The 288358-nt window shown below is 37.0% G+C and overlaps 1 long non-coding RNA gene across 1 annotated transcript; it reads left to right on the top strand.

Moving 5' to 3' along the window:
- Positions 1-62991: 62991 nt before the first annotated feature.
- On the top strand, positions 62992-66039 carry LOC124162558. Its single transcript, XR_006865614.1, has 2 exons — positions 62992-63812; positions 65086-66039. It is a non-coding gene; the product is annotated as an uncharacterized LOC124162558 (long non-coding RNA).
- The last annotated feature ends 222319 nt before the right edge of the window (positions 66040-288358 follow it).

A 288358-nucleotide genomic window follows, 5' to 3' on the forward strand; every position in this document is an offset into this window, starting at 1 on the left:
TATAATTTGTGATGCAGCATTTCAGTGAATAGCGCCGCTGTACCTCCATTACTATTCAGAAAACTTCGAGCTAATTTTTCATATTTAAACATGGAATATTAATGGAACCACTCTGAAGGGACTAGAACTTAAGAAGACACTTCTCCACCGGTCATTTTTGTAATGCATTATTATATTCTAACGTCAAAAATTACTAGAATGCTCTAACTGGATACATAGATAAGACCAAATTCAACATTATAGTGATTCTTTAATTCGAATAGTTAGCATAAATATTTTCTCAAATTATTTTTTAAAAATTTGATGCACGGTAAAAAGTTTAAAAGGACCTACTCTATAGGCTATGAATATTTTAGAGCTATAGCAAGCAAGCAAAGGTTAAAACAAGAAACCATCTTACTTTGAGACTGTGTAACCAGCCGCTACCACATTCATGGAATGCAATGGTTTTTAGGCGTACTTAATGTAACTTCTTCATAACTATCAGGAAAGAGTAAAACTTTACTAGTCCCACAATGATGTATTTACTTGCAACCGATTATAAAACAGCCAGTACCCGATTCACTCTATCAAAACCGGTCGAAAGTAAATAAAAAAATGTGGAAATGGCAAAGTTTTATTCTTTCCTGATATACATTTACTATGATTGAGGGGGTAAGATGCCAACAGGTACAGGTGATTTTATTAATAAACAGCGTTAGGAACACTGCTTGGGTAAATAAAACAAAAGTGAACAACTGGGCCAGTGGTGTCATGGTGCCGGAACACCGTCCCGGCATTCGTTAACAAAAGATATATATCAAATAGCTCTTTTATCAAATTAATGGTCTCAAAATTTCTAATTTATACTTTCGTAACCAAAGCAAAAAAATTGGTCTTAAAATGTAAATAATTATTTGTGACAGTAAAAAATTTGGAATTTATGTGTATTCAATATCAATATTTATTTTTCTCAGTTACCATGTGCATTATTGTTTGTTGATTTGAAAAATATAAGTTTCAGTTTTGTGAATCTTTCTACAAACAATACATGTGCTTTTAGGGTTCAAGTTAATAATTGATATCCATTCTTGAAAAACCAACCCGGGACAAAAAAAAACCCCAGTGTAATATTTCACTTCTAAATAAAGTTAAGGAAAGTGCGCTCCGGCACTGCTAATTTTTCCAGGACGTCACAGAACTAGATTTTTAGTAGCACATTCGATTTTACGCTCAGTGTAAGCACAGAATAAAAAATTACTCATATCCCTCTACCACCAAGTTTTTGTATATTTATTTCATCAATTTTTGTATCTAACTATGTTTAGATAGAAAATCACTGGTACTTCTTGGGTACTCAACCCCCCAAATACATTTTTCAGAAATTAGGAATGTCACCAGGAAGTGGAACATGTTTGGTCAATGTTTCTTGTCGCAGATATTGACCGCATCACATTGGCTTATGGGAAAAACCCTGGCTCGGGATAGGTGAGGAGCAGAAGTGGTTGGGTGCCGAGTTAAAGGGAGCAGACAGCTGGAATAAAAGGGGGAGTGGTTGGAAGGCGTGAAGGAGGAGGAGGAAGAGTGGAAGGTGGGTTCGTAGCTAGGGGAGTGTGATGAATTACAACCGGGGGATAAAAATGCCTCGAAATGAACGTAATATGTCAGGTGAGGACAGGAACACGGAGGGGTGTGAGGAGACTGAGGAGGAAGAAGAGGAGGAAAGTGAGGGTGAGAAGTGGGAGTTGAGGGAAGTAATTACACGGGAAAATGAGCGGAGGCGTAGGGCAGTGGGTGTTCGGCGGGAATGAAAAGAGATGAGGAAAGGATGAGTTTGTGGAGGGAAGGAGGAGAAAGCGAGGCAGGAGATGATGAGGATAAAAAGAAGAAGAAGGAAGGAAAAAGTGAAAAACGACACGCACAAAAAGGGAACAGAAAGCGTCCTTTTTTTTCGGGGTCAGGGCCGTCGCTGCAAATTTTACAGCGAAGTGTACTGAGGGCAAAGGTACTTTGCACTCAATTAAACTCAAAATAGTTACAGAGCAAAAAAATTGAGATCTCTACTGCTCTCCTGCTTCCACAGCCTACGTAAACACATATGGCCCTTTATATGTACACTTTATCGTTGAGAGTGTTGGTCCTAACGTAATCGCGGTACCGACGCGACGTTACAATGGTGATATTTTCACCTCGGGAGCCCAAATGTGAGATGGTTTACAGCTCGTTGTTTCGAGTTTCGTATGGCTTATGAAGCGTGTGAGGATATTGGCTCTGAACAAGCCCCAAATAATTCCTCACGAAAATATTTTGGCCTCTCAAACATTACGACCAATATTTTGCCATATTGATTGTCTATCTAAATTATCATTATTTCCGCTGCAATGGGGAAGATAGGAACAGCAGCAATGAAGAGTCAAACAGCTGAGGCTTTCAAACTCTAAATGAAAACAAAAATAATTTTTAAAGTACTGTGTTAAGTGGCAAATTTTTAACTTTTATAATTCGATGCTCTTTAATCGGAAGTTTTCTCTCGGTCCCTAACATTTTATATAGAAATAATACAAAAAAGTTGTGATTAAATCGAAATTTGTGTTGGACGATTCGAAGGTTTTACACATAATAATATAAAAAGTCCAATCAGGAATTTTCGAGTAATAGCGTTCGTTAGCACGTTGAAACTTGTAACGTAACATTTTATTAAATTACGTTCGCCAATGTTTTTATGATTCTTTCACGGATCATGCAGGTAACAATAAATGTGGTTTAGGTGCATAGAAATATAAGTTACTTTATGTTCGGCAAATACCATAATTTTTGTGTCATATCTATATATCATAAAGTCCCCTAACGACCACTCATTCATTCATTCACTCACTCATACAAATGTTTGGGGTGAACGAGACGAGATACGACAAAAAGTCTTAGGAAGACCCCCTTGAAAATTGTCTGAAGCCCCAGGAAAAATTATGAAAACTATAAATTTCCAATTATTTATCTGTCTATTCATATAAAATTGAGTATGGGGATTAGTTCAAAAAATGGCCACGAAATTCCAATGGCGGCGCGGCAGTCATACAAACGAACAATCATAGCAACATATTTGTTTATGCAAACAAGAGGAGCTACATTGGGAAAGAAGATAAAGGAATTAAAAAGAAAAAAACTGATAAATATAAGGAAGGAAATTAAGAAAGTAATATTTGAAGTGTCTATTTCTTTGCGTCTTCTTCCCGCAAGAACAAACATCTGTTTAAATCAAAGCGCATTCAAATCAAAGCGCATTCAAATCAAAAGCGGAGGAGTATAAGGTAGGAAATTAGTTCTTGTTTTTGTATATTACATCGAAAGTGTGGTGGTTATTATTTTCAAAGTTAACAAGTGCACTAAATGCCAATTTAGAAATATGATTCGTGCTGTTGACTATAGTTCGTATCTTTTTGGCGATACACGATTGTAGTAGAAAGACTTTTAAACAAGTCTTGCATAATATAGGTAGGTAAAAATGATTTTATTTTTTCATTTTTTGTGATGGTGATAACTTTTTATTTTTGTTTACGTTCTTTTTTCCGTTAATGTCCTTTTTAATGCACAATGTTATCCGTGAGCTGCAGGAGTGAATAGGCAATGAATAATACAATATGGAAGATAAGTGCAAATAAAGGTATTTCTTATTCAATTATTTGTCTTGCGAAAATCACGTTTCCTTGAGTGACTAAGTTATTCAACTGTGAAAATTATCGAAATCTTGACATTCACAATGTCTTGTACACCAATGGCTGTGATCCGTTACTCACCAGATTTATTGCGCATTGCGTTGGATATTAAAGCTGAGATATTTGTGTATCTCGATTCATTAAGACTTTAAATAGAGGTATTTCTGAAGTGAAATCATTCGCGATCACGATAAATAATATTTGAATAAATTCGTCATACTAGCCCCAATTCATACTAAGGCGCATTTGTTCTAGATATTGATATTCAGTCCCCACGTAATTCGCTTACGAAGGTGAACAGCTGTTACATCTTATTCGTATATCAAGAATTTGGTTGAGTTTTGTGGAAAATAATTAATAAACGTGTTTTTCATTGTAATACGTAAAGTCGTTATGTCATGATATTACGTATGCATTGGGTGTTACAGTGGAACGTGGTCTCAACGTTTTTTGTATTTGAATTGAATAAGTTAGAGAAACTCGTAGAAATTTATTTTACTTTTTTAGCCCCTCAGAAAAACGTTTCTCTTTATGAATATTTACATTCATATTGTAGCCTACGTACCATGCGCACGTTTTACGTGAGAGTGGAAATATTGCTTATACCTAAGCTAGCCAGCTTAAAAGTAAACGATCCTTAAGTAACAAGTAGCAAACAAAAAGTTTAAGACCTCCCACAGTGAGCATAATAGGCCGAAGGCCTTTTTCGGGGGGGCCTAGGGGGGGCAGAGCCCCCCCAGCGAGCAAAGCGAGTTTACACATGAAGTTGAGTGTATATTGTTTAATAATGCTCCAATAAAGGTAAGGTTTAAATTGAAATTTGAGGCATCATAACCAATCTCTAATCCGAATTTTTGTACTAGTCTCTTGAGGTTCGAATGAATTAAGGTCCACTGTACCAAGAATTTTATTAATATATTTTGATAATTAGTCTACTGTGCGTTATTTCGAGCAAACTGTGGTTAAATACTAATAAAAATAATACTCAAACACTTATGCGACCCCTGAAGAAAATAGGTAAACGAGCCCTAGTACTACGTAATGTGAGTCTGTGAAATGGAAAAATGAGGGAGGTTTAGGAGAGATTCGTAGGGGGGAAAGGAAAAAATCTACATCTACATAATATCCCGCAAGCCGCCTCAAAATGCATGTGGCATGTGGCATGGGGTGTTAGGACTCCAGCTGCTTACACACAAAGAGAAAATGCTAAGTAATGACGCCTAGCACATACTTTAGTCATTTATCGTGCCAGGGAAATAGAAATTCCCATATCTACCCTTTCGGCAAAATATCACTCTTAATTTGTCGTTGCTGTCGGACCTGAAATTTTAGTAGGATTCTAATGTGATGTTTTCAGTGTCCCTATGAAAGATATTCATTCTCTATTTCTCAGGGAATTTAAGCCTAGCGCGCAGCCTCCGAGTCTCTAGTGGCTCCCAGTATAATTAATTTTATAAGTGTATAAGACTTTCTGTACGCCCCCAGCGTTTTATGACGGATCGCGCAGCCTTCCTTTGTAATATATTAAGTTCACGGATTAAATCTTTCTGCACCGGGTCCCATATGCTCGTAGCATATTCAAGGTGTGGCCGGACGAGTACGACATAGCTCCTCTCTTTTACACAGAAGCGATGAAGTCGACGTATGGAGGGGGAATGGTCTGCCGTGAGATAAGAACTGCGGTCGCTCGCAGGGCATTAGGGGAAACGAAAGGGGTGGGGGTGGGTCGGAGGGGAGGGTAACGGGAAAGGTTAGGGTGCATGGCGGGGGGTGCTACGCTTCGCTGCAGTGATCCTTATTGGGAGAGGTTATGGTCGAGGGAAGTGGTATCTTTCCCTAAAACGGGTCTAACTCCACGGAATGGATTCTGGAACAATGGATTCTGTGATAAGAATATCAAAGAAGCAAACATTCGATTTGCAGTACGGCCATAGTGATGGAACAACCGATTTAGATTAAAATTGAAACTCGAGTTTTGATAGTCAAAGATCGGGGATTTCAAGATTGAGCCATGATCTTTGAGTGTCGTTCTATACTCCATTTTTAAACTTCGATGTTGGTAATTTAATTTGATCTCAGCAGTGTTTCTACCGGGTAATGATGACAGCATCCGTTCCGAGTAAAGTACTTTTATCTAAGGCCGGAAAAATTGGAAAGACACGCCCTTAATTATCAAGAAAGCATGTGAATCGGTTGACCTTTCTTAAAAATATTAGGGGAGCCTAATGGTTCCAAGCGGTCCCAAGTGATCCCAAAAAAGTGCGTGTATTTGCAAGCTTTAAACTACTAATGAATATGTATTCTGAATACATTATTTACCAATCAAATATGCATTTTTAGCGTTTTTCCAATGAAAAATAATTACGTATCTGTACGAACTGTTTGTTTACAAAAAAGAACGGTCGACTTTTTCTATTAATCGCTCTTTTGGTTCAAATTTTGATTTTTGTTGAATGGACAACCTTTTCGTATCGATTAAAAATCAAAAGATTATCGGATGAGAAATCGCATATGCAGTGATCCAACCTGAAGGGTAAATTTAATGGGTAAGGATAGGGATCATCGAAGACTCTGCTGCAATGTTGTGACTTTAACATACGCAAGGGAGGAGAGAAAAATCTTTCCCTTTTGTAACCTCACATTGCGTGATTTTTTCCTGAGTGTCCTGAGGTAAGTAAACATAAATATATATTTTATATGAAATACAAAAAAAATTAAGCGGTTTTAAAAATTATCTTAGTGCTTAAAAGCTTTGCCGACAGAAAGATTTCTCCGCTAATTTTATTCCAACGTGGAAGAATCCAATACGCTAAAAGGAAAGAAAGGTAGACGACAACCGAATTAACTTCTGTAGGTAAACGAAAGAGTGATTTTTTGCAGAAAATGCAAAGGGTAAGAAACGGAATGAATTTGGTACGAAAAATTTGGTGTCTTTCGTGGAAAATGGAGATCAATAAAAGCTAACGTATATATCTAAAAAGGGAAGAAATGGGATTCAGGATATAAATGCTTGTGTGGATAAAAAGAGTTTACGCGAACGAGATAGGTCGAGAAGCTGGACAGAGATTCTTGGAATAACAACAAAGGAAGTGAGACAGGAGGAGGATAAAGTTCAATAATACTTTCCCGGAACCTGAAATTCTTAAATAATGAGCATTTCCCGAAAATCTTCCTTTTGCCTTTCTCCAAAAAAACGTCTTTGAATTTAATTTCGGGAGTTTAATAACAGATTTGTGGAGGTCGATGAAAAACTGAGACTTCTATCAAAAAAAGTGTGTTTTGTGTAGTTTTATATATTTTTTGGATTAATCATTTTATCATGAACTCAATGTGTGTGTACAAATTAATTAACTTGCGCATTTTCTAATAATTCTGGGATGCTTGAGGTCAGATTCCAAAGTAGACAATAATATGTCTCGAGGTTTTCCCGAAACGAAGACATCTCATTGTTTTTAATTCATATTTTGAAACGTGATAAATGGATGGAAAAATATAGGACTCTAATTCATCAAATAATAATCATTATTATTTCTGCGTAATATGTTTTAGATATTAAGCAAAATTATATTTATTACACTTTAAAATATTTTAGCTCCAATGAACGAACGTTATCATTCCACAGTCTTTATTATGAATGTATGTCGATGGTAATTTTTGAACCATTTTTGAAAAGTATTCCTGCTAACTAAATAAAGTTACTCAAACAAAAAGCTGTATACATACCTTTTGGGTTTCGGGGAAAGGTATTTGATTAAGTTACCTTTCTCCGAGATTCTCATCTAGATACATTTAAGATTGTAGGTGATTCTAGGAAAATTGAAATGGCGGTCGGAGAGAAAAATGTGTGGAGCTCGAATAGTGATGGGAACTTGAAAAATAATAAAAGAACTTAAAAGTAGTTTTAAAAACTAAAGATGATTAAATAGCTGATGAAATATACATATTTTTATTTTCAGCGTAAAGAGTATTCATGAAACCATACTTACTGGCTGGACAATGACGGACAATTTGTTGGTTTACGACGGAGATAACCACTTCCCATCCCAAAGTACCCAAAAAAATGTTTGGTTAATTTTACTGCTAATTAAATATTTTTAAAAAATATTTTCAAATTGCTTCTCACGTATTCGATTATATTTAGCCCAATATTTTTTTCAGATTCATTGAACAAAAAAATTTCCGAATCATAAAAAATTAAGTAACGTAAGGTGTAAATGGATATAAATTCGACTTTCGCTTCAGGAATGGTGTTGAGCCATAAGTTTCCGTCCGCTACATCTAATAAAAATAATTTTGTAACTAAAACATATCTACTCAGGAAATTAATGTATACAAAGAGAGTACAGCATATTAAAGTTGACGTAATCGATAGAGCCAAATATGTTACGCTTTCGATATTGTTCAGGTTGCGGAAAGATTCTTTGAACTCGGACGGCAATGATGAGGTACCTGAGAGCCACTGACTTCTGACAATTACTGCTCAGTAAACTCTTGTTTTATAAAGAGGAAAATACTTCTCTTTATTGTGGAGTGTACTTTCTACCATAAAAGCATATTAAGGTAGGATTAATCGATGGATGCAAATGTTATGGGTTCAATATGGTGCAGGCTGAGAAAAAAATCAAGGATATATTTTTAACTCATATCAAACGTGCAGCTGACAATGAGTCATGCAAATTACCGTTCAGTCAAATATTGATTTATGAAGAGGATAACAGAAGTAGATGTTCTGAAGAGTACTTTCTACGTGAATACCATATTCCGGTTGAAGTAATCGATGGAGCCATATATGTTATTGTTGAGGCTGAGAAAATAACATTATATTGTTCATATTGTTCAGGCCGAGTAAAAAATCAAGATATACTTAAAAAGTCATACCTAATCTCATGGGAAATAAAGAGGTAAGTACCTTAGAGTTCACCGAAGTGAATTCTTTGGAGTATGTTCATACGCACACTTAATTTGCTAACCGAACCGAGCGAATATCTAGCTAAATATTTGTTATAAAAAATCACGGTTTTTTTTACCAGTTTTAGTGTTTTTTCTCTCTCTCAATCGACTGCGAGGTGAAATAATATAACTTTTTAATAAAGATGGAAGCGGGAGAGAAAAAAGAAAATGTTTTTTGGAAGCCGTCACATTGCTCAGCCCTCGGCATTAATACGTGTTTACAAAAAGGCCACACAGGTTGCACGTGACAGGCCAATCGAAGTCGAAGTGCCTGACAAGGCACACTTTGTGAAAAGAGACTTGCTTAAAAAAGGTCTGACCCGAATTCGAAAGGCCAACGCTTTGTTCGTATTTTTCTATGGAATAACCGGTTTTGGATTTGGGATTACTTGAAGCTGACATCAGAAGCACATAATGAGGCTGGAAAATGAGAGGCAATTAGTTGGTTTGCAATGAACATGATAAATTCCCATTCCTTAGTAAAAATTATCTAAAGGTAACTTTTAAAAGTCAAATAAATATCGAGAAAAATGTTTCAAAAGTTTTTTTTCATATATTCAATTATTTTGAGTGCAATAACTTTTCTAGATTTGTCGAACAATAAAAATCCGATTATGAAATAAATTTAAAAAAGACTAGTTAATTGATACAAATTCCATTTCCGCATCAGGAAGTAGCTTGGTCATATATTAGCTAGCTCCAATTGGTTTTTTTAAGTTGTAAATTTAGCTATCGAGCATACATTAGGCTCGTAGAGATGTACCGCTCTGCTCAATTTCCATCATTCCATACTTAAATTTCATCCATAAACACCGCTCATAACCAAACCGTAGTCTTTTAGATGTCCTGCTCATCTGCTGTAATCATATTAAGCATATTCAGTGTACAAAAGTATGTATTTCTATTCAGTATTGAATATTTGAAAGATGATTGGAAACATTGCTATGTCTCTACACTTCAATTTTACTGTGCTGTAAAACAATGGATTTTGTGATTCAATGGCACCCAAAACAAGTGTGAAATCGTTCGAGTCACTTTAAAATTAAGAAATAAGTATGTTGTTTAATGCCATTTATACCCAACAAAACATTCAGATAAAATCAGAAGCTACTATATTTTAAGGAAGACTTAGCAAAAAAAAAGAAGATGAAAATAAAATAATTTAACAATTATAAATATTAAAATACCTATGCAATTTTTACTCTACAAACAAATGTGATTGTGCCAGCAGCTATTGAATATGAAAGAATTTCCAAAACATACGAAAAACCACCAAAAATTACCAAAAGAAAATGAGCAAAATATCTTAATGCAACTGCTTTATCGCTGACTTTTAGGAAGAACTTATCGGAAAACAGTAGAAAATAAACGATGAAAATATGTCTGGGTTGAATCCTGGCGGCACGAATTTTGCAAAAGAAAATCCTCAAAACGTCCTCTAAATGTGTTGTCACCGACCGCGCTATTAAATTGATTTACAGAAGTCGCCACTCACGTCGCTGACAGACAAATTGACCCGAATTTCACGGAAAAAAGAAGGTATAATTAAGGATGTTATCTGAAACTTGTTATATTCCTGATGATGTAAACTATCAAATTCATAACTTATCGATGCTACTCCTCGCAATTACAAACATTATACTGCAAAGTATAAAAAGAAGGATTGCAGTGCACTCATCACCCTGCCGCGGACATTTTTGAAAACTCATTAAAATGCCCCCGATGTGTCATCAGGAATCTGACTTCTATGGGATGGAATTGGGCCTCCTCCAAATAGTTCTCTTGATGACGAAGAGGGCTTTCGATTAGAGTAGGCACGATTTTCGGAGCTCCACAGGCGTTATTTTCACTGCACTCGGAGAAAAAGAAACATTGGGGAGGGAGATGCCAGCGACGCCTTCTCGGGGGACAACAGATGCACAAAGGGGGTGGCAGCCATCCAACTGGCTCGCTCCTGGAATTCTCACCGTCAAGGTCGCGAAGAAGAAGATCTCTCGAGCACGCGACCGAGTTCCTCTCCGGAAGGAGACGAGTGCATTAGCGAAGGAGGAAACTCTATTAGAAAACCCTAGGGGTTTGATTTCAGGATAATGTCTTGGAGTACAACCAATTTTGTACAGAAAAATGTTCTAAGGGCCGCGCAGATGGAAGGGTATAAGATGACTTGTTTTCATTCACCTTCGCTCACAACCGCTTAGCCAGTGTTACCACTCAATAGGTCATTTTACAAGGGGCACGTTATTGACGTGTTCCTTGTTTTAAAAGAAGGGACAAAGGTTTTTTTAATTAGAGTAGATTATTGAGAAAACAGTAATCATTTAGAATATATTTTATTTTATCTATTTTTCGGAATAGGGTTCTTCGCAAACGAAGATTATTCGTTTTCCATTAATGGTGTAAGATTGTATTACAAACCACTCATATATGAATCGCTCACCGCCGAGAGGAATCAAGTCCAAGTTGGACGACTTTTCTTTAAGTAATCACTAGGTGTAAGACCAAATGTTTCCTTCTAAAAGGAAACGTATCATGCTACCACCGACTATATGTTTCCATAACATGTTATCTTTTAGTAGGAAACGTTGTGTCTTGCACCTACCAACAACTCAAAGAAGGAAAAAGAAAAATCGTCCAACTTGTACATGATGCTTTTCTGCAGTTAGCGCTTCATATAGAAGCCCTGGGAACCACCCAAGCAATCTAGATTACGAAGCTAAGCTAACAAACTCTCCTTTGAAGATAGACGAAGCATTCCCTTAAGCTCGTTTTATACGGGGCAGGCAATTACGCAGGTTAGACCTGCATTTATTTCTCATTATGGCGTGAAATTGCGGAAATGCATGAAAGAAAGAAAAACAGTGGCTGTTTTTCCATCTTACGTCCATGCTTTCTCGCATTCTAGAAATATACCGTTTTACACGACGCAATATTGGCTGCGCCTTGTACACATCGTCAAATTGTGCAATTACGTGCCCCATGTAAAACGGCCTTATCAGTCGGACATATTCACAATCCCTTTTATTTTCAATCAAATGCTACGCAATGACATAAGCAATAATAGGAAGAGTTAACGGGTTTCCTGACGGGTCAAAGAGTTGATTTCTTCCTACGTATCGTGGGATTAGTCTGCCATTGTCATTAGTATGAAAAGATAATTGTTTTCCTACTCATATAAAACTTGGAGCTCCGTAAGGAAAAAAAACTTTGAAATACAGACGTATTTAAAATTCTCCTTTCTATATAATCACCATCAAAATTTTAGGCAGAAATAAACCCTTGGAGCTGGTGGGAGACTCAAAATGTTTAGCACCCAATTTTGCATCCAACGCAATAATGAATTAAATATGAAAATGATGACCTGTCAGTAAGAATTAATTTTTGGTCACCACTTGACCAAGCACATTTATAAAAGGTAAATCGTATGATAAATGGCTGGTTTTAATTCCGTGCAATGTACGAATATCCATGCAATATTCTATATAAACTAAAGTTTCTTCTCCTGACCTTCCTTATTATAACAACAATGTAATGTTTATGCTCTTGGAGTATAGGTCATGGTAAATAAAACTCACATTTGGCCAACGTTTCGGAGATTTATTCTCCTTCCTCAGGGCTCTTAATTATAATGAATGTTTACAAAGAAAATAAAGAAAATAAATTAATTAAAATTGTATTCAAATTTTTGTAACCACTTAATTAATTTATTTTCTTTATTTTCTTTGTAAACATTCATTATAATTAAGGGCCCTGAGGAAGGAGAATAAATCTCCGAAACGTTGGCCAAACGTGAGTTTTATTTATCATGAGCTATACTCAGAGAGCATAAACATTACATTATATAAACCAAAACATTCTTGCATGAATACCAGTGTTTGTGAAGTGCTGAGAAATAGCTGAAGTAACTTTTTACCTCGGGCATGTAACCGAGTGTATGATGAAATATCTACAAAAAAAATCTAAAACACTCGTAAGTTGCACCCAGAAAGAATTTTTTTTTAGCTTGGAGAAAGGTGACGAAGATTGTAATTTTTTGTGGTGCCCCGGCCAACCAACCATTCACTCGTTATCTCATATGTGCCATGTATTTCGGTAATGGTCATCTGTACCATTTGGAAATGTTATTGTGCCATTTTGACTAGAGTGAATTTATGCCACAACTGTAACATATGTTGACCCTAGAGTCCGAAGGGCTAGGTTCTTGAAATAAATAAAATTCAATTCTGTGTACTCTAAATGTTCATGAATTGAAGCCTTTAATAGAAAATCGGACTAAGTTAAAAATCATAAGGTTCTTTATTTACCACTCGGGTGACCCATCACACCATCTAATAGTGCCCAAAAATGCAACAAATATGATGATGAAAATTTTACTCCAACAAAAAATGAACTATGAAATCTGGCATGCAAAAATAACATTCAATGTTAAAGGTAAATATTGCATTCTTATTATTTAGATCGTGATGCTCTGATTAAATAATTGCGAAATTGCGCGGATCGAAGTTTTCATGGTTAATAGAAGAGAAACTAGTCGGCGTAAACTGTGTCTCAAGTTATACTTCACTTCCTACAGCTACTAAGGGAATGCTCAAGCATTGTGCTCCATGGGGTTGACAGCTTTGAGTACTTCTGTTTTCATATGAAAGGAGTGAGTCACAGCGTAGCTTGCGCAACACAGTAAGGCCTTACTCTCCAGTGAACGAAGGAATAGTGATTGAGCAGAGCTTCCGCTTGATTTCACGCTCAAAGTAAGTTATCTACACCATATAGAAATCTAAGACAGTAATAGTAATAATTAAATGTGTTGAAGTTTTAATTAATTCACTGATTAATTCTATTGAAATGCTTTAACAGCATGATTTTTGAAATCATGTTATATTGCTAAAAAATTAAAAAAGCGTGAAAAATGTAGGTTTATTTTCAAAATGAAGCTACCAAATTGAAAAATCTTGAGCAAGCAATTCAGGGTGGAGTTTTACAAATGTTATTTTTTTCTAAGGGAAGGGGTCCAAATTAGCAAAAATGTGATTATATAGTAATACTTGAATGTTCCCTAAGGTTAACACTAATATTTGAGACAAAAGTCATTGTAAGTTTATTTCAAAATTTTCCCTTCCACAAGCATACCTTTAAATGTTTTGAAATATAATGTACGTTATTAATTGATCGATTTTATTTCAAGGGAAAAATACCCCTTTTAGAAATGTTGCATGATTTAAAAAAATCAGAAAAATATATCTACTATGTGAAAACAAAATTCAGCATTAAAATTTGTTGTTCAGGTTAGAAGATACATTGTGATCCTTTTTCATGTTGATGCTTCTTAATGTAGGATTTTTCGCGATGCAATCTCTTTTCACCTGCGTAAAAATTGATAGAATTTAAGTGCTGCACTGTAAGAGTAGGTATATCCATCATTAATTCAAGTTGTACTTGGCATATGTGTGCTGTAATGCAAAATGTCCAAATATAATATAAAAATAACGCAGAAAACTGGGATTCACAACGTGGTATAAATAAACATTAAACAGTCTGAATAATATGAACCTATCATTCGAGAAATTAACCACCTATTAACCAGCGGCGTACCTTCACAAGTTTGAAAATTCCCCAGAGGAAAAATTATTTGCCTCGACCGGCGTTCAAACTCGGACCTCCAGAATCCTGCCTTTCGTTAAAGTGTTAAAGTACCACTTTAAGCTAAGGTATATTCTCCCTCTGCGGACATGCAGATATTTGTCAAAATACGGGGTTATTTCAAATAATGAACCGATTTTCAAAAATTATTTATTAAGAAATTAATTTTTATTAAATGAAATCGATATCACTTATTATAAAAAAATATTTATCTCTTTGGCATTCATTTAATTGGTGTAAATTTTGGATTTGAAATTGAATAAATACGAAATTTTGAAAATGGATCCATCATTTAGAACAACCCTGTATTATGTAGCTGGTTTTGCTCTCGACCTTGGCGCCAGGTATGACTGCACTATGGATGTACACACGAACTCGACAGCAACGGGAGGCAGGAGAAAGACACTCAGATATTCATCACAACACAGGATTATTCTAAATGATGTACCAATTTTCAAAAATGATTTTTTACAAATTTATCACTATTATTATTTTTATTATTGCACAACAAACATTGATATAATCGTTCATGCCTTCATGTATTTATTAATTGTAACCATTACTTATAGCCCAGATGAAGAAATAAGAAAATAACGAAACTTAAGCAAAGGTTTTTAAATTTCTTTTTCCTGACATTACTCCAATGCTGAATTAATTACTATGTAAATTGAAGTCAACAAATCGATTTAACTATAATTAAATTGATATCACGTATTATGAAATAACTTTGGATAAACAATGGTATAAAAGTTGTTCATTTTATAATTGTACTTGAATGAATAAAAAGTTTTCGAAATTGGTCCATCGTTTAGCATATCCCTGTATTGTGATAAATATCTGCATGACCTTTTCCTTCCTCTGACTCGAGACACGCCCCGCTATCACTTTGTGTCTTCATTCAGAATGTAGTCATGCCTGGCGCCACGGTCTTTGTCTTTCAATAAACTCCACATATTACAGGGTTATTCTAAATGATGAATTTTTCAAATGTTCGTATTTTTGTTCAAGTAAAAATCCAAAATTTACAAGATTTACACCAATGAAAAGAGGACGCTTCAAAGTTTTTTTTTCATAACGTTTGGTTTCAGTTTAATTTAAGAAATTTAATAACTCTAAAAAAATTACTTTTTGAAAATGGTTCCATCATTTGGAATAATCCTTATTCGGTATCGTCTGTTACCGTGTATTTTAATTTTCATGATACCGTCTCGACCGTGACGCCAGGTACGACTGCGTTTATACACACAAACTGGACACTGGGTGTGTCCGGAATGCTCGGAGAGGCAGAAAAACCGAACGGCCGACGTCCGTCATTGAAACAGAGAGAAGAATAAATAGAGGAGCGGGTATGTGCGGTGGGAATTTTGGACGTTCGCGGGAATATCCAGTGGTATCGAAGGAAAGATGGATTGAGCAGGAGATGAGACGGAAGACGGAGGAGGGAAGGGGTGGGGAGGGAGAGGGGATGCAATAAAACCCAAAGCCAAAGAGGCGGAGGAGTATTTGACGGGAAAACAGGGTAGTGGTAGTGGTGGTGTTATATAGTATGGGGAGTTGAGGCCGCGAGGGAGAGAGGGTGGGGGTATGGGATTTTGGTATGGGAAAGGAGTGGGGGGCGATCCCCACGGTCGCTGTACGTGAGAAAACAATCGATGTTTGTTGCCATGGAAACGGATGTGGGGATGCCCGAACGGTTAGGGGGTGGGGGTGGTGCGGGAGTGGAGTGAGGCGGTGGAGTAGGGGGAATAAAGAGGGGTGGGAGGGTATGAGACGAATGAGTTTGAGAAGATGGGACGATATAAAGACAAACGACTGTGTCCAGACGAAATTGAGACCCTTTAGGAGGCTCTCCATTCCCGAAACCTGATTGCCCCCACACGAGTATTTTAAGGAGGTCCTATCGCAAAAAGAAAGCCTTCTTTTATTTTATTAATACTTATGAATGCTTATGAGATAGCGAATCTTTTTGCGATAAATGTCCTAACTTCGTGAAACTAGGGTGCAGGTTCTTCCGTCGCGTGCCAACCACTCTACTGAGAAATAATTATGAATTAGTAAACCTCATGACGGTATTATATTTAAATAAAAAATTTGTATTAAATGATACATAGAAATTTTTGCTTTCAGTTTCATTAAGTTAAAAAATGTGGGTGGAACGGGTGAAAACTATTATTTTTATATATTAGATAAATTTTCTCAGTCGGAAGTTATTATTGCACCGACAGATCTATATGACATATATGATATTCTTAACTGTAAACATTCGATTTAGTATGGTATTTGGAGGCAGTGACCGACATATGAGGTCATTTGCGCCGTGAGGGAAGGGTAGGCAAGAGAGGGTAGAGAGAAACCCGACCTAGGCATTAGCTTACTCTTAAAGAAAGGCGCCGAGGGGACCACGGCTTAACGTCCCACCCGACGCGTCGGTTGGAGTGTTACGCTTGAAATGACCTCTACACAACAATCAATTAGGGATCGGGCAGTCTCTTAAAATTCTCTGCAACCGCCGGAATTCAAACCCGAGCCCATGGGATGGGAAGACAAAGCACTAGGCACTACAGAAACCCGATCCTGTAAACATTTGGGTAGATTGGTAAAGTCAATGTGCTAGATTTCCGATCATGTATGGCATAAAATTGATTATAGTCTCTCCTAGGTTCATTCGACACCTGACACCATGCACCTAGGCTATTATTATTCCTCCCCTTTCATAGGAAATAACGTGATTACTAAGAGATCACTGTATCAATGTTTAATCTTGCATGTTATGTTGTATTCAAAATAAAACTTCAAGCTGTAAATTGAAATAATTACGTAGCATATAAATCTGTACTCACATGATAACTTTATCATCCTCTTAGCATACAAATAATTTTTATTTACCTGGAGTAAATTTCGTAATGTAAGATTACTTTCCTTGGAAACAATAGTGTCAAAATATGAGGGCCGTCAAACAGAGTGGTCTCTACCCTCACCATTAATTTTAATAAAACATAATACATAAGGATTGAAATAATCGAGAAAACTCGTTGAATAACGTCGTGGTGATTGGCCTACCGTGGCTTGACTCTTAGCCAGGAAAAAGAGAGGTATAAACTGTGGTACCAGGGACTCAAGCTGAAATTCAATGGTCAATAAAATTTTAGCTGAAAGCTCAATAAACATTACGAAGGAAATATCATTTTTTAATTGAGAGACTATAAAATATGTTGGGTAGAGGAACTACAAGTAGGTAAACGAAAAGAAAGGAAGGATATGAGAAAGAGACACTTGATGATTGGATAGAGGGAGTCAAACAGTCTTCACATTGATTTGGAAAGACAATGTTGGGAATTTGCTTTTCCAGATTTGCGGTAGGTCGTGATGGAAGCTGGGGAAACCACCTGTATTTTGCACCACGTGCCTATGACGTCTACCAGCTGAAAGATGTCCGTTAGTTGAATTAACAATTTTTCTCGAAAAAAGCGCATTCCAATAAACAAAAGGGTAGTTACGTGACAGATTACGTGACCTTAAGATCACAAATGTGGTGTATTTCAAGCGTATTAATAGTTTACTAGAATTGCTATTTATTCAATATCCGACTTACTATAGTGCCCATATTAGATCTTAGATTTCACTGGCGTATCAAGTGCGGGAAGTATTCTCAGGTAAGGTACTATTCTCGGGTTTGCAACCGAGTAATTGGCTCTGTGTCTTGCAAGACTATTATGCGGTGGAAAACCCAAAAATAATACCCACTATGCATTTGGTAGGTTGTTTGGAAGAATAGCATAAGTTACCACGGAAAGATTATCTTCCCCATTCCGCCAATCGGTCGTATTTTCAACATAAGAAAACGCGAACGCTTCCGTCCAATTTTCATGAATTGGCGACGTCAATAAGTTTAGGCTCATTCATAAAAAACTGTTCTAGTGGTCTGCTCATCAAAAGAAAGAATCGCTTACATCAGTGTTAACAATAGCGGACCAAATTAGGTCGATGATCAAAGCTTAGAAGTTGCTGAGACCAGCTAGTATTGAGTTGTTGGCGTCGTAACCTTATCCGCGAAAGGCAGTCAATTTTTCGCCGCGAATAGCTCGAGAAATAGGTGATAGCTCGTAAATCGTTAAAATACAAGTCAACTTATTACTTCAACTTTATCGCAATATATAATAAAAAATAATAGGCAAAGAATCCCATAAAATGGGTACCAAAAAGACTTCGATATAGAAATAACTTCTACTCGCAAAAATGAAAACGTCAATGATTGGCAAGCAGGTGAAATTATTAATAAGTATAACATGAGATCATCTCATATGAACCCTTGAAATGTTTTGGGCAGCATAACTATAAATTAAAGTTCGTAAAGAGAGTAATGCAATGTAAATTCTGAGTGAGGAGCGGCGATGTTAAGTATCTGTTATTCAATTAAATGTAACAAAATGTTTCCCAATTTCCCACTGAGTTTTTATAGGGAAAATGAGATCGTCAATGGATAAATTCGGTCTAAGCTGGCATGTCAATTTCGGTTTCATCACCCAACACCTCTGAAACAAATTTACAATTTTGATGACACCAGAAAAGGTGAAAACAAAAAGTGGGTTAAAAAATTGTAGATGATTATAATTTCTGTTCTTTGGCAACATCTAATGCGATATCAATGTTTCAAATACTTTCGGTTAATAATATGCAGATTGCTCAATTTCCAATCGGCAATGTCATGCTGTGTGGTATTTTTATTTGACTCACGAAAAGCTCAGGGGAAAATTCAAATAATGGTTCTCTCAGAATTGTCCTGTTTCCCTCAAATAGAAATTATTGGATGTCACTTAATCAGTCAACTAAGAATATAATGAAAATTGTAACTAAATTTTATTTTTCCACCCATTTGTATTTATTACGATTTCTATTCTTCTACATTTCTTTAAGTCGCTTTCCTTGAACGTAGGTTAGATACAATGGTACAAGAAAAATAGTAAATAATTTACCGGCTTGATATTGCAATAACGCAACAAAAACTTCAAAGTGTTACCTTTATCAAGGCTACGTAAAAATGCTTTTGAAAAGGTGTCATTCGCAGAATGTACCTCGAGGAAACGCAAAATGGAGCTTATATTTCAAAGAAGTGAAATAGTCTACTTTTACGACTAAAATGGCTTCCATCGTAGAGGAAATTAAATGTTACCCAGCGAAAAGTTTGCCCTCCTTTCGAAAAAGACTTTTGCGTCGAAAACTTTTGCAGACAGACGTATTTAGGTCATCATAATGATGACAACAAACCCATATAAACGTGATATTTAATTACATTGAAGGATTAGGCACGCGAATCAAATTCAGTGTTTAGAGAGTTCAAAGAACATGAGTTATAAACTACAAATGTAGTTTACGACCTGCATTTGAATGAGTACAGTTTATAACCTCTTTTCTGCTCCCTATGACATGGATTATCAGAGAACACTTGATCGTACAAAACGATCTTATTTAGCTGTATACATATCCTTGGAGTAGAAAATCTTTATCAAGCAAAGCAAATGGGTTCACAGAAATGATTTCGCTGTTGTTTAAATTCAAATGGCTTTTATTCTACAACTGGATAATGTTAGCAAAATGCATTCGACATATTTCGTTTATGTAAGGTATAGACGAGCTACGTACCTACATCCACGTATATAATGCCCGCGAGTCACCTCTAGGGTGTTGGGCAGGAGGTGATCAGTCACCAACATGCAGCATGCACATGCACACAAAACGGTCATAAATATTAAGTATAATAAGAAAAAATAAGTTCACATTAATGAAAAAGCAAATATTGCCAATTCTTGATGATTCCTTCAGAAATTTTATCTAAAATTAGACCAAGAGAAAAAATAAAAAAAAGTAAGCAATCAGTCGACCTAGCGAGTGTCACCATTAAATCTATTATATATATTTTAAATCTTTCTGTTTTGCAGTTATATTCCTTCATTCTCTACTCATGATCACGTCTATCATAGTGTGACGGTAAACGAAGAATACGTATCGCGAAATAGACATGAAACATTTTTTTCACTGTTTACTCGATATTGTTGATTTTTCCATTAATTTATTCGGAAGGGGTACATCCCCAGAGAATTTAATAAATTTGCATAATTTTATTTCATTAAATTTTGAAATTGTGCCATAAATTATTGAATGGCTCACATAAATTGAATATACGATTTAGCTGGCGTATGCATATAAGCAGGCATGGATTACGAAAAGAGCGTTCAAGCTAAATGAAACTGACGTAAACAAAAAGATCATTGGATCAACATGTGTCTCTCCTCTGAGAAAACAATGAAAGCGCAACAACGGAATTTTGATGCTTCAAGTTCAGAGTTGTTTACGTAACCGACAGAGAAAGCTTGTTTTTAAAGGCGTTGTTATCTTTCACATCATCCGTCAAAAATTTGTTCTACGTCAATCCAATGTTTTCTTTAGGGTGAAAACATAACAAATTTGAGACAATAGCAATTCCCACGGCTTGAGGGATGTTTTTAGATAATCCGTCACTGCCACCAATGACCGGTTCAAAGTAACATTTATTTTTAGAGCAAAAAGCTTACGACATGGGTCAAGTGATCTGACCCATAATTTATAACACGGGCCTCCAAACTTTTCAATGTAAGGGCCACATTATATGTTTCCCATATTTGCGCGGCCGAAGGAAACAAAAATAATAATAAATCAGCACCAGTAATTGAATTTCCTCAAATCTTAAAATATAGATATGGAAAATTTAAAACATATCTTGTTAGAAAAAAAAGAAAGTTAAATAGATTCCTGTCTTTAGTTTTATGCTACCAAATTATTATGATATAATTATAATAATACTTTCGTTTTGACTTCAAAATTTCATTAAAATCACGTCCTGAATTTGATGATCCAATATTCCACTGCAAATGGATGATTATATAATAAAAAAATATCCTCCACACTGAAAATCACAGTGAAAACAGCTTTTCTATAACCTGCGTATTATTCGTAAAATTCCACTTTGAAAATTGTATTGTAATCTTGCTCTCCAAACGACCCATCGCCATGTTTGCTGAGCGTGGCGTCAGAGTCCAGTAAACAATACATTTACGTGGTGCTAGTAGACTATTTGTCCCAGTTTTAGAAAAACCTACGTATCTCTTAGTACCTTTTTCTCAGTACAATTTATTCTCCAAGCTCTAGACTACTAGCAAACGAGGTATATGATTTAATTTATGTTACATTTCAATTTTGAGAAATACCCCATTGTAAAAATACTCAACGCCGAGGAATCTTCAATGCCGGAGAAGAAATAGACGACCATGAATTAATTTACCTTCAGAATTTTCCCATAATGCGAAGTTGGAGCCAGCCATTGCGCAATACGTACGCCGTAAAATCTTTAAAACTATTCACAACTGTTTTTCACACACCCTACAGGTTATGATTGGTATCGTCGTAGCTGATTGTTATCGTTGTTGCTGTTTGTTATTGCTATGGAGCGAATATGCTCCCATTCTAACGCCAAAGGGCGTTCTTGCAGTGCGAAAGAATTTAGTAATTTTCGCGAACTTTGAAGTTCTGTAGCAACAAGAATATTGAGAATTATGAAGTAATATTATGCATACGTTAATAACTTTAACTTCATTATCTGTAAGTGTAAAAAATTACTATTTTAATTTCATGAGAGCACCCCATTGTAAAAATTGCAAGTGTACACACAAGGATTTGTTTGGCTAGCTGGATGAAATTATATGTCGGGCCGGATGTGGCCGGCGGGCCATAGTTTGGAGACGCCTGACTCAAATCAATTCAAAAGGCAACACAATAAATATCATTTATACAAGAATTAAATTTAAGCCTTTATTACACAAATACAATTACTGATGATATTACAACATGGAAAAGATGACGAGGCATCAAATATTAGAGAAAGTTAGGCATTTTATATCAAAATGATTGAAAAGTCGAATGAAAGAGTTCTAATCGCTATAATATCTCATCACAATGACGATGTTGAAATAACAAAAATTTTCAAAAACAAATCATTTCACATAAAATAATAACACACTATAGGGTAATGATGAAAAACGTGAGTCGGATTTATTCGGTTCATGAAAACATGCTGAAAGGTCGAAACTTAGATTTTAAATTAATCCTGGACCATGTTCCCATTACATTAATATTTGTTTTCAAATTATTCCTTCAGAAAAGATTAAAAATTAGATTTTTATATGACAGGCATCATAATGCATGAAAAGGTATTAGATGCGAGGAAGTGGCGGTGGTAGCGAAATTTCTAAGTATATAGACTTGCAGTACTGTCATACTATGAGCAAAAATATTATGCACCATGGCATTCTCTGAAATGCATCTAATACGCTTGCGGGACAGAATTATGAAGACTTTTCTTTTCTGCGGAAAATATTTGGACAGTTGCCACGTTTGAGTAAGCGATACAGTGAAAAATGCCTTATATGTTACAGCTTTAAATAACAATAAATTATTAATAACGGTAATTTCAATCCGGATATAATATAACTCACTCACTCGATGAAGTAGGTATTTGGGTTAAAGAATATGGAGATAAAATCAGAAAAATATCGTAATATTCAATTCACAGCATGAAAATAAATGAAAAATTTGCTTAATTGACATTTATTTTCGCAATCCTCCGATATCATGACAAACGATATAAAATACCTATTAATAAGTTATTTTCAGCCCATAAGCATCACTTCATGAGTTCTGATCCCCTCATAATCACATAATTGACTTCTGGAATAAATTATCTTCCCTGCCTGTTTAATAATCTCTCATTAATTATTTTTTATTTGCCACGGTAGAGTCAAAATATTTTTCAATTTCAGTCCAAAAATTCTTCGGAAGAGGTTAGAGAAGAATAAGGTGATATGGGTAGTTAAAATACAAATAAAATCAGACTAATTTGAGGGGAAATGAGACAGAAAATTATTTTCCGGCCAGTTTTAAGTAACTGAAAGTCAAAATGAATCTTGACGGTAGCCACAGGCAATATTTTCTCCTTTAAATTTTAGGGAGCACTCTTAAAGGGAATAGAGTAATAATAGCTCACAAAATAAATCAAGGAAGATAAAGGTATGAAACCATGGAAAATCGTGTGTAGTTATACCCTTGCTTTGAATTAAGTTTAATTGTGCATGTATATCTGTTTTAAAGCTCAAGCTGTTTTCATTTATCTAGAAATCAAGTAGAAACATTTATCCGGAAATCAAATAGAAACAGTTTACTTGAAATAGGTACTTAGCAATGGCGTCATGGCAAAATTAAAAGTACCGGAATGTCCTTTCCGTAACTTGTTGTTTGATGTGAAATACTACTCTGTCAGTTTTTTTTATTACAAATTATTATTTAAATTTTAGTACAAATTTTTTTGTCTTGGTAACGGATAGATATTAGAAAATTTGAGGCAAAAAATTGATAAGAGTGTATATTTGACTATCTATTGACTATGGTTAACTAGCAATAAGTGTAGGAACGGCGTTCCGGCACCACGACACCACTGGTACTTTGGTATTAAATAACACTTACTAATGAAAGTTCTAGGGTTATGAGAAGGTAGGTCGTAAAAAATTAATATTTTTGATTACAAGACCCCATAAAGGTAACGGATGATGGAACATTTAAGTTTATTTCCAGCCGAAAAAAAATCGAGATATTTGATGTGAGAAGCATTCCTAACAGCTTTTAAAAAACCTAATTATCTCATCACTCCTAAAGTACCATGCTTATCATGAAATTAAAGGGAAAAAACGAGAATCTCTTGTCGTGGCTCAAAGAAATAATGAGTTCTTCGTGCGTACATAATTAAGCCACAGTTTATCATAGGTTCCATGAGCTTTTCCAAATTTTGGTGAAAGTTACGTCATGCTGATCAGGTATTAATTTTTTTATTTAGAAACATATTTTTCACAAAAAAAACAAGTTAGAAAAAATGACCATAACCTGAAAAAATAATAAGTATTGGTTGTTGGATGGGTAGGTATACTGGCAATGAAAGGGAGATAAATATTGCTGCATTCTTAAAAAGTGGATATGAAGAGGTAGAGCTCTAAAGCATGGTTGTTGATTAATGCATGACATTAGCGTCTAGATTGACGAGTTACAAATACGTGCTGGGAACCTCTTCCACATAATGTGTATGTCTTTGCGAAAGTGGGAGAAAAAAGTCAATCATGAGAGAAAACGTTAAGGCCTCAATGAAAGGAAGGATAAAGGCTTGTAATTGCTTAAGATCTTAAACATTGAAAATCAGGTGGTCTAATTTTGTTATAACATAAGCAAGAGATAGAAAATGCTTCATTATGCTAGCCATTACCTAAAATACTGCATAAACGGCTGCCTTTGAACCTCCACAATGTTAATCGACACAGGCGGATTTAGGGGTTAAAAAAACAGACGATTAAAAATAAAAATGATTTTTTAATACGGTTATCATTACGTTCGTTTTATTTTGTATTTTCCGGAGCCTTAATCATTTAATTTCATATAAGTAACGTTCATATTAAAAAAAGAATATATTGTTAAGTAGTAACTGTTGTATGTTGCTTTTAATCTCAACCACGTCGCACTTGAGGGTGTTTTAGTGAGGTGTCTGAAGGCTTTTACTGGGACTTCAATCCGCGCGCCCTCTATCAGTTGCTCAGAATCCTTTGGAAACATTTAACGTCTACTTGCCTGTCTGTGATAACTGATGTACCATAAAACCGGGTGGAAAATAAGCACTATAAGAAGGCCGTTTGCGTTTCAGGCCCTTGTGCCTACCCCCAAAAAAAATTCTGGATTCGGCCTTGTTCATGGGTATGGATTCTAAAGTGTAAGTCTAAGAAATGGAGCGAAACACAATGATATGAAACATTACACAATAGTTTTCATGAGTGTTACTTCATCGCAAAACTGGTTTCAACGCATGATTCCGTCATATTCTCATTGCGTTAGTACTACTAACTGTACTGCCGCTGGACGATAGCAGTTTAGTACCATTTCTGACTATGTGTATTTTCCAACACAAAAATGTGTGATGAATGCTGAAAATTTAAATTGAAAGCAAGAAACACTCAATCACCTTTGAATTATCTCCCATGGCTATCTTTGAATCTACTGCATATATTTTATAAAGCAATAAAAATAAAACTAGTGGTTGAAAACCTTATTTGTGTCGAGGAAGCATCTAACTACCTGTGAATAATTTATCATGATTATTCTGCTGAATTTCGCTTGACTGGGCTCTCATTCGAAGAAAGGCAAGGCATTCGGACGCAAAATCCTCTCGATGCTCTGATTATACATTCATCCTCGTCCTATCTAACCCTTTCCCCGTCTACGGTGAGACGGCCAAATGACGATAGCCGCCCACCAAAAGGGGTCCCTCCGGACTTAATAGGCCGTTCCCCTTGTAAGACCCTAGCATGGGATACACCCAAGAACTTCGCAGGCCTCCCCATCGAAGGTAAGGAGAAATCCTACTCTGACGAAGGAAGGCGAGGCGACGGTGGATCACTCATGGCCTCAAGGCCTTTAACAACCTTATATTTCGCTTATGGGAGTTGGGAAAAGGGCGATGCTCGGGGTATTGAATTAGAATTAGATCCAATTCACATTTACAACTTGAAAATTTACATTTACGTAAATTGGATGGGGAAACGTAAAAGATTTAGGAAAAAACAATAGGAAAGTAACAGGAGACCATTTTTAACAAATCTAAAAGATAAAATTTTGAAAGAAGTTTTCCGCATTCGTGTATCAAAATTTTGCCTTTTTATACCTACATGCATATGCTTTCCAAAGTTAATAATAGCATATCTTTTGCTCATTGCTGCGTATTTAAATACTCCTCAGCGCTAAAAAAACGGTTCCTCTGATAAACACAGAAAATATTTACTACTTATAACTAATGCCAAAAGAGGCATAATATTGGCATGTGTGTTAGCGTGTATAATTCGGCCTGTTGCACAATAACTAGCTAATAAAGACACTGAAACCGAGTGGTCCATGAGGAAATGCATGGAATGGTAGGAGAGACGATGAGTCTTATGAAAACGTTAAGAAGGTGGATCAAATAAAGATGTCATACATTAACTCATGATGGCCTGTCAAAGACAATCTTGGAGGAATGACAGGAGAAGACAGAGGAGACATTGATTACAATGTGTGCGGAACGAACAAAGAAAACTGGGACAGAGAAGTAATAATTAGGCCCAGTTCCTTTCCCTAAACCACGTCGCACTTGAGGGTGTTTTAGTGAGGTGTCTGAAGGCTTTTCTCGACTTAAATCTGCGCGCCCTCTATCAGTTTCTTAGAATTCTATGGAAAAATTTAACGTCTACTTGCCTGCCTGTGATAACTGATTTATCATAAAACCGGGTGGAAAATTAGCATCGTTATTATTACATTTCCAATAACCATTGATTTATTTATTCCCGCACCACCGAAAACAACTCCATTGGCCTACTAATTAGTTTTTTAACTAAAAAAATCAAACGTACGCGGACATCCATGCCCTGAATAGGAAAAACATACCCAGGTGGGACTCGAATCCGCGATCTTTTGTGTGGCAGGCAATTTAATTACTTATATCATTGGATGCTCTAGCATTTCTGTTAAGAAACGGTTTATGGGATGTACTGAATTATGCTTGATTAATTAAAATCAAAAATGAAATAAGCATCGGGTAAAACGGCCTCAAGTCCTGTGAACTGTATGGTAGCGGTGAGGAATGAGTTCAATGAGCGGCTTCCGAGGGTGACCCCAGCTCCAGTGTGGGTGGATGGTCCTGGGTGGTGGGTGGGTCACTCACATTGGGGATGTGAGAAAGAGGGAGAAATGCGAGAGGGCGCCGCTGCTGTCCATCCCTCATGAATAATTCCGCGGGGCTGGACGTTTCGAATGCCTCCGTTACCCCCAACCCCACTACCTCCACACCGAAAGCACCCGTAGGCGTAAAGGCCCACCCGACCCAACACGCTGATTGCGACGCTAAGCGATATATTCCCACTACGTGTCTCCAGAAATCTACCTGAAATATGCCTCGCATAATGTTATCACCAATGTGTCCTAAAATAACGAATTTGTGCGACAGAATATCTCACTCACTCAAATTTATTTAACTCGATTATCCGTATTAATGAATGTACTGCGAGACCGGTTTTATGTAAAACACGGTTAATTGAGGTTATAATGAACGTAGCCAGAACATGGGCATTGCACTCCGTAATGTGAAAACAGTACATACGCGTTTTATTTATATAAATTCGACTTGTTCCGAGTTTCATCATAGTTGCCCTCAGGTTTTCATTCAATATTTTTTGCACAGAGAGGAGAAAAGAATCCGGATTACTCGTAAGCCGGATAATTGGCTGCCTGATAATCGAGATTTCATTGATTTTAACTTTCAACGCTGAATTACCTTGTCATCCAGTTAGTTATTTCATGAATACCTGAAATATGTCTCTCACACCGTTCTCATCTATGTGTCCTAAAAAAAAAACGAGTTTACGAAAGAGAACATGTGACTAAAATTCATTTAACTCTCGATTATCCGTGCTAATGAATTTTCGGCAGGACCAGAATCATAAAAAACACGTAAACAAGAATATAATTATATGGCCGGATCGTGGACATTTTGCTCTAAAGAAAATCCGATTCATAAGTTTCCATTCGTATATGTTTTTATATAAAGTAATTAACGTAGGTAACTTGCAGATACTGGGGACTGCGGTTACTAAAATCTTACGTCGTTTCACACATGGAGTAGGAGAAATTGTTTCCCAAGTTGACCTTGAGGCCGTAGAGCTCGCATTTTTATCTATACTTTGCCATACTTTTCCATGTAAATGTTCATTTAAAAATGAGTCAACATGTTTCACGTATGTCCTGATGATTCTTCGGTGCAGTGACACATGTTGACTCATTTTTAATTACATATTTATGTGGTAAAGTACAAAGTATCTTTACTTCATATCTTAACAGCATATAGGTCACGTTTTTACAATTTCAATAGTTATCATTATGCTTCATGAATCGCTTCACTAATGAAGTAATCGAATATTCACCTATATGCTTATGCAAAAGCGCACTTATTCGACGTCAATATGTGTAATAGATCTCTCGCTTAGCATCGAATTCTGTATGGTGGACTCAGGGGGGATAGGATGGAAAGAAAATTGAGTGAGGGCTGCAGAGGAAGGACCAAGCGTAGAAAGCAGAGACGTCTGCGGACCAGCCTCCAGACCGAGAGGGATGAGAAACCTGGATTGACCGACACACGGAAAAGACAGAGGTGGTGGTAGTGGCGGGGGTGAAGCGGGAAAGGTAGAGCTTTCCTCCCACCTCCGTATCACAACCCTTTTGCCCACAGACAGTAGGAAGGGACGAAGCATTGAGAAGTGGCATCGAAGAGAGAAGGGTGGTGAATTCCTTTTGGTCATTTGTGTGATGAAGAGGTAATGGAATTATACTGGCCATCCATATTTATGGTGTACCCATCCTGCTTCTCATCCCTTGAGGAAGGCTTATATGATAAAGGTAAGGTTGAGGTGGAGTGTTTTACGTGAAGAATGAACGAGTTAGGCAGTTATTTCCAAATTATTCTGAATAAATACCCTTGAAAACAAAAATAAATGTTATTAAAAGTATGAATATACTTTAATCAGGCAGCGTGATTTAAACGAATGTAGGTGAGGAGAGGCAGCTTTTAGATGAGATACAGAAGAGACGAGAAGAAGGTATGGATGGAGCGAGCACATAGCGGGGAAGTGGATGTTGAAAACAGTGTTAGAGGATAGAATGTTATGTAAGTAAGGGAGAGGATGGAAAACAATAGTAATTTTAGATAAAATGAAAGGGATTAGGCCTTATTGTGAATTGAAGAGGGAAGTGGTTGATGGGGAGGGATCATCCCAGTATTCTTCTCAAGTACTTAATGGAAACCTACCTTAATCGGTAGAATGATTTAATAATAATATCTTCTTTTAGACTCGTTCATCAAGTTAGGTAAATGAAGAGGCCTGTGAGATTGTACTCACCGATTTAAAAGTTAATAAAAAGATTTGTTGCCAAGTTACTTCATGTTCATGGCCTTCGTATAACACACAACTAAATAGAGAGTCTAATTTCGTCAAAGATGCATGAATCGCTCTGCTCAATTTGTTGAAAACATTTTTGAACCATATTACCACACCCTGTTTTCTTTCCTGTTTCCTAATTCCTAATCATCGTGACTTCTCCATCAACTTCCTCTCTCAAATCTTAAATGCTTGGAACTTGTCGTTCACGGGACATGTCCAAGTATTTGCTCTTCATAATTCGACGATTTCAATAATAAGTGTTAAATCTCTGCTTGGAGAAATTATGATTTTACCGAAGTTCATTTGTCTTTCACTGTCTAACTTTTTCAATTTCTTATCGTATTATACCTGCAACAACTTTCTTTTTTTAACCAACCAGGTATGGCAACCCCTATACAAGTAATTGTATTTTCTAGGGTAACCTTTCATATTTACAGTTTTGATTTATTTACAATGTATATATTTATATTTTCAGCTAAATAAAACTTATCACTTAATATTGAAACAAGTGAGACTCAATGATGACCTCATGTTTCAATAATTAGGCGGCCACCTAGTGTGCTTTTGTTTCTATTCTGAGGTTGATATGGAGTTTTATGCATAAAAAATGAACGAGATAGTTAATTATTTTCAAATTAATTTAAATATATATGCTCTAAAAAACAAAAAAGTTGAGCAAATTAATGAAATTAGTCTTGAAGCAAGTGAGATCCAATAATTCCTAACTGAGAACTAATAATTTATTCTGCAACCATCGTGTGCGCAATTGATACTGTTGATAATGAGTATATCTATGGCTACTTTCTAGCAACTTGAATCTCAAAAATAGCAACTTCTAAGAAGAGCAAAAAAAGGATTAATTTTTTTACTTTTTTAATGATATTAAAATCCAGAAGTTCATAAAACTGAAAAAGAAGCATTCATTTGCAAACAAAGAGTTGTTTTTTGCTTGTATTTTATTTTTTTAATGTTGTTACACTTTGTTTAAGGTACCTGTCTCAAACCGGCCGAATTTGTGATCCGTGTTGTTAGAACTTAGGCATCGATATGTCTAATTAGAACCTGGTCTGTTTCGAAACATTAGAATTATAACAGCTTAGTACGAAAAATGAAGCGATCCCTGGGTGCAGTGGATTGGAATACAAGGGAGAAGAGAGACATTTGGAGAGGTAAACGGAAGAGGAAGGGTTGTCGGGACACTTTGCAAAGGGACTTGGGAGTGGGTGAGACACGGGATGGAGAGAGAGGTGTATTTGAGCACTTATCGACCGAATACCGCCGAGGTCAACGATCGAATCGCAGGGGAGACGTCAACTTCGCACATCGCTCCCGCCCGTGATGAATTCAGGCAGACGGACCGGCCGCCTTTAAAAAGCTACATTGCGCCGGTGAACCTCGTCTGTTATACTTCTCTGCCACGCCCCCCGCTAACATTCTTTCAATTCCTACTTAATATTTTCATATTAATACCCACTACAGCCCCGTTACATCTATACGGACAAATGTTAAAATTTAATTAACATATTTTCTGGTATATTTACCAAATATATAACAGATGAAGAGGAGGTTATTGCACTTGGCGCTATAGAACGGCTACCCAACACCTTTTAATAACATTGTGCGAACGTAAAAACCAGAATAATAAATAGATACGATCATTAATGCTCAAATGAGGGATAAAATAACACAATCAACGCACTGTGATACATAATGATGATGATGATGATGTTTTCCATTCTTCTTCTGAATGCTCACTGAGGTACGCTGTCGCACATAAAATAATCGTATTTATTGTTCCAATTATTATTACTACCATGCACTTCCTTAGCTGGTTAAAACCAGCTGGAAATATTCACCTACCCAATAAGTTAATTATCATTAGGCTTAGATGCAACGGAAGAGAATTCACCCTATCTTACAATGTGCGATTTTGCCCAGCCCAGGAATCTTCTCACTATCTGGCAAGTCTGTAGTAAAATAGCTTTTTGCAGGTTAATCAGGTGTGTTTGAATTCCCAGGTCTTCAACTCCCTTTTTGAATCGTTTTGATGACTCCCTCCGCAGAGATTATTTGTGGGTGAATTATTATTATCGCAATTATTTCATTTTAGGTTTGTGGTGTTCACTTATCTTTTCCAGTACAAGAGGCAGCATTTGGAAAATTCAGCAACCAGCGTAACTGGTAATTTTCCCAAAATGCCATGCCGTATAATCATACTTATTTTTACAATTATTATTATTAGTTTAAAAACGGCACCAGCTGACAAGCCTTAATGGCGTAGCAGGACCAAACCATCATGATCCATTTATTAATATTGCTATGTATATATACGACTTCGTATAAATTGTTGTTCTTCTTGTATTTCTTTTGTTGATATTAAAAAGTCTTATCAACATAATTTTAAAAAATATATTACATTTGTATGTAATCAAATTTCACATTACTTTGCTCTTTTTGTAAAAACTAACATTATATTGTTATTTGTGCAATGAAAAAAATACACAATTACTAATAATGAAAACAAAAAATATTATTATTATCAATACCCCAGTTATTTTTATTTTTGGTATGAGGTATTCACTAATCTTTTCCTGTACAAGAGTCAGCACTTAGAAAATTCAAGCTGGTCATCATCTCAACTCATCATTGATCTCAACTGATCATTTTCAGAAAATGCTATTTCTTGATAAGCAGCTCACGAAATATCAGGATTTAATTTAATTCCAATGAATAAAAATTGGTAAACGACACCGTTTGGCAGTGGGTGATGTGTGAGTATTAGTACATACTTGTACTTCTTTACTAAAAGAAGCCATAAACCTCATGCACTTATTATACATCCACCATATTTTGATCCTATGTTTTTACCAAGTACTCAAACACGCATTGAGCAACCTTTGAAAATACTATGTCACCGCCGGCAGTGGAAACGTGGTCCCATTAGGTGAGAAGCTAACACAATAGCCACCAAACTAATCCGATCCTACCCATCACTTGACGACTTTAGAAAGTAAAATTTATATCTACCTCCAAATAAGTTGAAGTCTCATCTGGATATCAGCCCTTATTATTAATTTCATCAATCGGTAATCCTTTCGATTGATTCGCGTCGTGACGTTTCGATGAAATACATATTCAGCGTTCTCAGAGCTGATGATCTTGCTGTGACATGAGGATATTGTTGTGACATGATGATCAACGATCCCTGAGGACGATGAAAACGTATTTTATCGGAACGTCGCCAGAGATGGAGTGCCTAACCCGGTGTGATGGCCGAAAGACATTGACAGCCATTGGCAAAATGTTGGTTAATAGAGGGTAGCAGAATTGAAGTATTGTATTTAAAGTCTCAGTACTTCGTAGAAACACCAAAAATCCTCTAATTGTTTAGATAAAAAATGAAATAGTTTGAAGTTTGCTCTTAAATCTGTAAAGGATTATGGGTAGTTTGAAAGGGAAATAAAATAAATGAAAATAATTCATAAACGATCGCAGGCTTTCCGCGTGAATTACATCACTAATGAAGATGGACGACTCGGTCATAGAAATGTCGGCGGTGATGGAAAACCTGACCCAGTGGGAATCCCGAATAACTTTTCACGATGCAATTCATAACCCTCAATTCATTTTTTATGCCATCAACCCATCTATATATGCTTTCTAAGAATTAATGCTGAAAATAGAATAGAATTAAGATAAAAATTATTTAGGGATAGATTCAATACAAGGACAGTGCATGCATACCATACGCGTATAACAATGTTGAGAATAGCAACATCAGCACCACTCATGTCATATTTTCGGCCACTAATTATTCCGAGGTGACTACATAAATGAAAGGCCTGTGAATGCCAGTCCAGGACGTAATTTAATTTTTATCGGATACAAGCATTGCAGTAACGCTCGTCAAGGTCAACATGAAAGCACGATCACCATCATCTTAAGTAATATCCTGCTCTTGAAATCAATTACGCCCTGTTTACTGGCAAATTTTCCTCCGAGGATTGGTAGTGATCTGCTTTCCACACTTACATACCATATTTAAAAGGTTAATTATGTTGTGGCTTGATATATCGTCGTCCATTTTTATCTAAAAATCTATAGATGCCCAAAAACGTAGCAAGATATTGGATAAATGTGTTATTTACTTAATGAATAACGCTCCAACTATCGACTACACAAAAACTTTTCAATTTGTTGATTTAGAAACAGCTTCCCCATAATATACACGCAAATGGGACATAAAAGGAAGTCAACGGTTATATTCTAAAACAAATTCTCTTGAAATTTATAATTAATTGGTATGTAATTTTTAAGTTATGTACTTTTATTTTACGTCTTCGTATAACCTTTATATTTTCAATACATTGTTTCTAAACAGCTTCCCTGTAAACTACACGCAAAAAGGCATTTGAGGTAGTTTACGGTTATCAGTGGCGTAATTATGAGGAAGATGAGGGGATAGATGCCCCCCTATAGCCTCGGAGAAATAATTAAATTATTGTCTAGTTTTGGCGTATAATAACTAAATATGTTTAAAGTTAAATTTTAAGTGCCAAAAGATGTAAAATATATTTCCAGGCATGTCATTTTTCAAAACTTTTCCCGCAACCCCCATTGCTTGCCATGGCCATTGGCGATCAATGGAGAAGGATACGTACATATCCTACTCCATTGATGTGTACGCATTCAGAAATACCCCTACCCCCATTTCCATGACGACTTACACTCGTGCAAAAAAACCTGGGGTATCTCTCCCCTTCCAACGCACGCTACAAGAAACTACAATCCACTCAAATCTTTGATCAGCTGATGTTGTAAATTACAGAAAGATCGCCCATGAAATAAGCCTTGAGATAAATCAATGAGCGCTCACGTAAGTTTTCTGTTTTCAATCTTTCAAATAGGTTTTAGATCCTCAAGTAGGCCTCCAAATGTGTTGTCAATAACTGCGCATTTAAATGGGTTTACAAAAGTCGCCACTCGCGTCGTTGACGGACAAAGTGATCCGAGTTTCACGGGGAAATAAGGTATTGGTATACTTTTTAAATACAATGATGTGATCTATCAAATGCGTAAAATATCAATGCAATTTCTTGCTATTACAAATATTGTACTGAAAAATATTGGAAAAAAATGGATCGCATTGCACTCATCACCGCGCCGCGGACATTTTTGAAAACCTATTAAAATGCGACCGAAATGACAACAGAAATCAGCCTTCTATGGGATGGAATTGGGGCTACTCTATGCATACTCAACCTTTACGGATACCAACTGGTGTACCGAAATGCGAATATTTTAAGGAAGAAGTATTTCCCGCCTTGAACGAAACTTCTGGATCGCATCTGCCGTATAACATGCCCTGCTCTTGAAATCAAGTAAAACCCTGTTTACATGATTTATTTACTCAGAGCATTAATCGTGATCTCGTAGTCCAATTTAAAGTTCTATTGTTCACACCTTTTCGAGCAAAGATGAGTGAATGCAAAACTGAATACATAATATCGCGAAGTCTCTGCGTTAGGGAGTGTATAATATACGTTCAAAGCTTCACACAAAAGTCACTTCTTCTCGAGCATACCTCCTTTAAGAGCCAGGAGCGCAGACTTCGCCCAGGGGATTGTCACGCGTACCGGAGCACATCCCTGGAGGACGCCGGCAATACTGAAATCTTTTTACCTATCCTCTCCACCACGTCCCTCCTTTTATTTTAATTTTGGAGAGCATCGTTCGGGCGAAAACATCGTTCCGTTTAATGCACCTGATACACCTCCGCACACCCACATGATCACACAAGAAAAAGGATCCTCCAAAAAGTCTTACTTTCAATGCTTTCACGAAGAGAGGGGGGAAAAACGACGAAGGGTATGACGCATTATTATTTTTTCTCTCTTACATTTTCGTTCAACTCCCTCCGTCGCCGCATCGTCGCAAGGAGATGCAAAAGGGGTTGGGGAATGAGAAAAGCACTGCGAAGGTGGGTTCGTCGCTTCGGGAGAAGAAGGTTTTTCTCTCTTCCTTGCAGTCTCTCTCTCGCGTTTTATTCTCGGTGCATACGTTCGAAGCTTCGTTCCCGTTTCTCCCTTCGCGCATCAGCGCATCCCTCATGGGTGTGTGCCTCCTTTCCTTCCCATTCAACCTCGTTTCCTTTGGTCTTCCTTCCCCCCCTACATCCTCAGCTCTTCCCTCCGATAAAAGTCAGTGTCGGTGGGTCACAGTTAGAAGGCCCTGCAAAACGGCCTGCGTGCTCTGACGCAATCGGTCGACTGCTGGTTCCAAGTTTCCATTATGCCTTTCTATTTCACGTTTTACGTGAATTAGACAAGGGGACTTCATAGAGGAGGCCCAATTCTATTCCATTACAGGCTGATTTTTTCAACGGTGTTTGGCGAGATGTTGTGGAACATATTACAATGATAATTGAAAATTGAAAACTTTTTGTGTGTCCTATTTTTTTAAATTGGACATACACAAAGTTTTTAATTTTCAATTGTCAAGGCTGATTTCTGTAGTCACAATATTTTTTAAAATCAAGTACAGAAAATATCTGTTGCCAATTCGGTTGCATTTTAATCAGGTTTCAAATTTGACCGCAGAGCGGTGATGAGTTCAGACTAGTCAATATTTTGATACAAATCGCAGGTATTTCATCCCGGGAAATAATTACTCATAATCTCAAAAATAGCTACGAAGTATCAAAATGTCGCACAAAATGAAACGACGGGCTCATACAGCATCATATCAAACTACGCGAGACTCCCGTGGCTAGGGTGTCGGCTTCCCATCCCGTGGGCTCGGGTTCAAATCCCGATGGTAACAGTGAATTTTCAGAGGCTGTCCGATCCTTGCTCTAACGTTATCTGGGGAATATTTCAAGCGCAGCATTCCGTTCGTCAGATAGGACGTTAAGCCTTGGTTAACACCACCCTTCCTTCCATACCAGGGACGGATTAAGAATTTTTTTCCAGATGGGGGACCCAAGGGTCAGACAGGTCTTCTCATATTTGAAGCTAAAAACAAAATACAACAAGTACTGTTGAAAATATTCATTATTTTGGTACGATATCAATTAATATTAAATTAAATAATTGAGGCCTAGTAATAAACAAAATAAAACGAACCTAATGATAACCGTGTTATAAATCTTGTCTATGTTTTGCGTCTGGAGGGTGGGGGCACGTGCTCTCGTGCCCCCAGGGCCTCACTCCCCTAATGCACCTATGTTCCATACCCTTCCATCATGGCAAAAATTACCTCAGCTGTCGGTCGCCTCCCCCTCATACCATTGTAAGGACCACTCTCTCTAGTCCAAAAGCCATAGTGTGAAGAAACAAGTGCTCCGTCCACCAGAACGAAAACCCAATCCTTAAATTAGGTCCTAAATTCGGGGGAGAGAGAGTATGAGGGGAAAAGTGATGGAAGGATTGGGAGAGATTAAATTTTCACCACCGCGAAGAGAGGTTAAAAAAAGAGCTGAAAAAATAAAACGGGGCAAAATTCTTCCCCTTAACGCTCCAAAAAAAATCCACCTCCGCAAAAGCCTCAGAGAGGAACCGCAGCGATTTTTGACGTCCTAACACGTCCTTCTGTCCGACGGTCGCGTCTCCCTACCACCCCTTCATGGTCATGGGTGCCCCTCATTCGTATTATTTTTTTCTCTCTCTCTCCGGTTTTCGCGGGATCACCAACCCCCTGTGACCCTTTCTCTCCCTCACCCACACATATGAACTCTTCTCACTCTCGAGTCCCGTTCCGTCCTAACCAACCCGCCAACGACGGACGCCGGCAAAAGGGAGAATGAGGCTAAGGATGGAAAGGGGTGTCCTCAAGGGTGGAGGAACGTGACTAAAGTGGAAGAAGGGAGAGATAAATAATAATAATAATGAAAATAATAACAATAAAAAGTTAAAGAGAGAAAAAGTTGAGGGGAGGAAGCTGAGGAAGTAGGAAAACAAATAAAATAAGGGATGAAAGGACGCAGGGTAGGGAAAGCAGAGTGCGGGGGTGTGGATGAGAGAAAAAGGGTAGGAAAAGATCAGAGGGATTTATTATTTTTTTTCAAATATTTTTTTCTGAGCCTCCCGAATGAAGACGCAGCGAAGGGGGAGAGAAGGTAGCAGCGTGCGTTGCAAGGGGAGAGAAACCCCGGGGGTTTTTTGCACGAGTGTAAGTCGTCATGGAAATGGGGGTAGGGGTGTTTCTGAATGCGTGCACATCAATGAAGGAGCATCCTGTAAGTCATTTCATCGCTGCAAGCAACGCACTTACTAAAATTTCCGAGGATTTCTTTAAAATGTAACCGTTAACTTCCTTTTATGCTCCTTTTGCGTGCACCTTACGGGGAAGTTGCTCAAAAACAGTACGTTGGAAAAGATAACGTTATACTAACACGTGTGAAATAAAATAAAAGTACAATTAAATTACAAATTTAAAATTACATACCAATGACATAAATTTTGAGAGCTTTCTTTGCTGTACCATTTTGCGTGTACTTTACGGGTTAGCTATTCAAAATCAATACATTGAAAAAGGAAGGGCTTTGTAGTGACATATAGATTAAAATATTATAATAATTAAAATATTATATCTATGTAGTCCCAAGTAATAGAAATTACCAGTTCTGATAATTTTCTTGAGATAATTAGGAATGCCTTTTGACTTAAAATGCCTGAAGGGTAAAGCGCTGTGCGTAAACGATGTTACTCTCTCTAATGACAATATATAACTTAATAATTGCCAATTAAATGGATAATTATTATAATATTGCAGAGTGTTGCCCTTTTCCGGGTGTAAATATGTACCATAAGTAAGCCGTTGAGAATTTGAGATTATAATTTTGGCGTTCAAGATGCGGTTATGGAGGAGAATATAGGGGAAAAAGGAAAGTGGATTGAAGAATGGCTGAAAAATGAGTGACTGGCACATAGAAAACAGTGTTCGTGGAAAGTATAAATAGTTATAGGCCTACTATCTAATCAGAAATTGTTTGCAGTTAACTTTGTATGCAGAAACATACATAACGAAAAGGCAGGTTGGAATATTAATTGCATATATATTATTTTTCTTGATTCAGGATAAGACTTAAATCGACTCGAATCAAAATTGTTACTTCTTTAAATACAATATAAATAGCCTCAATTAGAGTTGTTCCGGAAAAGTCACGGTTTTTCAGTGTTCGAGCAAAGCTCCAACTTTGGTAGTGTGAGGCTGAAGAATTAAATTCACTTTGAGAGTAAAAAACAGCGAGGGTGATCATAGAATTTGTTTTCCATGTTGACCCAACCAGAAAAATCTTTGTAATAATCTCCTATTTTCTCTTGTTGATTTAAAGTGAATTACAGATTCCTCAAAGTCAAAGAACCATCCCATTCAAGTAACGCGCTAAACATAAACCTACCGTAAAAGGTACAAGAAATAGAAGTTACCGTGAAACCTCTGTTTAATGACACCTATGACAAGGATTGTATTCAATTCCCTGGCTAAAAGACATACATATGTGTAAGGATAGAATCTCTAGAATACGTATTTTCCCACCATCGTCATGTGTCTTCTCACCCATCTCTCAAAAATTGTGAGATTTAAATAAAATAAAAGGATTTAAATCAGCTGGCTTTAATTACTATACTCTATAATACTTATGGGTTATTTTTAAGCGTAAAAATGAGGACTTATTTCGGTCACCTATGAGTTACGGACACCTTTCAATTACGGTCACATTTTATAGGACCGTTAATGCCCGTGTGTGAGAGGTTTCACTTTATTCCATTATATTTTTAAACAAAAAGAAAACGAAACGCTAAATCTAATTTAAATTATTTATTTTTCATAAAAAATAATTCAATTAAATTTCGTAAAAATCGTCAAAGATATGATGAATGTTGGGGGGAGAAGTTTCCAAATCCTGCCCTATATCTGTACCTGCTCCTCAGCGACTAAATCCCCGTCCACCATGTGCAGCCATGTCCTCTTTCTCATTTGATCCCCTACTCCCCCTCGGGAGTGGTGCGGGCAGATTGGGGAAAAAGAGTGAAAGACCCTCTCCACTCGACATATCATCTTAAGCCCCACCCGCTTCGGCCCTTAACGTATCTCCTTCCCCTCTTTCTCTACCACACCCCTCTCATCCAACCAACTCCTTACCTACCCCTTTCCATTACTTTTCCCACCTCTTTCCAGAGAAAATTTCTATCGGTAACCACGTCCTACCTCTGGAAATTCAATATTTGCAGAATCTTTGGAGAACTATTGACTACACGTATTTGTGCAAGCGTTAATGAACTTGATGATGATATAATATGTTTGAATGTATTATACTGTATAAATTAAGCTAATAAATATAATATAATATAATATAATATAATATAATATAATATAATATAATATAATATAATATAATATAATATAATATAATATAATATAATATAATATAATATAATATAATATAATATAATATAATATAATATAATATAATATAATATGAGTTACTATTATACACAAGATACTTTAATGCAACCGCCCGCAAAGGCAATCCGAAATAATTCGATCTCCTCCCATTCCATCATCAAATATCCTATTAACCCTATCGCACCTATCCACATAATGAAATCCCCGTAAACTTCCGATACTTCCTTAGCATTGCGAGATCGAAGACAACGCTTCGTTGCACCGCAATGCTGCACTCGACGTATCCCCCAGCTCACCCGAGTACAGGAGGGAGGAAGGGAAGTGGAGGGGTAGGTACTCCATCCGCTTCCCTCCCCTACAATCTTCCCCCTCTTCGCGAGGCATCATCCTTGTGACGCTGCAGCAACATCAAAGAAAGTGAAAGGGTTGTAGGCAGCGGATAAGAGAGATAGGAAAAAAAAGTGTATGTGTGTCGAGTTGGAAGGGGAGTGGAAACCATAGGGGGTTAAAGTCACGGCGAAGGGATGGTTTCGTTCGGGAAGAGAGAAACCACGTTCATCGCAACCAAAGGAAGTTATGCAGAGACAACTTGAATCACATCGGACACAGGATTTGAAACATTTCTTTCGCAAAAATTTTAATAGTCCTCTCAGTCACTCATCACGTGTTGTTGCTCACTCAGTAATTGTTAATATCCTCCATTGTTTTTCCACATTACGATTACATTTTTGTTAATAATGATATTCCAGATGTATCCGATTAAAAATTCTGCGCTTTCTAAATTATGTAGTAACATTTGCGGTCAACCTACCAAGAGATCATCATACCTTCTTAGGTTGACCACATTCATCGCCTTACCTCAATGACATCCGATGTCTTTTCACTAAAAATGGCGGAAATATTTTCAAGCTGAATTTTTTAAGTCACTTAAAGCAAAGGTACATAGTTTTGTGATTACTACCTCATTATAACTCATTGATGATATGAACTAATATGTATATTTCTTCTATTTCTTTGACTGTTTTGATCTTGCCTTTAAGTAAATTCAACCTGTTTCGTGAACTTTTTCTTCATTGGTTCATTTCTTTGTGATTTATCGTTAGATAATTAGGTAGCTTATGTGCTGTACTCTAATGTGTAGCTATATATTGAAAATAAATATAATTTTTTGGAATATCGTGTACAAAATGTTTCTCTTTTTGTTATATTTATATAATGGATACCTTTTGTATTATTGTCTTGTTTCGTTGGCTTATCGCTCACAATCAGTAAAATTTGATGACTCTATTTTTTTACTGTGTATTGTTTTTGTTCTTAGAGGACAAAGCAAACTAAAGCATTAAATATCTTTCTAAATTTAATTAAACCCGAAGGTTGATATAAGTAGGTTTGGGTATATCTCACCCCAGATCTTTGGCTAATATTTATCCCTGGACCCCTCACAAGTAGAGGATTTATGCTGATTATGTCAAAAGGCTTTTTCTGGGGTTTGAACCGATATAAATCGATCAATATCCAAGCTATATCCACTAGTGCAGGTTTCGGCAACCTTATGAGACGGAAGAGGCTTAAGATATGCAACCAAATGCGCGGCTACATTATGACAGTTCTTTAATTTGAGTACCGTTAATGTATTTAATATAGGGACGCTTTGTCCTCTCTCCAACTTACATTCATGGTTTTTATTCAGTTTGAATTATTTCTTTGAGTCTTGATATGAAATTATTTAATTTGTAGTTGAGCAGTAAAAGTAAAATCTTTTGCTTTTACTATAGGCTGTTTGAATTTGCAGAACAAAGAGAGCAAAATTCATGGAAAAAGGGGAAATTTAGCATGTAGAAATGAGTGAGGCCATCGTAGATGAATGAATTAATCCTTGATAAATAAAGGTACTCGCGGGAAGGAAAAAAACAGCGGGAATTTATTAATGATTGATTATGAGACGACGAATATTACGCTTATGCTGCAAAGTCGCTAAGCACATAGATTTTTACAAAATTCCATCGCTCCGTGTTCACCCGCTGCATGGCTGAGAATCAAATTAATGACAATCGGTACACGTGGCATTAATTCACTCTGAAATTCGATAGAATTGTGACTACGTCTTATGCTTTTTATTTCTTAGGGTCAAAATTCGTACTCCATTCTTTCCTATGCCGTGACTCACTGACTAAAGCAAGATTGTTCGATACGCTCCCTTTTATAATGCATTGCAGTGAACGGCTCTCAAAGATCCTTCAAACAAGCTTAAAGGAAAGAAATGAAACGAACAAAAGTTTCCCAATACTGAATACCTTGCACAACTGTCAAATATGGCTTCCTCAGATGAATTTTATATTGATGTTTTAGCTCACAAAAATTGATGGAGATGTGAGTGTTAAGTGATGGTAGTTTGATTAAAAAATAAGCACTTACTTTAGTTGATTGTACCTAGGTATTCATCGGTGCAAGAACTGCTGAAGAAATCACTCAATAGCTAAGTAATCGATGTAAAAAACATGTTTCATGACAAAAACTATCAAGGATGCTATCAGGGTGATCTTTTTTCAGAAGGACTCGCTCATTCATCTAGATGTATTATGTGATAAATGAGGAAATGCCGAAGAAAAGAGGTAAATTAATATCCTCTCCTTATTAAAAAAACATTTTGCTGACTTCGGTGGTGGCGGGGCAACGCCCCAGCCTCCTACACATGAGGTTACAAGCTCGAGTCCCGCCTGGGTAGATGGCCCCTATCCATTTCATGGATTTGTTTGATTTATATGTTTTTCCTGGCCTAAATGAGGCCCCCCTCTTCCTCTGGACCATGGCTTTGTTTTACAGAAGTTATTAATAAGGCATTAAAAAATATAGGTATTAGTTTAATATGAATAAGTTGATAAATATACATTTTGAAATATGATTTTATACTTTCTCGGCGAATAATGTGGGTAAACTTTTCTCGGGATTCCCACCGGATTAATGTTTTTATAACGGCCAACGTTTCAAATACCGTCTCGGCGCTCATCATCAGGGATCGCCTCACGAAGGAAGCTATAGAAATTAAGCTGGAGAAAAATAACTTTAACAAAGACTCTGGGTATTCCATCAGTAACACTTGGAAACCCGTTTTGCGGATTATTCTAAAAGTGAGGGAAAATTCGCGAATGCAAAAAACAAAAACTAACGCCACCTACAGTCACAGAGATAGCCAATCTTGATGCAGTTGACCAAATTTTTTCGAAATTACAGTTAAAGAACTTCATTCATATAAAAAGGCCACATAAGGTAATTAGACTGTTTAATATAGGTGCGATAAAAGAATTTGCATCGTATTTTATTTTATAATTATTTTTTAAAATATATATTTTTATTTAACTAAGTTTATTACAACAATGAGACTTAGCAACCAAACATTAAATAAATAAATATTCAGCCCTGATGATGGGTGCCGAGACGGTACTTGAAACGTTGGCCGTTATAAAAACATTAACCCGGTGGGAATCTCGAGAAAAGTTTACCCACAATATACATCTTTATGTACTTAGGCCACGTTTTGATGTTGTGGCCAGATGTAGGTAGTATCATCCTCGTCCTTGACCAGCCGCGTCTCTGGTTATTCGGCAGAGCGTTAAATGAGTGGGAAAAGGTACCTAGAAATGATCCCGCCATCCGCAAGGACATATGAATTGGGAGCAGTTCGATGATGATGTTCGTGTAGGTGAGATTGTTAAGTTATGAACCCCGATATATAAGGCCAATGGTGCTGTTTTCGGTGGTACAGGAATAAATAAATACGTACGCTGCATTTGTAATTGCTTTTATAATCATGCTCCTTGAAAAGAGGATATTTTCGTGGCAGCAAGCAAGAGTCGCGCAGCGGGGGGTGGTTTTGGCTACCTCCTGCGACTCGGGAGAGCAAAGGACGTAAGGGGGATAGGAGGCAACGCAGAAGCTGCACTAGAGGGGGGGAGCGCAGTTCATTTTTTATTTCGCTCCACCTTTTATTTTTTTCCGCCTTTATTTCCACGCTGAGACCATTTTTTCTCCCCTCACTCTTGAGAAGGGAAAGAGTTGAAGGGAGCGATTCGTTTCTGGAAGAGTGAAGGGCGAAATAGTAAGCATTTGTGTACATTAAGGTATGACTAAGGTTTTTTTTCCCTTTTTTCTTTCCTTCATTATTTTTTTTCTTACCTCACCACCCTTGTCTTTTCTTCTCTCTCTTCCTGCCCCTCCCACGATATAGACCCTTTTCCCCTCCCCTGCTCTACCTTTTAGGAGATCGAGCTCACTGTAAAGAGACAATAGATGAAACGCCTATGATTAGAGTCGCAGTAGAAGAGCAGAAAAATTTTAAGCCACATTCTCCGCGTGGAAAAGAATGACGGACGAGTGAGCGAGCGATGTTGGTGGTTTGCTTGTTCCTCTTTGAAGGAGTTCTCGTTCAAGGAGAGGAGGTAGAAGACCTCCAGGGGGATAAGGTGGTTGACATTTTTTCCCCTCCGCAAAGGCGCGACATCAAACCGATGGGAGACTTTTTACTCCGCTTTTAATCATCAAGATTTCTTTTAATATTTCTTGCAAAATTTCCAGAGTATTGGTGCTTTTTTGACTAAACAAACCGAGCACTCTTTTTAAACGTTTAGGCACAAAAAGATTCTGAACTGGAAATAATTTTACAGCAGATATGACTATCATCACAGTTCATTCGTACTAATTGCCATCATGTAACAATTTGACGCTAAAATTTCCTCCCTTCTTCCCTCCCTTCGTTTTTTTGTTATTGGTCTGAGTGAAGGTCTGTCATTAGTAATTAGGTCTTAATGTTCGACGAGCTCATTGTCAATTGTATTCACAGCTTTGAATTCAGATCTTCCATTCGTATTTAACGCACTGATAATGATGATGAAAAAACTACGCATTGAAATGACAACTCTCAGCGGTTATATGTCATAAAAAAATCAAACGTTCAGGGGGATTAAATCCGATAAAAACGGTCTCATTTCATTATTATTAGTTTATAGAAAAGGTAACTAGAATGAAAAACAACGGATCTCGCCATTTTGCTTTAAGTTTAATGCTATCTAAAAATAACTAAGCCTACCTAGATAAAGGAATTTAATGCAAATGTTAATGATTTACTAGATGAGTCAAACGTAGATACATGGGCGTAATTGGTTGCATGACAGCAGATAAAAAGTTATCAGTAAGCAAACGTGCTGAGTTAGAGTTCAAATAAAAAATATTCTGGTAATTTAAACCAACACGCAACTTTTCAGAGTAGATTCAGTAAAAATATAAAACTCTATGATTGCCTTCTAATGAATATCGTGCAATGTCCTAGTCTCTGACGTTTTTTAAAACAAATTATACATTACATTACCGATAAAACTTGAAATACATAATGTATTACAAATAACTCCAATACGCATAAGTTTACGATTTTAAACGGATTATTACGATGTACATGCCGTAAAACGGAGAGGAAAATAAATAATTGATAATAAGAAAAGGTATTTGATTCTTCGGCAGCAATGTTTATTGCAGAGATATCTGAAACTGACTTAAATATAATAGGGGAGATTCAAATTTTCCATCGACAAAACGAGTGTATTATTCGCAGTTCTGAGTAAGATAAGTTCTACGTAGTCAAGTCTACAATTACAAGTAATATTTTATTAATTATGCATTCGCAATTATAGCAAAGCACACAGTAACTGCGACACTGAATAATTCTAGCAGAAAAAAAATAATTCGAAAATTAGCTGATTCCATGGTTAGTTGAGGTGGACTTTGAAGTGAAATCACTTACTTAGTATCCATGAATCTTGTTTTTAAAACGACATTCTTTGAGATACGAGAATTGGAAGTCCATTATGGCAAGCCGTCAGGCGTAAAATGCCACTTGCATCGAAACAATATTTATTTTAAAAGGAAAATAAATAAAAGATTTTAAAAGTGTCCCGCAAACTTGGACAGTTAATTTAATGCTCCAGATTCAAACTATTCATTGGAAAAACGAAGAATATTTTGTAGAGTTCCGATTCAAATAGATTACACTGAGGCAAAACTGCAGTTAGAAGCTAAATGTTATAAATTTTACAAGAAAAATTGTAACGAGGAATATATGTTATATCAGTAACTGCAAATCGACAAGGTTAAGACACTGAGTAATTTTAGAAAAAAAAATTCGAAAAATCAGCTATAAACTGTGAAGTGAAACCCATCACTTGGTATCTAGGAAGCATGTTTTAAAAACGACATTCTTTCAGCTACGCGCTCTAGGAAACGAGAAATGGGAGTCCATTCTAGCAAGCCGTCAGACGTAAAATGCCACTTGCATGGAAACAATATTTTTTTTAGAAGGAAAAAAATAAAGATTTTAAAAGAACGCGCAAAACTTGGACAGGTAGTTACTGAATCCAGATGTTGTCGTCCGCAAACTGCCACGGACATCCCAGGCGGGTCGTCGACCTAACATCACGCCTTGTGAGGTAATTTCAATTATACAGAGGGTTGCCCATCACTCCGTCGAATTTATTCAACCTCTCCGGCCGCCCGCGTTACATATCCGGCCTCGCCTTCCTCCTCCCCATTATCAGGCGAGATAAAATCTCTCAAAAGAGGTAGCGACAGGGAAATTCCGTTCAATACCACCAGCATTTTGTGGCGCTCGCGAAGTTTGATGGAATTAGGTTTGCTATGCCGGGAGTTCCATTATAGCGGAGGAATTTTGCGAGTAGCATTCTATGATGCAAATTTGAAACGCGTTGCCCTCGGCAAAGGCGAGTGAAAATTGAAATGGTACTAAGTGAAATAAATTAATGTGAGGAGAATGGAATGGCATGAATTTAATTTCTTCCGCTTTAATAACTTGTGTATTTCCTTTATTTTCATGCATCACAAAATATTAATGTCTTCATTATCTTTCGTTTTTACCGGATAAAGATATAGTTTCACTCGCTTATTCCGGATAAAGATATACCGGGTAAGGATATATTTTCATTCGAATCCAGATATTTTTCATATCAATTAATGTCTTTTCTATTTTAAGAAGTTTTAAAATCAATATATCTGAAAAGAGTTATATTGTTGGAGCAAAAAGACAGATATCCAAAGTGACGGTAGAGAAGTCACGGATAACTTTGCGGAATGACAGACGTTGCAAAGAGAAGTTCCGATCAAGATTATGTAAGTTACATTCAGCCACCATTATCATTTACGTCACGTTCAAGAATAGAGAGTACGTAAGATACCTTCAAACCGTTTACCAAAAGCAGGAAGTCACAAGCTTGTCAATTTAGTCATTAGCATCTTGGGTGTTCTTTTCCATGCGAAAGTAAATACTTTTCTATTTTAATGACTCAATCCCTTCCCTTGGGCTGAAACCATGCTGCGTTGGAAAGGCTTACGCGTTCTTACGAACCCTATTACTGCACTGACAGAATTAAATCTCAATTACACGCGATAGGGCCACCCATGCCAGAGAGGTCGAATGGTAGTCCTCTTGATATTGTGATGTAAAAAAAATAGTGTTGGTATGGATGGGGAAACCTTACCAACTATCTCTTCCCTGGAAAATTGGTATACGATCAAATGAAAGCTTCTTTAGTACTTGATCGAAACTTACTTTAATCAGTAGAATACTCAATGACAATAATTATGCTTCAGTCTACTGTTTGATACACAGAAAACGCTCGAATGAAATTTTAAATTCTATAAAGATAATTTTATGTAATTATTAATTAAAATTATTAGAAATAATGCTAAGAATTAAAAAAAATTAATAAACACCATATTGGAATTTATAGTTCTAAATGGAATTCTAAATTTCATTCGAGTGTTTATTAATTTTTAAAATTATTCTAGAATAGAATTAAATTCACAAACGAGAGACTACGTTTGCTTCATAAGTTCAGTTCGTTTAAATTGAGTTAACACCGCTAAATTCTTCTTCCGTTTACTTCTGCTATCTTTACATCTGTTTCCAAAGGTATCATAAACCCCTTACATACCATTTCTGGATACTTTCCTAAAATCATGGGAATGATATGACGAGAAATAGGGTCGATCGATGAGATATTTGGTCGCTCGCGGGCGCTTATTGAGCGGCTGGCGGCAAAGGTCGAAATCCTCCGTAGTCTGAGTCATCATGGTGGGAGTCTCCGGGATAATTATCCCGTCGCGTTTTTAAAGCACCACGCAAAGCGCTGAGTTAAGGTTGAATGCGAGCACATTATCCGGGAGATGGGAACATTATATGAGGCATGGAGACTAAAAGCGTTAAGCTCATGAACGGTAAAGCATGAACTTCAGCATTTGTACGTTCCTATTTGACTGCCGTCTCTCTCTTTGTGGTAAATTAAAGACGCAAACACCAAGCGATAAATATTACGTAATTGGTCTCAAAATTCAGCCGAGCAAGGCCGATCTTATTTGGAGCGAAATAACCATGCAGGCATTTATGTGAATGATTAGCTTTCGCACGTATCCCAGAGGATGTTCCTGTCGTGAATTGAAGTAGTGATCGATCATGCTCGCTACTCTTCTAGTGCACATAAAATTTAGTGCGAGAATTTCACAGGGGAAAATAATATGCCTATATAGGGACTTGAATCCAGATCTCCCAAACTCGTTTTTACTTTTCCTCAAGGAAAATTTCTCACTCAATGTGCTGTCAAGGGTGACTTCAGAATTACATAACTGGCCATTCCATGGTTAAATTAAAATTAATATAATAAAATACACACTTATTAACCATCCCCAATAATTTATTCACTCTTTTCACAGTGGTTACTCATATAACATATAAAACCTGCAATTTTAAAAAATTGAGGAAATAAATACAAACAAAAACGCAAGTCGTAACAACAACTTATCCCCATTAATTAACCGACGTAGAGCAGAGGAAAACCGGAATATTAAAAGAGCGGGTCCAAAAATGTCCTTTTATTATCCGCTTCTACTCACGCTATCATGCAAGAATACAACCTAATCCCACATCATGAGCTTTAGTCAGTAACTATTCAGTATTCACGTGAAAATAGTGGCGAAGATAGGGTTGTTATTAGAATTAAAACACCCCATGGCTTTGCAATAGAGTTCATCCTTAATTATGGCTTGACAGTGGAAAATATCCATGTTTTCACAAAAAATATCGTAGTCGGATGTAGATTCTTAGACTGTTGACGTAACATACACACAATTTTTTTATAAACAAGTTTTTATTGGAGTGGTAATGTTTTGAAGGAAAAGCTAAATCGAGCACCTTCTTACTCAGAAATATGCAATTACCATGCCCATAATGAAATAAGTGTCGCTGCACAAACCTTTATTGCTTCCACCTTCACACATATGAGGAAGAGCTGATGCTCTCTGCTCCGGGTGATGAGAGGCATAATAGTTGTCGCCAAGTCACGATATCTTCACAGTTTTCGGTATCATGTAATTGGCCGATTCTACTGAAATAAAGACTAATGCCTCCGACTGCTTATGGAATGAGTAAACTCGCTTATATCGCAGCTAACCGCTATGTGAAGCGAGCGACCCAGCATCCGCAACCCGTTTGATACAATCAGAGGCTTTTAGATCAGCTACGAAGTTTTATCTACTTCACCAGGTAGAAGAGGAATAAGTAAAAATTCCAAAACCCAACAGCTGGATTATACTTCTCCAATGACACACTATTTGGGACAACAGCTTCCACAAAAGTATTTGGAATAAGCATAAGAGTTGCAAGAGTATGATTTAGAGATTTCAGCTGAAAATAAATATTGCTTCTATTAGATTGGCGAATGAATTTATCCGTTGAGTTATGGCCATGCGCGGTAGTTGAGTGAATTTCTTCCCAAAACACAAATCAATATATCAAGAAACTTCATTCATCTTACGGAAGCAAAGTTGTATCTGGAAGGGTGTCGGTTTGATGTATATCTTATTCGTAGTCACGCCCAAAAGGTTTCAGACGAATTATACATCAAAAGACTTTACGTATGGCACTTTCCAGCAGTGATGGCCCCAAAAGAAAGTGAATAGTTGCTCGAGAGTAGTGATCAGATTCTGAAAAATCAGAGATTAACTCAAAACGAACATAACTTTGATTAAATTTCCACGGTCACATAAAATAAATTGAGAGTATTTCTTAAAACGTTGCCGATATACAAATTTTATAAGTTATTTCGAAGAAAATATTAAAGCACAGATAAATCAAACTAGGAGTAAAAAATTTCACTAAAAATCGATTTTTGCACAACCATATGGAATAATACCCGTAAGTCATACAGATAAAGCTGACCTCAATTTATTTGCATTCCATACGGAAATGAACTTATTCAGAAAGTCGTTAATAATTCACAATACCATGTTAAAACGCTTCTGAATGTTCGCCAAGCTTACATAGATTATGAAGAGATATTATAAAATTATACCTGGCTTTATTTATAGGCATTAAATTATTCTTGATGCATGAATTAATTCAAAATTTCAAATCAGAAAACAACGAGACCTTAAAACACTGCAAGAATTGAATACACGAAGTACCTGCTGGGTAATTCAAAGACCTTGGATAATATTTATAACTTCCGCTGCATGTACCTGCATAGAGTAAACGGAAGACCTGCTATAAGAACACGAGTTTTGAATTTTTAAGTGGATGGAACGGTGACCTTGCAAATGTGGTGCACATAAATAATTTCTCTTCAGCCTCCCTTTTTTATACATAATTCCATATTACTGAAAACGTATTGAGTGGTACACAATCGTCTTTATCTTGAAGTCATCATTTAAATAAAATAAAAATCGGAAAAATTAAAGCATACATTTTCTATAATATGTATACATTTCCTATCCACGGAGAAAGAGAATTGTTTGGAAATAGTTTTTCATGGGGCCTAACTAGATTTTACTGTCAAGCACGTAGGAAATTAAACATTCTTGCGTGAAGAATTGCCTTATTCGGAGCAAGATTTTCATAAGAAAACTCATAAATAGTAGACTAATATATGACTTGAAACACAGGCAAACACAATGTGATTCAATTTTTATTATAATCATTACATGAATTATTATTATCAATATTTATATAATGCGTATAAATATACGTTGGCAGACATTTTTTATGGGTAGCCTTTCAATCCCAAATACATAACAGAAATTTGAGGAGTTACTATCAACTTAGAACGTTCGCGACTTCATCAGACTGTTATTTATGTAAGTACCTACTTCTTTCGTTCAACCTAAGGCGGAAGATGAGTAATGCTGACTAGCACCCACGGTATTTGAATGGGAAAAGAAAAAGAATTTAAGGCCGTTAGAACGAAAGGGATTTCATATTTATTCACCAATAGCTCTAAAAGAAATCGCATATGCTGTGGACCAAAAGGAATCGAGCTTAACAGATTAGCCTCCACGCTTTCCAGCTGAATTTATGCAATTACTTTGGTATGCTTCAACTGCATATCCTGGGACTTTGAATTTGAATTTCAAATATTGTGAAATTAAACTAAAATAGAAAACTCTAAACTCTAATGGACAGTGCTTTGCACTTCTATTTCAAAATAAGCAAAGCTCGATGCATTAAAAAAAAATTCATGTATCAATGCATAACTTACAAATATTTTCCGTTTATATTTTTTTCCATCGCATAATAAATATGTTTATGAAATGAAAACAATACTCAAAATTCGTTTTTGAAACTCATATATATTTAGCGTAATTCACTAAAATTAATGTTCAATTCTAAAATGTTAGAGCTCAGATTATGCACACATAAAATTGGAAAATAGAGTCCAAAAGAAGAAAAATATATTTGGTATTATGAGCAATTCCAAAACATTTGACTTTCGAGTAATGAAGTGGTACGGACACCAATAATCATCTCTTTCTTAGAATCCATACCCACGTAATTCACAAGCAACTCAAATTACACAAACTTTAACACTTTATAGCACTAAAAAAAATTGAAAAAGGTGAGATTGCAAGGAAATCGTCAAGTCTAACGTATCGCGTCATAGAAAATTCTAAGCCCCCTCACCACAAAATCCCTACTGAATATGGACCGGGGACTTGAGCACTCATTGGCACATACACGGAAGCCAAGGGAGAGAGAGACACACAGGGAACATTCGGTCGTTTCATCTTGGTACGTCACGGTTAGAGGGGCAAGGGATTGAGTAGATGAGAGAGGGTCGGGAGTGGGGAGGATGAGGAGGCAGTGTTCACGTCCATTCATAATTCAGCGACGGCTTCACGATGCTTTTGGTGAATAATTCACCGGGTCGCATGCCCGGCTCAGCAGTGAATAGGCCGAAAACGGGGAAATGACGGAGGGACCGGGGCATTAAGACAACTGGGAACAGGGAAGTGTGTTCAGTGACGCGGAGTTGGCCAGCAGTATGGGCGGGAAGCAGGAATGAAGAAGGTGTGGATCATTTGTTGAGGAGGAAGATAAATGAAATGAAATCAATTGATTTCGGTGTTGCTTGGCGAAACGATGTACAGCAGGCACCCGATTATCCGGCTGCGGTATGTCCGTGTTGCGCATTATCCGTGCATAATTTTCACTCTCGCTCAATATTTTCCGCGATCTCTATAAAAAATAAAATCAAACGCAAAATCACCGGAATTACTTTTTTTTGTTAGGATACACCGGGATAGGATACCTAGGATATTTCCATTAGACTTCATGTTTTTAAAACGGAGGCATTTACGCACTACCTGCATTCACGGGTGCTCCGCGGTTCTGTTTTCAGGCCTCGCAGTGCGCGATCGCGCTCCGTGATCACGGATACATGTCCCGCAGCAGCTGCAACCCAGGCAACTTGTGCAAGATACGTCTACGTGGCGTGGTGCCTGAAAGTGTTGTGAGGTGGTGAGTGAGAAATGGTTTGAGGCATTCTTGCAAACCTTGATGATGCAGCCGCGTATGCGTGGTTTTTGAAACCAGTTCATATATGGAAACGTAATAATACAAGTAAAACCTTGTTATCGCCGCTGAAAAGATCACGGACTGGCGAAGAAAGCTCTCAATCATTTCGGGAAGCACTATTAAATAGCAGATTAACTGTGTAAATAATATATAATTGTTTTTTCCGTAAATTATGAACATTACAAGACATTAAAGTGAAATTTTGGATTATACGTGTTTTCCGGTTTTTCGTGCCGTCTCTTCCCATCATTAGCCCGGATAATCGGGAGTGTGCTGTAATATTAACCGTTGAGCAGGCGCGCATGATATTTTTACACGACCAGGCGCATGGCGTACTTTGTCCACAATATATGCAATTATATGATAACATTCGATTTTTGTTAACATTTATCTTTATTTGTGGAATTAGTTCAAGCTTATACATTTATAGGCGATAAAAATATGAAGGTACTCAGGTGGTACACGCCCGGTCGCGTGGCGTAATTATACACCAGGGGGGTAGGGTTCCTCTAGCCTATCTAAAATTAAATAGGCTACATTACTTGGTAGCTACAATACTTCGAGCTTTGAAAGTTCACACTATGGGCAGTCAAATTACATTGTAAGAATACACGAGGTCATTCTAGACCAGAATGTACGAAAAATATATAATATATATCGAAATCCTTTGTTTTAGAAGATTAGCGTACTTTATATGCCAGCACGCCCGCTCGAGGGTTAAAAGTAGACACAGAAACCATCTCGAGACTGAATGGCGATGTATGTTGTAACTGTGTGACTTGAAACATAATCACAGATACCCTATCATTAGTGCATCTGTGATCGGTGGCGGATACAAAGAGGGTATCCAATTTACACTAGATAAATGGTTATTTTGTTCGGAACCCCACATTTGCTGGGAATATACCCCCCAGAACCCCCACCTTGTCCCTATCCTGGATCCGCCACTGTCTGTGAATATAGATCATGTTAGGAAAAGTAGTGTATCCGTGACGATGAAGGGATAAATTCTTTGTCGAATAGTACTTTTCTGTATCTATGACACATAATCACAGATACACTAATATTGTATCTTCCACAAGCTTTTTAAGAGCATGACCCAGGTTTCGACTCTGTACACTTTCAATTCTAAAAGGTACTGCCTTTGATAATGATATATATGATTTTAATTTAAAACGTAGTACCTGGATTTGACCATGGTTAGACTTTTAAAAATTTGTGGAACATACAACATTACTGCATTTGTGACTTTTCTTCATAGATTAAGAAAAATTACTATTCGACGATTTATTCTTGTTGATTAAAGAACAGTTACAATAAAATTTTCGTCATCTCCAAGAGAAACAAAACGAAGAGCTATAGCAACTAGTCAAGAAGATGAATATTCAGTGTACCGTGCATTGCTGTATTCAGGGTTAGATTTGGTGGGGGGGTCAAAGGGCTCATGACCCCCACAATTTTTTTATCAAAACATCTTAATTTTTATTAGTTTAATAGTTTTTGTATCCTTTTAAATAGGCGTTTACCTATATGCAAATGCAAGTCCCGAACTAAGAGAAGTGTGAGTTGTATTTATTGTAGAGCGTAGTACTCCTTACTGTAAAAACGCCCATCTCTCCCAGGGGGAATTTCATACTCCCCTGACCCAGATCTTAATCAAAATTTGATGCTGAATTCGCCCCATGTATTTTCTATGAATAAATGTATCTGTTAGAAAAAGAGTGTTACTGTCATAAAAATGTATTTTTCTCTTGTTCTAACCATATAAATTACTTATTAATTTATTTTGCTCAAAAAAAAAACAATCCCATACATGAAGCCGAATAAAAATTATGTGAAGTACCTAAAACTCATTCTTAATTCCCGGAGGTATCTTTTCAGAGAAAAAACAGCTATGTATCCTTTATTAGCCACTAGATAATAATCATTTTTAGACGAAACCTGATGAATAACGAGAGAATCGTCCATAAAAAAGTTTAATTTTATCATGTGAACTTAAATCTGTCTTCTTGTGGCATATTCTATTTTTTGTGTAGTAAATAGAGTGAGTATGTATAGTTGGTAGAGTATTCATAAATCGGGTGCAACAAGGATCTGGATGTGCTATGAATATTAGGATATTGACAGTTTAGGAGAATTATACTATTGTGTAAGAAATTTACCTTCTGAAATAAAAACAGTACTGCATTAACTCATCTATCAATATCTTAGTAACTCTTAGTCTTGCCCTGGATGGGTTAAAGCCTGTCATAAATCGCGATGATGATTGCCAAAGGCAATCGAAAAATCATTTCTGTGTGTAATTTTCCTAATAAATTTAGTTGGCATTTAGATTTCCTGTCTTCGAGGAATAGCCTGCGTAGAAAATATGACAATCAAACGAAATAGTACAATATAGAAATATACCTAATGTTAGTAAAGATGTGTACTAAATAGGTGGAAAAAACTTAAGGATTTGATTGGCAAGTGTTCAGTCTTCATAAAAAGCATTTTGATAATTTCCTAATTAATATGCAATCAAAGGAAGAAGTCACTACATCATTGCAAAGTTATCATTGTTTCGATTTGTGTTCGATTTAATAATAACTTCGTGCGCATTTTTAATGATATAGGGTACATAACAGGTACTTAGCATCTCTAAGTACTCTTCCCATTGGGCATGCACCTTGCCTACATTACTAGCAAACCTTTCTAAGACGATTGAATTCCGCATGTTTGCTCCAGTGGGTGATTTCTAACTCTCTGGTGCCTGTGGTTTGATTTCGGTCATCGCGAGGCTGTTGCCCTCCGGTGCTCCACGGTTTCCCCACCTTCGGCGTGATGGAAGGCATTATTGCTCGCGGCCCAATGCGCCCTCTAAACTCAACAGAGGCTACAATGGCTGCAGTGGGATTCGTCTCTCGACAGGCCGCGCCACATAGACCTATCACGTTTCCGACCGCCAGGTGCGTACCTTCCGGTTATGTCCCCCGAGGTGTTAACTCACAAAACTGCCGGCATAAACCTCCACCCTCCCCTCCACATGGCATAATTCTTACTTAAGCTTTACCGAGCTGGACTTTGGAGATTCGTCCCCCGATGCATTCGACTTGAAAGAGCTCCCCCAGCTCTGTTGACGGAAACTGTGCGAACCTCTGATTGCCGTGAATGTGACGTACCTACCTACCGCCCGAGTTGTTTGCCAAAGCACGGTCCGGAATTATAATTAATGGGAACTTCGCGGGCGAACAGTATGGCCTCGGTGTTTTCACTCCCACCCAACGTGACCTGTTAGCCATGGGTGTGCAGTGAGCAATCGAATATTTATCGCGCAGTAATATGCCAGTCCAACGCATGCGACCGAAATGCTCTAATTTATTCATGAACGGGATCAGGAGGCGTATATGCGAAATTATGACAGGAGGACGATAAACACGTGACATAGGCTCGAGCGAGTTTTTATTTGTAAAATAGATCCGCGTTCTAATGTTTATTGCATGAATTCTTAATGGGATTATGTCCTATTTAGCTAATTCCCTGACTCATAATGTAAGAATTAATATTTAAGGGATAATTCACTGAGAAGCATAATTTGATGAAAAAAACATGAGCATATGCAATTAAATTGTACATTTCGTAAAGTCGGGCTCTTTTTATTTCAGACGCCACTGTTGAGGTCAAACAAATGTTATCCGCATTCTGATAGATTCTATCATGTTCGCATAAATTTCTGTCTAAATTTCTCTCTTATAAATTTATTATTAAGATAATGTTTAATTAAGATCCCATTTCTGCCAAAAGTCCAACACAGTTACACAGGGGCGCAGCTGTGAATTAAGGCTAGGGGGGGTTTTATGTGCAACTAATACTATGGGGTAGGGTGGTGCGAAAAAACTGAAGTTACAAATTTCGTGTCGTAATAGCGCGGAAAAGTTGCGATACGTTAGTACAAGAAAAACAAAAAAAGAATTATTAAAATCGGACGTCATCTTCCGATCCCGCAAAGCACCTGAAAAAATGACAAAAATGAAAGAAATTGTTTTTTTTCGTTGTAAAAAAATGAAATAAAATTAATATCTTTTAACGCAACAGCAAAAAATGGTAACAAATAGCATAGATTATTATTAATATATGCATATTTATGGTTTTAAACTGTTATTACCGATCACACCAGATCATTAAAAATTAAAAATTTTGCAATTTTGCCGGTTTTTCAGAGTTTTGTAATAATTACTTGAGGATAATTTTTGCGAAGTTTTATATAGTCCTTTAGATCAAAATGACAATAACACTGGCCACTAGAATTGAAAGGCAAAATTGCACCTTAAAAAGGCAGCATGTTAACCCTATTGAAACCGAAAGTGAAGATGTTGAGGTTTTAAATGACGCAACGCAAAGTTCAACAATCAAGGAGAAATTTGTTGACCAGGAAGATCACATGCCTAGTACACCCAAAAAAATATAAATCACCATGGCAAATTAGGGTAAATTTATAAACTACAGCTTTTCATTGTGATCAATACGGGGTATCTCACCGTGCAGCTGCTGCTATAGCATCAAGTGTATTTGTAGACAATGGTGTTATAACTGAAGAATATACTTCTAAGTTCATTGACTGATGTAGAATTAGAAGGGAAAAGAGAAATATTATTAGCGATATACAGCAAATCCATCTTGATCTAGGTGAGCTACACGGGCTATACTTTGACGGAAGGATATACAATACCATAGTAATAGAAATGATTGAATTGAAAGAGTACTGCCGGACAGTTAAAGCGGATCACCAGTCTCTAATAAAAGAACCGGATTTTGTGTATTTGAGTCATGTTTCTCCAAGCTCCGGGTCTGCTAAAGATATAGTGGTCTCCATATTATCTTATCTCTCTGATCAAGGAGTATCATTAGAGTACTTAGGGTTAGTTTGCTGTGATGGCACGAACATCAACATTAGATGGAAAGGTGCACTATTAGAAAGCTCGTAGGAAACATTGGACCTTCGCTGCAGTGGGCAGTTGGTTTACTTCATTTCATTGAATTACTTTTGTTATATTTTTCAGTATTTAGATGGTGAAACAAGTGGCCAAAAATCATTTAGTGGGCCAATTGGACTAATCTGAATGGTAATGGAAAGCTTCCAATTCTGCATTTCCAAGCAATTCAATGTGAAATTCTACAAGTTGATAGATACATTTTGAGCAAGGACAAAAGATACCTTATTGACATTAAACTAGCAATCACAAGTGCTGAATTTCCAAATGACTTACCAAACCATGATCCTGGACCAATTTTACATGCTCGATGACTCGTGTGGACAGAGCGATGGAAACCTCTCGATACATACCTGAATATTAAAAGAAAGTAGTTTTCCCTGTTATTGAATGGAACTCTAAATTTGACCACGCAGAGAACGTATTGATGGCGATGGTTTTTGATTACAGAAGGCACATTAGAGAGCTAGGGCTAAAAAGAGTATTTAAGGCCAGACAGACTTAACTAAAAGCAAACCTATCGTAAACTTCATTACTCCTGCCATGAACTTCGAAATAAATGACTGTATAGAATTGATTGCCTGGAATAGGTGCTTTCCATTCATTGACACAAGTCGACTTGGGTCGCGGTTTTCGTGTTCCATTCTGTGTGTGTCGCTGACTGTTGTGACACAAGTCAACAAACGGTAACGCACAGGAATAGGAGAGTTTTAAACAGTTTCCGTGAGTCGACACAAGTCGACTCGTGAGTCACATGAATGGAAAGCACCCAATGTAGTCAAACAATCTACTCCACTTCTTCTTATGAGAATAATTGCTAATGAAGAAATAGCTTCCTTCATTGAATCTGGTGATAAACAAGATTGGGATATTGTAACTTCCTACATCACAGGCAAGCAATGGAGCCGTGTGTGAAATTGGTAACAGAGGCATCCCTTAAGCTTTGTGGCTATGGATCCAGAGATGGATTTATTAGGGCTATATTCAAATCAAGGTCCATTATGCCCGACTTCACCACAAAATCGCAGTACAAAGTAGTTTTCACAAGCTAAAATTTAAAAGAAGGACAAAAAAGTTTAATATTATAAATAGCAGTAACCCTCATTAGTTGGATGGATGGAGGGTGTGGGTAGAACTCAAAGTGCAGCCACCTCTCCGCGGTGAGTTCTGGATTGTTTAAATATAATTAAATCATATATAAACAAAGGAAGAGCTGCATAATCAAACATGTATTTTAGCCTAAAATATTACCTTAAGTAATTATTACACAACTCTGAAAAACCGGCAAAATTGCAAAATTTATACATTTTTAATGATCTGGTGCGATCGGTAATAACAGTTTAAAAGCATAAATATGCATATATTAATAATAACCTATGCTATTTGTAACCATTTTTTGATGTGACGTTAAAAGATATTAATTTTATTTCATTTTTTTACAACGAAAAATAAAACAATTTTTTTCATTTTCGCCATTTTTTCAGGTGCTTTGCGGGATCGGAAGATGACGTCCGATTTTAATAATTCTTTTTTTGTTTTTCTTGTACTAACGTATCGCAACTTTTCCGCGCTATTACGACACGGAATTTGTAACTTGAGTTTTTTCGCACCAGCCTACTATGGGGGCTGGAGGTATTGAATACCCGCCAAGAAAGCGGGAGGTGCGGGGGCCCTTGCCAGAAAAATGTTTAAGATAAATGATTTAAAATGTTAAACGGCCTTCTGAGGTGTATTTTATTAATTCTTACACTAAATTATAAGTAATATTAATCCAATTAAGTATAATACATTGAACTTAAAAAAATTTCTGAACTCTGGGGGCCCCCTAAACCCACCCTCGCTGCGCCGCTGCAGTAACATATACTCTAGGCAAATATCTCCTCTTTCCCGAAGTACCCTCAAAGTAGTGGGTTAAAACTTAAAATACTCGTTTATAGCATATTAATAAGAGCATATGCATCAATCGACATGAGTTGCCATTCGAGGAACGTCGCATTACTTCTTCTCCTTCAATAATGATTACAATTTTTTATGGATATTTAATAAATTAGTGTATTTGCAAAAGATTTACAATATTCAACTCTGATTTAAAAACTCACTTTTGATGGGGAGGATGAGCTACATGTCAAGGTTATCAGAAATAGTTGCAGAACACACTGCGACTGCACCTTTCTTCTTCTTAAAGGAAGGAATAAATATGCACAAATTACATATAACTAAACTACAAACACGGGGGCATAAATATTTTACGTTAGGAGGAGGTTACCCAAATAATCTTCTTTATTGTGTGATGAACAATATTTAATGGTAAATTTACAATAAGCGTTCAATGAAGCAGGCCACCACTGGCTGGTTTCATAAGCGAAATATCACAACCGTTGAGGCAAGCTACATATACACTACCATCAAATCCACAAGTTTTGGTTTTAAAATCGTCAACTACTAGATTAGTATTTTTCTGCTCCGAACTTGCAGGAAATTTTGGACGCTCGGCTCATACCTGTATATGATGCGAACTAATTACAGTTCCATTCGGATTAAGCCGTTCTCCCTCTCTGGCGCGTTGTAATTGTTATCGATAATTACATCCCAGTGCTTGTTCCAATTACAAGTAGCTCACAGGCCTCCATTAAAAAAAAGCAAATAACATTCCGCTGATTGATTTCTTCTTTACTTGGTGTTTCTTCGATAAAATCCTACGTAGGGTTTCTTTTTCTTAACATTTCCTCTGAGCAAGATTTTTATGCGTGGAAAATTTTGTGCATACTTTCTCAGGCTTTATTTTCTTTTCTTTCTGTGCGTTGACGGCTTCATAATTATATTTCGTCCATCTCTTATGCACACGATTGTTTATATTCATTAGATTCCGCCCTTGTTAGTATTTTCCTTATCACAACTGCATATGAATGCCTAATTTTTCTTACTTTCCTATGCTAGACTTATAAATGCCGTATCTGCTGAGAGAATATTTTCTGCTGATAAAAATATTTTTATTGTAAACTTCCTTCACCCTAGTCTCAAATCCGATCCTACCATGTTAGAGAAAATTTTCGAAGTCCATTTTCGCAACTCATACATGAGAAATCATCTTCCTCTGTTATAATATTTACTACACACTATAATGAGTGCTTTCTGGTACTTTGGTCAAAACACCTAGGATAAATGCTTGAAAAAGAAGTTGCTATGTAGGTAACATCAACTTCTGTCATCGCTGACTGCATTCTTCCTTGCAGCTGTTAAATTTGTTACTTGGAACCCAGCGGAGAGAGAAGATTCCTTGGAAACCGGAGCCCAATATGAAGCGATTTTAAGAAGCGAAGATTAAGTATTATTGTTCTTAGATTAGATTCTTACTTACTGCTTTTTCCTGACTCAACCGAATAAGTATAGAAATTTAAATACTACGCTGAAAGTAATATGGAAGGCGGAGAAAAAATCAACACCTGTTTAATATTTAGGATTAGGCGGTCATTATCACACTGGCCATTCTGAAACCATTCCCCACACTGGAAAAAACTATTGGGCTAATATTGAGTCTCACATAACGACTGAGAATGGAAAGAAAAACACTTTGGACTTGCGAGCCTTCCTCAACGTTCCCAAACTTCTGTATTAAAAATAGCAGACTTGACTCAACCTTATGTACGTCGGAGGTTGGGAGCCGGGCTGTCTGGGGTCGCCTCTGGGGTAGTCTGGGGTGTTCTATTCTACACCCACTCGCTTTCTGTATAATTCCCACATTCAACAGATTACCACACTTCCGGCTTCGAATCGGCCTCAAGCAAACTACAGGGTGATTCAAAAAGAATTTGGAAGCAGGGGGGTTGTGTTTGAATCGCTCGTAATTATTCCGAGCACGTAACCAAGGAGTCACGTGGTACAATTACGAGCGATTCGGAATTTTGGTGTGTTTGAATCACTCGTAAAAATTTCACTCGTAAAAACCCTTCGTAATTATCTCACTCGGTAGCTATCGGTCGGGATGATTACGAAGGATTGACTACGATGGATACCAAGTAAACAACATGGCGGATTTCATGATGTTAATGTACGCGCATGAGAATTTTGGCGACGAGGATTTAACTGCGGAGAGAACACAGCGTAATTTCAGGAGAAGAGGAGACGCCTTTGAACTGAGTGAGAAGGAATTTAGAAACCTTTTTCGCCTCAATGAACGCTGAACCCAAAATCTGATTGACGCCATACATCTCCGAACCTTCACGGACATCAGCTGTAAGTAATGTAAACAAAGTAAGTACACAAGTTTCATGCATGAATATATATTTTTTTATTCATAGAAATTTTACAGCGATTTATGGTGGTGATCCAACGTTAAATAAGATGTGAAACGCGAATAAGCCTAACTTTATTACCGCTGTTCTAACTTGCAATATGTTAATAAATTCAGAACATTATTCTGCTAAGTTGGAGTGCGAAAGTTTAATAAATCATTAAAAAAGATCATGTTTCATGTAAAGAAAGGTAATGAGGAACTCCGGAAAGCGATGTGCTGGCATATTAACATTAATTTTAAATTGGTGTATTTGAATTTCCCCCAAAACAAATACTGCCGTACGCAAAGCGCGTACAATATAAATACGTTCACTTGTTGTTTTCTCAACATTTCTGCAGGGAGTGATATGTGGTGGAGAGCCGACTTCTGGTTGTTGATAAGCAAATTGTGCCTTGCCGGAATGATTATTTACTCAGACTCGATAAGTGCAATTGAATTGTTTTACCGTTCATCCTAAATAATTCGTTTAAAAGTGTTTTAACAGTGCTAATGTCCTTCCGTTACCGTATTTCGCTATTTTAGGATAAGTTTATTTATTGTTCTTCAAGTTTGGCTTTGATCTTTCGTATTAGAACGGTAGTTTTGCGAAAAATATCCTCGGTCATTAGTTTATGTAGACTAGACAGTTTAGTTCATTACTATAGTTTTATTGCACAAACACATGTTACTAATTCCGAGTATTGGTATCTTGTATTTAATTGTGTAACATGGGCCTCATTACATATTAGCTTATCTCTAACTTAAAATAGCCGAGTAGATAACCATGAAAATACATTAAGGTTGTTTCTCACTCGCGCATGTAACCGTGTGTGTCGACAAATGTTCAACTTTGCCTCAAGATAAACACTCATTTCATTACAGGTATTGGCTACTCTTACCGTCAATGCTGTGGGACAATAAGTGTCATACATAGCTTATGATGCATATATGAACATGGAGAGAAGCTTTTTGTGCCGGAGTGTGGAAGAGGTGACAAAAAATATAAATGATTATCTATTTAACGATGGGTGACCGTGGACCATAGGCCAAATTCAATATCATAGCGCTGGCGTAGGTATATACTAACTTGGTTTAAAAATTAATGAACATCCGTGAATAGTGAACGCAGTAGACTGAATGCTATATTTCTTAGGCAAGTATGTATGCGTCATGTATTAAGTGGTTGGTTTTTACTGGTTATATGTGATGTATGTATTCCCTATGAAAATCAAAGTAATAGATGGAACTCACATTGCCATGGTGGCATCTCCAAAAAAATCATGTAGTGCTAAAGGAAAGGGATTATTTAAATTATAACATATATCATTTGATTAATATGCAAGTGGTGAGTTCATGTGATTTAATCATATTTTATTTTGAAGCAACTAGGGTCAATTACTTTTTAGAAATTTACATTGTAACCCATTACCTGCTGAATGATATTTTAAGTGTCAATGAGTAGCCTAATGAGCTTCTTACATTGACTTACCTAACTGGTTTTCCGAAATAGAATATAATTTTTATATATCCATGATTATACAAATTAAAACCATGCATATCTGCTATGTTCTATAGCAATATATCCCCAAAGCAATAGATCCTCAAATAGCTATGAATAGCCTTAGGAGGCATGTTAGAATAAGATTATTTTGACTCATCTTACCTTGCTTTGATTTTAATGGTTTCTGTTCAATTTTTTAATCTGAAGGTTTTGATATTTTGCTTTTCTGTTACTGTTGTATTTTTAATTTTTTAAGATTGACTCAACCAGATTCTCCCAGGTTCAAATTTGGGTGAGGCTTCTGGACAACCCCTACTAAATCATAACATTTAAAATACTAATCCAAAGGATGCTGTTCAGTGGTTGTTTGGTTGACGAATTATTTCAATGGAAATACTCTGGTGTGCATTTTTCTCAGAATACCAATCTTTGTATAAATAATAATTCTTAGATCTACTAGGAAGTCTACCATCTGTAAAGACCTGGTTACATGATACATTAACATGCACAAGTTAATGCTTAAATGATTGAATGCGTGAATGAACATGAAAATGCACTGTATAACCACCAGACTTGTGTGAACGCAGGAACAGAAAATAGAACCTGTTCTAATGTGGTTCATGCATTTGTACATGTTCTGTTCCACCAAAATCGTTCATGATTTCACTCATTAACTATGTGTTTATGTACCGTGTAACCAGGCCTTCAGATTGCAGGATAAACTGATTGACTCCTTGGTGACTTTTTATCACGACAAGCTTGGTATGTACCTTGTTTCACTGAACCCATCTTCCAAAATCTAAAACTAATCCAAACAGTTAAATCAATTTTTAGGGTTCTCCAACAAACATTGGTTTTCAATACCAACAGGGGCGCCGACTTATAAAAAGTATTGGGGGGGGGGCCATATCGGAGGTCTTTCCCCGGGAAGAGGTTAAATTCAAAGTGTGTCGCAGCACCGAAAAGCTATCATGATTCACACCACCTGATTCAGTTAACCTGCTTAACCTTATAATTATTTGTTTTAACACATTGTTGAATTTATTTTAAAAGGTAACTATCGTCAAACATGGGAAAAAAAATTACCAATATATTTTTGTGATTTCACAAAGCATAATATAACTTAATTATTTTCTTGAATTATTGAGGGGGCTCCGCCCCCCCAAAAGAATCTTTGAGGGGGCTTGGGCCCCCTCAGGCCCCATGGAGTCGGCGCCACTGAATACCAACAGTTTTGATGTCCAAGCCAATTTTTCTCTTCAAATGTGCTGAAACATTTTTTTTTTTGCCCTCTTCATACTGAGCCTCCCAAGGCACACCCACTGTACAATAAGCAGGAGTCTGAATGACAGTCTTTCATGTGTGGTCTAGGTTTATTTACTATAGTTAATAGTAGTGGGTGTAACTCGGTGGAAATGCTTTATCATAGGAGATGAATGAATAAAAACTATTAATTCCATATGGTGATTTATTGTGTCTGACCATGGTTTCGTTACAGTGTAACATGTTCAAGGTGAGACCTTTATAATGGTTAGCTGTAATGAGACCATGGTAGACAAAATTAATCACCATGTGGTAAAAGCAATGTTTTTACTCCTTCAACTGCTACTTTTTCTTACTTTTCCTCAGCTTATACCATTTCTGCTTCATTTTCTATTTGGTTTCCCTACTTAGGTGTAGGTATGTCCACAATGGTATGCAGCGGAGATTACTTTCTGCCAATGGGAATGGAATTACTCATAAATTTGATGATTGCTTGCATTATTTGTCTTTTATGAAAGTGATTAATGAGGATCATAGGTTTTCCATCCATAATGGTTGTTAATACTCAATATTCAATAATAAATCCATTATGGCATACAACATTTTATGTTTCTATGATATGCTGTACTTTCTCAACTTTACATTAATGTGATCCATGAATGTGATGTATACCAACTCCTTAAAAAACGTTATTTCTATTGCAGTGCATCAATGATACTGTGTGTTGTACTTTTCTTTGAAAATAAAGACAATTCAATGCCAAGATGCATGTTACTGATACTATTTTTTATATAACCTTGACCTTGTATAAGATAAATTTAAATGTTCACCTATAATAGTGACAAAGCTAATGGATTAGAATAGCATTAATTTTATAACAGCGTCCTTTAGAAACCAAGATGAGTCGTAGATTGAACCAATAGGATTAAGCAAGAGGCTATAGAATTTTTTTTAATAGGAGAGTACATTTTTTGTAACAATTATATTGTGTTTCTTCCCCTATTTAATTACAAGAAATTAGAATTGGGCATGAAATATATATGAATTGCTTTGAGGATATTCTTGCAGGTCTTATTGGATACTGAATCCCCTATGTAGATCAAATTCTATTTATCTCTTTCACATCTTAAACCTCCCTCCATTCCTATTCATCTTCTAATTTTCTTTTCATTACTGGAATTTATTTCATCTTGAACTTTGAAAAAATGGGCATTTCTCTCATTGCTCCTATCTTCCAGCATTAATTTTTGTGCTAGGCATAATTAAAGTTGATTAAAATGCGCAGGGGATAGAAACATGTATGAGTGTTAGGTTATGGAAAGTGGATTCAGCACATAAGTAGTAGGTAATACTTATGGTACAGAATAACTCAATGAAAAACAATAGGCTGGAAAGTTCACACAAACACTAAATTAGAGCTCAGAGCTAATTTCAGGCTAAAATCCCAAGAGGAAATGGCTACACAAGTTGGGCCATTTTACTGCACATACTATGTAGTCGCACATACAGGCTGTATAAGCTTTTCCTCATGGGATATTATGCAAGACTTGCTTTAGAGTCGTCCGCCTCGTCTTGAGAATTGAAACAATGGTGCTTGGTGTGGTAGTTTGATTTGAGGAGGAAGTGAGTGATCTTGAGTGGGGATTAGTAATTGAGAGGGTCTGAATAATTATGGAAAGTGGATTAGAAGTGGAAATAAGTGTTGAAACACTCTTAGTAGATGTGGAAGGAGATTTTGAGGTTGATGGGGTCGGGTCAAAGGAAGAAAGATCACTTGAGTCCACAGATTCACTATTTTTTCTTTATCTACCTGGCTATCTGATGAATTCTGTTGCTGAAATAACCAATGATTCTATTTTGTGACATACTCAACTTAGCTACACTTGGGGTCTGCTACGCTAATGTTAGTATTACCTCAATATCGAAAATGATTAGTATTTCCTGCAAGTCTTCATGCCCGTGTGTCGCATTCTTCCCTATCAGTGCTATCATACGTTTTTTAATATGATTAAGCTCACTAAATTTAAGGGCTCCACTCCCAGTGTGGGTGCCCTCACGATTGTAACACGCTACTTTAGCGGCAGATTTCAAATCTTGCCAACGCTGAGGGAAAATTTATTAATCACAACAAATGTTATGAGAATCTTAAATGGCAATTTATGGAAACATAGTTTCTCAGCAACATATACGATGCTACGTATTTTTTTATTATTGAGTAAGTATTTATTTTTACGCTTCATTTAACCTATTCACTCTGTAAAAAATAATTACTATATAAGAAAACGATCATTTACCGAAAAATATGGATCTGATATGGAAGAATAAGAGGCTAATGTAACGTAAATATAAATAACTAATACGCTTAATGGTTCATTAATAATGAATTAATCATTAATGTCGCAATACGTTTCATTTTATATAGTGTACCTTCAGAATGAATTGCCGAAGCATATATTTCTGCTCAGCGATAACTTCATATTTACGCCTTTGTTTACTTTAATTTACACCGCGCTACTGACGAATTCGTAAACAAATGAAGGAAATTACAACGTTGCCACAACCACCACTCGTGATCCATCTCATTACGAAGGCTCCAATACGACTTCGAGACGAAAAGTTTCAAACACACCAATTACCCTTCGTGTTGGTGAGCACTCGTAATGGACCGCTCGTGATGGTGAGTGAGTGGAATTATTACGAGCGATTCAAACACAACCCCCCAGGTTGGGTTTGTTCGCTGGTTCCTGCACTGATTTCTCATTGTTGCCGATGCCTTCAGTACTGATGGTTCTACCTGGACGGTTGGTACTTGTCGGGTGTTGGTTATGGATGACTGCTCTGAGGGTCTGCCCTTTCTTCCTACTAGTTCCTGTTAGTTGTGATATTCTTTTTGAATCACCCTGTACATTACATTTCCATAGGCAGAAAAGCGCTTGCAAAGAAACAACCTATGAGTGAACGCTCAGCTGCATAAAAGATAAAACATACAGTTCCCGGCATAATTTGTTGGATATGTTTTATTTTATTTTTTATTTTATTCTCAAACCACCGGATACAGCTCTTATTGGCCATTTTACACCGGGGTGTTCAATAAATGTAACAAGTAAACGTAGACAAACGACTAGGCCCTGGACCGGGGAAACCTACCCAGGCGGACTCGAACCCGTGACCTCTTGTTTGGCAGGCGAGAACGTTACCCCGCCGCCACCGAGGCCGGCGACGGCGGTTTGACGATTCTAGTGATTACAAAGATTAATAACTAGGTTTAAAAGAAAAAAACATAGAAACTCAAAAAAAGGAAACGCCTGAGAAAATATTTGCAAGTTTTCCTTTTTGTATACATATATGTATATACACACGTTTGGAATTGAATCACATGAGTTATCATTAAACATAAATAAAACTTATGATTGCCCTATGGTGACCACACAAAAACATTTAGCTGCATGGAAAAAATTAACAAAAAATAAAAATACGTAGCTTACATTATTTAGCTTGTTGTAATTCTATATTGGCTGCGTCCTCCGTAATCGCCATCTTTTAAATTATTGTCAATTTTTTCTATACAGCTAAATTTTAATAAATATCTATAAATATAACGAAGTGTAACTATAAAGGTTGCCTTCATTATAATTATCAATGTTTTGAGGAGATCACGTCGATATGTTCCTCTTCATCCTCCATAATCATCAAGGTAATTAAGCCAATATCGATAAAGTTATTGATTATTTTCACAGTTAGTCGTGGATCATAATCTAAAAAGCTAAAACCTAATGATCATCACTAAAATCCGTTTGAATTCTCATTACAATGCACTATTAAAATCACAAATAATTATTGTGCATCTAGTTTTGATTGTGTGGGCTAATGATACTGGCATGCAGAGAGTGCTTTGTGCGGTTTGCTTGAAAATACTGAAAAACAGGATAAATTTTGCTGTAGGTACTCCTCCTTCTTCACTTAAAAGGATTTCTTACTTGCATATAATGCAATACTTGCAAACGATTTGACTTAATGAGCTCAAACGAGGATATTTGGTTGGATTCATTCAATGAAAGAAAGAACGCACTGATTTTGCAGACGCCGCTGAAAGAAGAAAAAATATTAAGTCATTTAAAATTCGAATTAATCTCAGTTTCAGCTCTTTTCAATGAGGGGATCATGAAAAGAAAGGAGAAAAAAAATTCCATAGAAGGAAACCATGCATTCGATATCGAGGAATTATGCACATGGGGTAGAAAATTACATGATCTCTTTCTTCCTCTGAAAAAAAAACGATGTGAGTTGATTTAATAATAAGCTCTCAGTGTTTCCGGTAAAAAATAAGTCAACTACACCGATGTTCAGAGCAAAATCCCGGTGCATATGTGGGGGTTTCGGCATTGCAATATTCGAAATGCCGTTTTATTTATTTTGTTACCCATACTTGAAAGTCTTATAAGCCGAGCGCACGCTTGGCTGTGGACTAAAAAAAATAAATTATTCAGAGGGTCGGCACGAGAAGAATGAGAGATATTGGAGGAGCAGAAATAAGTGTAAGGGCTCTAGTATGGAGAATGGTACGGGGCCAAGCAGTTTCGGGCAAGGGGAAAGACTCAGGGAGGTAGTGGGTAGATATAGGAAGGATCATGAAGGAGAAGTAAGAGTGAAAAAGGGAGGAGATTGAAGGGAAATAAGAGAGATGCAACTCAAACTGCGACTCTACTGCGTCGCGTCGGCTGTATAGGGATTGAGAGGGCCCTAAAAATAAGAAAATACTTCGTTTTTTTTTCGAAAGCTTTTCAAATATTCCGCTCGAGTCGTTGGCTGTCACAGGGCCCACTTCAACGAAAAATTTAAGATTAAAAAAAAATAATAAAATTGACGATGCAACCACACGCATGCACGTGGTGCACAGACGTGAGCTCAAACGTGCTCGCTGCACCGAGAGAAATTACTGGAATGATTCTTTTCCTCTCTTCTCCGTACCCGTCAAACCCTTCCTTTCGATCAATGTCGGCGTAACGTAATCTATCCATTGAAAGTGCGTGCTTGAGAGTTCATGAGGAATACTCGGGGGCGCCTTATAAAAATATTGGGGGGGATAGAGATAGGGTTCATACCGGGGGCCTTGCCCAGGGATATTTTCTAAATTTTAGAGGATAGATAGTGAAAATTAAAGTTTTTTAAAAGCATTTTGGAAGAATCATACGATCAACATCAGAACCCCGAAAACTCGACTTTCGATAATTTGACACTCCGGGAAACTCGGCAAGCCTGACACATTTTTTTGGCTTTAAAAAAGAAACAAAACATAAACAAGCACGGTATTTTCGTAGAAACCTAATGTAATTTACTGTAAAAATAACAATGCTTATAGATTACTACAGAGTAGTGAATTTGTAGCTCTGAAAAGACTGAAATTACATTTAAATAAATCCTAAATTGTCATCAAAAGAATAAAGTGCTAGATTCAAATTATTAAATTTTCTTTAATTTTTGGGGGGTTCGGGTCTCCTGAATTCGTCTCTAAAGAATTTTTGAATGTTGATACATCCATGCCCCTGATATTCATGCTTCCTGCCGTCCCTCTTCTATAGAATGCCTTCTTGTCCTCATCCTATATTTTTCCAGCACCATACTCCGCGAAGTCATACAGCGAAGGGGTCAACAGTTCAGATTGATTCGAAAGGCAGGCATATGTACGGGATTCGGATTTTAATGGATTGGTTGGACAGCGCGACCAAGGGAGTGAGGTGGATTGGCAGTGGAAGGGGCAGTTGAGGCGAAAGATGTCAGCTGTGGTGAGAGGCGAGGGAACGATATTTGCAGAATAGCTTCAACATGTTGAAGGGGAAAATGGAGGTAAGGGCTGGGCAAAATACAGGCCGAGGAGTATATGAAACACAAAATATCACTCCAAATGTATTTGAAATATAAAATACCGCTCGAAATTTGTTTTCAATGCAAAATACAAAATACCTTTAACTTGGTTATTTTGCTAGCATTTAAAAAAGCAAACTACAAAAGAGTATTTTAAACACCTTATAAATATAAAATAAATTTGTATGGAAAGAAAGAGATCTAATAAATATAACCTACCGTGGTACGTTATGATAGTTATAGTTGCAAACAAGAAGAAAATGATTATAATAAAATCGGAGCAATTTCTGAAGCATAATGTTACAAACAAAAGTGTTATCAGAGCTACTTAAAAAGTATTTTTAAAATATTATTTTTAATTTTAGATTGGGGAAATTCCAAAAATCTGTTTGCGAAATACGAGATACAAGATACATTCATATCGTGTATCTGAAATACCAAATACTAAATGCAAAAAAAATCTAATACGTATTTTAAATACTGCCGAACCCTGGGTATTTCCATACAATTGGACGAAACATGAGTCGAGATAAACGGGCTGCCGTGTCTCTACAGTCGAAAATTAACCTAAGCATTATCCATTTACCGCCCACCCGAGCCAAGTGGCTACATCCTACCTTTCTGAGCATACCAGGCTCTTGAAGAAAACCCGCTCTCCTTTTTTCCGACAAAATATTAAAAATACATGGTTTAAGCTTGCAATATCTTGATACACTGATTAGTTTATTTTTGAAGCTAGTCGAATGTTTTCTGACGGAAAGAGACAGGTGCGAAACGATAATTCAATATGGGCGCATAGCGTCTCTAAATTAGATGCAAGTATCATAAGAGTAAGCAGGAAATGATATTTTATAGATTATTTTAAATTTCCTTCATTAAAAAACATGCTTGCTCCGAGTATTTATCCTTTCTATAAAGATTACTCATAGAAATTTAACATTTGATTCTGACCTTGGTACCACCCTTTAGCTATATGGCTACTGCTCGTTCTGAAGAAACAAACTGAAAAAGAAGCTGATATATCACCAAAATATTTCATTGGATTATAAAAGACGACTATAGGAGCTATATACTACATACATACACGTACCTAAATATTTTCTTAATCACAAGGAGATTTTTTTTGACGGAAATGGGTCAATACCCATGTCAAAATTTCGTATTTACCTTAGTCTGACCAAATGATTAACATATTGCCCGTAATTGCCTATAAAAGTCTAAGCGTAAGCCAGCAATGCCCCTATTATCTCCAGATTAATAATGATAATGGACTGCAGATTTAAATATAATGAAATATCTGGGATTTTTTCAATGACTATGATATGCTAATTAATAAAATTCATATTCATCGTAAAAACGTGCTGATGAATGCGAAAAAATGTACGGAAACTTGGGGTAAAAATTCCATTTGATTCTTAGAGACCTGCACTCCCAGACACCAACCAACGTTAAAAATTGAGGTGTAGAAAAAGAAAAAATAACTCAATTTACCTGAATATCGTATTGCCTGCGTGAACATTGTTACTGCTATGACTTCATTACATTTTTAAACATATATGGTCGTCATTTCTAAATAATGCGACTGGCTCAAAGATGCAATACAAATTCCTCAAAAGTTTTAGGAATAAAAGGGAAATTTTATTTTTAAAGATTATTCAAACATGGCAGAAAGTTTCCACCTGGTAATTGGCTCAATGTCTCCCGTCGTTCCGAAGAACAACTTGTTCTTCATCTTCAGGTTGAGATTCTGAGATTCAGAAGATCCACTAAGGATGGAGAGCAAGTCTTTCTTCGAAACGTCGAAAGACATGGAGCCAAATACCCGGTAGAACTTGAGATTTCTTTCTACACTTGATAGGCAGGGAAAATATTAGATCTTACATCATTCAAACATTTATTTTCTTCGTAATAAAAGAGCTTAGTTTGGTAATTTAAGGGAGGAAATATTTTCGCTGGAGCATAATAGCTTCATCAAAGACAATTACCGGATGGATGGTATAATGTTGTTCCGAGAACACTGCGGCGCATAACATGATAGCCAAATGTGATTCCGATGTCGAGTTCCACTCCTTCTTGGCTCCATTAAGCTCTGCTGCCTCTCTCTGTTAAACTTACACGAACACAGTTTGCCAACCGGATAAGCCTGGCAGAGCATGAAAATCCAAGGTCGCCTTCAGCCCCAGTTTCCGCTTAGGGAATTTCCTAAACGCAGGTGATGTTGCCTCCCAGAAAACCAGGTACGAATTATTTCTTTTGTCTGTCATCACCACCAAGTTCCTCAATGAACTTGCATCCAGTTCTATGATGGGAAGAGCATTAATTCCTGTGGTAATTCACTACAGGTGATTATTTGATTGCTGTGATATTTTACTTCCCTCAGGGAATGCGGGTCTAAGTAGGTCTGCGGACTAGTTATAACATTATCTTTGGGCAATTGAGAGCTCAATTGCGTACTAAATAAGTTGAAAAATAAGAGAGCTATGAAACTTCTATTGATAAATTTAATATCTTTTAATATTAAGGGAGATAACAATAAGTAAAACAACATCGTAGGTACACGAAAGCGATTCTGCATGCATGGATTTAGAAAAGTTAATTTACAAAGAACATACAAATGACTTTTGGCCCTTCAAGGTCCAAGGGACATATATGTCCCAAATTGTTGAAATTATCTCAAAATTAAATGAGAAGGTGTGTGATTGTAAGAGTCTTTTGCAGAATAGGCCATTGGCTTCTAGTTTTAAATTCTTTCTGTGATATACTTCAGATGTTGTGGTTTCCATATTGTGAAAAACTTTCACTTGAAATGCTGTTTACAGAGTGGAAATTTGATAGTTTATAATAAATAAATGAGAAGGTCAATTATAACAAGACTTTTGGTTTATCCATTATATGTACATATCCTATGGAGTTTCCGTATTTGTGCTTAAATGTTGACAAAATTAGTGTTTTTATGTCATGGGACACATATCGATGGCTGAGTTCTAACAACACGTATCTCAAAAATAGCAACTTTCATATTCAACTTTAAAAAACAATCAATTTCTTTTACTTGTACACTGAAATTAAAAACCAAAAGTTCATAAAACTGAAAAAGAATCATTCATTTGAAAACAAAGAGTTGGTTTTTGCTTTTATTTTATTTTTTTAATGTTATTAATCTTAGTTTAAGATAACTATCTCAAACCGGCCGAATTTGAGATACGTGTTGTCAGAGATTAGCCATCGATATGTCCCTGTGAACCGTAAGGAAGCGAGAATTGTTATTATTTCACGTTCAACACTGTATCTCAGAAACTATTAAGGCCGTTTTACAAGGTACACGGAATTGCGCAATCTCACGTACGTGCGAAGGCGCAATCAAAATTGCGTCGTGTAAAGCGGTGAATTGCTAGAGCACATGCGAGAATGCGTGGTTGCGAGACGGCAAAATAGCCCCTGTTCTAATTTCGTGCATGCATTTCGTGCAATTCCACGCCATTTTAGAAATGAATGCAGCTCTAACCTGCGCAATTCCGTACCCCGTGTAAAATGGCCTTTAGAAACATCGCTTTCACTAAAATTGTTTTGGAATCTGCGCGTTAATACTAGCCTAAAAACGTATTTTGTTATGCAATTTAATGGCTGCAATCCTTATGGACCTTAAAGGGTTTTAAGAATCCATCATTCTGAATTTTGATTTTTCAAGTGGAATTCACCGAAAATCAAAAGGGTTACCAGTTAACAAAACCAGATAAACGGAGTTTTGACTCATTAGGCAAGAAATAAATCTACATTTTCTCGAGTAAACGGCAGGTATACTTAAATACTGGTTTCACAATAATCTTTTTACACTGCCACGCACAGAAATGTAAATATCAAAGAGAGGTATTATTATTCCACTGACCACTGTCATAATTCGCAATAAAATTCAACTCGTACATATTTATTTGTATTAAATATGTAATTGGAACAGTCAACGATGTATTGCATTCAGTAATTAAATTTAAATGCCGGTCTCAGACTTATGATAGTAATTAAATATTGTTAAATAATAATGGCATGTAAAGTTGCGGAAGGGTCTTGAAAACCTAATACATCGACGGAATGCTCAGAATAAAAGAAGCAGATTTTTTAAAAATGTAATAAATAGTTGAAACAAAGTGCAACCTTCATCTTGTCATATCTCTGTAAAAAAGGGATTCCTTTATTCATTCCCTTTCCGATATTCTCTTCTTACAGAAGGAATTATTAAAAACGCCACATTCTTATCAAAATCAAAAATTTTATTAAAAATACCATATCTTATATCCTCCTCTGTTTAAATGATAATTAGAAATACACTCTATACTCAAAATCACTATATTCAATCTGGCTTTTTACATTTTATCTTAAATTTAAATAACTAAGAAAAACACACTTTTGCTGCTGCGATGCCACATATTATATGTAATCATATTATTATAATTAGAATTTTCATTTTTGATTAGGATAATGAAATTAAGCATCGGAGTTTTCATGCGTAAAACGTATGAAACATCAATATATGCGCTTACTTTTTGGTTGCAGGAGCAAGGTACTTTTGAACAAATTTACTGTCACAGAGTGAGCATCGAAAAAAATAGACTACACATGCATATTTATTTTTGTATACCGCGTACGGCAACGTAGATCTTAACGTAACTTAGATCAACGTAAGCCTTAAATATTTGGCCTCCGAAACCTTTACACTTGGATAATATACAAATACAAGTCCTTTGATTAAGGATACGGATGCATCATCCATATTTCGACGTGGAAATTTAGATATCTTACACGCTTAAAGCTTCCGATCTTAATTACGTGTAACACTCATGCAGGTAATCTAATTACGAAAAGGAAATAAGAGATAGGTAAGTAACGAGCTATGCCCAAAAAAAGGAGATAAAAGAACAAATGGAAGCCTGGAGAAACGTAATCGTGATGAAGCGTGCCAAAGCGAGTTGTCAACAGGAAAAAAATAATGCAAGCGGGAAATATATGCACAGTGTGCTTGCACGAGGTACCGCGCGTCATTTAGGTTACGTTGGGAACGAGTAAACAAAATGTCGCGCCTTCGGAGCAAAAAACTAAAAGACATGTAGCAGTGTAGGTAGAGTCAGTGCATTGCCTTCCAGCTGGGAGTTTAAATTATACGGGGCGGAAAGGCCAAACTAAATTAAATGATACGAAATGAGGTACGAAATAAGCTTTTTGGGGAGCTTAGCCTGATGAATTGGAAAAGAAAATACTGAAGCAGGATTCAGATTTTACATTTATTTACCGTGACAGACGCATTGTTTAAAATAAACCTATTCTACAAGGACGGCTATTCGGGCGTATTTTTTATTTTATTTGTACAATGTAAATCTCATTCCAAACTTAGATGTGCTTCAATCAACGCTAGAATTATAACTGTCAACACGATTTGAAGCCAAAGTTGAACACATAATCTTATTACCTAATACAACGCACTTAAAAAGATATGAGAATAATATCAGCTTGTTTTTAACGGTTAAGCATTTTGCATTATTATTTTAGATTCGCATTTTCAGAAATTTCTGGAAAAAATGAGATATTCAAGCTGTCAACTAATTGATTTAAAATGCACCATCACCTTACTATGAAAAATCCCGCACTTCCGGTAAGAAAGGTAAATTTATCTTCCTCTGATTGGTAACCATTACTGGCTCTTATTTTTGTTCTGATTTTCTGGACGAAGCTCAGAAGATTCAAATTTAGTGCAACACTTGCACTAACTCTGAATTTACTTGCTTGTCATTCCAATCCCTGTAAATATTACTATGTGCGACCTTTAATCCTTAATTAAGATTTTATCTTTCTCTAGGTGATTCTACACAAAAGTTGAATTGCATAGGGGAGGATAGGCGCCAACTCGTGCTATGTAACGGGTGAATATATATTATGGCGTCCTTACCTAACTTCGTTATTATGTAGTTAATATTTCTAACTTCTTTATTTTATAGTGAATCGATTTTATAATTTCATCTATTGTAGGTTTTCAATTGTTGTATTTACGAAATTCATTGGCATTTACGACAATACCGTGGGCGTCGCTGTCGGGTTTGTATCTCAAATTTATTTTTTGGTGTTTTTTGATTTGGATTTCCGGAATTTGAACCCGTGATCCTCCGGTGAGCATTCTAACGCCCTATCTACTGGACTACCGCACATCTCTGAATCAGGTACAACGGTACATAGAAGTATATTATCATTGAACGGGGGAGAGAAGCATTATATCTTCATCAACACTTTGCATGATGGGCGTAATATTATGCCATGTGAAATCCTTAATATTACGCCATCTGTTTTTGAAAATCGTAGTTTGACATTTTTTTAACATAGTCGAAATCCCCTGAATAAACAAATGAAAAATTCTAAATTCAATCTTTAATATGATATCGAAAAACCTATTCGTCGCATCAAAGGTTGGTTGTTAAGAAATAACAAAAGTATTGAAAATATTCAACACTGGGGTACATATCTACGGAGCTAAGGTCAGCACGGTAAGTGTTAATTAAGTCTCGTAGGGGCGTTAGACGATACCATTCGCAGTGAAAAAAGTTACTTTTAGCAAATTGCATAATGCATCTTGTCACTCAACAAGCCTTGACTTTTTGAAAGGGAATTTTGAAGTAGGAATTGTCAATTTGAAAAGTGTTCTTGCTTTTGAAGTCTCAGAGTTTTCGCCTTTGACCGGGACATGTCCTACCAAACTCTCGGAACACGAAGAGGCAGTTGACGCTGCGTTGAACTCGCTTCTACGGGAACCCGAGCCTCTTAATCACGGCTCCACGCTGTCATACTCCTAGCGATGAGCCGAACTCCGGATTTCGCGAGCAATTTTCGTCCTCGCTTGCAGCAGCGCCAGATATGCTCAATTATTCAGGCGGTTCATTGACTGAGAGGAATCGGGAAGTGACACGGTAGCTTAAGATGCTTCCAGGACCACTAGAAGTGGAATTCTCGCAAATCTGCGCTCTGAGCGTGGTCAAAGAACTTCAGGATGTCTATTTCACGGATTAGGGAACTTGGGAGAGACGGAAGCGAACGATTCTCGCTCCTTACGCCTCTTCCTCGACGGATTTACGTGGACACCATTCATCATCATACTTACAATTAGTTTCATTTCGTAGACTTATTTAACGATATTTTTCCAAGATAAATAAAACAAAGCACTGTATGCAACAAGTGATTTAGTGCACAATCATTCGCATCCGGGTTCGAATCCCGATTAAGCCAAATATTTCTTCATTGTGAACTTCATCCTTGTAGTATACAAATAAAAACTGATATTAATTCATAAATGGACTACAATCACGGGAAATTTTATGATAATGGTGATGATGTGGCCCAGTGAAAACTAAATCGTGATTGAATAATACCATCAAGAAAAATTATAAAGCATGTACTGTAACTAGATCAACTTGATCAACTGGATTTCAACTATTTTAGGCACCAAGGAAACCTCCCTTCGTATTCCTGAAAAGAAGCTCGATTTTATAATACTAAAGTTATATTTTTGAATAAATAAGCATGTAATTGAAGATAAATATTTGGATTTCAACTATTTTAGGCACCAAGGAAACCTCCCTTCCTATTCCTGAGAAGAAGCTCGAATTTATAATACTAAAGTTATATGTTTGAATAAATAAGCATGTAATTGAAGATAAATATTTGGATTTCAACTATTTAGGTACATATTGAATAAAATGTAGTTTCAAATGTCCACAATCATCTAATGCTTACCTTGACAAGTCTTGTACCAGATGATGGCTCTGTGAGACCAAAGGCGTCGTCCGCATTAAATAATTGCGGAAAAGTGCAACAACCTTAAATTTCAACACATCGAACGTCCACTACATCACGCCTGAATCGGTTGAACTTATTTAGATACATTTTATTTTGCTATAAGCTGTTAACATGAGTAGCAATTTATAGTTTCAGGCGTAAATATTTTTTTTTCTTAATTGAATGAGTGAGAGGCCAAGTTGTAAAAGTGATTTCTTTTTTTCTATGCTGAGTCAGGTACAGAAATTAGGTATAGAAAAAAAATCAATTAGACATTTGGCAGTGCATTTGAATTTACACTCGATTTCAGCAAAGAACATATAATCACTCGTATCTTTGGCAACCAAGTTTTGTTGTATTTCTTCCAACAATTAACTTTACCGAACTCTGTTGAAAAAAAATTTACTTGTACCCCTTGACTTCTCATCTCTTAAATTTATTTTGTCCCATTAGCTGATTAATCTTCGTTTAAGGCTCTCCAGATAAGTGATTTTTTTCGTAAACTTGTGTCAAAAATACAAGCATCATCAATGAAAACTAAGGCCATCTTGGTCTGAGGTTAAAAAATCCGACAAGGGAACATAACGGTGATTCATGCTAGCTGTACCGCAAAATTTGTTATGCCATAGATTCCACGACAAAGATGAAGAAAACTAACTAAGTGTGTTTTTACTAAGTGTATTATGTAAGTATTAGCTTCTCAAGATTACAGACGTACGATAAGATCACTTCACACTTGCCACAAGTATGTCTTCATCTCAGAAGTAATTGTGATTTCACGCTCGCTACAGCATCACATTTATTATGCTACATTGGTGTCATGAAAAAGATGTAGCATCTGAGTTTATACTATTGAGATTATATAAGTATTAGCTACTAAACATTACAAATGTACGGTAAGAATATTTTTTACTTGCCACAACTTTTTTTTCATCTCGGAAGTCTTGGTTCAAAGGAGCTACTTGAAATTATCCTACCGGACGAAGCTTGAACCGACCCGACAAGAAAATTGCCTTTGCGGTCATGAAAGTCTTGAGTCGAAGTTAACCTCGTTGGCACGGAGAAGTAAGCCCTTGTATTCCATTCAACATTCGAATGGGATTCGTGATCCAAACACCGTGGGTGTAGAGAATTACGTCTCTGCCATTTAAACATAGGTAACGGCGAAGGAAAGAAGGAGAGAATGCAAAGGGCATCGTAAAGTCTTCCCTGTGATGCTCTCCACGAGCAAAACATATAAACGAGGCTTTTTTTTAAGCACAGTAAAAAAAACCTTTAAACATTAAAAAATAAATAAAACCACACTTTACACTTCTTTTCCAACACAAACATTTAGGTACTTATCATATCGAACAACAAGATTTTGCGTACCGTCGTCATAGAAAATTCCTGAGTTGGCAGCCACTATTAACCTGTCGTTTTTACGCTTCCATCCGGTTGAACTACAGCATTTTCTGGTAATACCATAAAATAGTTCAGCGCAAGTTCTCGACAGTAAGGTCACGAAAAGAAGAGCTGGCGGAAATGTAAATATTGACAATTGTAAAAAAAATGTGCCGAGCACTCTGGTTGTAAAAATTTCGGATACAACAATTAAAAAAAACTGAGGCGGGAGAGATGTAGTGGAATTCCTGTATTAATGAGAAAGAGAGGCGATAATTTTCCCAATAATTTATTTAATGATATAAGAATATATTTAACAATATATAAGAAGAAATATATAAATGCACTTAATAGTCTACCGTCAGGTCATTCTCAAGTAGATATAAGGTGCAATTGAAAACGGCTATGACAATCGATTACATTGTACTTGAGTATGATCTGACGATCGAAGTTCGTCGTACATTATCAAATGAATTAATGGGAAAATTACCATCTCTTTTTTCATTGAAGCATCAATGCATAATGCACGAAGTTTATACAGATTGAGAAACTCAAAGGCGTATACATTTTGTGCACATCCTACGCGACTGTCTCAAGGAAAAGTGCACGTAATACCCATATACGAACCTCACACTAATTTTTCCCTGCCACTCCCGTTCTGTGGCGCTAATGACCTCGATGTTGGTAAACTCTCAGCAGCTACACTAAACCCGGACTGATATACATTATATAATACGAACGGTATACCAAGGGTCGTTCCATGTAACTTATGCCATGATACTAGTGGGATGAAGTGCAGTAAAGTCTTGAGGAGAAGTAAAACTCGTAGGCACGGCGCAGTAAGCCCTTGTACTCTTCTCCGTGATGGTGTCCCTATGGTAGTCTAGTTTTGTGTCCCGAATGACAGAACGCAACACAGATTCATCTTATGATCGTAGACCGACCATCAGCCCTACTTCTCCTAAGAATAAAGCTATTTGCTGATCTAAAAAAAATAAAATTTTTTTATATCAAGGCAACCTGAATGCGCGAAGATGCAACTCATTAGGATATTAACTTTCAAATGGAATGAAAAAAATTTCAATATTGATAAAAATATATTCTGGTGAAGAAATATCTAAGGTTTTCCCGGCGTATGATGACATTGAAGCTGTTTCGGATTTCCCACCGGGTGAGGTTCTCCATCTCTGCCGACGTTTCGATGGCGTGCCGTACATTGTCATAAAGCTCTGATGACGATGGACGACACGGCCATGGAAACGTCTGCAGAGATGGAGAACCTCACCCGGCGGGAAACCCGAAACAACTTCAACAGTATATTCTAGTGAGTCATTATAATTGTTAATTCAATATGCTGGCTTGAATGGGAAGAAAGAGGAAAAAGAAAAAAAATGAATGAAAGAGAAGTAGCTCAGATTGTGTGGCATCGTTAAGTCGATCCAAGGAGGAGAAATCCTCAGCGAAAGCTATCGTAAAGCTGTCCAGCTGAAGGGGGTGTAGTGTACTGACAAAGTGGGGGCAGAGGCAGTAGGCGCGTTCGTGCGTTCTCATCGGGGATTTAACCGCGAGGTCACGGAGCGGGAGAGAGGGGAAGGGGGGAGAGGGAGGGGAGTGACTCCCTTCCCCTCCCAGGAGGAATGTCACCGGCCGCCTCCGAAGAATGACTCACTGTGCCTCGCCGCCGCCTTCTTTAACTCCCGACACTTATTCCAATCCACAATACCTCGCGCTCAGACGTGGCGAAAGCGAGTTAAAACGATCCGCGCAGGCGAAGAAGAGAATTTCCAAGGAGACTGCATGAAGGAGGCGAAATGTGCAGGGTGGAGAAAAATGTTTCATGGAATTTTAACTCAGGATAGTTAATGCCAGTAGGAACCAACATTACTGATGTTGTTTAGATAAAAATCGCACCATTTTTAAACTGCAGTAAAGGTAGGTTTTCATGGACGATTTTCCGGTGAAGAGTTGCGAAAAACGGATCTTCACCCATTCAGAAGCCTGAGTTCGTGCTAGAGGCATCGTCTGAAGTTGAAATCTTCTCAACTTTCGACGCCTTAGGTTTTTGAAATTCTCAGGTTGTATAGTTTGCTCAACTGGTGTAGTCTGTGTACTGCCATCAGTAGTTTGTCCTCTTTATCTTGTATTATAATCCGATCGACAGCAAATAGCATTGTATTTAAGTATTTAGATGGTCCCAATTCTATGCCTGATGATACATTATTCTTCTTCCGAACGTCATCAATTTATAGATTAAACAAGGTTGGGAATAGGCAGCAACCGTGTCTAACTCCTTGGTTAATGAAAATTTCTTGAGTGATCTGTTTCCTGGCGTCAATTACAATGAGGAACTTGCATGGGTCGCAGATTGCTCTAAAAACTATTTGAAATAAGTCAAATGGATACATTAGCTCGCAAAAATACCTTCAGTTTCTCCATTCAACATCAAAAGAAATAAAAAAATTGCATTTAAAATCGAGAAAAATTTCTCTGAGCCGACCACTGCGCGAAGACACCCGAGCGTTGCCGAGGCCTGGCGTGACGTCATAGGTGCCTAAACAACCGCAGGGAGTTGGGAAATACGCTGAGCGCATGGTGTAAAATTTGTTTTGAGGGATTATTTAGCCGCTCATCGTCACTTTATTTTGTTCTGTTGTTCTTGGGCAAGTTTTCATATTGCTATTGTGCCTAAAATATTACTTGGGATATTAATAATGCGGCATCGGGATGATGAAGTACAAGCGTTTCACTTCGTATGTTTTAGTTATCAGAAAAATGGATGATAACGTTGCCACTCGTTCGAAGAGTACACCTGAAATTCATCTACATCTACATAATACCCCGCAAGCCGCCTAAAAGGCGTGTGGCATGGGGTGTTAGAACACCAGACTTTTTTTAGGACACCAAAAATTGATGCCACGACCCTCATGGAATTTGTTAAGACAAATTATTGCTATACGTCGGCGGCAAATCGAGATGTAAAAGAAACTTGTAATACTGGAGGATAGCGATCGTAAGCTGTGCTGTTGACATTAGAGTAAGCTGTGCTGTTGAATTTGGCAACGCCGGATTAGCGGAGAAGGTAGTCCTATCCGTCCTACGGTACGAATTCACAGCAAAACAGTCTGCACACAATCCACATGTGAGATCGCGAATCGGTTCCGCTGCCAACACACACACAAGCTACAACCTATTTCAATAATATAGGTAAATCCACAAACAATATACTAGCATATACCATAAAAATATAGTGGGAAATAGGCAAATACTCTTATCAAAAACTGGAAGTCACTGTCACATTCTTATATTCTTCACGTACAACTTACAATAACAGAACTCGTTATGATGAAAACAACTATTTATTCACTGATTTAAAGCCTTAAATTGGCCCACACAAGTGACACAGGTGACTTTTCTCACTACTATTCGTTGAAATAATGGAATAACAAACTTCACACACAGTTTTTATTTCAATAGCGTGATCGTGAAATGTCATATCTACGGTGAACAACGGAGATTAGCACGCCACTGACAATTTTTACACTACTGTTAGACATTTATCGATAGCGTAATAGCACTTTTTACAATTCAATCACGATGGAACACTGATAACTCTTGGCCGATATTTTTCAACCTTGTCAAACTTTGTGCATTACAACCACTGGCACTGTGATTATTAGCAGTAGCTTAACGGGTGACGTCACGTTGAAAATAACACTATTTTGGCACAAAAATGTTCCTAGATGTCTCCAATCAGCGAGCAAAAGTTGCATTGACTGGAATTCACCCCATAATACAAGCACAGACAGTCCTAAACGACGAATTCCCCGGTACCTACGAATAAACGGATGAAGTTATTGTATATAAAAGCTAAGCGGACATTAGTAAACATCAAAATCGTTCTAATTGCATACTTAAATGAATGATATGCCGTCGATAACATAAACTTACAATTAACGTATCCCCCTTCCAATGGCCGTGGCTCAGACTCCTACAACGATGTTATTTAGGTATTATAAAATTTTTGGTTTAACTGCTCCAGTTTTATATTTTATGCCCGTACTCAGATATTAATATTATAAATAATGCAAAATATGAGGGCTTCCAAGCCTCTATCGTCGGATATTTATCTCTTCATATAAAATAATCAACACGTCTAACAAACGAAGCTCTCACAACTGCTGGCAACTATTACAAACAACCTCAACAATAGCTTCGCGTGATGTTTAGGCACCTTTGACGTCATCGAGGCTTCGTCGGCAGTGGCTTGGGGGGTGAGGGTGTTTTTCCCGCGCTTTAAAATTCGTAATGTATATCATTGAATATCTCGCGAAGGAAAACTCAGATATACATGCGGTTTTCTTTGTCGTGTTCAGAAAATAATTTTCTGTCCGCCTGTGAAATAAAAAAAATTCATGCAAGTTCCCCATTCTGGTGTCTCTGTGTAGACTCTGGGAAGCTTTAATCAGATGTTTAGGAAACCCACTTTCCTTCATAATTGATCATAAAATTTCTTTATCAACACGATCGAATGCCTTTTCAAAACCTACGAATGCAAGATGCGTTTCTAGATTAGCCCTCTTCGTTTTTGAATGATTAAGTAGTTTTAAAGTAAAAATATCGTCCATGCAAGATCTTCCCTCCCTAAAGCCAGCTTGCTCTTCTAATAAAATGGTATCAGAGATAGCTTGTAGGCCAGTATTGATTATTCTACTGTATATTTTATATGCAGTACTTAGCAAACTAATACCTCTGAAATTCTCTGAGTTATTTCTCTTTCCCTTTTTAAACAATGAAACAACCTTAGTCACATTCCAATCTTTTCTTTGGGATTTCAAGTTTTGTCCAACACATGTTGTATAGATGCAGGATCCTTCTTTGTAGGGATGTACTTCCATATTTTATTAGCTCTGATTCAATTCCATCTATGCCTGCAGCTTTCCTATTTTTCGTCTTATTCAGAGCATATTCGAGTTCTTTCAAGTCAATAGGGTCTACTCCTATTGACTCCTAATGAATTCATTACATCCGAAATAAGGGAATAATACGTACGCAATTTTAGACTACACATACCAAAACAGAAATCTCAAATGTAAAGCCTGGAGGGAAATAAAAGTATATGTTGCAATGGAACAGACGGAGACCTATAATTTCTGATGATTCCCAAAGGCTATGAATGTTGAAGCTTAAGTTGTAATATCATTGTGTTTTGCAACGAAAGGTGTGCCGGCCAGATGGATGTCTCTACTTGTCAAATATCACACTCTGTACCTACTGCAAATCGACGCGTAGTTGAGTGTAATGGGCTCCCAGAGAAAATGGAAAAATATTACTTACTTGGGTTGGATGATCCACAAAAGATAATTACAACACCGCTATTGTGAAAGTATTCACGGCCGTTACGTTTTATTTGTTTTATTGTAGTTTCTCTGCTGCAGATAGATATTGGGAGCGTCCTACGCGTAGGTTCGAAAACGCATAGGTTCGCTTTCATAAGCTCAGTTCACGCGAAGAATGACGAGTCTCGTAGCGTGCGCACCAGACGCATTCATGAAAACGTACCATAACTTAGAGCTCTGATTTGCCGCGAGTTTGCCCTTTTGCTTGATGCCTTGGATACATCGCGATCTCCTGCAGGCAAAGCAGATGATCCTCAGGTCGGTCTCTAAATGTGTCAACCACCGCGCATTTAAATGTGTTTGCTAAAGCCGCCACTCGCGTCGCTGACGGACAAAGTGATCCGAGTTTCACAGGGAAATAAGGTATTTAGGGGTTTTAACCGAAATTTACATACAAGATGATGTGATCTATAAATGTCATAACTTTTATATGCTATTTCTCGCAATTGAAAGTAATATACCGCAAAATATTGGAAAAAAGTGGATCAAATTGCACTCATCACCGCGCCGCGGACATTTGCGGTAACCGATTAAATTGCGACCGGAGTGACAGCAGAAATCAGTCTTCTACGAGACGGATTTGGGCAATGCAGTCCCCTAGGCTTTGCGTGCGTAGATAGCGGTGCATCCAAGGCAACAAAGCAAACCCGCGGCCAATCAGAGTATTTAGATCAACGTTTATGTATCTTAAAAATGGTTAGTTTTCGTCATAAACATCATAGGTAATTTCAGTTCCAGCTGGCACCAACTATCCAGGGGTAAAAATTCGTGGCAGCATTTTTTACCATTCAATATATAAGGTTGATTTATACTGTCATTAAACGCGCTTTTTTTATCGGTTTTCAAAAACATCCGCAACACAGCGATGGATATATAGCAACCACTTATTCATCTACATCTACGTATAACCCCAGAAGATGCCTTAATAGGTTTTTCGCAGGGGGTGTTAGGGCGCCCGCCGTTTACGCATAAAAAGGAAATGTTCTAACGAAATGACGCCTAGCATATTCTTCTTCCTAGTCCTTTATCGTGTATGGAAAAAAAGAATTCCCATATCTATCCGTTCGGCAAAATATCTTAATTTATCTTTTCAGTCGGACATAGAAATGTAGCGGGGTTCTAATATGATGGTCTCCGTGTCGCTCTTTGATGATGTTTATTCTCAATTGCTCGAGCTATCTAAAACTAGCAAGCAGCCTCCGAGTCTCTTGCGGGTCCCAGCCTATAATTCGTTCAGCACAGTGAAACGCTTCTGGTACAGGTGCACCCGGAATTGTGAATAATTTTGAACTGAACTATTTGGGCTCGGAAGGATTACGACCGAATAGGTATGAATTCAATGTTTTATATATTTCCTGGATTTCCTGGATATAAACAGTTACTTATACCACTTATAAGTAACTGTTTATATCCATGAAATAATGGAATACCACATAGTTAACCAAGAGTTAGTGAATTTTATTTTATTTTTTTTAAATTTTTTTAAAATATATATTAGCGGAAATAAATGCTAGTTGACAGCCCTATTAATCGGTTATCGTATTCTATGGTGTGTAAAATTTCAATCCTACCGCATGAATGGCGGTAACATAAACATGGATTGCAATGGGTAAAGTTCCCCTGCATCGAAGATTGAACCGCGGAACTTAGGATTTCCGAACAGCTGCATTGGCCTCAATTGCTTTAGGAAATCAGGAACCTAGATAACACGGTGGTCTGGGTAGAGACCCAGAAAGTTGAAGGTCCAAAGTTTGATTCCTAATCCTGGGGAATCTTTTTATTCTTCTTTGGTGACAATCCTAATATTGGCCTGCATTAGTCTTCCATCCCATCTGATCATGAGCTAACCCTTCCAGTAATAGTATTACTGTGTAAAAATAAATTTTTATAAAAACCAATGTTCTTCTCGCGATCATTTTTCGATAAAGTTTTATGTAAACGAATTGGTTGTTATGATTTTATGCAATTCTTCTTCCTTTTTATGATCGCAACGCTACCGTAGGATTTTGGTGGCCGTATTTTAACTTATCTCCATTTTTAATTTTTAATTCTGAATAAAAATCGAGATGCAATTTCAATAATAATTAACCTTCAGATTGCCAAAGAGCGCCATTGCGCTCCTCCTGCAATGTCATTCTTAGATGCTGATAGTTCACTGATCATTCAATACTCAATATTCATTTTATTTAGACATTAACTATTTTCTTTAAATTATAAAAAAATAAGTCATATTACCAAAAATTCGACAAATGATATATTAAAAAGTTGAAAGCACATATAATAAAGATTTCCTAAAATGTTTTAATAATGCCTTAAGTTGTTTGTTGAGACCTGTTTTTTCGTAACCAACAGCAAAATTAGGAAAAATGCCTCGGACCTTTTGGCATAGTGCCTAGAAAACCGGTTGGTACTCAAAGGATTAAGTATTAGAATAATGGATTGTCATCTGGGTCTAAGATATCGCGAAAATTTCAGCTTTATATTTAATCGAAAAGTGGGATAAAATTGAGTTGCAACATTTGGCCAGGACAAGAAGGCAAACAACAAAGAGAGTTTATAAAAACGTCATAAAATAAGAACATCAGTCAGATTCAGTTAATCATGCACGAGTGAATGATCAAAATTTCCTCCTAATTTTGCGACGCATTTTTTAAATTCGGCTTTTTTGATTTTCGTTTTTCTATAAATAATTTTACATCGTCCAATGCAAGATTTTCTTTATTTTTTTCTGGCAAACAACGGTGATGCACAATAAAAAACGACTCAAAAACTACATCGCAAATGTTTACAAGTTTACAAAAACGTAAAAAAAAGATTTTATCACCGTGAAATTTGCATCGCTAGCGCTACAAGTGGCAATTGTTTCAGACTCAATTGAATTCGAGGTGGGTGACAGCACATAAAGTGGCCGATTGGAGTCCGCTATTGTAATATTCGTGGTTACTTCACTGATTTAGTTCCATGGACTCTGGATGGATAAAGAACACACATCCCTCCCTTTGGAATAGCTGTATTTTGGTGACGTGTTTCTCCTTTAAAGTTTGCGCAATTATCTTGAAATTTTCAAGTTTCACGGCGGACTATTGGCAAAATAGGCATATTTCTAAAAATAATTGCACCGGAAAATGCCAATGAAAAATTGTCTGATTTCAGGAATTTAATTGGTATTCCCAAAATCTAAGATTATTAAAAAAAAAACAAATGAAATTTAAAAAAAATAATGAGTTATTTTATCGCAAGTTATTGAAAATAATAGGTGATATAGAAGGTTGCAATAAGCCAAAGCTCCATTTCACATAATGCCTGGCTACGTAAAGTACATATAAAAGATAAATGCCTGAATTCAGAATAAGCTACCGAAAGTATGTCAACGGGAACCTTAACTTCCCTCTTTGCAATATCTCTATTCCCAAACGTGTACAAAAATCAGCCGATTTTATGAGGACGACTATGACGGACGCTAAAATTGCGTTGCTTCATGGTAACTAGTGTCTGTCTTTTTTGAATAATTGCGTGGTGCAGATGTTATCCACACGGCGGAATATGGAGTGCATCTGGAACATAAAAATGATGCTTGAGTGTAGATGATTTTAAACTGGCTCACGATTCAAGAATCTAAAAATGCATAAAGATATCGCATTAATTCATCCATGATAATTGTTAAGCACCATTTACAAGCACCATCATTTCTTCATCTCAACTAGGATTTGAACGACAACCGTATCAAATTTTGGTTACTATTATCAGGAAGTTTAAAATGTAGAGAGGGCAACCTTTCAAATATCAGAGCAATATAGTTGGAGAGTAAAGAGGTCAATAAATTTTATCTGTATTTGCTTTATTGTTCTTTTCCCCTCCATTAAAATTTGAAGTAATTGAATGGGAAAAAATGGCGCACAATAATATGCAGCCACTCATGCTGCACCCTTGAGACTCGATCGAAGGAACATGGCTGCCACCTACATCTTGCTCTGCCCGAAATTTCAGCCACCATGGATTGCGAGATGACATGAGAAGACGTTGACTTTGATGATGCAGTAATACTTTTCCTAACCTCAAGCCATTGAGAGCGGATTTCTACGGAGGCAATTAAAATCCAATTGCAGAAGTGGCATTTCAACCAAATGTAATATGATTGGTTCATTGAAGGTTACTTCACGGTTGTTTCTGCAACCCTTCCCACATACCGGATGAAACTCTCTATTTTTATATTGCAGAGTTGCATTTCAAATGGATCCATAGGTATTTTCATTAATATTATGCCACTATTCTTCAAGTCTGATCTTACCTCAGGTGAAACACCCATTTTATTGATGAATTTCTTCTTCTAGTTCGACTATTTAACTTGTAAAAGTAGTCGAATATGAAAGAGACCACGCAAATATTTCACATGCAGTCATTTGTTCCTCTTATCAGAAATCTGTATTCATTGATTTACTGGACAATATATTCGGAAGCTTTTGCATTTGTTGCCAAAATATTATATAATTATGCAACAAATACCGACCCGGCTTTCGGCAACGCATTCACATTTTCTATGAATAATTTTTATCTTCATATATGCTGACAGCTCTTCCCGAAGTACGGTGGGTATTTATTTCATTGATATGGATCATTACAAGTGGTTGATTAAACATTAATTTCATAACCTTAAAAACGATCAGCTGGAAAATATTATTTAAGTCCTTATTGTGTGCGTTTCTTCAAAAAGTTATGCCAGCAATATCTGGTCTAGGACTTTCCCTAACAGGTATGTCTCCTATCTCATACATTATTGTGGAAGGACCTGAATCAGGAAAACAAGTAGTTGCGATAAAAAATATATGAAGTAAAATTCTTTTCCGAGAAGTCATCCTATTTCTCTCGGATATCTATCTCGGCCCTGTTTACGTGTTTCCCCTGGAACACGGGGAAAACCACTGATATCGCCCAAATTCGTGAGAAAGGCGAACGACAGACTTGGGCCATATATTTCCTCCGCAATGACGTATCTTCGCTGCGCGTGATATGCATTTATCTGAATAAATTTCTCCCCAATCTTTTGCGAACATAAAAATCTTCCTTGAAAAAAGTCCCCCTTACCGTTCTGCACGTCAGACTGCTTCCCTAGGGTCTCACATCACTGTCCCCTAGACGTAGGGTAAACATCTTACGTGAAGCGTGCACGGGAGATGAAATGAGAAAAGCTGCGGAGGAGAATGACTATCCGTGGGGGATATTTCTATTTCTGAAACCCTTCTTTTCAAAACTTCCTCCGGTCTAGGGGGAAAAAACAATGATAAACCAAGGTAGCGGTCGCCATGCATGAGGCGAGTAATATAGTGGGAAAGAGCACTATGGGGGATTGGGTTGGTGAGATGGTCATTGTCTTAAAAAGGGCTCAGGTTCAAAACCCGACCTAGGAGTGGATTTATCAGAGGAATCATGAACACTGTTGTGGCGATTTGTAGGGCTTCTTCAATGCACTGCGTTCCTCACAAGGGGCGCTTAAGTGTAGTAGGTGCCTTTCAGTATGATTTGGGTTACTATTTGACGAGCCTAATTTTATGGTGGAGTTATCCTAACCCTAAGACACGAAAAGAATTTTTTGCCATCTCTCATGCGCTTAATTTTTTCAATTCAGTTAAATTTGAAAAGCAAATTCAAATTACTTGGGCAAGTTTGATGGAGATAAACAAATAAATAATTTGAAAATGTGACTGTAACCTCCTAAATAATGACGCTATGACGCTGAAACATGAGGAACTAAATACTCACTCCTTTCAATAAGACATCATAAGGAAACCTATACCTATATATACTGGATATATGCTAAACCGAACAGGTTTTATTCGAGCATTCGCTTATTCCGAACAGCTCCGAGGTGAAAAGCTTTCAAAGAAAATTAAAATTTTATTATTTACAGTACAGTTATATTCTTTAATCTTTAGGCATTAATTAATCTTAAAACAACACAATAATTCATTTGTGTGCAAATTTAAAACATAGCATACAAAATAAACTATAAACTACGTAAAAAGATCATTACTGTATTTAAGTAAATTCCAGTAATGGTAAGTGACCACTGCCGAAAGTTTCAGGAGTGCCTTTGAATCGGCGTCGAAGAAGGGGTACGTCAAGTACAGTCTTGTCAAGTTACGTGGTCCTACGCAGTGGCGGATCCAGTATAGGAACAAAGGGGAGGGGGGCTACAGACCCCTTAGGCTCCCCCCATAGATCCACCACTGGTCCTACGCACAACGTACCCTCGTTATTCATTCTTCCCATTCACACCTTCTTTTACAATTATTTCGGCAATTTTGGGTATTCAAATTCATACGTATTTGGGTATTCCAATTCGGCAGTTATCTAATTCGATGCAGAAGAATATTGGAATGCTTGCATTCAATGATATTTTAGAACTTAGTATCTTTGTTTGCGTATTCAAATTTCACTATTAGAATTTGTTTCTGCTAAAGATGAATGCAATAGACTCATTCATTATAGCTTTCTATGTAACTCGGCTACATTTTGTGAAGTCTTTTTTTTTAACCTTTCTTCCTATTGAGCATAATTATTTGGAAATGTATTTCTTGGATACGAAAAGTGATATTTTAAAAAATATTTCAAAATGATTCGATTCGCTTTGAAGACTTTACAAGATAAAGTTCGTTCCGAAATGCAAAACCTATAGTGTGACACATGCTTTACTTCTCATCAAAATGACTGGCCAGCCAATCAGAAAAATTGCGCGGTCCTCGAGGACGTATCGGTGTCACTTGTTCACACGATAGTGCAGGCGTATCCGATGGCCAATTTGTGAGGTGGACAGGGCCACTACGTTGGAAGAGAGGCCGAATGTTGGGTAATAAAAGGGAAAATAGGGCGAAACCTCCATTCCACTTCCCATCACTAGTCCACCTACCTCCGCCACCGCCGCCCCAACTAATCCCGATAGAGGACTGGGAAACATCTCAACTTTCCGTGTGTGAAGGCAGTATCTCAGAAACAGTCCACCCTTCTCCCCCTGTTGGTGACGCCCGCCCAAGACTTCACCCCAGCCCTGCTGCGATCCATTTTCTCCCCGCTTTCAAGAAATTATTTATCTAAATGGCTGACTCAGCACACTAGAATCAGGTAAGTCGATGCATCCATTTGGCGTAACAAGTAGCAGGATTTACAATTCGTTTAGGTTACGTTGTTTAATACAGAAAGCATAGATAAGGATATCACAGGTGTACTAAATAGTTGAGTACACCACTGTTTATAGTTCTTACTGACAGTTCTGCACTGAGATTATTGATGATTAGAACTTTATAAATAAAGCATAGCACTACGAAAAACATAGATAATACGTTTAGCTTAAGTTTTTTAATACGGAAAGAATTTATTAAAATTTTATTCCGATTAAGGTAGGTTTCTGTGGAGTTCTTAAGAAATATTCTGGGAGACTACCATTTCTTCACGTACTTCTCTCTTCAATTCAATATAAGGTCTACTCCCTTTCATTTTATGTAAAAAATCTTACTCTCTTCCTCCCTCTCCCTCGTTTACCCAAAATTCTACCTAAGATAAGAAAATCACAGGCGCACTATATAGTTATGTACAGCATTGTTTGTAGTACTGAAACTTGGTACTTATCTCCTAAATATGCGGCACTGAGCGCGGTAGTACTGACACCCAGGGAAAAACCAAGTCTTCTAAATTGATCGAGTAAAGTTTGACAAAAATGAGGTTAATACGAATGCTAATAACAGTGGTAACAAATAAATATCTCATTAATGACCATGATTATCGCTGCCTTTAAGATTTTTCCATCTTTGGAAATTTCCTAAGGTAAGTTCGATATCATCGCAGCTCTATTTCCGAAGTCGGCCGATAGGTGGTATCTCTTTTGCCTAAATTATCAAATAATGCCAGAGTAGTTAGCGCGGACACAAAAAAACAATATTTTCCCCTATTAATAATGTTTTCACAGTGAAACAAAGATTCAGGAACCAAATGAAGGACTGCAAATGCTATCCCACATCAAATGATATCGACAGTGACCTTAACTTAGCGATGATGCCACTTAAAATAAAAAAAATGAAGAAAGCCGTGAAAAACATTAGGCGTGTTGAACAATTGAAGGAGGTTCAGTATCAAGTGGCTTTTAAAGAATCTGTAGAAAAGAGAATAGAGGAGAATACGACCACTAGTGGAGGAGAGTTGGAAAACCATTAGTAGTGGGATGCAGGCAGAAAGTGTGGAATTTCTTGGTAAAAGAAAATTCCTTATGAAAAAAAACATGGATAACGCAGGAAGCATTCATAAGGCGAAAACACAAGGCTGCAAAAGAGAAGGAGGAGCAGAATTTACAAGAGAAAAAGGAACGAGATATGACGCAAAGCTAGGAAGGCTAGGGAGGCGAGGATGAAAAATATTTGTGAACATGTACAAAACTATCCTGTAAAAGTAGAGGCTTCTTATAGGATAGTGAGGAAATAATTTAAGGAAAGGGGCGTAAGATGTAATACTCTTAGGGACGAAAATGGGGAAATAATGATTGAAAACGAAGACAAAGGGAAGAGATGAAAGGAATGTCGGGAAGATTTGTACAAAGGATGCAGCCTAAGAACGAATGCTATCGAAAACGAGAGGGAAGTGGATGAAAATTTTATGGGAGCTCCAATTCTAAGATTTGAGGATGGTGTAAGATACCTTCGGATAAATTAGGCTTCTGGTATTGATGATATTTCCGCATAGCTACTTAAAAATGCAGGAGAAAATATGTTGAAAAAGCTGTAAAAATGATGAGTGAAATCTATTCGACAGGTAAGATACCAAAGGACTTCGAGAAGAACATTACAATCCCAATCCCTTGGAATCCTATATGAAATTGGAGATCATTACAATAACAGAAGAATCATCCATTTATTCAAAAACCAAGTAGCGGGAAAAATCAGGGCCCATCTGTGAACAAGCAAGAATTAGGAAACGAGTGAGACAAGGCTGTGCAATGTCACCCCTAATTTTCAACTTTTACATTGAGAAAGCAAGTAATAAAATCAAAGAAATGGCTTCGGAAGTGAATATCCATGGAGAAAAAATTAGCATGTTAAGATATGCCGATGACATAGCCGTCACAGCGGAAACAGAGAAGTATTTGAAAAATATTCTGGTTAATATGGGTAGAATAATGGGTAAATATCAGCTGAAAAAGAAAACCAAGGTATTAGTGCGTAGAAATAGAGAATAAGTCAAGACTAACATTAAAATAGGGAAGCAAAAAACTGGTTGAGGTGGATGAATTCTATTATTTGGGAAACAGAATAACAGGCGACGGGAGGAGCAAGAAAGAAATTATTAGCAGAATAGCCCAATTGAATAGAGCATTCCACCAAAATAAAGACCGGCTTAAGGCGGGAAACTTAAACATGGAAGTAAGGTAACAATTTATAAGAACCTACATTTGGAGTATGTTCCTGTATAGAAGTATGTGGAAATAGGCATGAGCAATGACAGCGGTAGAGAAAATAAGGATAGAGGCCTCCGAAATGTGGTGCTACAGAAGAACGATGAGGATTAAATGGATCGACCGAACACATCGTTGAGGGACAAGTGGATGGCATGAACGGAAAAGGAAGACCTCGAACAAAATTTATGGAACAGGTTAAGAAGGATGTGAAAGAGAAGAAATACGTAGGTTTGAAAAGATTTGCTGATAGGATAAATGAGTGGAGAGCTGCGTAAAACCAATCTCATAAAATCCCAAAGAGTCTCATATTAAGATCTCTAAAAAAAAATTACGCAAGACTTATTAAAAAAAAAAGTATAACACGAGTTTTCGGGCACGCCTCTCATTCCTGTATCCTTTCATCTACTTGCTTATGCAGTCTCCATGATCACAATTTACATCGTACCCCACGCTGGGAAATTTTCTTGATCAGGGAAGCAACGAGTTATAGCATATATATTGATTCGTCATTAAAACGTTAGGGATAAATTTCACGCTTTTCTCAAACTTTTAATTGGTCCACTGTGGAGATATTACGTACTTTATGAGGTGGATAACTTTAGTTTCCCTGGAGTAGTGTACTCAAGGGAAATTATCATAACCGAAAATCAACACTGATGATTGAATCAACACTGAGGGCTATGGCTCGTGACTTATTCCACTAAGAGATCCACATCTATTGATAACCAAATAAAGTTATAAATTTGTATGATTTCTTATTTTCTAGGAGTATCGCCTCTTGAAATCACCCCACGGTAATACTTACAATTTTATACCATTGATGTCCCCAAAATTAGAAAACTTTTTAATATCAAGTAAAAATATTTCCATGCATCTTTCAAGCTTCAAGTAGGACGTACGTAAATGTTTACATTATATATTACTATTTTAGACGCGTAGTATATTTATTGATGTTTAAAATGACATAAAAATAATGCGGTTATGATAAGAAAATATTCACAGCTCATTAATGTCAAGTTCCGACGCTCAATGAGAAGAAATCAAAGAAATCAAACTAGAAAAAAAATCTCCTTTCGAAAACATGAATTGAAGTCTATGGCTTTGATAAAGGCTCTAAAAATTATGCAAAATTATCTCAATATTTGTGTAAAATGATTGATATGTCCCGTAAATTTTCACACCTTGTGGTAAAACATTTCGCATATTGAATTTTAATGAGGTAAAGAGCATCAGGGAAATTCACTATCTAGAAGGAAAATAAGGCGAAAACTGCATGGTAATCGCCGCATGGGCCCCATAAACTACGATGACGAGCGATTCGATTAGGAGATATTTTTTTCTCCGTTCGTGAATCCATTCATCTACTGCAAAGCTTGTGGAGTCAAACTGAGGTCTGAGGGGTCGATATATTGACGGCTGGATGAAAAAAATGAAATAGAGGTCGCGCTTTCAATTGACGGACATCGAGTCGTGTCGGCGCTGCCAATTCTGCGTGACAGGTGACGTTCAGATGATATCGCAATCGATTAAGCGACTCAAGTTCAAGTTCCCAGCACGCAAAATATTTTATTACGAAACCTGCGTTGATATGTTTCTGGGATGCAATATTTTATTTACAATTTTCAATGGAATCAGACATTTTCTGCATTTCATAGTTATTATATTTGTTAAAATAAACCATTTAGCGACAATATTAATTACTTATTTTTAAATATTGATTTGTATTGATAACATTGATTTATTTGAATATTAATTCCATTTTAACTCATTCTGTTATTTTCATTTAAGCAATAAGTTGATAATCCATCTATTCACGGTAATGGAACTAAAATATTAAATGTAATGGCTGGTATATCTATGCCCAAGTTATGTCGAAAGAGTTAAGTTAAGCAAAAAAATAGAAACGAAATTTTTTTAATAATTGCATTTGATATAAATATCCACGTAACCACTCAAAAAGTAGAGGAGATTTATGCATAAAAAATTTCAAAGCTACCTTTAACATTTTAAATAATGACTACGACTATGACTTTAGGGCATGACGCTGAAACATGAGGTACTTCTAAAACGTATTGCATGAATATGCAAACTTTATTTTATTACAAAGTATCGGAATCGCTTTATTATCTTAATTAATCTAATGCAGAGTATTAAAACGGTATGTATCAATTAAAAAGGCCACAAATATCGAGCCAAATTGCATAGAAGATTTTATAAACCTTAGACACGAAAAGATTTTCACCCTCTCTGACTCACTTATTTATTCAACTCACTCAAATTTGACATGCAAATTCATGCTACTACGGAAAGTATAGTTGAGAAAAGTAGATAATTCAATCATGAGCTGCTGAAAGTAGTCTTTTAAATAATAAAGCCATGACAAAGAAACGTGATGTATATTCAAAAAAGTGGTGCAATTTTATCCTAGCTTAAATTAACTGAAAATGTATCAAATTATGCAAAACAAATTATAATAATGGTATTAAATAAAATTCATCATACAAATAAATGTAAAATGGTATGATTATTTTTAAAAAGGCCACAACAGCGAGAATTGCCATGTGGTAGATTTGCTCCATCCCTTTTGCACAAATACGATTACGGAATGGAATAGACTCCCTGCAGAACTGTTTAAGCCCTACCCTAACAACGTAAGGATTTTCAAGAAGAGGTGTAGAGGATTAATATTGGAAATAATATCACTGAATTTTAAATATTCACTTTCTAGTTTCATTTTGGTAATGTATTTCTCATTTGCAATATTTTTGTTTTTCTTTTTACTTTGTATAAACTGTTACCACCTGGCAAATAGCCAACTTGTAACTTGTACAATATAATAATAAAAATAAAAAGTTCACCCCTTCTAACTTACATAATATTTCATTCCGAAATTGGAGATTTTTGAAACCACAACGATGCAAACATAAATAAAATAATCCATGTAACGCTGAGGGAACAACTCGTTGCACTTCCGGAATCCAAACGGACCATCCGCTTCTAGTCTCTATCCATGACGAAGAAACTCACACTGCCACGTACAGGGAGACAAACACACACTCGATAGCGGCGCCGAACGAACGAGCAGAAGGGAGAAAAAGAAAAAAAATAGAAACGAGACGAAATAAATAAAGCAACAAAACTTCCAATGTGTGTATCACGAAACTGGGGCACACCGATCCACGGTTGGAGAAGGGGGATCCTCCATTTCCTGTTGTTCTTTCTCGGGTCTTCTTTTATTTATGCGACAAAAAAATATTCCCTTCCCTCCTCTCCCTCTCTACTTCTACAGATTCTCATACAAGGAAAGAAAATCCCACAATTGTGCCAAATGAATCAGTCTTAATGCGCTTTCATTGGTGGCGAAAAAAACTGTTATTGGTGGGACAAAAACCTGTCTATGACCACACATTAAATACGTTGGCTTTTTTTTTGCAACCCGGAAGGATTTTCGATGAGAATCTACGAGAACCCCGTGGAATTTTGCCGGAGAAAAAAATATTAACACACTACTCTCCGAGCCCAGAATTAGCATTTATATTAAGGCTCATATTGATGCGAAAACCCCGCAAGCAAAATAGTCGGTGGGGCAGAGTAATTTTCCTGAATTCGCGTTTTCAATATTACTCTTCAGGATAAAATTGCTTCAACAATTACTATAACCTTCGAGATTTTATTTCGTCGCCAGAGCTGTATTAAAACAGAAGATGACAAATAATGATGCCGATACCTTTTAATCAAGAAACATATTTCAGTAATATAAAGGTCAATTTTAAGGCACATAGAAATATCTATGCTCTCGTTCAAATGCTAAATGGAGACAAAAATACTGGGATTGAATTTTAATTCATGCATTGGTTAAGATTTGTTAGACAATCAATGTGAAGAGAAGGAACCAAAACGAGGAAACATTCCAAACAAGGAAGGATTGAAGGAAGCTACTCTAAATTACGTTCTAAATTAGCATTTTCTTCGTTGTATTTACATTAGATACTAGAGTATAATACCTTTCAATCATTCAATTGCTGGGTTAAACGAAAATCTACCAATGTAACCATGACTAATACTGACAAATTAATAAAATTCTTGACTCAAGTCGAATACGTTCCCAAGTTTACAGAAATCGTGAATAAAGCTGAAGAGATATATGGCGGATTTAAAATGCCGTGTCGACCCCTTTGATTGAATAGAAGACCGATATTTTCCCTACAACGAATCGATGAAGTTTTGCTTGTTTCAGATCCATGAAAGTAGCAATTATGGTGAATGAATGAAAATTGGGAAATGAACAAAGCAATTGGAGAAATCTTCACGGGTTTTCCACCAGGTGAGTTCCCCGACCTGAGTAGGCCAACGTTTCGGTATCTACTTCCGCATCTTGCCCTGAGGACGATGGCGGGGGTAGCTATCAAAATGTCGGCTTACTAGAAACTCACCTGGTGGAAAAAGCCTGGAAGATTTCACCAGTAGCCGGGAAAGAACAAAATTATAAAAATAAAGGCGTTGCGTACGCCAAAGTGACAAGGATATTTGCTATACCGAACTGCTGATACAAATAGCACAAGGTGTATGTTTTTTTTCATAACAAATTGCCATTACTACTCACCAAAAGGGCTCTGATAAATGGTAACGGTACAAATGAGGAAAGCCAAAGTGAATAATCATTTAGTAAAGTGCACAAACAGCTAGAAAATGAGTAATGGATCTTCAGGGTCGGAGGAGCAATTCGCCTAAATTGCTGGTGCAGAGAAGTTTATTCCCAATCAATATTTCACAATTTTATTTCCGGCTCGATTCAATAAGCATTGAAATTGGTCGGAAAGTACACGAGGCCATGCGCCGATTCGAACCGCGCGCCACATGTGTAGCTCCCGTTCCGTGGGTCGTAAAAATCGCCGAGTTAGAATTGGCCGGAAAAAACTTCCTCCGGCGAACGTGCTGGTTTGTGTGCTTCCTCCTACGATCTGAAGGTTGAATATAGTGCCATGGCGTCACATTGCAGGACATATAGTGGCTTGGACTGTAAGCTAACAAGAGAGATGCATATGTTTCTGCTGATTCGAGGGGATTAAAAAGTAAAGTTTACACTGTCCACTTGATCCAGTAAATGAACAGGCTATCTTAAATTTGGCATTTTTGTTTCAATAAATGATTCTTCCCCTTTCGTTCATGGTGATCAAATATCCAATTTTGATATACGTTCTTCGAGAAAAATTGTTTTCTAAAAAGTAGTTCAATTCCAAATACGAATAAAATTTTATAATTTCTATATGTTCATATGAATTACAGAGCGATTTTTGGGGACACATTAAAAACTTAACTCAATGAGACCTCGATTGAAGAAATATATTGGCTTAGGATGGGGTACAAAGATGTATAGACAACGAAAAACTATTGCTAGCTACGCTATTGCTAACTCATCCGTTGATAACAGTAAAATGTAAGTAGTTATAATTAGTTTTGGATGTTAAAAGTGCTTCTTAGTTAACCAAACTATATGAAAATCAATTGATAAGTAACTGATCAAGTAATCACAGCTACTGAAATGCTAATGTTTTTGGGCCCAAGTGACTTTTAAATTAGCCATGAATGAGGATATAAAGTAAAAAAAACCCACAATGAGGCAATGGTAGCCAAAGATCACCAAAGCACGCTAAAATCCACCCCTTTTTCTCCACGTGCGAAAAAATTTCCCAAAATTTCCAAGCTTACCTTTTTCAAAATTACGTGTGCATACAGAAAAAGAAATTCATGTTTGTATTAAAGTGAACGAAATGATATTCATGTGTTTACTCGAGTTTTGTTTGCAATAATGAGCATTTAATGAAGAATGATAACAAAAGGAAAATCCAACTTATTACAATTCAAATTCAACATTAAAAATTACCAGTAATGTAAATCACAATATTCTTATCACAGTGTCAAAAGTGATAAAAAGTCTAAAAAATAGCATTATTTTACAAATTCTGTTCGTCAAAGAAAAATAACATACAGATGCATATACAAACGTAGAATTCGTTAACGTCTCTGACGTAAAGGTATCCTAGACCATTAAAATCAATTTAGTCTGGAAAATCATTTCCAATTATGATATCACATATGGCTAATCATTCCTAATTATGAACTCATATCGCGAAAGCTTCATCTCATATCCATGGAGGAAATATATATATTCCCGCCTTTCAGACACATATGATTCAATGCGTACTCGTGTAATTATTTAAACAACAGATGTATGCATTGCGGATGACAACGATTTTATTTCATCTCATGCAATAATTTCCCTACGAATATTACTAAAGAAGATCCTGAAGTCGGCCTTTAAATGTGTTGTTAACCACCACGCATTGAAATGGGTTTACAAAAATTGCCAGTCGCGTCGCTGACGGAAAAATTGATCCGAATTTTACGGGGAAATAAGGTATAATTAGGGGTCCATCGAAATTTACATCTTGATGACATTACTTATGAAATTCATAACACGTCAATGCTGTTCCTCGCATTCACAATCACAGCTTATACTGCAAAATATTGGAAAAAAGTGAATTGCAGTTCACCCATCACGGCGCCGCGGAAATTATTGAAAGCTGATTAAACAGAAGTCCACCTTCTGTGGGATGCATTTGGGCCCCTAAATACAATCTCTAGCATTTCCCATTCACGATCATACATTTACAAGAACATGCAAGCACCCAATATTCGTCTCTCATCCTCGGAAAGGAATTTCTTCCCGCGTCTTAAAGCTTAATTTCTTCAAAGCCCCCGGGAGCAAGATAAAACGAGGTGAAATAGATGTAAATTTAAGGTTTTAAACTTAATAAAAATGTATTCCATTCTATAATGTAGTGTACGACGGAATTATGGCAGATAAGCTTAAATACTTATGTCCGGGTACTCCATTCACAATGAGTTTTAAAATTTACCATGAATAATATTATAAATAAAAACCTACAATCAGACAATGAGAACTTGAGACCACACAAATTCAGTATTTAGAAACACTCAATAAAGCAATTGCTCTCATGCAACCATAATTTTTTGTGAATTTCCAATACTCACTTACCAAGGGAAGAATCATAAAAAATGTTAAAATTTGCCCCTATTTACAATAAAGAACATTTTATCGCATTTTCAAGCTTACTTTTTTGAAATTCTTTTGAATCTGGCACGAACCAGATCCTGCCCGCGTCCTTGTATGAGTGTTCTTCGCTTATTTCTACGGTTTTATTCTTAAGGTTTTCAGACGTAAAGATTATATTGTGAAAATTCCCACAGAAAGGCGACTGTCCTTAAATTCGTTGAATTTGCTTTTAATTTGTAAAGAAATCTCTTTCAAATTCAAAACCTTTTTTATTGACGGAAAGTCAGAGCTGGAAAAGCCTGGTTACTCGATACATACTCATGCGCGATTCCATTTATGATTAAATGAACGCCAAAAATGCACCGTATAAACACAAAAAATGTTCGATAGTATGAGCAGAAAATAGAATTTGTTCTAATTAGGCTCATGTATTTGTAATTGCTCTTTTCAGGTCCGCTAACATCGTTAAAGTATTTAAAACTTAACTCGTTCGGATTAATGTTTTATGTAACCAGGCCTCGCTAAATGTTTGATTTCATGTTATCATTTAGATGACGTTCGTTCGGTAACAATCAACATAATACGAAAAAGGTTGAAGAATTGTCTAAAATTCACGGAGGAGCACATCTCTTTGGAATACACGAAGAGAATATAGAGCTGTTCCTAATTGTGCTCATACATTCGCACATGTTCCGTTCAGGTTCACCAAATTCATTAATGCATTCAAAAATTAAGTATTGCATTTTTATGTTTCATGCAACCAGGCCTCAATAAATTGCTTTATTTCATGTTAAAATTTCGAATTTAAGTGACGCTAGTTTGATAAAAATCAATACAATACAAAAGAAGTTAAACGATTGTATCCAATTCACGTAGGAGCACATATCATCGCATTTCCAAGCTAATTTTATTTTCGAAAATTTCCTAAGATATATATTTTTTATAGGTTTGGTGTTTCATTTAACCAGGCCTCAATTAAATCTTTGATTTCATGTCCAAATTTTCTCGGTAGGTGAATTTTACACACAAAAATCAACACTAATACACAAAACGTTGAAACATTGTCTCAAATTCACGGTGGTGAACATCTCATCGCATTTCCAAGCCATTATTATTTCCGAAAATTCCCAGAGCCTCACACGATACAGTGCTCGTTTCACGCCCTCGAATGTTCTCTTATGAGAGGCTGCGTGGGTGGAGGAAATGTGTGGGAAGAAGACCTGGATCCCGAAAAGAGAGATAGATAGAGAGGTACACAGAGTCAGGGAGTATTTTCCGGCACTCGTAGCTTCGCCCCCCCCCCCCACAACAGAGGGCTGCCGGAGCTCGGCACCGTTTCGTGACACGCTAACAAGTTTTACTTTATGAGCCCGCGGCTATGTGGGTCAATGTCGCGGTGGGTAATGTGAAGGAATAGAAGGAGTTGCAGAGGAGGGAAGTGTCATTCGGCAGCGCACGCCTTTTTATGACGGCCCTCGTGAGTAATTCACGTGTCTCCGAGCCGAAGGAGGACCACGGCGGGAGAAATGGTGAGGTCACGAAAAATAAATAAAGTCCTCTCCGCACACCCCGGCTGATATGCCCAACCTTGCATTCGAAATAAAAGCAAGGGGTGCATTGTGTAACAATGGGAACAATTCGTTATATCTCGATTTCCTGCTCGTATGATAACATTTTCGTGGGTAGGGCTGGAGAGGAAAGATGTTGAGTGATTACCAGAGTGAGATAACCCGGGAGAAAGAACAATGGTTTCATTTCATGGCTTTACTGACTCGTTTTCGTAAAATGCAAATGATCATTTATTGGAATGAATACTGAATGATGGTGTAAATCAAGGGTCTTCAACTCGCGGTCCACGGACCTCATGCGGCACGCCGGCTACTTTATTTCTGCCCCTAGAGGCTAAAGAAAAATTGTACAAATTAACATCTGGAAAATTCCGCGGGTTGCAGCTTAAAAAAATAAAACCAAATATCGACATGCTCGTAAAAAGTAAACAATGTCAAATATAGAATTTATTGATTGAACTTTTTAACCAGTAAACGTTATTGCACTTTGGAATTAATTTTTAAAAATTTTATTGATTTGTTGGTAAAGAGACGTGAAGAATTATCACCTCTCGGACGATGTGAAATCGATTTCTGGCCATTGTATTAAAAAGGGTTGAAGACTTCAGTTGTAATTGGTATAACGTGAACCGAGCGTAGATGTTTGAATGTTTCTGTGGAAAATGTTGCTAACTCCAATAGAAACATGCATTTTCCTTGCTTCCTCCCTTACTAACCTCCTCCACCTCTTTCTCCTGTTTTTTCCTGCCATCATCTTCTCCTATTTTACTCTCCTCTCTATTTCGTTCACTTTCTTCTTCAGGTTTTCCCATCTCATACCCCACCCCTCTCCCCTTACTTCCCGCACTCCAGTTAAATTTGTACAAGGTGAAGGCACTACACACCATTTGTGCCTTGAATATGATGTAGTAACATTGTAACGAAGGTCGGAATAAATTTTATAATCGTGGAAAATAGCTTATTTCTTAATATCTGTTGCTTACTGAAAAATATTTATTTAATTAGAAACGTGAATAAGACCGATATTCCAGTACCAGATAAATGATATTGCTCATCTGTGCCGTTTAATTCTAATGAATAACTTTTCAAAAAATACACGGGGAAAGTGATAACCGAAGAGGAATTTTATTCAACATATGTCTGTTTTTGCATTTAATTAGCACACATTTGGGCGTGAAATAATTTTTCACCATGTGTAGATTTTTATTTCAAGGAAAAAAATCATTCTTGACGAAATGTCACATGAGTTATATTGAAAAGAAATAAGCAGAAGTTTGATTAATCTCAAGAATGGCTACATTTGCCATTAGATTCCGCTTTCTTTCAGATTTTAGCAAAGCAACCCTGCGATTGCACATGAAACTAAATAAAATGTGCGTAGTGGAAAAATTAAAATTCAGTCGTTACTCTGCGTGTAGGTGTCTCACGATAACAAGGTTCACCAGCCATACTTACAGCCTCTCAATATTGGAGGTAACGATGCTGATTTTTGTCTTTCGCTGAGAGATAATGGCTGTGGTAATATCATCGGGTAAACCTGTTTCCAGGGAACGGTTATGGTGCGTTGACGATTTAAATAGTTTCTCATGACTGCATTTACGGTTTGAAAAATAGCATCTACTGTTAAGCAAATACTAAAGAAAGCATAAACATTGGGTACAAAAAATATGAACATGCTGTTTTAGGTCTTCAGTTGAGGAAATCTACGTTTAAAATGATTCTAATCCGAATATTAGACACGGAGATTGCATCTGTCAACTAGAAACCATGAGCTAAACTTTAAAAATTCTCCCAAACGGATTTGTTACAAAAATCCACGCATAGATTATGCAAAACCTATGTCTACCAAATCCAACTTCAAAGTAGTTGGGAAATTATCACATTTTTTGATTGCAAATACTTTTTACTTTTCTTGAAACATGTAAATTTATCAAGGGCTTATTTTTATGATCACATTAGACGCTGTGAACAAGTACTACTTTCCAAGTGGACAAAATATTTTTCTTTTTTTCTTTAGTACGTACCATTTTAGCGAAATAATATATTTCACAGGGCTAAAAGAGTCGGTGTCAAAGTGATTTTACCACAGACCCAGTGCCAATGTTGCCGCATGAGTGAGTTAAAAAAAATAGCCGACGCAGGAGGCAATCATCGTCCCCTAAGCTTTGTGTGAAAGGGATCGGAAAAGGAAGAAAAATCGTGAGGCACAACAGAGAGATCAAAATACAAAATTCACAAATTATAATTTGAACGGATTTCGTTCACATTGCTAAAAGATTGACTTTACCATGTGACTGCCTAATACGTTAACGTAGACAGCTCATTAAACTAAGATCTTTAATTTACTATCGTATTCATGTAGTAGCTGGAAACTGAAGAAATGTATAACGTCGTGCTTCCTTTCGATAAAAGACCAAATGCTATGTATATGGTTAGCATGATGAAGATAAATTATTATAAAAGAAGAACTTGAAATTAATTAACCGAGTACATTTGAATAATTTTGATAATTATAATAAATTTACTATCCTAAAGTAATAAATATTCTGTAGAACATACGAAGTTTACATTTACACAATTTGACCCCGTAATATGACAACATAGTATAATTGAAATTATTAAATGACTTATGCAATAATTAACAACAGAAAAGTACAGTAAAAAACCAAAATCACAAAAATGAAATAGTCGACAGAACTGTCGATTCAGAATTATCTTAAGGATATGTGAAGTAGATTTTTCGTTATTTCTATTTCTAGGTCTACGGCTACGAAACTCGAACCTTGGACGCGGTGGAAGGTCTCCATATTAACAATAGCAGACACTTTGTTACTTCCACAATATACAAAATTTGTGGAAGTAACATGACCTCTGTTATTGATAATAGCTTTTTAGTATTTAACGGTACTTTCCTGTTTGCTTCCATGGTAAATTACTTTTATAAACAATCAATCCTCACTTTGCTGGGACATTTAGGCCATTAAAGGAACACCGCGGCATACGAGAATGCATATTTTGAAATGCACACAGATGCTGACCAAATCCTGACTTGAAGATTAGTACTCGGAGCGCTGCTAACGTCACCTCCACTGCCCGCGGGAGTTAAAAGTCGTTTACGACACGAAAAGTAATTCGCATGCGGCACCGACAAAGGAAATTAAGCACGAGCTGGACGCGGACCGTCGATGTTCCCTGCCCCTCCTACGTCCTCTGTATTCACACGCACACACGCTCGTATCTCTCTCTTTTTTTCTGATTTATTCCACCAGTCAGGGACCGCGGAGAGTAGTGGACTTGACCGCTTTTGACCAAAATGAAAAACGAAATGCGATTTTCCGATCCGCCAACCGGGTTGCGCCGGCGCGCAGCAGAGCAGTCCCACGTCCGGACTTAATCCCCAAATTAAGTGGATTGGCGCGGGCACAGACGGGAGTGTGATGGGCGGGGGGTGCCAAGGTAGTTGGAGAGGGGGTTGATTTGAAGGGGGTACGCAAGGGAGATAAGGGAAGCATACACCTGGCCCCTGGTTGTTTGAAGTCCAATTTTATGAAAGGCTTTTCCGGAGTGGAGGCTTTTCCACCGTGTCCACCGAAATCGCTTTATTCCATCTGTTTATTCCCTCCCTTCTTAGCGGGGGAATGTGGTGGGGTGGATACGAAGTCCTCCGCTTCGTGAAGTTGCGAGCTATTTTCATGACTTAGTTTTTCGAGTTTGGACGCATTTAAAGACGTACAATCCCTCCCCATCCCTCGCAGAACTTGGGAATTTTGTTAAATAATCGTTATTTTGCGATTGAATGGAATAATTACTAACTGAAATGCACTATTTAACATGAAATCAAGTTTTTAAATAAAAAGAATTTCGGAGGGTATTCATAGAAGATTTTTTTAGGTCACAGTGGATTTTGAATTATTTTCTCAATGATCTTCACTTATCATATCGGATTACTGCAATTTAATGAAATAGCCATTGCCTATCTTTGAGGGACTTTAGGACAGAAATGGAACATAATTTATGAGTGACGAAACGTTTCGACAAATTTATTTGCCCAGATTTGCAGGGCTATTCAATCATTTTTATTTTTCAATTATATAATTACTGTGACATTTGTTTGCGGAACCAACCAAAATAATCTTGCACATTAACTACATACGGAAAAAACATAATTATTTACTTAGTTCTTTGATAAAAATATTATGAGTGTTATTGGATCGAATGTTTTTTTAATGGTGTATATAATCATCTCTTAATATGTAATACACAGTTGAATATCAGAACTTTATGAGGTACTAACTTGAATCAATGTTTGAACATCATACTCATCATTCGTATAACACTCTCTTATACTCAATTTGGAAAGTAACTAAATAACTTGAGAATGAAATGAAATGTACTAATAATGAATGAATATACACACATTTAAATATATTCTAAAAATTGAGGATCAAAAAGGAGGATTCTGATATAACTTCCAATAGTTTTCGTCATACCACATTTCACAATGAGTACCAAAATATATATTCTGATAGGCATTTCAATTCTGTTAAGTACATAACTGTCAGATTTGGCGAGCAGAAAAAATTCCATGGAAGATTCTATAAGTTACGGCAAAAGAAAAACAAATGACTAAAAACAAATTAATATATTCCGTAGAATAACAGCTATCCTTCAATTCACACACTTCTATCGCTTTGCGACTACTTCTTATAGGTATTACCTGTCCAAGCATAATTTTATAAAGAAAAAAACACATAAAATTATATACAATAACGATTTAATAGCAATTTTTTCAATAGATTATTCCACAGAAAACAATTTATACATCATATTATTCAAGTTAAGGATCCTAGTTGAGTCTTACATTGCGGTATTGCGCGACTGACATAATTTGAGACCAGGACGAATGCGAACTGCGATACTACTAACTTGCAAATATTTCAAATCTCTTTTTTGATTTTTCTGGTTTAACAGACGCAAAGAAAGGCACCTAGAAATCATGTTTCACGAGTTATAAAAACGTCTGGGTCTCAGTCTGGTGTTATTAACTTTCCGTTGAAAGGAAAGGGAGAAAGGCTCTTCGTTCAAGGACAACCTAATTATTTCAAGGACCTTTCCTTTTGGTCTTTCGTAGCAGTCCTTCTGAGAGTCATGCCTCCTATGTCTTTTAGGCCATTGAAGCAATGGTATGAGAGCAATAGCGGCAGAAAATGCTCAAGACTTTATGATAGACGAAAGTGATGTTTTTGTGAACCGTAAAAGTCTCACGAGTGGTTGAATGTTTACCCTTAAAATATCTCCTTCAAGTAGGGACTTCCAGAAATATTCACGCTCTATTGCAAGGAAAATATTTGAATGAAAGTAGTACTATAAACAACATGATTGTTATATCTCTCCTTCACTCGAACACTTTGCAACTCGTTAAACTCAAAGCACAAAATAATAATTCGTCGTTGATAGGCGGAAATTTTCATAGCTTGAACTACATTTGCATGAAGCGTAGGCATTTAAATAATCATTCTTATAATACCTTCATTTGAATAAAAATTCACATTTCTTGTATAAATGTCTGCTCATATACTCAGCTGCAGGATCAGGGAAATTTTTTCAAGTTCTAAGTCTTCTCAAATTCGTATAAAAAACCAGAATGTTAGGAATTCTGAGACGCCAATTAGGGACCAGATAACTATGCATGAACGCCTATTGTTTATGCTTGTTATTCTCACTCTGGCTAATTAGTATTTCATATTAATAATGATTTCATGTTATTTGTGTAAAGACAGCCTTCTTCATTATTATGATATAGCATATTCTACTTGACACCGTCTCTGATGTCAATAACAAACATCTCGGGGAAATTAACTGAGCATAAACGTCACCACCATTATCGATTAAATGCATTTGCAGTTATAGCGGACAGAACTCAAAGGCTAGACTTTGATAATTTATGCTACTATTTATCGTTAAAATTCATACATTTAAGGATAAGTTCACATTAAAGCAAGCACACTAATGACATCTCATATTTACATTCCCCAAAATTAGACTTTATCTCTCATTGCTTCAAAATACGGCTTATTTCTCTTCTCTTGATCGGTAAGCCTTATGCACGTCAATCTTACAATCTTGCTCTCTCTGAAACTTTTCCTTTTATACAAATTTTACCATTGACTACACCCAAAGAGTACAAACTATTCTTCCAAATCCTTTTCTTCACTCAATACATCCTCTCCACACCTATAATGCATCATTAGTTCATCATTTCTATTAGTCAACTTTTCTATTGTTCTACACAGCTTCAACCCAAGAATTTTGAGCCAATTCTTATCATGCCCTAAAATTGTCCATGTTTTCACCCCATGCACTGCTTTCCTCGGCCAACTCAAGACTTGCCTCTAAGAACATTTACCTCCTAAACTCTTGTATATTGACAATTAACTCCTTTATAAAGTATAGAAATGTCATATTAAACCAACGAAGTCTTGCAAAACACTTTAAAACGAGAAACATAAACACGAGGCGAAAAAACATTAATAAAGAATAATATAACACTCAGTCACGCATTGGATTTGTATTTATATATCCCAATTCTCGGCTTTGCTGCTGTCTGCTGGATGTTTCTAAAATTTTTAATCGCTGTCAAATAAATAAATTAAATCATCTATACATAATACTCCGCAAGCCACCTAAAAGGCGTGTTGCAGGAGGTGTTAGGACACCAGACGTTTACACATAAAAAGAAAATGCGAAATTACGATTAGCGTTTATTATGGCACAGTCACAATAAAAGGAGTCGGCGGGAAGGAATATGACAGGGTTGAGGGCAATTTTGGGAGTTTCATGTTTGAGATTTAGCTTGGGTTCAAAGTCCGAGAATTTTCTAAGCATTTCGTTGTATCTATGAAAAGCTTTAATTCAGAATTATCTGCCTTCCGATGCGAGATTACCCCTCATTGGCTCAATCCCTAAATAAAAGTATGATCCCCTCAAAAATATTTTGAGAGCTAGTTACTAGCATTGGCTTTTAAGAAAAAAAAGAACCATTCCCCTCGGAACACCAATGATATTCTGCAGACGGCTGTGAAACTCTCCCTGTTTAATATCTCCTTGAAATTGGCTCGTAAATTGGCACCGAGGCAAAGATGCGGTCACTGGATACTCGTGAAAGAGTGAGTGACACCGCGGAGATGAATCCAAGCTCCGCAGAAGCCACAAGCAAGCTCACTGACCGCACACAACCTCGGAAGATGAGAGCGCGTTCTGCAGCTGTGGCGCTCGAGTAGGAGTGGAAAAGGGGAAGTAAAATAGCATCTCTGCATGCCTCCCAACCTTATGAAGAGTACACACTCGTCTTATTCCAATAGTATGAGAGATCGTGGATTGAAGAATGGAATACGGAGCGAGAGGCAAGTTGGAGAATAGGTTTCACGGATGAATAACTATTACATAAACCAATTCTTTTTTAAACAAAGCTACTTGGGTTGCAATGAATAATCATTACCGTCATCTAAGATAAATTATTGTACATTTTAATTAATAGAAAATAATTGAGGACGTGAGAAGCCAAGGGGTACAAGTGAGTTTTTTTCTAAACTGACAATGAGTTAAGGGGCGTCCATTAATTACGTGATGTGAATTTGGTGAATTTCGGACCCCCACTTTCCCCTTCGTAAGATATCATGAGATTTTACTTGACCCCCTACCCCCTCCATCTAATCTCATGTGAGATTATTCTAAATAGCTAATTTCAGTGTAAATAGGTTAACCTATGGTTCATCGCGTTGGATTTTTTTGCGAAGACAATTTTTTAAATTGTTTCTATTTAATACTGGTTAAGACTAGTATTCAAGATCACTAAGATCGTAGTCTGCAATCACATTTACCCTACTTCTTGCGGAAAAATTACATGAAACTTGCCAGGACCTCCCTCTCCCCCACGCGAGAATATTTATAGGTGAGAACCGTCTTGACGTACTCCATCCCTGAACGCAAAACTTAATTAATAGATGTCCCCTTGGGTACAGAAATTTATTAAATTAATATACAAAAACGTCGTGGTCAAGGGATACGAGTGAGTCTCTGTTCTCTGCTGATATCGTGTGGAAAATCAAATGCACTGCTAAATATCTAGTTGATCTCGTTTGTTTTCCTTGCCTTGCTTTATTAACTTAATTAACTCGGAAGTTCGGAAGTTAAGTTCGGAAAAAAATCAATTTTGCTACTTGGCTTCTCATTCCATCAATTGATAATCGTAGAAATAGATAATGATTTACGCGTGATGATGGTGATTATTCATTGATATCCGGGTCACTTCATTTGAAAAGATAGGTATCAGTAGTAGCTTTCCATTCAAGAAACATTGAAATGGAACACCACGCCGTTAAGAATGAGTTCGTGAATTTTGGAAGTTCGTGAATATATCTCGAAATGGTGATTCGGATTCTCTTGTTTGATTTTGGAAATGGAAGCTACGTTTCTAAATCATAGAGATATCTAGGATATCGATGGTGCTTATATTAGCGACATAGGCTTTGACTGATGTAGGGCAGTCGATAAAATCACCAACACCAGCCCACTAAATATCGTCAGCATTTCCCTGGAAATTGAAAACCATTTGACCGCCGAAAATCAATTTACTATCAATTATTATGTGATCGATCACCGATTCAATATCGGAAAACGAACGGTGAACTAAAATGCATTACACGACAGGAATAAATAATCCGTCGAAAGCTGGTTGTCCATCTATCACCATAATTAAGTTGTCTATCACTGTGAAAATACATATTTACAATGATTACACAGATATTTATGCACACGACCGATACCACAGAAGAGTCCAAGTCATTTAAATAATTAAAACGATTCCCTTGAACTTTTAAAAGTGCGTGAATATTTTTAAAGTACATATTTTCTTTGTGACCGTGAAATTTCACATAGTTTGTCACAGCCCAAAAATATTGAAATCCAAAGGTTTTCTTCGCCTGATATCGAGAGAGAATATAAAATCATCAATAACCAAAGCATTGAATTAAGGAAACAATTCATCAGATGCTACACATGGAGCATGTTTCTCTATGGAACCGAGGCTTGGATGCTGACAGCAGCAGAGAAGTAAAGAGTGGAAGCATTCGAAATGTGGTGCTACCGAAGAATAATGGAGATACGAGGGCATTTCAATAAGTAATGTAACACATTTTTTTCTGAAACGGTTTTTTTTTATTCAGAATTCGAATAAACCAAGTTATTCCCCTATATTTTAGCTAGACTTCACTATTTTTCAACGTAATCTCTATTCCATCCTAGGGCTTGATGCAACCTTGAAGGAATGACCTGCATGCTTGCTCGGTACTATTCCACTGGTCGATGTCGGAGCCAACGTCGTTTTGCTTCAATAACTTTTTCATTGTCCCCGTAGCAGCGATAATCAAAAACGCGTTTTCCAACTGCTTACTGTGCTTTTGTTCGCCACCAGATCAATGCAGGCTTTCTACAAGCGCCTATGAATACCTGAGACACCCCAGTTTTCCACCAAAAGAAACTGAATCACGACCCGTAGTTTGGTACGCACCTACGTTAAAGACGCTAATTTATCAGCTCCGTATAGCGCGATCACGTTTCGGAAGTCAATGCAACTGTAAGAGAGAATATTTGAAAATGTTTCACAAGAAATGCCAATTTTTATCAACAGAAATTGGTCTTGAAAAAAACTGTGTTTCATTACATACTGAAATCATCTCGTAAAATGAATCTATCGTGCTGTAAGTAATGAGGCAGTGCTGAGAGGAAAGTAAAAAAAGGGAACTATTCCATAAACCTTAAGGAGAAGACGGCACAACATAGTTGGCTATATTATGAGACATGATGGCCTGATGAAATCAATCATCGAAGGACTGTTGGAAGGGAAGAAGGGCAAATGATGGCCTCGAATGAGTTGTAAAGAATTCAAAAGAAAGGAATACGTCGCCATGAAAAGGCTAGCGGATAGGAGAGAGGAATGAGAGCTGCCATGTATTAGAACCGTCATCATCAAATCCTTCGGCCAACATCCCTCATCATACATCTTGCACACTAGTTCGAAAAACCTTCTCTTTCCATTTAGTGAAAGCTGTTTGGGTGCTCCACCGAGTAATATCTTCCATAGCTGCCGACGTTTCACCAGATAATCTTTCACCGGTGATGCAAAAGAGAAGGAATACGTCGCTATAAAAAGGATAGCGGATAGGACAGAGAGCTGCATAAAGCCAATCTTAGGATGTATCATTGAACAATTTCCCGGCGAATAGAATGGATAAACTTTTCTCGAGTTTCCTCACGGATAAGGAAATCTAATAGCGTCGACGTTTTGGGCTTCGTCTCGTCACCCATATCAAGGCTAAAAAAATCCCGAAAGTAGTGATTATTGATTGATTGATTGATCAGTTATTTCTATCTCGACATTATCTCTTCGTAATTTAAAACTTTCATTTTCTACATTTTCATTTTCGCGAGCATACAGCAGGGTTGTTACACACATCAATAATTTCAAATAATTTCAATGGCCAAAAATAGTCCCATCTAGGGGTATGATCACAAGGGATATGGAGTCTTCAGAATAGGTGACGAGAACCCGAATCATCGATGCTCTTAGATGTTCTTACCCGCAAAAAAAACGAGAAAAGTTTACACAACCTTAGGGTTGTTGACTTATGATGAACAAAAGTTATTGAAATCGTTCCGATATAACAAACCAGTGAACAGAGATTACTCTAGAAAGGAAGATACAAGAAGGAAAAGGGGGATAAACTCGAAGCGAGGAAGTGCGGGACATTGGAGATGATGGTGTGCATAGCACAGATATGGGGTAAGGCGAAAGAACTCTAGTTTTCCTAACCTCCCATTTCTCAGCATCCCTTTCTCGCGTCCTCTCTGGCAAGTTGCCCGGGCGTCGAATGGAGCAGTTAGGGATGAGAATCGGAGGGAAGAGGAGTACGGCAGGTTCAAACACTGCTGTAGGGGAGGGAGTTCGAGCAGATGGAAGGGGTTGTGGAAGTGTAAGTGGAAGGGTGCATTTCCACTGTTGCCACGGATGAAGTCCCGAGTTCCAAGAATACGAAAGCGTGAGGAGGGAAATGGATATAAAAAGGAGAAAAGTGTGAAAGAAGAACATCCTGCTCAAGAACGATCCTGTGGAGACTACCATGTACAAAACAAACGAAATAACTTGATATACAGAAGAATGTGCTACAGAAGAATGATGAAGATCAAATGGATCGACCGAGTTAGTAACGAGGAAGTCCTAAGAAGAGTAAGAGAGAGGAGAAGCCTCATGAAAACCTTAACAAGAAGTCGGAACAACCTTATAGGCCAGATCTTGAGGCATGATGGCCTGATGAAGACAATTGTCGAGGGACAAGTGGAAGGCAAGAACGGAAAAGGAAGACCTAGAACAAAATATATGGAACAAGTAAAGAAGGATGTGAGAGAGAAGAAATACACAGGTGTGAAAAGATTAGCTGATAGGAGAACTGAGTGGAGAGCTGCGTCAAACCAATCCTAGGATTGTTGACCAGTGATGATGATGACACAAGAATGAGTCGTGGATCAACACAAAGACGCTCAATATCTACCGCTCTGTCTCGAGATAATCTCCCTGTTATTCATAGCTTTTTTTAATAAATTTTCGCGATCATACAACAGGTTTGTTGCACACATTAACAGTTTCAAATACAAACCATGGTAAAAAAGTTGTTCCACGAAGTGGTATCGTGTCAACCAAATTGGTTCATCTCACACGAGTATTGGTAAGTCAGTTTACAAGATTATATGTATGCTACGTAATATCCAGGCGCCTATCACGTGTTAAACTTCCCTTGCCCTAAAATGAGACCTAGAAATGATATAACACGCGAGGTGAAGCTAGAATTTCAAATATAGCGATTTTAGCGCTTGTAAATTTGTGGTAAATCTTATTTGACTAACAGTACAAATGCCTACCACATAGTACTAAATATGATCACGTTTTATTCAAAACATGAAAATGGAAAAGATAAATTTGTAAACACATAATTTATTTCCATTAAGAAAACAAAAATAGAACTAGAAAGTAAGATAAAGCCTTCCTGCATATTTAATTGCGTAAAATCGAGTAGGTATCATTGAGGGTAATGAAACCTAAAATCTCATTTAATTATTTCCCATTTATGTTACCATGCTAAATACTCATGCTATGCATACCCCTACGGCATAGCCTTGGATAAAGGGATTAAATATCTCCACGCATTATGAAAACTCATTGTTATGATTTCCACGTTCACAAAAAAACTATACTTGATTTTCGTAAACTATTCCTTTACACAAAATTTAAGAGAGGTCATATGTACTGGAATAGTCATTCCATTATCTAGGGAATATCAGAGAAATTATTTTTTACAGAGGTAAGAAAAATTGAATTGAATTGGATGGTAATGACTGATGCTAGGGTAAGTTTGAAAGTATTATCTATTTCGAGAAAGTAAAGGTTACATTCAAAGGTTATTTTAAATTGTTCCCTTGATAGAATTCGTGATTTTTGAGCTTCATTTTCTTCGTTTTAACTCAGAATAAAAATACGCGATTAATTTTTCAGTTTAGTCAAAGAATATCATATTACAAAGAATCACTGCAGCAAGTCACAGTATTGTGCCTCTAGCGATTTGGTTTTTGTTTAACAGAAAATAGCAATAATCCTGTCACCGGTAAATTTAAATCAGTAGACATAACAAGATTTCACTCATATAAGCCAAGAAATAGTTGAGAGCATGCATCAATACTCTCACATATATCGCGCAGGTCAACTTATGGCTGGATGGCGATACTTGGTGGAACTTGGTGACAGGAAACATGGTAAAAGATACACTGTTGTATGTTTCACAGAAGTTTACTTAAACGACCCAGGATCCGACATTATACTATGTAATTGTCAAAGGTGTACAGGTTTCGAGATTACTCTATGTATACCTTTGAAATTGACATAGTGTAATGTCGAAACCTGGGTCGTTTAAGTTAACTTCTGTGGAACATATAACATTGTATCTTTTATTATGTTTCATAGCGCAGGTCGATACAGTTTATCGGTGACATTGAGATGGGGTAATTTTCATCAAGTCACTGGCATTCCCTTAAAATATTCTTGCAGGAGAAAATTATGTCAGAGCTCTAAGAGACGGAAAGAAAGAAGATATGGGCAGCGGGATGGAAGTAAGTAAGTAAGCGGCCAAGAGGTGGCTACTTCACGCCTACCAAGTGTGTAAACATCGGGATAAAGAAAGAGCGCCCAAAAAAAAAAAAATAAGCGGAACAAAATTATCTTCTCATATAAACCCTTCCGAGCTCAGCCTCTTTCCATTTCTCCTCGCGCAGCTACAGTCATTTTTTTCCTCCCTCTCACACGCTTTTGCCTCTATCTCATTCGGCCGAGTTCTTTTCAGAAATGGCGGCCGTGGTCTTTTTCCTATCCGGTTTTAGTGCTCCGAGATGAAATACAAAATGTGTTTATGGTCCATAACTATCTCCTTACTCCGACTCTTTCTCGGAGACGATTCTCGGAATGGCTTTCGATTATGCATTTTTTTCCGTCCCTCCATTTTTTCGGCTAAAAAGCGAGAGATGAAGGGCATATAGTACGCCGTTTCGGAAGGAAGAAAATATTCCTCTTTTCTCTAAAATTTCGTAGCAATATAGTTCAGCGTTGCTTCAGTTTCAACAAAACATGCATGAAAATACTTGGACGGATTGGATTTTGGGTGATCAGTTTGATGTTTCGAAATTTTGAGAATGATTGCGACCTTCCTTAAAAATATATTCCCCTATAAGGCTATAAAATATATTCCCCTAAGGAATCACAAACAGTTTCAGGAATTTCTCATAGTTATTAAGGAAATATACGACTATTTTTTAAGAAAAAACTAATGTATTTTAATTTGATACTACTCTTACTGAAGGAAAAAATAATTAGTCTGATGTGACCTCTATGATAGGTGAAAAACAATGTTGTTACGTAGTTGATATAAGGAGTTCCATGAATACCAAAGAAATATTCGGAGTCCTAAACTTGCCTAGACGTTGGTAGGTAGTTAGAAAAGAACTAAGTCAAATAAATTGTGAGAACAAAAGGTATTATCTTCCTTTAAAAATGGATCGAAGCAATGATTGCCAGCTGCGCAGTTATCCTTTTAGTTCTTGTAAATCTTTTCAAATCTCACAGCAAAGAAAAAGAAGCTCATAGAAGTGGTGGCCACTGAAAGACATCATTCAGGCTCATTACTGTTAGATATATAAATGTCAATATTTTCACTGCGGTAAATAGGGAAACAATCTCCTGAGGACTTGGAAGATAAACCGTCACCAAAGTACTACAAGCAGATATGTGCAGCTAACATCAGCAAACTGTCATGTACCTGCGCAAACACAGCCATAAATACAGTGAATTATCCACAACAATGATGGTAGTATCAGAGCTCTTCGCTAAAAGACAATTTAATAATTATTTACTTAATCGGAGAACTGGAGGTAAACTTTCAATTACATAAACTGATAAGTTAATTAGAGGTCTAACCTTAGCAGAAATGTAACCAGCGGGAAAATTGTATCTCATATTGAGTTAAAATTAATTAAGTACTTGGAGGTTATCTAAATTCCAGCACTTGTAAATTAGAGTAGTTAGTTAAATGAAATGATGTAATGATTTGTAATTTCACTCTTAAACAACTTTTCAGCGACAAAACGACTGAAGTGTAATAGTTCGTGAGAAAGACTCTCAATGAGTGTGGAAATGGAGCTCATGTTTCACTCACGGAGCTAAATAAAATAGGTTAAATAGTTAATTTTTTTAAGGATTTCTTGTTCATCAACGAACTCCTATGTGTTATCATTGCTGATAAGTTTTTCCAAGATATTTCCCTGCCTTGTAATATGCCAATGCTACTACGGGATAGCGTTTGGTGATAAGATTCGATTATGTCATTGCAATAATAGATATTCCTACCTCTACTACCAGCAGCATCAAACTACTCATGCAAATGCCTAACGAATATGAAATGGATAAACACACAGTCTAATTTGGAGCATAAAAGTTACTGGTACAAACGTAATTCATTTCCATCAAAAAACCCCATGGCGAATATTCTTTCATAATACTTCATTTGCCAACAAAATATTGTCTAATCATAATAAAAGTTTTATTAAAAAATATATCACATCAATTTTGATGAATAATACTTTTTATTAAATCTTATTTCATTAATTTTTTAACTGCATAATTAACCCTTATTCATCAAGAATTTAGTTGCTGCATCTTTTAATTTGAAAAATCAACTACCCCAAAGCCGACTCATGGTATTTTTCGGCTGAGAAGCAAAAGCCGATATATCGGCCCAAGGCACTTTGAGGGTTAAATATTATTACAAATAGTCGAGTTTATTGTCCGTGATAAATTTTTCTCGCACCATAAGCTCAAAGTTTAACGGAAGAAATGAAATTGGCTGGGGTGTCGGCGAGAATTATATGATAAAAGAGCAATATAAAGAGCTCCACCTTTGTTTAAAGGGATGCTGGAGGGGCTTGGATTAATTGAAGGACGGGAGTATGTATTCACTTCAAATGCCCGTGACCTTTGTCGGACTTGGCAGAGACTTCGATCGATGAATTCTCGCTCCAGTCAGCGAGCGCTTGCCGACTTCAAACGGGAAACTACTAACGCCTCGCAATTCAGGTTTTTCACTCAGTCCCAAGCGCTCTCCATCCCTTTCGTATCCCTTTTCCGACGACTCGCTATTCGTGAGGAATATTGCTCAACTGCATTCTCTTTCTGCTCAAATAAATATCTATTTCACAGAAACTACACGCCTCAGCCAAAAGTACAAGAATGGAATTCAGGAAATACGTCCAAAAGCCTGCTAGAAATGGTAGCATTGTCTCTCAAAAATTAGCAACACGATGACAAGATAGATAACTAGCGGAATGGTTTTACCTTGAAAATTACACCGTTATGTTGCAAGGGAATGGCTAAGGTGAACTAGGTGTCTCCATATCTAAAATAAAATTTTACCAAACAAGTTGACGCCCGTGGGTCATTTATAAATATTAACACAGCAAACTAGAATTTAAAGACATAGGATGAAAAATTCTTACCTAAGTGAAAATTAAAAGTTCATAGAGGTATTAACAGCAGTATCCAACAGCAATTCATGGTAACAGTTCAGTTCGTAGAGTTATTCAGTTTCCTGTCACGACAAAAATTTCTGAACTGTAGTCTCTCTCTATGCTCAACTGAAACTAACAGATTTAGTGACAATATGGTGAATACCATCAGAAAATATGCCTAGGAACTGGATGGAATTGGAAGCACTATGAAGGAAAAAATAGGCAGCAAGACCAAGACAAGGAATGAAACAATTTGTTTATCATGGAAATAATAAACGTATAGAATGAAACAAGAATATTATTAAGATGAGCCAGGTGTATCTTAATGGCGAGCACGAAAGTTATTCCAAAAGAAACTGAAGCGTGTATGCCTGTTTGAAATATTGAAAAAATCCACCTAAACATAAATATAAAGAACTAAGTTTACTCCATTTATATGGACCATATGTTATATTTTAATGATGTACTACTACTTTCACCTTACGTTATCACATTGAAATTTGAGGGGCATATGGAGTAAACCTTTAGCCAACATTTGCCTACATCGTAAAATTAAAATAATTTAGCATAAGAAAACGCCGTGGAAAACTGTCAAATTTTATGCAGAAGCTATGGTTGATTAGAGTCTCTATATGTCATATAATTTTCAAAATCATGGCATAAATTTGAAATGAGTACTAATAGGCATATCAACAAAAAAGACCTGGTAAATTTTAACTCCATGCACGAATACCAACGCACTCAGATAAATGCGGGGAAATCAATAAAAACTTGAAGATTCGTATGATTTGTTTATAAAAGCTAGCACAGACTGACAGAGGGAGCTAATTGAATGATGACCATAGTGGACTGGAGGCGCGAATGGAATATAAAAAACATGAATAGTGTTATAATTAGCCTTTTCCTACCGGAAGGATAGTTTACGTATTCAAGCGATTTTAAGGTCACCAGAACGTGTTGTGACCTTTATATCTAATTAGCCTTCCCACTACAGTGCACCAATTTTTTCGCGAGAATTAACGTTTTCACATCGGCGCGACGATAAATATTATTTGAAAAGAACTTTCTTAGGACTCAGACTCACTAAATAATTCGACTTGATTTTACTCATGATTGGTTCTGACCAGCACCATGTCAAAACGAAAACGCTACATTAAACAAAAAACGTAATGGACTTACATAAATTCGTGATGATAGTCAGTTAACGCATAGTTATTCAAACAGCTGAAATAAAATATATTCAGGTATGTTCTGTGCCATTGAAACAAAAAAAACGCATCGTTAACATGGAGTTGAAGTAGCAATAGGACATTATACTGCCATTCTATTGAAGTAGCTAGCACACAAATTCAATGTACCAAACGATGTAAATGTGCTTAATTAAAATCACCTATTCATTAATATAACTAATTTTTAAAAGAATACAGAACATTGCATATCCACGTATTGTAGGCTTAATTATTATTGAGCAAGGAAAACGGCGTCAATAAATATTTAATGTAGGACCAAACAATATTTGATTTTGAAAAGCCATCTCACATCAATAAACAGAAGGTAGTGAATTTTTCAAGCACTAGTCCTCATTTATACTTGCAAGTTTTGTTTTAACGAATAACACGCAAAACTAAAATATTTTTTAAAAATTGTCTGATTCGGCGGGAGTATGTATTCACTTGGAAAATTTAATATTCAAGTACCTTAGTACCAAGCATATAAATTCACTTTTACTTGGTCCTGCACAACTTAGTGCAGACGATGCTGGTATGGTATTTGCAGGAGCCGACCGAGAGATGAGGTCATTTGCGTAATGAGGGAAATGGAAGGAAGGGTGGAGAAAAACCCGGCATCGGCATTACCCTGCTCTTAACTAAAGGCGTCAAGGGGACCATGGTTTAACGACCCATACAACGGACGGAGTGTTGCGCTTGAAATGTCCTCCACACAACATTCAAACAGGGATCAGGCACTCTCAAATTGCAGACCTTGCAGAGAATCGATCCCGCGATTGTAGGATTAGCAGGCAAGACGTAATCATATAAAATATGGAAACAGCAAAAATTAATCTGACCCGTTGAAATTTCGAATAGCAGCTTTGATGTGTTTCCCTAACATCAATGAAACTCCTAACAGTATTTCGGCACCCATTTTACAGTGCTCGCAAGTTTGTTGACTCAATAGCACTTAGTAAGATCTTAGATTTTCCCGGCGTATCAAGTGCAGAAAGGATTCTTGGGTTCTCCACCAGGTAATTGGCTCAATGTCTTTCGACGTTTCGAAGAAGGACTTGCTCTTCACTCTCACGGGATCTTCTGAAGATCAGCTGAGATTAAGAAGATCCTCAAAGAATTAATAGCAAGTCAAAACGTCGAAAGACATGCAGTCGGAAACGTCGGAAGACATGCAGTCAATTACCCAGTGGAAAACGCAAGAATCCTTTCTGCACTCTAGAGCACTTTAATGACGTTACCTTCTACATACCCCATACGCCACCGTGGCCGACAGTATCATTTTTATCTGCCTTAGGAATACCTAACGGATCGAAAATAGCGAATAGCCTCCATTAGTGGGGTTGATACCACTCAGGTCAGCGTTGTGCATGCAGTTCTGTTGATCTGGGAAACTCCAAAAAAAGCTGTGTGTTCCATTATTTCAGTTGAAATAAGAACCAACATAATCGTCTGAACTAAGTAGTTTAGGACCAAGTTATACTTCGCACAAAGGTTCTTGAGAAGTCCCATCCAGCCATAGTAGCACTATCCGGCCACTGCTTCCATTCATTAGGGCTTTAATAATAATAATAATAATAAATTTTATTTTCCTAGAACTTTGTCCTATGAAACATAATATATTATTCACAATAAGTCTCGGCAGTGAAAAATAAAAGAAAAAGTTATAATACAATTTAACCAAATTAATAATATATGGTGTGACAAAAAATTAATTAAAATTATATTTTTCAAGTAAATAAACATATATTTTCATTTTGATTTGATTTACAGTGTACAAGTTAATAATGTCGTCCGGTATTTCATTCGATAGTCTTACTTTCGCTGAGTTCACCACATGAAAGACTTTCTTTCATCTTCCCTTACCTCTTCACTAGTGATACCACCTCCTTGGCGTCATCACAGAAAAAGTGGATCATAAAATAATGGCTGACTATGAGGAGGCGAGAAAATAAAGTTTTGCAAACAGGAAGTGCGACACCAGCTCGTTTCTCCGTGGCGAGTCACACGGTATTGTCGTTGCTGTCTCTTATCTCCCACATAGTATTCCCATCCTGGTGAAAAAGCGACTCCACAAACATCTCAATTACAAAGAACAAGTTTAATTTTTTTGGTTGAAGGAAAGAGGAATATTTCCATCCACATGAATACATGGATATCAAAATACTAATGAGATTTCCATTTTGAGGAAAGCATTCTGAAAAAAGGACTTCTTTATGTTTGATTCAAGGAGTCACTCTTGGAAATGCTTTTCCACTAATGAACATCGTCCGCTTTTTCCCGGGATGGCAAAGGATTTGGATGGATAGATTTTATTCTAAATATTCAAAAGAGAAGAAGCCTCCATTAAAAAAGAAAAAAAAGTCAGATGGGCGCAAATTCAATGAGACGACGAGTTGGATGAGTTCTATGTACATTAATTCAAAGCTTGAATAGAGAAGTTTACATGGATAACGATAGTGTAATTACACGTGAACCACACTGCCTTGTGCTTCAGACTGGTTCCATAGACGATCATTCAGCCGTGCTATGTCATTAAAGTGTAAATTTTATAAGTCAATGGAGGAGGATTTCACATTATTTCAGTCAGTATTCCATAACGATGGAAACCAACGGATAAAACTAAATTAAAAGGTAGCAACTAATTTTATGAAACTTTAGATATTTGTAATAAATAGATTATTGATATATATATGTTTCACCACATTCTTTTCGGGCAATTTAAATTGACCAAATGTCATATTTATGTTAATAATAACAATTTTCTCAGATATTAAAAAACTAACTACGCAATTCAACTATAGAATCAGTTGAAACATTTTAGTGAGAAGCCACCCGTTATAACATTCACAGGTGTGAATTCTGAAATTAAGTTAACAGTAATTTATTAGCTCAGGTGTCAGGTAACGTCGCTACTATCACAATTGCAGCAAAAAGTAAACATGGAAGAAAAGAGAAGTACATATTTCTGAACTATAGCAGACAAATGTGTTTTCTCAGCCTTGCTTTAAAAAACTAGAAAACAGCGAGTAAGGGGAAATATTACAGGAAAGGCAAGTTATTTTTAAATTAATAGAACGCTCGGTAGAAAGGGAACAAATACAAAATTATACATTTGCGATATGTTAGAGATGAAGGGGAATTATTTAGCATCATCAGTTATAATGGAAGAATGAAACAAGAAAACAATATTTACAGGTGTTACTACGTGGAACTGACAGTTTAATTAAAAACGTGTTCTTGGTATTTTGAAAGTAATACATATAGTAGGATTAACACATTCAAGGTAGAAAGTAACGCCATGAAGGTGATATTGAGTTTATATACTCGCAAACAACTTTAAAAAAGAGCTGAAAGACTTATAGGAGTTTCATTGATGCTGGGAAAACACATTTCAATGATTCTGCTCGAAATTTTGACGAGTTAGATTAACTTCTGCTGTCCCCGTGTCTAGTTATTTTACATGACAAGCGTATATTAAAATGAGATTTAATAAAGCAGAGTTTCAAATGCGCGGTGATTGACAGCACATTTAGAGGCCGACTTGAGAATCCTCTTTGGTAATCTCCTCTTCAGTCCCAGTGTAGCATATATGATACATGTCATTTTTTTTATCATTTCCTGGTCTAAGAGTGTCTCTAAGTGGTGAGCGATACTTATAATGCATTCTATACGTTCTTTGCTTGAACACACTCAGCTGTTTTCCATCTCTCTCTTGGATCTCAAGCGTGTTTAGTGACGAAAGATTACAGTTTTGGTTATATTCTACAATGAGTGGCTTAGAAAAGGTGAAAACCATTTATTGAAAACCATTTTTCTAAATTCCAATAATATGACCTTGTATAAAACCAATTCCATGCATGCAATTTTTTCTTTTGGCATAAAACCCTTTTCTTATGACTGTTGCATTTTTTACGTGCCATCTTAAGTGATACGAAAATAATTTCCAAATGGATTTTGCTAATTGGTTTAACAATTTACTAAGCGGAATAATAATTTTAAGCTATATTTCTGAAGAAAAGTGAGGAAAATTTTTTGTGGAAAATATACTTTAACGAATGAAGAGAATATTCGTGGTATTGCGTTTCAGTGGGATGGCCTAGTTTGCAACGAAAAGGTAGGGAAAATGGGTAATAGAAGAAAAAAATGCAGAGGCCGTTCCGTTCACTACGGTCCTCCCCACGAATATTGCAAAAGAGAATTCTCAAGTGGGCCTCTAAGTGTGTTGTCATGTTTTTTTTTTTTTTTTTTTTTTTTTTTTTTTAATAATAATATTTATTGCAGAGATTAGAAATTTTACAAAAATTGATAACATTAATCAAAGATGAAATGTCATTTACAAGAAATACAATGTGAAAAAAAGTCTAGGTCCCGCTAAGCCTTTCAAGGCTTGTCAGCAGGTGCCTATTAGTTTTTTTTTTATTCGTGGTCGTACATTGTCTTTTAAAATTGTGTATCTCATAATGTTTCCACTATTACCAAAAACATATTATAAAATTATTAGGAAGCAAGAGTACATACATAAATACACATTAACATTACAGGAATATATGTATTAAATATTTTTTTTTGATATATAACGTGATTGCATTGGAGTTATTTCTTGTATTGGAAGAAAGAAAAAATATATATGACAAAATAAAGACAAAATATATGTATCTTTCTTTATACATGTATAAACCATAAATATAGGTTAATTTTTAACAAAACAATGTTTAAAATTTTTAGCAATATAATGTAATAAAATTTTTTAACAATAGACTTTTTTATAATATAAGAAATTTAATGGCAGAGATTAGAAATGGTAGCAGAAAAGGTTATAATAAAACTTATATAACTGAGTAGTAACAGTAACTTATAACTTTAAGCAAAAAGAAAATAAATGTATTATCACATTAGCAAACATGAATTCTCACTAATAATGTTTCCACTATTGCCAAAAACATATTATAAAATTATTAGGGAGCAAGAGTACATACATAAATACACATTAACATTACAGGAATATATGTATTAAATTTTTTTAAAAATATATAACGTGTTTGCATTTGAGATATTTCTCGTATTGGAAGAAAGAAATTATATATGTGACAAAATAAAGACAAAATATATGTATCTTTCTTTATACATGTTTAAACCATAAATTTTGATTAGTTTTTAACAAAACAATGTTTAACATTTTTAGTAGTATAATGTCATTAAATTTTTAACATGTGTACATAACATAACAAATTTTTAACATACATACAAGACAAAGAAATAAATGTATTATCACATAAGCAAACATAATTCTCATATATCGGTATCATTATATTTCTCTAGTAACCAATGTCTCAGACGCGTTTTTAGTAGAGAAATATTTTCTATTGATTGCAAATTTTGTGGTAGCGTATTAAACAATTTAGGAACTACGTGTTCCAAGGTTCTTTTCCCGTGAGCGTTGATGAAACTAGGTACATTATATATTCTAGTACTTCGGAGTCCTATATCGTGTGTTACATTTCTTACAGTTTTGTAGCTATTGTTAAAATAGTTGTCTGTTATTAATATGTAGTGTAATAAATCGCGTATTGGAAGCATGTTTAGATTTTTGTAAATTTTAAAGACATTTCTTTCTCTTGGATCCAATTGTAATACCATATTGTTTTGGATTTTTTCCACCTTTCTCAACAGGGTTTTATTTGTGGAGCCCCAGATCGTTAAACCATATCTGAGTACTGCTTCACCGAGACTTAAGTACAACATTTTTTTAAATTGAATTGGTAAGGTATATTTCACACAATATAGTTGGTACAAAATACATCTAAGTCTATTACACAAGTGATTAATATGCTCACTGAAGTCAAAATTTTCGTCTACGGTCAATCCTAAATATCTAAAGGAGTTGACTTGGGAAATAAATGAACAGGAATATAAATGACAGTTATTCTTTTTATGGCCAGGGTTACCAGTATGAAGGCATAAATGCGTATGAAATCTTAATTTTATTAGTTTTCTCGTTGCCTTGGCATTTCGGAATTGCATGGTTACCGTTTTCTTATCATTTATTACTAATTTATTGTCATGGCACCAGCACTGTATCGCATAGAAATCCTGTTGCATTTTTTCCTTAGCCATTTCAAAAGATTTGCTGATTGAAACTAGCGCTATATCATCAGCATACATATATATTTTAGAATGATTAATATATTCTGGTATGTCGTTTACATATATACAGAAGAGTATTGGCCCTAATATAGAGCCTTGTGGCACACCAGAGGTGACAGATTTAATCGTGCTCTTATGTTCAAATAATTTTACAAGTAATTTCCTATTGGTGAGATAGCTTTCTAACCATGCAAGCGGTATTCCTCGTATTCCACATCGTTCCAGTTTTTTTAAAAGGATGTTGATATCGATAGTATCGAAAGCTTTAGTGAAGTCGATATATACAGCGAGAACGGACCAGTTCTTATTTAGGCTTTTCCGTACATCTTCACTGAAGTACTCCAGAAGCGATCGTGCACTTTTATTTCTTTGGTACCCATATTGATGTGTAGTGATAATGTTGAATTTTTCTATGAAGTTAATTAATTGTACCGCAAAATATCTTTCTATGACTTTATCCAAGGAGGGTAGAATAGAAATGGGACGATAATTGTTTGTGTCGTTTTTCTTTCCTTGTTTATATATCGGTCTGATTACCGCTAACTTTAAATCGTTATGTAATTTACCTTCAGTTATGCTTTTGTTTATCCAGTGGGTTGTTGCAGCAATGATGTCATGTTTACAACTGAGATCGATCATTCTTATATTATCGTGCCCTGGGCATTTATTTTTTGATTGCTGTAATATACTTTGGATATCAGCTGGAGTTGCTGGCAACAATAAAAAGGTAGATGGAATTATTTTTTTAGCACCAGGGTTGAGAATGTGTTGTGAGCATTGGGGCAGTATTTTTTGTATGTCATTAGTGAATTGAGATGCAAAGGATTCGCAGACATAGTTTAAATTAATGTTCTTAAAATTTGATTTTATTTGCATATCAATGCTTTTCTTACTGGTGACACCCCTAAGGCTATTGATCAGTAGCCAAGTCTTCCTAATGTCGTCTTTGTTCCTTTCGAGATTAGAGCGAACATAAGAGATTTTAGATCGCCTTATCAAGGAAGTTACCTTATTTCTTTGGGTTCTGTAATTATTTCTGTGCACTTTGTTTGTTGTATTGGATTTGTATTTTTTGAATAGTGTGTCTCTTATCTGTATTTCTGAATAAATAGCATTATTCATCCACGGAAGTTTAAATGTATTATTACCGATATTTTCCCGTTGCCTGATTTTAGATAATGAATAAACATGATTTAACTTTTCGCACAGTTGCTGATAAATGCTGTCAGAATCATTGAGTGTAAGTAGTGTCGACCAGTTTATTCTGTTTATTAATTGTGTTACCCTCCGGTCGCAAAGATGAGTAGATTGTCCCATAACCTTATCTTCAGGTAAGCTCTTATCTGTGTGTATGAAAACACCAACAGGAAAGTGATCAGATATTTTTGTTTTGATAATGAAACCATCAAGTTTTGAGTGGAAACCTTTAACGTTAATGTGATCCAAGCATGAAGCTGTCACTTTACGTTTTTTTATTTCTATTCTAGTGCTTTTTGTGATACAAGCAGTGAGCCCATTGGATGCAAGTAAATTTTTGTATGCGTCCACATTAGTATCTTTTTTCGATTTTAGATTCAAATTAAAGTCACCAATCAATATAATCTGGTTTTCTGATCTACTTTCGAGGAAGGATTCCAGACTAATGAGGAAATCCTTCTTCTTACAATGTGGTGGTCTGTAAACACATACTAATAACACTGTGTTAGAATCATAAACCATTTTCAAGATCAATGACTCGCATTCGTCCAACTCGAAATCAACTACCGTTGCAGGCAAGACCTCCCTCAGAAAGACAATCATACCTCCACCCTTTCGTTCTTCCCTCAGTTTATGGAAAGAGTTGAAACCTAGTAGGTTGTAAGGACCCATTTCTGATGATTTTATATTGACCTCAGTCAACAAACATGCCAATACCTGACCCCTATTATTCAGCATATTGAGCAATACTTTTACTTCATCCCAACCTTTCTTCAATGACCTCACATTCAACGAACAAAAAATACAACCTTTAAACAAATTTACATTATTCAAGAAACCACCAGTGCTCTCATAGGATTTGCATTCAACATCACTAGCTATTGATGACAATGGATCCATGATGCCAAAAGATCTTTCAATTTCAACAGCAAACAGATAGAACACTTAATGTGTCTTATAGTGTTAAATACTTAATGACAATAACAAAATCAGTAATAAGAAACGGGAATATAATCAATTGAAATATATATTATATCAATTTACATAGGTCATTTTCATTTTCCACTTTAATTATTCTATTTAATTAGTTTATGAATAAGCATGTATATTTTGCTAGTATGGGTAATATTTCTGGTATGGTATGGTATTTGGAGGAGGCGACTGACTGCTGAGGTCATTTGAGGGAAGGGTATGGATAGAAGGGTGGAGAGAAACCCGGCGTCGGCATTAGCCTGCTCTTAACGAAAGGCGCCAAGGGGACCACGTCTTAACGTCCCATCCGACGGACGGAGTGTTGCGCTTGAAATGTCCTCCACACAACATTCAAGCAGGGGAGTCTCGGGGAGTCTCTGAAAATTCTCTGCCACTGCCGGGATTTGAACCCGAGCCCGCCAGGTGGGAAGCCAACACTTCAGCCACCTCACCAACCCGATCCCCGGGTAATATTTCTAATACCGTGCAGAGTGCATGTGGGGTCCTCTTGCATGCTGCAAGTTGGTGATTGGTCACATCCTGGAGGTGGCTCGCAGGGTGTTATGTAGATGTAGATGTAAATGAGTTTACAAAAGCTGCCACTAACATCGCTGACGGACAGATTGTTCCAAGTTTCTCAGGAGAATAAAATATAACTAGCGCTTTTAGCTGAAATGTATATGCATGATGATTTGTTATATCTAATACTTTACCTCGCAATTGAAAAAAATACATCGCAAAATATTGAAAAAAGTGGATCGCGGGTCACACATCGTGTGAGAGCTCAGGGGAGCCCTTCAAGGATACAACGCACCGGGGCCGGGAACCAAGCCAGTGGTTTATACATCCAGACACCCGGGGAGGGGAAGGAAGGGAAGGAAAAAAGGATAGAGGCGCCGCCGCGATGGGAGCCCGCCGACGCCTCTGGGAAGGGATAGGTACGGAAGGGACGGGACGAGGGATAAACATCCCAACGCTATAGAAGCGAAGGGGGCCCTACTACGCGGTTCACACAATGCCACCCTGAGGAAATTTTTGAAAAGCGATTAAAAAGCGAGCGAAACGAAAACAGAAATCAGCCCACTATGTAACAGGATGGAGCCACCTTAATATGGTCCTCACGAATGTTAAAAAGAATCCTCAAATTGGTCTATGAATTAGTTGTCACCCACCGCGCATTTAAATGGGTTTACAAAAGTTGCCACTTGCGTTGCTGAGAGACAAATTGATCCGAGTATCACGGGTAAATAAGCCAAAATTAGGGGTTTCAACCGAAATTTACGTTCGCGATGATGTTATTTATCAAAGGGTTTAGCTGGATAAGTAGTTGAAAAGTCCCCCCTCCGCATATTTTTAATCGCATTTTTTCGCGATGTTCCACCACCTAAAAATTATTTTTTCAATACACCAGCCGAAATGTATTAAAAAACACCTCCAGAAAACGTTTTTTCTTTTTGGCCCTCCAAAAAATATTTTATGAAAACATGCGTTAGAAATTTTCAAATTGACGCCATATTATCTTTTCCCGCTCAAACTTCTTGAAAACCATTGGAAATGCTCCGTTAAATAAGGTTTCGAATGCCGCAAACCACATTAAAGAGTATGCCTTCTTGACCGAGATATTTAAAAAAGAGTGAAAATCGTATTTTCGATCTAGCCGGCCCTGGTGGGCCTCTAGCGGGCTGGAAATGTGGGGAGGTTTGTCCCATTTTAATCCCAAATCGCAAACTCTAAGTACGGGAAAAATCCCGTAGGGGGTACTTTTCATCATTTTATCCAGCTATCCTTTATTACACTTCAATGCTATTCCTCGCTATTACAATCATCACACTGCAAAATATTGGAAAAAAAACGTGGATCGCATTTCACTCATCCCCGCGGCGGTGACATTTTTGAAAACCGATTGAAATGCGACCGAAGAGGAAACAGAAGCCAACCTTCAGTGGTATTGAATTGGGTCTCCTCATTGCACTTCCCTTGGTTTTCTTAATACTGACGTCGCGTCGGGTGGAGAGTATGGCCAGCAACAAGTGAGATGGAAATGAAAGACGGGGATGTGGCCTCTAGATTTCTTCCTCCGAGCGGAGAGAAATAAAGAGCGAGCACAGAAGTCGGCGCGGTGTAGGTATTATAATGGCGCCACCTTATTCACGCGATCTATTCCGCCTTGTTATCTCCCCAGTTGGCGGCGTTTCACGCGAAGTGAGCCGCGGTGCCTTCACGGTAGCGATCGAAAGAATCGCTTGGACTCACCACGCAATCCGATGGCAAGAAAAGAGGACGGACTAGAAGCGTAATAACTCGTCCGAAAAATCCACATAGAAAAAACATTCGCCTTGACCAGGAGAGACGAATGTTTTTTCTCAGTGGTTTTTTCGCATAATTTGTGCACTTCGGGTGACTCTGTAAACTAAAAGTGATCATGGCTGATCCCGGTATTCTTTAAAAAAATTGCGTAAAATCTCAGTAAACCGTCAGCCAGGGGATGCATAGAGGAAGCCCAAGAACACTGATTTCTGTTGCCACTTCGGTGCCATTTTAATCGGTTTTCAATAATGTCCACGGCACAGTGATGAGTGAAATAAGATCTACTTTTTTCCAGTATTTTGCGGTATATCATTCTCAATTGCGACGAATAGTAATGAAAATTTTATAGATCATAGATTTATAGATCACATCACCATGTGCATAAATTTCGTTTAACACCCCTAAATACACCTTATTTCCCCGTGAGACTCGGATCACTTTGTCCGTCAGCGATGCGAGAGACGGCTTCTGAAAACCCATTTAAATACGCGGTGGGTGAAAACAAATTTATAGATGCTCGTTTGTAAAATTTGTAGAGACTTCATAATGGAGGCTCCAATCCCATATCGGGCTGATTTCTGTTGCCGCTTCGCTCACTCTTTAATCGCCTTTCAAAAATTTCCGCAGGGTGGTGATGTGCGCACCTTGATACACTTTTTCCAATCTTTTGCGGTATATTATTTTCAATTGTGAGCATTTTAAAGTTATGAAGTTTTTAGATCACATCAGCAGGAATGTAAATTTTGGTTAACAGTCCCGATTATAGATTTTTTGCCTGTGGAATTCAGATCGTTCTGCCCGTCAGCGACGCGAGTGGGGACTTTTGTAATCCCATTTAAAATGCGCGGTTGGTGGCAACACATATCTATGGAAGATCCTTTATTTGTAGTAATCGTGGTCAAATCCAATTCGGTCAAAACAACGGAGAAGTTGAATATTGGAATTCAATGATGAATACGAGACGTTTGTCGGTACGGATTATTTTTTTGCCCGCTTCGTAAACCATATTTTCTCATACACATGCTGAGCGCACCCTTTTTCCCGAAATAGCTCTAATTCATTTACATCAAACACTAGGTCTTGTGCACGTGTACTTTATTCGTTTATAGGTCAGGTATCTTCTGCTGTGTTTTTTTAGTTCAGCCAGGTAAATGAAGTTGAAACACGATCCATAATATTTGCAAACGGCTCTACTTTTTCTCGTCAGGGATTCCAAGCGTGATCCTAATTTTATGTATTTATTCCTCATAACTCAATGCGCTAAAACGAGAGGATTGTAATATTAGAGGAAGAGAGACGATAGGTGTATGATCTTAGGTTTTCCCGGCGTATTAGTTGCAGAAAAGTTTCTCGGGGTGTCCACCGGTTGATGTCGTCCATGTCTCCCGACGTTTCGATCCGCGACTTGCTGATCATCCTCAGGGGATCTTCCGAATGCCGTTCTTATATATCCGGGAAAATTTTGAAGAACGGCATTCGGAAGATCCCCTGAGGATGATCAGCAAGTCGCGGATCGAAACGTCGGGAGACATGGACGACATCAACCGGTGGAAAACCCGAGAAACTTTTCTGCAGGAGACGATAGGTACTCGAAGGCACGCATTTACGTATTACTCCCGCTAAGAGTTTTGAACAAGAATACAAATACAAACCGACGAAGCATGATAATAAACATAATTAATTAATTCAAGGTTTTTTACACCAAGGCAGAAATTTTCCATGGAAAAATCATTTGGCTAAGCCATAACTCGAACCCGGACTTCCCGATTACGGGCCATGTATGCTACCAGTTACACTGCAAAGCCATGTTCTTCCAATGCGGATCTCAGACTGAGTTAACCGAACTAAGTGTTGAAATCTCAAGGCCACACTAAGGAATAGGTGGTGCCATGAATATTACAAAATAGGATCCTCAATTCGGCCTCTAAAAGTGTCGTCACCCACCGCGTATTTAAATGGGTTCACAAAAGTCTCCACTCACTCGTTATTAGCTGACAAAATTATCCGAGTTTCATGGGATAATAAGGTATAACTAGGGTTACTCAACATTTATATGCATGATGCTGTGATCTTTCAAATTTATAACTTTATAATGCTATTCCTCGCAAATAAAAAACATTATTCTGCAAAATATTGGAAAAAGTGGACCGTATTTCGCTCATCACCGCGCCGCGGACAATTTTGAAAGCCGATTAAAAAGCGAGCAAAGTGGCAGCAGAAATCAGCTTCCATGGGATGGAAATAAGTATCCTCTATGGAGTCCTCATGGGTCGTGCTTACTAAGCCACTGTCTGAGATGAAACCTCTCTTTGTCCTTTTTCCGCGACGGACGTTGTCCATGCTCTGGATTGCGTACAAAGTCACTTGTTCTACGCAGCGATATAGGTAATTAATAATGACCAGTTTCGACTGTACCTGCTGCTATATTATTCCTCAACATATTCCTTGCACCTACCTCGAACCTCGACTCCCTCAGTTCACATCTTTCCATTACATGCCTTGTTTTTAACATGGCTCGCTTCCTTTTGCCGCCCGATAGCCAGATAATTTTGGCACTTAACGCGCTTACCTTTCCTTCCACTTGAAAAATTTCCATTTCCTCACTCTGCCTTCATAGTTGGACACCGTAATCGATTTTTTATTTCCCTGTGCATGCATTTGCTCTCTGTAACCACATTCTTCCACTTCCTTCTTTCCTCCATTTATTTTATTATTTCCTCCGTTAATCATTGATTTTATCCTCCTACTGTCAACGTAGCCAAATGACTCCTTGGCCGCCTTTACTATTCCAATTTTAATACTATCCCAATATTCCTCTAAAGTTTATGTATCTCCAATATCCCGGATAGTATTCTCCACTGTTCTCTGGTATTCTCTTTTCACTGTCCCTTAAGAGATTCTCCGTTCCATTTCCTTGCATTCATAATTTTCATAGGTCTTTTAAATCTTAAGTTGTATGTCATAAGCACTAAATCTCATCGAGGTGAAAAAGTCAATATATATCAAATAATATTTATAATTTTGAGGACTTGCACTGACAATGAGTTATAGATTTGATAAATCACATCGTCGCGAATGCAAATTTCAGTTAACTGCCCAAATTAATGTCCCCATAAAATTTGGATCGAACTGATCGATAGCGATCCGAGTGGCGACTTTTTTACACCCATTTAAATGCCCCGTGGGTGTCTACTGGATTTATTCTTTTATTGTAATATTCGCGGGCACGTCACAAGTGACGGTGCCACCGCTAATCCCTGTTGGGAATTTAATAAGACACCAACCGACCGCCGAAAAAGAAGAAATCGCTTCGATTTCCTTTGCTTCTCCACCGTTCGGTCCCACTCTCACGCAAATAAGATCCCCGAGTCCCCTGTGACTATTGGAGCGTAACTCACGCAAAAACTGCCGTAGGGTTTTTCAACGTGCGAGGACGCCTTTGCTGGTATTTATATTTTTATAAGAGGAGACGAAGTGAGAGACAGAAAGCTAGTAAGTAAAAAATCGCCGCACATTACCATCCCAGCGGTAGGGTTTTATTCCATCGTTTTTATTTGGAAAAAAAATAATAATGTTATTTGTTTTCCTCGCCGCGTAAAAGGGGCACATAATGGAAGAGCCTTTGCTCCGTTTCCGAAAGAAATCAAAGGACTCCTGTAAGCCAGTCTTTTTCTCTGGTCGAGTCTCTCGACTCCTCTTGAGTGCGTGAAAATGTGAGGAGCGACGTTCTCTGCAGGGGCCAAGGTACGGCAGGGTAAGGAAGAACGACGCCAAGTAGTAAGAGGTGGTAGAAGGCGGTGCATTTTGGGAAGGTTTGAAGAGAAGGCCTTTTTCCCTCTGGCTATCCGTGTATGACCCCTTAAATAATGCATTTCCCTCAAAGGACTTCAAGAATCCCTGGCAGGCACTGAGCTGTGTCTCCTCGCTCCTCTGAGAATAAAGGAATTTGAGGAGGGGATTGCCGACTTGGGGTGGGAGGAAAGCGAAGGGTCGGCGTGGGATGAGAAGAAATCTATGTGAATCTGGAAACTCATGCCTGATGCAATCATAAACCTTAATCAAGTCGAAGGCTTAGGTGAAGAATAGTTTATGAAATGAATCAAACATATGTTTAGCGTAAAAGAGCGATTGAAAGGGTGACTCGACGCATTTATAGAAATATATAGGCCATGATTTGGCTAACTACGCCCGTCCCATAAGGCCCTAGAGGGTACATTCTCATACATAAAATTAGTGAAATTTACTTCAAGCCTCCTAAGATGGTAGGCTGAAATCTAAAAAAGTCGCCCAAAAATGATGTTTTCACTACCCATTCTGGAAAAAAATGATGATATTTTCTATTAATAGAGTTATCATTGAGAGCTGAAAATCTCACTGCGGAAATTGTATTCTGGAGGAGCTAAAAAAAAAAAAGATTTGAACCAGGGACCATTAAATATGGTAGTTACTGTGCGCTTTCTTAAAAAAGCTTCAAAATATGAATGGCATAATAATTTTATTGTTTGGATGTTATAACTTAAGTTTGTTGTCAATTTTCGGTAAATAGAATTTTAAGTATGAGCGATAAAATGGTTATATCAAAGAAAAAACAATTAGGGAAGAGTTGTTGGGAGTGATAATTTGGGAAACCTAATGAAACAGAGGAAAACATCATTTCGCATGGTCATAACTTATACACGTTATGATTATATTCGCTGCATTAGTCAAAGTTTTTGATTTTCAATAATTAACTTATATGATTATGTTCCTAAAAACATTTCGTATGCTTCTTATATTTTGAAAATGACCAAAATTTTGGTTGGGTACCATTAGGAAAGGAAATAGACTGCGCAAGTTACACAATAATGTATTCCTTCGCGACCGGTTTCGAAACAGTGTATGATCTTCTGGCACAGTTTACAAAATTATATAATGTTTGAAAACACCGTCAGCAAATCGTTGCCAACAAAATACTCCAAAGAACGGATACCGACTGTCGAAGTAGATGCCAAGGGTGGCAATCCGGTATGTAATTGTTAGTTTCAGCCAGTTCCAATTGTAAACTGTGCCATAAGATGATACTCTGTATCGAATCCGGTCGCGAGTGAATCAATTACACAGGTCTGCAAGTAAAAAACTGCATTGGTTTTCTATACATTTTCTAATAGATTATGATGTCCTAAAACCGAAAAAAAGATATAAACAATTCCATCACATCAATTTTTTTTACAATACTATATTTTATATTTAAATTTTGGGTACATTTCTAATTTAGTTAAAATTTTGTATTTTATTTTTTACGATTAAAATTTATTTTTTTCTTCTCATTTTTTTCAGCGTTTTGCAGTTGGATTGGCCATAATGGCTCATAGAGGTTGTTTAATTTCTGCTTACAGCTTCTGTTATATTTTTGGTGAATATGCAGTGAAAATTCAACCAAGAAATGTAAGTGATTTTGTAAAGGTTTATTTTGCTTACTTCAAATTAATACTTGGTGATCAAGACAAAGCCTGGGCTCCTCATAAAGTGTGCAGAAGATGTGAGGAAGATCTGCGCTCGTGGTGTAAGGGTAAGAAAACTGCATTTCGTTTTGGCATTCACATGATATAGCGTGAACAGAAAAATCACACAGCAGACTGCTATTTCTGTTCGGTAGACGTGAAAGGATATAATACGAAAAATAAGAAGAAAATATCTTACCCTAACCTTGATTCAGCTATTCGTCCAGTGTTGCATAGCTCTGATATACCAGTTCCGCACCCACCTCCTAATTTAGATGACATCCTGAGTGATGCAGAGGATTCAGAAACGTTTGCTCCCTAGAACGAATCTAGCTCAGATTTTTCAGTTGACAATAGTCAACTTTTTTCTCAGATTGAGCTCAATAAACTAGTCAGAGACTTGGGTCTTTCAAAAGATGCAGCTGAATTGCTAGGTTCAAGGCTAAAAAAATCTTTTATCATATGGAACCTCATTTTCCTGGTAAAGGCATCGAGAGAGAAAATTTACTCAGTATTTCACTAAAGAGGGCAATCTGGTTTATTGCAATGATGTTCGTGGGCTCACAAAATGCTTTGAAATAGAATATGATTCATGAGAATGGCGCTTATTCATTGATTCATCCAAAAATAGCCTCAAAGCAGTCTTGCTGCACAATGGAAATGTATTTGCTTCTCTTCCAATCGGACACTCAGTTCATATGAAGGAATACTACAATGGCTTAGCTACGATTCCTGAGAAAATCAAATATCAAGAGCATCAATGGATGGTTTGTGGAGATTTTAAAATACTAATAATGTTGTTGGGTCAACAGTCAGGTTATACAAAATTCCCTTGTTTTCTATGTTTGTGGAATAATATAGATGGAGAGCTACACTGGACAACTGACCTGCCACCACGACACGGTTTAACTCCTGGCGAGAAAAATGTTATAATAATATAATATATAATACCTCTTTGGTTCCGCTAGAAAAGGTTTCATTGCCACCTCTTCCTATTAAATTGGGACTAATTAAGCAGTTTGTAAAATCATTGCAAAAATATGGGGATTGTTTTAGATATATAAGTACCAAGTTTCCGAAATTTTCTGAAGCAAAGTTAAAAGAAGGAGTTTTCACTGGCCCAGATATAAGAAAACTTTTGTCTGATCCCCTCTTCCCTCATTCAATTGGAAAAATCAAAAAAGAAGCATGGGATTCTTTCAAAAATGTGGTGCAGAAGTTTTTGGGTAATACTAAGGAACCCGAATATAAAACTATTGTACAGCGCATGCTGACAGCGTATAAAGCTCAAGGGTCAAGATGAGCTTAAAAGTTCACTTCTTACATCCCCATATTGAATATTTTCCTGAAAATTTGGGTGCCTTCAGTGAAAAACAAGGTGAAAGATTTTACCAGGATATACGTGATATCGAGAGACGTTACCAAAGAAGATGGGATGTCAGCATGTAAGCGGACTATTGTGGGATGCTTAAGCGAGAAACCAAAGAAGGAAACCTAAAACGAGTTCGGAGACGCATCAAAGAAAAGAAGAAAAGGTTTCACAGGGAGAAAGAGTAAACATAAATTTGTGTATAAATTGAAATAAGAAAAATACTGGTTGATGGGTTTTAATAAATGTTATGCTGTGTTTGTTGTAATAAATAGTTGATTTTTCTCATTATCGTGTTTTTATTTCGCAAAAAATTATACGCGATGGAGAGTAATTGAAGTTATTTTTGAAATCAGTGTACCTTAAAACATATAATTCAGCAAAAATATCTCATACAGCTGAAAAATTGTTTTTTGCAGACTTGTGTTATCGTGGAACTAGCAAAGTTTTATTCTTTCCTGATATTCATGAAGGAGCTCCATCAAGTAACGATGCAAACCATTGCGTTTGAACGGCTATTTGAAGTCATACCTTCCCACCAACCAATCAGAAAGATGCGCTAATTTTTTTAGATATATGAACAGAAAACAAATTAACCCATTGATTATAATTACGTTTATTATATATTTTGTTATTCCAGTGTTCCGAATGTTCAAAAATGGCATCGAAGGATACAAACTGCTCGGAACGAATTAAAAATACGCGATGCGAATGCCTCTTTTTTTGCAGAATAAAGAAGGCTAAAGAAGTACTAAATTACAGACAGGAGAAGGGAAAGTAGGAAAACAAATGAATGAAGACGGACATTTGAAAGAAAAGCTAAACGAGGAATGAGTAAGTGGGAGTAAAAATTGAGAAATATAATAGAACAGTGGAAAAATCACTTCCATTGGCTATACTAAATACACGTTAGGATAAAATTCACTGCACAACTCAAAGTCTTTGATTCCCACGAAAAAATCTCTATGATAATGTTTATAAAAATATTTTTTACATATCTATTTTTTCTAGCAAATAAACACATTTTGAGCAGATATTTGACTTCTCACCTACCGCTGAAAAAGAAATTCTGTTTTTTAGAATTTTAAACGGAAACCAAATTAATATATTGATTCTATTTAAGTATATTACATATTTTGGTATTTCAGGGTTCCGAATGTTCAACTATGGCATCGATGAATACAAACTGCTCGGAACGAATTAAAAATACATGATACTAATGTCTCTTTTTTTGCAGAATGAAGAGGAGCCGACGCACTAAATTTCAGACAGGAGAAGGGAAAGTAAGAAAAAAATGAACACCGTGAAGGCAGTACATTATGAGACGTCCTCCTTCCTCGACTGTGCTATAAAAAGTCTCGTCTGAGTTCACACAGGTCCCCACCATCTTACACGGAAGGAGAGAGAGAGTGACGGTAGAGCGCAGTGTGAGACGAAGAGGAAAAGGAATGCTTAAAACTCTCTCAGCGGGGAGCAAAGGAAAAAGAGGGATGACGGAAAGATAAGAGGGAGAAAGAGCTGAAGATAGATATGTGAAGAATGAGGTGTTTGTAATGAGTTAGGGGAAGTATTTTAGAGCTTGCGTGGCGCATTCGAGGTGAGTTAAGGCGGGAAGGAAGAGCTTTCTCGGAAACCGATAAGCGTTGGGTGAGCCATCAAGTACGTGAACCCTTTTGCCCCGCAGTCAACCTCTTTTCGACCCCCTCCCTGCTCTCACAGTCTTCCTGCACCTTCTCCCTCTCTCTATTCATGATGGGTGCTTAAATTTTAGGCTTTCTATCTGCTCATCTAGCCGGTGCATTAAAGTACCAAACCTTACCTGAAATTCAGCACCGATTCAGCAGCTTGTAATTTCAAACGATTTCGGAAATTATTTATGTATCATAAATTTGCCGTAGTCGGTGTCGGTAAATTCCTCGCCTGCTAAATAAGAGGTAACGGGTTCGAGTCTCGCCTGGGTGGGTTGCCCCTATCCAGAACATGGATGTTAGTGCATGTGTAAATGTTAAATTTGTTCAACACCCCGACGCAAAAGGCCAAATGTGGTGTTTTCGGTGGTATAGGAATAAATAAATTAGTAAATTAGTCTCTCAAGATCTGGAGTATAAGCGTGTAAGTTAAAACTTAGGATCATTGTACATTCCTTCCTCCGCGAATATGTTCAATTTCACGAATATTTAGCCTCTTAAAGTGCCCCATTCAGCGTATTATAGCCGAACAATGTAATTTTCAAAATTAAAACTTGTTTTGAAGAAGACGTCACATACAATTATAATTCGCCTTAAACTGGTTTTCTGTGAAATTTAAACGTGATCGTGTTATAATATTTAATTCGTGCTGGATAATCATCAGCAGCATCGTAAATAAATGCCTCTTGTAAACTCCCAATATAGGCCAACAATCATGCATAAATTATCACGAAATTTACCAGCTAAAGGTGATTAGAATTTTGATTGAAAGTTAAGTAGAAAGTAGGCTAAAAATGTAATATATCATACAGGAAAAAATACTATTAATCAGTTTTCACGCCAAAGGAGGCTGCATTGAGACAACAGCTACACATGGGTACTCGACGTAGAAGTTTATGGGATAAGCACCGTTTGTGCCCATCTGTGTAGACAACAGTTATTGGCGGAATTGCACTGGCTTCTTCAGATCGATTAAGTGCAAAAAGGAGGTATCGATCGCCTTTTAAAAACATCCATTGGAGTGTTCGGAGTCCTCACATAAGTTCATTGATGATGCAGGAGACTTCTCATTGGCCCGTCTTCCCTGGAGTATCCTCTTTTCTTTTTCTCCCACGCTGGTTTGAGCACTCTTTTCCAGGAGCTGTATAACTTTTATCTGTCTTCCCTGTTGAAGGGATTCGTGTATTTCATAATCTCTATAACTTCCCTAATAATGTGGATGATATATCATCTCCTTGACAATAACTTTTGCGTTTTAGCAGTCAACGTTGTGAGTGAGTCCCACTCCAGGTGTGCCCAGCTGTGGCTGAGAGGCGAAGTTGTTGATTTTCTTGTGGATCTTCTGTGCTCTTGGGAGACGCAACTGTGACGCTCTGTATGTTCCCCACTGCCACAGCTGAAGTAACTTGGTATTCCTCGGTTCATGTGTATACCCCTCAGTGGGTTCCTGCGGAAACTATTCTCTGCCTTGCATAGAAGGCAGGCGGTCTTTGTTACACCACTAAATCTTCTCCCTATACCTTGTTTTGAGAGAACGCTAGCGATCTTTTTGCTTGTTCTCGCAACATATGAAGGAAGGCGAATGCTGTAAGCTTCTTAGCGTCTTCAGGTACAGGGTTTTCGTTACTTTTCAGGGAAAAATGTCAGTCAAAATCGTTTTGTTTAGCAATGATTCTTTAATCGATCTCAAACAAATTTAATTCAAAGCTCGACTGTTCAACGAAAATCGAAATTTGAACCGAAAGATCGATTAATCGAAAATTATGGATAATTCAGTTTGTACAAAAAATGTTATTATGCCACCGCAAAAAAACTCATATATGCGATTCAATTATTAGTAGAAAAAATTAGCAAATGAACGCAAATGAAAGTTTTGAGAAAATTGCCAAAAAAAATGGCCGAGGCCGAAATTGAGAAATCGAATTTGGATCGAAACTCGAAGATTATGACTTGATATCATTTTCATCGATCTTTGACTATAAAAACTCGATTTTTGTTGCTAATGAAATCGAGTTTTCCATCGCTAGATGAGTGAGTTCTAATCACCAATAGGTACGCCTTCTGCTGTCCGTGACGATGTGATCACGCGTGAAGGCATTGATTGGATCTGTTTCCAAAATACAGAGCAATCCAGGGTTCCTTCACTCTTCCTCTCAACTAGGACATTTAAAAATGGACTCTTTTAGACTCTTGTTCTCTTTTATTTCTAGCTTGAATGAGTCAATAAAACTTTTGAGGTGCCTCAAGAATATGCTTAATTTGTCCCTCCAGTGTTGCCAGATAGCAAATGTACGAGTACCATCGACGTATCTGAGGAACAGTTACGCAAAAGCTAAATATGAGTACCAAAAATTTAGCGCAAGCGCGATTTCGGCGCGGCCGTTAGGTCGTGATCACATCATCAACTTGCCTAGAGGAAGTGCGTGATAAGAATATCATTTAAACATCGAAAGTCACGATAGAATTTAATCAGGCAGAAATTTCACGAAGAAAATTAATTTGTAAGCATGGGTAGAGCCGAGCCAGTCTTCATTATTTTGTAGATTATGTTCATCACATTCTTCTTCTCACGGATGAGAGTACTTTAGGAGTACCGCAGGCTCTATTGGAAAACTTCCTCTTACCTATTATGCCGCCCTAGGTTGTCTCCAGAAAATTGGTAGGGGGAGAGGGAGTCTATAAAATTACCCGGAAAAGTCAATGCCCTTGGCGCTCAGAATCACCCAGCGGAAAGTTTAGAATAAACTGAGTGATGAATTGCGCAGAGACTGGAAAGTTTGTCCATCATTCAGAGACTATATATTACTTAATATTGTGCCTCAAGAAACCTAATATATACACTCAGCAGCGAATGCTTGGGTTATCTTCGTTCAACTACATATTGAATTGAATAAAAAACGTACAAATATTTTTAAAGTGATCGGGTGTAATCAACATAAGAAAGAAGATTATTCCGCAATTATCTTTAAAAAAAGAGTAAAAAAAGAGTCAAGCGACAAGAAATATATTTTTCAAAGTCTAGCGACAAAAAGTATACGTTTGTAAATTATAGTGTTCCATGACCTTTTTATCCATTACTAAGCAAACTTTTATTCACATAAGGCATTCGAAGATAAGATTGAAGATGTATAATAAGAAGATAGATAATTAGAAGATGTGTTTTTCATGCTCAACCAATTTGAACATGGATAGTCCTAAGTTAAAGACTATTTATTAAAGTTTATTGCACGCCCCAGCATATTAATTCCATCCCTTCCTATTATTATAGACGTCAACTATGTATTAGTAAGTGAGACCAAAATCTGGGCGATAAAAATTTTCCATCGGGACATAGTTTTGATTTAAATGAACCTAAGATGTGCTTCACACAAGTAACGTTTGAATACATGTTGTGTCATAAACCAAGCATACCTAACATCCATTATTATTTATAAAATCTACAACATATAAACTAAAAATTCATGGTCCCTCTAAAAGTTCTATACACATATAAAATACCTCAAGGAAAATAGTTCAACTTCCCTGATGAAAACATTTTTAGTCCTTTATACTAGAGCACCAAATGCCACACATCATTACGTTTATTTATATATTTAGTTAATCCAAAAACAGCACGAGGCCAATTACAGAGGACTTGAGAAACAATTTCATAATATTTAGCAACGTAACCAACAATAACAAAAAATATTCAACGGTATTTACAAATAAATAACAGAGAATAGTCATCGAGTGGTGCGAGGAATAGGGGGAAAATTACGATAGTGAGGGTGCAAGTCGGGTGAGGGATGAAAAAAAGGATCAAAATTTGGAACACAATTGGCTTGGGATGATGATGTTTCATCCCCTTTTGAAATTACCTAAAGGTAACAAAACATTAGAAGTGTCTCGAAATATTTAAATGTAAACTGGGAAAAGTCGAATAAAATTAAATATACACAAATAGACCTAGTCAAAAATAGATTCTTCAATTATCAGTGTGAAATCCAATAATTCAGATGACTTAATGAAAAAAACAAGATTTACAAGAAATAAGAATAAATTAATTGTACCTATTCATAAAACGACCATGTACAAAAATTCATTTTATATTAATTCATGTCATGTATGGAATTCGATTCCTCAAGAGTGAAAAAATATCTCAACAATCAATAATTTCAAAAAGTCTTTGTTTTCTTTTTATTTTAATGATACCTGAATTATATAAACGTCCGCAACTTGCAATTTATGGGTTTGTATGTTTTTGTATGGTTTTTGATTTGGTTTCATGTTTTTGGAAATCTGTATAAAGGTGGTTGTTTGAGTTGGTTGGTTGAGTGTTTCATGATTTCTGCTTTTTTTATGTTAACCTTCTCAGTCTGTTTATGTTTATGTATTTATTTAGGCTCCAAAGGAAAGGATTACTAGAGCAAATAACGTTTATTTATTTATTATATATTATTAAAATCAGGGTCGGCATTTGAAACGAAACGAAAATGTTTCGTTTCGACCCCGAGGGTAATGAAAATAAGAGGACTACGTTTAGTTTCCCTCCCGCACGAAATTAAAACCACCAAGGAGTTTAGCTTCGACCCAGTACGAAACTTTACTACCAGGAACGAAACAACGTTCAACGTTCGAACAAGTGAAAAATAAACTTAAACGAAAGTTTAAGTTTATTTTTCACTTGTTTCAAATAGTTTTACCTCCGATTTCGTTTCGAGCCTGAGTTTAACTCCCCGGGTTAAAATCAATTTCGTTTCAACATTCCGCTCTCTGGAACGAAACTATTGAAATTTTACTGCTTTTGACTTTCTTTTCGTTTCAATTGCCAGTCCTAGTGAAAATGCATCTTGATAAAACTTCCAATGCAAAAGCCACTGTACATCATCAAAAGTTATCGTAGGATTCAGCCAACCAGATCCATCAGTGATAGTGGATCATTAGCACGGTAGATCTTGAAGTTGGTCATTGCAATCCGGGATGCATGTTGAAAGTCGAAAATCGCTCTTGCATCACCATCTCTGCACGCTGAGGAGGCGACGAGGCGCGCAAGCTCGACAGTCAACTGTTTTTGGCGAGAGTCCGAGTGGAAGGGGGAGCAAAATTAGCAACCGACGACGATGGGCTCCGACTCGCAAAGCAATTGCGGGCGAAATTGGCCGGCGACCTCGCACCAGGCTCCCCACGGATCGCCCCGGTCCTCCCGTCAGCCTCTGCTCAGCGGGACGCACATCCCGAACTGAGCGTTGCCCGTCCCTCCTCCCGGAAGGGCCAACATTAAAATTGGCCGGGAGAAGAGTAGGCGATGGTGGAAAAGAACTAGGTCAGCGAATCGCGGGAATGATTGGACCGAAAAGGGCGACTTGGAACAAATGGGGCGGACGTTCGGGGATTCGCTGGAATGATGACGAGTTCGCAGTTCCAAATTAGTCGCGAGTACTCGCAGGACTGCTGAGAGATCATGACCAAAGTTAATTTATAAATCGAATGTTAAAAATGTGGAAATAATCTTACACTTATATAGGGTGTTTCAAAAAGAATATACGTTTTTCGGATATTTATTTAAAGTTAAGGCAAAGAATATCAAACTTCACACACACATTTATGATCATCTCAAGTTTAGATCATAGATCTTCAATATGTCATCCATCAGCGATTCGAACAATATCACATCGATACTTAAATGTCTCTTTCGTCACTATTGCTATGGCTGCACTAATGTCTTCACCTCTTCCAGGTTCTGTGGTAGTGCCGGAAGATAAACGTTGTCTTCAATGAAATCCCACTGGAAGAAACCACAGGGTGTCCAATCCGATGACCGTGAAGACCGCCTGAGACATGCTAAGTCGTCAGCTCCATTACGGCCAATGCAACGGTTCGGTAGAGTTTCATCCAAATAGTCACGCTATTTGCGACTCCAGTGAGAAAGTGCCCAGTCTTATTGAAAAATGAAGTTGTCTCGTGCACCCTCGGTAAAAACCGAGGCGCAACGTTGGATAGTTTGGACAAAATAATACTTAGTACTCGTCATAGGTACATTCTTTTTTAAATACCCAGTATGAAGCAATAGAGAATTTACATTCAACGAAAGCTGAGCAAATACTGTATCGAGTCATTTTAGAATATTCCTTGTAGTGATAAGTTCACAAATACACTTTGTTATATTCCGCACAGTGTTGATTTAAAACTCTACCTGTGTCAACCTTTTTACCTTATTATCAAGAGGTAACAGAACTTGTAAGGTTTTCAATAAATTCTGAGTGGAATACAACAACGTTTATTTTTGAATCTATCATGCCAACATTCCACGAAGTGAACTAGCGAACCATTGATTTGGTAACTTTTAGTCTTCTATCATTGCATTTAAAAAATTTCCGGAGCATTTAGATGCTTTGCAGCATTAAAAGGAAAACGTTACACGCAAGGAAAATAGGAGAATACTTAAAAATTGTTTTAATTTGAAAGTTAACTTCTTCTACGAAATGACGCCTGCAAACAGGAGGAAATTAACCGATTACTACAGTCAAGGATATTTTCGATAGGATCACGATCAAATCGATTGCCACATTCATTGGTGAGAATGAGATTTTTAAAACATACATTTATCTCGAAATACCATTAAATTCTACTATAAAGATAATAGTATTGAATTAATTCACGGAAGGCAGGACGCATGTCGAGAATATCAAAAGATATAAATACCACGTTGTTCCCTGACAGATTTAATTCGTACCATTCTCAATGAACACCTAGCAAAAACAAAGAAAAATCAACCGGATGCTGGAGAAAAACATTACACTACCAAGGAGCACATTTTTCACATAAAAATATATTAAAACCACATCAGACATATATCAATTATCCGGCATTTGTTGGAGGCGACCGACAGCTGAGGTCATTTGCGCCATGAGGGAAGGGTATGGAATGAAAGGTGGAGAGAAACTCGGCGTCGGAGTTAGCCTTCTCTTAACGAAAGGCGTCAAGTGGACCACGGCTTAACGTCCCATCCGACGGGCGTCCTCGCGCTTGAAATCTTCTCCACATGATCATTCAAGCAGGGATCGGGCAGTCTCTGAAAATTCTCTGCCACCGCCGAGATTTGAACCCGAGCCCACGGGGTGGGAAGCCAAAATTCTAGCAACCACAGCAACCCGATCCCCATACCCAATTCTCAATATAAAAATAACTAACTATATCACATCGGTGCATATGCTTCAATCCAAGTTGGAAGGAGTGCTTGACTGAATTTCGTAAGAAATCGCCTAGAGACTGAGAGTTGAACAGGAGGGTGAAGGGAAGAATTAGGTCATCGAATCGCGAATGATTGACCCGGAGAAGTGGGAGTCGGACAGATAGGGAGGATGTTAGGGGATTCACGAATGATGCGTGAATACGATGATGGGGTTGAAGTTTGTAGTTTCCTCTTCCGCGATTCAACGCTTATTTCAACGCGACCGTGGCACGTCGGGAATTCCGTCCCCACGAGATTTTCCTGAAATTGCGTCTCACAATAACCTGCTTCATGTTTACAAACACACGGCGCCATGGGCGACAGCAGAGAAAAACATTGTTCATTGCGCGGTCTCTATGCATTAGAGGTGCCCTATGCGGCAATCAGTCACCAATTCGATTACTCTTACAATTTGTTTTACATTAGTGACAAACCGTTTGTATACTTCTACATGGGTGGGTGAGTAGCCAAGGGGTACAAGTGATTTCTTTTTTATACAGAGTAAGGTACGGGAATTAGCTAAAGAAAACAAACGAAATCAATTAGATACTTAGTAGTGGATTTGATTTTGCAATCGATGTCAGCACAGAACAGAGACTCACTTGTATCCCTTGGCAACCAAGTTTTTGTGTATTTCGATGCCTCCACTGCAAAAACGCTCAACAATCGCCCACCGAATCAAATCCGCTCATCTAGTAGCCCAACAATACGAATCCGCTCAGCCTGCAGTGTCCGCAGCATAAACGCTCACCTCCAAGTTTGGAGAATAGGAGAGATGAGCGTTTATGTACCGGATACTGCCAGCTGAGCGGATTCGTATTGTTGGGTCACTAGATGAGCGTGTTTGATTCGGCGGGCGATTACAGAGCGTTTTTGCTGTGGAGGTATAGATTTCTTCTGGCAATTAACTTAACCTACTTCTGTCGAGAAAAAAAACATTTGTACTCCTTAGCCTCTCACTTCCTCATTTAATATGGTCGCATTAACAATATTACGTATTATTATTGCCATTACTGCCATTTTAGCGACAGCTTCCGTGCTACAAAAACAAAGGAAAATTAGAGGGTGGAGAAAAATTTTGCCACTAAATTTTAAAATTCGATAGCTGATGCTAGTATGAACCAAAATTACTAATAATCCTTAGATCGAAAACGTTTAGGCTTTTAAACTATAGAAACTTTTAGCCAAGCGCTCCAATTGGCCGCGAGTTTACCCTGTTACCGAATTCCTTGGATACATAGTGATCTCTTCTATTCGAAGACGAAAGGGGAATGGCTTCCGACACCGTTGTCACTCATAAACAACAAATGAGGTTAGAGAACCCAGAACCGTGCTTTCATAAATGAGAAATATCCTTGATAAATTACGTAAATAAAGTAGACTCGAAATGTGGAGCCATTTCCTGGGGTTCCTTTACTTCTAATGGTCACTTTTATTCCCTTTGAAACGAGAAATTTTGCACAACGTTTTACGGAATAACTCACGTTAAAACTCGCAACAACTAAAGAGAGTTGCTACAAGTAGGTTAGTAATCTTGTTTCCAAAATATAACTTATAACTTCAGGCTTGACTTCGCGAAACCTCTCCATATTGGAAATATAAGAACCCTACAAAGTTTTATTCTTATTGGGAATAAAAGAACCTATTAAGGTCGTATTCTTTTGTTTCCAATAGTAATCTTGTATCTATAGAATGCAAATGAAAGAAAGATAAAGTAAATCAATACTGTGCTATCACCGATAAAGCTTTAGGTAAGTAAAGCGATTTTCCTTTTCATCACAAAGAATATAACGGTATATGTGACTGCACCTTCAAAATACTCGTCAATGCTAGAATTAATCATCAGAGAGTCATTTTAAGGCGAAAAGAAATTTCCGCAGGTGACATACCAAAAAAAATTAAACTTAATTAAATTTTAGTCCTTTAATCATTACAAAGTCAATTGATCTGTATATTTCATCGAAATACCAAGCTGTACTCAAGAATAACGCCTTACCGTAGAAACGTATGGTATCAATTGAAAAAATTTGAGGAAATTTGCGAAGATTGTGCATCTTGGCAATGACGATTTCTCGGGTGTCACATCGGCCAAGGGCCTATATATCTCTTGCCGATGTTTCGATGTTCAACTCTCCCATCGTACTCAGGGATTCAGGAATCCAATTTTTCCAACCCAATAACTGGATTCCAGAATCCATGAGGGCGATGGGCGAGTTACACATCGAAACTTCGGATGGAAATACGGAAGCCCTTACGCGGTGGAAATCTTTACTGCCATTGTTCGCCGAAAAAAAACAAGCTGATCATTATCTTCTTTATGTCGGCCTCCGTGGCAGCGAGGATAAGTCCTCGCCCACCATACCGAAGGTCGTGGGTTCGAGTCCCGCCTGTATAGGCTGCCCCTTCTAGGACATGGGTGTGTGCGATCGTCTGTTGTTGATTGCTAAAACTCCCGATTTAAAAACCTCATTGTGCTGTTATCGGGGGTAAGTGACATAAATAAATATAAATCTTCATTCAATTTTATAGAGCTTTCAATTATACGGCGCATGTAAAATTACTATGCACTCTTTAATATTTATTAAAAGGTTTTTGCGTGGTAAAATATTGTTTTAAGAATTTTAAAACGAAAATTAAGCGGAAGCGATATATTTTTCAAATATCCACTGTCTGACAGCTCATCCAAGCGCAAATTTTACCATGAGGTTTATGGGCTTAGAATTTCTCAGTTGAGAATTTTAAAAGAAACGAGACAGGATCTTGCACGGAAGTGCAGGCGAAAGATTACTGAGAGTAGATAGAACTTCTAGGGGAGACGAGGTCTTTAACTCTCGAGAAGCAACAACTCTTATTCCACTTGAAACATTGATGAGACCCTGAGTGGCGAATGAAACGAAGTGGAGAATCGCGTTTCCTAGAATTGTATAATTAAAGCCTTCCTGAGCACGGAGTGTCTTGCGCGACTTTTAAGGTTGCGGAACTCAAATGGTACTTTCAAGAGAGGATACAATGTTTGCGCTCCCGAAGTGACATTCGTAAACTTCTCCTTTCAGAGGGGAAACTCTCATTAAAATCCTCGAACAATTCACGAAGGTACTAGCACCGATGCGGGCTCAAATGTATGAACAATGGCATAAATTAGGATTTGGGACGATTTCCGGGTAATTCAGCTATGCCTTGAGGACTGCAATAGGGAATAAGTGCGTGGGAATCGTATTCGCTCAGATAATAATCAGATCCAAAGCTGCTGCGATAAATTAAGCTCTAGGGTAGAAACCTTTCCACCCCGATATGAAATAGACGCGTATCGCTTCTAGTTAAGCCAGAAACGTCGGCTTTCAGGTATTAATTCCAATGGATTAAATCCTTTGCACTTTTTATTCCCGAGTAACGCATAGCAAGATTACACATAGTATATGCGTTTAATTTAAAAAGGATAGGCTCTGCGAAGATTATAGGAAAAAAGAGAATAATCCTGAAATATTTAGTATGATTTCTTAGAATAAGGCTGTATAGGAGCTGTATGGAAGAACTAAATTTGAGGATTGTTTGCACAACGTGGAATCTAAGATATCGTATGAAATAACTACCTTAAATTGATATTGACGGAATGAAATGATAAAGCGAATTTTGGAAAATATTCTACTATTTATCTTATACCACTAATTTAAGAAGGAAAAATTTATGCCGAAAAAATAACTCAATTGCCACCACATAAAAATCGCAGAGCAATGAAAGGAGGAAAAAAGAACTAATAAATATCAATTTCACTTATATATTTATCGCATATTTCTCGTATGAGAATCCTCATAAAATTTCAATGCGGAGTCTGAGAAATAGAAAGCCTTCAAAAATTTTATTCGCCAAGAAATTGAGAAATCGTGACAAAATCACTGAATAATTTACCAAATCTCGTATGTTCTCGTGAACCTTTAGGGCAACCAATTTAACCGATCATAAAGTATAACCTACAACCCCCATATTTCTTCAAAATTTTTTTTTCATGATCTAAATATCACCTTAACACAAATGTATCACTAATTTCTCGTGGGTATTCTTTCTCTCCAACTTTTCAATTACTCCCCGAACTGCCTGAGGTCAGTCACATAGATCGTCGCGACTTCTGAACCTCCTTCCTTCCGACACCAACTTAAGCTCTTACTGACGAAAACAGGAACCCCGTGGTATACCCTTTCATTCCCACTAACTTCCTCTTCAAAACCACACACCCGATAGAACAATATCGTTCGAACTAAAAACTCCTCCATAATATGCGTCTTTCTTCTTTTCCTTTCCTGAACCCCGAAAGTTCAAAGCCGAAAATCACTCCAAAAGCCTCGGGCGCTCCACGATTATTCCCTATCTCCAGGCTGTTTAGTTTCTTAAACTCCCCTCACGCATCACCGTGGGTATCATGATCATTAACGCACGTTATAGCAACCGACCTAATGTCATTCCCCCTTCCACCATGGTTTTCCTCGGATTTGTAATGCTGTTGACATTCAAAACTTCTATCTTCAATAGTGAGCTGTTTTTCACGGCGAGAATCACGCTTTCATTTCTCCTCGGGGTACTTACGTTGAGGGGTTTGTATTGCAATATTTCGCTGCCACTATAATAGAAATATACATAAAATCTGTGGAATATACTTAATTATAGAATATCCTTTCATTTCTGTGGGAACAGCACAGAAATATTTCGCTAATGGTAGACCACATGTTCGTAATGACGCCGTGGTATTCTTCCATCTTAAATCCTTCCCTCGCTATCCCTAACCTCGTCGGGCTGCTATCACGGGGGCCCTTCCATTTTCTTCTCCTTCCACTCCACCCTTCTTCTAAGGAGTACGGGCGTAAAAGTCTTCGACTTCCCGTACCTCACGAGTGTAACCCCGCAAGCCCGCCCTGGGTACTCGTTTCCAAAAACCGCTACAAGAAGAATTTTAAGTTTCATAAATTTCACTATAAACATCATTTTTCAGCGATCCAAATATTAGTTTGAAGCAGCTCTTCATTCCTCACTCCTTTTCTATAGCATTTTCGTATTTATTTTCCTTTACGTCCTTTACATGTCCTCTGTAACTAATGTGGGACCTTACCTTGGCCTTCTTCCTTTCCATCTGTCCTTCTAGGATTGTTTTCATGATGTCTCATAATGTGGCCATTAAGTTGTCCCGTATTGTGCCTTACGTTTTTTAAGACTTCCCTTTTTTCCCACTATTTTCAGCACTTCCTTATTACCTACTCGGTCGATCCTTTCCATCTTAATCATTATTGGGTAGCACCAAATTTCGAAAGCTTCCACTCTTGACTGCTCTGCAGCTGTCAAGTTTTTTTTTAAATTTAGAACAATTCATTTTAACCAACATATTTTAACCACAACATATTTTAACCAACTAGTTAGCAACTTACAAAATAAAAGAGGGATCGCAAATTGTCTAGATGCACCAAATACCACAATGATACTGAAAAATAAATCTAAAAAATATCAGAAAAATATATTTTTACAATAAAGTGAGATTTTTCGGAACTACTTTACATATTATTTTGAAAATTATGGATACCTATGGGTGCGTGTGCATTATGAAAAATGACACTCTTTTACAAGATTCCATTAACATCAATTAAATATTTGAAATCGAATAAGAGAGGGACAGAATATTTTCCAAAATATTAGAATTTGCAAAAAGATCGTTCAACATGAATGACTGATTTTTTTATTAAATGCCTCGAAAGAAGGGTTTAGTTGCCGTGCATGAAATATTATTAAAGAATAATAAAGACATTACGCACCTTTTAACAAATTCTGTTATGATAAAGTACAGTAGCTACACTTTTGTTCCGGACAGAGAGAGAGGTTAGATATTACCAACAATTTATTCACTTTATCATTTGACCTGGCTTTTGTGATAACTATACATTACTCGTAACGTAACATGGCAATAAATAAAAACCAATAGTTTCTTTTAAATAAAATTTTTTTCTATTAAATATTCTAGATTTATACTTCATCAGATACTTTCTGTGGTCTTTGGTGTTTAAATGATATAAATAGCGCCTTATGCCTCGCTATGTTCCGAAATAGTTTGCCATTGCATTCTTCGAATGGTGGGCCATCAATTGCGGTTTTATTTTGATGGAATGTGAAAGGCAGTGATTTAAATTTGGGATTTGCCACATTCCACGTGATCACCGTAAAAATTTCACTCGATGAATTCCGAAACCTCAACACAACTGTCCACAGATGGTTAGTCAGAATACCAATGCTGGGTTGGAAGGTGTTCGATGCTCCTTTCAAATTTACTTCATAGTAGTTTGTTCACTTTGATTATTGCAATAGTATTTCTCATTCTATCTTATTTCATTTAATCCATGTGCGTTATTCTGCATGCATCCCAAGATATCTTTGCCATTATCTAAGATATCTATGCCCTTTACACGACGTTCGCCTGTTTTGGAGTCCGTTGACCTTCAAAATACCATTGTTTACACACTTTTTTTTGTCTCTGTAGTGTAGTGATGAATCTAAATTTTATATTGAAAACAGTTATGTATAAATGCGGAAAATCTTAGAGATTGAGATGGAAACACGCAAAAAAAGCTTCAGAGTTGATCTCATAATACGTTTATTGTCTACCGCGATCAAATAGGTTGCCGACATAGGTTCCCTCTTGCCGACATTTTTTTCACACCCAATTTTTCGAGCAAAATTGAAACGATTGTGTATTGCAGAATGCATGTGGCCTTCACTATATCGCGTACTTTGATTCGCCGATCATTTAATACCACATCATGGAATGCGTCATAATGTCGGGGATTGACAATTTCACAGAGCATTTGCAATGATGTCTTCTTTGGATGTACGGCTTTAGTTTAAATTCATATGAGTACCTATTTGTAAATAGTTGCAAACATAGAATTAGAAGTGCTAAGAACTACACATAAGTAAGCTTTGATTTATTTCGGCTTTAAGCCTTATGAATACAAGTTTTTGATCACCGCAAGAAAGTCATTTTGTCATTTTTTTAATAAAAAAATGAAAGCTGTTCCCTTCATTCAGTGACAACAATGAATAAATAATATGGATACGGTTAGAACTCTGATAGACTATTTACGAATTCTGAACAATGGGTGAAATTGATTTTAGATACTAACAGAGCAATCTCTCGGAGATTCTAAGGACTTATTGAACCACTTTCGTATCAGCAACCACAAGGCTTAATGCTACTATCCACGTCAACTCGGGCATATTTTATCTTAGGCATGCGACTAGAAAAGAGGCGAGAGAGTATGAAAAATAATTAAGAAAGTTTTTTACATATTCATAGCCCACCACTTAATATATTTGCCTCGTACTTAAAAGTGCGAGATAGGCAGTAAATCATTAGCAATATTCATGAGGTTAATTGAGCCTGTAAGCTTCTGATACCGAGAACTGGAGATGTTTACCGAGAATGACCGCAGAGGATAAGAGAATTGAGAAATGGCACGAGAGCGTGAAACTGGAAACTTTGATGAGTTTTCAAGGAAGCGGTCCTTGTTTTCCTTCGGAACTCGAGCATATTCTTGGTGAGAGGTAATAAATTCTTCTCCCACTTCCTCGAAGGGGATCTTATATTGATCCCATTCTTCCTCTCTGGAAATTATATCACACTAACTCATTCTTAGAAGAAATGTCTCTAACTACTTCCAATTCCAGTTCAATGTTAGTGATACTGGCAATAACCAATCGAACTTACAGTATAATAAAAAATTATTTAAATACCTCCAGAAGAGCTTGTACAAAATGGGAATTTTTAAAAGAAATTTTCCGGAAATATCCTCGTGAGAACCAGTTTTTTGTGTCAATCAGTCGAGTTAAATTAAAGATAAATTAGAGGTGTATATTTTTAAAAATTAGTGAAGGATAAAAAATGTGTATTTCGGACAATTTGTAATAAAGATAGAATGAATAAAACAACGGGAATATTATAATATCACTGTTGGGCGATCTTATATAAATGTTAACAGATTGTTTTTTCAATGAAGGAACAAAAAATAAATTTTATCATTGAAAGAAATTGAAAAAAATCGCAGAAAAGCTATATTTATAGATTTCATTGTCATGTCATTTAAATTGCTGAATGAATATTTTGGAGACATCGATGGGTTTCATAAATGTCATCACTAACAGGGAAAGATATTAATATTCTGAAAATAAGGTACCCATGTGAAAATACGTGTGATTTATGTTTATCTATCAACAGTATATGGTGTATTAATGGCAATGTCGTTGCCTGAAATTCCGTCAAATACCCATGCTTGATAACCGCAAAAAATAGCAAATTTAAACCCTTTCAGTTCCTTGAAATACAGTGCCGCTAGGGAAAGGAACGATTTTGCACAGTATTAGTTTGTCACTGACTATGGAATATTGATGCCAATAAAAGTAGTTCTTTAACATATAAGTTGTTTTCATTTATGTTTATCCAAATTTTATCGTTATATTCTGTTTCGGATAAGCCATCACCAAAAAACGTTTGTGCACTGACACAATGTTTTATGCGTCTAAAAAAGACAATTTATGAGCTCCGGATACACATTCTTAGAGAAAATTACGTTATTTAGATACTCTGATAAAATAAAAAGTAAGAAAGGTAGCTGCTTTGCCTCGACAAAGGGATGTTCCATATCTTCCACATGACCTACGATATTATTGACTGACTCTGCGGTGATGCTGTGATGAATGTTCTCGCTTCGGCTCATCAGCAGCAGTAGTCTCGCTCTATTGATATGTGATCTCTGGAGGCAGTGATGCGGTAGTTCTCATGCGAGAAGAAAAATGAGGGCAAGTTCAAGGTGAAGCAAAGATCGTGCGATAAACTGAAGAGCCGATAGTTGCCTGCAAATCTTTACCTTTACTTTTATAGTAACACAAAAAATATAAATTGAATTAATATTTTTTAACGGGTCACCACCGGTATTCTTTTAATTTTTTCTAGAATTTAAGAACTACTAACTGAAAAGGAAATATTTGCCAAAACAAATCAATATTGTTTGTATCAAAACGTGAAGAAAAGTGAAATTCATCAATTAAAAATGAAAAAAATGATGAGTCGGAAAATAAATATCCGAATGATAGAAATACCGAGTGCTGCTTGTAGACACATCCAAAAATTTATCATTTACAATTGATACGAGGCGGGTAGAGAAAGGTACAGGCCACCATACCTTGGATGCGTTTATTCTTATGCCTGTGGCTTAGATTGGGATAATCTCTACCATTACCTATCAGAAACTATATTCAGATCTAATCACCCAGTGATAAACATTGTGTTCCCCATCAAAATTTCTATTGCAGTTTATTTAATAATGTGATTGTAATGATAGCAACAATTTTCTTCATATCTGCGCTGGACATAAATCGGTTTCTTCATATTTTAAAAAATAATTCTGCTCAAATATAATAAAAGTATAAACAATCTCGTAGCTAAATTATTGGAATATATATACTCAATTATAGGCATATACTTATAGGTGGAGAGCACGCTTTAAAGAAAAAAATTATTAGAGATTGTGGTTTAGAAAACATTAAGTGGGATCTGTACCATGCAACGATTTATGAAATAAAATTCCATGCTACGATTCAATGCTCTCATATTCCATCTCTTTTCCAATCTCTTCATTTCAACTTGCCATTTTCCATCTGGCTTTTAAAATAAACATTCTGAAAGAGTTTTATTCATTGGCTTAGGTTGGGGTGAACTGCACCCTAATCTAAGAAAACTAATATAGGGGGCGAATCACCAAGTGACAAATATTGGATGGGGTCTGTTCCATGATACGATTAATGCACAAAATTTCATGTTTAGAGTTTCTTGTTTACTTAAAGTGAGATAATTTGATTCTTTCATAAAAATCGCTTTTTATACGAAAAAAAAATACTGAATGAGTTTTATTCTCATGCCCGTGGATTTGACTATGCTGAGCTCTACCCTTGCAAAACAAAATCAATATTATGGTCCAATCAGCGATTGACAAGTAATGTGTTCCCAATTAAAATTTCAAAGTTAGTTTATCAAACAATGTAACTGCAGTAACGGCAACACTTTTGTAATGTCTTTGAATTTTGGGGTTCGGTGAGCTCTACCCTTACCTATCAATACCAATATTCCGGTCCAATCACCGACTGACAAATATTGTATAGTATTCGTCCCATGCTACGATTTATGCAACAAAATCTCTCGTTATGAGTCTGTTTTTAACGTAAATCGAGATAAATTGATTCTTTCATCAGAATCGCTTTTTATATGAAAAATCCCTATCCTACTCAATAACATGTCCATCTTTTTTTTATCTCACCAAAAGCTGAAGACCTCTCACCACCTAGGTAACCCTTCCTTTCCCCCCTCCCACCATTCCTTTCCTTTCTATACTCACCCCTCTCTCCGGAATTCCCTTTTCTTTATGCCGCAGTTTATTTCCGTTCGCCGCTCCTGAAGATAATAAAAGCAGCGTGTGGGGTAACCTGGGAGGAGGGCATCAAAGTTTCACGTTCGGAATACGCCGTGGGGCTATGCAGCCCGGTTGGCATAGGAAGCGGTGGAAGGGGAAGGAGTGGGAGAGGAAGTGGAGGGGTTGGGAAATAATGGGGAAGGTAAAGAATCGAGAGGGAAGTGGCAGGGGGTGAAAGGTTTCTGGAAGGTGGTGCAGGAGATCGAGTTACGGTAAGCCCTAAGGACCATAGCCGCCCGTTTCAAGGGCCTTGGTTGTATTCCACGCAATGGGAAACATTTTTATAAGATACAATGACAAAGAAAGTTTTTGTTTCAATGCTTATCAATAATTAGCAATAGTTTTTAGCATTATTTTTACAAAAATGCCCAAAGATTAGTAAATTAAAGTATATAATGTAAATTAGAGATACGAGTTAGGACCATCATAAAAATGCAAATAAATGTATGAATTCTCAAAGAAGAAAACTATGGTAAAAATTGTGAAAATGTTTTTGATTCTATAACTATAGATAATTATCTGTGAGTTATTGGATTCAGGAAGTAAATCACCAGAAATTATTTAACAAAATTGCCACTTGAAAATTTAATCGGACCCACATACAGAAACCGATCAAGCCAAAAATTAAGGGTGAAACCTATTCTCATAGCCTGGTGGAATAGATGCTAGTAACGGTGACACGTTACATGAGAAAATCTACCAAACAAAAAATAAATAACAAAAATTAACATGCTCCTAAATTACCATCTAAATTCTCCGACTGATAGCGAATGAAACGGCTACAAGTTTAGCAAACTGCAATATTGTATGGCGTTTTTTTATTTACTGTGTTCTATTTGATTCATTTTAAGACTATTGTAAAATTATATTGTAAATACAATTGTTTGTATCCATCTGTTAAACAGAAGTAGGCAGCTGTAGCTACAAATTCTGTGATGGTTGCCTCACCACAGATATTTCTTAGAGGCTATCCAAAGCTTCCCTTGAATGTGAAAAAGCCTGTAAATTATTTGTGAATATCTTTTTTCTGTTTTGGAAAGTAGTAAAATTTATTATTATCATCATTATCATTAATTCATGATCAAAATAACAATAACATCACAAACCCAAAAAAATGAGGATTTTCGTTAAATTCTGAATTCTTTTGCATATATTCTTGATTTGGTCTAGTCGGTTTACATCTTCATACTTGTCAGATATTTTTAAAGCTTATTTGTAGCACCGTTAGATACTGACTGCTCCTTTCCTCGTCATTCTAGGTGTAATCTTTTTCCTTACCACCATCCCACTCGCGGTGGCTTTAAATAAGTTGATTAGAGAGAATAGGGAGGAGAAGGAATGAGAGAAAGCTGGCGGATAAATTTCATTATCCACTCAACGATTTGGGGCCACTATGGGTTGGCTGATGGCTTTGGAAGGGAAGGCCGTAGACGCGAAAGTGAATTGAACGCTGCTGGAATGGAAATACAATCATAGATATACAATCATAGGCATATTCATAAAGCAAGAGCCGTTTTTCACAGGGAAAAATATACTGATATGAAACACATTTTATTGGCACTTTTGGTTATAAACCTTCTTAACTTCTCTGCATAATCGCCGTTCACATCGAAGTATTTTTCATACCGCTGCACCAGCTTCTTTAACGCCTCTGCATAGAAGCTCGACGCCTGATAGTTGAACCTACGAATATTACAAAAGAGGATCCCCAAGTCGGCCCCTAAATGTGACGTTTCCCAACGCGCATTTCAATGGGTTTACAAAAGTCGCCACCCGTGTCGCTGACCGACAAATTGATCCGAGTTTCACGGGGAAATAACGTATAATTAGGGGTACTGACCGAAATTTACGAATATGATGATGTGATCTATCAAATTCATTACTTTTCAATGAAATTCCCCACAATGACAGACATTATACTCCAAAATATTTGGAAAAAGTGGACTTACCACCACGCCGCGGATAATTTTGAAAACCGATTAAAATGTGACCAAAGTGGCAACAGAAATCACCCTTCTATATGATGGAATTGGACCTCTTCAATGCAGTCCCCTCGGTGTAACCAATTGACAACGACGTTGAGTTCCTCCTCGGTTTCGAAATGTTGTCCACTGAGCCACTGATTCAATTTAAGAAGAGGAAGTAGTCGCTAGGCGCAGGGTCAGGACTGAACGGTGGATGGTCAGAGAGTTCACAACGAAAATCTAGAATTTTCTTTTCGGCTTTGATAGCAGTGTGAGTCTGTGGCTTAGTCCAATTGGTTCAACTCTCAGGTTGTGACCTTGCATGCAGAGGGGTTATAAAAGATGGTGGAGTGGTACGGAAAATGCTCAGAAGTGAACGGCGATTATGTGGAGGAGTGAAGTAGGTTTGTAGCCAACTAAAGGAGCCAAATAATTGTGTTCCATGTTAGTATATTGCTTCCTGTGACCAAACGACCTTTACTTTATGAGAATGCCTTGTATGTTCCGCTGATTTTTTAATCATCGAAGCCAGGTTTAGAAGCTATACAATTTGTAATTCTCAAAGGTTAATCACAAGTTTGGAGATAAGCGTTGTGTTTTGTTTAAGGAAACGTTTTCTGATATGATTCACCTACCTTCATAGGAAGATTAAAATTATTAAAATGCAAATTTCTTTGAAAAAAATGATGTGGCAAACAAATTATAATTTTTAAACTTAAGTATATTTCCACTAAGATGCATATTGTTAAATGGAATTCTTCTTGGAATTATGAGATTATATCATTTCAGCGAATTTATACCATTTTGGAAGGTGAAGAGGGGTAAAGTTAGGTAATTTGAAGGAGATTACACATAACAACAACAATACAAAGCAATTTCTACTCCAATTAACGCTTTTCTCTACCTCCAGCCTCTTAAATATCTTTACATTATCTAAAAATTGACAAATGAATAGAAAAAATACATCGGAAAATGCACCAAACAGCATTCGCACAGAAAAATATATTTCAATATTTCCCTATTAAAATTGATGATAAAATTAAATCATTGATGTCAATAGATTTTTCTCTTAATTTAAAGAAACTAGAACACTTTTGAAGAAAAAACATCCCTTACGTATGTGATGATTTTATGCGATTTCACTCATGACTATCCCCGTCGAATTGGAATATATGCAGTGGTCCATATGCATCTTTCAGTATAAAAAGGCAAATACCACCGTCGGGTTTCCCGCACGTAAGTGCTCTATAACTACCTCCTTCCTATCAACGGCAGAAATTACTCAACCTAGGCGAATTCTCCATGGAATTCATGTGATGAGTGCGATGCTAAATTTGATTACATGCAAGAGACCGACGATAGATTCTTTAGCGGTTCCTCACGTCTACTGAAAGTTGGTAATAGACTTGATATTTTATCAAAGATCCTTAACCCCATATTTATGCCTTCAGATCACAGATTCAAATCCATAAAAATTTGACTGCAGAAATGTATTCATATCATATTCTAAACATACATGTAATTATCCTTAATGTATCGATTTTCCCACACATTTCTAAACATAGGTTGCTAATTGAAAATTGATTAGATAATGGGTCATTTGATTATATCGAGAAATTCACCACGGTATCATACGTATAAAGAATAGTATTAATTCGAAATATAAATGGCCAGGTAAAATACCTACAAATTCTAATAGCTCACATGTAATTTTCCTCGTACATATTTACCGCGCGCACGAATATAGTGGCAGAAAACTATTAGCCCTCGTATGTGGGCCGGAGAGCATTCAAGGACATTTCGTGAAAAGAGCTTCATCCGAATTTCTCCCCGTGCAGAAGCACTACAAATTTGAGCACTCGCGAAAGAAGCGAAGCCGTTCAAAAGCATCGCTTATTCGCCAAAGTTACAGACTCTAAAGGAGTGGTAGAGTTACAGGTTGGGGATAGATTTTAGCGGCCAATTCCGGACTACATATTTGAATGATGTAATTGTCCCCGTATTTTTTCTCCGCCTGCAGGCCACAAAGACTTGATCAATGAATATGGACCATGATGTTATCGATACAGTTTACTATAATTTAATTGCCATCCCATGGTTTATCGTGTATATAGTGTGAAAATTATTTAAAATATCCAGCTTTATTCTAGATATATAATTTCTGATGTGATACCGAAACTGCTTAGGAAAATGAGTTTCCTCATCCTGTAGTGATTAACCCCACAAAGTGCGTCACAAGAGCCATAAGATGCAGCTATTCCTTTCCCACTTAAGCTTGTAATTAATAAAATATTCTTATAATAACAATCATTCACGTTGAGCAGAAAATATTGCGAACAAAATAATCTACTTAATATTTAAAGACTAAATCCAGCATTATAACAACTCTTTCGCCTTTAACTTCGCCTAACTTTCCCCTAGTTTTCAAGGTGCCGTTCATTTCGTTCCCTCTTGATAGATCATACTTTTCCGAATACGATAATACGAATCTCGGTAATCAAGCATAAACTTCTTGCACTTTCTTTAAAACTTCTTGTGTGACTCCATACAAAGGTTTTTGGGCATTTCATGAACAGTAATATGGCAACACTAGATAATTTAGCAGTATTTAAATCTTTCAAACTACATAACATCACCATATAGCCAAATCAGAATTTAGGAGTTTTCATTCAATTGCAAAAAGAACTCACTTCTTTCAAAAATTTTAAATGAAAAACATTGCAATTATTATTATACTTATAAAAACCATATATTTTAACGATTACATAGCTTGAAAACGTGATATGTTAATAGGCATTTGGTTTATGCAAATATCGAGAGAGGACGTAGGGAGGACGAAATATTCAATATTTTGTGCCATCACAGGACAAGTAAGTTGAAAGCTAACCGTGTACATCGGAGATATATATTGTTTGTCATCAAGGGAACGAAATAGAAAAGAACGACAAGTAATTCATGTACGGGTGGATTTAGAAAAGCAGAAAAAGTAAGGAAAATATACGCTGGAAAGCAAGGAAAAATAAAACATGCAAGAGGTCTACGAAAACTTGTCGTGAGGCATGCTCCTATAAAGGATCACATGATGAAGTATTTGGAAATTTAGAAAGGGATCCTTGGTTCCACCTTAGAGAAAATATAAGGTCAAGGTGGAATATACAAAGCTATGGATAGTAGGTAATAAGCCCAATATTCTCAAGAATTACGATATTATTGTAGTGAGAGTCAAAGATATGAAATCAAAGCTACCATATTAGGCGACTTTAATTCAGGAATAAAAAAATAGCTGAAATTTTTAAATTATTTTCATATTATGTACATGATATACCTTAAGTGAACTATTGTAATTATAGTTTAAGTGCAGCAAGCACATTACGGTTCCAACTCATTGACCTAGTGCTTGTTATTTGCAATATTAATAGAGAAAGTAAGCATGTAAGTCAGAATAAAATGCGTATAAACAAACTGGTGACTACAAATAAAATTATTGATGGAATCATGCAGTCATAATACAGAATAGTATCTAAAGTGGGGAAAGATCCAATGTTCTCCTAATTAATATTATAGAGCGTAATTGGGACAAAATTCACATTTCAATCCATCTCATCTTATTAATCATGAATTAGCTCCACTAACTATGCATCATTTGTTAATGAAAATTATTTAAAAAAGTAAAAAAATATACTTGGAATTGATAATTTGATCAAAATTATTGGAAAGGAGAAAACATTATTTTATACGAAGACGTGAAAGTTTTCATTTTTATTTTGGAGAAATATTTTTTCCGCTGCGATACGACGAAGTTTTGAAAAAACATGAGTAATGAAACAGTACAATTTAAACACCAATAAAATTCCTACCCACTGCATTTAAGCAGTAATAAATTAATTTGAAAATCTAGAGATCGTTATATAACGCTTCACATCTTGTATCATTAATATTCATGAAATGGAAAAAAGAATTGGAAACGCAAAAACATATAGTAGCGCTAATGGCATCCGATGCTTCACGAGTGAATTAAATTACTGCTTCTGCTCGCAGCCAATGCGGGGCATTACCTTCTAGCGTATTACACGAGTATCGTGAAATGATAGCACATGAATAGCACTTGGACGTTCGTGAAATTAATTGATGGTTAACCTGATGGAATTTGTGATGAGGGGTTGGAATTGAAATAATGAATGTATCAACGCAACACTTTGCACTGCGCATTTTACGGGTCAATAAATATCCCCAATTATAGGCTTGCGTGCTGAGCCTTTCTGCGCTAAATCAAATTAGGACAGAAAAAGAGAGTAGATTAATTTTCATCGTTGGTGAGTTGAACCGGTGAGGAAATTATATTTACGGGTCTTACGTCGCAGTGGTTGGCAACATTGGTTATTTCCATTTAATTCACATATGACACGTGTAACTGGGGTAAAAGAATTAACAGTAATCAGTTGGACATAAAAATAATCCATTTCTATATGCAAAATAAAGAAGAGATTATTATTCTATCCAGTCATAAGGAAATAATAGATGACTATTCATTGCATTGATTATACCGTGTGGCTGTGATCCTTACTATTTCCTCTTTTTTTAGCCGATAATAATAAGTGTTTACAATACTGAGATCATGCATTTATTAATGGAGATTCATGATCATAAGCAATGGATTAATCTAACCGAAACCAAATTAATTTTTTTGACGATATGATCGGGTTTACCGCACGTGAATAGACAAAATTCTGATCGATGAATTGTTAGTATGGCCGGATTGGTTAAATAAAGACTTGAGTGACGTAAAGCTTATAAATGTTTGCTCTCAGCGGAGATTATCCTCTCTCCATATGATGCGACCTGGTTACATAGTAGGTTAGAATTGATACGTGAATACATAATTAAATGGAGTGCATTTCCATTGAATGACAAGCGAAGTAATATGAAATATTTATTCAAATTCAGCATCAAATAATGAGAGAGAATATCAATAAAATAAACACCTATCATGCGTAATATACTAATACTTCATTTAGCAACTCATCCATTTCCAAATTCTTGGTGCCAGAAGTGAGAAAAATCTAGAGATATGATCACTAGGACCATATTTTTGTATATATTTAAAGTTCATTGAAAACACGCGGCTAAAAAATATTGCAGCCTCTGACAAATGAACGCAAACATTCCGCATCACGGTGATTGACGTAGAACTTATTTGGGTTGACAATGTAACTATTGTCTCAGCTAAAGTCGACGAGTTGCGAAAACTGATCAAAGATGAAAAAAACTAAGATGTGTAAAGAATGACACGGTTTTATTTCTTACCTCAGCAGTATTGGGAAAATTAATCAAATTATATTCTTTTCATGTTTCTTTTGTATTATTCGACCTTTCAAAAAATATTTTAATAAAAATTGCTGAGTAAAAAGTACCATGTCGTTTTGTAACGAAGCGATTTAAGGCAATTAGAAATTGATGAAATATAACTACCAGTGGATAGGGTTGGTGTGTTGGATAGTGTGCTGGCTTCCCACCGCGTGAGCTCGCGTTCAAATCCCAGCGGTGGCATAGAATTTTCTGACTCTCCAACCCCTGCTTGAATGTTGTGTAAAGGACAATTCATGCTCATCACTCCGTCCGTCAAATGGTACTTTAAGTCGTTGTCCTCTTAGTGCCTTACGATAGGAGCAGGCCGGATTTTTATTTATTCAGGGATGGCAAGTGAAACGAAAACGAAAATGTTTTGTTTCAACCCAAGGGGAAACGATAATACGATGCCTATGTTTTATTTCATATCCGCACGAAATTAAAATCTCCAAGACGTTTATTTTCGACCCGGCAAGACACTTAAATCCCAGGAACGAAACTGAATTAAACGAATCTCCGCTGCTCATAGTTAACTTTCGATCCCAGAAGCTGACTGAAGCGAGATAAGAGGGAATAGTACCGACCCTTTGCATGACAGTAAATAGAGAGGTTAAAGCATTGAGCTTAAAATCGAATGGCCAGTTTGCGTTCACCGTTCTCCAGTCAATGGTAAAAGTATGAGTGCCCCATGCATATAATGGCGGGAGGCCGAACCTCCACTTCATTCAACTATACTAAGTACTCGGTGTGTATGTCGATACTAAACTGTTCGAAGATAAATCACGTGGTCTCTCCCGTGGGAAACATAATCTGTGTTTCGTTTCGTCCCATAGGTTTAGTTTAGTTCGACCCGAAGTAGTTTTGATTTCGTTTCGACTCTGAGTTTAGCTCCCTGGGTTTGAATCTTGATCGTTTCGTTTCCAAATTTCTCTCCCGGGAACGAAAATATTGATATTTTATTGGTTTTGACTTTTGTTTAGTTTGGATTGCAATTCCTGCTTCCTACATACTTCCCTCAGGGTGGAAATGAAATCAACTGTCGGTCGCCTGCTCTAAATACCATGCCAATATAACTTCCACATCCTAGACAGCGGTACCCTACCCAAGCAGGACTAGAAGCCCTGATTTTCAATTCGGCAGACCAAGAATTGGCCCCACCGCCACCGAACTCGCTATTGCTAATCACTTTGGTTGATGAACTGCTGGAAAATAAGAGCATAGCGGAATTTTTATATTAACATTCGTAGTGACGCTGTCCAATTATGGTGAACCTTTCAATCTGGCTAATTATTTTAGGATATTCAAATATACAGCAGTTTCCCCTTGTCAAACAAAATATACTTAAAAAAAAGAAGTGATTTAAATTACCCACAAGCTCATCACCCAATCTCAGTTCTCTACTTTCATCAAATACTCCGTCCACATACAATCCCCTCCTTTTCAATTCCTTCCTTACTCCTTCCTACCATCACTTCTTGCGTGTTAATTTTTCATTCTGCCATCCGACGTCTATTTGAGAATAGCTTTCGGAATTCTATTATCCCGCAACCTTTTGAACGTGTCCAACCATTGGTTGAGGTAGTGTTACCAACTTTTTTTTTATCATCTCTCCACCCCCCTATCAAATTTCATACCAGCTCTAAGTTGACGTAAAATTTAATAATAAAGGGCTCCATTATTGAAATTTTCTTTAATTCAATCTTGAGACTAAAATGGTTTCATCAGTACAGTTACGCATTGCAATCAGCAGTTCATTGTCATAGATAAAAATATAAAGAGGATTGCATAGTGCATTCCTTATACAAGTTGATTCAATACATCGTAAAATTAACATTAAACAGTTATCAATTATGGATTTGAAATACTACGTAAAAGAACTATATTTTATATAATTTTTCAGGACATTCATGACGGCTGGTTAATAAGTAAAAAGACCTTAATTTTTATTATAATGACATACATACTCTCGTACTTTCGTACACCAGATTGTTGCAACGAATCACAACACCGATGGCTGAGACTAATTTATAATTTATGCTCATTAATGTTAAGTGAATTCAATTCTAGTTCGCTCTTTCCATAATTTCATAAAAGATATACTTCCACATACAATGAAATCCAGATTTAATTTTATCATTAAATCTTGATGTTCTTTTAAAATTTTTCTACACGCCTGCTCTAAAAGCGTTATCTTATTTATTAACAAATGCAATATAAATGTATTTGCATTCTTGATAACTATTGCCATGACGTTTAAATAAGTGCAAGACAATGGAAATGCTATTGTTTGTAACTCAAAATTCAGCTCGATGAGAAGTTAAGCCTAAAAGTAAAATGTTTTTCGATAAAATTTATACAAATGTGGTCTAAGATATATCGATTTAAATGAAAATTGTGGATAGAAATTGAAATTGAATATACTCATCGCAATAATATACATATTTTTATCTTCAAGACATCGTTTTGTGGTAACATTACCAATAATCGCAATACATTCCATTCATCATCTAAATCTCAAAATTTCGCTAGGTATTGGTTGGATGAGAGGCATTAAATTTTGCCACAGCACATATCAACACTCAGACCGTAGGTTCCATAACTTTTTCTTCATCATTGTGGAATGATAATTTTGAGCTACTGATTGCCATAAGTGAAAACACCCGAAGACGAGTTACTAACTTTTTTATCATCTCTCCACCCGAATTGAAATTCCATTCTAAGTTGAAAAATACTAACACATCCAAAACCGGCTTTTGATTGATTTAGCATTCACCCACGGGTAGTGGAATAGAGGTGTTAGCCTTTACACACCGAGTGTCCGGCTTCGATGGTGTTAACTTCGGCGAGTAAATACAATGTCGGATATGACAGTGTTAACCTCGCAGAGTAAATGTCTATTTCCGCGCTGAGAGGTAATCTAGGATGATGTTATCCACAGCTAATTAACACCTATTAACACCTGTACTAAATGCATAAATTCATTGAGTTATGGGAAGGAAACTGCTACTGGATTAAGAAGAAATGGAATAATGAGTACCACGTAAATCGGAAATCAACTTCGGAATTACTATTTTCTTCTAACTCTTATTAGAATTTAGATATTCCTGTCCTCATGGGTTTTCCACTGTGCATTCCTTTTTGCAAGTTGATTCCTTACATTGAAAAATTGACCGATAAACAGCTATCAATTATGGATTTTTTACTACAATATGAAAAATAACTATATTATGCATGATTTCTAGGAGATTCTTGATGGCAAGCGAGTAAGTAAAAATTCCTAAATTCCTAAATTATCCCAATGACATTTTCATACACCAGACTGTTGCTTCAAATCACAGTAACGATGGCTGAGATTAACCATAAATGAGTAATGGACATCTGGATTCAGGTTCAAATGTAATTTTACCCATTTCAACCCAATTTTGCTTCTAAGTAACATCAAATATATATTTATTTTCAGATATTTTGACGAAATATTTACATTACTTGTTCTTTTGTGATGTAAAGTTTAATTGCGAAATATTTAGCTGCCGCGATAATTGCGATTGAGCAGAAAATGGCCACAGTTTAAAAATGAAAAGTCATGAACTTTAATTTCTCCCACAAGCACCCCTGGGCTAGGAAGAGATAATAATTTAAAATTTAATCATATACTAAGACAATTTATACAACTCAATTTGGTGAAAAATGGCATAATAAATAATTTATTTTATAGCTGGCAATCGTGGGTGTGGGTTATCGAAAGACAGAGGACGGACACACGCCGATAAGTGATGACTTGAGAGGGTTGTGTTCCGGAGAGAAGATCCCGTGGAGGGTTGAGGGTGGTTCTGGAGGGGCAGCAAAACAAGGGGGTGAAGGAAAGGGAAGATTCTGAAGGGAAGAGAGCGACGTCTGATATATATCTCTCAGTCCTTCGTGCCCCAGAATTCCAAGCGCGTCCGGGGTTACACCGTCTACCCCCTTACACTCCGACCCAAGTCCTTCTTTAAAGCGACAGTTTCCCCCACCACCCTAGACGCATAAAAATTCCACTGCTGATGTCTCCGTCGAACGAGGCCACTTCAGATTCCCCGTAAAACTTCAAAAATCTAATTTTTCCGTCACTATCCAACTATAAATGCTAGAGAAAATACCACCTTCAATATGTTAGCATGTCTTCTTGATTCAGTGCAGTAAAAGTTAAGGTAAATGAAGTATGAAATGCTTACAAAAAATCAATGTAGGATAAAAGATGCATTTTTCTGTCGCAACTCGGTGGAAAACTTTGATATTTAACATAATGAAAGTACTTGTCTATTGCTACAGTTATTCGTTTCTATCGACCAACGTTTCGGCACATGGTACCATTTTCAATCAGTCTTGAAAATAGTCTTATTTACCGAAACCTGTATCAATTAAAATAAATAAGTGTGAAAAGTGACTAGAACTTTTATTGTGTTAAATATCAATGGAAGAGCAATCGGCAACCAAGATATATGAATTTACAATAGTTCCCGGAGAAATGCACGCAGAAATAATAAAAGTCATTTCTACAAAAATGGAGTTCGGAAGAAACTCAACAATAAAATATTCCCCAAAAACACTTCAAAGATTAGGATAACGAATGCATGGAAACCATTCCATTTAATTAAAACCGTATAAGATGTGAATATCCTGATCATCTCCGAAGTATCCTTCGTACCACACCCAAGTTAGGATACCTATCGATTTCTTGCAGAATTTTATACTCCTTTCGAAGTTTACCCATCATTCTGGATAATAGGCTAATGAGGGATTCATTTCATGATGATTGAAATAATCGTAAAACCTTAAATAACGTACATATATAGGTTTAGCATTGGAAAAAATTAGTTCTTAAAAATTGACGAAGGATATGCTTTGCAACCATGGTAAATCATAGCCTTGGTGTTGATGGTATCCATCGATTCTTGGTCAAGGAGCAGCTTTTTAAGATAATTGAAGAAAAGTATCAATGAATATCTAAGAACAAGGCCTTCTTTACATGCTGGAAAAATTATATAGCGTTTACATTCCACTACTCAATGTAACCATGATTATCACGAGTCTAATAACAGCTGGAATTCATAGAGTAATGAGAAGGGAAATACTAAGGGATTGAGAGAAAAATGTAGGTGGTAAAGTAAGAATGTATAGCATGGTGTCTCTGCCGTCGAAGATTTTGTCATCTACACACAGCTATCCGCATCGATGCATTAGCAAGATTTATACTATAATCATCTCTGCCACATCAACTCCTCTGAGGTGCATGGAGCGATAGCGCCAAGTAATTGCACGGATAACGGAAATAAATAGGGAGAGGAATGAAAAATAATGAGAAGTGGTGGTCAATAAATTTTACACTCTCATGGGAAGTATACTTCCAGCCCCATTAGCAGATGTATATCGTACAGTGGACTTAAAGAATTGGCAGAGTAAGAACGTTAAAACCACCAAAGTAATCGGTTCAGAGAGTAGTTTTATTCAAAATAAAACTTAACGAGTGAGTCATGATGTGATGTATCGCCATTAGTAATCATCTCACAGATAGTGGGATAGCAGGTAGTAACATCCTTTAAAATAGAACTAAACGACGATACAAGTGAATGCACCTATACACCGAGAAGTAGTTTGGCAAAAGAACATAATGCAGAGAGAATCAGTAGACGGCAAAAGAATTTGATTAAAAGGTGTTTTACCGCATACCTACTGCAAATTATATTAGAATATCCTTACAGTTGTCACGAAAGATTCCCTTTTAACAACATGCATCTTGTTAAAAAAATACTTATGATAAGAAATTATAATTTATCAACCACATCATTAGCAACCACGAAATTCGAATTTTCCCATTTTCTTCCTCATAGGAATGTATGTGAATTATTTGAGACGAAATTACAGGTCAAAAACAATAACAAAATCTTTATCTGTAAACCTTTAAATAGCAAAAAAAAACAAAAACGCTCAGCAGTACTGAAAAAGTAAGTATTAAAGCCACATAATTGAGCATGCTCACTTTTCGAACGCTAAAAAAAAAAATAATTATAACTTTTATCATTCTTTCATCATTTTTACTAAGTTCTACGTGCTACATTTCACTCAAAGGTGTTTTATTGTCATATTAATATAATTTTATTGTCTCTCCTTAGATAAAATAAAATAGTTTTCAGTGGTGTTCAAAACGTTTTCAGCAATCTGAACCATCTGAATCATCATTGAGAACCTGGTTAAATCACAAACATCTGATCTCAAAACATAGGGAAGTAAAATCGAAAGGAGATAGTTTAAAAAAATAATGTTAAAGAAAGACCATGAATGCAGAAGATGGCATTACTGTGTAAAGGAATAGCAGAAACGGCTGACGTGGCAACTTTAACCGAAGCTGGAGAGACCCTTGGCACCTTTTAAAACCACTCCTAGAAATATTCGCTCAATAGACTGCAGGGAGGTGTACCATAAAACGATTAAGAGGTGGAGGAAAGCGAGAAAGTTTAAGAGGTCGGCCGTGGGGAGTTGAACGGAAGGAAGGCTGTGCAAGGAAACGAGGCGAAAAGAAGGCAAGATTGTGAGGTGGTTTGGAAAGGGGGAGAGTATATAAACAGCGCGGGGGTCTTAAGGAATTATTTATTAGAAAGGGCAGATAAAAGGAGCACGAGGTACGGGAGATGCGTGTAGCTTACGAAGGAAAAGTCAGAGAGAAAGAGATCAGGGTTACTGTAGATAAAAGGCGTAGAATGTAACAGAATATATCTGTACCTTCGAGGTAAAGGAGACCATGTCCGTTTTCCTAATTTTTCCGGAGAGAAGTTTTAAGATTTTTTTAAAAGTTAACCAGCGATTCCTATTAGGCTAGGCAACAAGTTTACAAAATATTTGTATCACAATATTATTGGTATGGTAACCTAAGCCTCTATTGATTACTGGTTAGATTAAGAAAAAAACTCTTAAAACTTGACTCCAGAAAAATGAGGAAAACGGACATAATATCCTTTACCTCAAAGGCGGAGATGTATTTATTGTGCTCTAGGAATTACCATTGGTGTAAATACATTAGCAACCTAGAACTTGGAATACGGAAGAGCAGAATTGCATGAAAAGGAACATATATTTCAAAGTTATCAAACAATACATAAAGAAGATATACAAAGAAAAATTGTTACAATTTGTACTCAATTCACGCCTTGTACACAGTGTAAATTCTTATGTAGAATAATTTTTTTTGCTCTGCTTTGTGTGGAGTCTTACATTGTGTGGAGATATACATATGCTCTTACTAAAAATGTTTTTAGGGAGAAAATTACTGAAGCCAATGATTAAAAACACTTTTAATGAACAATTCTGTTTAGAGTGAATCAGAGTAAGAAATAATTCTTTTTGAGTGATATCATCTGAGTAGTTTTCAACCCTGGCATTTCATTAAGATAAATAGAAATTCTATTCGCGAAAATGTGAAAGAAAGGATACCAAGCATATATTTTTTTCTTAAACAACGATTTAGGCAAGGAGAATATGTGTGTAGCGAAAGGAATTGAGACCGAAAAATGGAGAAAGAATAAAAAAGGCCTGGAAGCGTAAAATATGAACCGTAAAAGGAACAAAAGGTATCTGAGGAATCAGTCAGAATTGAGTGGAGTATGAGAAAAGAAGAAAAAATAAAGAAAGCATTTAGGTTTGGAGGAAAACGAAACGGAGAAATTTGAAGGGAAAGAGAAGAAAGACGAGGAATGCGAAATTGCAACTGGTTCGAAAAGATCTCGATCTTACTTTGCTGCATTAAAAGACTGTGCACTGCTTATTAATTGCAACCTTGTTTTCTGCTTTGTACTCATCTTGGAGATCCCCCTTCCAAAAATACCAGGCTAATTACACTCGTCGTAAGCTAAATGGTAGCATATGAGGAAATGCATGTGCCTTCTTTTTAATTTAAAGGTTGCAAGTGGCATAAAAATGTATTTTCCCGATTTTTATAGATATCATATTATAGATTTATCATTTCACTGCCTTTTTTGCTGCAGACACGTGTTTTTTGAAAAGACTGCGGATTAGCGGAGTTCCTTTTCCAGGCTACGGTATTATTTTTGATATTTCACTTTGTTTATATTATGATAATATTAAAAGGCGTTGAACATCAACGATACCAAACAGTGGCGTAGCGGAGGGAGGGATCCGGGTTGTTCGGACCCCCACCCAAATATAAGAGCACACTTACTTTGCATCACAAAAAAAAACAAATATTGAAAAATAATGAAGTATTGAATGAGTTATCTGAAAAATGAAGTTTTTTTCGATTATGAAAAGTGTTAAAATTAGTTTTAAACCCTCTACTAAGTACCCTGTATTTCAAGAATTTTCCCCCTAGTTTTGGACCCCCCAAAACAAAATTCCTGGATACACCACTGATATGAAAATAACTTTCTCGGTATTCTATATGACTTATTTAAAGCACTCTTTGGAGTAACTTATCTTCTTGACAATAAAAAATAAAGTTCTACTATTGGTATACAAGGAAAAGACTAACAATATGTTACATAATATTAACAATATGATATATTGTTCTTTAACTTGTCCATTAAAAATATAATGGGGTTTTAAAATACAATAGAACTGATAATAAACAATTTAAAAAATTATACGGCGACCATTAAGGGATGGGTGGATACATTAAAGTAAAACTAACATGAGAATATATGCGGTATTATGACACAAAAACCTAGACGTAAAACTTAGGAAATGTGTAATGTTAGAAACAAAGCGAAAGATGGCTAGAGCGTAGAAAAGGACAGGGCAGGCTTTTTCTGTATTGCTGAGTGGGCGACAGTTGACACATGGGCTGTGTAAAGAGTATTTGCTTTCCTCGCTACGTGGGAGTGAGATAGTTTGGAAATAAAGCGGAAATGAGTAGGTAGGTGTGGAGAAAAAGAGGTGCGAGACTAGGTGAGGAGCGGGAACGTGATGTTTCAAAGGTCACCGTAGAATCCCAATGCTTCCAATTGAACTGAAAATAAACGGAGTTGAAAAGGTCTAGGTGGATGAAAATAGTAAAGAAAAGAACCCAGCGGACACAGGTTAAAGTGTAAAACGATATTCCGATTCGTGATGAAATTTACTCGATAAAATTTATAAAACAGGGTAAGTTTTTAACGTCCACCTGCACATAATTTTCTACTACTAACGTAAAGCTTTGCAAAATTAAGTTTAGTACCCTTGAATGTATTGAATTCGATCTGAGGATAATGTAAAAAAATGAAGAATAAATTTAGCATAAGTTTGTTTTTATGCCTTAGTTAAACATTTAGAATATAGAAACTGCCATTTCCATATCTCATAAGTAAATTCCTTTTGATTCGATTCGATAGTCTATCGGTTCCAAAACTTGTGAATGTATTTAGTGAAACACAAAAAATTGCCGATATGTCCCTCGTAATTATTGAATCATAGCATTTTAATATTAATTCAGCGTGTACTCCATTTGATTTATTTTATTTACCGTCGGCCCTTTTATTATTTATTTGATAACTATTTTTATTTTAAGGAGTGTAATGCATCAAATATATAATTTCCATGAACCTTCATTTAAATGGGTCTGTTAATAGTTTAAGGCGGATTCCTTTGCTCCACTTATTATAGTTGTGGGTTGAAATTTGGTTGCTAAGTACTCACTATTTCGTTGAAATATAGTCTCTTAGGAGAATGCTGGCATCCATTCACAATTGGCATAACTAACTAAGAAGATGCTGGAAGATATTTAAAGATGATTTTTATTAAGACTCATTTATAATGAATAAATCAGACCAGCTTTTGCTTCCGAAATTAATTTGCTAGGATCAATTCCCACTAATGAAAACCCCTTAAGGTTCATTCGTAATGTCATTTTTAGTATTTACCATTCTTAGTCAAATTGATCAAATTTATTTAGACAATGCTAAATTTACAAAGATTGAGTACCTACTCTAAACTGTTTAGGTCTAAATTTAAAGCTAAAACTAGGCTAATCTTAAGCTTTTTCACGATAACTCAAAATGTAATCGCCACAAAATCGAAATAATAATTTATTAACTTCTTAACGTCATAAATCGATAAGAAAAACTAATATATAATCTTTACAATCATTAAAACGAAACAAAATATTTTAATGGAATGATAAATGCCACAAAAATAAATCATTTGAATTATTGAAATTAATTCAGCGCCTAAAGCCATCTCCATAATACTTAAGAGGGATTACCTAAAACCAAAAAAATAAAAGGTATAAAAGTAAAAAGATATGAAGCTGACTTATATGATGAAATAAAGATAAAAATAATTGCCATCAAAAAATGTTTGCGTAACAAGGAAATTATTTTGTATTTGAATTTAGTTTACGTAAAAAATAGGTAGGTATATGCCTTCCGTATCCGATTGGCTTCTGACTACGATTAGTAGAGTACCATACAAATAGCAGTGCTTACATTCGGATAAATTATTTATTTTGAATCTATGTATTTTTTATTTATTAAATTGTATTTATTTATTTAACACCTTTAAAAACAGCACTATTCGGCTTTAACATCGGAGTAATTGATAACATTTAACAGTCGAACGCGCACAAATATTCATGCCTCGGATAAAGGTAACATACCCAGGTGGTACTGTAACCCACGACCTTTGGCAGGCGAGGACTTTTCCCCGTCGCCAACGAGGCCGGCGAATGACTGATTTATGATTCTCTCTGTGTATCAAGAGGGTGAAAGGTTAGGCCTTTGTTGTTTCATCATCGATATAATGATCGATAGAAAATTAAATCTTTGGAGTGGCTGATAAAATAATGCCACATTTATTTTGGCCAACTTTCGAAAACAAAGAAATATGAACCGGGGTCATGGCCAGCATTTTTTTCCCCTTCAACCAGTTCGGGAAAACAACAAAACTCCGAACACAATAATTTTCCCATTCATCGTTCGCTCTTTCGTCCTTTTAAAGAGGACGAAAACTCAGACTGATAAAGGAGTTATTCATGAATATAGCTGGAATTTTGGACTGGTATATGTAACAACGTGGACCGGGTATGTATCTATTTCATAGGTAATTAGTTCATGTTTTCATCCCAGAGGTTAAGGAAACTATGAATAGTTTTTTTATTATGGCCAAGATAAATACCGAAAATGAATTTGTTAATGATTGCTTAAGCTATTCAACACCAGATATTTTGTGGCTGAGGTGGCAAGTAAATTTTCGGCAAATACTTGTAAATAGGCCATGTATTTTTATGCTCTTCCTGAAAATAACTTTTTTCTTTTTTTAAATAAGACATAACAATCATGAAAAATTTGTTAACACAACACCTACAGCTTTTAATAACTCATTTTAAGGTCTGTTGGTAGATTTTCTATCACTTATACCCCCTTTTCTTAATAAAATGGCCGGAGGTTTGATGAATAATCTCCATCATCATCATCACCAGGTGTAAATGAAATGGTATTCAATTTTAAACCGTTTAAAAATGAAATGGTATATGTAATAGATATTCATCCAAGTAACCTACTTCATCTATTTCCCTACAACACTCACGGGGTTAGGTTACTGGTTCGTCATCATTATTGTGTGTTAAATATATCCTTGGGTATTTATAAATTTGCAGTCCTTTCATTGAGATATGACCATGAGCATAAAAATACCTACATCACGCGGGGCAAAATTTAAGCTCGGAGACTGATAAAGAAGTGTAGAAATAGACGGAAAGGGCGACTTTTGAGCGGCTGATCGATGACCGAAAGCGAAAAACATGAAACAAAGCGTATAAGCGGGCAGAGAAATCGCACGGGGTGAAAGGGCTGAGATATTTCAAACGTTGAAAAGAAATACGACGAAAAGTGTGTGGGACTTGAGTTCGGCGGAGAGAGGGAGGGAATAGACGAGCTAAAAGTTAAAAAAAAGAAGACCGCTATGCGGAAGGGGAGGAGGAGGAGGCCGTGCGTCTCTTTCTCTCTCTCGACGAGAAATTCAAACAGTCTCGCCTCCTTAAACCATGCCGGAAAGAAATCCCTTGGAAAGAAAAACAAGACGGAATTAGTAAATCGAGAGAGAAGTCCTGGAGGGAGGTAGGGAAAAGGGAAAGGAGGTGGTTAAGAGATTCCAGGAGGATGGAAAGGAAGGAGTTCGGAAGATAGAAGAAGGTAGACGAGAAAAGAGCTGGGTGAAAAAGTTAGCGAGAAGCATGGGTATGAGAGGGGGGAGGAAATTTCTCACGCTCACTCTTGCTTCCAGTTGTGAGGCCTTGAGGACAGAATCCCAGCCACAACAGAGCGGACGGCATAGGTTGTATGGTAACGGGTAAGGGTCGGGCGAAGACGTAGCAGTGGAAAGAGTAGGTGAAAGTCTCCACGGAGCACATTTACATTTCCGTTTCCATAAAATATACATGAGGATGGAGGGAGTTGTGCGCTGTGAAGAGAGGAGGAGATAGGGATAGAAAAGGTTAGCGGGGAGCGATAAGGGAGTCTGGATGGAGTAGTGATGGGGCTCGGAAAATACATAGCGTATAGGATATATTTATTAAAGACCCCATGTCAAAGGAATATCTATATACATTCTTAAAACTTAGGTGAACCCCGAAAATAAATGGTGAGAAGGATATTTACCAAAGACTGTATGTCAACAGCATGTCTATATATTTTCGTAAACCAAGGGTATTTCTTATTTTAAGGGATTAAGAGCTTAGCAATTTAATGAAAAAAGTTTTGGTAGTCCTTTGATTACTAAAGAAATTTAAAATATTAGGACGCCAAAATAGAGTAGCGATGAGACGAGGCAAATACACATAGGGGATGGTGTTGAAAGATCAAGAATCCGTTTTTGTTATGATATTTAGTTTATTACCATGATTTGTATTTTTAAATCTGCACCATTAAATTATAAATGGTAAATGTAGAGAATTGGCTGGGATATTGAACTTTTTGTACCCAAAAAAATAAGGCAAAACAAGAATATACTGTTAATATATACGTATGCAATATTTGTGCATTTACGTTATCAAAAAATTAAGAGTAAATCTATTTATTTTTAAATGTTTTGATTACCCTCTAATTATAAAAAATTAAAAGACTAGACAGTTTCATCTAATAACCAGATACATGTCAATCATAAGACCATTTAAGAATTCTTTCATCGCGTTCGTCCCCTATCATACATATAAAAATTTTGAGAATTCTCTGGGCAGTTATCACAATTACAAATTGCATTCGTTCCTCTGATAGTACCCCCGACTAACTCACCTTGTATTCCCTTACCTTTCCACTCTAAAAGTTAAGCTTTTCCATCATTGGAAATGGATATTGATTGAGTCATATAATGAGTGTGATTAGGGAATTAAAGCATGTACTACTCCTGAGCTGGACCTAGAATATTTTATTGCCTCAGCTGAAGGCCGCGAGGGTTATTTCCGCGTTGGATAGGACAGTAAAAGACACGAAAAAGAGGGGCTAAGAGATAAGGAAAATAGATTAAATTCTAAGTGTAGTGGGGAGCAGCAGGCAATTTTGATCGATAAAATCCCATAAATCGACTGAATCGTGAAAAATTCAGACCCTTAAGTCTGGTTTGCACGTCCAAGCTGACTGCAATATAGTGTGTGTTTTGGCAGTGGCTGCGAAAAGAATAGCGCCCTGATAATGCTTTAACTCGAGTATATCAGTCGATTTCTATGGCAGTCAACTTTAACAAGTAAATAAGGCTTTACAGGCGCAATGTTGATTTTGACATTGACACCTGTTTGGGATTCGTCTCTCAATAGTCAGCTGTTTTTCGTTTTTTGTGAGATAATCGACATGCGCCATTGCCGTTAGACAACAGGTTATCGATGGTCAATGATGGCATACGTCCACCATCGACAAAAATTTATTATCCTCGAAAATGAAGATTTTAAACTCTCGGAAACCGTAAAATAATCGAAGGTCTGATAGTCAACAGACGAATAAATTAAATTGATTGAGAATTAATTGAAAATTAGGAAACAATAAGTCCATCCACGAGTAAAAACCATTGAAAAAGAGCAACCATGAAATATTGGTTAACCATTCGCAACGGTAAGGCTCAGTATATAAATTGACTAATAATCGGTAATAAAGAAACACATAAAAAAAAACAAACTGAAAATTGCGTGACAAAGGTTACCTTTTACACGCAATTTTTGTAAAGTTCCATCAATTACTTCAGACTCTTAAAATTCTGGAAAATTTTCCTATACAGCAACCTCAAAATAGGGATATGGCTATTGCCTGTGCCCTTGTATCACCTAAAACAAAGATGTGGCAGGAGAAAATATATTTATTTCGTGGAGAGGAAGTCCTCCATCAGGGGACGAGTATGGGGTGCAAGTCAACCATGAGTAGGTACGAGGAGATATGAGGAGAAAACCTGGAGAGCGAGGGTCTCTTGGGGAAAAGAAGGCGGCCATAGGGGAGGAAAATGTATCGAACCGACGTATAAGAGAGAGAGAAAAAGGTTGGTCGAGGATTAAATTTTATTCCATTTTATTTTTGCTTCTTTGACTCCTTTTTAGGTAATAGGGTGAGGATGTGAGCACGGTCAGGAGACGATGTTTCTTAGCAGTGTGAACTATGAGATCCAGAATGACAGTGAGCATAACCAATGATGGAATCATGTCGGTTGAAATCGAGTTTTCGAGTAATCGATTATTATTCAAAATGAAAAACTCGACTTTTCGACAAAAATCGAAGTTTGATCCGAAAGATCGATTAATCGAAAAAATCGACGGTTCTTATTAAAATAAACAGTTTGTCAAAAAAATATTATTCATTCGATAAACGCTCAAAATAAACGTTTGAGTAGCAGAAAAGGAAATCTATATGCTCGAATTATTAAATGCAAAAAAATTAAAATTCACACACATATAAGTTTTGGGATAAACGCTCGGAACTATTCGACTTCACTTAACTATTTTTAGGAAGATCAACTATTGAGATACTTTCTTGATGATCTAGAGCATGTCTTCCCAATTTTACCAGCCCAAGAGGAAATTCGTTAATATGAGACAGATAAAATTATCTTAAGCTAGCAGGTACGCTGAGATCAAACGAAATAGTCAAGACCAAAGCTGAAAATTGATTGATTTCAAATTTAAATTTAAATTGATTTTTCCATCACAAAGAATGATGTGTGTGTGTACTCAGTATGGGTTAAGGGACTCACTACCCCGGCGGAAAATGAAACACCTGAAAAGTGATACCAGCAATTGGAAATCCATTTCCTTATGAAAACTATTTGCAACACTGAATCCATTCATTAGAGATTTCAGCCTAAAATACTGATCATAATTTTACTAAAAAAATATTCTGTCTTGGTTTTATGCCCAAATGGGGTTTTATGGCCCAAATATGGTTTTATGCTACATTTAGATTGCTGAATTTATTTTTGACGGTTTGAACGAAGCTACTGGTGATTAAGTTTATAAATTTTGTTCATCAATCCTACGAAATATAAAATTCTTCCATCTAATGCAAGTTCCTGCAATGAATGCACCTGACATTTTACGAAAGACTGATGGTATCGATGCGTCTTCTTGTATCATGTCCATATAGTGTATTTTGTAATTGCATCATATCCATAGGCAATGAATGCAATGGCGCATATTTTGGGTTCCATCGTTTGGTCGCAAATATCAGTGAAATATCTTGAAATATCGCAATTTTTGCATTGAAATTAGCTTTTTTATTCATAGAAATAAATATTGTTAAGATCAACGATATAGGAAGGACATTTCCAGGTAGTACTTGCTTCCTTCATTTTAGGAGGCGATATGCATGAACGAAAGTAGTAAAACTGGCGAAGCTCGCTATATTTAAGTCTATATTTCCTCAACTTTAAAGCCAAAATTAGTAAGTATTGTACAAAATCATTCTCGCCTAATATCGAGCAACGGAATGGGATATCATGACGGTGTTTAGGAACTCTTTTCGGCGAGATAGTGAGTCTCCTTAAGGCAGTAGCGGATAAATTTGGGGGGCGCCCCCCCCTTGCGGGTCCTCTCAGATTGCCTTACTTTGTAGATCCACAATTGTAGCTGTTTTATATCATAAGATGACAGTGTCTTTTATATGTGTATAATAAGTTTAAAGAAATCTTTGTTAAACTTAACATGTGACTTGAGTATTTTTTATTACGATCAAAATAAAGATAGATCAATATATCTTATGTGTCCCACTCCTTGAGTTTTTCTGCATCCGTTACTGCCTTAAAAGAGCTTGAAGATTTCTCGGGATCACCATTGGGCCAGAAAATGCATTACTGCCGTTTCGATGTCCGACTCGACTATCATCCTCATAGCTATCAGTTGGTAGGACTCAGAGCCCTGAGAACCATGGCCGAAATGGACATCGAAATGTCAGCACTAATGTTCCTTACCCGGTAGCGAACTCGAGAACACATCACGAAATTTACTCGCCGTAAAAGCACCAAATTTTTCTTCTTCTTAAGAGAGTTAGAAATGGGAGTCTTTCAAGAGAGAGCACAAATAGGAAAGGAAGGGTGGAACGGTCGAATGATGATCTAAACGGATTTTTTTATTTATAAGACCGGAATGGGACCACCTATTTCCCTTCGCCTTACCATATACTCCCTACGCCGTTTTTCTACAGCACATATCAGCCCTCGACCCTTGAAGGATGGGTATCTTTTTCTTTTTATCAGAGGAAAGGAAAAAACATAATACGTCACGGTTGCCTCTTTCAAACCTCACCTGTTCCACTCGCTCAATTCAAGATACTGACGTAATTTTTCCCCGTCCACAAGGGATCGGGTTGCTGTGGTGGGCAGATTGCTGGCTTCCCACCCAGCGGTATTGGGTTCGAATCCCGTCAGTAGCGGAAAGTTTATAAGAGATCGTTTCATGGAAAGCCCGTTTTCATGGAAAAATCCAATTCTTATATCTACGTGCTCGTCCGGCAAAATATTTCTCTTTTTTATCGTTTCCGTAGCACCTGGAAAATAAATGCGGCCCAGCGATGAAATTCTGCGTGTTTAGATTAACTCTATCTGTTTTTCATATCTCAAGCACCTTTTATAAACTTGGTTCATTAAAAATTCCCACCCCTTGGGCTCGGTTTCATGTCCCGGCGGCGGCAAAATTACGAGAGACTGCCCGATCCCGGCTTGAATGATGTGTGGAGATCATTTCAAGCACAATATTCCGTCCGTCGGATTGGACGTTAAGCCTTGGTCCCCTAGGCCGTCGCCGAGTATCTCTCCACCCTTCCTTACCTACCCATCCCTCATGGGGCAAACGACTTCAATTGTCGATCGCCTCCTCCTATACCAAACAATGCCACACTTACTTGCTTTACCTTCAATAACTTTCCTCTCTCCCAACTCCCTCTTTTTTCCTTTCTCGTTCAAAATTTTATATCATAAGATGGCAGTGTCTTTTATATGTGTATAATAAGTTTAAAGAAATCTTTGTTAAACTTAACATGTGACTTGACTATTTTTTATTACGATCAAAATAAAGATAGCTCAATAGCTATCTTATGCGTCCTCCCCAATTCAAAATTCCCCTTCTCATTCATTTAAAGGTTTAGGAAAATTCTCCACTATATCACGAGGCTAATTAAGATTCAAAATCAGTAAGTTTTACACATTTTTCGTCAAAAAAGATTTGAAGGGCGATTTTACATTCTCTGAAATATTATTTGCATAAATTTTGTAAATTAACCATTAAAAAGATTAAAGCAACAATAAATTCTTACCCACGACAGAGAAATATTTAAAATTGATGTAAATAAGTATTTCTCAAATAATGAATGATAACTTCAATCAATTATTTATTCACTAACACATTTTTAACCGTGTGGGATTTCATTATAAGGTATATTAGTTGAATAACTTTTACCTATACCACTTCTTTTTTGAAAACATTAATTACTTCTTACCGCAAACACATTTGACCTATCCTCAAATTTATTTTCAATGAATCATGCTAATAAAACAGCAGTATTTCGTTGTATACTTTTTTTCAAATATTTTGAAAATAATTGCAAACAATTCCGCATTTTTTAAGCAGAATTAATGAATAGTGTTTTTAATAATTAATCTAGAAAATAAGACAATTAGAAAAAAATGTGCTCCAAAATAGGTTAAATGTCTTCATTTTTGTTATAAGCTGAAAAGGATTATGTGCTCGGTGTAAATGAGGGGATCAAAAGATCATTGTTTTTCTTTTTTTAGAGTTCGGTAAGATTAGGTATCGGTCTGATGAGTCGCATTAAGGTAGGGTAATTATAAATCGCAGGTGGTGGCAGCGCTGACCTTTCTAAGTCGCGAAGAGGATAAAAAATTGTGGCCAGAATGAATGTGGGAGGACACTCTAATATCCTTTGGGTGCGCAAACACGTCATGACTAGACACGGCCAGAAACGTTACGTAAAAGGTTACTGTGCCATGTATATTTGAGAGAGAATGGAGGACCCTATTAAGGTTGATTCCATAATAAATTGCAGGAAGGTTAACGAAATTTACAAATATTATCGTCCAATTGCCTATTAAAAGTTAAAATTATCTGAAAAATTCAATAAAATTGAAAAAGCTGCAAGGAGTGTTATTTTAAATTTTAAATTTGAACGAATAGAAGTGACAGTGAATTGAGGGTGTTTGGGCGGTATCTATTAAAAAATTCGCCGTTTCTCATATTTGCTCAAAAGAAGAACCGTTGTGAGAAATAATAGATTGTGGACAAAAAAATTCGTAGCTACTGATTTCAATATGTATTTAAAAGAAATGTCAAGAATCCATAATTTCATGAAATGATATTCAACTGTTTACCAGAGAAACATTGAATTTTGGGGAATTATGTGACAACATTATTAGTAAAATTTAGCATCCAGATTCAAATGCACAATACAGATTTATTTCCAAAGGGAGAATTAACCTCAAAATACTGAGTAGTAATTTAACGTTCTTTATATTGTTTATCATTGTAAGAGCGCATGGTTTTTTATGCTCTAAAATAATTGGGTTATGCTACTATTAAATTACCGAAATTATTTTTTAAGGGTCGTGTGTGGTTACTGGTTAATGAGTTAGTTAATTTTGATCATCGATCCTGCCAGATAGAAAATTTATGTATGAAATGCAAGCGATTGCATAGATTGTACGTGATATTATACGAAAGACTGACAGTATCCATGAATTTTACTTGCATCATATCCAATTAGCGACCTAATTCTCAATTCTGAAATTCTAATTAACGATTCCGGGATTTAATACTAAACATTAATTCAATTAGATATGCGCAAATGAATATAATTTATTCGCATGGTTTACAATTCAGAATAAATTAATTGTTTTAATCATCACTGACATTCAAAAATGATTGAATGAGCGGTATCCAAATGCTGATGGTATTTCTGGAAAGATTAATTTCGATGCCTGCAATTTTAAATGGCAATTAAACTATTAAAGTGAATGTACTTTAAAGAATAAAAATTCTCTCGGGAGCATAGACAGTCAATTTCTAATGAAAGTATTTGACCTAAAAAAAAGCCGTCGCAATATCACTGCAGGCAGTTACAGAATATAAATGGAATTAATTCCGTAACTATCACTTATTGAGTAGTCAAAAATATAGAACTGATAGTTTTAGATACTAGGGAAGCTTTCATTCCCTGATCGAAAAGGGATTCTCCGGAAATTGCTGCGTAAAAGAATTGTTGAATAAAATTACCCCTAATAAAACAGTAACGTATATAGCATAACAATGTTCACGTACCAATCGTAGTGCGGTAGAAGTTTTTATATATACGTAAAGAAAAGAAAAGAAGTAAAAAAGTAATAAAAAGTAGCAAGTTAATATATCGCTTTAAGTTGCAACAACAACGATTAAAAATGACAGAAAATGTCAATTGATTACTCTCAAGAGACTCATCTAATATAAATATGAATTATTTGCTTCAGAAAAGTTATGCAGTTTTAGCCGTTACCTTTAACCTCCAGTTCATAACCTTGCTAAAGCGTTGAAAAAAGTAGTCAATTACGACAAGATAGTATTATTTGCATAGCAAGACAGGCATCCAAACTAATAGCCGTCATCATTTCAGATTTCAGTCCAATGCAGGGAGAGAGAAAATGAGGTACTTGACCTCCAAGAATAAACAAATATCCGCATCTTTATTCCCCCAAATTATTCGTCGGATTTGTAAAATAAACTTCGCTTTGGTAGGGTCTTTTAATATAAGGAAAGGAACGGAGACTCCAAGAGCGCTGTCTTCTCAGTGTGATATGACAGATGGGGCATTTCGTCCCATGGGAAATCAAGAGAGGAAATCCTTGAGACAGAAGGGTGGCACATTACACGACATGATAACTTGCAATTTATAAGTTTCAAGGTCCTTTCCCTTTCACGTAAGTAGGTATACCCAAGTAGGGTAATAAATAAAAGGGATGAATAATTTTCGAATTTACGGATAGCCACACTGCAAACCAAATACGATGACGAAAGGAAAGAAGTAATAAAAATGTAATGATTTGATTATATTAAAATTTCAGTAGGAGGGATAAGAATTGCTAAAATTAAAACATAGATTAACGTAATTCAACGTTTAATGAGTTTAATTAATTAATTTTAATTTAACTTATATTTTAATGATAGCGTGCAGAGTTCTAATGAATGTGGTTTTTGTGATAATTTATTATAATTGCATAAAATTTAATTTTTTTATAATTTAACGCAGAGAATTTTGTAGATTAATTAAGTAATATATTGATTATAATAGTGTTTTTAACGGTCCATATGCAAGAATCTGTACTTTTTTTTATAATAGAGACCTTTTCTGCTAGCTAATCGAAACGAAAAATTCCAGCAATGAATGACAATTAGCAACCTGAAAATATTTTGTGTGAAATGCTATCCTTTCCCAATTACTGCTCTACGCTAACGGAGTCCTGTATGCACATTCCACATTTGGTCTTTCCCGAGAAATAACTAGAGATATGCCTTAGTGACAAGAGAAATCTGATACAATTCCATATTAAACGTTCGTTTAACTCCGACCATGGTTTTAACACAATATCATTATCAAGGTATATACAGCACTCCAGTTTCTATTTGTCATCATAAGCATAATGCAGTACATCAGTTCATATAAATAAAATAAGAGAATTAAACAGTAGAACAGATAAACGTAGTTTTTCCCGCTATCATGTGACTGTGACCGCGATCGTGTGAAATTATACAGTGACTACAATTATTTCATTAGTAACGGTAGGGTATTCAATTTCTCCATTCTACCAAATTGGAAAAAGTTTTCGAAGGTTATGATAGGGTTAACAGAGTAGTATGGATATTGTGATGACAATCATCATGGTTTGAATAGGAAGAGGTATATGGCAGGAGTGACCAAATAAAGTAATATGGCTGCTCTCATTGCCATTACTATTCATCGAGCCGAATATAAAATCATACATTCCATAATTAGCATATTATTATCACATTAAATTATACATTTTAATACATATTATTATTGTATCCCAGGAAAAGACAGTGGGAAATTTAAGCAAAGAATTAAGGAAATATTTTATCAAAACTTACATTCAGGGTATGTTTCTCCATGGAAGTGAGGCATGGGCAATGACGGCAACGGAGATATCAAGGATTTCGAGATGTGGTTCAGCAGAAGGATGATGAGGATCAAATGGATCGACCGAGTCAGTAATGGGGAAGTCCTAAGAAGAGTAGAGGAGACTTGATAAGCCTCCTGAAAACCTTAATAAGAAGACGAAAAAACCAAGTCGGCCATATCTTGAGGCGTGATGGATGGCCTGATGAAGACAATCGAGAGAAGCAGATGGCACTAGTGGAGAAGCTTGAAGAAGTAGATGGAGTAGAGAGTTCGAATTAAATATATGGAGCATGTAAAGTGATTTAAGATAATAAATCGAAACGTTGGCTGCTAACTTTTGTATAAAGGACCTATACTCCAGGAAATACCATATTATAAAAGATTAGCTGGCAGAAAAATTGAGTGGAGAGCTGCGTCTAACCAACCTTAGGATTATTGAATAGTGACGATGAGCACTTAATGTCTATCGGGCTCCACGAAAAGTTGGCGAAGATTGAGTTTTTAGCACGAACGTAAGCCCTAGAAACACCCAGGGCTCACAAAGTCTTTTCATATTCTTTTGATAACACTTGGACATGACCAATGTGTTACATTTAATTTGTCTTAAATCTGAGACTTGTGTCTGGATAAGTTTTGGTATCTGGAAAAGAAAATAACCTATGTTTTTATATATCAGCTGCAGTTTGAAAGCTACTGGCTAACCTCTTATTCTCTCATACCTCATTCAAAATTTGTATATGAAGGAATTTAAAGGGAGATCTTACATCATGTACTGCCCATATAGATATTCAATTACTGCAAGTTAAAGTTAAAAATCATACAAATTTATTTTTTCCTGCTCTGGCCATGAAAAGATAAATATTTTTCATTTAAGTGCGCTGAATTTCACGCACCGGAAATAAGTTCAAGGACAAATTAACATTCCACCGGCTATGGGATAGCCACCTCTGGATTGGGGGTTATTGAGTCCGCTTGTCGTGGGAAAGGCTGGGAAAGGAAAAAGAACAGTAGGTACGTCCGCAGATGGAACTACAGTTTGCAGAGCAAGGGGAGGGAAAATAGACAAATAGGCGAGAAGTAATTGAAACAGCAAGCTGAGTTATGGGAAGTTGCTGGAGTTCGAGTGGGGAAGGTGAAATGTTAAAATGGAATAAATCACTAAAACCCGAAATGACTAAATAATTTACAGAATTCGGTACATCTGCATAATACCCTGCGAGCCACCAGTAGGGTGTTTGGCAGAGTTGATAAAATAACCACCATGCAACACGCAACAGGATTCCCACATGCGCACCACATAGTAAAAAAAAACTTAACGCATACCAACATATTATACCACCCAAAGTCATGCAACGGTAAACTTGTGAACTACTCACTAAGGTTACCTGTAAATAAAGCTAGGACACACTCAGGGGTGCCGACTTACAAAAAATATTGGGGGGGCCCATGCCGGGGATCTTGCCCCGGGAAATTTTATAAGTAGTGAGTTTTAGTTTTTTAAGCATTTTAGAGGAGTCATATGACCAACATTAGGACCCTGATAACTCTAATCTCGATATCTGGACATCCGGGGAAAATCCACCAGCCCGACACATTTTTTCCTCACACTTATAACGAATTTTTGAGGGGGCTCGGGCCCCATGGAGTCGGCGCCACTGGACACACTACAGGTGCTGTTAGAAATAAGAAAATTCAGACACATGCATTAAGGTATACATAAGTTAGTGCGCTACGCTACAAGTCATCTAATCTATTTTTGGTTTTTATCACTGCCGTTATAATCTCTTATTGATCGTGGAAAAATAAGACATTCTGAATATGTCTGTTCTGCAGTCTACCTCTCTTATTTTATTTATATTATCTTATCTACTGTAGTATATTGGCGATCGTAGCATTCGTAACTTCGTCAGAAGATACACTGCTTTTGAATTTATCTAATAGTTTTATTCGATATTTCAGTACACGATCTGACAGAGATTCACATCCGAGTTTATCAGAGGTCAGTAACACTAACAGAACCGTCGTAACGACTTTTCCGTTCCTGGTAGCTCCTCTTTGCCTGCGTTCTAACGCGGTTTACGTGGTACGTGGAAGGGAAAGTAGCAAAAAAGGAAACCTATCCAATCAGCCATTCTCTCGTAATAAGAGCGATTGTTGACAAGCTCACTTTGCGGAAATCATTTTAATAAAATAAAAACAGCTGTTGTAATTTTCAATACTATTTCGCGATGATGACACAGCTCTTGATAATGACTTGTAAGCGTTGAAACCGATTGATCGAATAAATTAGGGTGGGAAATTACTACAGCTATTTTGTATCCCATTCCCTCGTATGTTCAGAAAAAAACGAAAGCCTCCATCCACTTTTCATGAGTTGGTGACGTCATTGGTATCTGGGTCCATTTACTCGTTCAGGAAGAAACGTTAGCATATCACTTTCTATTGCTAAATAATTGTTTTATTTGCATGGTAGCAGGTTGATGTCCCCGGCAGTTTCCTAGTTTCTGGGCTGACCGCGTGTCGCTGATCTGTGCGCTTGGCCTGTGTTCTTGGCGCTTCGCCAGATAGTGCGTGTCTGATTAAGGCTAGCATGAGTGCTGGATACCTGGTGTCGAATCACCCCGTACCACGTACCCTAGTAGTGGCTTGTGTGGTACCGCGTAGATGTAGATGAAGATGAAATTGCTGGAGTTCGACAAGGGGGGGTGATATGCTTAAATGAAGACGTGGAAGGGAAGCGTAAGTTATATCCTATTATGTCCTGTCGTTGCTATCAATTCAGATTTTTTCTCGTTAATTAAAAAAAAAAATGGGAAACAAAAGTTTCCATCCACACCACGAGTCGGTGATGTCACTTTACTTTTGATTCATTCACTTGTTCAGGAAGAACCGCTCGCTGACTGAAGGTATCACTCTAACGAGTGTATATTACGTCGAAGTACTTTAGGCCGATGCGAGGCAAAGAGGATTTACCAGCTGTGATAGTGACCCTCACGGTGTGAATTCATTACGTCATCAACTTACGTGCGAAAGGAATCACTCACATGTGTGTATAATCATTATTAGTCAACAATCCGAAGATTGGTTTGACGCAAGTCTCCATTTCTCTCCTCTATCCGCTAACCTTTTTATGTATTTGTACGCGATGTATTTCTTCTCTTTTAAAGAGTGTATATAACCATTAATTACGTAAAGCCGATGCGAGAAAAAAAGAGTACTGACCTGTTGTTAATGTGACCCGCACGCCATGTGTTCGCAACGTCATCAACTCAAAAAGTTAAAGACAGTCGATTTTTAATCGAAAGCAAATCGATAAGAGGCCGTGGGATCGATGAATAGGAAAATGTGGGTTCCTTTATTTTTCTCAAGCTCTATGTAAATCGAGAGTAAAACTAAATTTATGAACGGAGTACAAGTTGAGGAGAGGTCTGAATTTCGGAGGCTGAATATGGGAGGGGTTGGGGCGCTCGAGGAATTAGAACAGGGCCAAAGAAACTATCAAGAATGGTTCTCTGTTCTGCCGCGGGCAGGCCAGTAAATGGCCAATTTTTCGGAGCACTGAGCGCCTGCTGTAGGCACACCTGCTTTCTTTGTTCTCCCCAGTCATCAATGAGAGGGGTGCAAGATAATTAAGTCTGAAATAGTTCTCAAGAAGTGAATTGAGCGAAGAGTGTTTTGAAACGCTCGGGTCTGAGGAGATCATTAATCAACGAAATACATGTCATTAATTTTACATTTTCGCAGTCACGCTTAATAAATTTAAATATTTTGCTAAAAATCTACGTTTATCGTGAATTAAGTGCTTAAATAGCTCTCATTTGCAGCGCGCTAATTCCTCTTGTTGTTTTATTGTCAATTTATGGTAGAGGCAACAAAAATTGTATTTTACACTATGGACAAGGTGTTTAAGACCGTTAATGTTAATTTAATTCGGAATTAAGTGTTAATTTCTTATGAAATCGCTTAAGGCTTGAAGTGGTGGAAATGCGATATATCCACGATAAAATATAAACATCAAATGGTAATATCCACACTTCAACATAGAAATCCACTATCGATCATAGTTTCTACACTGCCATTGTCACCCTTGATCCTTTCAATCTTGAAAATGACAGTGTCTCCGTCGGAAGTGAATTTATACTCGTATATTAAAGTGTTGAAATTACCATTTACTGTTCATGTTTCACTTTTTATCGGAACTTGTTGGATCTCATCATTAAATGCTAAGAGCCAATAAGAAAGCTTAAGTATATCAGAAGTACTACCTATTCATACAATCGAATTTCATGCTGCGGTGTCCGGGTCCAGCTTAATCCGTGCGCACCGTAAATCGATGATAATTCCATTGTTCTGAGTTCAATTATCACGTAATTTTTTGCTTAAGAACAATTCACTGATTATTTCCCATTTAAAAGTAGTAAACTCCTGTTATTTCTATCAGACCCGGTTGAAGAATTTTAGGGGTAGATATCACAGAGTATGGGTGGTAAGAAAGCTATTTTCGTCTTTTGCGCATGCCACCAAAGGAAAATTCAAGATCAAGTAACCTCTCATCCTTTCTCCTCATTGCGATCCTTTTCTGGTAAGATAGCTGATTGGCTGGTTCTAACGTTGGCATTGCTTACCCGTATCCCGAAGAGTGTTTTTGCTTTTATTTTATATCTAATGAAAATTGCTACCCAAGCCCACACTCGGGAAATAGAAATATAATGATAAAAAAATCTATTACGACCAAGGATACTAACTCAGTAAACTTTTTGTTGTGCAATGCGATAGAATATAACGTAGTTGATAGGTCACTTGACATGAAACCTCGAGTGGAATATAATGGAGCGAGAAGTTGAAGGAAAATATCCCCCAAGGAAGAACAAAAGATATCTATTAGGGACAGATAAACAAGGGCAAAAGGGAGAAGAACGTCAAGTAACTGAAGGAACCAGCTCAAGAAGGCTAAGATATACCAATCTTTACCTGACTAGGGAACATAGGATCTGCATGTATGGTTAATAACTTACCTACTGTATTTTTCGATAATAGCTATCCGCATACATTCCTTGCCACGCTACAGCTCATTCATGAATTATTACGCTATTTTTTCGAATTTTCGTTAATTTATACTAAATAATACATTTATTTGCATGGTAGCATGTTCGTGTCCTTAACAATCTCCTAGTTCTGGTATGACCGTATCTCGCTGTCTTATTTGCTTGGCCTTTCTCCGGGAATCCAGCGCGTGTGTGCAATGCACCACTAATCCTGGCCCTGCTGCATGCCTGGTGTGGAATCACCCCATGCCACACACCCTGGTGGCGGCTTGCACAGTACCTCGTAGATGTAGATAGAGGTGAGGTCTTACGGTGGCAATACAATAATGAAAATAAAATTGAAAATTTGGCTTTAAACGAGTTTTCAAATCTTGGCCACTGCGCAGCCTTCTTCGGCGCTCCTTGTTAATTTATTCTGAGGAAGGAACTGTTCTGTGAATGATGTTCATCGAAAGAGGCTACACCGCTCAAGTAATAGCTACGAAGAATTCCGCAGTCAGCCTCAATACCCATTGTTAACCATTTTTAGAGGATTTACCCTACAATGAACTATTATTGAAGTATTCTACCGATTAAGGAACGTCTCCATGCAATACTTAAGAAGTATTCTGGCAGCCTCCTCTTCCTTCATGGAATTCCCTCTTCAATTCACAATAAGGCCTACTCAATTTCATTCTATATTATAATCCTATTCTCTTCTTTCCTCTCCCTCGTTTACCAAAAATTCTACCCTCACACACTGCTTTCATCATTCCCTCTCCGCTGTGAGCTCGCTACATCCATACCTTATCTCTCCTCTATTGAATAGTAACATTGAAATTTGTGTTCTAAGTTTCTTAGCTTTTGGCTATTGCGCAGCCACCTGAGGCTCTTCTTGTTTAATTATTCCGAAGAAAAAACAGAGCTGTTTACCCCGTTTATCGAAGGCAACACGACTTAACTAATAGCTACGAAATATTCCGCAGTTATCCTCATCAATGTCCATAGTTAACCAACTTTGGAAGGTTTGCAATACGATGAACTATTTAGAGTATTCTATCGATTAAGGTAGGTTGCCATGGAGTACTGAATAAGTATTCTGGCAGCATCTTCTTCAATCATGAACTTCCATCTTCATTTCACAATAAGGCCGACTCCCTTTAATTCTATCTAAAAATCCTGTTATATTCATTCCTCTCCCTTGTTCATCCTAATACTAACCCCTAACAAAGTTTTTAAGATCCCATCCCCACTAAGTACTCGCTCCATCCATACCTTATGTCTCCACCATTGAATTGTAGCATTGAAATTGGGTTTTTAAAGTCCTCAGCTTTTGACTACTACACAGCCACTTCAGCCGCTCATTTATTTATTTTGATAAAGAAGAAACTGAGCTGTTAACGCTGCTCATCGAAGAAGGCTACACGAATATACTAATAGCGGCGAAGCATTCCGCAGTCAACCTCATAAATGCCCATCGTGACCCAACTCTTCGGAAGATTTCGGGTTGAACAAAGGAAAAGTCGGGTTTTTGTGTTCAACGCTCCACGATCTTTCTTTTTTTTCATTCGCCTGCATTCTCATCCGCTCCATTCTTTTCCGGAAGAGGGGAAGGTAGTGGGAATTCGTCCTTGAGATTACCTCAAACTCATCCTCCTCCCAAAACCTCTCTGCTGCCTCCGAATAAAGTGAAAAAAAAACAAGAGGATACACCTGTTGCCCCAGGACTTCCAACCTACACCCCTCTCCCCCCTCCCCTTCAGCCCTACCCATCAACCCCCTGGGCCTCCCACACATCGCGAAGGTCGAGCCTAATGCTCTGTGCCATTAAAAAAAATTTCAAGGCTCCTCAAGTGAGGCAAGGTTGAGTTCGATAACCATATTTTTCAGTCTAAACATAGCATCCGACCTCGGGCCAAATCATTTCCTGCCTCTCAATAAAGGCCAGAAGGAGGAATTTTCAAGTGATGACGTCCAAGTTGGATATTACTTCTAAAACATAGGAATGTGCTCTCTCAAGGCGGACAGACTCTTATCCCGCACTGAATACCTTACAATCGATCCAAAGACAAACATTTATTTTTAATGAGTCTATTATTTATGAGGCGCTTGAGATATTAAAATCAAATATAGTTCATCGTAACACGAAGAATATCATCGTCGGACAGCATTGTATTTTCCAAGTGCTACGGAAACGATAAAAAAGAAATGTTTTGCCGAACGACCAGGTATAAAACAAAATAATTCTGTGAACAAATAAGTAGTTCTAAAAATGCTAGGCCGGAATTAAACAGGCAAATCCGTCAATACGCGCACCTGTTGTTAGTAATCTCAAACAAATTAATGGGTGGGGTCGTAAATATTTCGTGCACTTAAGTAATAAATTTCGTGCACTTAAGTAATTATAATTAGAGTAAGAGTGTCTCAATCCAACGTTTGATAGATTAATAATTATATTTCCTAAAAAACATGATCCAAGGTATTTTAAGATGGGTGACTGAAGACTCCTAGAAGGACCGAATGATAAGTAAGATTGAGTATTCTAGTATTTTTATATAGTATACAGAAAATCGTTGTTATGGCTTTTCAGAGTTCAAAACAGACTATTCTTTGAAGCGCTGAGCAAAAACATTTTAGTATGGAATTTTTAAAATTGGCTTTTTCATTCGTTATCGGTTTCTAAATTTGTCTACCAATTTGAAAAAGGGTAGATCAATCAATAAATGGGGGTCCTGGGTGTTGTATTTAAAAATTGATCGCCTCAGCTTGTCAGGCGTTACGGTCATATAGAAGCATTGAAAGTATCCTTAGAAAATGGTTGCCAGGTCGGCAACTGACATAAACATGGCGAAAGGAATGTACAATCTATACTAAAGCTAAGTATACCTACCTAAAAAACGAGCAAAAACATTTTAAAAATTCTGGAGGGTTCGCATACTATTGAGGAGAACTGCAGCTCTAGCTGACACAGCTTTTCGTCGCTGAGAGCCGACGAGAACGGACGTGCATGCGACTGGGCTATAAAAACTTGAAGTCAAACAGCAGCTGCAAGTGTCCCAGCCGAAGGAATGCACTACGGAACTAAGAATCCGGCATACTGCTGGGAGTGGAAAAGAAATGAGGTTCTGCGAGATTTCGTTATCTCTTCTTTGCTCTACTTGTTTGGTATCGACGCTTTGGCAAAAACCTTCATTTGGCAATACATTCCGCCTTGATTTCCCTCATTAAACTGAAGCTCCGATAGATAAAGCTTTCAGCGAAGCACAAAATTAAGAATACTCATACTGGAAACACTTAATAACTTTTCCACCATTTTACCTGAAAAATGGTATGATTTCTACACATAATGGGTACCTTCAACTCTATCACGACGAAACGTGTCGATACATATAATAGCAAGGCAGTCTACGTTAAAAAAACTAGACCGTAATCATGGCTCCAAATAACCACCAGAGCCCATTCACTCTATTATCTAATGATCGGCAGTTTGGGTCCCCAGCAGCTGCACTGCATTAAGAGAAAGGTCTTTCTTAAGGGCATGGTGACCAATAACAGGCATATTAGATCGTCACTATCGTATATCGACCAATAAGAGGAAGAAGCGGAGTTCTCTACCGTATTAAGTGAAGGGCTGGAGTGAGGTGAAAGAAAGACAGAAAGGTTGGCGGTCATTGGATGACGAACACTTAAAATTTCGTAGTTGACCTAACAGCTGATGGAGAGAAAAAATGGTTGGATCAGCTGATACCCTGTCCCATAAATCATGTATGTTACGAACACAAGCACCATGAGATTGATTGCTACCAAGGGTGATTTGTTTAGCGATTTGCTACTCCTTTGCATATCCACAAGGATGGGAAATGCCTAAAAGTCATTCCTGAGATAAGGCGATATCTGGTGTTGCCTCTATAAAAGGGATTCGGAGATAATAGTTTTCGGAATAAACTTTTATGATAATTGTAGTTATATAAAAAATCCCCTGAAAAATTAATCCATCCAAGGTGTTCTTAAGAAATGCCTCGCTGACATAGAATCTGTTAATTATATTAAAAACTTTAGTTTACAATTCTCTGGGCCCCAAAATGAGTTTATACAATGCGTAAGATTAACGCTACCACTAAATTTACGCATGTATAGCCTCTATACATCCAAAATTAAAATTTGAATGAGCGAAAACTTGCATATTTCTATACATTCTGGGAAACTTGTTTCAAAAGTTTCGCTTGGCAGAAAGGTTGCTTTTTTGTAAATCAACTTTTAATTTCTACGCGTATTGAAAATGTCTTTGATGAAATGAAAAAATTACCCTGACAACATCAAAAGTCGTATATTTATAAATATTATATAACTACGTCATTTTTAATGCTACATGTATGATGCAAATATTTCAAAATGAATAATTAACGTTAATTGTAGCTATAAATATAATTGTAGCCTTATGAAAAGGCAGTAAACTTAATCAAGTTAATCACGTCATATTGATATAAGGTTCGATAGGTAGGTACTATATTTGGAAAATCAATCACCGATAATTCAATTTCGAATTGTATTACAAGTCATTAGAATGGACGGACTCGATAAAAAATTCCATTACCGCTGGTGTATACGCTCCCATGAAGAGGTATTGTAACACGTAATTATTATATGAGCTATCTCAATTCCTGGAAATTTAATAATAAACGTTGAGAAGTTAATTTTGTAGCTATTTTTTCGCGTCTGAAAATTTTCTATTACAATGAATTAATTATTGATATCTGAGAAATTACAGAACATCCATTCTTTCGAATTTTAATTAATAACCAATATTTTTCAGTATCTTTGAAGCTTTTAACAATTTGATCCATTTTCATTGAATTGATTCAACGATGGTTTGGACCTCATAGGTATTCCAATAAAAAGTAACCTCTTCAATAAGTCCGAATGAGTTCTTAAATAAATTTTCTATTGATAGGGTAGCTACATCATTATGAAAGTTTAATGAGTTCAATTGTTCCTCTGTTTCCTGGATTCATACCTTTTATGGGTTCAATGCGTTATTCAACTAAATTTTTTTAAATCGCAGGGAATCCATATAAATATATCCACACTCAATGCGGATGCCTTGAATTCAAGGCATCCCGCGCTAGCCTAGGACGCGGATGCCTTGAATACAAGGCATCGGTCCCGTTGGGTTTTATCGGCCCGCCATCTGCCTCCGCGTCTTCTACTAGACCCTGCAATTGTGCCCAGCGTCTCAGTGTGTCTTCTCCTGTGACTGGATACAAGTCGTTTGCTTGCAGCAGATGTTTTGCCTTCTTTTTATTATAATATATTTATTATAATTTTATTATAATTTTATTATAATATTTAATATTTTCTTTGTTAATAGTGCAAATTTTAATAATTTTGAACTATGCATGATTGTATACGATTAAGGAAGACATAATATCTGATATCATTGCAAAATATTTTTTCCGCGTGGCGGTGTGCTATGATAAATTTTCTCAGCATTGAGTGTGTTAAAAATATTTTAAACGCAAGAAGATAGAGAGCAAATAAGAAGAACTAAGAATTATTGGAGTGATAATAAATCCTTAGAACACTCCATGAAGAAGGTACCACTCAATAAAATCGATTCATGGTGTCTGATGAAGACTGGATGGAGAAAAAAGCGGATGAGAAGAAAGGCAAAGACAGGCAAGGTAAGAGACATGTATGGAGGGCATCAAGTGATTAAAAATGTAAACGGATAGAAATACGAAAACTTAAGTTGAAATAATAGCATAGGTTAAGTATAGTACATTCGAGAATTCATATTAGTTGCCATGGGATAAATTCCCATGGACCAAGAATTGAACTGCACACCTTTGGCTTCCTGGCCTTTGAACTATCGGGAAGCTTCGGAAATCAAGGAGATTGGATAGCGCAGTGGCTCGGAAAGTCAAATAACATTGGTTCTTTCCCGATCGAGGAAATGTTTTCACATGTAAATCTATCAAAATCTCACGTGTGCAGTTAATGCGGAAGACTTGAAATATTACAGACTGAACTTACATATGGAGTATGTTCTCAACGGATATTAGGCATGGACAATGACAGCCGCGGAGAAATCAAGGGTATTGTCTTTCGAAATTCGGTTTCAAAAGAATGATAAGAATCAAATGGATCGACCGAGTTAGTAATAAGGAAGTCCTAACAAGAGTAGGGGAGAAGAGAAGCCTCATGAAAACCATAATTAGGATACGGAACCACCTTACAGACCATATCTTGAGACATGATGGCCTGATTAAGACATCGTTGAAGGACAAGTGGATAGCAAGAACGGAAAAGGAGACATCGAACAAAATATATGGAACAGGGAAAGAAAGTTGTGAAAAAGAAGAAATACGTAACTGTGAAAAGATTAACTGATAGGAGAATTGAGTAGGGAGCTGCGTCAAACAAATCTTAGGATTGTTGACCTGTGATGACGATGATGAGCCATATTTTCCGCTTTTCAATCTATATAACCTAGCCTAATCGTAATAATTTCGCCTAATCTTCGAGGTATTTTCAACGAAAATTCATTGGCCTTCACCCTTTTTAATTAAGTTGATGACGTCTTGGACTCAAGAAGAGCGGGTTGCTGCTTCTCAGCTAATCTTCAGTCTTGCACATTAACCTCTCGTGGTTTGTTGTGTGCTGTACACTCCACCGAGACATTGTTTCCCTGAACGAGAATGTAATATTTAAGGGCTGCAGAGATAACGGCACTCGCGAAATTTTCATAAAATTACTAGGGGAAAAAATCGCGACCGGAAAAAGAACCAAAGAAATTTGGCTGACAGAGTCATTGCGGATACCACTACGCTATCCAGGCTCCTTGATTCCCAAGAGTTCCCCATAGTTCAAAGGTCAAATATCGAAAAGTTCGTGGTTCGATTCCCGGCCCATGGAAAGTAACCCTGTGGCGATACATCAAAACTGTCGCGTTGGCTACATGGATCCGCCATCTCCTCCCGTGCTGCCGGCCCGCACGTAAGGTCTAATATGGCTGCCAGAACTCCAGTGACGTCACCAACTCATGAAAAGAGAGAGGCCATTCTCTCAATCTATACTCACTAGAAAAATGATGATTTAAAGAGACTACTTTTCCACCGTAACATTTCTATTCTTTCCTTCAATCTACCAATTGCTGGATAAATGTCAAAAGGTTCAATGATCTGCAACTACAAGGTGTGATCAAAATAAGACTGGACTTATTTTATTCTGCGCAAACCGTTCAACGCATCGAAACGAAACAAAGTGGGACATCTTGCGATACATCTGACGACTTAAAGGAGTGGTTTTGAGTTTGTTTACGTCAAGTCGTTACTCAGCAGCAGCGGTACGTGTGTTAACCTGCTCGACGCCGCGTGCAACGGAAGCAATGATGGAACAGTGTGTGTGCGTGAAATTTTGTTTCAAACTTTCCTAAAGTACTACCGAGACGTTTGTAATGATTCATTAAGACTTTGTTAATGAATTTTTGAGACGCAGCAAGTGTTTTGAGAGGTACAGTTGTTTTGAAATCGGGCATAACCTCGACAGATGTAGATTCAAGAACGGGGCGGCCTTCTATATCGACAGACCACAACCATTTCAAATTGGAGAACGATTTGGTACGAGAAAATCGCTGTTTAAATGTTAGGAAAGTAGTAAAAGGAGTGGACATTAGTTTTGGATACTGTCAGACAATTTTAATAGACATTTTGGTCATGACTCCTATCGCATCAAAATTCGTACGTCATGATGGCGTTTCTACCACGATATCGCGCCAACTCACACGCTGATCGAGTTTTTCGCCAAAACCACAGCTTCCGTGATCCCGCAGCCACCCTACTCTCCAAATGTGGCTCCAATAGACTTCTTTTTGTTTCCAAATTTAAAATCAACTTTGAAAGGGCATCTGTTCAACTCTATTGCGGACTTTTAAACTATTTGTACGGCGGACCTGAAGAGATTCTCTAGGGCGGCTTACATGGCAGGGTTCGTTAGCTGGAAGAAACGTTGGTTAAAGTATATCGTGAGCCAAGGCATATACCTTGAGCGTGACAAGTTCGATTAAGCTGTATTCGACAAAATAAACAAGTTATAAAATCAGTCCCGTCTTTTTTTGATCAGACATTGCATAGCAATGAGTGAATGACCCCAATAATGCTATGCGTCCATTCCTTTTTCTGCTTCGTTTCACCTCGTTCGTGTGAGCGATTGCACTGGGAAATGGGGATCGGAGCTTTTGGGATCTGATGCGAGGGGGATTAGTTCGTGGCGGATGCATTGGAAAGAGGCGCGTGGGACGGGGAAGGCAATGCGGAAGGCGCAGGGTATCCAGGGCGTCGAGAGCATTTGTGTTTTTGGGCTCCCCGGGGATTGTGGGCGGACGTTTGAAGAGGGTCCAATGAGTTTCGATTGCGTGGGACGTCTGCGAAAAAATCCGTCCAAACACTCTCTTCCGTTTCTTAGAATTGCCGACACGGGCATTTCTATTGCCCTACCGCTTAAACACCTAATTACTCTTTGGGAGAAAAGTGGGTACATGTGTTTGAACAGAAATTTTTGAAATATTGTTTGTTAGATAGTCAAAAAAGAGCTAATTAGACTCTACGTTTTTTCAGCCTTATTACCGGTGCCTGTAATTAAAAAGTATACGTATTTATAATTAAAAGTATATAGTTAAAAGTACATGCAATCAAAAATTGATTATATAAAAAACGGTCCTAAAAGTCTTAATATTATTAATTTTTAATTATGCACACTTTTATTTATTGCAAAAATACTTTAATAATTATAAAAAACCGGCAGATACATTGATTTTATTATTAATAAAGTATTCTACCAATTAAAATAGGTTTTTATGGAGTAATAAGCAGGGGTGCCGACTTATAAAAAATATTGGGGGGGCCCATATCGGAGGTCTTGCTCCGGGAAGAGGTTAAATTCAAAGTGTGTCGCAGCACCGAAACACTATCATGATTCACACCACTATTTTTCAGCTAACTTGCCTTCTACCGTATTAAATATTCGTTTAAACTCATTACTGAATGTATTTTAAAAGGTAACTATCGTCAAAGATGGGCAAAATAATTACTGATATATTTTTGTGATTTAACAAAGTATAATATAACTTAATTATTTTCTTGAATTATTGAGGGGGCTCGGCCCCCCCAAACGAATCTTTGAGGGGGCTCGGGCCCCCTCAGGCCCCATGGAGTCGGCGCCACTGGACTAATAAGTAGCATTACGTCATTCGCTCCTCCCATCATGGACTTTCCTCTTCAACAAATAATAATGCCTACTCCCTTTCATGCTATCCAAATATCCTATTAACCTCCTTCTCCCTCGTTTATCTAACATTCTACCTTCTAACACTGTTTTCAAAATCCCCTACCCATTCAGTACTCGCTCCATTCAGACCTTCTGTGTCCTCCGTATCTCACTCCGTATCTCCGTGTCTATCACTTCATCATCATAAGCGATAAAAATATTCTTTCAATCGGTGTTGGTTGTATTACGTGCAATATCACTACTTAATAAGTTCTCTGCGACGTTTCCCACAGTTTCCCTTGTGCTTCCATTAACCCATATTTTACATTAAGTTACAACAGCACAAACGTATTTCCACAGACAATTATTTTACTATGTCAAGTTATGGATGTCCATTTTTTCGAATAATTTGCATACAAATTTGAAATATCAGAAAACTGCATTTATCGCATTTAAAACCAAAATCGAATGTCGATAAATCAAAAATAGATTCTGGATTTAAATTTCCAATCCCTAGTCCGCGATTCTACCCGAAAGTTGATTCGGATGGATCCCAGACGAGGTCAAGAAATTGATCAAGTCTGAATTAAACTCGCTCAGTGAAGGAGAGGTAGAATGTTGATTTCCCTGGGCCATTTCAATCCAAGGCCCTTCGATCAGCATACGCCAAACAGTCTGGGCCATCATCCTCACCCTAACTTGGCTTATGCAATTGAATTTCGATTTAAGTACATTTATTTTGTCATAAAAACCAGAGCATATCGCAAAAACGGAAAAAAACTCTATAAAACTCTAAATGATTTATTTTCTCATTGAACTGCAACAGAAGTTAGACTTCCTAGCTGGCGTCCATACCCACGGGCAGTTGCACTTAGAATAAAATTTATTTATTATTCCAGTACCACCGAAAATAGGACCACTGGCCTTTTGCATCGGGATTTTCTACTTAACAATGAAATGTACAGGAACCTCAATGCCCTGAACAGGGGCAATTTACCCAAGCGGGACTCAAACCAGTAACCTCTTGAGTGGAAGGCAAGGACTTTACAACAACTAGGTTAATAAGATGTAGCAGTAACTGAAGTAATAAGGATTGAATGAATCGTTGCAATAATAGCAAAGAACTATTCGGTACTTCAACTGCACAAACGCTAAACAATCGCCCACCGAATCAATCCGCTCATCTAGTACTACAAGGGCTATTAGATGAGCGGATTTAATGCGGTGGGAAATTGCTGAGCATTGGAGCAGTGGAGATATCGCATTAGCCACTTCGTTTACGTCTATTAAAATAACTCCTGTAGGCCCAAAAAGTATATAATAGCTAAAACAGCTGAGGCTTGTCGTTCTAGCCTGCGATGGAATTTTCCGTTCTTATGATAAAACCTCCCGATATTCTTCCTTGGTCTCGTTACTGTACTGAATTCAATCCGACTTTATCCACAAGTTTCTAAGTAGGAGGTAGGATCACTCACGAAGGTCGAGGTTTTCCTGTCACATTCGAAGTCGTTTCTTCCTTGAAAGAAGCGAGTAAGCGAAGAATTTCGGGCAGGCGAGAAAACCTCTGGTGACAACTCTCAGATGGGAGCGAGGAAAAGGCGAGGAGCACTCGAAACTCAGCGGATAATGAGGACAAGTGCACGCTATCCGCGAATATTTCACTTGGACGACTGAGATATAGATAATAATGACATCACCATCATCATATTTGGATCTACAGCCCACGTGCGACTCTTGGGTCCTTTTCAAGAAATATTTTCGACCTTTTTTAGTATACAGTGAAGTTACTTCACCTCTGAAAACTCAAACCTCCTGAATTTTCCTTAACTAGTACGACTTCTTAACATTTTATTAGTTTTCTCGTATAGGTACTATGCTTCGTTGGTTTTCTACAGCAAATATTCAAATAGTTCTCTAAATATAATTTTTATAACTCTGAACTTTGACGATATTTTGAGGATAAATATCTTATGGCATTTACGAAATATTGGCTAAATCAGAAAAAAATATACCTCGAGCGAAACTTTTATTGCACAAGCAGCCGCTACATTGTAAAATAAAACGAAGAAAACTGTTACTAAAAAGAGATCAATACAACACTCAATTGATAACGCATAGTCGATATCGACATTACCCGCCATTACCTCAATAAAGGGCTAATATATAGATTTGATTGATTAAAAATCTTAACGAAGTCGGCAATAATATAATTCCAACGCGTTCTTAAATATACTTAACTAGAGAATGCTGCTAAAATGACAACCTTCCTTCGAGCAACTACTGTCACCGCTTTTTTACCTTATTTAATTTGTTTTGTATGAAACATTTCTAGTTTAGGAACTAAAAATAGTCTACAAGTCATTTTGCCGCCTGATAAATTTAAACCCTGCCTAAAACGCAACCGTACTACACGCTTACGAATTGTATGGAATGCAAACAAATCCTCCCTTTCTCAACGCCCGAAGCCCAAAACAGAGAAAGATCCTGGGGACTAGCCTTAAAGCTTATAATATAGCCTTAAAGACGGCGTCGGACCGGGAGGGAGATGTTTGGTTCTTAGGCGCAGTGATTGCCAATCGAGGAGAGTAGTTGTCTTGCCATGTGAAACGTCCATAGTGGTGCGGGGTCACTGTAGAGCGAGGCAAAACATAAAATACATTGTATCAAGTATGTATTTCCCATTTGCGTACCTAGTTATAAAAGTAATCATCGATGCTGCAAACGTTTATCGACTCTTGGTGAAATTCATGATGAACCTGCCATGCATAATAATTTTACAAAGTTAATATCATCTTTTTTTAATACAAACAACATAAAGTATATAAGCCACTAACCTTTTCCACTATGATTTGTACAAAATAAGTAAATCTGGTGCTTTGCAACATTTTTCCAATTCCGACAGTCTTTATAACAGTGGTGCCACTGTTTTATGCCACGTTAGATTTCAATTTAGTCTAAAACCAAATCCATTTTCGGCTCGGAAGGTATGGTAATAGAAATTCGGTGGCTCAAGCAATTGAGAGTTTGTGTGGATTTGAGGAATGCAGGCTGAAATCTCGGTCAGAGGAAATGTTTTTTCTTTTGCAGAATATTCGTAGATATTCCTTTAACCATCCAATGGAAAAATTGATTCATAAAGTATTTATAAATAGCAATGTAATCAAATAAGAAATACTTTTTTATCGGGCTTTTTCCGCTCCCGTAACAAAAGAAAGGGGAGATAAGACCCCAAGAAAGATATTCCTGCAGACTACGGGGAACCGTCTCTCGGAAAAAGTTCATTTGCAAAGTGATGGACGATCGAGGGAGATTTGTCAATATGGCGCTGTCCTCTATGAAACACATTCTATGAAGCACGCTTTTTCCTTTCGTGCAATTGAAAATGCCTTCGATAACTCATCAATGGGTACAACCTATTATTGGAGCCTTTGACGATTAAATTACTCCATAATACAGTTAAAATTTATTTAATACGAAATTTTAGTTTGTTTGAAATAAAATGAATTTAGAGTTATTAAATACAGGCATTATACGAACTGCATTGCACATCGAAAAAATAAAAATACATGGTTTCCTGTTGCTGTGGGTGTTCATGGCGTTAGAGGCACGACTACCAATATTGCTTTAGTACATAAGATAAAATTTTTATAGAGTGCCCAATGCCCATATCAGTGTCGCACTTAAATAAATGGTACTTACATCATGCATGTTATGTGAAAAATTCTAATTCGTCCTTTCCTTCTTACGTGTTGATATTATACTAAAGGCATACGTATTTTCTAGCATTTCAAGGCATTAGACACACGACTACTAGTGTTCTTTTAGATCATACAATAATATATTTTTATAGAATGTCTAGATGAGTTTAGCGCCAAAATAAATGAAATTGTATGCATTTTTATTTGAAAATTTCTAACTTATAAAGCTTTTTCCTTTTTTAAGTATACTGGGACAATCACGGGTGAAACCTTTATGGAGTCGTCCGCAATGCACAAATTGTGAAAAAAATCCACAGAGAAAAGATCAATCGCCATAACCAGGATTCATACCTGGTTCCCCCGATTACCAATGGAGTGCTTTAATCAATTAAGTACCGAGGCGTCTTAGAGATTCAGTAGAGGCGAAAGACGCCTGGGTAGCTTTCTCTATATCAGAAATCGGGGGATCCGGTTTCGAATCCTGGTCAAGGCGAATGATTTTTTTTCTTTGTACATTTTTCGCACTCTTTTCCTTCTTACTCAATTCTATCATATAAAAAGTATATTTTCTACCATTCCTAACACGAAACAGGGATGAGAAGAACTCAAGAGAGAAGACGACGGTAGCCGTGGAGACGACTGGAGACCGTCTCGGGGGAGATGTTCAGTTCATTGGCGCACTGATGGGCCATCGGGGGAGAGGATGGCGAAGTGTCCGAGAATGGCAAGGGGTCGGCCGGGAGAAGAGAGTAGGGAAGACAGTGAGACGTCGGAGTGAGACAGGTTGCAGGAGACAGGAGGGCGTGAGAGGGAGGCGCCGGAAGGGGGAAGGCGTCTGTGGACGGGGGCGCCGCCTTCCTCACACTGTGTATGGCGCCCCAATTCCCGAAGGACGCCCATGGGAGGAGGAAGTAGGTCGCGCGTCACAGGAGAAGGACGCGAACACGGATATCTCCTCCCTACTCCAATCCAGACAACAACGTCGGTCGCCCTTTCTTTTCCTATCGATTAGTCATTCACCTCACGCCTTCCCGCCCTCACTTATATCAAGTGCTATAAAATTAAGTTAATCTGTGCGTATATGGTCATGCTTTTACGGGTTTGAATTCTGATTCCACGTTAATCCCCCAGCATCTGAACGTCAGCCCGCCGAAGCGAGTACATAGTAAAACTTTAATAATAATACTATTTATCTTTCCAATCATATGATCATACAGGTATTAGGGTGGTTTCCTATTAGTTTTTTATTGCCTAAATCGAAAGATTATTACTCCTGGAGTACGCATTTCACGCTTTTAGATTTTTAAATGACAATACCTATTTTTCGTAATTAAATGAGAAGTGAAAATTTTCAAGCGCGCGAAAACGCGACGGCTAAGTATGAATGCTGGGAGAACCCCGTGTGACGTCATTCTGGTTCCCGCTTCCGCCGTGTGAGGTGACCTTGGGGCGAGGATATTGTGCGCTGCTGCGATGCTGGCTGCTAGCAGGTAGCAGAGTACCCTGCAGGTAGCAGAGTACCCTGCTAGCAGATAGCGCTTGGCTTAAATGAGGATTATTAATACCTTATCAAACGAAGGAAACTTTCCGACCTTAGGCAGTTTTAATTGGTGATTATTAAGATATGTTTCCCTGACGTCTGTGCCTCATGCATGCATTGGTAATCTCAGACAATTTAAAACTCCCATCTGCTCGTACAGAAACTAGGTCCCTGTGACGTCACGTGGAGTGGCATCGCATGGGCGCCAATCTGGCCTTTTTCAAATGAGGTTAAAATTGACCATTGCCATTCGTCTAAACTGGTACTTCTAAAACCAAATAATTTGTATATTATGGATACACTAATGGTGGGTAACGAATCGCATTCAATGCCTTTCGTTTTCTTTGATGAAGGAAACTACCCTATTATTTCCGTTCAGGGAAGTTGGTAGCCTGTAAGGGTATAATTTTGTAATTAGGTGAACTTCAAAGCTTTTAAATGAGGAAATAAAAGAAAAAATATTCACTACCTACTTATAGAAAAACATTGAAAGAAATTGTGTGTGTAAATTAGAATAGAGCGTAAATAGCACCGATAATTAAAGTATAACCTGTAAATTGAGGGTCGTAGGAAATAAGTATTCTTTAAGAGGGTATTAGTAGACATGACGATACTATTCCACGCATCCTCCCGCCAAAGTGACAGAATTTCGATGTTTTGAATTCGAAATATTTATTTATAAGGTACATACTAATCATAAAAGAGCGAAAACTTTTAGGTCATTTTATTTTTATTTTTTAAAGTATTCTGCCGATTAAGCAAAGTTACCATGGAGTACTTGGGAAGCATTCTGGAATCCTACCCTTTCTTCTTATACTTCCCTCTTTAGTTCACAGTAAGGCCTACTAACGCGCTGCTTACATGCCGACCCGGCGTCATCATTGCAGTGGAATATCCTCACGCTCCCCTTGTGTTAGTGTCCCATGCAAAAACTAATAAGAGCTCCCCATAGTGTAATCTAGCCTAGCAGTCATTTCAAATAAAAATCCAATATATAAAAATTCATTTCCTTCCTCTCCCCCGCTTACCCAGCATTCTACCCTTTGACAGTATTTTTAACATCCTCCTACCACTCATTTCTCAGGCCATCCAAACATTCTGTCTCCTCCGTATCTCACCTAGAAGCTGCTTCTCCTCACCCACCCTATCCAGCACTTCGTCGTTCCTCCTCCTCTCCGTCCGCCACTCCTTCTCCATTATTCTCCACGCCCAAATCTAGAACGCCTCCAATCTTCTCTCGTCCTACTTCCTAAGGGTACATATTTTCGCACCGTAAAACGCTATACCTCACACCTTGCACCTTGCCTCCTTTGCTACTCCTTGGATCTCTCTTCGTGGTATTCTTTTTTTTGTATCCTTTTCCTGAAATGCATTGCTTAAATAATTGAATTTAATTTTTTTAGCAATTATTAAAGTAATTCGCATAAATATGTAATTACCTATGACTTGATATCCTTTCACGTACTTCCCTCTCCAATTCACAATGAAGCCCACCCCTATAAATTTTATCTAAAAAAAACCTATTCCCTGCCTTCCTCTACCTCGCTTATCTAAAATTCTACCTTTTTTAGAAGTATTCAGGCTTCATTTGGTGGAGCAACATATCCGTAGTACTAAATCAATCACGTATTAATGTTACCCAAAACTTTGTTTTGACCCTGGGATTCAACTACAATACAGTCATCATCAAGGTTATGATAATAAATAAAATAATAGTTACCTTATTAATGATTGTATAGCAGTCGAAACCCACGATTGGAACATTAAAGGTCTGTGGGGCATTACTAAGTGATTCATTTCGCACAATATTCTACCTTCTGAAATTGTTGAATAGTAACATTTCAGAACGTAGAAAATAGATAAAGAATCCTATAAGTAGGCGGACGATAATAGATGACATGGCAATACTATTCCACGCATCTTTCCGCCAAAGTGCTATGAATGCGATGTTTTGAATCCAAAATATTTAAAAATAGGATACTAATGATAAAAATGCAAAAACTTCATTTATAACTAAATGAGTTAATGAGTATCAGCAGAAAATATTTGGTGAGGGAAGCCTAGAAACGCTTCTGCCGCAAAAACATCCACTTTACTCCCCTCAACACGCCTCAACTTATTTTCCCCGTTCCACCATTGGTGAATCCACCCCGATAGAAAAGGCGTCCGACCGACTCCCTAGAGACTGCTGGGGGTGGGGAAATATTTACGTCATCCGATTCCTTCTGTGTCGCCCGAGGACGGCGTCGTGGGGGTTAAGTGTGCTGGAGAAGGAGTAAGCGGGGATTGGGAGGAGGAGGAATGGATCCCTGGGTGACCTACCAAGGTCTTTCGAGACGGGATTTTCCTCAAGAGCGTCCGCGACAGCCTGTTTCAATCCGACAAAACCCACTTGTTCGCACCACGAAGAGATAACTCGGAAAGATACTCTGGAAAGATATGGAGCGCTTGAGAGCAGAACCAAAGTGAAGGGTGTTTACCGCCTGCGCTAAAAAATCAATAAAATGAAAACTTTGGTTAATTTAAATATGATGCTTTTCGATTGATCATCTGAAATATGAGAGAGCTGGAAATGATATTTAATAGCGCTTTGGAGCAGAGCAATTAAGTTAAATGTTACTTTTATTTGCAAGAAAAAGAAAACCCCCCCAAAATCAACCACAGTCTATGGAAAGGGAGGTTATGGACTGATTTCTCTACGGATGTTAAAATCAGAATCAAAATTAAGGGTATTTACCTATGCACTAAAAATAAATAAAATGAGTTATGGATGTTAGAAATATAATGCTAAGATTAAACGACCAATTATTTTACCAAATGATGATGTAAAAAACGTCGAAATCAATGCAAAAACTAACTTCACCACGGACAAAAAATGGTATTTGTTCGAAAACATATTTTTCATCTTCACTACTATTTCGTGCGGATTAGCAAAATTCATTCACGAAGTATCGAAAATTTGTGAATACCAGGGTATTTTTAAATCATACGATTATTCAGGATGGTAAACTAGGTAGTATATGATCAAGAACATTGAGATGCACCAGCAGTTACGATGATCTTAGTAAATCTTGAAGGGAATGAATAGCAGAATACGGAAATTTATCCAGCTATTTACATTTTTTTACTATTCAAAGCGATATTAATCATCTGTATAGCAATCCTTTCACCAGGTGCTTAACTGCAATCTCAATCCGATGCGACGTTAAAGAGAATTCTAAAGAAAACAAAACAATGCAATAAAAAGAAATTAAAACCAACTTTTTAAATAAATAACCTATTCAGCGGCTGAAAACTCATGATAAAAGTTTCAGTCGCAGGAAAGATAATTTCATAAAAAGTGATGAGATTAAATTGATAATTTTCTGAATTACGCTTTGATATAAAAATATGTTCTTGAACTTTGTTATGTGCTATGCCACTGCCCACACGACACATTTATTCTAAGCCATTCACTGCACATATATTTATACTCTCACGATTCTTCTCTACCACCCCGCCAAGGTAAAAATAAAGTGCCCTGACAATGGCATTCAAGCATGAATGTAATTTTTTCAAATTTAAGCGTATAATTATGCCAACTTTAGGGACACAAGTAATTAATAGATTACTTCATTGCTATCAATTCTTGAAACCTAAAAACTTGAACCTTCTTAGGATTCACTTCTTCAAGAACGACTCCCATTATAGTCGTTGGGCGACCGATCAAGAGAGGTTTCCCTGTAACAACATATGCTCATAATCACTAAGTTCCTCTCTACCAGCACGCTAAGATAAAAGTAAAATGCCCTAAAAATGGCAGGCATGAATTTAAAATTTCCAAAACGTAGGGGGATAATCATGCAAGCATCAGGAACAAAATAATCAATCTATCATTTCATCACTATTATATTTAATATTATTCTGGGAACCTAACAACGCGAACCTTCTTAGAGGTCAAATCCTTAAGAACAATGACTTCCATTATTGACATTTGGTGGTCACTAAAGAGTGGTTTCACCGAACATATCTTCATCCCTACACAAACTTCCTCCCTACCAGCACGCCAAAGTTAAAAGGGGGAATCAGGAAAGTCAATACAAAGTGTATTGAGTAGGACCCAAGAGCATGGGGTGTGGGGAGGTTACGGAAGGGTTCGATTTGCATCATCGGAAAGCTTCGGCACGGTTTAAAGTGGGAGCGTGTGGAACAAGAAGGTTTGCTAGGGAAAGGGGAGGACCAGGGTTAGGGGTTTGAGTGGGGGAAGGAAGGATTTGGACTGCTAAGGGTAGCATTGGGTGGAGATGAAGAATGGTTGGGAGGCTAATGCCGGCGCCGTTGGAATTGGGAGGAATTTATCAATCGGCAAGGAGAGTGGGATGGGGGAATCAGGGGGTTGAGGACACTGATAATAAGGCGGGGAAGGTCGGGGTATGGGACGGGATCACCGAACGACAAATGACTTTATTATGGGCAAGGGAATCGGGTGACCTTATGGCCTTCCACTCCCACTCGGGAGATATACTAAACCGTAAAGGCGTCCCACAGAATGAAGAATGTACGGGAAATGATGTGAGAATTTCCCGGAATATTTCCTCCTCGAGGTGGAAAAGAATGGTGGATTGGCTTACCAGAGGAAATTCATCTACGTGAAGACGACAGCTTCTTTTTGACGGATATATATTCTTAATTTATAGAGAAAGATAATCCTTATATTATTGGGGCATAAAAAATGTGTCTCCCAGAAAACATCTTAAGAAATCTACTTCTTATGATCATATAAAATATTAACGCGAACGATATTCTCCTCCTTATATTAAAAATAATAAATTATAAATTTATCTCTTTCACTTTTTATTAGGTTAACTTATACCTCTTATACCTCAAGGTTAATTAGTTAACACACGTAAATTACAATTGAAATTACTTTTACGTTCATATAATATTGCTTTTTTTTACTTAGGTAATAATTATAAAAATCGTAAAGTAACCATGAGGAATGGTCCGTAACTATCAAGGCCTAATTTCCATCAGGAAACAGTGAATCTCCCACTTAAAGCTCGACCTTCCACTAAAAGGGACCAATCATGTTTAGGATCTGGAGAAATTTTTACCTCACTGCCAGTCCCGCTAGTCTCATGTATTCTAATTGCTTCTTCTAATATCAAACAGATTCGGCCACAAAATACAAAAACAAAATCAAAGCTTAGGTTCCAAAGCATACTTAATCAACCTTGAAACACGTGACCAACTTTTCTCTAATCAAGTTGGTTAAGTACAGTGGGATTGGTTAATTGTAGCCCCGGGAAAAATAATATCAACAAAAAGATGAATTTTTCACACCAAAGGATTTCATTCAATACAGATTCTAATTATAATGTTAAAGCATCCATTTGATATAATCACTGGAGGATGCATTCATTTTTTTAATTAACAGAACGCTTGAAATGTTTTGAATGGACGAAAAGATTAAATTACCAATTTTAGCGTATAATAAAAAAATTGGAATTGGGGAGAGAAGATTCCGGACTATGGTGTTGTACTAATGCATTCAATTTGTTCACGTTGCAATAAATTATTATATATTTTCTCTATCGAAATCATCGAAAATACTTCCTAAAGCCAAAGAACTGAATGCATAACAACTCTGATAAATGGGCTTGTGACTTAGCGAGTCATTGCATCATAATAATGACGTCAGACTCGAAATATCTAATTCTTTGTGAAATAAACGATGTCGAATCACCATAAAAACTCGACGAATGCGTATTGTAAGGGTCACGCGATACGCTAATCATTCCATATTCATGTAAAATTACGGCTTCTTTTGAAATTGAAATAAAGGAATTTCAACCACCCATAAAGCAATCTTGGCCTTGTGCACTCCGTGTGTTCGCCGCTATTTTTGAACAAGTTTCTATTTACGATCTAGCTTTATAAAACCTTGAGGGCATTTTCACACGCCATGTGCTTTCTATTGAGCTTAATGAGGTTATGTTATTATTCTTGCGGTCAAGTTCTATAAAATAGCAAAGAACTCCACGATGGCACTTGATGATAAAGATAATGTATGTTTCAGAGTTTATAGTTTTGATGATAGGGCAAGGCGCATACAGGCAACTTCGACATTTTACTTTATATCTTTGTCCTCTTTTCTAAAAAGTATGAATGTAAAAAACGCTGTGGCAACCACCGATTGATTGTCAGTAGGCATGCCAACTAAGGTCAAAGAATTCGTTGCATATAAGGCGATAACGGTTTCATTTATCATAACATACCAGTATTACTTGGTCAAAATTGATTTCAATAAGGTGACTTTCAAACAATTAGAGCCAGATAGACCTTTTCAATCTTGAATATATAATAATTTCCTGTCTCATGCACCTCCTAGCAAAAGCAGATCAAGACCTCTGACACTTTTTGATGAAATAATTGGCATTTAACAATAAGAAGACGGGATTGGTCATTATGACCCATACGTGAAGTTTACAACCAAATTTAACTACTCATTTTATATCCTTTCCTCCTCACATATTTTTCTGAATGCTAACTCGTACTAAATTACTTACTCGTACTATATAAATATAAAAAAAAATTTCTTAATTACTCGCCCGAAGTTTTCAATTGAATTTTATACCTACAAGGACGGCTTTGAGTATTTTGACCCTGGAAAATTAATATATATTACTCGTTTGATTGGAAATACCTTAAAACTTCGCAGGAATCGATAATCATCCGATAGAAGCTTGCCGGACTGCCCATGGCTATTTCTTTGCAAGCACTGAAAATTATATTTATTAGCAACCAAATACAGGTATTGAACTGGAATGTAGCGTTTTTCGGTGCAAAAAGGTGGACGCTGACGGAAGAGGATGTGAAATAAATGAATGCATGCCAAACAGAAAGGAAAAGGAAAGAAGAAGTGGTATACATGGTGGTTGGTGAGAACAGAGAGAAAGTAAACGGTAAAAAGGAAGGAAGATAATGGGGTTCATAGAGTGGACCTCTCTGTGAGTAGACCCTCCCGTAGATTGAAGTGGCAAGATCATTTTGGGAAGGGGCAGGCGGGGTAAATCATCAAATGCTCAATTTAAACCTATATTGATCGCAAGAAAAAATTCAATGATGGCAACCGTACGGATTAAGATAATATTTGCATTACACATGAATTCATTACACATGGGGACTATTGGAAAAGCGGGAATAGGGTTATATACAGTGGTGGGGAGGAAGGTCAGCGAGGGGTAGCTTAAGTATTAAACGGGAAGATGGGTAAGCGTGTGGTAGGTATATACTAGGTAAGCGATGGCATTCCGGTGGTAGAAATTGAGGCGCGACCCACCGACCTTGCGGTGGTTCAAGTTTACTTGCCCACTTACAGTCATAGGGAGGAAGAAGTAGATGAGGTGCATGAACAGCTCGAGGAAATAATTATAGAAACTCGGCATAAAAGAAATCTAGTAGGAATGGAAGACTAGAACGCCTCAGTCGGGAAAGGAAGGTATGACAACGAAATAGGAAGGAATATAATAAAAAGATGTTGGTAAGGGTCAGGTTGCTCTATTTGCAAAACCCAGTCTAGTAAAATCAACTCTCAAAAGACATGGGGCGCGTGAGAAATACGCCAAGGTCGAATTCGGTAAATTATGGAGACGTCTGCGCCTAAATTTGCGGACCGACCTTCTATAGATATGGCATATTATACACAATGAATAGGCAAATGTGCTAATCCAGGAAAAAAATTCCCTAAAAAAGTAGATTTTTAAAAATAGTACGAAACTCTTCCGAAATGACTCCCTTGGGAAGGGAAAGGAAAAGGCAGCCGACTAGAGAGTACGCTCACTTTAATTCACCCCGAATAAATATATTAAAATCTTCGTTTTTATTTCAACTCACTCATGCGTTTTTCTTGATATATTATATATTTCTTTTTCCTCCGGTGCCGCATAGCACCGCGATCTTTCCAACTTAGCGAAAAATAAAAGAAAGGTGAGATGTTTATCAGAACGTTCCGCCATGTCTCCACATTCAGGTATAACAATGAGGCTCATAAATCAGAGACGGTGGTGGAGAGGGGAAATTTAAGGAAGGTTTGGGGAAGGATTTGGTTTAAAGGGTCGCGTTGACACGGCTGGGTCAAATGGACTCAAGAGTTAAGAGAGCGCACTTTTTCGACGAAAAGGCGCATTAGAGGCGCATTACCATCTTCAATTTCGTTACGTATCCTTAATAAACTTTTCAGTACATTTCAAGGTAAAAATTAATTTGTTGTCATTGAGAGACTTCTCATTTTAGTGTGGACTTTATTGAAAAATAAACTTAATACTATAGTTTTTCATCACGATCGAGCCAAAAAGTCATTGCATCACGGTACACCTACGAATACTGATCCCTTACCGTAGATTATCAACAGAATACATAATTTAATTTTTTTGAATAAACAGGAAAATTTTATGTCAACCGATGCTTCGAGATTTGCCTTTGATTTTTCCACAGAGTAATGGAGTTTTAGTAAAAAAAAAAGAGTTCACGTATTGTATACATTATTATTAATGCAACCTTATATTGAGGTTTTGATTCAAAATAGCGAACCCATCGCAGAAAATGCATTTTCAGCGTCATGGTAACCACAGAGGCAGCGAGTAACATTAAATTAAAAACAGATTTGATATATGAATGAATTATTAAAAAAATTGACAAATGATTGAAGTACATGCTACACTATGAGGGAATAGAACATGAGGGGATAGCCAGTGCACATCTGTGCTAAATATTATGCTGGCGACCAAACAAATCCACTGTGCCTGTCCAGTAAACCAAGAGGGAGAGAAAATAGAGGTCACGGTTGTGTCCCTTGGCCTGGGTACAAAGGTTTGAGATGAGACTGCACTCTCCTTACTATTCCTCCTCTTTTCTTACCCAGTCACGGGTTTCTGAGAAGGAGGACGGAGAGGTATTTTATTTTGAAGGCATGCGATCTCGTTTTCGTGGAGACAACCGCAAAATGCCACACGAATATTTCGGGATTTCAACATACCACGAAAAATGATAATGGCTCGAGAATACATGCGCATGTTTTCTTCAGTACTTACTATCTTAATGATTACTTGACTGATAGATTGTTGTAAGCTGGCATTTATTTCTCTATCTATCTACTAAGTACCAGCATTTTGTGTAAAAGGGGGTGTAGAGGACAACAGCTACTAAACCTCACGAGAACATACAAAACACTTGTTAGCAAGTGGTGAGAGATTTGATTTTTTAAGTCCGATCTACCATTTATTTAACGAGTCCCGTATCGATCAGAGACTAAACAAATTCCTGCGCCTGTCCGCACGGGAAAATTACACTCCTAGTTTATATTTTATTTTTGGCCTGGAAACATGTTGCCATGTTGTTGCTCTAGAATGATTTTCTCCGCGTCACTCTGGAAGATATGTGCTCTAAAATACTCAATCGATCCAAAAGTAGCAAGCAGCCTCGAAGTCATCAGTGGCTCCTAGGCTAATTCGCGCAAAAGCTGTACTTACCAAGCTATTCGGTCGTAAGACGGTAACGTCAATATTCATGCACATATGTAGGTGGCATTCTAACGCCCTAGTGAGTACGTAAATGCAATATTTAAACAAAGCAAGAAAGGTGGAATATTATCCAAGGCGATGCAAGCAAAAATTAACTGAAGCAATATTTCTTTAAATTACCCTTAAGATGGATATGGATAGTTTTTATTAATTTTGATGGCATTTGTCAACTACAGGATCACTGTTTGGAAAAATAGGAGTAAAATTGATGATTATCAGGCCGTATGATATTTTATTCATAAAAATCACATTAGAAGGCATATTTTTGTTGATTTTTTTGGTTTAATTGATTGAGCTTTGACACATTCCACTAATTTATCCATCAGATTCAAAGCAAACATGTTTAGTGGTACAATGCGCCAATGGAAAATATTTCCTCCTATTGAACCCGTAAAATATAAACTCTATCTTGAAATCCCCATGGACGCGACGCAGTTAATATTTTAATTTTAGCACGTAAATTCGTAGACATTCCAATAAAAATAATACGAAAGATCCCACGCGAGGACCTACGTACCTTCTTGAGTTATTGGTGAACATAGAATCCATTGAAAAAAAAACTCGAGACATTTCTACATCACTTTAATTACATCCACATGCCCATAAACCATCTTTAAAGGAACAAAAATAACTAAATATGTATGGATGACTAAAACGGGATGTAGCAATTACTCAAACCTTTTTTTTTAAAATAGCCTACAAATGCATTATTCAGAATCAAACCTGAAAAATCTTTTAGCCACTCATCGAGGTTGGTTGTATATTTAACAAAATGACCTTTTAAAGGTCAAGTGGCGAGAAGGAAAGGATAAAAAAGTGAGATAAGCCTAACATTTTTGGTCCAACAAGATAGCATGCATCATAAAGGCACAGTGAAATTGATATAATAAGAGGTCAGGAAGGCGATGACGTTAACAAAGCTTGAAAGTGAAAGAGGTAGTTGAAGGTGATAAGTAAGGGACTGAATAAAGTGAATGGATAATGAACATCTGGGAAGCAAAGCGTGCGATATATCAGATAGCTACGGAAAATACAGGCGTTGTGGAAACTCTCACAAAATAAGCGAAGACTGTCATCGCTGACACTAATATCTAATTTACAAGAACAGTGAGCCCTAAGGTGGTATTCAGACGTTAATTTTAATATTTTTACGTTATACGAAAAACCTTTACTCAGAGAAAAGTTACTTTAAGTAGTTCAAGACAAGATTCAAATTCATTTTCTACGAATTTTTTTATTTTCTACCGAAGGTTTTTAATATTTTGGCTTTGATAGTATTATCTACCACTTCTTATCTCTTTACTTCATCAAAATGAAATAACTATCAGTTTTCTGATTTGTGCAAAATAACTAGTACTAGACTTTTCATTACTTTAGCAGATTGATACCCATTATAAAAATAAAAAATTATTTTAAAATGGAATATGTAGCAATTCGATAGATCAAATAAAAAAACAGCAGTAAACTAATGAATCTCAACATGCTTGACCAGCATGTCTACTAGAATATCGGTATGAGTAAGAAGCTCTCATTGAAAAATATTTGAACAAGTAAGAATTATTCTGAAAGATAAATTCGGAAAAAAGAGATAAATTATTTGAAAATAGGACTTCGTTACTTCCAACGTGTTACATATTCAAGACTGCATACGATCGGCTACATTCTTGTTGAATCCTTCGGCAATTTTTGCCTCTATATTCCATCCTTTTTTCGCATTTTTTATCACTCCTCCTATGATGATTTTTTCAACGTGAACCAAGCCTATTATTCCAGCCATTCTTATTTGGGAATTTTTTTGGTGAATCTCAGTCTCGGTTTACTGAACGAGGTGGGTCTTAACTATTTTTTTCGCGTATATGATGAAGGAAGGGGAGGTTACGTGGTTGCTTCTTAAGTACTCCATGGAAACCGACCTTGATCGTTAGAATACTTGTATGATAATAAGAAAAAAGCTTGGGAATTTTGGAAAATGCGCATTTCATGCTACAACATGTTCATATTTTTTGGAAAAACACTCAAAATACACATTTTATAAGTAGGAAAAAAATTCAAAAAAGCTACTCAGAATAAATGAACGATTTTTCCATCGCCAAATACGCCAGAGAAGGGTCCAACAGATAGGCCTTGTGGTAAGACGGTAATTACTTGCAGAGTATGCATATGATTGAACCTTCAGAAGAAATATCTCCCGATGTGGACCATTACATAAGTACACTAGTGTCTAAAAGTTTAGCGTACACAAAACGATACCATACCACTTGATATCAATGTCAGACGGATTGCTGAACAAACCGAAGCTAAACCGCACACCATATGTCAAACAAATTGTCCAAAATAACAGTGTCAAAAAGCTTCTGATAGCTTAAGCTCATCTTTGACAGCAACCAACAAAACTTATACTGAACGAGAAACTCGGAGGAGATATAAACGATTGCATTATACCAATCTTAGGATTGCAATATCTACCAGTATGAATGAATGAACTCCATTCCACGTTATCTAATACCTTATCCAAGTCTATGGAGTCAAAAAACAATAATAAACAGCAAGGGTGGATTAATACAGGTGGGTCTTCAATCATTTTTTTCAAGCAAATCATGGAGCAAAGGGAGACCAATAGAATGTTTATTAAGTACTCCATGAATTCCTATTGATTGATAGAATACTTAAATAATAATAAAATAATAATAAATTAAATTACCCTACTTTAAATACACACACACAAAACCGTTCTTGAAAATGATTTCTATGAGATTTATTACGACCGATCAATTAACACTGATAAAACAATCCGTATTAAGAATTAATGAATGAATTTATTGCTCCAACTTTAATGTACACTTTTTTTAGCAACACAAAATAAAGAGGAGCTTTAGGTAGCTTCAATGGTCCAAAAAAAGCCAGCGATGAAGCTACCATCCTTAAAAAAATTAAATTCAAGGCAGACCAGAAAACAAAGTAAAGTATATATAATATTCTGAAAGATTATCCTTATGAAACCTATGTATGACAATAACTTACTATATGCAAGAAGAAAGTAAACAAATGGACAAAATAAAATGAAATAAATTTCTTTTTTATAGTGCTGCACGATTGAAACAACCATACAACATACTTGATAGAAAAAATTAACAGACCATGGAAATAGGAGACGGTGCACATCATACCAATTTTATTATCTCTGCCACTGATATAGTGCCTCACTCAATGCATACAAAGACTCAAAATATCGAATCACCGAAAAAATGTTTCCTTACGATACAAAAAGCAGCAATTTTCAATACTATCGAATTGCCAGAATATTTTTAAATTCGGAACAAAAAGACGAGAGTGATTGGCATAACTCGTACCTCGACTAAAAGCAAAAAAGCAGTGGGAAAAAAATTATAACCAAATATATGCCAGCAGTTTCAGGTATCATAATGCCCACGGATTTTATTTAATTATTTATTTATTCCCATACCACATAATATAGCACATACTGGCCGTTTTATATCGGAATGCTCAACAAAGTTAACAACGAAACGTGTCCGAGCAACCATGCCATATTTAAGGACAACCTTCCAAGTGGTATTCGAACCTGTGACCTCTGGTTTGGCAGGCGAGGACTCCACCCCGCCGAACCGCCACCAAGGCTGGCAACTCCTAACCTTCTACCCTATTCTATCCATCCCAAATCCTTACAGAAAGAAAGAAAATGAAGAGTCTTAATCGCAGGAATATAAACATGGAGGAAAGACGTGCGTCATCGGCAGAGCAGTGCAGCAGAGCGCACGACAATTATAACCACACAGCGTGACCGTGACACAGCAAAGAGACACGCGATTTTGCATTTGGAGGAACGGCACGGAAAGGTGGAGGGGAGTGAAGAACGAGAGCAGAGAAGGCGTGTTAAGAGTTTTGTGGAAGTGAAATGGGATCAGGGGTCAGCGAAGATCCCACGTACTCGGCTTATATATATGAAGTGGCAAGAGTTTTGAGGTAAAATAGGACGAGCAGTGGCGTAGCGAGGGGGATTCTTGGGGGTCCGCAGCCCTCCACCCCCTCCCCCCAAGAAAAGTAAAAACACAATTGCTTAGCTTCATCATAAATGAAAAAATATTAAAAATCATGAAATTACGAGAGATTTATTTGAAAATAAACTGATAATATACAATATACTACGAGGGTAATTGCAAAAGTAAGGTCTCAAATATTTTTAGAAATAGAAAAAAAACTATTCATTTTCTATGATATGTGCATAATTTTAAAGATTGTTCAATTATCTATTTTTCTACATAATTGTCATTTCAGTCGATATCTTTTTGTAAATACTGACAGATTTTGTATGCCCATGTACCATCTCGCCACCATGCTGAATTATATCTTTCACCTCTTCGTCAGAGCTGAATCGCCTTCCGGCCAAATGTTTTTTTTTTCAGCTTGGGGAACAGGTGAAAGTTACCTGAGCCAATTTAGGGCTAAAGGGTGGGTGATTGATATTCCACCACAAGCACCATCCACAGGATTAAAACGGAAAAGTTGCAGTATTGGGAGATATGTGCAAGATGGGTGCCACGAATGCTGAACGAAGACCACAAGCGGACACGAGTTCATTCTTCATGTGAAACGTCGCTCTCTTACAAGAATTTGGTAGGGATATTGTCAGCTACCCACCCTACAAATATTTTTCACAAAATTTACAAATATATTTCCAAAACCTAAGTAGCATTTACGAAACAGCCTCAATTATGAAATATCACATGGATTCGAAATGGAAACATGAAGCTACTTTCTTGTGCAATCTTTAAATCAAATTTTGGACTCCTGTAAAACCGCAGGGACGATAAAACACGGACAGAAATATGACAAAAATCATACCACATGATTTATGTGCTTGTATATCTTAAGAGTTTAAATATAATATAAATGGCAAAATGCTTATACCCTGTTTATTAAACGGCCAATTCATTTTAGCATTAAAGATAAATCTTACGCATGGCATCAATTTATACTGGGTTTGAGTGCTCTTGATACGCAAGAAATATTTTATTTTTGGAGATGTGAGGAACGTTTGCAAAAATTAATGAAGAATGTTATGATATGAGGGATATGTATCAGTTGGGGTTGAGCGTGTTGCTTAAGGGGAAGAGAGAAAGCGGTGGACAAAAAGAAGGTTAAAGGTGAAGTACTCTAATGAGACCATTTTTCTCAAACCGGCGAAAGGGTAACATAAATATGGCAAACAAATTGCCGTTTATTCCGCGCGAGGCAGGATGTAGGGCGGAAAATGAGCAGGGGAGGGTGGCGGATGTGAGGGAAGGGGTAGCGGGGTAAAATGTCACGGCTGGCGGAGAAAGAGGAACACTCGTGGATGACGTCAACAATGCTGTCACGGGGACATAACTACGTGTGACCCGGAGGGAAGAGGTGTGACTGAGTTCTGGAGAGTTTGCTTCAGCAATAATAACTAGAGGTATAGTAGGTGAGGTAATTGATAAAAGTATTGACTATTTAAATAGAATATTTTTATTGGAACCAGAGCTACAATATGTCATGTGAAGTATCTCAATGTATTTCACCGACTGTTTATTTGTGAACTGTGATTTTTTTCTGTGATTGCAACTTTAGGATTTCAATGACTCACTTATTCAAAATTTTATTGCAGTAATCGACAGTTGCCAGGTGGTCTCTGGAGTGGACAATCTTACAAGAAGTAACAGTGATTATAAATGAAATTTTACTGAATACTTTTAAAAATCAGTAATTTACACTCGTAATTGATTAATTTTTAACTGTAATTGAGCCCAGCTATTTTTTCTCAGTACTTTTTCCTACACATTATTGGTTAGTAATCACGTAAAAGTAATCGGATTACTTGTAACCATTAGTTTTTGCGAAATGTAATTATAATTGTAATTTACTCCTTATAGTGAAAGGAGAATCGTTGCTTTTGCTGTGATCGTTACTTGTTCGTAATTGACGATAAATTTACTGATTTTCCTAGTCCTACAGGTTAACTACGAATCCCTGAGTACCGTAATTTGTTTGTTAAGGTTCAGCCATCCCTTCTCTTGTAGTCCACTTATGATAGGTCCAAAATTTGACTCTCATTGTTGTTACAGAAGTTTTGATTGTATGCATCGCAAGTGAAATTGAAACTATGGAATTTCAATGACTCACATATTGCAATTTTATTGCAGTAATCGAAAGTTGCCAGGTAGCCTCTAGAGTGGACAATATTACAAGAAGTAACAGTAATTATAATAGAAATTTTACTGAATCCTTTTTATAATCAGTAATTTGCACTCGTAATTGATTAATTTTTAAGAAGTAACTGTAATTGAGCCTAACTATTTTTTCTCAGTACTTTTACCAAAATTGCCTTGTAAAACAATGCACATATTTAAGATCCCAGATTTAACACACTGTTTGTTTATAGCTCAAAAATAATTCAGTTACTAGGCTAACGATTCGTTTTCGATTACTAACTAATAGCTTTATTTTCATGGTAGCATTTAATGCCCTCAGCATTGTCCTTGTTTCTGGATTGACCGCATCTATCTGTCCAGTGTGTTTGGCCTATGCCCGGCAAGTGAGCCCGTGGCTAATTTAGGCTAGGATGTGTGCTGCATGACTGGTGTGGAATCACCCCGTGTCACTCATCCTGGTGGAGCCTGCTAGATGTAGAGGTAGGTACTAGAGGTCACATACGTTTCCTTACAAACGATGACATGGGTTACTAAGGAAACATATCTTTCGAAGTAACACTGAGAAAATAATCTTGGCAAACCACAAATCTATAGGTCGAACAGAAACGACGAAATAAGAGAGATATTCTGCCGAGCAGATATGTACAGGAAATATTTTTTCCCCGGAAAATATATAAGACTTGAATAAATGCTAGAAAACAGTCAGTTGTAAACAACACACTCAAAAAATCTTAACACACACCTTTATTTTAATATTTTCGAGTTCTAACACCCCCCACCAATCTCCTATTGCGAGGTTATATTCAAGTGTAGATACAGATACGCTCACACAGTAATACACTGTATCACGCACTCAAATGGGAATCCAATCAACAAAAAAGAGGGAGAAATAAGAGTTTCAGTAATATACCAATATTCAGATTTCATTGGATACTACGAATGAATCGTGTAAAATATAGCAAATAATTCATTTCATAAATATTTCGAAAACATCACATATTTCAAATATAGATTATAGTGGTGATAATATTTAAAAAATGTTGAGCATAATCTGCAAATAATTTAAATGGGTCAAAATATATAGAAAGAATCCATCACATCGTAATCATCGTCGGGCTTTCAGTTCTTGAGACGGAATCTTTAATGTAAAACTGTACGACGACGAACACAGTGAGCTTCGAAATAAATAAAATATTACTTTCTCATGAGAAATGAAACGAATAGTTATCTTCGGCTTGTTTCAGTATAAGTCATACAAAGTGATTCCCGGTACCACGTAGAAGTGCAACATAAACTAGTTGAGGATAATGTGTCTGCAAGATACAAAACAACGTCGTTTCATTTCAAGTCTTGTCACGCCTAATCATTATGGAAAGCGGAGCATATTATAGAAAAAACGATCACTGGCATTTCTATATGCATAAAAGGACTGGAAGAAGCTTCTAGCAAATATGAGAAACACTAAGGAAAGATATCAACTGAAAATCAATACGAAGGGAGTAAACGTACCAGAATGCAGCAGAATATAAGATTCCAAGAATAACAATAAAATAGGGAATCTACCTAATACTGCAATTGGTGAAATTGTGTATTATCATCCATTAAAGATTCCACATAATAAAAGAAAGTATTAAGTCATTAAATTCAAATCTTTACCCGACGTTCCTACTAATAAGTGACGGAGTAAGTGATTGAAATCATTAATCTTCACGGTAATATAAAATAATGAAAAAAATGAAAGGGAAGCTAATAATCGGCCACACATCACTTAACAATGAGCCAAAAAGCTGAACAGTATTTCCACAATGACCATATTTGACTGCATTTACAGTTAAAAATGACAGACGCTGAAATAATGGATATGAAATACACCAGTACATTATTGCATTATGTCATACACGCTCCACATAATGACCGCTGGGAAAAATATTACTTAATTCTAGCTAACGACAGGGGCTTACAATAAATCCGATCGCTTCACTGCATATCACACTGACTTCATAACCTGAGTGGCAGGTGATTGGTAAAGTGCCAAAAAAACCATGACCAGCATAATCTGTAACCGGAATGATGTAAAAGGAGCAAGGAACAAATTAATCTCATACGTGATGCTACACATTTTCAGAATTGTCATGTGTATAGATAATTTGGGTTTCACTTAGTCTATAATGAATCTATCTCGATATTCAACCTCGTTTCATGGTCTATGGTAAATACGCACAATGGAATTTTCGTTGAAAATCCGAGGTATAGAGTAAATTCGCCTCTTAAGCACGAGATTTTGGCACTTCCCATACCGGAGATCATAACAATTGTGAATCTTCAGGGCTGTTAGAATAGATTAGCCTCATGATCATGCAGCACAAAAACCATGCAGTGTGGGAGAAATAGTAAATTTATTTATCTATTTATTTATTTAAGGAGTTGCTCACATACAGCATTTCTGCCAATTTATAGTGACGCAGTAACAAACATGAACTTTTTACATTAAAAATCTGAACAAAGAGTACGGGTATAAGATAGTAAAGAACAAAATAGAAGGCACGAGGAAAGGGAGGTGGAGAGGGAGGTTTATTTATTAGCCGAATAATGGGACTTGGCGAGTTTGACAAATGAGTTTAAGGGCAGAAAAAACGGATCAATATTGTTTGGTAATGAATTGAGCAGGGAGCAAAGGCGGTGTTGGAGTGAGCGCTTAACGAGGGATAGTCTGGGTATAGGCGAATGGAGTAAGGAATGTGTACGAGTGGGTCGGCAAGGCACTCTGAAATTAATGGAAGAAAGCAAACCAGGACAATCAATGTGTGAATTTAGAATATTGTAAATAAGTTTTAAATCTTTTTTAATCCTTTGTTCGCAGAGATCAGTGATTGATAAGAGAAGATAGGAGTGAGCTGTTGGACATGTCACGTAAGTGGGGAACTCTGTGTCTTACGATTCTGGTGAAGAAGCTGGTTATACTGTCAAGAGAGGTGAGGTTATAGGGAGCTACGATGGACCATATGGGATAGCAATATACGGTGACTGGAAGGATAAATGCCGAGAAGTATGATTTTAGAGCTCTGGGGTCAGTTATTTCTGTGTAGCGGTAGAGGAGACCTAAAAGCGAAATAGCTTTGCTCTTGATTAAATGAATGTGTTCTGAGAAGTTAATTTTGGCGTCAGTTATGACGCCTAAAACCTTCACAGCCGAAACACGTTGAAGAGGCTCTAAATTAATCGAATATTGAAAAGTAATAGGGGATTTTTTTAAGAGAAATCGAAAGGGAATAGCTTTTACTGAAATTTAAGTGTAGGTTCCAAGTATTGCACCATGAACCAAGCTAACATCGAAACATTTTTCGAAGATTTTTCAGTAAAAAGCAACAACCATACGAGGAAAAGAATGAAAAAATCAATAAATAAATTATCCATAGAACACTTACCGCCACTCAGAGGTGCACATAAAGGTGGGATGGTCTTCCCATTGGATACGTTGAATTCTACACTGTCGCACGAAGTACTCCAACGTGCACTAAAATCCAGGGATAGCCACAGAGAGCCTTTTGAGTGTATTGCAGTAGTAACCGGGTACTGACACGCAGTACTACACTTCACTATCGACACGAAAATTCGCACACGACCAAACACACCGCTAGCACACAACTCGCCGACTACACCTACTTCTACCGTCCCTGGAGTGATTGCGACTCTAACCCACCCTTCCCGGTAGAAGACATGCCTGCCTACCGAAGTTGTTGAAACGGTCCTTTCAATACAACATACCTCCCCATTTGACTCCAACTCAACATCAGGATACCAAGAGCTGAATGCTAGGTGACTCAAGACGTGACGACCAAATCCACACACATCTCAACAGCGTTTTCCTATCCCTATCTCTTCTTCCCAATATCTACGTTTTGCATACATACAACACAGCACCTGTAATTCACCGTATTTCACCACTCAAAAAAGAGAATTTTACTAGTTAATAAATACTTCTTTGAAAAAAACTAAAAAAAAACACGCTTTTATTTCGCTTGGAACAAGTGATAAAAAAAATATTTAAAAAAATGGACTAAAAAGTAAAAAATAAATTTTTATATGAATGGTTCAAAGAACCTGGGTAATCCATAATATTTTCACTAATAAATTTTTGAAATGATAATTCAAAGAACCTGGGTATTCTATAATGTTTTCACTAAAAATAAAAACGTGGGGGCCTCACCATATGGTGTCATCAGGTGTGTTCTAGATATAAAGTGTAATAGAAATTTAGTGGAGTAGTAATTTTATGTAATGGAGTAATATGTTATGGTGAGGCCCCACGCTTTTATTTTTAGTGAAAACACTATAGATTACCCAGGTTCTTTGAACTATTCATATAAAAATTAATTTTTTACTTTTTAGTCCATTTTTTGAAATATTTTTTATTACTTGTTCCAAGCGAAATAAAAGCGTGTTTTTAAAAAGTTTTTTTTTTAAGAAGTATTTATTTTCTACTTTTTAGTCTTCACATCTTGTAAACGTATACTTGACCACTTTCATAAGTTTTGTTTAACTGTAAAAGCCCACCTCGTTAGTTACTAATTTATCAGTTAACAGGTCCACCAGCGAGAAGGTGGCACGTGATGTGAGAGGCTTTGAGCAGAAATGCTTCAATTTTTTCGAAAAAATCCGCCATGTTGAAAATTCCATATTTAAAGTTAATATGTTTATAATGATCAAAATACACACTTTAGATGCTCAAAAGTGGTTAAATATTTTATTGTCACCGGGAATACGACTTCCTGTAAAGTTTAAGATCGATTGGAAGTCGGAAAGTGGTCGAATTTTCGATTGCAAGATTTGAACTAAACATACAAACAAACAGACAGAGTGAGTTAAATAAAAGCGTGTAAAAAAGCACTCATGTTTTCATTATCCTCGTCTGAGACAATAACGGTGATATAAACTAAGTCTTGTTCTGGAATGGTTTTCCGCCCGCAATTCTCTTATAGTTCAGTCCTTGCTCCTTCTTATTACAATACAGACTCACCAGGTGAACTAGCAGGATTTATATGAGGATATTGGTGAGATAGCATCGGAGCGACTAGAACTAATGGTTATCTGCCACTTAAAGTTGGTTTACATAGAATATGAGGTGGCAATTTTACTGATATCCTCCATTTCTAGAATAAATTTTCTTCGTTGTTTCAGGAAAGACTACAAGACTTTTAAATTCAAGTGAAAACTAAAGTCATTATAATCAATATAATAATCATTATAATCAATATATTATAATCAATATATAAGTCAATATAATCTAATTAACGCTAAAATACATATTTTAATGAAGATTTCAGCTTCGTTCTTAAGGAGATATCGCTACTTGAAAATAAATTACGGAATAAAATAAAATAAACTTGATGCGAAATATGTTAATTTTAGAAGACACGAACCCCTGGAGATAATTAAACAAAATATCTAAGAAAATATTATAAATGGGTGTGCAGAAATCGTCACACAGATTTTAAACAAATTAGTCTGAGAGCCCCTAGAGACACGAAGCGCTTGCCTTAGATTGTTCAGCAATTAGGAATATATAGCTTTCACAGCGATACGGAGGACATATTAGGACCTTCACCTTCATGTTAAGGTACCATATTTCCAGTTCCGGAAGCGATAATTTAAGACAGATATTTTGCCAAACGGATACGTATAGATGAATAGGAATTAGTTCTTCCTCCTAGGAAGAAAGAACTTGAATAAATGCTTACTGTTAAACTTAACTTGAATAAACAATGTTGGTCTTAAATCGTTACTCCATCGATTCGTAATATCTCCTCTTTGAACCACTGAATGAGTGATATCAGAGTAAAAGTTAAGCTTTAGGATGTCTCATACCTTCAATGTAATATTTAAAATTATTTGTTTTCCTTGTGTTCACTATAGTATTTTTAAAATTTTAAAGAACATAGCATTTTGCTTCATTTCTGTTATAAATGATATTCCATGGTTTCTCTATTAGTTAAGTGTACCTATTTTAAATTTCTGTGGTTATAACAGATTTTCCCTTATTGGTTCCATATTCGTACAACTAGAAGTATTATGATAAAACAGGTGTTAGTATAGAATTAATAATGAATAGGGTGACTTAAACGTAAGAAAAAAAGATGGAATAGCGCATTATCTGCATTTTGGTATGAAGAGAATATATTTATCGGCTATTTTATAGGTTTCAATGGTATGTAATGGACTCAGTATTCTTGAAAAAATAATGTCTTTCGATCTTGGCTCCATCCATTCTTTCCATATGGCTCCGAGCTTATTTTAGAGGATTAATGGCCTTTTGGAGGAATATCGAAATGATACCTTATTACGGCAGGACCATGAGGTGCTACTTTGGTCGGAACTTGATATAACGTCTACCAGCAACCTGTTGAGGCTGAGCCTTTGCCAAATAATTCGGTTGCAGTATCCTAAGATTAGAAAAGAACTGAAACTCTTACTACTGAAAACTTATTTAAAGGGAACTGATTGAAGTATTTTTTCGAGAGCCCAATATACCAGTGATCATACTATTCTCCTCTTGCCTAGTCGTCAAAGCTACGTATAACTTATTCACATTACGGAAAATATAGCACGTATTTGGTAAATCCTATCTTATCTTGCCGGTTTCCACGAAAATACGGGTAGATTTTTTGTTAAAATGTATAAAAATTAAGTAAGGGAAGTCCAAGAGGTGATTGTTAGCGCTAAGCTACATGAAAAGCGGGTAATGAGGCTGTTAGAAATTCAATTCATTTCCTATGGAAGAAATGGAAATTGGCAAAAAGAATCTAAGTTTTAAGAGAATGTTCGCAAATCATTAGTGTAAAAATTTCAAAGGGAAATAAGTAACTGATAAATGCCTTATGTAAATTCCGCAGCAAAGAAGATAAAAGAAAAGGTTTTGAGTGTATATTTACGTCCTAAAATATCTGGAGCTATTCACAATATTATGGGCAAATTACAAAAATAAATATTCTAGTGTTAAATTAGAGCGAATATATTAATAATATACTATATAATATCATTCTCACAACTTACAAAACCAGGAGAGAAGTTTTTTTCGTTTTAAAAGTTTTTTTTTGGCCCATTTTACAATTAGTTAGCATCAAAAAGCCCTTAGATACCATATTTCACTCTAATGATGTGATATAATGAGTAAAACATTCAAAGGATTTTAAAAAATATTTGTGTTATTTATGCGATGTAGAGAAACATTTTTTACCTTCAAACCAGTCACATTTTAATATTTCCCGCTTGTCTCTGAAAGAGACGCAAAAACTTATCTAGTAGGTATACCCACAACAAACGTACCGTAGAAGAATAAAAAAATGCCTCCAGCCAAATAAAAGAGGGTTCCTATAAACTTCTTTGCCTCAAACACAATTTCTGAAACGTGGAAAAAGTTCTAGAATTGTTCCCTTCTCATGAAAAGCACGAACTTCGAACAGCGCACCATTATTTCAATAGAATTGGAGAAAGAGATAGAAGTAAAGTGCTGGGGGGTTTCCTTTCTTCTTTACATTTATCGTTTTATGCATTTATCTTGTTAGGGTGATAATCGGAGCGGATGAATATCTGGTGGGTTACCCGCGAGATACGTCGAGGAAAAGGAAAGAATGGTAAGAATCATGCTCCCCACCTACGTGGCTATCCGTTCCCTTTGAACCCCCTCCCTCAGCACCGGACATTGACAAAACCATGGCGTGCTCAGGAATCATTCTCTACAACACCACTCCAATTTTGGCGAGGAAATAGAGCAGAAGAGTGTCATTTTGTGCCTCGCCTGGATCACGTTGTATTATTTATTTCCCCATCTCTTTCCCTTATTTTTTCCCCTGGTCTATTTTCTAACCTCGCAAAGCGGCAAATCCCATCTTCTTCTTTCGCATCTCGGGAATGACATCAAACTGTTGAATTTGCTAACGTGAAAGGACAGATTTGGTGATTGCAGCATATATTTCTATTAAAATCGAAAATCAAATTGTAAATGTCAATTTGCGTACCATGAGCGTGATACTACGCCACGGGATATCCTTCAATTTTCGCAACGGGCGTAATAAACTTTTGGAAAATCTTATTTTGCCCCTTCATAAGGGAGGTGTTACTTACCTCTCAATAAACAAATGAAAAACAAAGCAAAATTCATTCTTTAAAATAATACCAAACATCTTTTCCTCGCATCAAAGCTTGGTTGTTTAAATATAGCAAAAAGGATAGAAAATGGCCAGAACTGAGGTACTACAGTACTACGGTCAGAACGGTGGGTGTTAAAGTTTTAGCAACAAATTATAGAATAACCTATCTAACCCTCTCGGTTCGAAACTGCTAAAACAAAGTAATCGATATCAATGATTAGAACGCTCTGGTTTCAATGTGATATTATTTATATCATTCAGGCATTCATTTATTTATTTTCGATCGCATATATGCTTTGGTATTTCATCTGTTCCATGAATACCTCACGAATCAGCAAATCCTACACACTCCTCGTTATCTCCGGAAATATCACTAAACCTTTGAGGCTGCTAGCGTAGGAGAAAAAGATTTTTAAAAATCTGGATTTATATATACTCCACGTAGGTTGCTTTGAGGGGAGATTACTTGCCAGTTCAAGCAGCCCATGCAGCCGAACTTTGAGAGAGCAACCTTTATAGCATATCAAAATCTTTTCGCAATTTATTACATGCTCTGGTTCATTAATTTTAAAAATAAATTTATATGTTTTTAGTTTTAAAATGCACCGCACATTATATCTTGTAGTCTAATAATAAAATAAAGAATAGTCGTACTCATAAAGCTACCTGTTACTTTTGAGTCTTTGCAACGAATAAGCCAAAGAAGAATATAATTTAATGTATTTTATCTCAGTCTCTTTCACAGTGCTATAAATAACTAGCACTCAGGATTTTCCAATTTTCCTATCATTGCATCATTGTAACCTAGAGTAATTTCATAACCGAAGAAACCAGTACCTATGCCTCAACAATACTTTGATAATGTAAATATTGCATGCCTTCATTCCCTGCACAATGATTATTTAGAATTTTTTAAAATCATTCCTAATTACGTTCTTCAGAACAGTCTTAAAAAACTCAAGGTCTAGTTTTAATAATACTTGGCCTCTGCTGAGATTCATAGAAGTCTCGTCTTACCTTAAATATTTTATTATATTTGGAAAAAGCGGATAATTTTTATAGCAGTGTAAAATCCATGAAGATTTTTTATTTAAACAAAATTTATCACCGATATTATTATTATTATTATAGTATTCTACCGATTAAGGTAGGTTTCCATGGAGTACTAAAGAGGTGATCTGGGAGCCTCCCTTTCCTTCCAGCACTGCCTTCTTTAATTCACTGTAAGGCCTACTCTCTTTCAATCTATCTAAAAATCCTATTCTTTTCCTTCCCCTCCCTCGTTTCCCCAACATTCTACCCTCCAACACCATTTTCAACATCCCCTCACCGCTAAGCACTAACTCCATCCAAACCTTCTGTCTCCTGCGTATCTCATCTAAAAGCTTTCTCTCCTCGCCAACCATATCCAGCACTTCGTCGTTCCTTTTCCTCTCCGTCCATTTCACCCTCTCCATTCTTCTCCATACCCACATCTCGAACGCCTCCAATCTTCTCTCGTCTTCTTTCCTCAGAGTCCACGTTTCCGCACCGTAGAGAGCTACACTCCAGATCAAACTCTTCACTAACCTTTTCTTTAAACTCTTACACAACGATCCTCTCAGAAGCTCCTTCCTGTTCATGAATGCCTCCTTCGCTAATGCGATTCTCTTCCTTATGTCCTTACTACTGTATCCGTTTTCCTCTAACGTACTGCCTAAATAGTTGAATTGCTCGACCTGCTCAAGTTTTTCACCACCCACCTTTATCTTGAGTCTCACATTCCTCGCTCGTGATGCTTTACAAAACCGCATTACCTTAGTTTTCTTGTGATTAATCCTCATCCCAAACTCCTCGCAACGTTCGTATAACGCATCCACTAGGGCCTGAAGCCCCCTTGCTGACTGACTGATCAACGCCTGGTCATCCGCGAATCTCACTGATTTGAACATCATTCCTCCCACTTTTATCCCAGCTTCTAACTCATCCCACGCTTCCCTTACCATCTCTTCAGCATACACGTTAAAGAGCAGTGGCGATAGAGGACAGCCTTGCCTCACACCTCGGCCAATGCTTGCCCACCCAGATTCTCCGTCCGCTATCCTCACTTGCGCAGTCTGGGCCATATACAGATTACAAATCAGTCGTCTATCCCTCCAGTCAACACCTATTCTCTTGAGAATATCCATTAACTTTACCCAGTTCACCCTATCAAACGCTTTTTCAAAATCCACGAAACACACATATACGTCCTGCTCATATTCTAGGTTCCTCTCCACGAGGGACCTCATTATTGCTATTGCATCACGAGTTGACTTCCCTTTTCTGAAACCAAACTGATCTTCGCCCAAATACTCGTTTGCCCTCGCCTCCATTCGTCTGTTCAATATCCTCAGCACTACTTTAGCCGCATGGGATATAAGGCTGATAGTCCTATAATCTCCGCATTCCACAGCTTTCTTCTTTTTCGGAAGCGGAATTAAAACCGTCTTCACGAAATCCTCCGGCCAACATCCCTCCTCATAGATCTTGCGCACTAGTTCGAAAAACCTTTTCTTACCTTCCTTCCCTAGATTCTTCAGAAGCTCACACGGGATGTTGTCCACGCCTACTGCTTTCCTAGCCTTCATATCACGGAGTGCTCTCTCTATTTCTGAATCTAATATCTCCGGCCCAAGATTATCCTCCTCCACTGCACTTTCCTCCTCTAGAGTCAATCTCTCTGGTCTGTTCGTTCTGTCATACAGGTCCTCCACGTATTCCTTCCACCTACCCTGTACCTCTTCTCGCTCGGTTAGCATCCTCCCATCTTTAGCCTTAATTTTAGACATGGCTTGTCCTCTTTTGCCGCCCGATAGCGACTTAACTTTGGCGTACAACGCGCCTACTTCTCCATCCTTCTGGAACTTTTCCATTTCCTCGCACTGTCTTTTCCACCAAGCCTCCCTTGCCCTCTTAGTTTCACGTCGTAATCGATTATTCAATTCCCTATACATTCTTTTGCCCTGTTCTGTGTCCACGTTCTTCCACTTCCTCCTCTCCTCCATTTCATTAACCATTGCCTCCGTTATCCACGGCTTCTTTATCCTTCTACTGTCAACGTAACCAATTGACTTCTCCGCCGCTTTGACTATTCCCGTTTTTATATTATCCCATCTTTCCTCTACCGTCTTGGTACTTTCAATCTCCCGTATACTAATGTCCACTAGCTCCTGATATTCTCTCCTCATACTCCCCTTCAGGGCTTCTACGTTCCATTTCTTCGCCTTCCTAACTTTCATAAGTCTTTTGAATCTTACGTTGCATTTCATGAGCACTAGATTGTGGTCCGAATCCGCATCCGCTGCAGGGAAGCTGCGCGAGTTTTTCACACTGTTCCTAAACCTCTGTCTTACCATAATGTAGTCTATTTGATATCTCCCCGCATCCCCTGGACTTTTCCACGTGTACCTTCGCCCTTTATGATGATTGAACCACGTGTTTGTGATGAATAATTTGTTTCTCCTACAAAATTCTGCTGCTTTCTCTCCCCTGTCGTTCCGTATTCCTAGACCAAAATCTCCTATTTCGTTTCCATTCCTCCCTTCCCCGACTGAGGCGTTCCAGTCCCCCATCACTACCAGATTTTTCTTACCCGGTGTGTCTCTAATTATTTCCTCGAGCTGTTCATACACCTCGTCTACTTCTTCCTCCCTATGATTGCTAGTGGGCATGTAAACCTGGACCACCACAAGGTTGGTGGGCCGCGCCTCAATTTCTACCACCAGAATCCTATCGCTTACCTGGTCTATACCTACCACACGCTTACCCATCTTCCCGTTTAATACTAAAGCTACCCCTCGCTGGCTTTCTTCCCCTCCACTATATATAACCCTATACCCATCACTCCAATAATCCCCCCCATCCCTCCACCTCACCTCGCATAATCCTAAGATATCTATCCTCCCTTTATCCACTTCCCTTTTGATATTTTCTAACTCTCCCGCCCTCATCATTGTCCTCACATTCCACGTCCCCACATTTATAGCAGACTTCTTCTTCTCCATCTTCTTGGTCTTCTTTTCTTCTTTCTTCATTGCTGCTGCCACTGATGTTGATGATGATAAGTCTCTGCAAGGATTTCGCATGTTGGCGACCCCGAGGACCTTGCCGACCTCGTTGCCGTGCCCGACACCCGCCCTTTGCGGACGGGTCCCGGGCGATGAGATTCCGAGGCTCATTTGGTTGTACCCCATGTGTTCAGGGAAGAGATAGTTGGTAGGGTTTCCCACTTCCATTCCAACAGTGTTTTTTACGTGACACCATCACGCGGACTACCTTTCGTCTGGCTCCTACCCTTCGACCTATCTGGCATGGGTGGCCCTACCGGGAATAATTTAGAATTAATCCCGCCAGTGCAGCTCTAGGGGTCATAGGAGCGCGCAAGCCTTTCCATCGCGACAAGGTTGTAGCCCAAGGGAAAGGACCGATATTATTACTAAAAATTATTAAGCGAAATGAGAAAGATTAAAAAAGGGCTATAGGTTCATTCACGTGGATTTTAAGGATCTGCGACATAAATACATATACGGTACTTATACATGAATTCAAATGAATGCGAGCCGTGATTATAAAAAAATTCACTTTTCCCTTCCCGTGCGGTGGGAAATAGCTGCAAGAAAAGTACCTACACTTCATCTAATTGAATAGCGGGGAATCTGGAGCACGGTAAAAATAATCGCTAGAGGTTGCGACATTGAGTGTCCTGAGATGGAGTGATTTTTTGAAATAGGACTCGAGAATTTGAATGGGCCATAGCACAGCAAATTCGCTACTTCGTTACAAGAAGAGGCGAAAAAAGACAGGTGCTTCACCGGCATGACCACGCTGCTAAAAGAATGAAGGAGAGTCAAATCGCCAAACACGTATAAGAGACAGAAACACGAGCGAATGATTTCAGAGGCGAAAGTAGGCATTCGGAGAAATACACAAATTAATATGGTCGAGGAGAGACTCTCAAGGTGAGGAATATCTCGAGTTCCACGAACAAAAGCCAATACCTTTACCGTGGATGGCTTCAAGTGGTTTTCAGATCCTTCGCGTGGCTAAATTTAACTTTCGAGGCGAGGGGTAAAATGAGTTCATTGAATTATGAAAAATACTCGACACTGTGCTCCACTTTCGATGAGGAAAAATTTTCACTGGAAACATAACAAAATCCTGTGGATGCTCTGTTGCTGATTGTGAGTGAGAAAGAAAATCAACATACTAGCTAGCGAGAATAATGCGCACAAATAAAAAATCTCAGCGACCTTTCCAGATTTTCACTGCTTTCACTATTTCACCGAATTATACTTTCTAAAAGTGTTCCAATTAGACAACTCGGATAACTGTTAACACATACGAAATACAACGCGATATTCAATCATCGACGTCAATATAAGCTGAGTAGCCATCGCGGGATAAGTACCATGCGGTTAAAGACATGAATTCAGTAGCAGCTCGAGATTTATTCACATAGGCATAACCTGTCGCAATTAAAGTTATTCTGATTTACATGACTCATTTGTAGGAAGATCTGTGGTGGTAACCGACCAATTCAGATTTTCAGAAATGAAAGAGTATGACATGGGTTTGGAATACGGTTGCTCTTGGCTGAAGGTGCCAAGGGGATCGTGGATGCGTCCTCTATGACGGACGGAGTGTTGTACTTGGAGCAATATCTACAAAGGTAATCAAACAAGGATAGACGGTGCCTGAAAAACCTCCGCCATCGTCCAAATTTGAACCGAAGTCCATGGGAATGGAAGTCAGCTCTATAGATAATACACAAACCCGATACGTCTCCCTAATTCATTCCCCTGACAACTATTACTTTCATGCTTACACTTTATTCTTGATGAGACTTGGAATGATAATTCACTTTATACGTTCCACAGTTTTGGAAGTAGTAAAAAAATGTGTAATGCATGCAGCGCAATTTCCTTCTTAATTGATCGAATACACAAAGTACAGCCGAAACCTTTAATGGTATAACGAAGCCATTTTTTCCAGCCAGGGTTAATAACCTTATCAAAATAAGTGGAGCGAACGTAAATAAGAGGTGAAAACGGAACTGAAGAAGCATCTCAACATAGGGGCCAATGATGCCAACGGGTAACATCTCAATCTTTGCTTTTTAGCCGCGTCATGTTCAAACTTGCCCCTTTGAAATCCATTCGGAAGGAGATGTGCCTCTGGATACGGATCTCTTCAATGAGGGCACTACGAAAAAATTCAGTTCCGTATGATAGCAGGTAAGAGACGTTACATTTCTGAGAGTTTTGGATGGCGGGCAGCGGGTACTCGAGCAAGCAACGACCTTTGGAAAGCTTGTCCTTCTCGACGCTATCGTTTCGTAGGTCCAAGCCTGCCACCACTTGCTGCTCATTTTGATGAGAGAGACCTGGTTTCATGACTTTGCGTGATCGAAGGCATGGGTTCAGCGGGCGCATACCCCCTCTCAACTTGCTCTTTTTTCTCCTTTGATGAAACCTTGCTGGCTTATGACTAGAGATACGTGAAAATCGCACTTTCATTTTTATTTTATCGCACTTTCAATAACAGTTTATCGCATTTTGTAGCGTCTATTTTTTTATTTTCATAATGAGGCAGATGACGATAAAATGTAGTGAAACACAGTTATATGAAAAATTACAGAATTAAATAATTATATTGTAGAATAATAATAAATTAAGGAATAGGACATATCATGGCGGAGGTGTAGCTTGCCCGCGCCCACTTGGAGTCCGCGGCCACGTAGAGTCCCAGCCAACTAGCAGCTGGCCAGTCGCTCACATGCTTTAAGTGGTGAGTGTCGGCGGAGCATTTAAACTGCGCTCGGCACAAAATGTACGAATTTTGCCGTCGGAAAGGCAAATTTGCGTAAAAATATCATAAAAGTCCAGTCATCGTATCTATGTCGCATTTATTTGCGCACATCTATATCGCATTTGCGATTTTCACGCATCTCTACTTATGACTCGTACCATCATCTTAAGATTTTCCGAGTATGTACAGTTGACCTTAAAGTACACATTTAAGTGGAGGCGGGTAGAGTCCTCGCCTGCCAAACCGACTCAGATTCGAACGAAAGCTTATGCCAGTCAAGCTATCGAGGCATCACTTCTCACTATAAATATTTGTTGATGTACAGAACAATACGGAGGCCTCGGCACCATAACTGGCTAAAGTATTCGACCGGTGGTTGAGGGATCCGGGCTCGAATCACGGTCAAGGCAAATAATTTTTCCCATGTGGAATTTTCGCATAATTTGCGCATTGGGGACGACTCCATAAAGTTATCATGGCTGGTTCCGGCATACACTTAATTTGGAACTCTAATTGCAACATCTAATAATTAAAACTCTCAAAACATTTGAGGATCATAACATATGAGGCTTAGCTTCCCTCTCCTTGATGCAATCTTCCTCCTATAAACCTAATAAAAAAACATCACTGGTACCGTCTATTAGCCAATCAGAACGCGCGGCTACTAACAGCGATGGTAACGCCACGCTTGACTTTTTAATGAATGACAACTGACAATACTGCAAGTGACTTAATACGCGATGAAATAAAGGGACGGCGGGATGACTGTTCGATTCAGAATATGATGAGCCGAGAGATCATCCACAGACGCCTCGGTAACCTAACCAGAAGAGAGCACTTGACCGGAGGTCAAAAGATCCGGGTTCGAATCCCGGTCAATGAGAATGATTTATTTCGCACAATTTATGAACTGCGAGTGACTCTGTAAAGTTATCACCGTGGCTTACTCCCGGTAAACTTAAATTAAATTATAAATAAATTAAATTTGGAACTCTAATTGTGACTTTTAAACATTTCCAAATCCTCAAAACATTTAAAGATCATAATATTTGTGACTCTCATTGCTGCGGTGTTCAAATTTTCCTCGTCCCGATTTAATCCTCCCAAATTTAAACCTCCCCGACTTCATCATCACACGAAACACCGTCTCTACACAGCATAGCTATCATTTACCTGAAAGGAAATTTGTGGAATATATCGCACACTCCATACATAATCACAGGCACCTCGATAGCCTTAGTAGCAAAAAGCACTTGACAGGAGGTCAAGGGATCCGGGTTCGAATCCCGGTCAATAAGAATGATTTTTTTCGCACAATTTATACATTGCGTGTGACTCTGTAAAGTTATTACCGTGGCTTAGTCCCGGTAAACTTAAATTAAATTATAAATAAATTAAATTTGGAACGCTTATTGTGACTTTTAATCATTTTCAAACTCAAAACATTTGAAGATCATAATATCTGAGACTCTCCTTGATGCGGCGCTCAAACCTCAGTGCATCTTCCTCGTCTCGACATAATCCTCCCAAATGCTTCCCCGGCTTCATCATCACACAAAACACCGCCTCACCACAACATAGCCGCTCATCCTGTATCCTCTCAATCTCTTCCAACACTCATCCATTTCATCTCATCTTCCCTTTTCACTGACTTTCCGCGCCTCTTTTTATTCTCCTTTTCCTCTCTCCCTCTATCTTCTCTCAAACCCATTCCTCTTCCTTTCTCTCCCTCTTCCGTCTCTTCCTCAATCCAGACCCCAAAAACCTCCCATTCTCTTTTTCTGTCTCCCGATGAACGAGATTGATGCCTGAGGTGTAGTCTCAGTGGCGCCTCTACTCATTCTCGCCCATGTCCCTCCACGCTATTTCTTTTTGCCTTCGTGTTTTTTTCTCCGTAAACGGCTCTCCGGAGAGACTTTCTTTTCTAATCCAATAGAGGATTGATGGAAAAAATTGGAAGTCTCTCCTCATTTGTTTTTTTATTTTTATTTTCGTGGAAGAGGATACCGGGGAAGGATCGAGTTGAAAAGAACGGCGACGAATTAAAATTAATTGTCACCATCGATTCGGAGAGGTTTTATTTCTTTTTTTTTCTTTTTTCCTCGCTCAATACGCGCACGTCAGACCGTTGTTTGTTTTCGTGTTTCTTTTTTTTTCATTTTCGCTCCATCAACTCTCTCGCGTCTGCGGTAGGCACTTGGTTAGCGAGCATTAATATGCCTCCGTGGTGGCGACAAGAGACCTGCTTATGTAGCTCGAATTCGTCGCGTGCGGCGTTGTTGACGACTTCGAACTCTCAGGAGGCATGGATTCGAATGAGCATTATTCATCATTGCATAAATTATATCTAGAGTTGATAACATCTTATCGTTAGAGCTGATTTTTCCCAAAATTGGTGAAATTTTGTTGCATGCGAATGCAAAAAAATTGTAATCAACCAACGTATTTTTCCAACCAGTTTTGAGTAATTTCGAGCGATTTTGAAAATGGAACCTATGTGCTGAAACCGGTTGCGCAAATTAACTACATCATCATCATCATCACTGGTCAACAATCCTAGGATTGGTTTGACGCAGCTCTCCACTCAGTTCTCCTATCAGCTAATCTTTTCACTCCTTCATTTCTTCTCTTTCACATCTCTCTTTACTTGTTACATATATTTTGTTCAAGGTCTTCCTTTTCCATTCTTGCCTTCCACCTGTCCTTCGACGATTGTCTTCACCAGGCCATCATGTCTCAAGATGTGGCCTATAAGGTGTTCCGTCTTCTTATTAAGGTTTTCATGAGGCTTCTCTTCTCTCCTACCCTTCTTAGGACGTCCTCGTTACTAACTCGGTCGATCCATTTGATTTTCATCATTCTTCTGTAGCACCACATTTCAAAGGCCTCTATCCTTGCTTTCTCCGCTGCGGTCATTGTCCATGCCTCACTTCCATATAGGAGCATACTCCAGATGTAGGTTCTTATAAATTGTTTCTTTACATCCATATTTAAGTTTCCCGCTGTAAGCAGGTCTCTCTTTTGGTGGAATGCTCTCTTCGCCTGGGCTATTCTGCTGATAATTTCTTTCTTGCTTCTCCCGTCACTAGTTATCTTGCTTCCCAAATAACAGAATTTATCCACTTCTATCAGTTTTTGCCTCTCTATTTTAATGTTGGTCTTGACTTCTAAATATGCAAAAGTAAAGAAAAACACAATAAAATTAACTTTGTATAATTAGAATAGATTAGTTAGAATGATTTGTGACAATCATACATTCCCATTACTACCACTGAGTACTCAATTTATTTTATTAATCTTATTGAATACATTTTTCATGTATAAGAGAGCCAGAAGAATTGAGTTCAGTATATGATTCAATAGTAATTCAATGTCAGATTCAAATTTTATTAATTACCAACCCACTGCCAATAATTTCAAATTGAGGTTGTCTCAACACTTTCAAATCAAAGTACTTTGACTATCGTTAACTTGCTAGCGGCCACCATTCAGTTACTTGCAGATTGTAGCTCGCTCAGTGTATTGGCATAGAAAATCAAATTTATTCATACTAGTGCTAGTTTATGCATACTAGTGCAAAGTGATAAAATTATGCCAATGTTCAAAGTTGTGGTTTACTAAGAAATGATAAATATACCAGTACTTTTTTTAGTTTATGCACTCGTATTAAATTTAACAAAAAATGGAAATATTTCAGCCAAATATATCAGCCATTTAAATATACGTATAAATAAAAGTAATCAATAAAAATAGTATCAATATCCTATCATCCCGAGTGAAATATTTTTAACTAAGGACGGAAAATTTGGAAAGACATGCCATCGATCATCAAGGAATCATGTCAATAAGTTGATTTTCCTTAAATATTAGTGTATCCGAATGGTTCAAAGAGGAGATGGAAAAATTTTAATGTGCGTGAATTTTTAAATTTTTATCACTAAAAATTCAATCATTTATACACACCATTGATTTTCGTTTAATCTATCCAAAATCAGCGAGTGTGCAAGGAGCCTTACTGTATTCCATAGTTACATCCACTTACTACCACACAAGCCTCCTAAAAAGGCGTGTGGCAGGGGGCACATGGAAAGCAAATGCTCAAATAAAATTACGACTAGTATTTATTAAAGTCCATTATTGTTCAGGCGAAAAAGAAAATTCCCTTATCTATTCATTCGGAAAAATATGTCTCTTAATTTACCGGGCATATTAATCACAAATCATGAAGCAGGTTGTCACAGCTTGCAAGGAAACTCGCGCAAAAGAAAGCAACTCAAGGGGCCGCCCAGCTTGAGAGGCGCCAAGACTTAACACCCATCTACTTCCCCTGAAGCAGTCTTATCTCGAACCCTCTCCCCTCGCCCTGCAGCCTTCCCCGCCCGCTCCCGGTCTAGCCACGGCCCATTAATCATAGTACGTGCGGGGGAACCTCAAGGCGATAGCCCCGATCTCTCATCTATCCAAACGTCCAACGCCGCCTACATACCAAATCTTCACTCCGGTCCTTCCTTCCCATCCCTCTAAATCCACTCATTCACTCTCCATCTCTTTTTAACCTAGGATTTTTCCTCGCCCTCCCCCTTCCCCTGCTTACTGGGTACAAGTACCCACCAGTAGAGTAGCAAGTGAGGAGGTCCGGGGGGTCCGAACCCCCCTTTCCCCGTAATATATAAACACAATTTTTTCCTTCATATAAGAAAACAAAGTATTAAAAAAATCATTTCAAAGATATCTTTGAAAAATGAAGTTGTTTCGATTGTGAAAAGTGTTAAAATTAGTTTTGCAACCCTTTACTTAGTTCCATGTTTTTTTTTCCACCCTCCCCCGAGCGTAATTCGTGGCCACACCACACTGGTACCCGCGTTTTTAAGGGAGCGTCCATTAATTAACTGTGGCGAATTTGTTGATTTTTGGACCCCCAACCCCTCCCTTAGAGAGGTATCGTGAGATTTGGCACGATTCCCTCCCCTCTCCTTCTTATCTCGCGTGATTGTTCAAAATACGTATTTTCAGTGCAAATACGTTAATCTATGCTTCATTGCGTTGAATTAAAAAAAAATGTGTTTACTTATATTTTAAAGATTATTTAAGACTAGTATTTTAAGTTTAATACTAAGATCGCGATTTGCACTGTATCTTGCGGAAAAAATTGCGAGATACTAGCCAGGACCCTAACCCTCCCTAAACGCCTCAAGTGATAAATGAATGCTTTCTTATAGACCAGTATTACTTCTAATAAACGTCAAAAATGTATAAATTTTCTGCTCTATTTAGGAAATATCTAAACTACACATTATTTTTTAGTGTAAATTTTAATGGAGAAATATATAGCTGCCACGATAATTATGATAGCAAATTTTTCGAAATGAAAAATCTGGAAATTTAATTTTCTCCCAGAAGCAGCTATGGGTTAGAAAGGATTAAGACGTGTGCTAAGGTGCGTTCAACTCACCATAATGATTTCCTGTTGCTTGCTTGTTTATTGACACAAAATCCATGGTATTAATAGGCATTAACTCCACCTCTGAAATTTACTGTAAAATCATAATCTTTGTGAAAATGGTATCGTGCGAATGCTTAAATGCGTTTTAGTACTAAGTACTAGGGTTGTTAACTCACCTGAATGCTGTTATAATTGCCCGGTATAAACGCTGATGAAGTCATATTTAATCTAGATCGAACTTAAAAAATCGTGTATACAACGAAACTCGAAGATCTCGAAATCCTGGACATTTGACTTTTAGCACTTTGCGTGCCATGGACGCAATATTACGTCCTGTTAATCTTTTTGAAGATAGCCATGGACGTAATATTACGTCTTTCTACTCAATTGGCTTTGTACGAGTGAAGCCGTAATATTTCGCTCGTGGTACTTTTCCACTATACTGCTTAGATGTTCTGTTATTTCAAAAATCAAATCCTCGATGGAAAATGAGTTCTTTTAATGTCGTGATGACGAAAAGTCCTCTGCAGCTACCGGCATCCTCATCTTAGGCCACTTGGTCTGAAAATTCTTTTGCGGAAAGAACCTTTCGTTGAGGGTGCAGTGACCCTTTTTGTCATCCAGGATTTATAATGTCTTGCTTGGAACAATGCTTTTTTTATGATTTTCATGCTTTAAATAGTTCAAATTGAGTGTAATAAAAAATTGTTATGCATGTTATGGCGGTAAATCATATGTTGCAACTTTTTTATTTTTCAAAAACAGTAGGTTTTCATTGCTAAATTGAATATTTAAAAATTAGAAATAAATTGTAACGTTTTTTATTTTTCTTTGGTTTACTCCACTTTCAAATACACTTTAAATAAATCAATCTCGGGAGAGACACCCGTCGGCCATCACTCTTACAATGCAACTCCTCCTTCCATACACCCCCTCCCGCGCCGTCCACAACCACAACAATCACCTCCCTCCACCTCTGCTGCTTATTATTACCTTCCCCGGTTCACGTCACACCAAAATCCACAACAAACAACTTAAATTTATATGTTACAAAATGTTATTCAACTCATTCATAAAGAAGAGAAAAATCTCATTTTTACTGAAATACACACCGATATAAAAATATTTTTGATGCTAATGTTTTAAAAAAATGTACAAATTTAGTAAAAATGGTTGGTTTTTTCAGTAGGGCTTTAAAATTAGCAGCCAGCACTCAAAGTGTTAAAACTAGATTGTCGGTTTTAATCAAAATCGATCGTTCCATCAATATGGTCGTACTGCAAATTGGGCGTTTGCTTCGTTAAAATTATTATCACAGAATCTATTGTTCGAGAATCATTCCGTGGAGTTGGACCCGTGGTAAGGAAAGATACCACTTCCCTCGTCCATAACCTCTCCCAACAAGGAGCACAGCAGCGTTACGTTATCATAGGCGGTTACGCTGATGACGTCAAACGAAATGGTCAAGATCGAGATTGAACAATCTAGTTTGGATCTAAACTCGAATGTCACGAATGGATCTTAATTTCATTAATATTTTACAATTAAAACTTGTTTTTCGATTTTCATTGAAATCGATTTTTGCATAATATAGACGACGCGTTGCGATCCTTATCGCGTTCCTCGCTGAAGAGTTTCATTTTGATGCATGTATCTTTGCTAAGAGCCGTGAAAAAGCAACAAAATAAGTGGTCTGTGTAACGATATATGCTGAAAAATAGCTTGAGTTTACCTATAGTTAACACCTTGGAAAACTACATAACAGGCAGTTTATTTTCTTAAGCTAGAGCTCAATGCCAATTATTTATTATTCGTTTTAGAAATGCTGTAATTTAAGAACTGGGTGTTGAGTAATTACATTAGATAATTTTGTAATTTTTTGGAAATGATAAGCCTTGGATTAGATAGAGGCAAATTCCTTTATACTTGATACTATTCTTAAAGAGATAAGTGAGGATGAAGAGAGAAGACGTGATCCTGGAGTTAATGTCATCTTTGGGTTGGTAGAGGGATTGTGATTAGAGAAAAGACCACCCTAGGGCTTTGATCCCTCGAGAAAGGCAGCGTGTGTTGTCTTCTGCCAATTTCGTCAGGTCCTTGGGGAGCAATGGCTCGCTGCAGGGGGTGAATAGGGAGTGTAATACCTTAAAACCACTGGTTATGATGTTAACTAAGTGCCTTCAGATGACTCTTCAAGATGAAGAGAATAATACTCTTGTATCCACGATACGGACATTGCCATGGGGAGTCAATATAACCCATCCTACTCTGAAAAGTAAGGGTCAGATGAATATAACAAGGCAACAATAAACATTGGGTATGAAAGGTATTTCTCGAAGATATTTCGATAGCAACTTCGAAACAAAAACTCACCGTTGAAGAAAAGTTGTTAGAAAAGCTAATTTCAACCATTCCATTCACTTATCTATCTTTTAAAACTGAAAAAGTTATTTTAAACGTGTTTTTCGAGAAATAAACTCTGGTTAAAGGAATCTTTCCTAAAAATATATATTAAAATATATTAAAATTTAAATTGAGAATATCTGCATTATTTCTAAATTATCAACATTTTGGGAATCTTAAAGTTTGCTCACCCATTGCGATTGAATCTTAACAATTTTTTGGATTAAAAACAGGTTTATATTCAAGTAGTCACTCTGATAATAAAGCCTTACATGCAGTAAAACTCATTATGTTGGAGAAAGCAGTGCAAATTACTTCTGAGGCATTAAAAAACGAAAGATATTGCCTAAAGACCCCTGCCTAAATTGTCTTTATATGCGTATCTGACTTGAAGATAATGTATGAATTAAGGGAGTAAGAAGCGAAAGGGTAGGTACAAGTGATTTTTTTTATTAAACAGAGTTAGCAATAGAAATCGGTAAAAAAAATATACAAAAACTTGATGACTTACGGATACGAGTGAGTCTCTGTTTTTGCTGACATCTAGTGGAAAATGAAATACACTGTTAAATAACTAGTTCATCTCAGTTGTTTTTTATACCTAATTTATGTACCTAAATCCGTTTAGAAAAAATATCACTTGTATCGACTGGCTTCTAACCCTCTCAATTAATATCCTCAGGACAGATGATATATATCCTTAATACTTCCAACCTATTTATCAGGTAGCTACGAAACTTTAAATCATAGCTCTGAATTAATGAATAAAATATCCATGATAAAATACAAATAACAAATGAAAATTTTCACATTTAATATGTACCTAAGTTCACTGCCTACGCTGATTTCGACACTCTATTTCATTTTCTATTCCTTGTATTCCGTATATTTTATGATGGATATAACTCATTTCCACCACGTCAATCCTGAAACAATTTGATACGTAATGGATAAAAAATTAGGGCATGAAAAGATAAAAGAAAACATTGAAGAGGCGGAAGTAAATTGCAGTTGAGTGGGGATACAGACCTCCATTGAGTAGCTCTGAACCCCCGGGGGGGAGGGCTGGGAGGTTGGATTTCCAACAGTTGTCAAATAGACGCGAAATTGGGTGAAGGTTTCGCACGGCTGATCGACCGCGACGCCAGAGACTCCTGGCGGCCGCGCCTCGAATTGCGGCGTCCGTCCCGGCGACGCCGACGCTTCCTCGGTCGGTGTGACGGCAGAGCAGAATGACTTCGGAGAATGGGGCGAGCCGAGCAGAATCATTCGCCGGACGGAGGCAGTCGGAGACGAGAGCGAAGCCCAGAACCAAGGGGACTGCATGGAGGAGGCCCAATTCCACCCCATGGAAGGCTCAATCCTGTCGCATTTTAATCGGCTTTCAAAAATGTCCGAGGAGAGGTGAATAATGCAATGCGATCCAATTTTTTTCCAATATTTTTCTGTATTAATTTTTGAATTTGCTCTATGTTATCTAAAATCTTAGGCCGAAATTAAAAGAAAAGTGAAAGAATGGTTAATTAGTGAAACTCTAAACTTGTTATTTATTTAATTAATCTGAAATATAAAATTATATTAAATTCTCATATTTTGGTTTCAATGTTCCTAAAACTTTTTGTGTCATGCTATTCTTTTTTTTTGTTTATAAATTAGAAGCTTAAAATGTAATATGAATGCTATGCTTTCAATGTGTAGTATGAATGGAACATTCTGACAAGCCATATGGCTTTGAAGGACCAAGTTGTATATGGTTGCAAAGGCAATCTATATATTAAATATTATATCATTAAATAGTAATTGCCAGGAATATCATGGAAAAGTTATGAATTTGATAGATCCCATCATTATGTATATATATTTTGGTTCGCAACAGTATTAATACCTTATTTCCTCCTCAAAATTGGATCACTTTGTCTGTCAGCGTGGCAAGTGGCAACTTTTGTTAACCAATTTACATGCGCGGTGGGTGACAACATATGTAGAGGACGACTTCAGGATCCTATTCTCTAGTATTCGTGCCCAGACCAGTGGAAGAATGGTCGTGGAAGGAATTCGGTTAAATCTCGTGAACGTGATAGTAGTCTATCGATGGGGTCTTCAAACGTTTCCATGTACGGGCCACATTTTATGCATATTTCCTACACTAACGCGGGCCGAAGCCGGAATAAAAATAAATAAGAAGTCAGTGCCAGAAATTTAATTCCCTCAAAAGCTAGAGTAGATTTATTTATATTTTATACCACGCCAATATTATGATATTTACTAGATATAAGGCTTTATTATTAGGATTAATCATCGGATATACTGCTGTATTTTAATTAAAAAAATCATCAAGCCCGGGTACGTTTGCTATATAAACAAAGTGTCAGGGATTATGTATTTCGTAATGAACTCGTATACAAATCCGAGCATGAATAACCGGGAATGTTACAAGTACGAGGGTTGTACCAAAAGTAAGGTTCCCATATTTTTTAGAAATACAAAACTTTGTTTATTTATATTAATTATCACATCGTTGAAATATCGCATCATCCAGCTTTTCTATCCCTAAGTTGAAGAAGTCTCCCGCCAACCCGTTGAGGTGCGACCTCTGCTCGGACTTCATCGTCGCTCTTGAAGCGTTTGCCACCTAAGAATTTTGTTTCAGGGATATAATGAAATACCCACGCTTCATCTCCGGTGACGATAGAGACCAACAACTCCTCCCCCCCCCTAAAATTGTTGAAGAAATTTGCGAGTAGTCAAGGCGTTGCTGCATGTGTCCGTCAGTCAGCATACGAGGGACCCAGCAAGCACACATCTTGCAATAACCTAACGTTTCTGTTAAAGTTCTTTCAATTGTGCCGTGGGAAGCTTCAGGAATGCGTTCAACAAGTTCACGGACAGTGACCCTCCGATCTTTGAGCAGCTCACTGTTGATCTTCTGGACACTCCAAACCCGGCGGTCTTCCACTCCGTTCTTCATCGTGAACTTCCGTGCGACCCTCGGCAAAAGCCCTGCAACATTTGCGGACGTGCTGAATGGACATGCACTCTTCACCATAAAGTTCAGTCAGTTGCTGATGAATCTCCAATGGCGGTAACTTCCTTGCAAGGAAAAATCGGATTACTGCTCGTTCCTCACACTTGGCGGGAACGGGGATCACCACTTTCATTGTTGACGGTTGCTAAGCCAATAATGAGCGACAAAGTGAATCGCGGACTGGTGGACTAAAGAGTAGGGGAACCACTGTGCACGGCAATGTTGTCGGATTTAGCCTATCACCTTCGCTCAACATTGTAGCTCATTGGGAACCTTACTTTTGGTACAACCCTCGTATTACATTACTTACCTAAGTTATCCAACCCGAGGGTATTGGGGGGATCGGGTCGATGAGAGTGTTGGCTTCCCCCCCGCACGTGGGCTCACGCTCAAATCCCGGGGATGGCAGTTAATTTTCAGAGACTGCCCGATCTATGCTTGAATATTGTGTGGAGGACAATTCAAACGCAACACTCGGTCCATCGAAAGGGACGTTATGCCGTAGTTCCCTTGGTGCCTTTCGTTAGGAGCAGGCTAAGGCCTCTATTAGCCGAGGTAACCTGGACACTTCACGGGGCGTTCCACCGGTTGAGTGACTGGTTGCTCGGGTTTACACTGCCCAGGTCGCCGTTGGCGCCACCAGTATCGGATCTAAAAATTACCCAGCACACAGCTATAGTTAAAATTGTGTTTCTTCTCATAAAGAAGATAGGAATTTGGAGGAGGCGACCGACAGCTGAGGTCATTTGCGCCATGAGGGAAGGGTATGGAAGGAAGGGTAGAGAGAAACCCGGCGTCGACATTAGCCTGCTCTTAACGAAAGGCGCCAAGGGGACCACGGCTTAACGACCCATCCGACGGACGGAGTGTTGCACTTGAAATGTCCTCCACACAACACTCAAGCAGGGATCGAGCAGTCTCTGAAAATTCTCTGCCACTGCCGTAATTTGAACCCGAGTCCACCGGGTGGGAAGCCAACACTCTAGCCACCATACCAACCCGATCCCCACCTCTCATAAAGAAGAGTGGGCGAAGGGTTAGGGGGTTTTGGAAGCATCCTATGTTGATGCCCAGACTTACGGAAGGGATTTATTACACACTATACGATGATCTTTGTGCTGGTGTAAGTAAGTTTTTGAACTACTCCCGTAAGTATGTCAAAATGTTCATTTGACGATTTTCTTGGATACATCAAAGATGATATTTCCATTCACCACCTCCTCGCGGCGAAAACATGTTAACGCCCAGATTTCAATTCACAAGTACGAACAACTCACCACTAATTTGGACTGTGAACTTAGATTGTGTGTCTGCCAGAAGCGCTGTGGTAAGCTGACAGTATGATGCGCGCGCATGCAATATTTAGTCACCGGTGGCGCGTGTGGTCGCCTCGGCTAGTAGGCTGTATATCGTTACCTCCACTGCAAAAACGCTCAAAAATCGCCCATTGAATAAAATCCGCTCATCTAGTAGCCCAAAAATACGAATCCGTTCAGCTGGCAGTGTCCGGAGCATAAACGCTCATCTCCTATTCTCCAAGCTTGGAGGCTTGAAGCGTTTAAACTCCGGACTTTGCCAGCTTAGCGGACTCGTAAGGTTGGGCTACTAGATGAGCGGACTTGATTCGGTGGACGATTGTTGAGTGCTTTTGCAGTGGAGGTATTGATATACTCCAATTCCCCGGAACGTTGCTGAGCAACCCGGCAATTGGAAGGCGCGGTTGCGGGGCTCAGTCGACTGATTTCGGTGGAAAGTCTGGTGGCGCGTCTGGTTGCCACGGATAATAGGACTCATTTGAGTCTATGCTCCACGACTGACAAGTTTCACCGATGGAAGGCTCAGTGGCTTGACTGGTTCCTCGGCCAATAGAGGCCTAATGGCGACGCCGGGTTTCTCTCAACCCTTCTTTCCATACCCTTTCCTCATGGTGCAAATAACCCCAGCTGTTGGTCAACTCCTTCAAATACCATGCCATATCACCGAAGGTACTTGGTTCAAATCATAATAGTAAAATGTAAGCGCATGGAGATTAAACACATATGGGGTACATGTACAAGGTATGAAAAAGGAAACTAATGCCCAACTCTACAGAAAAGCCAAGGGTTGATTTCTAGAGAGCCAAGGATCGCTGCACTTCAATTCCGCCAGCTCACCAAAAAAAAAATTAGGGAGACAAATATTCCATTCGATTCGGCGCCGGAGATTGCCTTGCTTCATTTGGGAGTCAATGGCTATTTTTGGGAAGGAAACCTTTTAAGTAGCGACTTGAAGCGGTATATTGAATTACCCCGTGTTCTCCGTGATCGATTTTTTCCACAGAAAACAATCCGTCATCCCTTTTGACTCGCTTGTTTTTCGCCCACTCACACATAATGTTTTTTTTCCTCCCCCACAAGATGAGTTCTTTAGGGGTTAAATGGGGCTTGCGTAATTAGGGAGTAATTAATGGTGAATATTTATGACGTTGAGCGCACTTGACGGCACTTAAGAGAATCCGTAAAATATTCGAAATTTTTTTAAGCATTTCAGAGCCCCGTAATTATACGAATAAATCCCTGGAATCTTTCCATGAAGTATGAGAAATTGCTCGTGACGTATAAGAGAAAATATAAAGTAAAGGAAAGGAATATCAAATGAACAACCCTCTGGATTATTTCTGTTGCTAAAAGTCGTGAAAATCACCCTCGTAAATGAGTTCTATAAACGTAAAAAGTAAAACTGAATTTTTGGAAAAATATATCGTATGTGATGATAAGGTTAATTTTTTAAATTATAAGAAATTCAAATAAAGAGTGTGGTTGTGAAAACGTACGGTTTTTAACGAATTGCATAGAAAATATCATCTCAAAATTCCACTCTAAATTTAAATTACGCTTCGATGTCACAACTCGATGGATCAAAAGATTAGTGTTGCCGCGAGACGAGACGAGACGAGACTTTCGCCAGTCTCGTCTCAGTCTCGTTTCCTGACCTCTGGTATCGTCTCGAGTCTCGTCTCGTGAACCCCAGTCTCGTCTCGGTCTCGAGTCTCGGACGAGACTCTCGTCTCGTCTCGTTTCCCCCACACTAAATTTAGCGTCGTTTCCATGCGTAAGCGTGCTGAATCGCTTAATCGATAGTCTTAAAAATAGGAGAGCCATTAATATAAATTGCAAGCACATATTTATCCGGACATCAATTGCATCAAACTGGTGCTAAAATCATTGATTTTATTGATAATCAATGAATAAAATAATAACATAAAACGAAAAATGTCTAAAAATGGAATGTAGACATAATCCTAATCGATCACCGAAAAAAATTCAAAAAATTATATTATCTTAAACATTGTTTGAACTTGATTATTATTAATACGTACTTACAATTTTCAGCGCCGTTTACTTTTGCCTTCTCCCTGTATGCCGTGTCTAGTAGTTCAAAAGTCTGTGGGGTTTCTCAAAACACAGGTTCCTGGGCAGTTTTACATCTGTATCTTGTCTCGTATCTCTTTATGTTTATGTCACTCACTGCACACTTTCTTCTTTCAACCCTATATGTTTCAATTTATGGGTTTTGTTGAACAAAATATGCCGTCTGGTCGATCGAGCACATTCCGTATCGATATCCGAGAACTGTCCTTTGTGCTGTTCTAAATTCTGTCCTACTATAATTTTGTTCACTAAGATTCAAATATTCACTAATGGGCGAAAGGTTATAGTGAAAGCGCATTTTTTTGGAATTTTCTTTGTAAATTTTAAAGAAACTATGCCACGTAGCGGTTTGTCTCAGTCACTATAATTGTAATTTTTTCATCATCGAAAAATAACTCCAATTCCAAGGATCCTTTTTACACGAATAGGCGATATTTCTTTTCAACTAAATCACACGCAAAGGTTAGAGGCGCGTCTTCACGGCCGATCTCTTCCCAATTATTTTCTTGAAAATTCACGGAAAAATTAGATGCTATAAATCTTCGAACCTGGACTCAAGGGAGTATCCAATTGTAATTTACGAAATCGTATCAGAACATTCTGCACTCTTTTATTCCAGAAAGTCAAGCACACTGTGATCGGACCACTCACGAGAGCTAGAAGGCATGGTCAACTAAGAAGGGGTTCAGATACGGAAGGGGCCCAAGGCCGAAAAAAATAAAACCACCAAAGCAAACGCAAGCGCGAAAAAAAAATCCAACCCTCAGCTTCCAACGTCATAAATAAGATACCAGATGCTGGCAGGTCTTCGAGGTTCCGAGAACTATTGAGTGACAATGCCTGGACGGTCCAAGCCTTCACTATCATTGCCACGATGAAAGAGAAAGGAAAAGATGAGACAGAAGATGAGATGATAATGAACCACAGAGGAAGGCATTCAGCGTCCCCACATTGAACATACAATCGCTAAGAAAGCACATAAATCGGAGCGTAAGTGGTAGACTATCTTCCATGGGCGTCCACCAGTCGCCGCTCCTAGAGGAAGCATCCTGGCATCAGCTGGAAAAAATATTCTAAAAAAAGTCGACCACACAAACAGAGGCAATTAAGAGGCACAGAACGAAATCAGACAGATATGTCTCATATATATACTCACTGAAAGTACATATATGGAAGATTAAGAGATAGGGATACCTAATGAAACTTTCAAACTCATACAGTGTGTCTTTCACGCTTAGGAACGACCACGCAAGGGAACGACCACGGGAATTTAAAGTCACGCTTGAGGGGTTAAATAGCAATAATAGTACTCCCTCGTTTGTACCGGCGAAAAAATACCGGTATACTGGTACATTCATAATTTATAAAATTTGTTAATAAGTTGAAAATAAACGTTCGTATTAATCTATTAAAATTATCCGGTATTTCCGAAAATTAGATTATTATACAGGACAATTACACTGAAAAAGTCATTCACAGGCATTTATACGAAAACCCAACGGAAAACTTCATCAGAGGCTCAATTATCGAACTGTTGAACGGTGATAGCGATGTAGTTGTCAAAGGCAACGTCATACAAACGATTTCGGGGCATACGTTTTAATTTTTGGCGTTTTCCTAGCGAATGATAAATTTGAAGATCTCTCAGACAAGAAAAAGACACTGTCAGCAGAACGTCTTCTTATTCAAACACCCGACGGTGGCAATCCGACACAAACTTTGGCTACTTATACAACAACCACTCACTTGGTGCCCGAGAAAGCTTTTGTCATTTTAATTTCTGCTGTATTTATGTGTGTAAAAATATTTTTACACTGGTCTCATGTAAAGACATAGTAGTTTTTACATTTCTAGAATCGGAATTAGTTATGCCTAAAATACTGCGATCGAATAAAATTAGATGTGTAGGTCACATTTCTATTTAGGTTAGAAAAATATATACATTGTACGGTTCAATAACATTGATTTTCTTGCCTTCTGTGGCTAAAAAAATCTTTTATGGCCATAGTGATAAACAGTCAAGCATGTAGCCATAGTCAAAACACGTAATAATTTTGAAAAAGGTTTTTTGGCTGAAATTCTCGTAAAATTACTTTGCAAGTCATATTTAATTCGAATATTTTCATTTATAATTGATACTATATTTATCCCTGTACATCGCGGTGCGGCCAACAGCAGCCTCCTGCCCCCCGCCACAGGCTTTTCCCGGCAAGTGTGGCATAACTGTGTACGACACATTTTTCCACCGCCAATTTTAAAAATTTATTAAAATTGTAAAAAAATTAAGTACGACTTTCTCTCCATAAGTCCTTACAATATGCAATTCATTGAAATAATTATTAGCTAACAGCCGCGCTAGCCACATTGTTTTGCAATTACATGCGGATCAAATGTTTCCGGACATGGCCTTAGAGATGGGACTACAATAGGGTAATGAGATAGCAATACACGAAGATACTAATACCACCTCGAAATACCCTCTACCAATTATGAACCGATTCGAATTTTTTCTCCCAGAAAAGATAAAATGCTGAGGCACGACTTTCATTTTCTCCGAGTATCTTCAAATGAGTGAGATGAAAAATTGAGGATACCATGACTCTTCAGCTTACTGAGATTTTAGTGCCGATGACAGCACCACAGACTTCATAGTTAAGAAAAAAATGAAGTTGGCAGGATCTCAGAGGATTTCAGCTTGAATAACTATATATGAATTTTAATGAATATAATGATAAACACGTTTATGTCTCTCATGAAATTCACTAATTGTAAAAATTTTAGAATTTTAATATATTTTTCTTACTCAATGCATAACTTGGAGTTAGCACGGCGTGTGAAAACCTTTCACCAATGGAGTTGAAGCGATCGAAATAGAGGTAATTTAGGATTCCTCTCAGCTGCAATAAAAATTATATTGTCGTTGCCATCTTAGGAAAAATTTAGAAATGAAGGGCGCAGTAATACGTATTACTGAAGTAATATTAACGTGAATTTTCTGATGAATTGCTAAAAAAAAACGCTAGAAGGAAAAAGGAAACAGCAATTTACGAAAGTCATACACGATTTCTGGCGTTCTCGTAACGATCTATTATGTTGTGCAGTATTGCTTACCGACGCGGAATAAGTCTCGTCATGCGTCCTAATTTTATATTTGTATAATGCAGTCTTTTGTTTACGATACTTCGATGCTTTCACAAGTGCAGAATGAAGAAAGACCTTGGAACCCTGAAGAAATCAAGAGGAAATAAATGCAGGAAATACCCAAAGCAAAAGATACCGAGCGAGGGGCTGACCACTAGGGCGGACGGTTTCAACGAAATTTATCCCTGATGATGAGCCCCGAGTCGGAGCTTGAAACGTTTGCCATTATGGAAAAATTAACCCGGTGGGAATCCCGAAGATTACTCACATAGCAAGGGATGTTGGAATTATGCTTGTAGCATAGGGATGATGCCTCCTTTTTGGGCGGTAATCACCACCGCATTCAAATTCTTTTTATTTTTGTGTATCTAATTTTCACTCGGAAAGGAATCGAGAATCGCAGATTTTATAACTTTTGCTAATCCTCCGACGGGGGAGGCAAACCCAAAGGTGGGACCCTGTTTCTTCAACTTACATCACACATTCCCCTCTAAACTTGGATTGATAAGTGCTCTTGCCTTTTTTCATCTGACAAAAGTATAGTCTTTCACTCCATAAAAATGTAGCCCTTTGTTGACACCCTTTGATACCTCTCTTTCCGTATTCACAATAATTAGCATATTTTTCCTTCTAAGTAAGTAATCTTGCAAACTACCTTGGATGTTTCTTACGAAGCTATTTTTGCGTCAACTAAAGTTGCGGGGACGGTCATTGCTGTTTCTTGGTTCTTGCATATCGCTCTATCACATATGGCAGACGCATTTTCGACGCAGAAGTTCCAGTTTGAGTTTAGTCCTGAATTTTTATTTCATGAGGAACGTAGAGATAAAAATCGGATGATTTCTCTTCAGTTTAACTTTCTTCGGATGAATTGATGAAGAAAATTTTTGATACTATTTCCCCATACAAGAATTGACGATGTCGACTCAACACTCTCCGACGATTCTATTTTTTTCCTCAGTTGTCGAGTTTCTTTAGGACTCAATCCAGCAGCCATCATCTTTGGTTTCGTCGGCTGGTTTCTCAACATACTTCTTCATTGGGATTGGGAAACATTATGCTCCTTCTTGCACTTACACGCAAAAATATCGCATAATTTCAAATGTTCTTTCAAAAGTGCTTCAGGTTTGTACTTAAGCAAAAACCCTACTTTTGGCCTATTCGCATTTTCCGTAAGTTTTAGTACTTGCTGTTGTACCGCTAAATCCATTTAGTCACACACATAATGGAAGGGAAGCGTCACCATAGTTCGCACACCTTTATAGCCACTTGAGAGGCCTTTTCATGGACCGTGGGCTCCATTCCTGCGTTCTCGGATCTAAAAATATTTCATCACTTCTCTAAAAGTTGGTAACATCGATTTGTTTAACCTCGACGAGGCGCCTAATAAGGAACAAGTCGTCTCACTAAGCTTCCTTTATTACCTTCTACCATCTTCCGATTTATATTATCAAAGATAAATGACCTCCTAGCAGCATACGCGGGATGAATTTTGCTGTATTTGAGGCGTGGGAGGGGTAGAAGCGAGCGGGGAGGGGAGGGGATCGGCCTGCGGCTCTTGTATCCGCGACGCTGCGTGGGCGTTGGAATATTTTCTTCGCGGGCGCGGACTCAAATTAGGTATTTTGTGGCTAAACGGTGGCAGATACGTCAAAATGCACGAAATTTTTGTCCTACAAGAGCAGTAACTCGGCAATATCTATAGGAAATGACCATAAAATACTATATTTTTCGAATTTCGACCTTCCCCCCCTAAATTGCATTTGAGCGAGGGTCAGGGGCTCACCTAGAGGTCTCAAAATTTTCAGGCCTTATTTTTGATCGGTCCCACAACTTTTTTTCATTGGGCCAGATGGATTTGAAAAAAATCGATTTTTCCGATCCGCCCTACTGACCACCCAACGTAACACATTTTTGTAACACAATGCTGTGGCTCTCGAAAGTTTAGCGAGAACTTTTTTACATTAAAATAAGGCTCCAATTTTCCAAATTAATTATCCCAGGAAACAAGGAAAAGTAGTCAGCCATTAACACTCCCTTACTTGGCTCCATAAGTGTCGCTCATGCATTTAGAAATTGGTTTTTCAGCAAATATTCTAGTTTATAATTTGATCATCTATCGAAAAGTTATTATTCAGCTGTATTTAAAATACAATGCTTAAGAATAACGTAAAATGTGTTTCGTCCTAACTGAAGGATATAGTTTTAAGCATAAACCTATAAACCTCTAGGCATAAAACTATACCAAATATCAATTGAGGACGTCCATCTAAATTTCGAGACTTTCGAGAGTCTCGTGGAAGTGGTATCGTCTCGTCTCGTCAAAAGGTGGTCTCGTCTCGAGTCTCGTCTCGAATTCTACCCTACGGTCTCGTCTCGAGTCTCGTCTCGTTTTCGAGACGAGACGAGACGAGAAAGTCTCGAGTCTCGCGGCAACACTACAAAAGATGTTTAAGGGGTTGCGATAATAGTAATATTTATTATTTACGTTCCTTCATATTAAGGCAGAAAAGTTGATATCTTTCTACGAAGAAACGCTTTATGCAGATTATGGGGAGATATAATTTGGAAATTAACTACTAATGACTATTAATTAATTAATAAAATCTATTTTTGCAAAGATAATAGCACGAACTCATATCCGCAATGCAGCAGAGAAAATAAGGCAAAACATCTTAATATTTTTTATTATCAAGAGACTAAAAAACTAATCGTGACTAGACACTAATTAGGAAAAATGTCTAAAGCATTGGTATTACTATTCGTCTATCTCATCAAAGACCTTCTTTCGCCGACACCATTTTAACTGAGAGACATTATCAATGGACTATATCCTGGTGATGGCGCTTCCAATCACCGATACATTGATCTAGAAAGAATTGAATCCAATTATTTCCACTCATCTCCAACAAGATTTTAATTAGAAATAACAAAGATACTTATAGGTAGCTCTACCAATTGAATTTAACTGTCATTCAAAAACCATATCCGGCGATACTAATTTCTATCCGCAAATAAACTCACACATTTGGAAAGTTAACTTTCAATGGTATAAAATAGCCGAAAACCTAGCTAAAATACTTGCAGCGACAGTTTTGAAGGCATTATCAAAATAATTATTCATTAATCAATTAAATTAACAAGTAAAGGTGATCAACTAATAATAATTAGTAACATAATGCAAAATTTTTTTCTAGGTAGTAAACAATATTTTTCACATCTATATCGTCCGTAACTAATGTTTTCTAATTTTTGTTAGCTAGATCTTGTATCTATCTGTTTTTCTTCCTATTTTTTTAATTGGACTGGTAGAAACAGAGAGGGATGTGCGCATCAAATCTTATTTGTACTTCCAGAAATTCGAAAATACGAAAGTGCCATTTCCAATTTCATCTATAAATACAATAAATATCGGAATCATATCATGATAAATCACCTGATAAAAATTCACTTCCTGGTAAAATATCATGATGCTTCTTCCGATGGAAATTGCCCCGATAAATTAACACGAAAAGTTGTATCGAATATAAATATCATATACTTAATGGCCGAAACACTATAATTTTTTTACGGGTGGCGATATTTTATCGCATTATATTGCATCGCAATTGCATTGATATTTCATTGCAATATTTTCATCGCGCACAATGTTTTGATATTTGCTACCGGTGATATCACAATCCAATGTATCTACAAAATTTAATATCGGGTTCCCGAAATATATGTAAATGTTCCTAAAACTTAATAATAAATATTGGCCTTGAATAAAAACGCCAAAACTTAAATACAATTCTGACTGCAATGTCTACTGTGTTGTTGTCAAAGCCAGAATGAATGATTGTTTTGTTTTTTTACTTGCCAAATCTTTTGCATAGAAAAAAATGTAAAAATGACTAGGTACGTATAAAATTATAAAATCGATAAACTATAAAAAAATGAAGTTATAAATATTAACTAAATAATAATGAAGTTTGTCGGACATAGTATTGTAAATGTCGCGATATTTTATGATATTTCGATGCATCGCCCGGAACTAGGCTCACGGCCCGTGTATCCTTCTCATCCCGTGAGTCACGGGATGAGAAGGATAGAGTTGTCCCTACTGCCGCAGCGGGAGTCTGCTTATACCACCATGCGACACTCCGCGTCGACCAACGCGAGGCTCCCTCATCCATTGAGGTGGTTTTGTGAATGGAATTCGGTCTTACTCTTGACCCCCGCGTGAAGGCAAACCCAGAATCATATCCCGCGACTCACAGACACAGGAGTAGTAGGACTCTGTGGTGGAGCAACCACTTGTTGGTCGCCTAGCGAGCACGGCGTTTGTGTATGTGTGAATGGTAAGGCCTCACTGCGCACACGCGAGAACTCACAGAAAACCAGGCCTCCTCTCTTCTCGCCTCCGCACCGACGCCGTCAGCTGAGAGCCATTCTTCTCGGCCGACGAATAATTCACATTTTTTTTTAACTCCATTGCATAGCAATTAAGGGAGCACTCGTTAGTTTTTCCCACCACAATTTCACCGGCTGGAAAAAAATTATGAAATTTTATCGACACCTTCGGTGGCGATGGGGAAAAGTCCTCTCCTGCCAAATCTTAGGTCGTGGGTTCGAATCCTACCTAGGTAGGAGGTATGGATTTTTGAGTTGTACTTTGTAAACTTAGGAATCCTCGATATAAAGACCATTATGTGCTGTTTATGGAGAATTTGGAAATAATAAAATTAAATAATTATATAAAATAGTGCCTTGGGTGTATTTCACGTATAGTAATGCTTAATCGACCAAGACGTGCGAATTTGATTGAATTTCCCCATGCCTTAAGTATGCACCCCACCGAATGGGTTTACACTTGAAATAAGGTCTTTTACGATATTTTGGACTTAACTCAAAGGTAACTATTTGGTCATGGTGATACAGTTAGCGACAAAGGGCTTTAACCCTTAACCGGTGGCGTGCGGTCTGAGAGACCGCTGCGTTTCTAAAATTATAAATATTTTCAAAATTAAGATTTCAAAATATCTATAATTCTCGTTAGCTTCATATTTTTGCATAACAAGGACATCCCACTCTTAAAATTTAACGTTCCTTTTATTAATTTCTGTAAATTTGCAATTGAACTCGATTAGTGGTCTGTGAGACCGCACGTCACTTACTAAGAATGCATCCAGAAAAAGGAAAAAGCGGGATAAATTTCATGGCTACTTATTACTTATTGTTAGCCTTCCAACTTTAACATTTAAGGCCTTTTTTGAATCTGGCGAAATATTGATACATAAATATAATAATTATAACTCAAGTGTTTTTGGCATCAGTTTTTTGATCCTGCTTCAAATCACAATTTGTTATGAAAAATTGGTTCGTATTGGGAGTGTAAAAATTTTAATATAAGTTTTAAAATAGTTAAGCTTTCAAAGACAAATTAAACAAAACAATGAAAATGGCATAGCAATATTTTATGAATTTTTGATTTATTGCGGTCTCCCAAACCGCACGTCACTGGTAGTGTAACAAGAATTGCACGTCACTGGTTAAGGGTTGAATAAGACTTTCAATAACATTTTCATTGGAATAAATCTTACTTGTCACGAATTCCATTGGCCCAAAAGAAACTTCCAAATAAAATGAAAATCCGGGTTATCGAGGAGATGATGGAGTAATGGTTATTTAAAACATTCGACTAAACCACCGACTAATATTTATCAATTTTTCTCATTTTTAGAATAATGTGCCTAAATTGCAGCTAGATCTGCCATTGACGAAAATTATGACATAAACGAGAAGAATCAGATCAAATGGAAAGTGACGAAAAAATATGTCCATTTATATCGAGATGTTTTTACTTTGATGGTGATACTACAAAACAATGTATTTCAATACTCTACAATAGGGAAATAAGATTTTATATCAGAATTCAATTTTAAAATTTCAAAACAGCCTCATTAATAAAGAATGACGTATAATCATATATCGTCAGTATAATCAGTAATAAATAATAAGACAAAGAATGAAAAGACACGCAGACCACCCGAAAAGTGGGATTGGGGAGAGGAAAAATTGACGGAACAAAAAATTACCAATGACACTATACAATTATAATATTCTACAGGTATCTCCTTAACACACCCACCACGGCCGCAACATGAGCACATTCGTCGAATTAGCTTACAAATGGAGGCATACCTACAAGCTTTTCTTACGGGACAGAAACGGAAAAACCCAGGCCCGAAAACAAAAGAACATGCGTCTCGTCTATAATCACCGGAAGAGGGTGGAAACTTGTGAGAAGTTGAGTTCGGGCTGCCTTGACCGAGGGAGCGGTCAAAGTCAGGCGAAGGACCCGCGGCTGTATAAAGGACTAGGAACAGCAGTACGATGGATGAAACAATGAAATGGTCAGACCAATCTGATATGCAGAGTGTTGGTAAAAGTGATGAGAAAAGGAAACTGCGTTCAATTATAGTTATTTAGTAAAAAATTAATCGAACAAGATTAAAAATACCTACTGATTTTAAAAAGTAATCAATAAAATTAGAGTAACCATTGCAATTACTTTTTGCAAGACTGTCCACTCAGGAGACCTCCTAGCAACTGTCCATTAGTGCAGTAGAACTGTGGAATAATTGAGTCATAGAAATAAAATAGTAATAGAAAAAGAAAAAGTGTTACATTTACAATTTCACTTCATATACATACAATTAAAATTGCTGTATTTTATAATGATATTTATTGTGTAACAATATTTTATACCATCATTAATTGGCTACAACATAAAGGTGGCTGAACCTAAGTAACCAACTATGGCACTCAGGGATCCAAAGTAGGCCTAGGCAAATCTGTGAAATAAATACAGTAATCAGACATTGCGAGCAAGTGACGATTACAAGGAAAGTAAAGATTCTTCTTTCGCAGTAAGGGATAAATTAAAAGTAAAATTATCTGTCGTAAAAAGTAATCGTTACAAATACAAATTACTGCAAAAGTAATCGTTACAAGTAAGCCAATTACTTTTACTTGATTAAATACCGAAACCTCAATAGGAAACCTCAATTAACGAAACCCTTGAAACTTCATAAGTTATCACAGGGCGAATGCGTGTTTAATGCAATAGGATATAAGTTTCAGCTGAAAAACACATTAGGTTAACACGATTTTTGATCAGGCGTACAAAAATACTATCGGATGTGGTGACTATTAAATCTATTGTGAATACGAACAATTGCAATAAAAAATAGCCTAATTTATATCCCTGAAGAAAAAAAAACGAAGATCATCAAAGTTTTAAAACGTTTTCTTAGGCAGTGCAGAGAGTGCAAAGGAATTGCGTAAATATTCAAATGTAAAGGCATCTTTACTGGCCCTTGCGCGAACAAATGAATATGACACAAAAAAGCCTGATTACCACGCAATTGACAGAAGATTATAAATATGAGGTTATGACTAAGGTCAATCAATGTCATGAGTAAAGTATGTTATGTTATCTCTCAGGCTTTTTTTTTGGAATCTATTGCAGACGAAAAAATAAAATAAGTACTCTTTAATAAGTCCAGTAATTTCAACCAGTTTTTAGGATCAGGTATGAAAAACATTTAGAGAATATGAAATGAATATTAATTCCCATTCGAGATAAATAAAATGCCGTCAGAGAACCAACTAAATCATAATCAAGTCACAAAAACGATAAATAATTCATTTAATTATCGCTTTGATGACCACTAACTGATTGATATAATTCGACTTTTAACACTTTCAGTGCTAATGAGGTAAAATTAGGTTCTCGTGAAACTTCGTAGAATTGCTGACAGCGTAATATTACGCCTGTATTGGCGTCCTTTAAATGTTGCCGTAATGTCACCATCGGATATCTACCAACAAATGTTCTTAGACAAGTTAGTGCATAGAAAATTCGCTAAATGATAGAGTCTTACATATAAAGGTCTTTATTCTAAATTTCTATGCAATGTAGTAAAATTAATAAAATATTTAAATTTGGGATAAATTCCAGGACTGGAGCAAGGAATATAGGGTTAGTCTTAATAATAATATAGGTAATAAATATTAAGTTTATCTCACGCAGTTAAAACGACCAAGCCCATGCATAAAATTCCCAGTCCCGGGACATACGCCCTAATTTTTGGTCTGAATTACATGTTTTATTGTTAATTATATTTTAGCTAACCACATTAGCGATTAATATGCCTCTATACGATGCTATCATTTGTAAGGAAGCAATGAACAAGTTGCAATAACGATATTTCGCTATGCAATGCGCCAGAACCGAGGAGGTTAAATAATGATTAGAGATTTGGCCCAATTGATAGAATCCATTGGCCGCAAGGAACGTCGTGAACAATCTCTCTAAAATATGTCAGAGGAGAATTCCAGGCGTTGGAAGTGGATGATACGAACGAACACGAGAGAAATGGGAAATAGCATCGAATAAATAACCGGTTATATTTGGATGCGGAGCAAAAGCGAGGAAATCAAAAAGCGGGGAATTGATAGGAAGTCTGCCTTTGCGGAGGTGAGAAAGGCCATCTGGTCCCCCAAGAGCATTCAGTTTATTTTCGTCCGATTCCAGAGAGTAAATGGATACAAAGACTCCGACTCCCACTCTATCTATCGCTCTTATGCATAAGAGTATAAAAAATTCTCAGCATGAAATTGAGAGGACGTCGGGGAAGAAGAAGCATGAAGGTCGAATCACTTAAAGACCGCGGACCACACCTTGCAAATTATGGATGAAAGAAATGAATTCGGGCGTCATACAATAGGGTTTCCTTCTTACTCGCCGTCTCATACCTTCAGTTGACCCTGTTTAACCTCGTGAGTTATTTCTCCACAAAAATATTTCTAGTGCAAATATTCGGTTGGCTTCCATCGCGTCAACGTATTGAAAATAAAGCAGCTATTTAATAAAGACCTCAAAAATACTTCGTAATTACACAAACATTTAGTTTTGTACAACCCATGTTTGGGCGTGGCACGTCATCATCTTATGGATATAATACTTACTTCCGCAATTGCGTCAGTGATGCCAAACTACACGCAATTTTTGTTTCTAGTTTAAATCGTTGCTATAGTATTTTATCAGAGAGTAAAATGAGGGTGCTGAGAATATGAAAATATAAATTGCACGATTTTTTCATTAACATTTTTCTACCTCTATGGCCCAATTTAGGCACGAGTTTTCATTAATAAGATAATTTGGTTTGACTTTCACTATTAATTTGGTAATTATTTGTCGAGTGGTGCATTTATTTTTCTTATGTGCTTACTTTTCCACGACGCCATGGTGTGCTGGCTTGTTTTTGCTGGTGCAAAGTATTTAATTAGGTACTTGAAGTTTAAATTCAAATTTAATTTGTTTTCAAGTTAAAGGTCAGCATAGCCATGTGGGGCGAAATTAATGCCAGAAATTAATTTCCAAATACAAAAAGGAAAGCCCAAAATTTTCGAATGGCGCTCCGGAAAAGACAATTTGGAGAGCATATGTTGAATAATACCTATAAAAAAATCACATCTCATATAAAAATATCCTGTGCTTTAATTTCACTCGGTGGTATCCTTAAGCGATAAAATTTCTATGCCAGATTTTATGCTTGCCTGTGGTTTGTTTGCAATCATTGAAACACACCTTAAGTGCTCACTAAGGATTCCACACTTGAAAAGGCATATATTCAAAAAGATGAGAGATGAAAGGTGAGAAACAAAATAAAATGAGAGGCGAAATTGCAGCTGAAAATTTATTATTAATCAAAAGAGTAAAGATAATATAACCATGAGAGCAAATTTCCTAACCCAAAAATTCAATCATTACAAACGAATCATTTTGCTACTAGGAAGAAGGGATATTTTTACCTCGGTAAGATTTTCTAGCTCTTCTTAAGTCAATTTGCGATTAACAACGAGGGGATCCAATTCCATACTTAACATTGGTTTTTGGAACATTGAGTACAATTAAATCACTTGCCTTTGATTGTTTCTTTTGAAGTGCAGGGCTTTACGTGGGCCCTTAAACACCAATGATTACAGCCTAAACCACAGGCTAGCATGGAAACTGACTCGTACTTTCTCGCTTAAGAATGCTACTGAGGAAAATTAAGCTAACAGAGATTTTTAGAAGGGATGAGATTTGTAATAGAATATTCAAATGAGCATATTTACTATGTAATCGAGATATTTTTTCACGCACCAGAGAACCAAATTACTTCCATCCAACGCCGATTCAGTTTACTTTAACCTGAAACGATAATTTTTGACATGGTTTTAGCCAGTTCTTTCGCCTTGGCGGCATCCGGTTTTATTTTGATACCATTTTCAAGTCTCACACATGGCTGCGGATGCTGATAATTACTACCAGGGGAATCAAACATAAAAGCATAAAGACGGCCTGGTTCTTGTTATTGAAAAAGGATTTTTTATTCCCGGGAATGTGCGCTGAAGTGTTTCAAGGTCAATGAGTCCTGCGGTGGCCTTCATCAAGTATCAGAAGAAACGGCGCTGTTGTCAGCGCGGTATTCGTCAGAAATCACGCGTCAGCATGCCTTGCTCCTTACTTAAATCCGTAAAATGTAAAGGGAAAATAAAAGGTGGCACAATTCTGATTACCGCATTTCCTTATCAATTTAAATTCAATGGTGAGGAAAATGGTATGGAGGGATGCAGCCATACGAATGTTAAAACGTATCTATCCATCTACAGAACGGGTCATTCAGTACTGAAAATAAAATATTTACTATAATATCATAATAAAAATTTAAGTGACTCTCAATTTTAGCCTCGATATTGATATATAAGATTAATACTTCATCAATTAATTGGATTTTTTAAAACTTAAGCCAGTTATTTTCATACTATTGCACTGATTATTAGAGAGCGATACTTATGTGGTTGAAATACATATTCTTTCTAAAATGGGAGTGAAAATGACATTTTGTAAAAAGGGAAAAGGAAATTAGAAGAATGGGCAACGTAAAGGTTTTATAATATGGAGAAGAGGAAATATAATTTACGTTGAATATATTTTGAAACGCCTCAATTTTAACTGAATCTGGAACTCGGGAGATACCGATGAAATTCACCCACCCTGCAAAATTCTTTCTTTCGTCATGAATAGTAGAATCCAGCACCTGCCAGTTTTCATTTATAAGAGAAGAAATATTCGGTCGTATGGAAGGGGAATGTAAGTAGGCATGAAGCTGGATGAGGGCTGGATGCAGAGTTGGGTGGAGTTAGTGGAGTTGGCGGAAATGAAATAGCAATAATGCAAAGTATGATTGCCGATAATAGAAAACTGTAGCTTGACACTCCGTAAAATATGTTAAATAGAGCAGTATGATGTATAAGCATGCCAGTGGTTTTATAGGTATGGAAAAACGTTTTTGAAATGAAATGAGAAAAACAGTTCTATCAATATGATGTTCAAGAACCCGATAAAATAGTACAGAAAGGTGAAAAAATAAAATCTCTAATTACTTCGTTTTGATTTTCCAACACATCATACATGATTAGCCTGGTAATTGCCTAAATTCAATGCTTAAAATGCCAGGGCATTCAATCATGCACAGGAATTCATATTGCACTCTGAGATCTATCACACTCTTCTTCATTCGTCAGTACAGGGCTGATTCAAATCCCTTGCAAAGCAGTAATCATCGCTAGAGTTTCCTACAGTCAGCAATAATATTGCTCATTATTTCTATCCCTTTACACTAACTGCAGTAACTCCATCCATCTCTACGTCCAGTCCTCATGCGCTTCAAGCGAACTTACGTTCTCCTTCATTAGGACCAAATTTTTATCCCCCATGAAAAAAAACACAGGCACGGTAATAACCTTATTATATTGAGCCAAATTATTTATTAAATACGATAAAAGTTACAGTTTTGGTTTAGACGCATAAAAGAATAGTGTTTGTTTTATTAAATAGGTAACTCACTTCAAACGGGTACAAACAGGTAATATTACAAACCACAAATATTTCAAGCAGATATTACGGATTGGAGACGAAATTTTCAAATTATATTACGATAAAACATTAAAAATCGAACAACCAAAAGTTTGGAACCGATGCAACCAAAGAAAGATTTGTAAATACATCAAACTAATACGGATAGGTGGGTGGATAAATTTTAAATTTCCTCAAACGTTCTGAGAATCGTTCATCCAGGCAGGAAAATCTGATCTTGAATGCCCATTATTACACGAAATTTGACTTCACATATTAAAACGAGAAAGTGAATCCTATGATTCATGAAGAAAAAATATTTGCCTCGACAGTGTGTTTCAGGATGAATGAATATAAATCTGTGGCTACATTGTACACATGTACGTCAGATTCAGTTTCAATGGAGGCCATACGAAATCATTTCGAAGAGTCAGAGCTGCTTATCAGTGAAAGAGCAAGTGGGAGGAAGAATTTCGATTTTAAATGTTAACCCCACGGATTTTCTGTTGAGTTCAAATTGAATGAAAATAAGATTGGGACTAAATCCTAGGACAAATTACTGACAATAACGCTGGAAAAATAAACTTTCTGGATTGGATGTTTCACCATTTTTTCATTTATATTGTCAATGATCATTTAATACTACACAAGGTGTTATCTATAACAACTGATAGTGACACAGGTTTTGTTTCTCCGCAGCTTTATTGTGCCGATCCTTTGCTTACAACACTTAACACTTTTTTATCCGCCTTGCATAGTTGAAGACAAAAACCAAGACTTGCTTGCTACATACCTCTACTTGAACATTTTCAAAAATGAACAACTTTGTTACCCGAAGAAATTTTTTTTCTGTCAGAAATAATAAGTCCCACATTTGACCAGAATGGCTCCTGATAATGTCATCACCCCCCATACAGAACGAGCTCATATAAAAAATCTTTCTCTGTTGCGCGAGCACGATGTGAAGAATCTTTGTCTGTTTTCAAGCAAATATTTTCTCGCTGCATAAAAACCAATGAAAGTTTATAATTTCTGTTGTTACTTCTACTCTTTTATATTTCCATCTTATTTTCAGTATGATGCATCCGTCCATCCCTACATTTTACCTGTATAAATGTTTGTTAATTTTCTATTATGAGCTCCATTGAATTGTACAACCCCACAATGTTCTTATTGGACAAGTCTAAGAACAATAAATCATAAATCATTATTTTTAAGGTGAAAATGACAAGAAAGTATTCAAATACGAATCCTATTGTTGCTTATTTGAGTGATAAATGTTACATTCTTGATCTAATAAGTGTGAAAAAATTTGCAGAGATGGACTTCCACAAAGTGACCATAGTTGCCTACATACTATTTCAGTTTACTTTTTCAATCAGATCAGAGGGTAGTTACTATAGCTCATCAATCATACCTTATATCTCATTTTATCTCTCTCCAGGTTTTCCCTCAGGGGATCTCACTCTCTGACGGTACAGTGGACATAAACAAGAGAAGGAAGAGAGTGGAGAGAGAGAAAGATGATGGAGGAAACGGGAATGGAAAGTGGAGGGAGAAAAAAGTATAAAAATAGGATGATTATGGACGAGCAAGCGAGTTCTTGGAACAAAGGACTCTTTCCCCTTCTGCCGCCCCAATACTCCCCACATCTGATCTCTCCCCAAATCAACCCATCCAAACGCGATTTTTTAAAAAGAGGGAAAAATTCGAATCCCCTTTGTTTTCCCCACCACTGCTCTCAATCCATCCACCCCTTCCCATTCGCAAAAAAAAATTTCGTTCCTCGACTTTTCTTTCAATCACTACCCCTTTACGAGAATCTGTTGCGATATTTCCTAAGTGCATATTTGATAATTCGATATTTAAGGAGAGAAAGAAAAGAGAACACCCATTTCATCGTAGTACGTACCATCCCCCTGGGGATATGGGGTCAATGGACACAAGGTGAAAAGACACCAGCGCTAATGTAAAAATATAAAAATCTAAGTGAAAATGTTTTATCCCGCTGAAAAAAGGGGGAAAATGCTCTCAAAATGGGAGATAGTGTCTTCGGTTAGCATTCCCACCTGTATGTAGCGACCGTAAGTGGGGCCATCTCATATTTTGCATTGTTGTCGTGTATCTAAGTAAGCACTGTGATTGAAAATGGCCTTGCTTAGAAAGCAACAATAAATTAATTAGATAAACATGGAAATCATCTGATCAATGCATATCCGTATGCATTATAGTGTCAAAGTTGGAAAATGATCATTACTCGAGAACCATTCATGATTTCTAATTGTAATTTCCAAAAATCAAATGGTTCAAATTTAAGTATTTATTAGCAGCCACTTGACATTGCTATTATTAGCAAATTTGTACTTAATTATTCAATATTATTTTTCAACAGTGGTTACTTAATATTTGACAAAGACGGTTTTTTGACCGGTTTACATAAACATTTCTTCCATTATTTATTTGATTTAATTATTTACTTTTGTACCACCGAAAACAGCATAATTGGCCTTTCACACCGGGGTTGCCAACGTTACAATTCAATAATCACAAATGACAATGCCCTGGGCAGAGTAAAACTATCTGGCAGGACTCGAACCCGCGACCGATAGAGTGGCAGGCAAGGAATTTAATCCACCGTCATCGAGGCCCGCCATCTATGTAAATGCCTTGAGAAAATTACAGGCCGGCTGCAATGGGCACATGAGCTGAAAATTTATGCGGTTTAAGTGTCATGATTGCTGCAGGATGCTGAACCTTATATTTTTGAAAGAGCTTCTGTGATTACTTGACTTTTTTCTTCCACAAATTTTCCTTTTCTACTTCGATTTCAAATTGTAAAAAAACAGTATGAATTGTCCATTAAATACTATAAGGATGACCCTAGGATTTTAGGATAAACATAATATCTGCTGTCTTTTACGTTAGTATGGTAATTAATATTAAACAAGGTATCGTCCTGAATCTCTGATATCGAAATAAGCTTTATTTCTCCGCAAATTTATCGTAACGATCCCTCGCTCACAAAAAAATATAGGGGAATAGCAAAAAATAAAAATACATCTACATAATACCCCGCCAACCCCCTAAAAGGCGTGTGGCGGGGGGTGATAGGACACCAGCCGTTTACGAATAAAAAGGAAGAGCTCTAAGTAAATTACGACTAGCATTTATCAAAGTCCTTTATGGTTCGGGGGAAAAACGAATTCCCATCTACCCGTTCGGCATAACATCTCTCTTAATTTTTCGCTTCTATCGGACCTGTAAATATAGTGTGGCTCTAATATTATGTTCTCTGTGTAGCTCTCAAAGGTATAAATTCTCAATTGCTCAAGCAATCTAAGCCTAGCGCGCAGCCTCCGAGTCTCAAGTGGCTCCCAAAGTGACAAAAATTATATTCTTGGAATCGTACGGAAAAGTTTGCAGAGAAAATAAATGAAAGATTTAGTCCCCGATAATACTGAGCATTCTTATCACGCATGTGACATATAGGACAATTCTGTCGACAGATACACCTACCCGGGATTCCTTAGATTCCGATGGCTGATTGTCCAACGAATTGCCAACTCAGGTGAGTAGGACTTTAAAGATGACAAGGTATGCGTCGGATATTAAGTGGTTGACGATCATCGGTATTTATACAAATCGGTTCCCCCCGAGATTTTTCTCGTGTTTTGCGCGATTACGAAAAACTAAGAATAACTAATTCTGTTATCGAATTAAATTCACATGCCCAAGAATCAATTATAGCTATATAGAAAAGAAAATTACCATATTTTGATTTGTATGAAATAATTGACTTTGTAAATACCTATGCACCACAGAGTAATTGAATGGAATAAACAATGATGAATAATATATATTGAAAATAAATTATTCTGTTTTCATAAGCATATTCGTTAATTGATAAATCATTACGTTGGAACTTACATAAAATCTTATAACAGTAGTAGCAATGACCCTCTGATATTGGAGCGAGTGGAAATAGAAATACTTTAAGTGATAGTAAAATTGATGTAAAATTACTATAAACACTACACTCACATAAGCATTTTTTATGCAATATTTTTCATTTCACGGAACGAATTCCACTCAACTTTGGGGAGATATATGGAGAAAATAGCATATCTACATTGCAAAGCATGTAAGTAGGCTAAAAGTGTGGATAGAATTTGGAACACCAGAATTTTGGAGTCGATTTATTAGCAGGAAGCAGTAAAACGCAAAGATATCCATGGATAATGAGAGCAAGAATGAAAGAGTCCAATCAGTGCATATGAATCGCAGGAATTACATGCCAGACAAAATAATGGACGGACTCATGTTTTCCGTTGATGCATCTGCGGAAATGTGGCCTGTATATTTCAAGAACATCGAAAGCCAGCGTTGGGATGAATTTTTTGAACAATATTTTCGTCTTATGATTTCTCTGAAGAATTAACTGTAATTATCCAAAGAATTGGAGATTTATTGCAAGCATTTGTAAAGAATACTCGGCGTATCAGACACTGAAATACCCCATCCCAAGAGTACGTAATGATAAAAAGCGAGCCAGCTGAATTAAATTTATAACAAGAGAAGCAGAATATATTTTCATAATGTCAGAAGCCAAATTAGCACGTGCAAATGAATACGTAAAAACTATGGACGACATTTAATATAGCAGAATAATTCCCAGTGAACGATCTCAAGCAAATCGTAAATCGAGTTTTAATAGTCCAAGATCAAGGAAATCGAGATCGATCCATGGTCTTTGATTTTCTACCTTAATCTAATCTAACTCGATTTTTCAACTTCCATCTTGAACATTTCGTTTGATCTCAGCAGCGCGTAGTGGTCGGCTACGCTACTGCCGCGCGCTGAGCGCAGTTCAAGAGCAAGGGAGGGAGTAACCTCATCCGTCGCAAGTGAAAGATTTTTCTCTATGGCCGGTAAAATTGGAATTTACACCGTCGATCACCAAGGAGGCATCTCAATAAGTTAATCTTTCTGAAAAATTTTAGCGACGCCAAATAATTCCAAGCGTTGATGACAAAACATTTAATGTGCGAGCACTTATTTTATTTATGTAGTTCCACACCTCCGAAAACAGCACTATTCTGCCTTTACATCGGGGTTTATGATAACATTATATCGAACGTGTACAAGCATCTATATCCTGCATAAGGGTAACTTACCCAGGCGAGACTCGAACCTTTGGTTTGGCAAGCGAGGACTTTACCCCGCCGCCACCGAGGCCATTTATCACAGCCAAAAACTCATGCATGTGTACTAAGTAGATTTTTTCTTCCACTCAAACGTGTACATTGAATTTTTTTTTTCGAATGAATAATAAACATATTTTTGAACAAACTGTTTTTTTTTAAAGAACCGTCGATTTTTTCGATCAATTCATATTATTGGTTCAAATTTTGATTTTTTTGTTTTAAAGTCGAGCTATTCATTGCGATTAAAGGTCGATTTCGACCGGCATTGTTCCATTACTAGTTTAAACACTCTCCGCCACCTCCTGAGGCAAATTTGAGGCACTAAGTAGAGCTAGACATAAATTTTGCCTATCAAAATAGCAATCAGAAACATTTAGCCAATATAAATAAACCACTGGTTCTTCGCAGCCATCTGCCACCGGATTTTTCAAGGGATGCACCACGGTGGCGGCGAGAACGGTCCAAAGGGACGTTGGATTCGGAGAGGGAGGCTGTGGCCATCGGGAGGAAGAGCACGGAGAAAGGAAAAGGGGGAAGAGAGGGCGGGGAGGGGTGGGTCAGAATACCAGAAGTCCACGCAGCTGTACTGAAGCGGCTGAGTAATTAGTTTTGTGAAGCATTCGGCCTTACAACGGAGAGAAGAGTTATTTCCGCTTCGACGGTGGGAGAATGGATTCACAGGCAGGGAGAGAGAGAGAGGAGTCGGGGCTTGGAGGTAAAAAAATAAAGAAAAGATCGAATTATAACAAAGGATTAAGCGGAAGGATAATATGGGATAGACTTTGGGAAGAGAAGCAGAGGAGAGAATAGGGAGATGTTGAAGTAATGGTCTGGTGGAGAATTTAAAGAGGACGGATAGAGATATAGGTACCTAGCAATCGTAATTACCTAAGAGAAGAGTATCTCTTAGACCCGATTTTTTAATGTCTGGTTTGCCCTAACCATAAGATAATATAGCCTTCAACTTTAACTGTTAGTTGTTTGAAGTTTTGGTTAGCTTACACAGACGCTAACCAGAAATTCAAACACCTCTAGATATAGGGAAGGCTCTATCATTTTATGGCTAACGTTCAGCAGATATTATAAAACCGGCCCTTAGTGTTCAAAGTTCGGGCTTTGCTCCCAGGCCGTGTCGCCGTGCTCACGAAATGGGAATGCTAGCCGCATAGTGTCAGTAGTCCAGACTATCTTGTCCGGCATAGTCCATAATTTTCAATAGAGAGGAATATCACCTCGGTAGCTGGCAACTGACCAAAAATCGAGAGATCCGGGATCGAATCCCGGCCAAGACGAATGATTTTTTTCTCCGTGGAATTTTCGCACAATTTGTGCATTGTGGGTTATCCCGTACAGTTACCACTGTGGCTAGTCCCGGTATACTTAAATTAGGAGCGTAAACCCTAGGGCGGAGTTTTGGGGGGAATAGAGGAAACCTGCACCCCCCAACGCAAATGGTAATTTGCCCGAATAAAAACGAAGCCTGCACGTTCAAGTAAACTGAATACAAAAACAACGAAATTTAATATGATTTAAAAACATCTATGTATTGTGCCGTATTAGATAGTACTAAAATGCTGTTCTCTGAGACTAAAATTTTCCAGACGATAGCCTCTGGGAATCGCCAGTTTCAGTGGGGGATATACCATATCCCGTAAACTTCCGGAAGGATTGGATTGCTGGCCCGCCCCTTTAATATAAAACTCTGAAGTATGCCCATACATATAGCGTTTAATATATAGAGTATGTCAATGCTCAGACACAAGCGTTGAGTGAAGGTAATACTGATGGGACACTGCAAGAAAAAAACCTAGTAAAAATACCTTTATTCCGGGTAGCATTTAAACCATATTGTAGTAAAATATGAACCAATTCGCAAATCAATCTAGAGAAGAATATTTGACAGTGCAGTTCTAATTCTTCCTCCTATAATTACTCTCATAGCTGCCTTGTCCAAATAATTAGTCTTGAGACGAGAAAAAAACACATTCCTTAAGTGATCTATGGAGTTCCTTTCTTGAAACATAGATCGCGGCAAGTAAATGTAATATGACGACCAAATTCAACGATAACTGTCATTAAATCCCACGATCTCCGGAAAAAGTCAACAAATATTGATAAATTAGTGATGGCCAAATGCTCCATCCTTACAATATACTAGGAACAGAGGGGGAGGTCTACATTTACATACTACCCCGCAAGCCGCCGAAAAGGCGCGTGGCAGGGGTGTTAGGATACTAGCCATTTACACTCCATATGGTTCGCCCCCCCCCCCCCCCGAAATATAATAACACAATTACTGTCTTTCATAAAAGGAAAAATATTGCAAAATCATGAATTTACAAATACCACTTTGACAAATGAAGTTTTTTCGATCATAAAAAGTGTTACAATTAGTTTAAGACCCTCTAGTTAGTTCAAAAATTCACCTCCATAGTTTTGGACCCCCCCCCCTCCCCCGAATGAAATTTCTGGCTACCCCACAGATAGGAGATGAATCGATTCCAATTCTTTCAAATTGATTCTCGAATCCGATTCCATCGATTCTTATTTATACTAATAGGTGGGATATTGATGTCAGCAGCATTGCTATCATAGATATTCAAAAACTGAATGGAATAAAATAACGAAGACAATTAAGTGGCCCAAATAGTATATTTATACAAAATAGCAAATTAATATTATGGTAATGAATCCACACCTTTAAATAAAATATTGAACACTTTAACTATTTCTGACATAAATTGTTAACTTAATAGTTTACACTGCAAAAAGGCTCAGGTGAGAGGCAGCCTTTATCCCCAAAGCTAAAAGACTTTTTAAAAAATATTTATCTTCTTGGATTCGATGGAATTGGAATCGACTTTGGCGGAATCGACGAAGACGATCGTTTCTCGATTCCGATTCCGTGCCCTAGAATCGATGGAATCGAGAATCGACATTTGGAATCGACTCATACCTACAATATACCATTGACCACTCACCCTTCTTCCAGTCATAAGTTGCTCAGAGCTTGAAATATATTTCACATATAATGTGTCGCTGACATGCTTAATCCTATTGACTTGGGATGATGATGTCTCCAAGAGTTGAGTGCTCTTTTATACCAGTTACGGATAGACAACTGAATGAGAATCTTTACCAAGCGAATTTAAGGCTGCGAGGGATAATTCTTAGGGTGTTGAATTTATAATTAACTCAGCAATCGTATTCGGGGCGCTTTTCCCCCACGGATTGGTAATGGTGTGGAATTTGAGATTCACCGTTGGGAATTTATAGTCCCACTGTCTCATTAGCAAGCTAATTGGAGGAGGAGAGGCGTTTTCAATTTATGTACGCGGCAGATTCGGTCGAGTAGCTACCCCAAAATATGGCCCCAAAATCAAGCAGTGTAACATTATCAGGGGTATTATTTTTCATGGACGCAACGGAAGGAAACCTTGAGATATTCATCAAGAATTAATCCCCATTCATATTATTGAATACGTAGCAATGCAGTGCCCAGCAGGCTTCGAGAGCCCGTCACACATTAATACAGAACATGAAACATAGATAAATATCATGAAGAGGGATAAAGATAAATAGACTTTTTTTCAAGGTAATAGGCAAAATATGAAAAATAATTGTAAAAGTAAGATGAAATAGGAAACGTCCCTCATAAATTTAAAGCGATTTCTAGTTACGCAGCTAAATTTTTCCCTTATTTATTTTTTCTAGCGTGATAAAATACTGAATTGACAACTTGGGGGCTCTAGGTAAAATTCAATAGAATAAATTTTTAAATATCAAAGTTCAAAAATCTTCTTATAGAATGTGAACATACTTTTCATTAACAAAAATATTACTGACCCTATGAAGGCATGATATCTATCATCAGTCATTCGAAATATTCATCTATATAAAAGGAAACTATTAAGTATAGTTATTCATTGAATACCGCAAAAAACTCTACATCGAGGGAAGATAAACTGTTTGTGGAATTAAATATTAATAAATGCTGTGAATTAATTTCATTAAAATTTGCGATTTTTATTAAACAGCTTTCTGGATTAATTTCACCATTTAACTTCTAGTTTATAATAGCTAATAAATTTTGTCATTTGTGTAAATCATTCACAAGATTAAAAACAAACTAATCTTCGCAAGAATATATAGCCGTGAATGCATCAACCACTTTCAATGGTAAAGGCAAGTGCTTATGATACATGGAAGATTCAAAGGGAAAATAGCAATGTCAATCCTACTCTCATTTCTTAGGATTGCCGAACTACTCTCAGCTAGGAAAAAAACATGAAAAATGCTCATGAGGGTTGGTATGGTAAACCTACACCAAAACAAAAAAATGAATTCAATTACGCATCACAATTAAGACTAATATTAGTATAATATTTTATGTCAAGGCATAAGATTGTAGAGTTAGCAATACGAAGTTGAAATACGAAGATCACTTCCGTCGCTTTGGTTTTTGTGGGAAGAAGAATTCTAAGAATCACTTAGTACTTATTTTCCACGGCCTCGCGCACTAATATTAATAATATAATTCCTGAGGGACCGAACGGGGAATGCAGATAATCACCAGAAGCATATTTCATGACCGAATTTCTCGTTTCTCGTTGTATCACGTGACAAGGGGGATTGATGTTGAACATTGGGAAGAGAAGGGAGAATTTTAGGGGGACCCACTTCATTTTGTCTCATATTTCAATGGCGCATGCAACGGGAGCATCGGATACTGTCGCGGATGGTGTGATTACTGGTGGAAACGCAGCCAGCCAGAGCACTGGCGGTTAAAAGAACGAGGAGCTGAAGCTGTGAGCTCCAAACAAGAGAGGCCCATTCAGGGAAAGTTTTTTGGTCCACCCCCTTTCTCTATGCATTTTTTAAACTAAAAAGACAACACATTATCTTTTCCCTTTGAAAAGATGCATACACTCAGCGATTCTCATTCATAGAAAAAAAGAAGTATCATCTATATAAGCCCTAAAATAAGAACATTATTTTCAACACAATAAAAATATCTCAATCTGTGTATATTCACTGAGTTCTTTACATTATTTTGTTGTGAATAATTTTGATAATTTATCGTTAAAATATGAAAATAGCAGTATCTAAAATCAGCATTAGTATAAAATACATGATTAAGTAACGCAGTATACTTGGTGGCTATCCTTTTTTTCAATTTCCCTCGTCGCACCTGTTTTCACTGATTGGTGTGATGAAGTGATGAATTTGAAATAAGGTATTGGCCGTTAGGAGCCTAGTGTAGCTTAGGCAAGCCTTACGATGTTGGTGCATCTATTAGACCCAAGTTAAGAGGATGACTTCTAAGTAGCAATTAAGTAAATTAATTATACCATTCTATCGATTAAGGTAGGTTTCCATTGAGTACTAAAGAAGTATTCTGGGAGCCTCCCCTTCCTTCAAGCACTTCCATCTTCAATTCACAAATAGGCCTACTCCCTTTCATCTTATCTTAAAATCCAATTATTTTCCATCCTATCCTTCTTTTGCCTAACATTCTACCCTCAAACACTGTGTTCAACATCCCCTCCTCGCTAAGTACTCCCTCCATCCATACCTTTGTCTTCTACGTATATCATCTAAAAATTGCCTCGCCTCACCTACCATGTCCAGCACTTCGTCGTTCCTCTTCCTCTCCGTCCACTTCACGTTCTTCATTCTTTTCCAAACCTGCATCACTGACCCAGTCTCCTCTCGTCCTACTTCCTTAGTGTCCACCCACGTTTCTGCACCGCAAAGCGCTACACTCCTGATCACTCTTCACTAACCCTTTCTTTAAAGTCGTAAATAACGATCCTCTCAGAAGCTCCTTCCTGGCCAATAACGCCTCATTTGCTTGCGAGATTCTCTTCCTCATGTCACTGTTTACAGTTTCCTGTAATGTGCTGCCTAAATAGTTGAATTGCTCTACCTGCTCAAGTTTTTCTCCACCTACTGTTCTCTTGAGTCTCACATTCCTCGCTCGCGATGCTTTGCAAAACCTCATGACCGTGGTCTTCTTGCTATTACTGAGGTAAATAGTCTGCAACTATATCATATCTCACTTTTCTTATTCCACTCTAGCAGAAATTACTAAGAATTGATGGAGAAAATATAATAAGGATAAAACATAAAGTGCTGATGCATGCACTGCGATGAAACCGGATATTTAAATACGTAAATAATTAAATATTCTATGGGTAATGGTTATATAAATGAATAAGTGGCATTACAATGACCTCAGGGCAGCTTCGAGAGTCATGCAAACCATGACATTAACACCAATTTGAAAAATAACAAGTTTAAGTATACCTCATATGGAAAGGTTAATGCCGCAACTAACAACTGAAATTCATTCAAGAACAGATGCCTGGTCTCGTACGAGGAGATAGTAACATAATATAACAATGGAAAAATATTTTTAAATGGAAATACCGAATACTCTCCATTTATTCCCTCACTTGACATGTTGGAAGAATACTGGTGCGTAATATTTTTGACGATTCATTAATTAAATTAACCTATATGCTAGTTATACGTAGTAAAAATGAGAATGGAAGACTTTGGTTTAATTGGAGAGATTTGTGAAGGAAAAAATTTCAGATGACGCGACCTCTCATTCATCTGACGGTATCTGCTTGATATTGCCAACCACTCTCTAGGAACTCTGAACGTTTAATTATCCAGAATTAATATTTTACGTCAAAATATATAAACCCATCAAAGTACCATAAGCCACCAAAAACTATACGAAAACCTATATCATACAACTCTGACGGCAAATGCCATCTTACAAAAAATATATCAACAGATATATTTTCCAGACTAGAAAGTTTTCACGCAGATAGAACAGTTAATTAATTACTACTGCATTAAGACCGTTTGTATTGCTAGACATAAATTTTCAAAAAATATAAAAATCTTTGCGTAGCCTATGAATATCCCCAAGAATTGACTCCAGGCACGAAACCAAAAATTATTAATGCAGCTCACCAAATTTTCATTTCGCAAATGCTTTCTTGGTTTGGTTTTTTAGCTTACTTTTTAAAAAAACTTATCGTCCTAAAAACAGAAAATTGAGTAGAGATACTTATTTTCACCGGTCAGGGTAGAAAAAGATTTAATTCATTTCTCTTCTCTTTAATTCGTAGTACCTACTCCCATTCATTCCAAATGAAAATCCTATTCTCATCCTTCCTCTACATAGTTTACCCAAAATTCTACCCTCCAACACTGTTTTCAATGCTATAAGAGAAATCCAATTCTACAAGAAATAGTCTTGTGAACACTTTATCATGGTTAAATGTACTAATGTCCAACCACTTGCATTTAGGAATCTGTATTAGTTCCAACGAATCAAAAATTAAATATAATATCATATTTTTCTTCACTTATTATTACTATAGCAATAACAGTTTCCGTAGGTTTTTGAACCATTGAACACGAGATAACTTGAATTTTAAGTTAAAATTGCCTTGAAGTGTTCTTAGCAAGAGTATGTGGTAAGGAAAAACTCAAACATGTCTATAAAAATATGTAAGTGACAGGCAAAAAATCTTGGCAGTTGATAACGCTTGTGGCCGTCACCCTACGTCAGCGCATTGCTCGGAGTTCATAATAAAATAGGCGACACAATTAACAAAGGTAACGGAAGGTCATATTCATTTAGAGAAAGCATTATATAGTTCATTTAAATAGGTCATACATTTAAATATTCAAATGCATGGGTGCATCGTCAAATATTTTTCCAGAAAAAAAGCGTATGATGCTCCAGATCCAGCAAGCACATCAAATCCTTGACTACAATTTGTGTCTGAGTATCATTTACCCATGCATTAATTCATGAAACTGCGTATTGTAATTATAATTTTGCTTTCCTGGGGTATACTGTGGTCATAGAGTAAATAGACCGAATAAAATTGTATTTAATACTCATTCCAGACTTTCGAGAAAGATCATAGGTGAAAGACAAAAAAAGAAAAAAAATTGAAGCCTGGAAAAGTCAAACTGATTCAATTGAATCGCATGGAAAAAAATTCAATCTTCTTAATTATTCTTTAATTGCAAAGGATTTTTTTTCAACCAATTCAAATTTTTATACACCCCTCTTTGCGTAACGGCGTCACGTAACAACTCGATGCCGGAGGGATTGAAAATTGATTCCGGAATCAACCAACCATGCGGGCTCATAGAATCTGCCTGCCGCTTTCGAGAGACTGGGAATTTAATTGCACGGTGGAGCCAAATACATTGGGAAGCATGACGTACACACCACATTCAGAAACACAATGTGAGCTGTTGAACTGCTATATGGCTGGGCACACAGCAGCCTGTGCGAATGTAAGCGCAATATGACGCAAAATGCCTACTCCAACGAGTAGTTAAATTTAAATAAATAATAATAATATTTAATAGTAGAAAAACAGAATTCGTCACATAGTTGTTACTGCTGTACAACTCTCACATAATATCGAAAAGACAATAGCTGGAAAAATAAACAAGGACCAAGAATTGTCAATAGAAATAATAGAATATGAGGCAGGTTTTTATAGTGTGTATTGTCATCTCTGCTACCGGTATCATCCCAAAAAAAAAAACCAAATAACTTCACAACACTCAATCTAAATCCAAAGACATAAACCAAACTGCAAATGGCCATAATAATTTCAACTTGCCATATCACGAGAAAAGTTCTCAACTCAAAAGAACGGTAAAGACTTACTTTGGTAAGGAACCGTACTATTGACATAAAAAACTCAGTGAAAGCTGAAAATAAAATTAATGACAAAGAAAGTGATTTCGTGACGGGAAAATAACTGTGTATTACTTGTAACAATTCAGAAGCGATCAATGCATAAAAGGTAAAGGTAAAGAATAAAAATTCAAACGAATGCACCTTGAGTGGACCGCCGATACTATGGAGGCAATTTAATATAACAATTACTTCAAAGAAACAATAATACTCAAGTAGCTCTTAAAACAAAAAGGAATGTAACAGAAACTATTCCATAGTGTACTTAATACCGAGAATAAAGGTCACACTGTGATTTAACCCTTGGCTAGACGCTCCCGCGTGGATAGCGCCATTGCTTGCGGCTTTTTGGCCGCTTTTTAATATTTTTTGTTTTCCTAAACGTTCCTGAAAAGTTTAGGGTATTTTAACGCATTTAGATAACTTATAATAATTGAAAGCACTTATATATTTTTATATTTCATCTTTAAAAATTAAGCATATAAACATGCAAATTTCTGGATAAATACTTTGAATAATTTTTCTTAAGGAATTGCAGGTGAAATTGTACTTGGTCGAAGATAAAGTACAGAAATAGAATACCAAAGTATGCCACTATTGATCTATACGTAGTAAACGCGCTATTTCGAATTTTCGAAGAATATGGAAAAATCTCCGCTCAGCGTATAACTAAGGGTTCAGAAAACCTGAAATCAATAAGCCATTAATTAACATGCATTAGAAGTAAAAAGATAGGTAATCATGCATAAAAGGCTTCATTTTTTATCAAATTTACTCAAGTAAGAAAGTATTTCATAAAAAATGATTCTGTTTGAAGCGAAGTGAACTTGTGCAATTGTATAAACATATGAGTTGTTTTCCAGCACCAGATAAAATTTGTCGAGGAAAATTGAAACCCCAATAGCTATGATTCGTAACAAATAAATACATCGGGTGGGGGGGGGGGGGTTGATTTGTGGTATCACTAACCGACAAGCACCGGATATTTTTGTCCAATTTCGGTCAAAGTAAACGATTTTCCATGGTGAGTATAATCCTTTGGGGTAAGTGATCTTTGACCTTGAGTCATTGATCGTCGAAATACGTAAAAGATGATTCAAAATCATTCTAAATCAATAGTTATGAATGCATTTTCTCACAGCTATTTGACGTCTGGTTTGAAGCTAGCATATAATAGGAAATTGAAAAAAAGACATGAAACAGCGAGCATATGCGAGTTAACTAATATTTTCTACCATGTGTAGAGCATATACAACGGATGGGAAGCCAATTTGTGCCTAATATCAGTAGTGAAACGTGATAAAAATGGTAAAAACGAGGGTTATGATATCCAGACATTAGCCATAGTTCTCAAGATAAGACAACTGCTGTCATACACTTATTTCTCTGGTCTAAAAGTCTATCGAAAAATTCCGAGTACCAAATCCAACACCATAATAGTTTAATGCAACATTTTTCAACTTTAATTTCACACATCAATTTTGCCACTGATACGAATTGTTCTGAAACGAACTATAAATGTTCGCGGATGAAAATGTCTGCCAGGATCTCTGCAACTTCATAATGGTTATCATATTGTTGAAAACGATTGAGATCACTTGATACTGTTTTGGAGGATAATGGTTCAATCTAGTACAAGGTAAGTAGATGGACTTGGATGAACAATTCACACCTGAAAGCACTGTTGGTAGAACTAGCAAATAGAAAAACCTCCTATTAGCATTAAGCTATTAAGTATAGAAGCAATTCACCTAGCCAATATATCTACCATCAGCAACTAGATAAATATTGTTTTGGTAACTTGACTCGATAATGTTTGAAGAAAATATTTCTAATGATTATTCGCATCTATGATTTTCCCTTATGCTGGATATAATTTTTTTGAATCACCATATCACCATTTCATCCATTAAATATTATTAGAAATATAAAAATTATCTTATATTGAAATATCGTTAGTAGTACAATATTAAACAGAATAGTCGCCGGCATACAGCACGGTAATTTTACTCGTAAAAGTGATTCGTTAGTATCAGAGATTCACAAAATCAATCATTGGTTATCAAGATGTGTCATGAAAGAGTAAGGGAATGATGATGCAGAAGTTTCAGTGACAGGAAAGAAGAACAGTCACCACAGGGTAAAAGCTTATCAATCGATATGAGCAAGAACTCGATTCTCTGCACTATCGGGTCCAATGCATGACGAACTTCAGCGCTCGGAACTGAACCGTTGTAAACTAGCGTATGTAGCGCGCCAGCGAGCTGAGAGTTAAAAAAAACGAAATGAAACGGCCATAGATACATCAATTCCCTTTGTGATACCGTTAAAAAAAGGTACACAAACGGGGAATAAAATTGAATCGAAAAAAATATACGTACAAGCACGTTTCCCCTTTTACAAAGAATTCCTGGTGTCCCGCTAAGGATCCCTATCCACTAAGGCCATCTCTCGCATAGTTCGTGGTTGCTTCTCGGAAAGACGTCATAATTTCGATGGTATTAGCTATCCAATAAGGTCCATCCGAACTTTCCGTCACGGAAGCTCGTCCGTGAGCGGCCGAAATGACGGGTCTCGGAAAATAACTTTCCGTTTCTCGGTATCGGAAAATAATATGCCAACTGGTAAGTGGTGATATATTTTTTACCATCTTAGTGGTGAAGATGCTGGTAAGAATTCACTAGTAATATGCAATACTGGCACGGTATGCGTAATAAAAATTATGGGAAATGGATGATCAAGTACGGAGTTGGGAATTAAATAAAGTTACAGGCGAACTCTATTGAAAGCTTTAATGCCTTGGAAGCCATTAACGCTTTTCAGCAATGCAAACAGTTTTGCCCAAATTGCAACTATGCAATTTAAGCAAAACCGTCTCAAGGATACGAAAAAAACGCTTCCGAGTTACAGAAAGGGAATCGGAGTCGGAAAATGGAAAGTTCGATTCCGAAATCTCGGAAAGAAGGAGACGTAGTTACTGGATGGAGCTCCTCGTCCGGGAACTATCTCAACTTTTCGCCGAGGTGGGATTGGGAATGTCTAAAAGCTGTGGAGGAGAGGAGGATGTATAGAGGGGAGATGCTTCAATTTTAGCGTAACATTTTCAAACTCTTCCCTTTCCCCCAACGCCCCGAATTATATCCCATCTATTTTTGCCATGACGAACAACTCCAAAAAAAAAAAGAAATAAAACCTTCTTCTTTCGACTCCTAATCCCTCTTTCCAACCCTCTATCTCATCCTTCCTTCCCAGCATTCCCCGCGTATCTTCTTCATCCACGATCCCCCCATACCACTTCGATAACCAACTCGACGGCATTGCCCCACACACAACCCGAAAAAGCGCCCCCTCCACCTTTCGACGTTCTATTTCGTCCACGGGGTGAAAGTTGAGTTCCCTGAGCTGTGAAAGACACGCACCAATGGTCAAACACGGAGGATGCAAATGAACGAGAGGGGTAGAGCAGGGCAAGTTTGATGGAGGAGGAGAAGGGGGTGGGGGACCTGGGATGTTGCGTCGGAGAAGGGGGTGGGGGAAATTTTAGGTGGAGGGAGAGAGGATTAGAATCCGAGGGCGAAATGTTTTAATCTCTTTAGAAGCCTTCTGCCCCCCAACTCCGTTCCTCAGCCTTGCCGCTACCTCCGGGCCGTCTCCAATGTTCATTCCGCGGTGATTTTTTCCCATATGTTTTCGCCTTAGGAATGTTGTTGCTAGAGACAGTGAGCTTAAAATATAATTCTATGCACGAAACAAAATATTGATGCGCGGAACTGCATAATGCGTATAATTTTTCATTGATTAATATCTTGTACTGTATGTCTTTAAGAATTAAGTACAAATTTTTGGCTAACGTTTTGGTATATTTTTATACCTACATTAGGGCTTTGACTGAATATGATTACATTTATTTGATACCAAAATGCATGAAAGGTTATTGCATATATAATATTAAGGTTTTTTTTGTTTTTATAATTGAAAAATAAAAATAATTCAATAGGAAATTAATTAATAGAGCTAGCTAGCCAAGAATTATGATAAATATTTTTTGCAATGAATATAACTTGTTTATTGGTTATAACAAAGCTCATACAGGTCATAGTTACCTTTAAATTTTTATTTATGAAATAAAAATAAACTTAACTTAAATTGCCGGTGTCTGATCTTTTTAAAAGGCAATTTATGCTAAATTTATTTTTATTTAATAAATCAAAATTCAAAATTGAGGTCAAAAGAAAGAAAGAATCAAATTATTTTACTCTCGACAATGGTGATAACTTGAGGATTTTTTGTCCTGGCATAAAAGTAGGATCCTTAGATTTCAAATATCTGTCATGACTCCTAGAGATTTAATTTTATTTCCTTAACCCAGAAAATATTCAGTAAAGGTTCAAAAATGAGGAAGAGAAAATTTACTCCTCTAAGAACTAGTTAAAATTGCGTTTTCATACCATCTCGATATATTTCGATAAATTTTTATACCTTCACATGGATATGCGTAATTATGATTACATTAATTTGGTACATAAAGGCATTGCAAATAAGAAGGCATTTGAAAGGTTTTTACTGTGATTTTTATAATAAAAACAAAAAAGTGAAAAGGATTCAATTGTAAAGAAATTAAAAAGAAGAGACAAGCTTTTACAGGTAATAGTGATCCATCAATTTTTATTTATTAAACACAAATTGATAGGGTACTAACGATAAGACCTGTATAAGCTTAGTTACAACCATCAAACAAGTCTCATTTATAGCAAAACAGGTACTGTGTCAAAATTCTCATCTCTCTTTTTAATTGATTTACAATTTTTATTTTTCATTTTATTGGTGAAAAACATTTTAATAACCTTTCATACATTTACGCATTAAATTAATGTAATCATATTCAGTTATAGCCCTGCTGAATATATAATAACATAAGTACCGAATTATTGACCAAATATTTAACATTTCATTTTTAAGACCGACACTCCAAGAAACTAATCAACGTTAAAAATGTAGGTCAAGAGAAAATAAAAACTCTACTCATATAATATTACACTATGGTGATAAACTGAATGATTTACTGCCTAGCATAATATTCTGATCCTTCGCTTTTAAACCTTTGTCATGACTCCTCGGGTCCACGCTCAATTTATTTCTTATAACACTAAAAAATATAGTAAATTGTCAAAAATGATATTAAGAAAATAACCTATTCTTTAGAAGAAGTTAAAAATGCCTATTTAGAATTTATGAAACAATTAATGCGTTGCAAATATCTGTAAAACTATCAGAAAATAAAATTCTCAAAATGAAAAAATTATGAAATATCTGTCATTTGAAACCTTAAAATATGCCCAGAATATGTTGAGAGGAATTCTGCACAACTATAGCCAATCATTAAATTCTTTGAGGTAACAGAAGTGTCTAGAACTTCTTATGATTTAAGTAAGATTATCGAGTGAATTTCTGGGGGAAGGTATTTAATTATTGTTAAAAAATATCGTTATCTATTGTTCTTACCTCAGACAATCGAGAGATTGGATGTTCTACCGAGGTCCCAGATAGGAAACTGTAAGACATCAGTGCCCGCTGTATCCCTTGCATTATAGTGTTTATCTCAGGCAGGCCTGAAAAGAGTTAAAAAATGGGGTGTTCCATTATTTTGTCAGTTAGTTTCCCTTTAAGCCAGGCATTGATTAGTAAGTCAATGAATGACTTAAGCGCAATGGTGTACATGATGTGATAAGCTCTGATGGGTGATACTTACTGATGACCAATGGACATTTTTACGTTGCCATATCCTGGAATAATTTCAGTTGGACGGGATGTACTCCGTATGGATTGTATAAACAGTTTAAAAGGAAGTTTAGTCCATAGGATCTAACCATTGTTTTTGACGCTTTGAGGGGTAGAAGTCAATGAAGAAAATGGGCGCATGATTAAATAAATAGCCTTCAGAAGCTATCGCTAACTTTCATAAGGTAATACCAAAATTGCTGTTTACATACTTGGAAATCCAGAGAAAATATATTTAAGAAATAAAAATTATTCAGTAATTCTGTGTTAGCTTATTTACAATCATCAAAGACGTCGTTTTTATTGCAATATAGATTTGTCAAAATTCTAGTCTCTCATTTTTCATCAATGTACAATTTTATTTTTTCATTTTATTGTTCTAAAAACATTGTAATAACCTTTCATTCGAAGAGAAAAAAAAGGTAAAATACTCATACCAAGGTTAATTGGCTCAAGTTACATCAATTTTTAATCGTAATCACTTGCTAATAGTGGTAGTAGGTATATAGTATGCTATTGTGGTGTAGTAGGCATCCTCCCAAGAGCTGACCGAAATATTGATGAAAAGTGACTATTTTAATTTTCATGAACTGAACTTTTTATCTCGCCACAAGGAAGCTCTCCGTATGATTTGGCTTGTAAAGGCCACTTTCAATTCGATACCCTTATTCTTGAATGCTTGAATCTTGAATCTCATAGCATATGATGTGGAGGAATCGTTCCCAATATAATATTTTTTTCGCACGATTGGTCGCTTGAGAAACTAGCATTAATTGATCAGAGGAAACAAGCTAAGGCCCACTCAACGGAACCACTACCCATTCCGAGAAGAATTCTGCATTAATAATGCCATTAAAAGTGACATTGAAAAATGTGGTATCTCCTGGTTGACAAGCGAATATTTTTAAGTTTACGAACTGAACGTTTTGTCTCGCCGCCGCAAGGAAGTTCTCTATTTTATTTGGTTCAATTTTCAGATCAATTCCTCTTTTCTTCAAATGTAGGCACCGCGCCTGAAATAGACTTTATTCACCTTGCTTAAACTAGGAAAAGGTCGTAAATGTGTCCGGTAATCTGTTTACCAGCTTTGGCAGTGTACTCGCCGATGAACAGGAAACGTGGATCTTATGCTCTTTTGAGCAAGCTCCAATGATGTTCAACGAAATACTTTCCAGCACCGCAGGCCATAGTTTTTCTTTGAAAATAAAAGAACGGAAGCGAGAAGACGAAAGGGAGAAGGGAACGCAAGCCATTGTGCAATGGATGGAAGAGGTCTTGATTCCGTTGGCCATTGTCCTCTTTTGAGCCTCTTTATGGAAGAGGCGAGGGGGGGAAACGAGCGGGAGATGGAGGTGTACGGGGGAGAAAGAGGGGAAGGTATCGAGGGAGAAGGTGCAGGAGTTAGAAGTTGAAACGTTCAGTGAACGCTTTCTGATACCAAATTACGCTGGTTGAATATAATGGATAATCTCCGATTCGATTGGGAGTATCGAAAGTTAAGTGATAATAATATATTTTTATTGATCCTTAAACAATTTAAAATAGCATAGATACAAAACGAGGTCAGAGCTTTAAGTGACCCCAAAGGTTTTTGCCTGTTAGTGGGATCACCTTCAGAAAAAATCGTATTATTTGTTTATTTCAGTGACAAAAAGTTTTTTAGCTACATAAACAGAGCATTTGATGCATAAATAATATGAAAAAGGAGGTAATTAAGCAATAATAGTTTAAACAAACTGATATTGAAATTCTATTTAACAAAATGAAAAAAGGAAAATGGTTTTTAAGAACTTGTACGTGATATCCCCCACAATATTGTTGGCTGTAAATGGCCAAATTTTGACACGTTTTAGGAGCGTATACGTATATGCTGCCACTATTTTTAACTCTATCTGGAAAACAGCAGAAAAGTGTTTTCCCCAAGTATAAAAAGCCAGTAAAGACCGCTTCACTGAAAAAATACCAATAACTTACCGCTAGGAGCATTTATCGTGATATTCCTATGCTCATACGCCAACGGTAGCGATCGAAGAAAAAATTATCACGGAATCTGTCGAAATTACCACAAAAATGAAAGTTGTGTTTGGTCAATTTTGAACTGACAGGAAAGTTTGTGTGATCTTGACAGGCATTACACATCACAGGCAGGCAAATATGATATATTAGTGGACAAATGTTGACCAAATAAAATTTATTCAGTAAAATTGATTGATAATCGATTTTGACTGTTAATAGATTTTTATTTCCCATTTTTGAGTCACGTTATCATATGTTGCTCCATCTATTAAATTAAACCAAGTTTTAAATTAAATACTTGAAAAAAAAAATGTAATTCAATATAATAATTTAATGTGTGTGACTTTCATGAGTGCACGAAAATTATTCCATGTAATGATCGTGCAAAATGAATAGAGCAGATGCAACGTTACTAACAATGAATTGAAATACCGGTTATGGAAGAGGATAGCGTGTACTAAACGGTTTCATATTATCTTTGCTCTGATAGTTATTCAGGCGGGCAGTACGTTTGATTTGAAAGAATTTGTTATTGATTTTATTTATCATCCTCTTGTGTTTGTCGCTAATTTATTTTATTTTTAGTTACGCATAGCACTGTGATGAATTTTCGAGCACT

Source organism: Ischnura elegans, chromosome 7, assembly GCF_921293095.1.
Source record: "Ischnura elegans chromosome 7, ioIscEleg1.1, whole genome shotgun sequence".
NCBI classification, from domain to species: Eukaryota; Metazoa; Arthropoda; class Insecta; order Odonata; family Coenagrionidae; genus Ischnura; species Ischnura elegans.